Source organism: Patiria miniata, unplaced genomic scaffold (assembly GCF_015706575.1).
Source record: "Patiria miniata isolate m_02_andy unplaced genomic scaffold, ASM1570657v1 HiC_scaffold_4, whole genome shotgun sequence".
NCBI classification, from domain to species: domain Eukaryota; kingdom Metazoa; phylum Echinodermata; class Asteroidea; order Valvatida; family Asterinidae; genus Patiria; species Patiria miniata.
Genome location: NW_024037071.1, coordinates 1,360,403 through 1,621,927, shown reverse-complemented (window position 1 = coordinate 1,621,927; position 261,525 = coordinate 1,360,403). Strand labels below are relative to the sequence as shown.

Sequence of the window (261,525 nt, the reverse complement as noted above, 5' to 3'; positions counted from 1 at the left end):
AAAAATGAAATTCCTTGAACTTGCAGGAAAGATGCTTTAGGTAGCCCTGAACACATTCCAATTCGATTTGGGAACAGATGTGCCTTTGGAAAGAAAATTTGGCCGAAAGTTTTGGGTAAAAACAGTCAAAATTCGGTTTTATTTACATGTATTTCCTCCCCCCAAAATGGATGATTTTTACCTAGATCTGCCAAAATGTGGATGTTTGAATATTGATTCATGTTCCACTCGTCTCCAGAGGTATTTCTGCGTTGTTTTGAGAAAAGTCAATTTTTGGCCAAATTTGGTTAAAAATGTAAGGCTAACCCCCTTTTTTTTGTCAATTTTGGCCAAAAAATGAAATTCCTTGAAACTTGCAGGAAAGATGTCAAAGTAACCCTGATCACGTTCCGATTCGATTTGGGAACAGATGTGCCTTTGAAAAGAAAATTTGGCCGAAAATTTGGGTAAAATCAGTCAAAATTCGATTTCATTTACATGTATTTCCTCCCCCCAAAATGGATGATTTATGCCTAGATCTGCCAAAATGTGGATGTTTGAATATTGATTCATGTTCCACTCGTCTCCAGAGGTATTTCTGCGTTGTTTTGAGAAAAGTCAATTTTTGGCCAAATTTGGTTAAAAATGTAAAGGCATTGTTTTTTTTGTCAATTTTGGCCAAAAAATGAAATTCCTTGAAACTTGCAGGAAAGATGCCTAAAGTAACCCTGATCACGTTCCGATTCGATTTGGGAGTAGATGTGCCTTTGGAAAGAAAATTTGGCCGAAAGTTTTGGGTAAAAACAGTCAAAATTCGGTTTGATTTACATGTATTTCCTCGCCCCAAAATGGATGATTTATGCCTAGATCTTCCAAAATGTGGATGTTTGAATATTGATTCATGTTCCACTCGTCTCCAGAGGTATTTCTGCGTTGTTTTGAGAAAAGTCAATTTTTGGCCAAATTTGGTTAAAAATGTAAGGCTAACCCCTTGTTTTTTTGTCAATTTTGGCCAAAAAATGAAATTCCTTGAAACTTGCAGGAAAGATGCCTAAAGTAACCCTGATCACGTTCCGATTCGATTTGGAACAGATGTGCCTTTGGAAAGAAAATTTGGCCGAAAGTTTTGGGTAAAAACAGTCAAAATTCGGTTTTATTTACATGTATTTCCTCCCCCTAAAATGGATGATTTTTACCTAGATCTGCCAAAATGTGGATGTTTGAATATTGATTCATGCTCCACTCGTCTCCAGAGGTATTTCTGCGTTGTTTTGAGAAAAGTCTTTTTGGCCAAATTTGGTTAAAAATGTAAGGCTAACCCCTTGCTTTTTTGTCAATTTTGGCCAAAAAATGAAATTCCTTGAAACTTGCAGGAAAGATGCCTAAAGTAACCCTGATCACGTTCCGATTCGATTTGGGAGTAGATGTGCCTTTGGAAAGAAAATTTGGCCGAAAGTTTTGGGTAAAAAACAGTCAAAATTCCGTTTTATTTACATGTATTTCCTCCCCCCAAAATGGATGATTTATGCCTAGATCTTCGAAAATGTGGATGTTTGAATATTGATTCATGCTCCACTCGTCTCCAGAGGTATTTCTGCGTTGTTTGGAGAAAAATCAATTTTTGGCCAAATTTGGTTAAAAATGTAAGGCTAACCCCTTGTTTTTTTGTCAATTTTGGCCAAAAAATGAAATTCCTTGAAACTTGCAGGAAAGATGCCTAAAGTAACCCTGATCACGTTCCGATTCGATTTGGGAGTAGATGTGCCTTTGAAAAGAAAATTTGGCCGAAAGTTTTGGGTAAAATCAGTCAAAATTCGATTTGATTTACATGTATTTCCTCGCCCCAAAATGGATGATTTATGCCTAGATCTTCCAAAATGTGGATGTTTGAATATTGATTCATGCTCCACTCGTCTCCAGAGGTATTTCTGCGTTGTTTTGAGAAAAGTCAATTTTTGGCCAAATTTGGTTTAAAATGTAAGGCTAACCCCTTGTTTTTTTTGTCAATTTTGGCCAAAAAATGAAATTCCTTGAAACTTGCAGGAAAGATGCCTAAAGTAACCCTGATCACGTTCCGATTCGATTTGGGAGTAGATGTGCCTTTGGAAAGAAAATTTGGCCGAAAGTTTTGGGTAAAAACAGTCAAAATTCCGTTTTATTTACATGTATTTCCTCCCCCCAAATGGATGATTTATGCCTAGATCTTCGAAAATGTGGATGTTTGAATATTGATTCATGCTCCACTCGTCTCCAGAGGTATTTCTGCGTTGTTTGGAGAAAAGTCAATTTTTGGCCAAATTTGGTTAAAATGAAGGCTAACCCCTTGTTTTTTTGTCAATTTTGGCCAAAAAATGAAATTCCTTGAAACTTGCAGGAAAGATGCCTAAAGTAACCCTGATCACGTTCCGATTCGATTTGGGAGTAGATGTGCCTTTGAAAAGAAAAATTTGGCCGAAAATTTGGGGTAAAATCAGTCAAAATTCGATTTGATTTACATGTATTTCCTCGCCCCAAAATGGATGATTTATGCCTAGATCTTCCAAAATGTGGATGTTTGAATATTGATTCATGCTCCACTCGTCTCCAGAGGTATTTCTGCGTTGTTTTGAGAAAAGTCAATTTTTGGCCAAATTTGGTTAAAAATGTAAGGCTAACCCCTTGTTTTTTTGTCAATTTTGGCCAAAAAATGAAATTCCTTGAAACTTGCAGGAAAGATGCCTAAAGTAACCCTGATCACGTTCCGATTCGATTTGGGAACAGATGTGCCTTTGGAAAGAAAATTTGGCCGAAAGTTTTGGGTAAAAAACAGTCAAAATTCGGTTTTATTTACATGTATTTCCTCCCCAGAAATGGATGATTTTTACCTAGATCTGCCAAAATGTGGATGTTTGAATATTGATTCATGTTCCACTCGTCTCCAGAGGTATTTCTGCGTTGTTTTGAGAAAAGTCAATTTTTGGCCAAATTTGGTTAAAAATGTAAGGCTAACCCCTTGTTTTTTTGTCAATTTTGGCCAAAAAATGAAATTCCTTGAAACTTGCAGGAAAGATGCCTAAAGTAACCCTGATCACGTTCCGATTCGATTTGGGAGTAGATGTGCCTTTGGAAAGAAAATTTGGCCGAAAGTTTTGGGTAAAAACAGTCAAAATCCGTTTTATTTACATGTATTTCCTCCCCCAAAATGGATGATTTATGCCTAGATCTTCCAAAATGTGGATGTTTGAATATTGATTCATGCTCCACTCGTCTCCAGAGGTATTTCTGCGTTGTTTTGAGAAAAGTCAATTTTTGGCCAAATTTGGTTAAAAATGTAAGGCTAACCCCTTGTTTTTTTGTCAATTTTGGCCAAAAAATGAAATTCCTTGAAATTTGCAGGAAAGATGCCTAAAGTAACCCTGATCACGTTCCGATTCGATTTGGGAACAGATGTGCCTTTGAAATAAAATTTGGCCGAAAATTTGGGGTAAAATCAGCCAAAATTCGATTTGATTTACATGTATTTCCTCGCCCCAAAATGGATGATTTATGCCTAGATCTGCCAAAATGTGGATGTTTGAATATTGATTCATGTTCCACTCGTCTCCAGAGGTATTTCTGCGTTGTTTTGAGAAAAGTCAATTTTTGGCCAAATTTGGTTAAAAATGTAAGGCTAACCCCTTGTTTTTTTGTCAATTTTGGCCAAAAAATGAAATTCCTTGAAACTTGCAGGAAAGATGCCTAAAGTAACCCTGATCACGTTCCGATTCGATTTGGGAGTAGATGTGCCTTTGGAAAGAAAATTTGGCCGAAAGTTTTGGGTAAAAACAGTCAAAATTCCGTTTTATTTACATGTATTTCCTCCCCCCAAAATGGATGATTTATGCCTAGATCCGCCAAAATGTGGATGCTTGAATATTGATTCATGCTCCACTCGTCTCCAGAGGTATTTCTGCGTTGTTTTGAGAAAAGTCAATTTTTGGCCAAATTTGGTTAAAAATGTAAGGCTAACCCCTTGTTTTTTTGTCAATTTTGGCCAAAAAATGAAATTCCTTGAAATTTGCAGGAAAGATGCCTAAAGTAACCCTGATCACGTTCCGATTCGATTTGGGAACAGATGTGCCTTTGAAATAAAATTGGCCGAAAATTTGGGGTAAAATCAGCCAAAATTCGATTTGATTTACATGTATTTCCTCGCCCCAAAATGGATGATTTATGCCTAGATCTGCCAAAATGTGGATGTTTGAATATTGATTCATGTTCCACTCGTCTCCAGAGGTATTTCTGCGTTGTTTTGAGAAAAGTCAATTTTTGGCCAAATTTGGTTAAAAATGTAAGGCTAACCCCTTGTTTTTTTGTCAATTTTGGCCAAAAAATGAAATTCCTTGAAACTTGCAGGAAAGATGCCTAAAGTAACCCTGATCACGTTCCGATTCGATTTGGGAACAGATGTGCCTTTGGAAAGAAAATTTGGCCGAAAGTTTTGGGTAAAAAACAGTCAAAATTCGGTTTTATTTACATGTATTTCCTCCCCAGAAATGGATGATTTTTACCTAGATCTGCCAAAATGTGGATGTTTGAATATTGATTCATGTTCCACTCGTCTCCAGAGGTATTTCTGCGTTGTTTTGAGAAAAGTCAATTTTTGGCCAAATTTGGTTAAAAATGTAAGGCTAACCCCTTGTTTTTTTGTCAATTTTGGCCAAAAAATGAAATTCCTTGAAACTTGCAGGAAAGATGCCTAAAGTAACCCTGATCACGTTCCGATTCGATTTGGGAGTAGATGTGCCTTTGGAAAGAAAATTTGGCCGAAAGTTTTGGGTAAAAACAGTCAAAATTCGGTTTTATTTACATGTATTTCCTCCCCCCAAAATGGATGATTTATGCCTAGATCTTCCAAAATGTGGATGTTTGAATATTGATTCATGCTCCACTCGTCTCCAGAGGTATTTCTGCGTTGTTTGGAGAAAAGTCAATTTTTGGCCAAATTTGGTTTAAAATGTAAGGCTAACCCCTTGTTTTTTTGTCAATTTTGGCCAAAAAATGAAATTCCTTGAAACTTGCAGGAAAGATGCCTAAAGTAACCCTGATCACGTTCCGATTCGATTTGGGAGTAGATGTGCCTTTGGAAAGAAAATTTGGCCGAAAGTTTTGGGTAAAAACAGTCAAAATTCCGTTTTATTTACATGTATTTCCTCCCCCCAAAATGGATGATTTATGCCTAGATCTGCCAAAATGTGGATGTTTGAATATTGATTCATGCTCCACTCGTCTCCAGAGGTATTTCTGCGTTGTTTTGAGAAAAGTCAATTTTTGGCCAAATTTGGTTAAAAATGTAAGGCTAACCCCTTGTTTTTTTGTCAATTTTGGCCAAAAAATGAAATTCCTTGAAACTTGCAGGAAAGATGCCTAAAGTAACCCTGATCACGTTCCGATTCGATTTGGGAGTAGATGTGCCTTTGGAAAGAAAATTTGGCCGAAAGTTTGGGTAAAAACAGTCAAAATTCGGTTTTATTTACATGTATTTCCTCCCCCCAAAATGGATGATTTATGCCTAGATCTGCCAAAATGTGGATGTTTGAATATTGATTCATGCTCCACTCGTCTCCAGAGGTATTTCTGCGTTGTTTTGAGAAAAGTCAATTTTTGGCCAAATTTGGTTAAAAATGTAAGGCTAACCCCTTGTTTTTTGTCAATTTTGGCCAAAAAATGAAATTCCTTGAAATTTGCAGGAAAGATGCCTAAAGTAACCCTGATCACGTTCCGATTCGATTTGGGAACAGATGTGCCTTTGAAATAAAATTTGGCCGAAAATTTGGGGTAAAATCAGCCAAAATTCGATTTGATTTACATGTATTTCCTCGCCCCAAAATGGATGATTTATGCCTAGATCTGCCAAAATGTGGATGTTTGAATATTGATTCATGTTCCACTCGTCTCCAGAGGTATTTCTGCGTTGTTTTGAGAAAAGTCAATTTTTGGCCAAATTTGGTTAAAAATGTAAGGCTAACCCCTTGTTTTTTTGTCAATTTTGGCCAAAAAATGAAATTCCTTGAAACTTGCAGGAAAGATGCCTAAAGTAACCCTGATCACGTTCCGATTCGATTTGGGAGTAGATGTGCCTTTGGAAAGAAAATTTGGCCGAAAGTTTTGGGTAAAAACAGTCAAAATTCGTTTTATTTACATGTATTTCCTCCCCCCAAAATGGATGATTTATGCCTAGATCTGCCAAAATGTGGATGTTTGAATATTGATTCATGCTCCACTCGTCTCCAGAGGTATTTCTGCGTTGTTTTGAGAAAAGTCAATTTTTGGCCAAATTTGGTTAAAAATGTAAGGCTAACCCCTTGTTTTTTTGTCAATTTTGGCCAAAAAATGAAATTCCTTGAAATTTGCAGGAAAGATGCCTAAAGTAACCCTGATCACGTTCCGATTCGATTTGGGAACAGATGTGCCTTTGAAATAAAATTTGGCCGAAAATTTGGGGTAAAATCAGCCAAAATTCGATTTGATTTACATGTATTTCCTCGCCCCAAAATGGATGATTTATGCCTAGATCTGCCAAAATGTGGATGTTTGAATATTGATTCATGTTCCACTCGTCTCCAGAGGTATTTCTGCGTTGTTTTGAGAAAAGTCAATTTTTGGCCAAATTTGGTTAAAAATGTAAGGCTAACCCCTTGTTTTTTTGTCAATTTTGGCCAAAAAATGAAATTCCTTGAAACTTGCAGGAAAGATGCCTAAAGTAACCCTGATCACGTTCCGATTCGATTTGGGAACAGATGTGCCTTTGGAAAGAAAATTTGGCCGAAAGTTTTGGGTAAAAACAGTCAAAATTCGGTTTTATTTACATGTATTTCCTCCCCAGAAATGGATGATTTTTACCTAGATCTGCCAAAATGTGGATGTTTGAATATTGATTCATGTTCCACTCGTCTCCAGAGGTATTTCTGCGTTGTTTTGAGAAAAGTCAATTTTTGGCCAAATTTGGTTAAAAATGTAAGGCTAACCCCTTGTTTTTTTGTCAATTTTGGCCAAAAAATGAAATTCCTTGAAACTTGCAGGAAAGATGCCTAAAGTAACCCTGATCACGTTCCGATTCGATTTGGGAGTAGATGTGCCTTTGGAAAGAAAATTTGGCCGAAAGTTTTGGGTAAAAACAGTCAAAATTCGGTTTTATTTACATGTATTTCCTCCCCCCAAAATGGATGATTTATGCCTAGATCTTCCAAAATGTGGATGTTTGAATATTGATTCATGCTCCACTCGTCTCCAGAGGTATTTCTGCGTTGTTTGGAGAAAAGTCAATTTTTGGCCAAATTTGGTTAAAAATGTAAGGCTAACCCCTTGTTTTTTTGTCAATTTTGGCCAAAAAATGAAATTCCTTGAAACTTGCAGGAAAGATGCCTAAAGTAACCCTGATCACGTTCCGATTCGATTTGGGAGTAGATGTGCCTTTGGAAAGAAAATTTGGCCGAAAGTTTTGGGTAAAAACAGTCAAAATTCGGTTTGATTTACATGTATTTCCTCCCCCCAAAATGGATGATTTATGCCTAGATCTGCCAAAATGTGTATGTTTGAATATTGATTCATGCTCCACTTGTCTCCAGAGGTATTTCTGCGTTGTTTTGAGAAAAGTCAATTTTTGGCCAAATTTGGTTAAAAATGTAAGGCTAACCCCTTGTTTTTTTGTCAATTTTGTCCAAAAAATGAAATTCCTTGAAATTTGCAGGAAAGATGCCTAAAGTAACCCTGATCACGTTCCGATTCGATTTGGGAACAGATGTGCCTTTGAAAAGAAAATTTGGCCGAAAATTTGGGGTAAAATCAGCCAAAATTCGATTTGATTTACATGTATTTCCTCGCCCCAAAATGGATGATTTATGCCTAGATCTGCCAAAATGTGGATGTTTGAATATTGATTCATGCTCCACTCGTCTCCAGAGGAATTTCTGCGTAGTTTTGAGAAAAGTCAATTTTTGGCCAAATTTGGTTTAAAATGTAAGGCTAACCCCTTGTTTTTTTGTCAATTTTGGCCAAAAAATGAAATTCCTTGAAACTTGCAGGAAAGATGCCTAAAGTAACCCTGATCACGTTCCGATTCGATTTGGGAACAGATGTGCCTTTGGAAAGAAAATTTGGCCGAAAGTTTTGGGTAAAAAACAGTCAAAATTCGGTTTTATTTACATGTATTTCCTCCCCAGAAATGGATGATTTTTACCTAGATCTGCCAAAATGTGGATGTTTGAATATTGATTCATGTTCCACTCGTCTCCAGAGGTATTTCTGCGTTGTTTTGAGAAAAGTCAATTTTTGGCCAAATTTGGTTAAAAATGTAAGGCTAACCCCTTGCTTTTTTGTCAATTTTGGCCAAAAAATGAAATTCCTTGAAACTTGCAGGAAAGATGCCTAAAGTAACCCTGATCACGTTCCGATTCGATTTGGGAGTAGATGTGCCTTTGGAAAGAAAATTTGGCCGAAAGTTTTGGGTAAAAAACAGTCAAAATTCCGTTTTATTTACATGTATTTCCTCCCCCCAAAATGGATGATTTATGCCTAGATCTTCGAAAATGTGGATGTTTGAATATTGATTCATGCTCCACTCGTCTCCAGAGGTATTTCTGCGTTGTTTGGAGAAAAATCAATTTTTGGCCAAATTTGGTTAAAAATGTAAGGCTAACCCCTTGTTTTTTTGTCAATTTTGGCCAAAAAATGAAATTCCTTGAAACTTGCAGGAAAGATGCCTAAAGTAACCCTGATCACGTTCCGATTCGATTTGGGAGTAGATGTGCCTTTGAAAAGAAAATTTGGCCGAAAATTTGGGGTAAAATCAGTCAAAATTCGATTTGATTTACATGTATTTCCTCGCCCCAAAATGGATGATTTATGCCTAGATCTTCCAAAATGTGGATGTTTGAATATTGATTCATGCTCCACTCGTCTCCAGAGGTATTTCTGCGTTGTTTTGAGAAAAGTCAATTTTTGGCCAAATTTGGTTTAAAATGTAAGGCTAACCCCTTGTTTTTTTGTCAATTTTGGCCAAAAAATGAAATTCCTTGAAACTTGCAGGAAAGATGCCTAAAGTAACCCTGATCACGTTCCGATTCGATTTGGGAGTAGATGTGCCTTTGGAAAGAAAATTTGGCCGAAAGTTTTGGGTAAAAACAGTCAAAATTCCGTTTTATTTACATGTATTTCCTCCCCCCAAAATGGATGATTTATGCCTAGATCTTCGAAAATGTGGATGTTTGAATATTGATTCATGCTCCACTCGTCTCCAGAGGTATTTCTGCGTTGTTTGGAGAAAAGTCAATTTTTGGCCAAATTTGGTTAAAAATGTAAGGCTAACCCCTTGTTTTTTTGTCAATTTTGGCCAAAAAATGAAATTCCTTGAAACTTGCAGGAAAGATGCCTAAAGTAACCCTGATCACGTTCCGATTCGATTTGGGAGTAGATGTGCCTTTGAAAAGAAAAATTTGGCCGAAAATTTGGGGTAAAATCAGTCAAAATTCGATTTGATTTACATGTATTTCCTCGCCCCAAAATGGATGATTTATGCCTAGATCTTCCAAAATGTGGATGTTTGAATATTGATTCATGCTCCACTCGTCTCCAGAGGTATTTCTGCGTTGTTTTGAGAAAAGTCAATTTTTGGCCAAATTTGGTTTAAAATGTAAGGCTAACCCCTTGTTTTTTTTGTCAATTTTGGCCAAAAAATGAAATTCCTTGAAACTTGCAGGAAAGATGCCTAAAGTAACCCTGATCACGTTCCGATTCGATTTGGGAGTAGATGTGCCTTTGGAAAGAAAATTTGGCCGAAAGTTTTGGGTAAAAACAGTCAAAATTCCGTTTTATTTACATGTATTTCCTCCCCCCAAAATGGATGATTTATGCCTAGATCTGCCAAAATGTGGATGTTTGAATATTGATTCATGCTCCACTCGTCTCCAGAGGTATTTCTGCGTTGTTTTGAGAAAAGTCAATTTTTGGCCAAATTTGGTTAAAAATGTAAGGCTAACCCCTTGTTTTTTTTGTCAATTTTGGCCAAAAAATGAAATTCCTTGAAATTTGCAGGAAAGATGCCTAAAGTAACCCTGATCACGTTCCGATTCGATTTGGGAACAGATGTGCCTTTGAAATAAAATTTGGCCGAAAATTTGGGGTAAAATCAGCCAAAATTCGATTTGATTTACATGTATTTCCTCGCCCCAAAATGGATGATTTATGCCTAGATCTGCCAAAATGTGGATGTTTGAATATTGATTCATGTTCCACTCGTCTCCAGAGGTATTTCTGCGTTGTTTTGAGAAAAGTCAATTTTTGGCCAAATTTGGTTAAAAATGTAAGGCTAACCCCTTGTTTTTTTGTCAATTTTGGCCAAAAAATGAAATTCCTTGAAACTTGCAGGAAAGATGCCTAAAGTAACCCTGATCACGTTCCGATTCGATTTGGGAGTAGATGTGCCTTTGGAAAGAAAATTTGGCCGAAAGTTTTGGGTAAAAACAGTCAAAATTCCGTTTTATTTACATGTATTTCCTCCCCCCAAAATGGATGATTTATGCCTAGATCTGCCAAAATGTGGATGTTTGAATATTGATTCATGCTCCACTCGTCTCCAGAGGTATTTCTGCGTTGTTTTGAGAAAAGTCAATTTTTGGCCAAATTTGGTTAAAAATGTAAGGCTAACCCCTTGTTTTTTTGTCAATTTTGGCCAAAAAATGAAATTCCTTGAAATTTGCAGGAAAGATGCCTAAAGTAACCCTGATCACGTTCCGATTCGATTTGGGAACAGATGTGCCTTTGAAATAAAATTTGGCCGAAAATTTGGGGTAAAATCAGCCAAAATTCGATTTGATTTACATGTATTTCCTCCCCCCAAAATGGATGATTTATGCCTAGATCTGCCAAAATGTGGATGTTTGAATATTGATTCATGTTCCACTCGTCTCCAGAGGTATTTCTGCGTTGTTTTGAGAAAAGTCAATTTTTGGCCAAATTTGGTTAAAAATGTAAGGCTAACCCCTTGTTTTTTTGTCAATTTTGGCCAAAAAATGAAATTCCTTGAAACTTGCAGGAAAGATGCCTAAAGTAACCCTGATCACGTTCCGATTCGATTTGGGAACAGATGTGCCTTTGGAAAGAAAATTTGGCCGAAAGTTTTGGGTAAAAACAGTCAAAATTCGGTTTTATTTACATGTATTTCCTCCCCAGAAATGGATGATTTTTACCTAGATCTGCCAAAATGTGGATGTTTGAATATTGATTCATGTTCCACTCGTCTCCAGAGGTATTTCTGCGTTGTTTTGAGAAAAGTCAATTTTTGGCCAAATTTGGTTAAAAATGTAAGGCTAACCCCTTGTTTTTTTGTCAATTTTGGCCAAAAAATGAAATTCCTTGAAACTTGCAGGAAAGATGCCTAAAGTAACCCTGATCACGTTCCGATTCGATTTGGGAGTAGATGTGCCTTTGGAAAGAAAATTTGGCCGAAAGTTTTGGGTAAAAACAGTCAAAATTCGGTTTTATTTACATGTATTTCCTCCCCCAAAATGGATGATTTATGCCTAGATCTTCCAAAATGTGGATGTTTGAATATTGATTCATGCTCCACTCGTCTCCAGAGGTATTTCTGCGTTGTTTGGAGAAAAGTCAATTTTTGGCCAAATTTGGTTAAAAATGTAAGGCTAACCCCTTGTTTTTTTGTCAATTTTGGCCAAAAAATGAAATTCCTTGAAACTTGCAGGAAGGATGCCTAAAGTAACCCTGATCACGTTCCGATTCGATTTGGGAGTAGATGTGCCTTTGGAAAGAAAATTTGGCCGAAAGTTTTGGGTAAAATCAGCCAAAATTCGATTTGATTTACATGTATTTCCTCGCCCCAAAATGGATGATTTATGCCTAGATCTGCCAAAATGTGGATGTTTGAATATTGATTCATGTTCCACTCGTCTCCAGAGGTATTTCTGCGTTGTTTTGAGAAAAGTCAATTTTTGGCCAAATTTGGTTTAAAATGTAAGGCTAACCCCTTGTTTTTTTGTCAATTTTGGCCAAAAAATGAAATTCCTTGAAACTTGCAGGAAAGATGCCTAAAGTAACCCTGATCACGTTCCGATTCGATTTGGGAACAGATGTGCCTTTGGAAAGAAAATTTGGCCGAAAGTTTTGGGTAAAAAACAGTCAAAATTCGGTTTTATTTACATGTATTTCCTCCCCAGAAATGGATGATTTTTACCTAGATCTGCCAAAATGTGGATGTTTGAATATTGATTCATGTTCCACTCGTCTCCAGAGGTATTTCTGCGTTGTTTTGAGAAAAGTCAATTTTTGGCCAAATTTGGTTAAAAATGTAAGGCTAACCCCTTGCTTTTTTGTCAATTTTGGCCAAAAAATGAAATTCCTTGAAACTTGCAGGAAAGATGCCTAAAGTAACCCTGATCACGTTCCGATTCGATTTGGGAGTAGATGTGCCTTTGGAAAGAAAATTTGGCCGAAAATTTGGGGTAAAAACAGTCAAAATTCGGTTTGATTTACATGTATTTCCTCCCCCCAAAATGGATGATTTATGCCTAGATCTTCCAAAATGTGGATGTTTGAATATTGATTCATGCTCCACTCGTCTCCAGAGGTATTTCTGCGTTGTTTGGAGAAAAGTCAATTTTTGGCCAAATTTGGTTAAAAATGTAAGGCTAACCCCTTGTTTTTTTGTCAATTTTGGCCAAAAAATGAAATTCCTTGAAACTTGCAGGAAAGATGCCTAAAGTAACCCTGATCACGTTCCGATTCGATTTGGGAGTAGATGTGCCTTTGGAAAGAAAATTTGGCCGAAAGTTTTGGGTAAAAACAGTCAAAATTCGGTTTGATTTACATGTATTTCCTCCCCCCAAAATGGATGATTTATGCCTAGATCTGCCAAAATGTGGATGTTTGAATATTGATTCATGCTCCACTTGTCTCCAGAGGTATTTCTGCGTTGTTTTGAGAAAAGTCAATTTTTGGCCAAATTTGGTTAAAAATGTAAGGCTAACCCCTTGTTTTTTTGTCAATTTTGGCCAAAAAATGAAATTCCTTGAAATTTGCAGGAAAGATGCCTAAAGTAACCCTGATCACGTTCCGATTCGATTTGGGAACAGATGTGCCTTTGAAAATAAAATTTGGCCGAAAATTTGGGGTAAAATCAGCCAAATTCGATTTGATTTACATGTATTTCCTCGCCCCAAAATGGATGATTTATGCCTAGATCTGCCAAAATGTGGATGTTTGAATATTGATTCATGCTCCACTCGTTTCCAGAGGAATTTCTGCGTAGTTTTGAGAAAAGTCAATTTTTGGCCAAATTTGGTTTAAAATGTAAGGCTAACCCCTTGTTTTTTTGTCAATTTTGGCCAAAAAATGAAATTCCTTGAAACTTGCAGGAAAGATGCCTAAAGTAACCCTGATCACGTTCCGATTCGATTTGGGAACAGATGTGCCTTTGGAAAGAAAATTTGGCCGAAAGTTTTGGGTAAAAAACAGTCAAAATTCGGTTTTATTTACATGTATTTCCTCCCCAGAAATGGATGATTTTTACCTAGATCTGCCAAAATGTGGATGTTTGAATATTGATTCATGTTCCACTCGTCTCCAGAGGTATTTCTGCGTTGTTTTGAGAAAAGTCAATTTTTGGCCAAATTTGGTTAAAAATGTAAGGCTAACCCCTTGTTTTTTTGTCAATTTTGGCCAAAAAATGAAATTCCTTGAAACTTGCAGGAAAGATGCCTAAAGTAATCCTGATCACGTTCCGATTCGATTTGGGAGAAGATGTGCCTTTGAAAAGAAAAATTTGGCCGAAAATTTGGGTAAAATCGGTCAAAATTCGATTTGATTTACATGTATTTCCTCGCCCCAAAATGGATGATTTATGCCTAGATCTTCCAAAATGTGGATGTTTGAATATTGATTCATGCTCCACTCGTCTCCAGAGGTATTTCTGCGTTGTTTTGAGAAAAGTCAATTTTTGGCCAAATTTGGTTAAAAATGTAAGGCTAACCCCTTGTTTTTTTGTCAATTTTGGCCAAAAAATGAAATTCCTTGAAATTTGCAGGAAAGATGCCTAAAGTAACCCTGATCACGTTCCGATTCGATTTGGAACAGATGTGCCTTTGAAATAAAATTTGGCCGAAAATTTGGGGTAAAATCAGCCAAAATTCGATTTGATTTACATGTATTTCCTCGCCCCAAAATGGATGATTTATGCCTAGATCTGCCAAAATGTGGATGTTTGAACATTGATTCATGTTCCACTCGTCTCCAGAGGTATTTCTGCGTTGTTTTGAGAAAAGTCAATTTTTGGCCAAATTTGGTTTAAAATGTAAGGCTAACCCCTTGTTTTTTTGTCAATTTTGGCCAAAAAATGAAATTCCTTGAAACTTGCAGGAAAGATGCCTAAAGTAACCCTGATCACGTTCCGATTCGATTTGGGAACAGATGTGCCTTTGGAAAGAAAATTCGGCCGAAAGTTTTGGGTAAAAAACAGTCAAAATTCGGTTTTATTTACATGTATTTCCTCCCCAGAAATGGATGATTTTTACCTAGATCTGCCAAAATGTGGATGTTTGAATATTGATTCATGTTCCACTCGTCTCCAGAGGTATTTCTGCGTTGTTTTGAGAAAAGTCAATTTTTGGCCAAATTTGGTTAAAAATGTAAGGCTAACCCCTTGTTTTTTTGTCAATTTTGGCCAAAAAATGAAATTCCTTGAAATTTGCAGGAAAGATGCCTAAAGTAACCCTGATCACGTTCCGATTCGATTTGGGAACAGATGTGCCTTTGAAAATAAAATTTGGCCGAAAATTTGGGGTAAAATCAGCCAAAATTCGATTTGATTTACATGTATTTCCTCGCCCCAAAATGGATGATTTATGCCTAGATCTGCCAAAATGTGGATGTTTGAATATTGATTCATGCTCCACTCGTTTCCAGAGGAATTTCTGCGTAGTTTTGAGAAAAGTCAATTTTTGGCCAAATTTGGTTTAAAATGTAAGGCTAACCCCTTGTTTTTTTGTCAATTTTGGCCAAAAAATGAAATTCCTTGAAACTTGCAGGAAAGATGCCTAAAGTAACCCTGATCACGTTCCGATTCGATTTGGGAACAGATGTGCCTTTGGAAAGAAAATTTGGCCGAAAGTTTTGGGTAAAAAACAGTCAAAATTCGGTTTTATTTACATGTATTTCCTCCCCAGAAATGGATGATTTTTACCTAGATCTGCCAAAATGTGGATGTTTGAATATTGATTCATGTTCCACTCGTCTCCAGAGGTATTTCTGCGTTGTTTTGAGAAAAGTCAATTTTTGGCCAAATTTGGTTAAAAATGTAAGGCTAACCCCTTGTTTTTTTGTCAATTTTGGCCAAAAAATGAAATTCCTTGAAACTTGCAGGAAAGATGCCTAAAGTAATCCTGATCACGTTCCGATTCGATTTGGGAGAAGATGTGCCTTTGAAAAGAAAAATTTGGCCGAAAATTTGGGGTAAAATCGGTCAAAATTCGATTTGATTTACATGTATTTCCTCGCCCCAAAATGGATGATTTATGCCTAGATCTTCCAAAATGTGGATGTTTGAATATTGATTCATGCTCCACTCGTCTCCAGAGGTATTTCTGCGTTGTTTTGAGAAAAGTCAATTTTTGGCCAAATTTGGTTAAAAATGTAAGGCTAACCCCTTGTTTTTTTGTCAATTTTGGCCAAAAAATGAAATTCCTTGAAATTTGCAGGAAAGATGCCTAAAGTAACCCTGATCACGTTCCGATTCGATTTGGGAACAGATGTGCCTTTGAAATAAAATTTGGCCGAAAATTTGGGTAAAATCAGCCAAAATTCGATTTGATTTACATGTATTTCCTCGCCCCAAAATGGATGATTTATGCCTAGATCTGCCAAAATGTGGATGTTTGAACATTGATTCATGTTCCACTCGTCTCCAGAGGTATTTCTGCGTTGTTTTGAGAAAAGTCAATTTTTGGCCAAATTTGGTTTAAAATGTAAGGCTAACCCCTTGTTTTTTTGTCAATTTTGGCCAAAAAATGAAATTCCTTGAAACTTGCAGGAAAGATGCCTAAAGTAACCCTGATCACGTTCCGATTCGATTTGGGAACAGATGTGCCTTTGGAAAGAAAATTCGGCCGAAAGTTTTGGGTAAAAAACAGTCAAAATTCGGTTTTATTTACATGTATTTCCTCCCCAGAAATGGATGATTTTTACCTAGATCTGCCAAAATGTGGATGTTTGAATATTGATTCATGTTCCACTCGTCTCCAGAGGTATTTCTGCGTTGTTTTGAGAAAAGTCAATTTTTGGCCAAATTTGGTTAAAAATGTAAGGCTAACCACTTGTTTCTTTTGTCAATTTTGGCCAAAAAATGAAATTCCTTGAAACTTGCAGGAAAGATGCCTAAAGTAACCCTGATCACGTTCCGATTCGATTTGGGAACAGATGTGCCTTTGGAAAGAAAATTCGGCCGAAAGTTTTGGGTAAAAAACAGTCAAAATTCGGTTTTATTTACATGTATTTCCTCCCCAGAAATGGATGATTTTTACCTAGATCTTCCAAAATGTGGATGTTTGAATATTGATTCATGCTCCACTCGTCTCCAGAGGTATTTCTGCGTTGTTTTGAGAAAAGTCAATTTTTGGCCAATTTGGTTTAAAATGTAAGGCTAACCCCTTGTTTCTTTTGTCAATTTTGGCCAAAAAATGAAATTCCTTGAAACTTGCAGGAAAGATGCCTAAAGTAACCCTGATCACGTTCCGATTCGATTTGGGAACAGATGTGCCTTTGGAAAGAAAATTTGGCCGAAAGTTTTGGGTAAAAAACAGTCAAAATTCGGTTTTATTTACATGTATTTCCTCCCCAAATGGATGATTTTTACCTAGATCTGCCAAAATGTTGATGTTTGAATATTGATTCATGTTCCACTCGTCTCCAGAGGTATTTCTGCGTTGTTTTGAGAAAAGTCAATTTTTGGCCAAATTTGGTTAAAAATGTAAGGCTAACCCCTTGTTTTTTTGTCAATTTTGGCAAAAAAATGAAATTCCTTGAAACTTGCAGGAAAGATGCCTAAAGTAACCCTGATCACGTTCCGATTCGATTTGGGAGAAGATGTGCCTTTGAAAAGAAAAATTTGGCCGAAAATTTGGGGTAAAATCAGTCAAAATTCGATTTGATTTACATGTATTTCCTTGCCCCAAAATGGATGATTTATGCCTAGATCTTCCAAAATGTGGATGTTTGAATATTGATTCATGCTCCACTCGTCTCCAGAGGTATTTCTGCGTTGTTTTGAGAAAAGTCAATTTTTGGCCAAATTTGGTTAAAAATGTAAGTAGTCAAGTTCACTATGTCCAGATATTGAACTTCGTTAACTTTTTTGGGGATTTGCAAACCTTTACATTTTTGGAATCTGTGTGGTATAGGCAATCAGAAAACCAATGTTTTTTTGTCAATTTTGGCCAAAAAATGAAATTCCTTGAAACTTGCAGGAAAGATGCCTAAAGTAACCCTGATCACGTTCCGATGCGATTTGGGAACAGATGTGCCTTTGGAAAGAAAATTTGGCCGAAAGTTTTGGGTAAAAACAGTCAAAATTCCGTTTTATTTACATGTATTTCCTCCCCCAAAATGGATGATTTATGCCTAGATCTGCCAAAATGTGGATGTTTGAATATTGATTCATGTTCCACTCGTCTCCAGAGGTATTTCTGCGTTGTTTTGAGAAAAGTCAATTTTTGGCCAAATTTGGTTAAAAATGTAAGGCTAACCCCTTGTTTTTTTGTCAATTTTGGCCAAAAATGAAATTCCTTGAAACTTGCAGGAAAGATGCCTAAAGTAACCCTGATCACGTTCCGATTCGATTTGGGAACAGATGTGCCTTTGGAAAGAAAATTTGGCCGAAAGTTTTGGGTAAAAACAGTCAAAATTCGGTTTTATTTACATGTATTTCCTCCCCCCAAAATGGATGATTTTTACCTAGATCTGCCAAAATGTGGATGTTTGAATATTGATTCATGCTCCACTCGTCTCCAGAGGTATTTCTGCGTTGTTTTGAGAAAAGTCAGTTTTTGGCCAAATTTGGTTAAAAATGTAAGGCTAACCCCTTGCTTTTTTGTCAATTTTGGCCAAAAAATGAAATTCCTTGAAACTTGCAGGAAAGATGCCTAAAGTAACCCTGATCACGTTCCGATTCGATTTGGGAGTAGATGTGCCTTTGGAAAGAAAATTTGGCCGAAAGTTTTGGGTAAAAACAGTCAAAATTCCGTTTTATTTACATGTATTTCCTCCCCCCAAAATGGATGATTTATGCCTAGATCTTCCAAAATGTGGATGTTTGAATATTGATTCATGCTCCACTCGTCTCCAGAGGTATTTCTGCGTTGTTTGGAGAAAAGTCAATTTTTGGCCAAATTTGGTTAAAAATGTAAGGCTAACCCCTTGTTTCTTTTGTCAATTTTGGCCAAAAAATGAAATTCCTTGAAACTTGCAGGAAAGATGCCTAAAGTAACCCTGATCACGTTCCGATTCGATTTGGGAGTAGATGTGCCTTTGGAAAGAAAATTTGGCCGAAAGTTTTGGGTAAAAACAGTCAAAATTCGGTTTTATTTACATGTATTTCCTCCCCCCAAAATGGATGATTTATGCCTAGATCTTCGAAAATGTGGATGTTTGAATATTGATTCATGCTCCACTCGTCTCCAGAGGTATTTCTGCGTTGTTTGGAGAAAAGTCAATTTTTGGCCAAATTTGGTTAAAAATGTAAGGCTAACCCCTTGTTTTTTTGTCAATTTTGGCCAAAAAATGAAATTCCTTGAAATTTGCAGGAAAGATGCCCAAAGTAACCCTGATCACGTTCCGATTCGATTTGGGAGTAGATGTGCCTTTGAAAAGAAAATTTGGCCGAAAATTTGGGGTAAAATCAGTCAAAATTCGATTTGATTTACATGTATTTCCTCGCCCCAAAATGGATGATTTATGCCTAGATCTTCCAAAATGTTGATGTTTGAATATTGATTCATGCTCCACTTGTCTCCAGAGGTATTTCTGCGTTGTTTTGAGAAAAGTCAATTTTTGGCCAAATTTGGTTAAAAATGTAAGGCTAACCCCTTGTTTTTTTGTCAATTTTGGCCAAAAAATGAAATTCCTTGAAACTTTCAGGAAAGATGCCTAAAGTAACCCTGATCACGTTCCGATTCGATTTGGGAACAGATGTGACTGTGAAAAGAAAATTTGGCCGAAAATGTGGGGAAAAATAAGCCAAAATTCGATTTGATTTACATGTATTTCCTCGCCCCAAAATGGATGATTCATGCCTAGATCTTCCAAAATGTGGATGTTTGAATATTGATTCATGTTCCACTCGTCTCCAGAGGTATTTCTGCGTTGTTTTGAGAAAAGTCAATTTTTGGCCAAATTTGGTTAAAAATGTAAGGCTAACCCCTTGTTTTTTTGTCAATTTTGGCCAAAAAATGAAATTCCTTGAAACTTGCAGGAAAGATGCCTAAAGTAACCCTGATCACGTTCCGATTCGATTTGGGAACAGATGTGCCTTTGGAAAGAAAATTTGGCCGAAAGTTTTGGGTAAAAACAGTCAAAATTCGGTTTTATTTACATGTATTTCCTCCCCCCAAAATGAATGATTTTTACCTAGATCTGCCAAAATGTGGATGTTTGAATATTGATTCATGTTCCACTCGTCTCCAGAGGTATTTCTGCGTTGTTTTGAGAAAAGTCAATTTTTGGCCAAATTTGGTTAAAAATGTAAGGCTAACCCCTTGTTCTTTTGTCAATTTTGGCCAAAAAATGAAATTCCTTGAAACTTGCAGGAAAGATGCCTAAAGTAACCCTGATCACGTTCGGTTTCGATTTGGGAACAGATGTGCCTTTGGAAAGAAAATTTGGCCGAAAGTTTTGGGTAAAAACAGTCAAAATTCGGTTTTATTTACATGTATTTCCTCCCCCCAAAATGGATGATTTTTACCTAGATCTGCCAAAATGTGGATGTTTGAATATTGATTCATGTTCCACTCGTCTCCAGAGGTTTTTCTGCGTTGTTTTGAGAAAAGTCAATTTTTGGCCAAATTTGGTTAAAAATGTAAGGCTAAACCCTTGTTCTTTTGTCAATTTTGGCCAAAAAATGAAATTCCTTGAAACTTGCAGGAAAGATGCCTAAAGTAACCCTGATCACGTTCGGTTTCGATTTGGGAACAGATGTGCCTTTGGAAAGAAAATTTGGCCGAAAGTTTTGGGTAAAAACAGTCAAAATTCGGTTTTATTTACATGTATTTCCTCCCCCCAAAATGGATGATTTTTACCTAGATCTGCCAAAATGTGGATGTTTGAATATTGATTCATGTTCCACTCGTCTCCAGAGGTATTTCTGCGTTGTTTTGAGAAAAGTCAATTTTTGGCCAAATTTGGTTAAAAATGTAAGGCTAACCCCTTGTTTTTTTGTCAATTTTGGCCAAAAAATGAAATTCCTTGAAACGTGCAGGAAAGATGCCTAAAGTAACCCTGATCACGTTCCGATTCGATTTGGGAACAGATGTACCTTTGGAAAGAAAATTTGGCCGAAAATTTGGGGTAAAATCAGTCAAAATTCGATTTGATTTACATGTATTTCCTCGCCCCAAAATGGATGATTTATGCCTAGATCTTCCAAAATGTGGATGTTTGAATATTGATTCATGCTCCACTCGTCTCCAGAGGTATTTCTGCGTTGTTTTGAGAAAAGTCAATTTTTGGCCAAATTTGGTTAAAAATGTAAGGCTAACCCCTTGTTTTTTTGTCAATTTTGGCCAAAAAATGAAATTCCTTGAAACTTGCAGGAAAGATGCCTAAAGTAACCCTGATCACGTTCCGATTCGATTTGGGAACAGATGTGCCTTTGGAAAGAAAATTTGGCCGAAAGTTTTGGGTAGAAACAGCCAAAATTGCGTTTTATTTACATGTATTTCCTCCCCCAAAATGGATGATTTATGCCTAGATCTGTCAAAATGTGGATGTTTGAATATTGATTCATGTTCCACTCGTCTCCAGAGATATTTCTGCGTTGTTTTGAGAAAAGTCAATTTTTGGCCAAATTTGGTTAAAAATGTAAGGCTAACCCCTTGTTTTTTTGTCAATTTTGGCCAAAAAATGAAATTCCTTGAAACTTGCAGGAAAGATGCCTAAAGTGACCCTGATCATGTTCCGATCCGATTTGGGAACAGATCTGCCTTAGAAAAGAAAATTTGGCCGAAAATGTGGGGTAAAATCAGTCAAAATTCGATTTGATTTACATGTATTTCCTCCCCCCCCCCCAAATGGATTATTTATGCTAAGATCTGCCAAAATGTGGATGTTTGAATATTGATTCATGCTCCACTCTTCTCCAGAGGTATTTCTGCGTTGTTTTGAGAAAAGTCAATTTTTGGCCAAATTTGGTTAAAAATGTAAGGCTAACCCCTTGTTTTTTTGTCAATTTTGGCCAAAAAAAGAAATTCCTTGAAACTTTCAGGAAAGATGCGTAAGGTAGCCCTGAGCACATTCCAATTCGATTTGGGAACAGATGTACCTTTGGAAAGAAAATTTGGCCGGAAATTTTGGGTAAAAACAGTCAAAATTCGGTTTTATTTACATGTATTTCCTCCCCCCAAAATGGATGATTTTTACCTAGATCTGCCAAAATGTGGATGTTGTAAGGCTAACCCCCTTGTTTTTTGTCAATTTTGGCCAAAAAATGAAATTTCTTGAAACTTGCAGGAAAGATGCCTAAAGTAACCCTGAAAACATTCCAATTCGATTTGGGAACAGATGTACCTTTGGAAAGAAAATTTGGCCGAAAATTTGGGGTAAAATCAGTCAAAATTCGGTTTGATTTATATGTATTTCCTACCCCCAAAAAGGAGGAGTTTTTGCCTACATCTGCCAAAATGTGGATGTTTGAATATTGATTTATGTTCCACTCGTCTCCAGAGGTATTTCTGTGTTGTTTGGAGAAAAGTCAATTTTTGGCCAAATTTGGTTAAAAATATAAGGTTAACCCCCTTGTTTTTTGTCATTTTTGGCCAAAAAATGAAATTCCTTGAAACTTGCAGGAAAGATGCCTTAAGTAACACTGAACACATTCCAATCCGATTTGGGAACAGATGTGCCTTTGAAAAGAAAATGTGTTTGTAAGGCTAACAACCCCTTGTTTATTTTTTTTCAATTTTGGCCAAAAAATGAAATTCCTTGAAACTTGCAAGAAAGATGCCTGAAGTAACACTGATAGGAGAACCAAATTGTGGGGAACTTTTCTATTGTTAGGAAAATTGTTGCCAGAGTTTTGGGGACTTTTGAGTGTCCCCAAGGCCCCTTTGGTCTCCTTAACTATCGTTCAACAGGAGTGTGGTCCCCACCAAGGGCGGATCCAGAACGCAATTTTTTTTGGGGGGGGGGGGGCCAAAAAAAATTGGTGTCTCCCAAAAAGTGGGTCAAGGGCCCCGAATTTTTGTTGGATTCTCGATGCTCTGTGGTGCGATCTGAGGCAATTTCTTACCACTTTAGCCAATGTTTTTTGAGGAAAAGATGGTGGTGTACTCATTGCCTGCATTTATTGCGACGTCACATAAAAAAAAATTGGCCCCGAATTTTTTTCGGGGGGGGGGGGGACATGGCCCCCCCCCCCCTGGATCCGCCCTTGGACTCCCCACAATTATTGAATGAGTATACATGTGTACATGTACATGGTGTATACATGTACTTTGCCTCAATAAGCACTGCTTATATTTACAATAAAGGGGGAATATTAATTCATGGACTTTTTTCATGCTGCATTGTATTTGCACAACCTCAATCATGTAACTTGGCCTAATTGCTTCAGTACGAAAGGTGATATTTCAAACGTTTAATTTAAAAAAAAAATTTACCAAAAGTCGTTAACATCCTCAAATTCTGAACAAAACTATTTATTTTATTGCTTTGACACATTAAAAATTGGTGTCATGCGGCGAGTCTGTTTCAGATTGGTTGTCCTTTATTTCAACAGTTTTGTAATTACTAAGGGAATAAATGTGTGCTCCGGAGGTTTTTATCACTCTGTTTAATACCACTTAGAGTCTGGGTGCTGATAATTACCCGAGCCGGAGGCGAGGGTAATTATCAGCACCCAGACTCTAAGTGGTATTAAACAGAGTGATAAATACCGACGGAGTACATATTTATTCCCATTCATAAATACCTTTTCGGTAAAAAAAAATCATATAATTCGTTCAAAACATCTCGATTTTGTTCAACAAATTCACTTTATGCTTTTTGAATCATCCCTCCTGCAAAATAATGGAGTGTTCAGCTGGCGAGTAAGATGAAAACAACCCTTTTATGGAGATTGACGCGCGCGTATCATGTTCTATGCGATGTCGCGCAGAACGCACCTGGCGCGTTTCGTTTTGAATTTAGAACTATAAAATTCTAACTCCCTGGTAGTGTTGCGCATGCCTACGTGAGGATTGTGAACGTTCAACCAATGAAACGATAAGAGCCACTGGATTTTTAGGAGTCCACATTTTATTGTGACACTGGAAAAGTGTTTAAGACCAGCTAGCCATGTCTTTATCATCCGTTTAATACCGGCCACGTGACGGGCTCTCGACCAATAGGAATGGCTAAACTGTCTGAGGTATTTATGAATAAATTTTCAAATCATCAATTTGGATGTGTTTACATGATTGTGGCTGTGCACTAGTAGAAAATGCAAATGCATATATGTAGTACACTTCTGAAATCAGTAGACAGAGTAGCAAATAAAGAACTTTGCAAGACAACAACTTGTGTCCATCTCTTTCTTTAATAAGGTTATCCAGCATCTTCTACACTATTTAAATAAAAGTAAGAATGAAGTATTAAATAAATAATGTAAAAGAAAATCACAATGCAGAATGACTCTTAATGTTAACAAATATATACAGGTATGATCATTCCGTTAACAATATCGTACAAACGTATCTACATTACACTTTATACATCTGAAGCTTAGTTTTAATACAAATGTAGCTTTTTGGTCACATCATAGGAAATTTGAAAAGTAAAATTTATCAATCCTCCAAAATGCTTGGGGAATATAGCTTCGTGCTACACAGCAACCGTCGTTGATAGAGATTAATGCATTGCGTACAAACTGAAACTTCACGATATAGTTGAATAACGAAATCTGAACTCTGAAAAAGTGCGTCTACATGCACAGGTATTTCCCTTCTGCAATATTTCCACTTTCGATTTGAGTTCAGTCGTCTAAAAAAATACCAGAAAATGAAAGTGAAAGCAAATGGTTGTATATTAGACACTGGCTGTTGTTATAGATCCATGCCATCTGGCTTGTGTGTGCTTGCAAGAACAAGAGCTGAACCAAATGTCACTGCACTTTTAGGCACGCCATTTTTCAGCTCACATTGAACTCTGTCCATTTCACGCAGACTGTGTGAGCATTAAGCACAGAAAAGAGCATGCTTAGTCTTGAGGAAGAATTTGCTTAAAAGCGTGAAAAGATTAACCAGCAATTTTTATGAATGTATTAAGTTAGCATGGCTTGCACATGAAAAGGTTAACATTTTTTTCTACTAGGGGATTCCCAACGTTATCTGGTAAACGTTTCGCAGCATTGGCCCTGATAGTTATTATTTAAAGATGATCTGTCCGTGCTATTTATAATAATAATAAGAGTCTTATACAGAATGAGTAAAAAAAAAACGAAACCCAAATGTTGGGACCATTGTTTTAGTGAAGTTCTGCATGTAGCACTTTCAAAATCTAGGATACAAAAAGCCCAATTCATAAGCTTTCTTTTAGTACAAGAATCATTCAAATTACTCATGTACTTTTCAAGTTATGGAGTTTTAAACACAACCACCGTTTTAAGGCTCTGTCCACAGATCACAAAAAAATTCAGTGTTCTTTCAGCAAAACGAAAACAAATCACAAGGATGTGTGTGAATTGTTTTCGTTTTGCTGAAAGAATGCACACCTTTTTTTGTGATCCATGGACAGAACTTTAAAACAATGGTCCCGACATTGGGGTTTCATTTATTTTTACTCACCCTGTATAGCGCACGTATCTACCAACAATTAGGTACTCAAGGCGCTGGAATTTTTTTGTGTTTCACTCTTAAAATGGATTTTGTTTTGAATGGTGATTTTTGTGGCATTACAAAAGTTATTCACATCAGGCAAAAAATGTCAGCTTATGTTTAATTATGAAATAATTTAAAAACAATTTGAATGAATTGTAGCCGACAATAATTCACGACTTGCAGGGTAGACTGGTTCCGACTCGCGATCAGAATCAATAAGGAACCAGTGTTGCATAGCGGATCTGTTTCAGTGCAAAAGCAACCCGTAATAAAAACCTTTTAGAGGGGTTGCTCAGGAAAAATCACAAGTTGAAAATTTGTTTGCAAAAAAAATAATCAAACTTGTTGAAGAGCGTAGACAGTACATCTTTAATAAGGGGCCTGGTTGGCTCTTCTAAGTACAGAGAAAATGCTTTTGGTTTCTTGTACAGAGAAGGAGTTTAGATGATTCAGGATTTGTTTTATCCATGTCCACCGATGATATGGTCATTTCCTTCTTATTAGTCTTATATCCCATTCAAGTTTTCAGTGACACATTTTTTCTTTTTTTCAACTGAAGATGCTGAATAATGGTCATGCCCCCCCCCCCCTTAAACGTTAATTCTCTCTCTTGCAATTTAACTCCGAGCACCATAATGAAAACAAAAAGTAATCACTAGTGTGTATTCACACATTGCACAAGCTCCAATATTTAGGCCTTGGTCACTCAATCCATCAGTTTACACTTCACGCAAAAAGCAAAGTGAATTTAACGTCAGCAAACATTCGCTGTGAAATTCGTCAGAGTTGAAATACGCTCAACTTTCGAAAACTTAGAAGCGTGAAAACCTGCCATGACGTCACAAAACACATACACATCCACATTTGCTTTCGCGCTGTGCATTAACCAGCCTTCATCTATGAAGTCAGGTTGGCGAAGCGGTACTTTCCTCGCCTTCCACCGCTGTGACCCGGGTTCGAATCCCGCCTGGGCCAACATGTGGATTGGGTTTTCAGTCCCTACCTGATTCCATGGGTATTCCCCAGAATATTCTTCTGGGAAAACTCCCACCTGTAAAACTGTAACTTCTTCTCATTGTCTTCTCTCCACAGGTTTCTTCAGGCTTGCGTGCTACAGTGCCTTGGGCGCTTTTGAGGAATCCTTGGTTTCATTACCAGAAATGATTAATAATAATAATGAAATGGTTCTCTTAACAAGCAAATCTACACCCGTCGTGAGTCTACCAGTCAAAACGGCTGAACTCATTTTGACTACAAACGCATTCTGAGGTAAGTTCAGATTTCAGGTTTTGCGGGAATACCGTCGTCTGTGGAATATCCCCTTGCACAGCAAGGGTCTATAAATACGCGAGCAGATTTGGCGATTAATTATACAAAACAAGACTGTGTCTTGACCTCGAGATTTTGATTATTCAGCGAGAGGCTTCTATATCGGGACTTCAGTAACCCGCTGTTGTACAAAACTGTATTACAAAAACATGACAGCCAAATTGACCAATCAACAGCTTAGTCCACATTTCTGATCGAATGGAGTCACAATTTCTTAAGTCTACTCTGATTGGCCGGCAAGCGGGGTCGCATAAAATTTGCATGCTCACATACATGTATACCAGACATTGAATACCAAACAGGCTTTGTTGAACAACGGATGATACTCGGACTACAATACCGCGGGGTGTAGACAGTTTTGAGAGGTATGGTTTTTTAAAAAATTAGTGGGTAACGTTTAAGCATCAGTCATGCCTTTCCTAGGTGAAAAATGAGCATTGCCTTTAACATCCCCTATGCATGGGGTCCGTTGGCGCTGTGCATAAGCATGAAAATGACATATTCCTGTGGGCATTTGGTGCACTGAGGCAGAGAATTGGTCTTAAGCCGCGTCTGGATTATTTGCTTGCAGTCAGCAATTTACGCATGTGTCTATGGCATTTGTAGCCATGTACATGTAAATCGGTCATGATAACTCTACCCCGGTCACATTAAAGAGGGTATTTGTGCACAGAGTCCATTTCTTTTGCACTCAATCGTTAGTCTTCGTCCAAGCATATCTCACGCGATCCACATTTCAGCCAATGTGAGCATGAGGTATATCTGCAATTTCTCTGGTTCCAATGCCATATTTCCCAAGACTAGACTAGATAGCGCCCTCTACTGCTGCATGAGGTAAACAAAATAAAAATCCAGACTCAGACCGAGACTAACTGAAATCTGGCACCTAGACTACTTTCTAATCAACACACACACACGTTTCTGTAGCACCCAATCCCTTGCATTAAAAGGTCAAGTCTGGTTTCCCTTGTCGTCAAGCCAGTTCCCTCATGCTCTCAATCTGGGCCAGGTAAAGTCGGGTCCTCATAGTCAGCTTCTCGCAGTGGCTTCTCAGTCGGGTCTCCAGTGCCTCGGCGTGATCGCCCATCTGAAGAAGGCACTCCCTGTCCTCCATGCTCAGCCCGGTCTCGGCGGCAGGGTGGGACGGTTTTGACGGCAGGGAGTTCGGGGAGAACTCGTCAGGGCTGTAGGACGGCTGGGCATCGTGGCTGACTGTCTGCAGCGCGTGAGCTAAAACAAAACAAACAAAAAAACAATATGCAAATTCATTTCTACATATGTGAGGCGTTCTGGCGAAATGAGACAGGACTGGGCAGAGATCGAAATGAGAGTTTGCGGGTATTAGGAAAGAGACCAAAATTCTCCTTATAATACTGTTTGTTGCGCTTCAGTTGGACATTCCGTTGACAAGTTATGACTGTTTAAAGTTCGCATTTATCGACATGTCAAAAAAGTATAATAGACCTGCTCTCACAAAACCCGGACAAAGTTGACAAATTCTGTCTTTGAGATTTTGGCATTTTCAAATTACTTGCGTTTTGAAAATTCGCTTCAATTCTACATTCAAAGTTAAAAGGAAATAATATTCAATTAATTAAAATAATATTGCCTAAAAAGGTACCGGTAGGTCTTCAAATGACGCTTAAAAATGTCAATACATGAACAGTCCCCTGAGTTGTGATGGAAGCTTGTTCCATAAGGAGGGGGCTGCGACAAAATTTAGCTTCAAAATTATGCTCTTCACTGGTACTGTGACTGTATCACCCCCTTGAAAGAAGAAATGCGTAATAAAACCCTGACAACCCAATAAAGATAAACACCTGTATTGAAATGCTTTTTTTTTTACAAATTTCTATACACGTTTTAAAATTAAATCGACCAAAAAACCCACTATTACTCAAAGGTTTTCAATTTATAATTACTAATTTAGAAATTATCAAAACCTCAAAATTGCCCGTTCCAGCCCAAAATGACTTCAAAGGCCCTTTGTGGAAAAAACAACTTCAGCAACTTTGTCCGAGGTTCAAGGGAGCAGGTCTCATATGAATCACAGGGGTGAGATTATCAATTTAAAAAAAAAGTCCTAAAATTTAATAAAAGGTCTGATAGATGCATCTCTTTCTATACTGACATGACTGATAATGTCTTTTTCTCAGACTCAAAAAGTCTAACTTCAGACAAAAGTCTGACAAATCTAACGCCTGGAATCAGAAACACACGACCACCAACCTTTCTTGTTTCGGATGTAGCTTTGCAGGAGAGAGAACAGCAACATGGCCAGTTCCTCACACTCCTCCCCCTTTATCTCCCGCATCCCGTCGCTAGGAGACCGGACTCTCCGCTTCTCGGTCGCGTTGACATCGCGCTCTGCGAGCACAAACTCGCCGACTCGCATGGGGCGGGACTTGAAGAGGCAGGTGACTATTTTAGGGACGGACAGCACGCCTTGTTGCTCGCTACTGTTCAGCTCACAGAGGTTCTCCAGCAAGAGTTCTATAACCTTTGACCTGACTTGGTCACAGGTCATCGTCTGATTAAAACAAACAAACAAACAAACGAATGGGCAAAGTATTAACAACATGGCAAAACAAAGGGCTGTTGACGATGGTCCATAAATCGCAGTGTCCAAGCCCTTTCTTCGGGAATACTCACTGAGGAGTCACTTGGCGTCCAGAAATACAGTGGTCTCATTCCATGCATTCTGAGTTGTTTGGTTCTGATGGTTTTACCTGATGGATGTGGGATAGGCATTCGTTTTCGCCAATTTTCATAATTCCCTATTGGGATACTGTTTACTTTTAACATTATATAACAATATTGCACTTATCTACGACTCATGCGATATTATTTTTGCTCATGCAATATATTCTTGTATCTCCCCCCAAAAAAGCCATCCAATGTTATATAATTATTTGGTAAATGAAAATTTGAATATAAAAACTTTTGTTGCCAAGGTCACCATTAAACTGTGATTGTCAGAACTTGATAACGAGTTCATCTCTTCCATGTAACATGGCCACAGCAAAAACCAAAGGGCAATTCCACAGCTACTCACGTTACATTTTCGTAACGTGAGTAACCGATTTTGTGCGTCTTGTTTATCATACATAACACATTTTTCTGGATGTCATCTTTGGTGCTTAGGTAGGTCTAGGTCTACTCTATCTACCATGGGGATAACAGTTATTAAACCTTTTCGGTAAGGTAATTACGGCCCAAGGAAACTCAAAAGTACATCAAAAATGTACAAGAGTAACCGCGGAATTGCCCAAAAACACTTCTTATTTCCTTCATGGTTATTTAATTATAACTTTTTCTATAATTTTTTTTATTTTCCGTGTTCAGTTTTTAACACTGATTACAAGGCCACAAAGGTGCAGTGAAAATGAAAATGCTCTGTAGCTCTTTTCAAAGGAATACACGTATCACTAACTACAGATACACGTATACCATGGATACAAGTTACAAAGCAAATGTGAAAGTGTACATTGTCTCATACTTATTTACTGACTGTCAGCCATAGAGCTATATTAAATTACTAGAGCGCTAACTTCGTGTACAAAGTAATGCCTGCTGGGCGCATCCATGTTTGTGCACAAACCTATGGAGACCTAGAAATTTTGTTCGGCTTTTGTAGTTGTAAGGCTATTTGCATATCTGCGTTTGTATTCCATACTGGTGCGATATCGAAGCCAATACGCCCAAAACCGAAACGCACGATCAGCATATGAGCGTGTCATTTTGCTCTACGCAAACAGTGCAACGCATGCGCGTATTCGCTGCAGATGCTTTTTGCAGATCACGTTTTGTTTAACCGTCAATGACGTGCATAAGTTATTTGCGTGTGTTCTACTTGCGCGTTGCATGTAGAGTACACTTTCAAAATTCAATCTATCTAATTTCATTATGTTCTACAAACACGCACATGAATTCAAAATGTCTGCGCCCAGGACGGCTTCAAAGCGTCTCCGCGCGCAGAATGGCGAGTTAGCGCTCTAGTAATTTAATATAGCTCTATGCTGTCAGCTTACATGTCCTTGATGCAGTGCATGATGTTCAATGAATTATTGCGCTCATATGTACGTGTACATATTAAACTTTTATTTGAAGTACTTAATCTCCTGTGCGGCGCAGTGTACTTTTAATGCATTTTGTATTTCACGTTTGCGTCATGAAAATTTCATGCATGTATATCATTTACATGCGGCAAAAAAACATGCATATCATGAAATATATCTTGTAGCACGTACACCGTGTGCCAATTATGTTTATGTTGCTCATGCAGAGAGCACAGACGGTTAATTGGCAATTTTGATTTTCTTTTATCATATGTCACTGTTATGTGATAGCTAAGCTGGCGTAATGCAATATTAAAAAAATATATAATAAATAAATTGGAAATTTATGGTAAATATACAGTGTATGTAATGGAATAGGGACAACATCTGTTATGTCTGTTAAAGGTAATATATGCATGTACAACAACATCTGCTTTTGCTGTTATTTTCAGAAATGGATGGATTTGGGGGTTAGTATTTATAGCAAATATTGTTACACTGACTCAAGTTTTGTGTTCATTGATGCCGGGAAAACTAAGGAAGAAAATGTTGTTCTTTGTAGCTTGGTTCCCTGATCCTACTTCAGATGGAATGGAGCAATTTGTAGACGTCAGGGAATTGCCAGGTCAGAGAACCGGACTAGTAGCAGGCTTGCACCCATTCTTGGATGTGTAACCGATTGTGAAGAAAATGTGGACTAAGAACGGTACATTGAGGGCAGTTTTTGAAAATAAGTCAGTTTTTGATACAAAACTTCCACTTTTCTTGAAAATGACAGGTGTTATCCCATGATGGGGTGGGGGGGGGGGGAGGGGACACTGAGCAGACAGTGTTTATAAAATATGTCGGTCAGGGCAAAACCCAATATTGCATTGAAGGACGTAGGCTGTGTCCAATTTTTATTATTGGCACTTGGAGGATTTTAACCAGTTCACGCGGGGAATATTTTAACAAGAACGGAATGAGGCGCAGGACTACTTTTCACTCGACCTCAAGCCAGGCGGGTTGAAACCATCACCCTCGGACAGCACACTCATATTTCCGGCCTCGCTCGCTGCAAGCGGGTCGCTGACAGATATTTCTGGCCTCGCTCCCTGCGTGTTTATCCGTAATCCGTTCCAAATACCGCAAAACCATTGCGTGTTTTCACGTTATCCGGGGTGAACTGATTAAAGGATTGTGGATGGTACCTACCGGTACATGTACATGTATCAAAAAAGGCCCAGGTGGTGAGGGTGAAATGTAGGTTTTAAATTTCAGGCGTCTGGGTACTTTTTAGCCAAATGCCCTTTCAGGGTTGAGCACTTCCTGGCGAAGGAGTGTTCTTTTAACTTTAACCTATAAAATTGTTCACCAATCATGTGCATGAACCACGATCAAATTTAGGAAAGCGTGCAATGTGCGTTCCTTCTCTCAAGCGTAATGCTGCCACGGTAACTGACGATATAATTGTGGTTCGAATGCCAGCTTGGTCTGTATACAAACACATGTTATGTGCATCGGTATTGCCACGGATGGTGGCCTCCATTCCATCTGTTGCCTACAATAAAATCGTCTCAGTCATAGTGTTTGGCTTGCTGCCAAAACAACTGTGCTGCTTTTGTGGTGAGTCACAGTCACGTGAAATAATTCAATTCCTGTTGAATACAAATATTTTTCTTATCAACCGAACCAAGACCATAAAATCTTTCATCCATGCACACTTTTTTTATTTGTTTTCTTTTGTGTACATGTTCATCTTTTCAAACCGTGGATGAAAAATACCAGAAGAGAACAAAAGAGAACAATATCGTCCACGATTCGTAGCAAACGTCCACGATTGGGGTCATGTACATAACCTACCTGTATGGGAGTCTTTCTAAAAACAAAAGAGGGACAATAGGACGTCCACGATCGACGGTGAACACACGTTTGTGTGTGCGTGTATTTTAAAATCTTGAACACTTGTAACTACATGTACAATGCACATGTAAAAATGGCATCCCATTGGGAAAAAAATTAAATAAATAAAAAAAAAAATTGTATGACATACAATATATTTATTTATTTAAATAATTAATTTTTTTGTACAAGTACACGTATGAACGTGTGCATGTACGTGGCATGTTAGCCATGCACACAATGATTGTACAACTAAATATCCCATTTGAAAAAAAAATATATGGAAATAAATCAAAATATCAAAAAATAAAAAATATATCAAAAAATAAAAAATTGGGAAAAAAATACCAGCTGTTTAAAAAAAAAAACCACACCACACCACAAACAAAAGGAAAAAATACAAAAACACAGTGCTCTTACTTGTAGACATATTTTCCTGAGTTGCAAGCTCGGAATGTAGAGATAAGGGTAGAGAAACTCCTCGGCGATTTTGAGAGCGCTGTCGCTCTTACCCGTAGCGAAACTGAGAAGCAGCAGTTTCTGGAGCAGATGTAAGACACTGAGGTAGCCTTCTGACAACGGATATTGCGGGCGAGTTTCTTTGGATTTGCATGGTATGGTTTCAGGGGTCTCCTTGGTGAACTGCTGCAGGAATTGCCAAACGTTCCGATCCTCTGTGGGGGTTTCCTGTTCTGGTTTCTGTTCGGTTTCCGGCTTGGCGGGGCTCTGTATGAGCTTCTTGGTTATGGTTCCGCATATCCACTGTATTAAGGTGCGGACGTTTGCCAGGCACATGTCTACTGACAGCAGAGCATACAGGCAGGATTTCTCTTTCCTTCTAGCTGTTTTGAAATCATCCACGAGGACAACGACGACAAATTGCAAGGCAAGAACGTGGGCTAGGCGCGGGGTCTCGGCGGAGTCTGATTTGGTTTCCAGATTCAGCTTCTTGACGATGGTGGTGACCAGGTCCCAGTCGATGGTTAAACTGGTGGCAGCGGTGGGATGCAGACCGTGTATATGCATCAAGGCTTCATACGCGCTCAGGACGGTGTTGTCTTCTGTTCCGTCGGCAAGAAGCACGTCTTTGAGGAGGTACATCATGTACTCCTTCGGGGCTCCGCGGTGTAAAGTGGCAAAGTCGCGGATGAGCACAATGGAATCGTCAATGAAGCTCTCATCAACAACGGCTTCTATCATGTCACGCTGTCGCTGGCAGAAGTCCAAAATGACAGTTGAATTGGCCCTGGTGTTCCGTAATTTGTTTTTTCCATTTCCAGCCACTGATACGTCCCTCCCAGCTCCCCTTTTCACATCCTTAACACTGATGTGAATGGGTGTGCCTACTAATCTGTCTTCCTTTTTAAAAGGCCGCGGCAAGCCTGGCTGCGAGGTCTTGTGAGGTGACGTTCCATTGAGCCAGCTCTGCTTGGATGGTGTGTGCATGACACGCTTAGTGCAGGGTTCAAACTCGTCCTCACTATTTGAAAAGTCAGACAAGGTCAGCAGCGGCTTGCTGAGATTTTTCAACAGTTTGTCTTGCTGAGGTGATGTGGAGATTTTCATTTTGTCAGTGCCACTCTCTCTGGTGATGACACCATGTTGGACCATTCTACTCTTCTTCAAGGGTCTCGCCGGACTGCTTGGGGCTACCTCCCGCTTGCATCCCTTGACCGCGATAGATGGGTACAGGTCCACCAAGATTGGGGAGGCTGCTCGCACTTGCTGGCGACTCAACAGGAACGAGCAAGGATTCAGGAGGTCCGAGTCACTCTCTGGCGACGACGGTGACGATGGCTCCGACTCAGAGGTCCATCCGTGCTTGAGGTGCAGGTTGGTCAACTTGGGCTTCATGTCTTGGTTGAACAGGGAGACGGGGAAATGGCTGACTGGCTTGGACAGGGACAACATGGCTGGTTTCTTAGGTGTTCCTCTTCGGTGATTCAACACACGCCTCACCTTGCGCAGGTTCTGCTTCGGGAGTGAAAATTTCTGCAGAGAGAAAGAGAAGTGATCAATTTAATCTGACTTCTGAAGTCTTAGCCCACCAGGAATCCTAATGCAAGCATGCAAGCAATGACACTTTGTACTGTTAGCCTCCGAGAGCCGACAGCTGAGAAGAGAGGTTTTCCATTCGGGTCATTCTATAAATTTAGGGTCCAAAGTGTGACATTTTTCCTGTCCTTACCTTTGAACTTTGTACATTTATAATTTGCCATTCAATTCAACTGTGTCATTATCTGTGTGTGTGTGTTAGGTAGGTTGTTTGCTTCACATAATCACATCGGGAGGAAGAATACATTGAGGAAGAATACATTATTTAAAGAGTTGATCCGTGATTACAGTGTCTGATTTAATAGGGACAAGACAAAAAGCGGACCCCCGAATTAGAGAATGGCCCATTTCTCAACAACTTTTGTCCAAGTTCAGCTTGAAGGTATGCATGGCGAAGAACCCATTAGCAATGTGATGGTGGTTACACCATCAAAAAAGCTGTACATGATTCTGAGTCACCGAGTTCAACAATTCTCAGAACTTCACACACAACTCCGAAAAGAGATGCATGATGCTACCACAAACCTCATCTCCAAGGTTTTTCTGAGTCTTCCCATGGACATCACAACTTACCTTATCAATTCAAAACAGTGTTAGGCATCACAGTTTGGACATTTGTGTCTGCTGTGTGTGGAACAATTTGCTGTTTTGCGAAAGTTAGGAGGTAGCTACAGGTGTGACACCTTCTGCCTAAAATGATGCAATTGCTTTTCACATTCCAGAAACCCATCCCCCATAAAAGAAAACCACGAGAATGCTTGACCCGAGAAGGACACAAAAGGGAAGGGGCTATAGAACTGGGGTGTGGGGAAAAAGGGCATCAATGTAAAAGGATCAGGAACACAAAGGGTGGATCATGAGACTAAAAGAGGTCAGAAGGGGGAAGGGGAGATAAACAAATCAGAACAAATCAGACAGTTTATTTGAGAACAATGTGATGTGAAGCATGCAAAGACATCAATGGCAGGAAGGAATAAAGAAATTGAATTTTCTAAAACTAGGGCAAGCAAACTAGGGCAAGCAAACAAGGCCTATGAAGAAGCACCAGATAGAAAATGACACTTGGTAATGACTAAATGGTTGACTGACACTATTTTCCTGGAATTAAGCATGACAGATCTGGAAACATTCCAAGCAGAGTTTCTATGTGCTGTGGCAAATTGAATATTGGCGTTGGCCAAGCGAATTCAATGTGTCATTGAGAAACGAATATTTAAAACAAATGCGGCCCACAATTTTTTTTTTAAGTCACAAGCTTTATTATTGGTGTAGATTTTCTCGCAGAGTAGGTCTACTTTTGAGAAATAAAAAAAAAATGGTTTTGATTGTTTCAAAGTCATTTTGGACATGGAATGACCAAACTTATGTTATAACTAATAATAATTAGTGTCCTACACTACACTTTAGTCACAGTGTTAACCAAAAACAAACCCTTAACAGCCCAACAAACAAAAACACAAAAAAAACAAATGAACCACTAAGTGAACAAGTGAACAAAAACTAATAATGAGCACACATAAAAAGAAACAACCTAACAAACCAATTGTATATATACCGGTATGAAACCAAAAATTGTCCCCAAAACATTGGCTGTATACTGTAATGATGAATCAACACAACACAAATTTTATTTGGAACAGATCACTCTCTAGTTTGTTTACTTTCATTCCCATCACAGAACAAGGAATTAAATGTAGCATTTTTGAGAGAACTCGGTGAGAAAGTGTGAGGGCCAAATCTCCTGCTAGCTTCAATTCAATTTCAATTTCAATTCCTTTCTTCAATTCAGTTACATTTATTTCCTTCAAAGGCAATGTAAGAGATCCATGACAACAATAGGTTTTTGTATAAAGATGGAGGCATGATTACAAAAAAGCCGAAGCTTATAGGGGCATGCCTTAAATACATAAATGCAAAACTGAAAAATAACTCTGATAATTTCACAGAACTTAAAGAAATATCGACAAACCACTGAACACTGGACAAGTACAAACACAAACAACAACGAGCGCCACCTCCCACAATAAATGCTTTTTTTTCCCGTTTCTTGAATTGCTTTTGATGTGACTGATAAAAACTTTTGCTCTAAATTTCAAAAATGTTGCAGCATTTCTCAAATTGTTCAAGTATTTCCCAAACTTTTTAAACTGTTCCTTATTTTTTTTCAAAAATTTCTGAAACAAGTCCTCCACAATACTTTGTGTGTGAGCTTGTCTTACATACGCAGTGTGGACTTCCGAACAAAAGACGTCCACATAATGTAGGTAGCAGCGACGAAGTGTGGACTTGCCCACGTCCACACAGTGTTTCCCCATTTCTGGAAAACAGGTTTAGAGGCATTTTTGGGTTAGGTTTATCTGTAGCAGAATGAAGAGAAACACTAAAGGGAATCATTGAAAAAAAATTGGGTTGTAAGAGTTTTCACAGTTTGAGAAAAATGAGTTTTTCCACTGGTGTTCCTTAACTACACGAAAAGAAAGGAAAGTCCACACTAGGTATGTGAAACAAGTCTGTGTGTGTGTGTGTGTGTGTGTGTGGATATTCCCCTAGCTTCCAATTTTATCTACAACTTCACATTCCTTGTACAATTGAACTGGCTTATTTTGGCTACACTAGACAACCTTTGGTTCAATACTTTTTGCTAGACAGAGTGCGAGGTTTCGGTTGACAGAACACCCACAATGCAACTCCAACTCGCTCAGTTCAAAAGTTGAATGAACAAGGAAGTAAAATGCGTTGCCATAGCTGATGCAGCTAGTACGTGTATGGGAAATATTAAGAACCCAACAGGGAATGCATAGGGCTGCGCCAAATATTACAAATATTTGAACGTTTGATTTCCAAATAGCCTTGTTTCTTTGATTTGAATATTAAAAAAAAATGTGTAAGGTCTCTTCGAGCAGATGATGAACAAAACTTCCATGTTATTCTAATCCTACGTCAGTAACAGTTGCTTGGTTTTAATTGCTTGTCTCATGCAACACTCTTTGTCAAAAGCCACTGTACACACACACAATTTAAGAGTTTTATGAGGAATAAGCTCAAGTTTCTTCTTTAACATCTGTCAAATATTGGCCATTCTGCTACATCGATATTGGATAACATACATGTACGGTACATGATATTCTTAATATTAAAATATGGTAAATTTTTGAACAAGAACACTAATCTTTGGTCAAGAACACAATTCCCGATCAGCAGCGAGATTTAAGGCTATCATAGGCAAGTTTTTTTTTAAATATTCGAATTAGAATAATTGAATACTAAATATTATCAAAAAATACGTACATGTACACAGCAAGTCTGGATGTGCATAATTTCACATGGTGCAGGGGTTCTCCGTACATGAATAATGCCACAGCCATTTACGCTGCTGCATTCGGTGATAACAGACTCTGATCTGAGGCAGTTTAGACTTTTGACCTAATGGATTTAACTTCACTGAGGCTTGTCATTTTGCCAAGTGTTGCATACCCTGGAGGGTTAAGCCAAGTGATGTCTGGGACAAGGTCTTGGATTTACCGCCAAAGTCACTCAAACTGCTACTGCCTCATACAGTCTGGTTATTAAGCAATGTGTTCTAAACCCCACCCCTTCTCTTTGACAAAAAAAACCCCACAAACACAACACAAAAACACCCCCTCAAAAAACACACAAAATACAGGGTACATCCCATGTATGTAGTACATGTACATACTATTCGCATGTGTAATGCATACAACCAAGGTTAGACATAGTTTGACTTGCTGGTTCAAAATGAGGGCAAGTCAATAAATATCAATTGCCAGCAATTCTACTCACGTGTGAAGAAATAATTCTATTGCACGTAAAGTCTTCCAAATCGATCAATGCCAAAGAAACAGTGTGAAAATCTCATCATCTATTGTAAGCACTGTTGCAGGCTTTAAAATAGCTCATTAATTATTTCTGGTAATGAAACCAAGGGGTCCTCAAATTCTAAGCGCCCTGAGCAATGCTTGCAAGCCCCTGTAGAGAGGAGACAATGAGAAGAAATGACAGTTTTAGAGGTGGGAGGAAAACCCCAGAAGAATATTTCGGGGACAGCCCAAGGAATCAGGCAGGGACTGAAACCAATTCCACATATTGGCCTGGGCAGGAATCGAACCCGGGTCACAGCGGTGGAAGGCGAGGAAAGTACCGCTACGCCAACCTGACTCATTTATTCCCCCTGCTCTACCATATGAAGGTGAAATCTCAAAATTTGAATAATTGTTCACAACGCCCATATTTGTGGGAAATTGTCACAAATAATGTTTGTACCGGTAACTGTATATATATATGTATATAATTTCTGAGAATAAATATTATTTCTGAGAATATATTATAAAGTGAAGGTACTGCTGATGTATATTTTCATATATGATGTACATGATGTACATACCACCAGCATATCTGACAAGCTTGGTAATTAACTGATAAATTAATTTCATTGGTGCCGCATGAGGGGCCTATTCAACCTGGGCGTAACATCAGAAATATTCATAAACCATACACGTCCTTGATTTGTTATTACTTTTTTGCAGTGACAGACGGCACGACTGTAATTTTAATAATCTATTGACCTCGTGCAATTTACAAAAAAAAATTCCTTGTTTATACCATTTTGTTAAATATCAGAGCAAAAGTGAACAGTTTGAAAAGTGCTTATGATATTTTCTGAAGCCTTTCAGGGATTAAAATTAGTGTCTAAATAGAATTGTCCAGAAATTGTTGGCATTTTCAGTCACAAATTTCGACATCACTGCTTCCTAAATTGTGATTATAGATTCACTGCCCGTGCTGTTTTCCAGATTCACTTCAAAAAAATAGTTTTACTTTTAAATTGGTATATTTTTCTCATTGTGAGACGTACATGAACAGAAGTTACAATGTACCAACATTTTATTATGGAATAATTACTTTTACAAAATTAAACTTATTTACGGTCAAACAATAATACTGTTCTTGCAGGATGAGACTGGTTCCCACCTCTTGCAGGCATCAATAATGTAGGGAGCGGGAGCTAGGGGCCAGTCTACTTGCAGGGTGCATCAGTTCATTTGCAAAAGTGATCCAAATAAATTTCAAAAATTCAGACGAATTTCTGAAAATTCAGAAATAGTGTATTTTTTTGTGAAAGTACATTGTAAAACAAATGTGTTGAAAATTTATTGGGAGAAAAAAACCCCCACATCAACTTTGTTGGAAGCACATAAAATACATGTACTGGTACACATGTACGGTACGCACATCTTCAAATTAAACTACATGTACCAACCAAGTCTCAGTGCAATATTTCTTACATTTTATAAGGCCCACATGTACTCACCTAGCACATTTGTCAATGAATGTGTACAACGCTCACATCAAAACAGCAGAAATTCAACTTGCTCAGCGGCAAGATCGACAAATCCATTCCAGAAATTACGCACACCCTATACAGCACATGCGAGCACAGAGGCATTAAAATTACAAGTTGAAGAGCTACTGGCTTTCATACGCTTGTACATGCATCTAGTTGAAGTACCGGCATACGTGCACTGACCAGACTGCGTCACAACTACATAAAAAGCCTCCATGGAGCTATAGGCAAGAGATCTACATGTACATGTCCACAACAAACGAAAGCATGAATGGAACACCCACATCAGAAAGGTGATTCCCCACGTAGCATTGCATCACCACGGTCCGCGCTTGTTTAGATTGTGTCCCTGGCTGGGAAGATCATTAGCATTTTAAGTACACGTGGCGCTCGGGGCTGGAGCCGGCCAATACAGTGGATGCACGATGCACGCAGTATCCCGTGATCCACTGACTATCACTGTTTGTGTGTCTAATGGTATGTAAATACATGTACAGATGGTACAACTTTTCCTGTAATATAATACATGTAACATGATGTACGTGAACTGAAGGACAGCACCATGGTTTAAAATTAACCCGCACCCCATAAACATATTAAAGGGAATGTACAACATTTGCTTTTGCTGCAATTTTCAGGAATAAATGGATTTGGAGGATTAGTATGTTATGGTAAATATTGTTAAAATGACTTGTTTCACGATTTGGGCTTGCAGATGCTGGAAAACCAAGAAAACCCAATTGTGTTCTTGTAATGTAGTCTAGTAGAGAATCAGCCTAGCTGGCTTGTACCTCTTCACAGGTGTGTAATCAATTGCATAGGAAATGCGGAATAACAAATTAGGAAAAATTGGGAGCAGTTTTTGAGAAAAAAAAGTTTTCTCCAACACTGGTCGGCTGACCAGCGTTGGAAAAATTCCATTTTTCTTGAAAATAACAGCACACCAGGAGCCACGATTTTACAGGATGCTTTAGACTGTCATTCCCTAACAATCCAGTAAGGTATTTCGTGGTAATTTGATCATTTGGTTTTGTGATGTTTGCAAATGTTGTATCTTCCCTTTAAGTACCAGTGTGCAATATCCCATGTTTCACCTTGCAAAAAAAAACTACAATAAAAAAATGTGCTTCTCCTATAAAAATGTATTACAATGCATAACAGTTTTATAAAGACACTTCAATAAGATTAGGCCAAGAACGATATTGTGTGTTTATGGTAATGTCATACTTCGAAATCAGCAACACACTTTTGCCATGTAACCTCAATCCTGCAAAATTCTCCATTTTGCAAAGAGGATTTGGGAGGATTCGAATGGATTTGAAAGCCGTGAACGGGTACTCGCAAGAGTTGACACATCGCACACGCACACTCACACATTATACACATACATACATACATGCAATGTACTCGATGACAAGGTTGAAATTTTATTCATCCGCATAAATTGATAATCACCATAACAGATGGCCTGCTGGTCTTCAAAATGAAGGCCTCTCCTTTTCATGCACTTTTATAAATAAATAATGATAATTATCAGATATCTATTCATCGTTTTCAGGAATGTCCACAAATTCATCAGAAATCAATTGTAAAACTGTAATGGGCAATTCCACGTAAAAGTGGACAAGGCCGAGAGGTGGAAAATGTATGAAATATTTAGAACTGCATGAACGCACCACAACCTCAAATGACAAGACCTTTCATTTGAGTGATGTGGAAGTACGATTGAATATGGTTAAGTAACTGTATTTTTTTTCCTAAACAAATTCATTTTTGTGTGCGCTAAAATTAAGGATTATAGACCTTTATCATGCTGCCACCATTTCAGTCATGTTCTCTGTGTCCAATAAGAGCACTGAATGAAGTTTTTTTTGTGCAAAAAGGAACCAGACTATTTTTTCTTCCAGCCTCGCTTTCATTTACCTTGATTTGAATGGGAAAAAATCACGATGGCTGCAACATGATAATGGTCAATGCATGAAGGTTATCATTTTGGCACCTTGTTTTTACATGTAAAAACAAAATTAAAGTTCTATTGTGAGTTTTGGCTTTAAAGGCAGTGAGAAAGGTTCTGCACATATTTTATGAGAAAAGAGTTTCAGTACAAATGTATGTTGCAGTTCATCAAATTCAGCTTTTATGCCGTGTTATAAACCATGAATTCATGTGAGTGATATGGTACCTCCCTGCAATCTAATTTCCCTTGTATCTAAAATACACACCGATTTAATTCAAAACAGGGTTTTTATATTCACATGCAGGTATGGGTTGTATATAGAAGGTAAAACAACATTACTTTTGTGTTGCAGCTAGACTACAGTTTGAGGAGACATTAACAACAAAACTTCAAGAAATTTGTCCAAGTCTTTATTTTTGTGACATGAGTGACAACCAACACAACACATGTTTTCAAAAAGTGAATGAATGGGTAGCATTTGTCCTTCCAAACATAGTAGTTACCGGTAGCCCTTACCCCAAGGTTGTTGTACAATGTATGGCTGGTTTGATTCAGCTTGAACAAATACCTTTTAAGTAGTGAGAGGTCAAAGTAGCCTCATGGCATATAAAGGTAATGTGAGTGACAGTGCAATTACCCTACTGAGGAATTGTTCCTGTAAAATGTACCGGTATACGAGGAATTGTTCCTATTGATCTCTAAACAATTTCCTGTCGATTCAAGTGCAATGATCAAGTTCCCTTTATAAAGTACATGTAACCATGATTTTAATACTGGCAAAAAGCAATTCACATTTCAACAGGTACTTCCCTGAATGCATTTAATCAAAATCCATACTCTGATTCGCTGTATATTTTTTATGGATTAACCAAAAATCACTACTTTACTAGCGATACGCACTACACGACCGTAGTACTTTGTAAATTGTGGCTGAACCGTACGAAAAGCCATTATCATTGTTGAGGGGGTACTTGTGTTGTATGTGCATATTCAAGCATAGAGCTAAGTACATGGTTCAAATTAACGAATGGGGTACCATTAATTAAGGAAGAACGTGTCAGGCATAGCATTCAAGGACAGAGAGTAAATGGGGTACATTACCAGCATTCAGCCCATTGAAAGAGATTGTTAAAGGGAATGTTCATCATTGGCTTTTGCTGTAATTTTCAGAAATGAACTATTTTTGGGGTAGTAGGCCTATAATAGATAAAATATTGTTACACTGACATATTTGAAGGTTTGTGTTAGAAGATACTGGAAAAACCATGAAAATTTTTTTTTTTCAAGTAGTCTGGTTCTCTGACTCCACTTAAGCTGAAATGGATCAATTTGTAGATGCTGGAAAATTGTAAGGTATAAGGGAACCAGTCGAGCTGGCCTGCACCCCTTCATGAACATGTAACCAATAGCAAAACAAAACTTGGACTAAAAAAAAAGGTAAATTTGGAGCAGAAGTTGAAAAATAGTTGGGTTTTTCCAACGGTGGTTGGCCGACCACCGTTGGAAATTTATACAAAAATACCACTTTTTTTGAAAATGACTTCGCACCAGGTGCCATAATTTTACAGGATGCTTTAGACTGTCATTTACCAACATCCTAGTAAGGTATTTCGTAAAAATGTATTAGTTTTGTTTTTCGATGTTTGCAAATATTGTTTATTCCCTTTAAAGAGCGACATGAACTGTAAACTGTTCATGTCTCTGTTAATGTATAATGCACGTGTAACTGTTGCACAAGTACATGTACATGTACATGCACACATGTATACCTGCCAACATTTAAAAGCCTACTGGATGGCGGTCCAAGGATTTGCAATTATAAAATGCTCATAAAGCGTGAAATGTTTTCAGGTTGTCCATGTAAGCCTAGATTTCATTTTGAAAATTCGCCACGCATGACATGTCTTTTTTATTGTCTGAGAAGTTAATAAGTAATTTGTAAAGTTGGTTACGAGTACCCAATCCCAAATCTGGAACCGGTTCCTGACATCAGCGGTCGGGAACTGCTAGCCACTTGTTTTCCTCGTTAGTATGGTGAATATAAAATGAGTGAAAACTGTTCCCCCCCCCTATATTTTTAAGAAATCAGAACATTCTGATTTTTTTTTCAGTCTGAAAACTTCAAAATAGGGAAGATTTCTATTAAATAGGGACGGTTAGCAGGTGTGAGTAAATTTGCATGAGAGACTACAAAAATACACATGGTATCTAGATGACCCTTTGACACATGATGTTTGCACTTTGCAGGGATACGATTCTATTCTTAAACTGTCAATGTCCAAATTCACATCAAGTCGACCAAAAACCACATAACCCTGTTACATTTTATCCACTACATTGTACACTTTAATATAAAGAGCGGGACTGTGGTGATTGTGTACTCAGCTACATGTAGCACTCCTATACAATTTCAAACAAAGTCACGAAAAAATGAAAACAAAGCGCGTTGTTTTTACCAAATATCAGGTACAAAAAGGACAACAAAAACTTGAGAACTGTCAAAAGTACAGTAATTTAACTTAGACAGTCTGGAAATGAAGCACACACCTTAACGCCCCCCCCCCCACCCCAAAGGTTCCGGTTTCTGGTCTTCCCGCATGTCGCCGTAGCCATGCGTGTCGGCAAAATTTTTAAAAAAATATGTCAATGTAAGATGATGTCTCACAACTTCCAAACTCACTGGTTTGACTGGAATCCTGCTGATGCACAATTTTAACGTGTTTTTAGATGGGGTTACGATCGAGTATAAGCTTTATGTGGCCTCTCTGGGCTACCATGCATTTTGCGCTAAATTTAGTCGGGCACCATTTGCAGTCATCAGGCAAAATTTGAAGAAAAACAAAGTAAGGAAAAAAAAAAAAAAGCCGCGTCGCCACACCACTTTTGGGGCAAGCTCCACACCAGAAACCGGAGACTTTTTTTGGCCTAAACAATGTACCCTTCTCCTCACAGGGCTGCCACCTCATACTGGCTAGCCACCAACACAAAGTGATTAACCCCTACCTCCCCAACTCCATCCCCCCATTTTGGTGGATTTGGAGGGACTTGGTCCTGCAGGCCTGGTTTGACTAAATATTGATGGAGTATGATGGGCTTGGGCCTGGAGGCCTATTAAGCAAAGCATGCATTGAAAGCAGTGTAATTGATTGATTTTGGCGGACTTGGTCCAGTACTTAGTAAAAGACAGCAGGGAGTTAGTGTTAACCCTAACCCTGCTGAATCCAACAGGATCCAACTATGTCACATACCCGATGGAGCCTGTTGGATTGAGCAGTTAACCCCTTGTGTACATTCCTCATGCAAAATATTGGATTCAGCAGGCAACTGAACCGCATTATAACGCATTGTTGGACTCCGTTGGATTCAGCAGACAACTGAAAATGAGGCACAGTGGATTGAACAGGAAAGTCCGGTTGGACTCTGTTGGATTTAGCAGGGTAGTTCTGAGGAAGTACTTGGTGGGTTAGGGTTACCTTCTTTTCATTTTCACTTCCTCCTCTTCAAAAAAAAAAAAAAAATGGAAGGTATAATTTCTCAATAACAAATAATTTGTCTGTTTCCTGTTCTTGATGGAGGGGCCGGAAAAGTGGCCTCTAAATCAGGAAACACAAATGGCAGGGATTCTCAAGTTTTAATTTGGCTCTTGTAACAAGAAACCATCCCTGAATCTTGTGGTGAGCTTGCGCTACTGCTACCGATAGGCCATGGTACAGAAATGGCAGTGAAGTTACGAAATCAAGGGTATTTCCCGTACACGTAATGCTTAATATCGCCTGATCGCCTGCACTCTGAACAAAAAACACTTGAATACTAAGCAATTTGGACCTTGTGACCTGGTGCACTTTGCTTCATGTTGGCACTTGTGCGAAAAGTAAATAATTGACTTGGACAAGTTCTGTCAGGCCATTGAATTTATTCACACACAATCTGTCACCTTTGATACTTATGTGCGTTACAAGAACAATTCAATTGAAAGAAAATGTGAAGATATAGGCCTACATGTATATTTCCCAGATAGATTACAGATAGGTCTACATGTACATGCCTTTTTTAGCAGAAATTTTGCACAAATTTTCTTTCCTTTTTGAAAGTTCAAATCACACAAAAAATGCCAACTCCCAAACTAGTTTACTCAATTTGCCACCAAGCTTTTGCCAAGTTCTCAAATTTTCAACAATTAAGTTTTTTTTTTTTTTTTTGCAGTGTGCTTTTTAAGGGTTCCATTATATAGGCACTAAAAGTAACATTTGGAAAGAATCTGAGCCCCTCTTGTTTTGTTATTACCTAGGGAATAAGGTTTTGTATCAACTAAAATTCATGTGATTACTTTTTTTCATCACAGCAAGTCATTAGAAGCTAGGAGTAAAAAACGTGGCCGCATAATACTTACTCCCAAGCTCTTGAAATGAAAGTACAAATTAAAAAAAAAAAATAGAACAGCTGCACAGCATCTGCAGCAATGTTAAAATAATTGTTTTGGAAAATTGCGTGTTCTTATGAAGGCAAAAAACCAAACAGATGTTCAAACCACTGAGCTTTATGAATTCAAATATTTGGTTTTTATTACAAAGTACATGTTTGTATATGGTCAGAGTAGGACCCTGAGTGGCCAAATCTTATTCACCAACTTAAAGGGAAGATACAACATTCGCAAACATCAAAAAATGAAATGATCAAATTATCACGAAATACCTTACTGAATTGTTAGGGAATGACAGTCTTAAGCATCCTATAAAATCGTGGCTCCTGGGCCCGCTGCTTAACAATTAGCAGAAAAGTTGTGTTTAGCATAGCAGACAAATTTGCTAACCTTAAGCACTATTTCACGGCGTGTGTGTGCTAACGTACCCGTACCGCAATAGAGATTTCTATTGTTATGTCAGTAAGTTAAGCAAATTTTCCCTGTGAAGTAAGCGTGCCTTTTGCTGTGCTAAATGCTTACGGTCTCCATGACATAGAGGGAGGCTCTGTTAGCAGAAAATCGTGTGCTTACCAGCGCCGTGAAATTGGGCCCTGGTGTGCTGACATTTTTCAAGAAAATTATATTTTTCCAACGCTGGTCGGCAGACCAGCGTTGGAAAAATGGCTTTTTTCAAAACTGCTCCTAATTTTTCATATTTAGATATTCCACATTTTCTTTACAATGGAAAGGGGTACAAGCCTGCTAGACTGATTCTTTGACCTTAGAATTCTCCAAAGTCTTTAAATTGCTCCGTTTCATCTTAAGTGGGGTCAGGGAACCAGACTACAAGAACATGATTTGTTTTCTTGGTTTTTCCAGGGCAGCATTTACAAGCCCAAAACGTGAAACAAGTCAGTGTAACAATATTTGCTATAACATACTAATCCTCCAAATCCATTTATTTCTGAAAATTGCAGCAAAAAAGCAAATGTTGTACATTCCCTTTAATTGTCCCAAGCTCAAGTACTTTAAATACTAAAAAAAAAAAAAAAAAAAAAAGTATAACTTGAAAACCCCCAGGATTTTTCCTTAAATTTGTTTTACGTTGTCAGAGTGTAGTCCAAGTGCCTGCAACTTGAGACTTTTAGCAGTTGGACATTATATGACAATAGGCGTGGGTGGGATAACATCAGCTGGTGAAAATGAATAGATGTTTGCACACCAGTTTTCATTGGTTGCTACATGTATGTGTTACCATTCAGCACTCCAGACTCAAGAACCATTGAGTTTCAAGAACATGGGTCTGGAAGCTACCGTACATGTAAAGCCAATGTACCCAAAAAAAATCCCGGATGTCCGCACCCGCTTATACATGTAGAACATTTTATTGAAAGGTGATTCATAGAGTCCTAGTTACTTGGATAGTTCAGCGTTAGTCATAGTCAGGGATGATGCCCGTCCCCTCGAGTATTCACATGTCCAATACAAAATATGCTATATGTTGGTCTTTTCAGACCAGTCTAATTAGGGAATGTTCAGAAGGAGGGAAGCTCCGGAGCTACTGGTACAATGTAGCTCTTTTCCAATTAATAAACTCAACCGGGGTTTTGATGTGGAGCTACTAACAACACACGCTGAGTCTGAGGTGGAGTAAAATGTCAACTAATGGGTTACATAATATTTGGTCAGACAAACAAACAGACAGACCTCTGGAGGGGTCAGTGTGGATCTAGTAGGTCAGTTGAGGCCAAACAACAGATAATGTGGAGCCACATGTAGGCTGTAAAAAGAAGCCCTGCCGCTGAGCGGAAAGTGGAGCTAGCCAGGCGAATTTTCAGGGCTTCGGGTAGAATTGGGGCTGGGCTAGGTGGTTCTCGAGCTAGCTCTGGAGGCGGAGTTCAGTTGTGTTCTAATGACCACAATTCCAACGAAACCTCCCCCCCCCCTCCCAACTGAACGACCCCTTGTATGTGTACATACATCAGTCCTTCTGTTTTGAGGCGTGCGATCACACCCCCACGCCATATCACACGCCTAAATGCTTCCTGAGAAGTGCGAATAATCGCACGTCTGAATCCCTCAGTACCGCACACCTCGGCATACATTTACGGCATAATTATACTTCATAATTTGTGAAAAATAAAGTACGTCGGTGAAGAGAAAACGGCTTTATTGTAAACCAAGATGAATATTATGACAAAAAATACAAGATTGTTCAGTCCCAGCTTGGACCAAAGAATCACACACCTAGAAAAATCACACGCCTAGTAAAATCACACGCCTGGAAAAAGCAAGGTGTGCGTTTTTCCACACACCTGTGATTTTCAAATCAGAAGGACTGAAATATTTTTGTTGGACCTGAAGAGCAGTAGAGCACGCCTACTATCCTCTGACTGACAGAGTCACTGACGAATTGACCGAGTCACTGAGTACACACGTACTGGTATATGATGTCCTAAACTGAGATGCAGCTTAGCTCAACTACATACAGGATGTACATCATCATGTATAGATAATCCAAGTCTCTTTACTTTTTCCTCCCACGTTTAGACCATTCTCGTAAATAACACTGTAAAAGGATCCTACATGATGGAGTGCATTCTACTCATTCCCAGAATGAAGTCATTTTTAACCAAACAAAGTAAATAAACTTACAGAAACAAGGTACAACTCCAGCCATTCCATCTGAGTTTGGACTACACTTGTTGATCCCAATTCACTGTTACATGTATTAGTGGGCCCTGAACTGGGGGTGGGGGGGGGGGGGAGGGGCAGTTTGTGGTGGGGGCGGGATATGGAAACACTGTCCATTAGCCAATGACAATAAACAGGTTTTTACTGCGATTTGGTCCAGAGCATACCAGTAGGCCTACATGCCTGAGGGGGGCTAATGGTCCATGAAGTGAATCTCAGGTGCCATTTGTCTTCTTTTTGTTTTCCCGATGAAGGCCTACGAAGTCCATGGACCGTGTCACAACTGTTGTATTTTTACCATTGACAACAGCGAGCAGTGCGTGCTTTCAATTTGTTTTGGTGAAGGGCAAAATGGAATACCTACTGTAAGTTTGCATCCCAACAATGCAAAAGTCCATCCAAAAATCAAGGATTTTTCTATAGATGTTTACGCATACCAGGTACAACTGTTGTATATTGTGCAAGTCCAATGTTTTAGGAGAACTCGACACACTTTGTAAACACGCAATCATCATGGTAAACTTGCACAAACTTTGAACATGTCCTGAATACATTTCAAGCTGCCTCATGCAAAAACAGTTCTGGGATGGATGAAAACATTCAAAAGTCCATCTACATGTAAAAGATGATCAAGTGCAAAACGTGTACATGTACTTGTACATGTGTACGGTCCTCACATGAACCATGAACAGCTGAATCTACATTATTACATGTAAAACAACTGAATCTATACATTTAACAAGGACAATGTACCGGTACATGTTTTTATGACAGGTTAAACACAACTTTTTTAACAGGTTACCAGTGTATAACACAATAGGTTTATTGTAAGTCCATACCCACATTACGTTACAAATTGTTTGCAGTGTCAGTCGAACTTACTAGAAGCATTTGATACCTGTTTTAAATTTCATTGGGCTAGAAATGTAATCCAGTCCATACAAATTAACTGTTTACTTTACAAACAGTGTGTTGCAATTTTTGCATATAGTTACAAAAAATGTACATACCGGTGCCTCTGCGTTGTGTGCGCGTAGGGCCCGGCTGGTGCGCTTCGTGACTGAGAACTGGCAGGAAAGCTTGCCGTTATCAAAGGTTGCATGATCACAGCGATACCAAGCCTTTATGATCTTTTTGACTTTTGGCACTTTACAACAAAGCAATTGTTGACTGATGTGATAATGGAACATGGCGTTTATTTCTAACCCCTTCGGGTGCATTAGGACACTAGGTTTCGCCTCTGGTGCTATGCGCCCCTCGAGTGTTCAAATAAGGGAATAAATGTGTGATGATGAACAGTTTAGATTTTGGTGTTGGCAATAACCAATTAACAGGTTTGAGTTGGGTGTCCGCGATAAACACCACGTTAACTAAGGGAATAAGTGTGTGCTCGAGAGGTTTTAATCACTCTGTTTAAGACCTAGCCATGTCTTTATCATCCGTTTAAGACCGGCTACGTGACGGGCTCTCGACCAATAGGAATAGCTAAACTGTCTGAGGTATTTATGAATGCCATATAAACCAACATCACAGCAGTCAACAATTGTTAAATAATTAATAACAATTGTCAGTAAGTACACGTACCTGTCGGGTACCGCAATCTTCAACAAACATACCAAGGTATGGAAGAAGAGCAAGGAGGCGGATAAAGAGCCCTCCCTCTCTCAGTGACAATCTGTAGTGAGTAACCCTATTGGTCAAAATCTAACAGGTTACAGTTTTCAACATTCTGTAAACTGGTTTCACTTTCATATTGGTACAATTGACAGGTTAAAATAGCTGCTACATATGCTGTACCACAACCTACATGTATCTATCAAACCACTTAGACAGGCTTTGGTACCATAGTTATACACTATAATCCACAGGGATTTCTGGTAGTTGAAGACCAGCCTTTTCTGGTAGTTGATGACCAGCCTGTACAAAAGCTCCCGAGAGAGGTAGGGGTTAAGGTTTTTTCGGCAGTTTCTGATAGCTATTTAGTTGGCCTATAGGAAGGTTAAGAAAATGAAACCATTTTATACCTATTTGAAAGGGAAAGTTATGACCTCATTTCTTTCTAAGAATGAGCAAGATAGCTGTTGCAAGTCCAGGGTCACTCCTAGTGCATTAGTGGTCCAGACATGATAGTTACCCAATGAGGTCATGACCCTGGGGACACTGACTCAGGAACTGTGGAATGTCCAGTTGACACACTGTGGAATGATAAATGACTTCTGTGGGGGGCATAGAGCAAGGATAGGAGCCAAGGACCCTCTATTATGGTGGGGTGTGTAGGGTCATGGAGGAATGGTAGGGTGGAGGGAGAATTGATTATTGGGGCCCTGTTGTTCTGTCGTTCTATGACCTACATTTTAAGCAAGATAAGTTTGCGGTAGCACCATAAATCTCTTTTGTGAGTATGTGTGATTATAATCACAGAAGAGATTTATTCACATGGTGCTACCGCAAACTTATCTTGTCTTAGTATCTTTCCACCATGCAAACCTTCAAATCCCGACCTACACATTTTATTTCTGTCTTTCACTAGCAGCTGACACCCCCCCCCATCTATCATTTCTGGGTCCCAACCATAGAGTTGAGATAAAATGATGCCCATGATGGGACAGAACTCTTAAAGTTGGGCCAACCTGACTACCTGAGAGGTGGGAGAAATTGGATATTTTAAAATGTGGTTGTCCTATTTTTTTTCCAAACGGAATAATTGCAGTAAATCCAATTTCAACTGAACTTCCCACTCAGCTCACAGTCACGCATATACAGCAAGTGATGAGTAAGGTACTGCATGCAATTGCAATGCCCTCCCAATGATTGGGTAGAGTTTGCATGATTGCATGACCATAGGGCTTTTACAAAAACACTTTAGGGGTGCACTGAACCACAGACCATTTCAAGCCCCATTGAAAAAGTGTCAAATTAACAAAGTTCAGGGCCAAATAACATGCAAGCCGACATCACTGGGGTTTCTCAAACAAATATTAAATTCTTGTCTTGTCCTTCATGTTTTCATTTCTTTTCAGTTTTGGGTAGACTAGCCGATTACATTTTTAAATATTAACACCAAAACAAAATCACCTCCCAAAAAGTGGTAGTTCCTAAGCCTGCATGTGAAAACGCTAAAGTGACTACGTGCAGATTCCGCCCTTCTGCGGTCTGAGGCAATGCATTTTTTGTACAGTACGCGCAGCACGTATGTTTCAGCCGCTCATTTAGTTTGCGCGCATGCGCACTCAAAATATGAAATACTGATAATCAGCAAACATGGATGTTTGCAGTCGCAGATTGACCCACTGAAGTATCGGTCAACATCACGCTCGAAATACTTTGATAAATTTTTCTTTCCACGTGGACAGGAATTTTAGGCAATCAAAGTCACTTTTGCAAACCTTAGCGCAAAAAAACAGAGAGTATTTGATGCATTTTTTTTGTTTTTCCGTGTCGTGTAGTACGAAAGTATTGGGTCACAAATTCAAAACAGGCGACAGTTTAGGGGATAATTTTTCAGTTTTGCCGAGTAATTGTAAACCTGTCTTCACTGAAAAATGGTAAAGGATGCCACGGAAAGTGCGATGTATAAATATCATTTAAGTCGGAAACCGTTCCAATGAGAAAAGTAAGGTCTCACGTTATACGATTTTTTCGTTGAATGTAACGTTAGTGTGCACGTACCTGTAAACAGACCCTAGAATCTGGCCCGTAAACATATGGCTAGCCACGCGCCGCTCCGTTTGTAATCTTTTGACGCGTTGGAAATGTATACATTAATAACTGAAACGATTTACAACTGACTGGTTCCCGGCCCTGAAATGCAGTTAAGTACGATCATAGAGGGCACTGGGACCAGTGTATTTGTGCACGAAGCTTTCAAAATGGGTTTACTCGAAAAATGACGATTTTTATAAGCTACAGGTTTCCTTCTTACATCAAATCACCTGTAAAATGAAAATGATCATCCTTTCCGATGGTACTACGGCTGATCTAAGGTAAACCCGGCAAATTGTCCAAATGTGTAAACCAAACTCAAAAGCGAACGATGTTTTTCCTTTTCATTTTGTACGTTTTTTGTCCATAATTATTGCTTTTTTTTTATATATTTGAAAAGGTTTTTAGCGCCGTTACCACACTGTAGAGACAATTTATATCTTTGTTCACTTGGTCTACTGATAATTTTTGGTTTGAATCATCTTTTAAGTACGTTTGAGAAGGATACATTTTAAGACATGAAAACCAGACAATCGTTCAGTGCGTCGTCTGCTACCGCTGTTTGCGAGCCGACGACGTGGAGGAAACCATTGCGCATGCGTGAGAAGACGAACTAAATGCACGCACGGTCTATGGGGCTGAAACATACGTGGCAGATTCTGCCCCACTGCGCATGCGCCTTGAAATTTGCCCCTTCGTGAAAACGTTTTATTGCACGCGCATGGAATTCGCAGATTCGCCCTTTCGTGATATACGCGCTATTGTATTACAATGTATTTATTTACTGAAAATTTATTAATACCATAGAGTGCGGAAATTCGCCCTTTCGTGAAAACGCAAAACGGCACTTTTGGCAAATTCGCCCAATCGTTAATTAAGATTTTAATTAATTTTTTGAAAGTATAGCCTCACCAGGTTGTAGATATTGATTACTTTATTCATTTTCACCAAAAAAAAAAATTTTTCTCGAAAAACAGACGATTTTCATGAAATTCGCCCCTTCGTGAAAACGGTGACGAAGTGTACACTAGTACAATGTATACAACTTACAAGTATCGGTACACTGTTCAAACATGTTGCACAATGCTGTGATAATCAACGGCAGCATTAAAACCCAGTTCACTGACAACTTGAACAGCACCCTCTGTTGACTTGACAATGAACAGAGTAGGCCTAATACAATTGTACATGTACATATACGTGTATGTATGAAAGAGTTTAACCATGGGTTTAACTGAGTCTGGTATAAATTACATGACAATATATTTATGGTATATTTCAACACTCATATGGACATCACCACCCAGAAAGCCAATTCTTCCGCCGGTGCATTTCTTCAATACAACTTCAACAACTGCAGTCGTAAGATTAAGAAGGGACAAGACCTACATTAAGATCAATCGTACAGTATGCAGCAGCAGTCATGGGACCCACAAACACAAAGAACAGGCATGTAACTGGGAAGTCACAAAAAAAGAAAAAATTCAAATATTTCCAAGACTTTGTACAGTGTTTTTCTATTTTCAATGACACACATGGGAAGTGAAAAAAGAGGAAATCAGCTGATCCGAGGAAAAGTTGCATGCCTGAAAGAAACATCAAGAAAGTGGAACAGGTCCAGCAAAGCAGTATAAGATATGTCACCAGTACCTACATGTACGACCGCAGATCAAGTGTAACAGCCAAGCTTAACGAGTTACAATGGCCTTCTCTACATTGCAGACGCTGCCAAAGCCACTTAGCCATGCTCTACAGAATCCGCTATGATCTGAAAGACATCGGATGGAAACAACATCTCATTGAAGCTTCGTCCAATGCCAGGTGTCGGCTCTCGCTTTTGGACTCCCTACTACAGCTGTCAAGTGTACTCTTCCTCCTTCTTCCCTCGCACCAGCAAGGAATGGAACTCCCTAAAGAAGGATCCTAGTGACTTCGCAACACTGGATGCTTTCAAGGTGGTATCAAGGGAAGCCGCCATTTAGCATGCAGACATCCGACTTTTTATCGCATTTCACTGTTTATCATGCACAAGATTTTTGTTTGTCTGCGTATTATTATGACTGCGCGCGCATCCAACCTACAGTGCGTTTATCTTCATTCATGAAGCCTGAACTATATCGGGAAGAGGAAGAAACTTTGGCCACGACAAAATAATAATTTTCTGAATTGCTGAAGGTAATTTTACGGAAAGATTTCCATATACGAAGTTCACTCAACACCCTGTGTACAAACCCTATGAGATTGGACTGAAAAATTCTAAGTGTTTTCTAAGAAAATGCTTGTATTTTCTCACTGCTCCAATTGACTTTGATGACGTGAAATTGCTATCTGGGGGCTTGTTAGTCAATACAGAGGAAAATTAGTGAACTTCGTATATGGAAATCTTTCCGGTAATTACACTTTACAGTAGTCAGCAGTGACCTGTTCTAAATTCTGTGTTCATGGATGCTAGAAAAATCAAGAAACAAATGCTGTTCATGACTTGTACTAGTCTGGTTCTTTGACCCTACTTTAAACGAAACAGAGCAATTAATAGACGTCAAGTAATTCTCAGGTCTAATTAAATACAAAGAACGGTTCAATTAAAAACACAAAAGTTAAGAAACTATAAAAGGAAAAAAAAGAGAGAAAAAAAGAAAAACCAAAAATGCACAGCACGGGGGTCCCTGAACTTTTAACCAATTGAGCTACTGGGGCATTCTGATTCGACGGGCAGTTGTAAATGATATAGATTCGCTATGGTGTTGTTGCACTGTATTCCGTAATAACAAATTCAGTTGAAAATCGCATTACAACTGCCGTAACGATAGCCACTACAAACAATTATAAAAAACGTTGAAAACTTAATCATGTACTGCAATATTCATTTAAAATTGCCAATAATAAACAAAATGAATTATCATTTACAAACCTCTTCAAACTCAAACTCAGAGTCACTGTCGTCGGATGACGTCCAATTGACAACTGGTTTTCTCTGCTTGGACTTTTTCAATTTTGTGGGCTTGTTTGTCTCCTCTATAAACTCCGGTAAGCCCGACGAGCATGACGAGCAGGATGAAATGATGTTGATGTCATTGTGGTCCTGCCTTTTGGGCGAAAGACTGTCACTGGCATACCCATAGAGACCCATTTTGTCCATTCCGTTCACACCGCCGGGGCAAGCGGCGAGTCCCCCGTCACTCGGCCGTCTGACACCGATCCCTTCATCGCCGACGACCCGCTCACAATCTCGGTGTTTAAGGTTTGGCTCTTCGGGGTTCACGATGACCACGTCGTCGGTCGTCAGATCGATGATCTCTACTTCAGAGTCCGATATGAGAATAACATCTGTATCACGGGTTGATTCATGGTGCATTTTTGGTGATATTTGTGGACCAAATTCCAGTCCAAAGATTGCTCATCTCGGTCGACATCTTCAACGTTGACGCAATCGCATGCATGCTTACCTCGTCGTACCCAGGGCCTACTTTATTTCCAACATGATTTCCAATCAGTGGTGGGAGCGTACTGCTCGACATACTGAAAACGAAGTTGCAAGTATGCAAGCGCGCGTCGCTTTCTGACCGATTGGAGGCGCACTTTTTCGATACAAGTCCGTGGCACGTGGGGTAATGTAGGTCAATGGGTGGGACAGTCCAAAGCCACCGTGTCGCCGCACCACTTTTTGGGCAAGCTCCATACCAGAAACTGGAGACTTTTTTTTTTGGCCTAACCTTGCTTTTTTAGTGAAATTTTGCAAAGTTAGATGTTACGAAAAATTTCAAATTGAAAGGGGTTAACCTCGCATTTTTTTTAAGGCGAAAATCGGAAAAAATCACATGTTTCTGGAAAATTGAAGATTGTAAGGGGTTAACCTTGCTTTTTGAATAAGATTGGGGAAAATTAGATGTTCATGAAAAAAATTCAAATTGTAAGGGGTAAACCTTGCATTTTTTTGCAAAATAGGACACAATCAGATGATTCTGGAAAATTGCAGATTGTTAGGGCGTAACCTTGTATTTCTAGCAAAATTGGGCAAAAAGAAATGTTTATGAAAAATTTTAAATTGTATACCTTGTATATCTAGTAAAATTTGGCAAAATCAGATTTGTATGAAAAATCTAAGATGGTTAGGGGTTAACCTTACTTTTTTAGCAACATTTTGAGCACATTTTACTAAAATTGGGCAAAATCAGATGCTTTTAAAAAATCCAGATGTAAAGTTTCCGCAAAAACAGCTGTTGAAAAAGAGCCCAATGTTGAACTTTACTGAGTCTGAGGCAGGCGCGGTTCTACGGGGGCTACTAGCCCCCCAAAAATATTGGTTCTAGCGCCTGGTCTGAGGTCTATCGAGGGGACGATCCTTATTTCAACTCACGGAGATTCGCTGACAGTCTCTATTTCTCTTTTTAAGAAAGTCGAAATAGCTGAAGAGGGAGGTGAGAATCTATATGTGCCCAGATACAAAGAGTAGAAATCTACGCGTCTGCCTTTTGAAAATACACAATTGCGGTGTTCATTGTTGCGTAATGATCCGCCTAGCACACGACTGTTTTGCACATTAGGCTGTGTTATGCAGCTTCCTAACAAACCAAACACACTGGGCTCATTATATCGACTTGTTTTTACCCATTAAGGTAAAGCAAATGGACCCAGTAATCTTCCTGGCGCGTTTGCTCACCTATAAAGACAACTTTTCTCAGTTTAAGGAAAATTCTAAGGTAACGAAATGGCCCAGTGGTTGCGATTCGTCGTCCACGGTTAGCGGGGTCCCGGGTTCGAATCCCGCTGGTGTCTTTTTGGTTTTTAACGTATGAGTTCAATTATTCACTATAAGAGATTTAATTTCCCGTCGTAAACTACCAACAGTACCTTAGCTTAATCGGTAAGCACTGCTGCTGGTACTGTCCGCGAGTTCCAGGTTGGCGCCTTCGTACAGGTTCAGGGCATGTGGTCCACTCGGAGGATCAGGGCTTAGGGGCCGCCCTGTTCCTCCCTTAGCTCTTTGCTTTTACATGGTGCCTGGCCCTCCGGGGTTATATGGATGGATAGGGAAGGAAGTGTGTATTGGTCGGGGACGCCGAGACCCCGGAAGAGAACTAAGGGATCGGCTGGGGCATTGTTATGGCTCAGACCGATCCCTGAAAGCTTGACTAGCACATAACTTTTTGATTTCTTTTTACCCTCTATCTTTTATACTTTGGTTTAGTTTGATATCTACAGCTGATCGGCAGGTCTACGGGTAGTATTAAAGTTGAGACAAAGGTGTATGTCAAAAATCAATGAATACTTCATAATTGACCATAATCAAAACGGAGTTTCGTTTGATCAATTTGACCATCATTATATAATGACGCGATTGCCAATTGACGTAAGAAAAGCCATAAATTATACCGGGAAAGAATAAAGATGTACATTGTAATATAAATATATTTATACATCTTTCAAATAACGTGTCTTTAATTGTGAGCATTCCAAACAATACAGTAATTCGCAATGGTATTAGAATGGTATATGATAGCACGATCAATGCGTCTCTATTAAATTTGAAAAAAATAATATAATTTAGGCGCCTATGTGTGAAATATTCTTTGATTGACTATGAGCATTCCATACGAATGAGTTAATTCGCAAAATATAGCAACAACAAAAGAGAAAGGAAAAAGACAAAATTCTTTTACCCTAAAAAATGGAAAAATAATTTGTTTTAAAAAAGTCGAATCGGACACTTCATGTATTGATTTAACAGTTTGCAGTTAACCTTACATTATTTTTAGCAAAATTGAGAAAAATCAGATGTTTCTGGAAAAGTGCAGCTTGTAAGGGTTAACCTTGCATTTTTAGTAAAATTTAGATGTTTATGAAACATTTCAAATTGTAAGGGGTGAACCTTGAATTTTTTTGCGAAATTGGGAAAAATCAGATCTTTCTGGAAAATGTCAGATTGTAAGGGGTTAACCTTGCTTTTGTAGTAAAATTTGGCAAAATTTAAATGATTACGAAAAATTCCAAATTTTCAGTGGTTAACCTTGCATTTTTTTTTAGCAAAATAGGGCAAAATCAGGTGTTTATAAAAAATTTCAGATGGTTAGGGGTTTACTTTGCATTTTAGCAAAATTGGGCAAAATCTGATTTGTATGAAAAATCAAAAATTGTAAGGGGTTAACCTTGCCAAATTAGGGCAAAATCAGATGTTTCTGGAAAATTTGAATTTTTTTCATGAACATCTAATTTACCCAAATCTTATTCAAAAAGCAAGGTTAACCCCTTACAATCTTCAATTTTCCAGAAACATTTAATTTTTTTCCGATTTTCGCTTTAAAAAAATGCGAGGTTAACCCCTTTCAATTTGAAAATTTCAAATTGTAAGGGGTTAACCTTGCATTTTAGCAAAATTGGGCAAAATCAGATTTTTCTGGAAAATTCAGATGTAAGGGATTATCCTTGCTTTTTTAGTAAAATTTTGCAAAGTTACATGTTTATGAAAAATTTCAAATTATAAAGGGGTTAACTTGGCATTTTTTAAGCGAAATTGGGAAAAAATCTGATGTTTCTGGAAAATTGCAGATTGTAAGGGGTTAACCTTGCTTTTTGAATAAGATTAGATGTTCATGAAAAAAATTCAAATTGTAAGGGGTTAACCTTGCATTTTTTTAGCAAAATAGGACACAATCAGATGATTCTGGAAAATTGCATATTGTTAGGGCTTAACCTTGTATTTCTAGCAAAATTGGGCAAAAAGAAATGTTTATGAAAAATTTTAAACTGTAAGAGGTGTACCTTGTATATTTAGTAAAACTTGGCAAAATCAGATTTGTATGAAAAATCTAAAATGGTAAGGGGTTAACCTTGCTTTTTTAGCAAAATTTGGAGCATATTTTACTAAAATTGGGCAGAATCAGATGCTTCTATAAATCCAGATGTAAAATTTCAACTAAAAAAATACAAGGTTCACTCCTTACAAGTTGAGATTTTTCATATAAATCTGATATTGTCCAGTTATGCTAAAAATGCCAAGTTAACCCCTTACAATTTTCAATTTTTAAGAAACATCTGATTTTTCCCAATTTCGCTTAAAAAAGCAAGGTTAACCCCTTTCAATCTGCAATTTTCCAGAAACATCTGATTTTTCCCAATTTTGCTTAAACTGCAAAGTTAATCCCTTACGATTTGAAATTTTCCGTAAACACCTGATTTTGCCCTATTTTGCTAAAAATGCAAGGTTTACCACTGACAATTTGAAATTTTTCATAAACATTTAAATTTTCCCAATTTTACTAAAAAAGCAAGGTTAACACCTTACAATTTGAAATTTTCCATAAACATCTGATTTTGCCCTATTTTGCTAAAAAAAATTTGCAATCTGAACCCCTTACAATTTGAAATTTTCCATAAACATCTATTTTTTACCAAATTTCACTAAAAAAAGTAAGGTTAATTCCTTACATCGGAATTTTTTTCAGAAACATCTGACTTTGCCCAATTTTGCTTAAAATGCAAGGTAAACCCCTTTCAATCTGCAATTTTCAAGAAACATCTGATTTTGCCCTTATTTGGCAAAGGTTAAACCCTTACAATTTTTTGGATTTTTCATACAAATCTGATTTTTCCCAATTTTACTCAAAATGCAAGGTGAACCCTTTACAATCTGAAATTTTTCATGAACACCTGGTTTTGCCGTATTTTGCTAAAAAATGCAAGGTTAACCCCTAACAATTTGAAATTTTCAGATGTAAGGGGGTTAACCTTGTTTTTTTAGTGCCCTAATTTGGCAAACGTTAACCCCTTACAATTTTTGATTTTTCATACAAATCTGATATTGCCCAATTTTGCTAAAAATGCAAGGTTCACCCCTTACAATTTGAGATTTTTCATAAAAATCTGATATTGCCCAGTTTTGCTAAAAGTGCAAGGTTAATCCCTTTCAATCTGCAATTTCTAGAAACATCTGATTTTGCCCTAATTGGGCAAAGGTTAACCTCTTACAATTTTTGATTTTTCATACAAATCTGATTTTTCCCAATTTTGCTGAAAATGCAAGGTGAACTTACAATCTGACATTTTCCATAAACACCTGATTTTGCCCTATTTTGCTAAAAAAAATGCAAGGTTCAACCCTTACAATTTGAGATTTTTCATAAACATTTAAATTTGTCCATTTTTGCTAAAAATACAAGGTTCACCCCTTACAATTTGAAATTTTTCATATCAATCTGATATTGCCCAGTTATACTAAAAATGCCAAGTTAACCCCTTACAATCTGCAATTTTCAAGAAACATCTGATTTTTCCCAATTTCGCTTAAAAAAGCAAGGTTAACCCCTTTCAATCTGCAATTTTCCAGAAACATCTGATTTTGCCCTAATTTGGCAAGGTTAACCCCTTACAATTTTTGATTTTTCATACAAATCTGATTTTGCCCAATTTTGCTAAAAATGCAAAGTAAACCCCTTACCATCTGAAATTTTCCATAAACACCTGATTTTGCCCTATTTTGCTAAAAAATGCAAGGTTAACCACTGACAATTTGAAATTTTCGTAAAAATTTAATTTTTCCAATTTTACTAAAAAAGAAAGGTTAACCCCTTACACTTTGAAATTTTTCATACACATCTTATTTTGCCAAATTTTACTACAAAAGCAAGGTTAACCCCTTACAATCTGACATTTTCCAGAAAGATCTGATTTTTCCCAATTTCGCTAAAAAATGCAAGGTTCACCCCTTACAATTTGAAACGTTTCATAAACATCTAAATTTTACTAAAAATGCAAGGTTAACCCCTTACAAGCTGCACTTTTCCAGAAACATCTGATTTTTCTCAATTTTGCTAAAATGTAAGGTTAACTGCAAACTGTTAAATCAATACATGAAGTGTCCCATTCGACTTTTTTAAAACAAATTATTTTTCCAGTTTTTAGGGTAAAGGAATTTTCTCTTTTTCCTTCCTCTTTTGTTGTTGCTATATTTTGCGAATTAACTCATTCGTATGGATCAAATATTTTTTTCACACATAGGCGCCTAAATTATATATATTTTTTTAATTCAATAGAGACGCATTGATCGTGCTATCATATACCATTCTAATACCATTGCGAATTACTGTATTGTTTGGAATGCTCACAATTAAAGACACGCTATTTGAAAGTTGTATATATATATTTATATTACAATGTACATCTTTATTCTTTCCCGGTATAATTTATGGCTTTTCTTACGTCAATTGGCAATCGCGTCATTATATAATAATAGTCAAATTGATCAAACGAAACTCCGTTTTGATTATAGTCATTTATGAAATATTCATTGATTTATGACATACACCTTTGTTTCAACTTTAATACTACCCGTAGACCTGCCGATCAGCTGTAGATATCAAACTAAACCAAAGTATAAAAGATAGAGGGTAAAAAGAAATCAAAAAGTTATGTGCTAGTCAAGCTTTCAGGGATCGGTCTGAGCCATAACAATGCCCCAGCCGATCCCTTAGTTCTCTTCCGGGGTCTCGGCGTCCCCGACCAATACACACTTCCTTCCCTATCCATCCATATAACCCCGGAGGGCCAGGCACCATGTAAAAGCAAAGAGCTAAGGGAGGAACAAGGCGGCCCCTAAGCCCTGATCCTCCGAGTGGACCACATGCCCTGAACCTGTACGAAGGCGCCAACCTGGAACTCGCGGACAGTACCAGCAGCAGTGCTTACCGATTAAGCTAAGGTACTGTTGGTAGTTTACGACGGGAAATTAAATCTCTTATAGTGAATAATTGAACTCATACGTTAAAAACCAAAAAGACACCAGCGGGATTCGAACCCGGGACCCCGCTAACCGTGGACGACGAATCGTAACCACTGGGCCATTTCGTTACCTTAGAATTTTCCTTAAACTGAGAAAAGTTGTCTTTATAGGTGAGCAAACGCGCCAGGAAGATTACTGGGTCCATTTGCTTTACCTTAATGGGTAAAAACAAGTCGATATAATGAGCCCAGTGTGTTTGGTTTGTTAGGAAGCTGCATAACACAGCCCGGCAAAACAGTTGTGTGCTAGGCGGATCATTACGCAACCACCCGTCACCAATGAACACCGCAATTGTGTATTTTCAAAAGGCAGACGCGTAGGTTTCTACTCTTTGTATCTGGGCACATAGGCCTATAGATTCTCACCTCCCTCTTCAGCTATTTCGACTTTCTTAAAAAGAAAAATAGAGACTGTCAGCGAATCTCCGGGAGTTGAAATAAGGATCGTCCCCTCGATAGACCTCAGACTCAGTAAAGTTCAACATTGGGCTCTTTTTCAACAGCTGTTTTTGCGGAAACTTTACATCTGGATTTTTTAGAAGCATCTGATTTTGCCCAATTTTAGTAAAATATGTTCCAAATTTTGCTAAAAAAGCAAGGTTAACCCCTTACCATTTTAGATATTTCATAAAAATCTGATTTATCAAATGTTACTAAATATACAAGGTACACAATTAAAAAATGTTCATAAACATTTCTTTTTGCCCAATTTTGCCAGAAATACAAGGTTACGCCCTAACATTCTGCAATTTTCCAGAATCATCTGATTGTGTCCTATTTTGCTTAAAAGAAATGCAAGGGTAGCCCCTTACAATTGTATTTTTTTCATGAACATCTAATTTTCCCAAATCTTATTCAAAAAGCAAGGTTAACCCCTTACAATCTTCAATTTTCAAGAAACATTTGATTTTTTCCCGATTTTTGCTTTAAAAAAATGCGAGGTTAACCCCTTTCAATTTGAAATTTTTCGTAACATCTAACTTTGCAAAATTTGGGATTTGCAAGGATGAGGAAGGTTCTTAGTAAAGCACTCCAGAGAGTTAGGGTTTTAATATCATGAATCCCAACATCGACAAATCAGGACCAACTGGTGTGCGGGATTCCAGCTGGCAACTTTACACATTTAAAATAGCCGGTTCAGTGATCTGAACCCCGACAGGGGAATCACTGAACCGGCTATATTTATTGTGTAAAGTTGCCAGATCGAGGCTGTGCATGCCCATGGCGGAAGTGTGAAAAGAGCAAATTGTGTGAACAACTATTCATATGACTATAGTCATGGGAAAAAAATGATGTAGGCCTAAAGGTTTTTACAGATTGTTATACAACTGTAAAAGAATTGTTCTTTCTATTTCAAAGTGTTACTCCAAAAATAGCCGATTGAAAAGGGCAAAGACTGCCAGGTCAAGTTGGTAAAGCATGATGGGAAGATGTGTGAGGTGGAGCTTCATTACTCCAGTGACTAAGGGTGCACAAAGCTACAATCTGAAAACCCCCGTGGAGAAACCATTGTGCAGGCTATTGTGCAAAGAAACTGCCTGATGACTAATTATCCCAACAATAGCTGGCGCAATACTTTCATCATGAAAGGGGGCCTTCGTGATAACATTGTTAACGTGGCTGGGTTTTCTTTTTGATAATACAAGTTATTTTCGGAGCAAAAAAATCACGAAGACCATCTCTTTTTCTTCAGTTTTCTCGTATTTATTCTTTATTTATTTATTTGTTTTTGTTACTTCTCCGTTGTGGTAAAGTTGCAATACATTATAATAATCATTTCGGCATCTTCGCGATATTTATAGGATCATTCAAAAGGACTTTTAAGGCAAATATAACCCCAAAAATATCAATACATGGACAAAATACAAAATCACGAAAATATTTGTAAGCCTCTTTCTTCTTTCTATACTTATTAAAATTACTTTTTACATGCAATAAAGCACGTCCATTTCACATGCCATCTTTACACAATCCTGAAAAGACACATGCCACAAAAGAAAAATGAAAACAATGTATATAAACCTATTAAATCAATCCCAAAATTTACATATAAATATCTCTAGCTATAACACAATTGTAGGTATATGCACTCCATATATAAAGTTTATGCTACACATGATTTGGCAGTTTATTTTCTGGAGGGAATACATAACTTAGAACGTTAAAATAAAATTCTGTCACTGATAAACTTTCAGTAAATTTCTGTATTGCTGATCAATGGACGGACAGTACTTAAAATTGGCAAAAAAAATCAATTCTTTTTCTTTCTTTTCTGGTAACTGGTTACATTTAAACATTATTTTCCACCCTGTTGGCCAAACAAATAGACGTTGTTGGGAAAATATTTTAAAGTAAGAATAACATTGAAATCTACAAATTAGAAAATTTAACAAGTTTTATTTCATCTATTGCTCATATTGGAAAAAATACAGTATCCAGACGCCACTTCATTGGTTGTGTACAAGTCTATGGAGAGTCAAGTGCATTTTTAAAGTATTTCCTAACAAAATTGGAAATGTTTCTCAGTCCCTGATTCATGTCTTTTCAATATTTTTGCAATGACTGACCTTCACTGAGATAACATATGATGAAAACAGTGGCGTCAGGTTGCAGCATTGTTTCCCTCTTATTAAGCAGGACCCAAAGAAGCCAGACTAGCTATAGATCTTTATCATGCTGCCACCATTTCAGTCATGTTCCCTATATCCATTATCGGTACTGAATGATAATGTTTTTTGTGCAAACAGGAACCAGACTATTTTTCCTTCCAGCCTCGCTTTGGTTACGTTGATTTGAATGGGAAAAAAATCAAGATGGCCGCAACATGGTAATGGTCTATTGGCCTCTTATTGACTGAGTCACTGATTGGTGAACAAACTGACTGACTGAGTCATTGACTATAAATAATGTCCTAAACTCAGACTTTCTGGTCAAGCTGGACTAGCCAAGTTAGTCTTGTTTCATTGCACCAGTGTGCACACAGCTTATCATACAAATTTCTGTTTTTACTTTTTCCAAGAGAACACTCTAAATAACGCAATGTGATGGTAAAAGAAATGGGCTTAAAAACAAAAATCACTATTTGTGAACCTTTCACTAACTGTGTCTTCTTTCTGTAGGTTTATTTAGGCAATGGGAACCTATTTATAAGAAGAAACATACACTACGCATGGCCCAGTCTAACGATTGAATCCTACCTCCAAAGAGCCCTTAAAAAACATGGAATAAAAGGAACCAAATAAAACAGTTTTCAAATTCCTTTTTTTTCTCTTGGATTTACCACTGGTTTCAGAGATACTAGGCACCATTCAATGAAGATTTGTGCATAGCTTAGCACTGTTCTGTGTATCTGAACAGAAATCATAGAAAAAATATCAAAACATTTTACAAATGATACTTTAATGTGCTGTGCACCACACGAAAAATACAACTTTGCACTTCAAGGCACTTTCTCAGTTGCAATAATTCAGCTCTTTGAGCATTGATACAATATTAATATTCTTTTTGTCAAAAGTCAGATTGAGGAATCAAATTTAAAGGAAAACAGGCGAAAAATGTAAAGACTTTAAGTTTTTACTTCATGGATAACTAATTAAAGTCGACTCTCCTTAATACAAATACAGTAATATAAATTCGTGTTACAGCAAACACGAAGCCCAGATCCCGACTGTGCATTTATGAGCACAATGAATGGGAACGGCACCCCACTTAATACAAAATTTGGATATAACAAACAATTTGGTTAGGTCCGGCTGAGTTTGTATTAACGAGAGTCGACTGTATTATTTACGTTTTTTTTTTCTCTCCAACATTCTGAATGCGGCACAAAGGCCTACACCGAACCCTTTTTGGAAGAAATTCAAATTATTTTTTTCCCACTTTTTCCTCGATGACAATGACAAGGATTGAACCCATTTGTCCCTGCACTGCCTGAAACCACCCAGCCTGTTACTCCCTGTACTGCCCCAAACCGACCCAGCAACCTGTACTTTTATGGCTCATTGAGGGAATAACTACATTGTCATACAATGTAACACAGGTGCTAATAGGTTACAAACAAATGCTCTCAGTTTTTCTTGTAACTCTAAATTCTGGACTGATTTGAGGAGCCGTGTCGCTTGTGATCCTCCCTGTTCTTGCTGGGTGTCTTGGTGGGCGTCTTGGTGGGGGTCCGGCTGTGCTCTTTGCTCCCTCGTCTGTCCCCGTCTCTGTGACTGTGTGTGTCACCCATGCCGTTCCTGTGAGACTTTTTGTGGCCGTGTTTCTAAAAAATAAAGAAAGAGAGAGAGATATCAGACGAAAAAAGAATAAATGTGTTGCGCTGGTATCCGCCACTGATCGGGGCACAATACAAGGCAGGGAAATTTTTTTGAAGAATTAAAAGTTGCTTAATGGTTCAATTTTCTAAGAAATGAACATGTTTTTTAATAAATTGAAAAGAAATGACTGTTAACTTTCTTTTTTCTGAGTGAAATGTATAGCAGAGATATTTTGGCTAAGAGAAGAAAATACAAAAAAAAATTGCTTATAAATACCACAAGACAATTACCTTTTTACTGTGATGGGAACCAGCCATTGATATCTCTTCTATGAAGTTGGACGGTACTAACCCTCTCGTCCCTCGCACCTGAATGGGGAAAAAAGGCAAATAATATTACCTTAGTAGTATGACTTGTGATGCTAAACAGAATATATTCCAGCTACGTAGGGTGGTCAAAAAAACAAAATAAAAACAAAAACAAAAAAAAACCGGGAAGCATAATTCCACTACCTTGAGACTCAAACCACCTGTACCAATTGATGGAGAATCCTTTCAGAAGAATTATGGTACCAAAATATCCTGATTCGGTCCAGTAGTTTTTACTGCAGAGCCTATTTTGTGAAGCACTCTTCTTTCATGTGGGTATTATTACATAACAATCCCTCTATCAATAACAATGTGAGTCAAATTCCTGGGCATGGTTTAGTAATTCATCGGGGACAAAAATGACCCCCACCTTGCTTCACAAAATAGGCTGTAGAACAAAAACTACTGGACCGAATCGGGCAATCTTGGTTTCATTTTTTTCCTTAAAAGATTCTCCATGCATTGGTATATGTGGTTTGAGTCTCAGGGTAGTGGATGTATGCCATTTTGAAATGACGGAATATACTTGAGTACAAATACAGGTATGAGAGTACGAGTATGAGTCCACCAGGATAAATATTTCTCACCTTTCCCTGGTAGAATCCATCGGGTCTGATGGTGCCGTAGACAGTGATGATGTCTCCCTCTTCAAAGGCGAGCTCATACGTCGGGTAGTGATTCGGAGAGTGCTCGATCGGATTGTAGTTATAAACTGCCATGAACTGAAAGCAACAAGACACACTTGCATTTTAGATTCATCAAACTTATATCTCTGAGTATGGAATTATTTGCCTTAATAAGACGTAATATAAATCACTACGCAATGAAATTTGAAGGCAGTATCTCAGCTCGCCGTTTCTAACATTTGATATCTGTTATCTGACACAATTAATTGAAGCTAGGATAGCTGATACATTTTTTTCTTCTTTTTTAATCAAATCACTACTGAAATTGAGTACACATGACTTTGAACTTCATGCGGGAGAGTTTTATCATGAAAAAGATTCCAAGATAACTTTTCATTGATCAATTTTCAATGGGGACAATCACACGTACATCACAAGTTCGAGCAAAAGGAAAGTCCAGTCACAAGTAACAGGTGATTAACAATAACAGAAGACGGTCAGAGCATACTGACCGGAACGTCGAGTTTATACCTCTGGTTCTTTTCAGAACCATTCTCTTAGTTGAGAAATTATTCGCACATGGTGTTTCCGCAAACCTTTCATTATTTAGTATCTCCACCATGCAAAGCCTCAAATCTTACTTAATAACAGAGGAATGGTTTTGCTACACTTTAATTTTTAAAAATTCGTGACTTGCTTTGCAATTGGAGGACTTGTGATGGACTTCTAATGGACTTGTGAGGACTTGTGATGGACTTCTAATGGACTTGTGAGGACTTGTGATGGACTCGACTTGAAGAGTTGTGGTAAAAACAGAAGTCCAGCCCACTGAATTCAACACATTGAACCCGATAAGTTTTGACAGCATTCTGCATCTCTCCAGTAAAATACTTATAAGATCCTTTTGAAAAATTCACATACAATGGAAAGGGAGCATTGATGTGAATGGGTTGGCTCACCAGTCTTTCTTGAGACTCTTCACTGACGACCGAAGACCCGTCTGACGGGACTGCGCCGCGGCCGACCGATGACACGGTCATCACAGAGTCCGACCAGGAGGAGGAGAGATGACCTGGGTCCTCAAAGTGAGTGCTGACGATGGGGGAGGTCTGGCCTGTGGCCGAGACGGTCTGGATGCCGAAAGACTGGACGGTGCGTAAGTTGACTCCCTCCACAAGAGCCTGGGGAAATATAACAGAGGGAAAAAAAAGGGAATCCGTAAATGACAAAAGAGGGTGCTCCCACAGCTAATGTAGGTCTGGTATTTGGTTAAAGGCATATAGGATGATAGGATCATTTGCTTTTCATGCATTTTGTTCGTTTCCAATAATAACACCACTCAAAATCAAAAGAAGAATGCTCAAAACCTAAACTGTTGCAGTTTCAGCTCAGTGGATATTACACCTTTCGAGAAAACAGTGGAAAAAACATGCACAACTTTTGATCATGAAACAAGATTTCGCCTATAGCTCTCTTTATTTCCAAAAATCAGTCAATTGACTGATTGTTGAAAATTACCTACATTTCTTGATATTTCTTGTAAATGACAGCAAGCCAGACAGAATAATTTCACGTGGTGTTTAGTACCAGTGCGATCTTTTATCCAAGTACGCTTTTTGGAAGTAATTCGGTGGGTTACTTTTGGGATAAATACAAATGATCCCATATGCCTGCAAGTCTGTCACAGGCCAGTATGACTCATCAGGCCAGCGTTTATCTCAAATTTCCTTGGCATAAAATGACGTAAAACATTTCTATTCCCCCTGGATGGGATGTCGGTCCATCACAGGTAACTCCCACCTAATGCGGTACCCATGTATAATCCTGGGTGGAGATAGGTAAGAGGTGCTGAAGTGGCTTACCTTAGGAAACAACCAAATGGCCAACAGCAAGATTCGAACCATGACCCTCTGATCATGGGTCACAAACCCTAACCACTTGGCCACACTCCCCACATGTGCAAGCATAAAACTAGGTTCTTACAGGAAAACTATCCAACTAGATTGAAATGTAGCATACTTTTCAAAAAGGGGAACTACTCTATCCAAAAATATGAACACGAATACATGACTAACCTTTGTTAGGTGGGCATTTGTGACAAACTGTTTCTGACGTCCGTCCACAAAGATCTTGTAACCGACGACCTCCAGCCCGTTGCTCTGACCAAGGTCATCCAGGTCCGGGGGTCGCCAGGTCACGACTGCTCCATGGCGACCTATGACCTTTGACACAGTGAGGCTACGCGGGGGCTGTGGGGCACCTGCATATGCAAAGTTTACATTGACTTTGGAGCTTTGGAGAATTTGTAAGGATATAGAACTTACATGGGTATTCATGTCCCTTGAATGATAGGGTACATAGAACATGGCACTGGGTTTGTTCACATTGGTGGATTTTTGAGGATGTGGATTTTTGAGAATTTTGGATGATTTTGGAGGTTTCAGGACGATTATGGAGTTGAGGTTAAAAGATTTCATTTCTGTGCGTCAGAGACAACATCCACTGCCTAAGATGGGCATAAAGTGCTTTGGATATTCTTGGGATTTTTACTTTTCAGAATTGCGTTTGAACATAAGATTTTGACACGTAAGTGAGAGTGTATTTAATTTTCTAAAGAAAAAAATCAGCACATAATTTTTTGAACACCTTATATGTGATGCGATCAAGCTAAATGAGTCGTTTGTCGACCCTGGTCAATTTTTTTTTTACAGATTTGAAAAGAACACAATCTCAGCATTACTGATGTGAAACCGCATGCTGATACCATCTTTAGTTCAAAAATTACGGAAGTCAGAACACCAACAGATGTGATGAAGTGGCCCTATTTTGGCCTGAATCTCCAAATGAAAATTCCTAACAAACGACTCATTTAGCTTGATTGCAACACACTGTGAAACAACACTAAACATTTACCTTGGACATGAGGTGTTCTCGTCACTCCACGGAAAGGCAGATGTTGATCCCATCGACCGTTCACCTGTGTTCTAATCCCATGATGCCTTGCACCAGACTGGTCAGGCACGTCCACTCCTCGCAGCAAGTTATGGTGATGCAATGGGGTGCCGTTCGATGGTGCTGCATGGTGGGAAGGGTGCAGCCCAGTCGATGCAATCAGTGGTGTGGACGAGAAGTTGTTGCTCGGTACCCTGGGAATCTGGGTACCGGCGGCAGGGACTGTTGGGGTCATGTGACCATTCCCCGGCAGTGGCATCATTGGGTTGTGACTGGTCGACGACGGATATGCACTACTTGGTGACAAGGTCACGTGACCATTTTGAGATCCAGATGTGACATTCAGAATGGTTGTATTTGCACTCTGCTGTTGGTTCGTATGCATATATGGAATCCCCTGTTGGTGCAAACCTATCACGCTTGCTTGAGACGCAAATCCTGATGGAAGAGACCTGTGATGCATTGCTGAGGTACTGACCACATGATGCTGTGGTAGACCGTTTGATCCTCCAGCATGTGATGTGTTATTAACATGACCTCTGAACCCTGCGTGCAGATTTGAAGAACCAACTTCAGGTTGAACACTTGCAGCACTACTTGCAACAAATTGGGGGTGTGATGTACCTGTCACGCCATTAGTCTGATGAGTGCTCACTGACGGGCTTACTAACGGTGCTCCGGAAACAGGATGCGTGCGTAGAAAATCTGAAGCACCTACCCCAACTTGTCCTGACTGTGATGTGCCACTCGTGACAATTTGTTGGGCACCTAATGTCGGGAGTCCCGCTGATGTCTGGGACACAAGATGGCTCTGTGCGATTGGGGAGCCCAGCCCAGGTTGGACGTTTGGAACATTTGCTCCTGGCTGCGATGTACCATGCCCGGCATTATGTTGTTGGACACCTGATGTAGGAAGTCCCAGCGGTGTCTCGGACACAAGATGGCTCCGTGTGATTGGGGAGCCCAGCCCAGGTTGGACGTTTGGAACATTTGCTGCTGGCTGCGATGTACCACTCCTAGCATTAATTTGTTGGGCGCCGAATGTAGGGAATCCTGACGATGTCTCAGATACAAGATGGCTGCGTGTGATTGAAGAGCCTACGCCAGGTTGAATGTTTGAAGCATTTGCCGAAACATGAGGCTGTGAGGTACCACTAACAGTATTAATTTGTTGCAAACTCGGTGTAGGGAGTCCTGATGTTTCCTCAGTCGCAGGGTGAGCTACCAAGGAGCTCTTGCCATGATGTACTGCTGGGGCGTCAACTCCTTGACGCGAGCTCCCAAGTTGGTCCAATCCTAACCTCCTGTTCATAGGAGTCTGAGATACATTCCCAGCTTGAACGACATTTAAGGAATGTCCGTTTGGAGTCAATGGGACCCCACTGGCTATACTTTCTCTCGGTTGGGTAAAATCTCCAACAGCCCCATGGACTGAGCGCCCAGCTTGCACAGGAATCCCAGGATGCACTGCTGCAGACCCAAATGCCTTCGAGGCTGTGTTTTCAGGGCGGGCCTGTGACATGCCGGAGCCTGTCTGAAGTCTCCCAGTATTAAATCCCATGGCATCATTTGCGGGACTTGGTTGGTCCGTTACTGGCCGTAACCCACTTTCTGAGGCAACAGGGTGCTGTCCTGTTGTACCTCTGACTGTACCCATGCCAGGAGCTGTTAAATTTGAATTGGCAACACTGCCATTCAGCAAGCCGAAGGCTGCGCCGTTGTGTGTTACGGAAGTTGTACTGGTAGTTGAGGGTCCGTTAACGGACTTGACATTCCCGGATTGTGTTGCCGTCGTGGCTGCATAAGCCTGCCCTTGGGTGCTGTTCAAAGTTTGGTGCCCAACCCAAGGTTGAGATTGCAGTAGTGGATTTCTGGCAGGGGATGGCGCGGTCACCAACGGAGTACTGTTTATGGTCAGACTTGAGGGCAAGAGGGAAGGATGGACATTGGTCCCAGGGTATGAAACAGTAGGACTTGACCGAATGCCTTCTGGAGATGGGCTGAAATCATCCACATTACCACTGCTGCTATCAAACTGGAAGGGTTGTCTGTTACGTTCTTGCTGTCGGCTGGAAAAAAGAGGCGACTGCCTTAATGTGGATGGAGTGAGAGGGTCTACGAAATCCTGTGGCCGTGCCCTACTGGGACTCCCCCTGTTTGACAAATCAAGCAGTCCATCGTCTCTATACGCATCATGAATCTCACGGGACAGGTCATTACGTGTCGGGGAAATTCCTCTCCTTTTCCCTCTTGAGGGGGAGCGGGCACCTCTCGCAAGCCTCGTCGCCGGCTTGGTCCTAGTTGGTGACGCATCCAGAACAGACCTGAGTAGGTCCGCTTCCTCAGCCTCTCTCGAAGGGGTAAGGTGTGATCGGGAACGGCTTCCTGATGTCCTCTTCATCAGCTCCTGGAGAGATATCCCGGGACCCAAATTATCCAGACTTCCGCTCAAGGGATCCAGGCTGGAGCGCCCTCTGGAGGTCGACAGACGCCCAAGTTCGTCGTCGTCACTCAGGTCGTCCATTCTCACGTCATTCAGACTCTTGCTGATTTTGTCCACTCGCTGTCGCCCGATATCGCCGCCTCTCCGCCGACGATCCTTTGAAGCTTCACTAACCGCGCCCCTCACTCTCCTCCCTCGACCGTCGACCGGCAAGGGCTCGTTGAACCTCTCGTCGGGGAGGTCAACGGCCGACAGGTCACTGACCTCAGTCAGTAACTGTTCAGTTCTGTCGGGGCGGAGTTGTTCCAGCTCGGCAGCAAACCTCCGTATGATCGTGTCTCTCTCCTTGCACTTTTGTAGCAGATAGGAGACTTTGGCCTGAAACAAATGTACAGTAACATGAAAAATTATCATCATCATCAAAAATTATGAGACCGCGTGAAAAATTTAAGGCGTGTAATTTACCCGAAAAACATGGGAAGAAAAGCAGATTAAAGACAGCTTTGAAAGCAAATATGCAAAAAGTACCGCAAAACTTATCAGATATTATAAAATATTATTTGTCAAAATTTTTAACATAAATTCTTATAGGATAAATTCCTTTTTATTAGAAAATAAAAAGAAAGGTCTGAAGTTAAAGAAAATAAAATTGAACTTAACAGCAGCAATTCAGATATACTAACAACTCAAAATGTTAAACTCCCAATTAAACTATAGCACTGGATCAATAGGTTTTATGACAAATCCACTACATTTTCGAAGAGCATTAAACCCCCCGCTCAGACTGGTATTCCACATCCAAATAGATTAAGAGCAACTCAAGTCGACCTAATAGTTTATCGATTTCAGACTTAATACACGAGAATTGTATATACTGACAAAGGACAACACGATCTTAGCAACAAACCGCCATTGCGCAACACTTTTTGTGAGTTATTTGTTTTCGAACAGTACCAACATATCTGAGATTGTTTTACCTGAGCAATTTCTAACCCATTAAGGTCAACGGACAAATCCTAATCCGAATTATGGCCGAAAGGAAGTAAAGGACAGCACAGAACCTCTGGTTCTTGGCCACTCTTCTTTACAGTCGCATACATACATTTACAACATTTGCATCGAGTTTGGTTCATGACTAATGTGACGTCTGATATCAAGTCGCTCCTGAGCCGATCTGAACAACTCCGACAGTCAATCTTTCGCCATCTAGTGCGTCTAGTTGCTCCTAAATGTTTCCGATGTCGGACTTTTCATTTACCTTATTCAAATTTTGCCTTTATTTTGGTTCGGCCTGACTCTGGAATGTCTGTCTGAACCGGGGGTAACACTTTCAGAAACTTGTGCCACCGACATAAATGTTACCTTTAATGGAGCAACTGATATCTCAGCTTCGTTCTTCTTATGTTCCATGTCATCAAACTATAAGAAAGAACAAACAATATACAGTAATGAAAGGTACCTCAAAACACCACCTGTCTCAATGTGCAATATTACTCCGTCACGTACTTAAGTACTTCCGACAAGGAAAACTGACCTGCTCTTTGATGCATATGTAATCTTCTTCGATTCCCTCTCGTTTCCTCTTCTGCTCCTCCAAGTGTCGGACTCGATCCTCCAGTGCAGCATTGTCTTCCGCAAGGTGTAGTTCCTCGCTCGTCTTTGAGAAGAAGATAAAAAGATACCAAATATTGATGAACATTTTGCAGAAATTTTATTTTAGAAAGTTTGCTCTATGTCACACCAACAATGTCAATAATCTTTGTCCGGTTTTTTAATGTTTTATTCATCTACATGCTACATTTTCCAGAAAAAAACTCAAACTTTGGCACACAAATTAAAAAAACCAAAAAAACAACATTTTATTTGCCTTAATGCTCCTCCCTTAGAGGCATAAGGGATCATTTGCTGTTCACGCAGTTTGTTCGTTTCCATGATAACGCCACTCAAAATCTAAAGAAGAATGTTGAAAACCTAACCTGCTGAAGTTTCAGCTCAGTGGACACTACACTTTTCGAGAAAACAGTGAAAAACCATGCACAAACATTTTCGATCACAAAACACGATTTCGTCCAAAGCATTACTGTATTTCCAACAATTAGTCAACTGACTGATCGTTGAAAATCACCAACATTTCTAGATTTCTTTGAATCGATCTTTAATCCAAGTAAGCTTTTTGATAATAATTTGGTAGTTTTCTTTTGGGATAAATGCAAATGATCCTATATACTTCTTATGGCCTTTCCTTTAACAGATACACATATTTGTCCCTCCTGACTGAGCCCAATTTATCAGAGCCAATAAGCAGAAAAACACAGCTTAGCAAATATATGTGCTGAGCAAAAATCAGCCGAGTACCAACCACAAGCACTATACACTGCATGACATTTTGGCCGGTAACCAATTTTTCCCAAGCATCATTATCAATGACGACAACCTGTCACAAATCAGACACATTTGCATGACTTTTCAGCTGGTAACCAACAGCTTTTAAGCAAATTTTTGAGCATTTTTTGGTACCTTCTCTCTCAGCATCTCCTCAGCCATGTGGAGTTTGCGCTGCAAGGCATCCTGGTCCCGGTTGCTATGGCGACTCTCGGCCAGCTGCTCCTGTAGCTCCGCCCACCTGTCTTCCATGGTGGCTAACCTTTGAGCCCTGCCTCTCAGCTCTTCATTCTGTGTGGAGATTTATGACTGTTAGGTCAACAACAATTTCCCAACTCTTTCACTTTATTCAGGCATGCAACTGGGAATTTAGAAAAAACGAGGAAAATCCAAACCACACAGGACTTTGTACAGTGTTTTTCAATTTGTAATGGCATTCATGAGAAGTAAAAAACGAGGAAATCAGCGGATCCAAAGAAAAGCTGCAAGCCTGTATATTAAAATGGACTTACACTCGGTGCAAAGAGAATAATGCAGTGTGCTTATATGGCGCTTTTTACCCAAGTCTCAAGGCACTTCACAATTATTACCCCTGTTCATCATGCCACTTGACCATTTTTCTGCAGCTGCTTGGTATCAGCGCAGTCTAGTCAGGGTTCGAACCCACGTACCTTCGTACAATTTCGAATGTGAATTTCTGACATCACGGCAAGAATTCATATTGTGAAAATTCAAAAGTTGAACCTTCAAGTCTGGTGAATTTGTTTTTTGAACTGCTTCGTGATGTGGCAACAGAATGAGCAATAACACAATAATGCCTTGGTCACAGTGCCTATGAAAAGCTTGAGACACAGCGTGGGACTGGAAAGTGTTGTGAGGACTTGTGGATGGATTCCAATAGACAACAGTGTAGCAAGTCATCACAAGGACATCACAAGTCATCACAAGACCATCTCAAGTCAACACAAGACCATCACAAGTCAACACAAGACCATCACAAGTCATCACAAGACCATCACAAGTCATCACAAGAAAATCACAAGGCATCACAAGTCATCACAAGACCATTGCAAGTCATCACAAAAACATCACAAGTCATCACAAAAACATCACAAGTCATCACAAAAACATCACAAGTCATCACAAGACCATCACAAGACCATAACAAGTCATCACAAGACCATCGCAAGTCAACACAAGACTATCACAGGTAACACAAGATCATCACAAGTCATCAACAAGACTATCACAAGACCATCACAAGTTTTTACAAGTCCAGTTAATGTTGGTTAGGAGACAAAAAATTGATTTTGTTGAAGACCACGGATAGTACATCTTATAAAAGGTGCCCACATTTCAGTCATAAAGATGTTCCTACATCTTATCTTCTCATTCATCAACAGCCCCATTCTGAAAAAAAAACCTTTCATACCTCTCTGGTTAGAACATCCAAAGCACTGGAAAGATGAAGTTCATGGGCCCGGCTATCATGTGACTTGGCTTCCCCAGGCCTAGAGTCAGGTGACGTATCATGTGATGACATGTCACGTGACCTAGCAGCATCAGCATGATCTGTGCTATTGGCCGAGTGCTGTTGGTGTTCCTTCACGGCTGCTTCAAGATTCTTCAGTTCCTCGGATTGCTTCTCAAGGGCCTCCTCCTGTGTACAGAGAAAAGTTGGGAGCACAGTTCACAGACAAGAAGAGATAAACAGAATACCAGGCCTTTAACCATGCAGGATCAAACAAGATTTATCGACAGGCAATTCTTCTGATTCTGTTTAAACCATTACGACCTGTACCGACCGAAACACCCTGCCTGTTACTCCCTGTACTGCCCAAGTCAGTGTTCTCGTTTCTTGGTACACGTACTGGAACTTGTACGCATGAAAATGTACTCGTACTCGAACTCGTATTCTCTAATTTTGTCTAACCGTGCAACAAAGTCGTATCTCCTCTAATGGGCCGTACGTGAAACGCGAGTTTCAGAATGTCAAAAGGTTGTATCTCGCTTAAAATAAATCGGATGTACACACAAGGTCAATGGACGACGAGATACGACCTGGTTGCACGGAGCGTATTCGTGCGAGATACGACTTTGTTGCAGAATGGAGTTACAACATTGTTGCACTGACCTGACGATTTGCAAGAAAAACATTTCCTGTACTTGACTCATATTCGTGACAAAGTACTTGTACTTGAACTCGTTCTCTTGCACAAGTTCTCCCTCAAGAATTACAAAAAAAATTGGTAATACAAATCCGTGAACGGGTGCAAGCCAGCTAGTCTGGTTCCTGACCCATTTATGAATTGCTGTTTTATCTGAAGTAAAGTCAGGGAACCAGCCTACAAGAACAAAATTTTTCCCCTTTGTTTTTCCAGGATCTATGAACACAAAACTTCAATACAGGTCAGTGTAACAATATTTGCTATAAAATACCAACCCCCAAATCCATGAATTTCTGGAAATTACAGCAAAAGCAGATGCTGTATATGACCTTTAAGCCGTCCCATAAGAGATCAATGATTGAAACCAGCACATTCTAATTCCTGTTACTGTGCGTCTCGTTAATCAGCACCTAGGGTGTAATTAGGCTGTTATTTCCATATCTCTCTTTTTCAGTACCTTGGAGGATAACTCTCTCTCTTTCTTCTCTATCTCCTCTTTAGCTCTTCCTTCCTCGTCTTCCTTGCTCTTCAGTTCTTGCTCCTTTGCCCTCAGGCTTTCCTGGCTTTGCTCCAACTGTCGAAATTCAGAGAAAATAGATATTGGTTGAATTCAGGCAAACATGGTTACGGTCGTCTCTTAGTATGAATTCATGAAAGCTTTCTTCAGACATTTATCGAGTGTGGAATATTATACACATATTGACTAGCTATGACTGTGAGGGTCCTGTACCGCCAGGGTCCAAAAAACAAGTTGATACTTTTTTCAGAGGCTGAATTCTTAAAATTGAAGAGACATGTTGAAATTGTTTTAAGATATTCCTTAACTACAAGATCTTGGTGGTATATGGTGAAAAGGGCGTTGAAAATAAAGCTCAAGTTAAGAAATAGCGGCCATCTACAGAAAAATGGTCTAAAACTACTTATGTAGACGTAAATACAATTATTGCAGTTCTTTGTGCGTCCAGTACTACTGTGTTGACCATATCTGATAGACTTGCATGTGGACAGACTGACATTTCTTAATGAAGGCTTTATTTTCAGAGCTGTTTACACCATGCACCACAAAGATGCTGTAGTTTAGGATTATCTTGAAACAACTTCAACATGTCCCCCAAATTCCAAGAAATCTGCATCTGAAAAAAAGTGCAAACATTGTTTTGGACCACCATGTATATTCATTATAGCAAAGTTTCACCATATTCAACAATATTATGCTCAATTGAAACATGCACATGTTTACCTTTTGTTTCAGGCGAGATATTTCAGCAGCTTTATTCATCTGGTCAGTTTGGTTAATGTCTTGCTGGCCCAATTTCATGCCCTCCAACTGTTCCATTAGTAAAGCATGAGTTGAGAAGTAAAACGATACAGAATGATTGTTAGTATAAATGAAGTGATCAAAATGGTAGCTTATAAAGAATGGTTAGCAAAAAAAAAAATGAATGTTCATGACTGCAATGGTAAGAATAATTTCACAAGGTGACAGATGGAATGTTCCATTCCAGGAGGCGAAGCCAAGTGCAATGGAACATTCCAGTCGTCACTGAATTTGAATCTGTCACTGATTTTTTTTGTAAACAACGCCTGAATAAATCCTTGTCATCGAAGCCATCAGAGCTGTGTTATAGCACCATCAATAGTGTGACCGCGCAATAGAACTTCTATTTACCGTGAAGGGAACTTCTATTTTTGTGGTGCGGCGGGGGCCAAGTTCGGGCAAGGACCATTAGTCGACTAGTGGTTGATTTGTGACGTACCTTACGCCTGCGCACTGGTAGCAACGTGCGAACGTCCCTAGTCAAATGCTGGTCAAAATGTCATCACAAAACTTCTGGATCCTGGCTCTCTGATAGCGTTATGAATGCGCGCGGCTATTGGTTACCAGCGAAGCAACCAACCCCAGTAGGCTGGTTCCAAATAGTCGACTAGCGTAGTCAACCATCGTCGACTAGACAGAGTTCGGGCAAACGTTAGTTAACCATTGGTCAACTATAGTCCTTGCGCGAACTTGGCCTAGGCCGCAGGTTGGGACGAACAATTAGATGCACATGATCAACGACCCACCAATCAGGTGACGAGGATTTCTTCAGGCGTTGTATAACATTGGATAAAACATGCAAGCAACTAGCTAAAATTTCAAATTTGTTTTGATTTCAACATGGGTAGGCATGATGATTGAGTTTAACCCAACTCCCCAGCCTAATTTACCAAGAACCACACCCATTCAGGCAAATTCCAACACCCACATGGGAAATTGTACACACACACACTGTTGGACTTAGTTTCTGGAGGTATGCCAACCCCAGTGTAAAAGACCATCTGTTTAGGGGAACTGTACCTATCCCAACAGATTTAAACACAAACCTGCTGTTGAACTTTGATGGGTTGCGTTCGGTTAGGGTTAAAGGCCCTTGAAACTGTTAGTAAACCAATGCCCAGTTTATACATCGAGGATAAAAAGGAAACCCTAAAAAGCAATGACCAAAAAATTAATCCGTCAAACTCTGTTCACACACCGTTGTAAACATGCAAGTGAAAGTAGAAGTGTCCAAGCAGTCGAGTTTAGGGCTCTGTGCACAAGTATTCCCCTCAATAGTAAGAAAAATGGGTGGAGAACACTGGGAGAGACATTCAAAAGCATTGCCGATGACACCTGATGGTCACATGAAGACGCTATGGTTTTTATGCACATTTAGAATAAAATGAGTCGTGTGTACTTCGTCACGCTATACACACCCGAATCAGTACATGCATGTCCCATCCACTACTCGGAGCCCATACTGAAGCCTAAATTGACAATCTTTGAACCCTGAGGTGACTGACCTTTGTCTGCAGGCTGTTGACTTCTCTTTCTCTCTGCCTGACCTCTGACTTCAGCAGTGCGACCTGTCGTTCCCTGTCCTGGAGGTCAATGTCCTTGGTTTGAAGCTAACATGGGAAACAAAATAATAACCAGGTCAAACAATGCTCACTTAGGCCAAAAAAAAAAAGTCTCCGGTTTCTGGTATGCGCGCGCGTCGCCGTAGCCATGCACGTCGGCAAAATGAAAAAGTTTTTTTTTCAATACAAGATGATGTCTCAAAACCGCCAAACTCACTGGTTTGACTGGAATCCTGCTGCTGCACAATTTTAACGTGTTTTTAGATGGGGTTATGATCGAGAATAAGCTTTATGTGGCCTCTCTGGACTCCCATATATTTGCACTAAGTTTAGTCGGGCACCATTTGTAGTCATCAGCCGACATTTGAAGCCAAAAAAAAAAAAAAAAAACAGGTAAAAAAAAAAAAAGCCGCGTCGCCGCACCACTTTTGGGGCAAGCTCCATACCAGAAACCGGAGACTTTTTTTTTTTGGCCTTACAGTCAAGTTAGGTATTTCATAAACATTTGTTAGTTTTGTTTTTTGATTTGCAATTGTTGTATACACCAGAGATAAACTGAACTCAGTAGGTTGGTCCTGATTAGACAAGCAGGTTGCAACCACTGTTGACCAACAGGTATGTTTCTCCAGAGTTCACAATCAAACTTGCTCATTTTTTTAATTTGACACCTTTTTCAAATATGTGATGCCATCAAGCTAAATGAGTTGTTTGTCGACCCTGGTCAATTTTTTTTTTTTTTAATACAGATTTGAAAAGAGCACAATCTCAGCATTACTGCTGTGAAAACCGCATGCTGATACCATCTTTAGTTCAAAAATTATGGAAGTCGGAACACCAAGAGATGTGATGTTGGCCTGAATCTCCAAATGAAAGTTACTGACAAAAGACTCATTTAGCTTGATCGCATCACATATGTAGTTGGTGTGTGTGAATGAAGCAGGCATTCAATGCTCATGAATGCACTACATCACTTAGGGAGTTGCTTTCGATAAAAATCTTGCCTGTGATAAAAAAAAAAAAAAAAAAAAAAGTACCTGTAATTTCAGGGGTCGAAGGTCACCAAAGTCTCGCAGCTTCTTCTTGAGGCTTTCTTCACTCTGCCGTAACTCCTTCACAACTTCCTCTTTCTCCTACGGACAGACAAAGAAAGACAACTTATTAAGTGTTTGTCCCTCTTCCAAAGTATCAATATCAGCTGTGTTTGAAAACTGTTGATGCATGGTGCTATGTGGCCAACTGAACAAAGCCTATGGTGGACACATTTCATTTTAGTTAAATTTGTCATCAAGTTCAAATAGCATGTGATGAAGAAAACCATTTTTTACTGGATACTAGAGAATGGTGTTCATGACTTTGCATATAAGATGCTCAAACTAGACAAATTGATGATTAATATTCTTAATACCTGAAGCTGTTTCTCCATGGTGTCGATACTCGTCTTGAGTCTTCCCAAGTCTGTCTCCTCTTTCTCCTTGTCCGCTGTCTGCCAGTCCATCATCTGCTTCAGCCACATTGGAGTCGCTGGCTTGGCCAGGGAGGTCCCAGGCGTCCCTGGGGCTCGGGGGAGCCTCAGAGAGTGGTCCGGTCCCGCAAACACTGACGCCGCTGTGATGGCTTCCACCTCTTGCTCCGTGATGGAGGAGACCGTGTCCAGACCGCTGTCAAAGGAGGCTGGTCGGTGGGTGGAGTTGGCTCTTGCTGCGCCATCCCGATGGTCCCCCTTCGGACCAGAGTTCTTATCGTTGGTCACGTCTTGACGGCATGTTTCATGGTCAGTTAGAGTATCTGTGGATGATGAGGCATCGCTTTCTGGGTCGGTGCTCACACTGGCTTGCTGAGTTTGGTAACGAATGTCAGGAGGACCATTCTGACTATCACTGTATAAAGCTGTCAACGAGCTTCTCCACTGATCTCGGTTACTTGGGGCTGTGGATGTTTTTGGCTTGCCAGGGGGAGACGTTTTAGGCAGCGGAGGTGGAAGTTCCTGATTGTCAGTCTCACTACGACTCTCAAAAGAGGGGCTTCTGAAGCTACTAATAATACCTCCAGGCTGGTTTGGACTTTGCGAGCTTGAATCTGGTTTCCTTGGAGGGGAGGATGCAGGTAGTGGAGGCGGTGATGCAGGGAGGTCCTCCTTATCATCTGGTTTCTCTTCATCCTCGACTTCCAAGGAGTCGTTCCTGATCACCCGGCGTGGAGGGGAGTCTTCCGGCAGAGGAGGTGGGTCCCCGGACAGACTGTCGGAGCTCATGGAACCAGTGCGCTTGCGCAGGGTGGATTCTGGTAGAGCTGGTGGCAGTGTCTCCAACTCAACCACAAGCTCCTTCCTGCACTCGGAGGTAGGCTCTTCTTCAACCTGCCTGCACTCTGAAGCGTCAATGGAATCCTCCTCCATTTCCTCCTCATTAGGGTACCAGATGGAGGCATTGTCCCAGTCCACGTCCGGTGGAATCTCCCAGGGTAAGTCCCACAGGGCAGCCACAAACTCGTCAACCATGCGTTTCCTGCTGGTGGGACTTGCAGCTTCCAGAGGTCTCAGCTTTCTCTCCTCACTCCCTCCCTGCTCCTTGAAGCACTCCTCTCCCGGCATGGATGGGTAGATCGGCTTCTTCTTGACCCTCTCCGGCTGGGGTTTGACCACCGGGAGCTTCTTGCTGAGACCCCGGAGCAGTCGAGCTCTCGGAGTCCGACACTTGCCGATGAAGAGCTTGTTGAACTCGACAAAGAAATTCTTCCCCTCCTTGAGGAGAACCGGGTCAGTTGGACTGTGGCCGTGAGGCAGGGCCTCCAGGAACTCCTTGAGTGTCATCTCAAAGTCCTCTGTGAAGAATTAATCAAAAGATTCATAAGAAGGAATTTTGCGTCGGGGTGATGTAAATCAAATTAGGTTTCACCCGAGTGATTTTTTCCAACTTTCACTCGGGAGGTAACACACCGAGTATACATTGTTTATACGTCGGTGAAGGGCAAACCTTATTTGATTTAGTCAACGGATGTTCCCAATAAACAACAATACGTCAAGAGAAGTCCCAAATGAACGAAGTAAAACCATGATCCCAAATCAGTGCAAAATCAGTGCAAAATCACCTAACCACCAAAACCAGCTAAGTGATGAACCAAAATCCATGCACTGATTCAAAGCAACAACATTAGTGTACTTGTTTCAGTGGCTTATTTCAAATTCTCAAAATCCTGTATAAACCGTACTAAACAAGCTCAAAAGCCAACTTGCTTATAAATTCATGTCCTCTGTTGTACACGATAGAAAAAGTTGAAACCAAAGTGTGTGAAATACAAACCATTTCAGTGAAAGCATGGTCACTGGCAGTTTACATGAAGTATTTATTCAAATGCAATTGAAAACAAGAGAGAAACAAAGTTGTCAAGTACAGTGGGATATTTATCGAGGAAAAAATGCAAAAAAAAAACTGAAGGAATTATTTATTACCTATTAGGATGGTTGCTAGGAGACACTCATTAGGGATGTACGTCAGGGGACCAGTCTGGCAGCCTTTGTTAATATTTAATGATGGCTGGTAACCAACCTGAAAGAAAGAGGTACAATTAATAATTCATTGCGGTTGGGCACATTATTGGAAAATGCTGTAGAGGTAGAGAAGAATGGGAAAAAAAATGGACAATACAAATGTATCAATCATATATGGCTGCCAAAAGTTGCCAATTGTAAAAAAAATTAAAAAAATTGCAAGTGCCATCAGACAAATGGTGAATACAGTCGTCTCAGGTTTTTTGCACAATTCTTCCGATGAATTTGCTCATGAATTGTGTGATGTCAGGGCAAGTTTTCATTCTGCGAATTTGCAAAAGTTGAACCCACTTCAACTCCAGCGAATTTCGCAGTAAATATTTCTTGACGTCAAATTCACTTCACTTTTGCATGAACTACACGTACAAAACTGCCTTGAGTTGGGTTTAATAACCACCTTACACCTAATGAAAAAAGCAATGTGAATGAACTGAAAAAAAAATGAGAGAATAAAATAACCTTTATAACGCATTCTAGTTAAGCATTTCCAACTAACGTAAATAACGGTAAGTAAGCTTTATATTACATGACTGTTAACCTACTGCATTTGGGTGCAAGTACAAATAGAAGCAGTTACAATGTATATAGAAATGGACAAATGAATTAAAAAAAAAAAAGGCTGATCCGACTACATACCTTTTCACAATTTGTAATAGAGCAATTCCAAAGCTTAATGGCATTTAACCAGCAGTTACATAAATGCAGAGAAGCTTCTTTAGTAAAATATCACTGACAATAACCAACGGACAGGTGTTAAATATGCAGCATGGCCAGACAGTTAAAAAGACTTGTTCCTAATATATACATCCTTGACGCATCAAGGCAAAACAAGGCAATTGGTTGGTGCAGAAGAAATTTTTTTTTTTTTATTGGAAAACAATTGCATGCATTTTTTTCCTAATTTTCTAAAAATTAAAGACACTGCCGAGATTATTTCGTCTATCACAAAGTTATTTCAATCTTTACAAGTTTTTTATTATAAAGGGAATATACAACATTTGCTTTTGCTGTGATTTTCAGAAATGGATGGATTTTGGGGGTAAGCATTTCATACGAAATATTGTTACAATGACTTGTTTGAAGCTTTGTGTTCGTAGATGCTGGAAAAACCGAGAAAAACCAATCATGTTCCTGTAGTGTGGCCCCCTGACCCCACTTAAGATGAAATGGAGAAATTTATAGACGTTGGAGGACTGTAAGGTCAGGGAACCAGTCCAGCTGGCTTGTACCCGTTCATAGGTATGCAATTGATTGCAAACAAAATGCGGACTAACTAAATATGGTAAACTGGGGGCAGTATTTGAAAAAAGCCATTTTTTTCCCAACGCTGGTTGACCGACCAGCGTTGGATATTGATACAAAAATACCACTTTTCTTGAAAATGTGAGCACACCAGGTGCCATGATTTTATAGGATGCTTTAGATTGGCATTCACTAACAGTCCAGTAAGGTATTTAATAATAATTTGGTATTTTTGTTTTTGATGTTTGCAAATGTTGTATATTCCCTTTTAATAAGACAACATGACTGAAATTCAAAATAAACAATTGTACATGAAGTTATAAAAAAAAAAATGATAATTTAAAATCTTTAGCTGTATTATAAATAAAAAAAATCACTTCTAAACACAAGAAATTGAAGTCAAATCCTAAAAATAAAATCGAAATAAATCACCCAGGGTCATCTGTGTAGAAACAAAATTTTGTGTCTGATTGGAAACCATCTGCTACACATCCTGAAAAAATTCCAATTAAATTATTGCTCATTATGAATAGGGTTGCAGTCAACCAACAGACAAGCACACAGGTGGGTCATTGCCTATTGTCATGGTTATTGTCATGGTAATTGCTTGCGTGGGCTCTTCCACTCTGAGGGAGGGGTGTCCGATGCCAAAAAAATGGGGGGAAAAGGGGGGGGGGGGATGCACTGACTTTGCAATGAATTAAAGACAGGAGTTCCAATTGGTCAGGCATATTAAATAACCTTTTCTTTAAAACGCCTTTATATTTTCTTCACCAAGATATATTTGCACATCTGCAAATGTACCATGAACAAATCTTTATCAAAGTATTATTTCCTTTATGATTTTTCGATGACATCACCACGGCCATGGCTGACAAGAGAGTCTTGAAGAGTTTGGTTTCATCCATCTCGGCTGCGGCCGCCCAATGATGAATGTTGATGATGATTGACAGTTACATTGGATTTGACAAATATTGACCAGCACATTTTTAGTTTGGTTTTCTTTTTAGAGTTGGATAATTAAATAACTCTCTAAAATTCACAATACATGTATATACGACATTTTCATTTTTATAAACATTTCTCAAAAATGTCCTAAAGGTTCAATAACTTTACCAAAGATGTTTTTCGTATCAAACCTAGTCAGTTTAAATAGAAAAAAAATGTCTGAATTTTGCAGAGCTCCATCTTAAACATGTTCTGGATACTCTTAAATTTCTTCACTTTTGCCAGGCTACATTATCATCACAATGATCCTCCAGTATATCTTATGTTTATGGGGTAATATTCTGTGTATTACATTTCTTATGTCTTGTGTTATGAACTCAAAGATTATAACAAAAGAATGGAGCTTGACTAATCCAATTTCAAAATGAAATTTAAAGCAAAATCTCACCTTTCTTTTTGTCATCCCATCTTGCATGTCTGCAACTTCTTCAGTTCCCTGAGCTGTCATCAGTTCTTTCAGCAGGTCTTCCCCACAGATGCCAAAGGTGGACAACTTTTCGTTCAGAAGATCCTTCTCCTGCTTCAGTCGGCTGTTGTCCGTCCTCAGAATCTTCTCCGATTCCTCCAGCTCCCTCAGATCCTTCTTGATCTCTCGGTTGAACTGGACAATCTCGGTCAGGCGATTAGTAGTCTTGACCCTCTCTGAGTTTGCACTGGCCATCTCCTTTTTGAACCATTCCACAGACTTTTCGAGTTCCTGCGTTCTCAGCTGCTCGGTTTTATTCAGTTCTTTCCCCTCCTCCCCTTTGCTTTGTGCCGTTCTCTCAACATCTTTTTGTAGCTCTGGTTTTACCTTCTCAGTAGTTTCAAGCTTGTTCTGCAAGACTTGGATTGTATCTTGGAGCTCCTTGACAATTTCTTCTGACTGGCTCTGTGATCTTTGAGAACTGGTAACGTTGTTGTTTTCTTGAGAAATCTGACTCAGTTGTTGCTCAAGCTCCTCTATCCGTGTTGTAGTGATGTCAATGTCATCCTGTAGAGCCACGTTAGCCTTCTCAAGTCTTTCCACAGTTGCATCTTTCTCAGCTGCTTCGGCCTTTAATGAATCTCTAGCAGCTTCAGCATCTTTCAGCTGGTTCTTGGCCTCATTCACTTCCTGTTCAAGCCTTCCGATTGTCTGCTTGAGATCCAGCTCAAATGGGACTTGTGCTTCCTCCGTGACAACAATCTGAGGCTTGATGAGCTCATCCTCATCTGTTAAAGTTCCAGGTTTGATGAAGCCGTCCTCAGATATCTGCTGATTGGGTGACTGAAGCAACTGATCCTGCAAATTGGCAATGGTTTCCTTCAAGTTTGTGATTTCTTCCTTGAGTCTCAGGTTGGTTTCCTCATGCAGCTGCACTCCTGTTTTCAATTCTTCCAGCTGGGCTTGCAGGTCATTGTCTGGACCTCTTTCTTCAAGAGCATTTTCTAACTGCTTGATTTTGTCTCTAACAAGATCCAGCTGCTCTTGTAATTCATCATTTGTTGATCTAAGAGTCTTCTCCAAGGTTTTGTAATTCTCAACAACCTTAAGAAGCTCTTGTTCGGAGCCTTTCAGCTTTGCAATCTCCTCTTCCAACCCAGAATTATTTCTTTCAACCTCCAAGGCATCTGCTGTGGCATCTGGGGAAAATACTGAAAACTCCTCTGTGCCCTTGTCTTCATCCTCATCCGAACTTTGACTTCCTAGACCTTGCTTCTTAGATTCACTCACTCGCCGGAGCTTCTCCTGCAAGTCTGAGTGAGAGCTCTGAAGCTCGCTGATCTGTTCAACGAATCCCGACTCTCTTTCTGTCATTATGACATCAGCTTGGGCCAGAGTCTCCTCAAAGGCAGACTGCCTTTCTTCAAGCTCAATGATTTTCTGCTGCAACGTTTCCTCGTGGTTTGTCATGTTAGCAATCTTCTTTCTCAAAGATGCCACAGACTCCTCTTCCGAAGTTGAATGCTCGTTTTCAATTTCAGAGTGCTCCAGTCCCTGGAGTCTTTCTTCCAGATCTTTGCATTTCCTGTTAGAGGATTCTAGGTTTTGGGTGAGCATTTCTAGTTCATCTCTCAGTTTATTTAGCTCCTCACTTTTCATTTTCAGCTCCTGAGATGTTTCTTCCAGCAGCCTGGACTTCTTTTCAAGGTTTTCAGCACATGCAACATCAAAGGTTGATTTCTCTTCCTTTAGATGAGCTATATTCTCTTTAAGTTCTAAAAGTTCATTCTCTTGGATCTCAGAGAGTTTGGTTCTGTCATCCAGCTTCTGCTTTGACTCTGTTAGCATGACGTCTGCCTGGGCCAGGGTTTCCTCAAATGCAGCCTGTCTCTCCTGGAAGTGCTCAATTCTCTGTTGGAGGGCTTCTTCATTTTGTTTCATAACTTGGATCTTATCAGCCAGCGCTGCAGCATCGGAAGAACTCTCCGGTGCACTTGCAGAGTCCTGAGTTGCTGCAGTGTGCGCCTGAATAACTGGTTCCACTATGTCTTGGCTTTCTGGCGAGCTTGGTTCTTGCAAAGATTCCATTTTGGAAGCCAACCTGATTTCTTCTTGCTCCAACTCCTGCAGCTTTTCCTCCTTCAGCTGACATTTCTCCTCGTACACCTTCACGGAATTCATGAGCTCTTTCAATTTTTCCTCCCCAACTTCCAGCTGTTTGTTCTTCCTTTCCAACTCGTGAGTTGTGTCATCCAGCAACTGTAACTTGTGTGAGACTTCCTCTTCTCTGCCGGACTCTAGTTGATCTCTCAAGTTCTGCAGCTCTCGTTCTTTTGCTTCCAGTAACTCATTCTGGTCACTCAGTTTCTGGTGGGTTTCAGACACGATGAGGTCAGCCTGAGCTATTGTCTCCTCATAAGCAAGCTGTCTTTCCTCCAGTTCACTGATTTGCAGTTGGAGTTCCTCCTCCCTCTCAGTCAGCTCTGTGACTCTCAGCTTCAAAGATTCCTTGCTATCCAGCTCTTCGTCTTCACCACTCACTGTTGAAGCATTAACAATGGATTGAAGCTTCTGGTTTTCATTCTCAAGCTCTTCCAACTTGCTCAACTGACCTTCCAAGTCATGGACTCTTTCTCCTGCTTGTTCTAGTTTTTCCCGCTGCAGGTTAAGCTCTTCTTTGGCAGTGTCAAACTCACTTTGAACCATTTCCAATTTTTCAGAAGTTTCCTCAAGAAGTTCTGCCTCAACATCCAATTTGTCTTGAAGGTTCTCCTTAGCGTCCTTTAAATCTGTAATGGTCTCTCTGAGTTCATGGAGCTCCTGGTTTTGTGCATCCAGTTGGTCGTTCAGTGAAGTGATTTTCCCTCTGTTTTCTTCAGTATCTTCTATTTGCCTTTTCAAATCCTTTGTTTCTTTTTCCATCTTAGACAACACCTCTGTCTGGTCGAAAAATTGTGACTCCACATCCTCCAATTCCTTGAGTCTTTTCTTGACATCAGCAAGCTCCCTGGTTGAATCACCGCACTCAAGGGACCTTCTCATCGAATCCTTCCTGGCCACCTTCAATTCAGACTTCTGCTCTTGCAGCCCTTGCTCCATTAACCCGATGCGTTCTTGTAGTTTACTACATTCCTCTTCTGCAGATGCAAGCTTCTGGAGGAGATCTTGATTTTCATTCTCCAACTGTATCTGCTCCTGCAGAAATTTCTCAGACTCTGGGGTATATGAGTTATGTTTCTGCTCCAGAGCTTCTTCAAGATGCTTCTCAAGCTCTTCTTTCTCTCTTTCCAGGTCCTCAATTCTGTGTTCAAGCTCTAAATGCAACTCAGACGATATCTCCTCCAAACGACTGAGTTCATACTCTGAGGACTCCAGCTGCTGCTCCAGTTTTTCTTTACTTGCCTGCAAAGCATTGATCACACTCTTCAACTCCTTGCATTCTGTCTGCAACTGTTCTTCTAACTGAGCTTTCTCAGACTTGCTCAGTAAAAGTTCTTGCTGAAGTTCCTCGACGATTTCATGTCTTTCGGTGGTTTCACTAAGGTTTTGATCATCAAGGGTTTGGAATTGGAGTTGTTCTTTTAATTGTTCGTTTGCTCTTCTAAGTTCCTGCAATTTCCTGTGCTCATCAGTTAGCTTGTCCGATAGATCTAGGTTTTCCTCCTTCACAGCTTCAAGCTCTTTCTCCAATTCTCTCTCATCCTCCTTGCTCCCAAGATCATTTTGATCCATGTCTTTATTACTACCTCCCCGCTTCAAATGTTCTACTTCAGACTCCAGCTCTTTCACCATTTCTTTTAACGCCATCTTCTCCTCTTCTGCTTCTTCAAGAACCCTGACCATTTCAGGAATCTGCGCTTGTAACTCCTCCAGTTCCTGAAGCTTCTGTTTGAGAGTCTCATTTTCTTCGGCACATTCAAGTGCTTGGCTCTTGAGTTCTTGGCACAGGTCGTCTAGCTCCACATTAGACTGCTCTAACACTTGTACTTTCTCCATGAGTTCAGTCTCAGATTTTTCCAGTTGTGCAATGCGATATTCTTTCTCTGGATCTCCCTCGTCTTTTTCTTCTGGCAATTCTTGAACCTTGGGTTCTTGTGATTCAGGGAGTAATTCAAGCACATCCTCTTCTTCAACCTCAACATATTCCTCCTCAGCCAGTGAAGCCAGCTCTCCCATCAGTCCCAGACTTTCTCCGAGGAATGAAGAAGCTCCGTGGGAGGCGCTCAACTCGTCTCTGGCAAATTTCTCTGCGACCTGTAGCTCCTCGATGCGTTCTTCAGCCTCATCGAGCTTTCCCTTCAACTGCTGCCGCATCTCCTCAAATTCCTGGACCCTGTCTTGCAGAGAATCTACTTGTGATCTCCATGCGCTGTCCTGGACCTCAAGTTGAGCTACTCTGTCCAGCAGACTCTGCTCCGATTGTTGCAGCTCCTGGATCCTGCCTTGAAGTGCCTTCTCCGTGTCTCTGGCATCAGCTACTGCTTTTTCAACGACCTCTTTGCTGTCGACATCCGAAGCCTGACTCTGCTTCAGTTGTCTTGTCAGCAACTTGTTCGCCTGTTCCAACTCTGCAATCTTGTCTCTAAGAGATTCCTCACTTGAGAAGTCACTGTTCAGTACCAGCTCCTCCACATCTCTCAGCTTGGCCTCGAGAGACTCCTTCACGAGTTCCAGTTGCTGCACCTTCTGTTGAAGGGCGTTCACATCCTGGGAGTTCTCCATTGTGGCCTTGTTGTTACTTTCGTTGGTATTGTTGCATTCGGATGGTGATGTGATTTCATGTAATGCTGACAGCTCAGCAGTCAGTTTTTCAATCTGTCTTTTGAGGTTCGTCTCAGCTTGCTCTTTCTTCTTCAGCTTTTTCTGAAGTTTCTCTCCTTCCTCACTAGAAAAAAAGGAAAACACACAAATGATTGTAAGAGGGTCTTTAAAAAACTTTATCATGTTACAACAATGTATCTCAAGATTAGGAATGGGTTTGTAATGGATTTACAATTGCTTTGATGTGTAAAATTTCTTTTAATCCAAACCGCCAAGCTTGTCATGTCATTGGTAAAGGGCACAACCCAATTTTAAAGATGTACTCTCCATGCTCTTCAACAAATTCAATTTTTCTCTCCTTACAAATTTGTACTGTTGAATGGTTCATTTCACTGAAAAAAGACATTGTTTTGTATTTTTGGCATCCACAACACTCTGAAAATGTCTTTAAAGTTTGGTTTCCAAAGTTCCCGGTTTCCAAATTTTAGTATTCTGATAGGGGCAGGAACTAGACAAACCTGCAAGAACTGAACTATTTTCGGGTTGCAAATATTTCAAAATGTGAAGAGTAATCATCCCATAACTAAATGTGGGCCATTTTTTTCCAGCTTGATGTTTTTTTCATAACTAGATTGCTAGAAATATAGCAATTAAAAAAAATTGAAAGTGATTTTTTTTTTGGGGGGGGGGGTAGGTTTGACACTTGAAATTAGCACAGACAGTACATATTTAAGAGTTTACATCCCCAAATGCAAAAAAAAGTCTGAACTGAAGTATCTATTTTTGAAGATGTAACTCACAGCAAGGTTTCTTGTTGAACTTCCAGATCCCTCAGTCTCTCAAGAATCTCATCTCTCTCCCCGGTCAGCTCCTTGGAGTTCTCTCTCCAAGACGTGATCTCTGCCTCCAGGTCCGTCCGCTCCCTGTTCCTCTCGGCCAGTCCCAGGTGGATGTCCTCTTGTAGCTGGGCCAGCTGGTCCTCCAGCTCCTGGATGCGGGAGTGAAGGTGAGCCTCGGTCCGCTCCAAGTCCGAGACTCTCTGGTTTGGGGACAGAAATAGGATATATCGAGCTGACTGCAATAATTCATGAGAGGAGCCTTTATTTAATACGCACCTCATACAAATTTTGGAGCTAAAATGCTTTTTATCCATGTTAACTGGTTGATGTTCCAACTCATAATGGAAGTTACAGTACAACACTATATCTGCAGTGCTTAATTATCGCCCAACCTGTTGATAGTACTTTGCATAAGTAGTGTTCACAGGTGAGTCTGCAGGCAGTACGACAATGTATACTTAAAACTGGACGGCATCCTGACTTTTTTTTTAAACGGAAATGCAATTTACAAGTCTAGATGCTTTTGATGAAACAGGAAAACAGATAAACATACAGCCAAAACTGACAGCGTGTCAAAACCATTAAAATTATTTGAGTTTCAAAAAGTGTGATTTTCCTTTCCTGCAATCACTAGGATTTGTATATTGTATATGACATCCATGCTGCAACATACATTGTACATGTTTAATGAGGTTATGTGCACATATCAATGCATGATAATTGCCCCCTCCATCCAAAAAAATTTTTATTAAAATTTCTGGAAAGATATAAGAAAGACGAGTTGAATTCTACCGGGGGGAAAAACATGGGATTCTTTTAGTTGACATGCCTTAATTTTCTACAGCAACTAAACACAAAACATGTACATGTATGTATTTTACACAAAGATTGGCGTTTGTTTATGGTGTAAATCGAGGACACACACGTGCAACATCATCGGTGAATCGAGGACAGGAACCAAATCGAGGACGACCTCGATTAGAAAACGTGTACAAAACCAATGAGAGCTGTTGCAAAATAGTTAGAGTATAAACAAAGGAAAAGGGAAGAGGAACAATAAAAAATCCTCGATTTACACCATAAACAAATGTGCTAGCTAGATGTATGTGTGAATATACAATCATGACAATATAAATGAGTAGGGAGAAAAACATCTGAGTTTCATGTAGGTGAATGAATGAATATGTTTTTATGAAGGTAGTTTGCGGCCAAAAAAGACAAACACAAACTCCATGTACATGTAATATGAAGAGGAACATGTACATAGGATAGTATGAACACTCATTCAGAACACTCCAATATATGACAGTAAACTGTAACACATTCAAAAACTGCAAGAAGAAAACTATATTTGTATAGTGCCAAAACCTAACATTTTGCATAGGACTTCAAAAGTCAACTATAATATGCATCAGGCACTACCGTATGCCCATAGAACTACAAGTGCATAACCAAAAATTCCAATGCTTCATGGTCAATAAATGATGTATTGTACACCAAACTGACCAAAGTAAAACAAAGTTCTCAATCATCAATAGCTACGATAATGATCCTTACACTTACCAACTATAAAGCCAGCACCTATTTCCCAGAACTTCACAAAGCTGTAATGTCCGACACCTAAATACATGTACAACTGTGCCAAGGGACTACAGTACGGAACCTCTCATAAAACACTATTATGATCCTACACCCCAAAGTTCAAACATACCTCCCCTCAACAACTCACAAAAAAATGTAAACACGGTCAATGGGTCAGAATTCCACAATTGAAATAGAATCCACGGAACCTGTCGCCCACCAAACACAAAGTTGGCAGTTACCTTGTAAGCACTTCACTATATGGCATACTACTAGCCACCGTTTACTATTTGCTTATGAAGGCTATTTGTACTTCGGATCAATACTTCTCTGAAGAGTACATAATCCTAATCAATGATCACCAAGTACTGATGAATGGGGTAGGGGGTAGGTGGTGGGTGCCCATTGTGTATGGATGGGGGTCTGTTATGCCCCCAAAATTCCACATTTGAATAACAACGTTGTGACCTCATCAGAGCACTGGTGATTTTCATCAACATCTTTGGTATTGTAAGATGACTTTTGACAATGGTCAAATGATAAGACTTTTGATTAATATTAAACTTGAAAGTAATTGATTGGTACTGAACAGACATGTTTTCTTTCAAAATCAGTCATCCGCTACAACCATTTCTGGGATGCACTTGTGTATTTTGCACTCTATTTCTGGGTCAAAACTTGATACTAGTTTGCCGAAATGGGTTAATTATCTTTCAAAGTAAATGTTTAATCAGATCAGAAATGTGTAACTCAAAACTAGTGATACTCTGATAACCTATACAGATTCACCAAAAGATAGAACTTTTCTGTTAAAATTTAACTCAAAATTTGAGCTTTTGTGCTCGTTTTTGCAGTTTATTTCACGTACATTTCAATTTGTTTACAAGTTGGTCATTTTGCCGCTGAAGCAGATCTTGTTTAAGATCGAAATCTTCAGGCTGTTTTAATTTTTTAGATTTGTATGTTTCAGGTTAATCCAGTAAGAAAGAAATTGCACTGAGCAGTTTAATTAATTTTTCTGTCGACAGGTTTAACACTGAACGAAAACGTGACAGCCATAAAAAGTAATTGATTACACAGTGGGGGGTCTGTTACCGTAGTAACTGCAGCTGAACTCTCCATTGATTTGAACGGATCAGTGATCGTGCTATTTCAGTGAGTGGGGAAAAGCCACTTTGTCATTTGTATGTTCAAATCAGTTTTCTAATTCCAGATATTTATTTTTTGTTTATTACAATTACATGGGAGTACTTGAATGACATTTTAAATATCTTGGCTTACGGCTGTCTCAATGGCATCAAAACACTAACATTAACATATTATTTATTTTCATGTTATTTACTCAGTTATAAAATTTATAAAAAAATAGCAAGGCCTATTTCTAGTATGGATGTCAATATTTGAAGTTTTGGGAAAATATTCTGAAAATTGTAAACGTTTTAAACTAAAAATCATGAAATACAGTAAAAAAAAAAATAATGCAAAAATGATAAAAGCATTAGGGCCTAACCAAAAGAAAAACAAACAAATGATATAAGAAAATCCTAGATAGAAATTTACATGAAAGATAAAACACGCTTACAAAGAAGATTTTTATGGTCAGAAGTAACAAAAAATGATCTCATTAGCTACACAGACATGAAAAAAGAAAGCAGCATATAAATGTTGTCTCTGATGAAGTGGATTCATTTTGTTTTGTACCTCTGTGTGGCAAATTAGAACTTCAGGCAAAAATTATGTGCCATTTGCTGGGGGTATTCTGCCCACATCTTTGCTCAGATTAAATGAGGTTGTACAACGCGGATGATCATTTTATAGGTAAAGAAACCACTGTACTTCAATACAGGGTGAGTAAAAAAAAAAACGACACCCAAATGTCGGGACTATTGTTTTATTGAAGTTCTGCATGTACCACTTTCAAAATCTAGGACATGAAAGCCCAATTCATAAGCTTTCTTTTAGTACAAGAATCATTCAAATCACTCATGTACCTTTCAAGTTACATAATTTTAAACACAACGACCATTTTAAGGTTCTGTCCACGGATCACAAAAAAAGTTTAGTGTTCTTTCAGCAACTCAAGAATAAATCACATAACGATGTGTGTGTGAATTGTTTTCGTTTTACTGAAAGAACCCACACCTTTTTTGTGATCCGTGGACAGAACTTTAAAACGGCGGTTGTGTTTAAAATTCCGTAACGTCAAAAATACATGAGTGATTTGAACTTATGAACTGGGCTTTCATATCCTAGATTTTGAAAGTGCTTCATGCAGAACTTCACTAAAACAATGGTCCCAACATTTGGGTTTTTTTTTTTTTACTCACCCTGTATTTTGCTTAATTTTTTTTTCATTCCAAGACCCCAAGTACAAAATACATGAGCATCTCATTCTGACCTAAAAATATTACAAATGTTAAATTGTTTTTGAGTATTTTGTGACTTTTTAGCAGGATGGGGTACAGAAGTCATGGATTTTATGCAGCAAAGAATCATTATAGAACTTAGAAAGAAGTCGAAGAATACTACTTCAAGAAGAGTGGAATGGAACGTGGAGAAGTTGAGGGTGCACATAAATCATGTTTAGTTTACCATTTTAGCCAATTGCAGCTGATGCTGTAAGGCAGGATCACCCTCATTGGCCAGCTTTTGTGACCTGTGCATATTAATAAGCTCCTGGGAACCAATCAGCAGGTGTTATCGGTTAGCAAAACTGGACATTAATACATCAAATTCCAACAAAATACAAAAAAAAATTATAAAAGCCATATAACAACCAACTGCAAACTATTTAAAAAGAGAATACACAGACTTTAATTATATTGTCAATTCTAAAAACAGAAGCAAACGAATTTCAAGAAGAAAAGCTAGATGTTTCAAGTCATACGCAGAATCTGGTTTTGAGATCAGTTTTTGAATGAGACTCTTAATGTGAAGTACATGTAGATTTACTAAGGTATCAATCCTATTGTTTTATAATTATAGCAGAAACTGGTAATATATCCAATTAAAAAGAAAAGCCAACAAAAACCTTTACCCAAGACAATAGTCATAAACAAAATTTAAGGACAAATTTTTGGGAGTTGAAGTAAAAAACAAAAAAATTCGAAATAAAAACTCAACAAATTACCAAAACAAAGGAAAAACTAAATTAGTATTTTGTAAGAAATAAAACAATCACACATGTACATCAGGGAAAACAGGCAGACCAATATTAATGTGCAGCAAATCAAACAAGCCATGCAGTGCAGTGGTGAATACCTCATGTTTAAGCTACTAAGAAACTATCCGCAAATAAGTCCGGTTCTTTTACTATAGGGCACCAGAAAAGTTAGACAATACCGGTAGTCTGTTTTAAGTATAAATCTATTTCAGATTTATTTATACTACAGCACACAGTGATTTAAATAGGGAGGACACCACCTGACACTAACTTATGCTATATACATATGATGCTGTTCAACTTTTCCATTGTACATACAACTTTAGGATGATGTTAGATACTTTTAAATTGAAAAGAAAGGGTTTGGGTGCTTTCATTTTTATCTCTCTTTCCTTGGAAGTGGAGGGGGATGGGGGAGGTGGAGGGAAATTTATCGCTTTCAGGAAGTGGAGGGGCATTTTTCCCATTGGAAGAAAGTTTTACTTTTTCCGTTGAGGTGAAGGAGCCCGAAAATAGTCATGTACATGTAGGTCCTCTTTTTAAAACTGTACCGATTTCTCTCTCCTCCCACCACCAACACGATTATGCAATACTTAAACAGACAAATGTGGCCTACTAAGGCAAAATGAGGAATGTCCCCCAAAACCTTGTTTTGAGTAATCGTCGCCTGAAGTCGGATATGCTAGAAAATTCATGTCGAAATTGATATTGATTGCTTTGTATTTTTGAGTAGTCAAGATATCAAAGATTCATACCATGCATTTTTGTTGAGAAAAATACCCACACAAGAGGAAAAACTGAAGAACGTTTTTCACTGCCATTGGCGGCGCAATGCGTGTCTTTTTGTTTTCAAAGTTGTGTTTTTTTTTTCTCGAAATGAGGTTAGCAAAACTTAGCAGAACACTGTTGAAGTTCCTGTGTTTTATCTTTGGAATAAATTAAGCTACAGAAATAGCATGATGTACACAGCGTGAAAAGTCAAAGGTGGGGGTTATTCCTCGTTATGCTATGGCAGGTCACACAAATAATGTTGAATACCACACCCAGGAATTTTCTGAGGGGGAAATCCACAGGGTTGGAATAACTGGATATCACTACGAAGAAGAGTTCAAGTCAATAAGACATGTGCCAGGCTAGGGGAGGGGGGAAGAAGTTAGTCCCACTACCAATGTACCCGGTATTTCCATGAAAATACAACTCTAACTCTGATCCAGAATATAAGGGGAACATGGGGGACGGTCACATGACCAAAGTGGGAGGTCACATGACCAAAGTGGGAGGTCACATGATCAAAGTGGGAGGTCACATGACCAAAGTGGGAGGTCACATGACCAAGGTGGGAGTTCACATGAGCCAAGAATGGACGACAAGGGGGTTCAAGAAAATATCAGATAAATTGGCATCCCTTCAAATAGAAGTTCATAAAGAAAGTCCACCCCAAATAACCAAAGTGCAATCAATTCACAAACACTGGAATAAACTGAAAAACAGAAAATTACCTGTCATTTCTATAGCAGCGGCAAGAATATAATAAGCAAAAATTGATGATTGTGAATGCTTGCTTCAAGTTTTCAAATACATTTTGGGTAGGTGCATAAAAATGTAACAACAGAACATGGCTTCCATTAACTTGTCCATACTGAAACTCCTGAGATTCAAATGATAAAAAAATACATTACCTGTTCCTTGACCTCTTCCATCTGCCGTACATGTTCCCTCTGGGAATCAACCTCTTGTTGTAAGGACTGTAGTAGGGATTCCTTTTCCAGGAGGTGGCCTTCCAGTGACTTGACTCTCTGAAATAGAAAATTTATTTGATAGTGACACGAGCAAGATTTTGGCAGAGAATAATGAAATGGCGAATGTTACATTTGGGGCTAGTAACACACATTGCTGAACAAGCTTTGACACTGGGAATACGAACTAAAAAAAATTAGTAAAAGTTTCAGATAGGTGGTTTTTTTTGTTGAGAAAACAGTGAAAAACCATGCACAATCTTTCAATCATGAAACACGATTTATTACTTGGGTCAATATTGGTCAAGACCCCCATTGGTTTGTACACAGTAGGCCAGGAGGTGAGAAAGAAAATTTTGACCATTGGTGACCTCTTAAGCAAGAGGAGGGTTAATCAGTAAACTGACTGATCGTTGGAAATCACCATTGAACATCGAACATCTTGATTTTGTTTCTAAATGACAGCAAGCCAAACAGAATAATTTCACTTGGTGTTTAGTACCAGTACGATCTGCAATCCAAATAAGTTTTTTGATAATAATTCGGGAGGTTGCTTTTGGAATACATGTAAATGCAAATGATCCTATATGTCTTTAATCAAAATACAAGATGTCTCGTTTTTGTGTGTGAGAAACGTTCAACTTGAACACAAGGCAGTGTTGGGTACGACTCCCTAGACCTTTTGCTAGGATGTAGCCTCAATCCTGCAAAATCCTCCAATTGGCCTCATGGAAAAATAACATATAGCCTCATCCTGCAAAATTCCTCCATTATTTCTTGAATGTGGTCCGTTAAGAGGTAACCACTGCCTGAATCCTGCAAAATCCTGCGGCTATGACTGTCAATAGGCTGAGGCAGAGGCAGTGACATCCTGGAGCAGTGCGGAGGATTTCAAGTATAATCAAGGACTGAATTTATGCACGGCTGAGCATAAACAACACACGGTCCGGCCCAAGACCTTGACACAGTGCGTCCTCCGAAATCTGCAACGCACTTTTGCCATGTAACCTCAATCCTGCAAATTCCTCCAATTTGCAAAAAGGATTTTGGAGGATTTGGGATGGTTAGGGTTAAAGGCAACATGTTGTGTAAACCTTCCTTGCCTATATACAACTTCAATTTTCCTAACAACTCGGCCAAGGTTATAAAGTAATTTCCAGCTAAACTTGGTCGGTTAGCTACGCACCAACAGTGCACAGTCAGGCCGGAAATCCCTGCCACATTTATGAGCACACCCTTATATTTAAAATGACACCGTGGGCCTTAGTACCAACTACGATAAGAAAATGAACTTCGACGGCAAAATACCAAACAGTCAAACGCAATTACGTCAAGATAACTTTGTTACTTGACTCATGTTCACATGGGACACTGAAAATGTGTCGAGTTCTGACGACTCATTCTACTTCGGGGTGTTTCTGAAAAAGTCCAGGGGAAGGGTGCGAATTTGGTGGTGGATACTGGGGGGTGGGGAGAAAGGACTCCCCCCCCCCACCTTAACCTAACCCCCTAGGCCCTCTGGCTAGGATGCCACCTCAATCCTGCAAAATCCTCCAATTGCCACCAAGAAAAAACTGGATTCAGCCTCAATCCTCCAAAATCATCCGTTATTTCTTGAATTGAGTCTGTGGAGGGTTCGCGTCAACCAGCAAAATGTCCCGCCCAAGTGACGTTGTTGCTAGGTAAAAGGGCCCCCTCTTTGGTAGGCGCACGGAGCCCATATGGAATCGGAATCGATTTCCAAAATGTTTGGAATTGCCCAAACCTTATTTATCACATCATCCAACCCCCCCCCCCCCAAAAAAAGTGGCATCTACACACAATCATTTCCTGAAACTTATCAGAAAATTTTTTTTTACAAGAAAATCATAAGCACCTGTTTGTTTTCCTCCTCTGACGCTGAGGAGGGGCTTGGGACCGGGGTCACTGCATCTTGCTCTTCCAGTTCCAGAATTCTGAATTCCAAGAGTTCGTTCTGATCTTTGCTGTCCTGCAAGCTCCACTCCAGCTTGCTGCATTTCTCCTCTAGCTCTTTGTTCTGCATTTAAATGAAAAAGTTTAAAAGGAAAAATGTATCAACAAAGGATCAGATATTCTGGGAGAAAAACTTAACTCTCTAGGGATTTGGTTGGGCACATGGTAAACTCATTGTTATGGAAGGAATTTTACAATAATAGCAAAAGTAATAATAATTATAATAATAAAATTATAATTTTATAATTTGGGAGGCTAATCATCCTTACTCGCAGCTGGTATGCTGAATTGCGAAGGACGTGGCTACAACGTGGTCGGGCCGCTGGCACGTAAAGGCGCCTATGGCTGCCAGCCACATCGACCCATATATGACCACGGAGCACAGCCTGAGATCGAAAGTGTTTGATTTTTCCGTAGGGAGGAAAACCGGAGGGCCCGGAGAAAAACCCTTGTGGCACAGGAGAGAACCAACGCACAACTCTACTCACATGCGATCCGCGGCCAGGATTCGAACCGTGGTCACCTTGGTGAGAGGCGAGCACTTTACGCACAGGCCACCCATGCCATCCAAAATAATAATAATAATGACTACTAAGGCCAAAAAAAGAAAGTCTCCGGTTTCTGATATGGAGCTTGCCCCAAAGTGGTGCGGCGACGCGGCTTTTTTTCTTCTTCAAATGTCGGCTGACGACTGCAAATGGTGCCAGAATACATTGAGTGCAAAATATATGGGAGTCCAGAGAGGCCACATAAAGCTTATACTCGATCGTAACCCCATCTAAAAACACGCTAAAATTGTGCAACAGCAGGATTCCAGTCAAACCAGTGAGTTTGGCGGTTTTGAGACATCATCTTACATTGAAAATAAACCTTTTTTATTTTGCTGACACGCATGGCTACGGCGACGCGCGCGCATACCAGAAACCGGAGACTTTTTTGGGGCCTAATGTGCTTTTTAACAAAGTACCAAGGCATTTCACATTATTATACCCACCCTCCCCACCAGTTCCAAGCTACCTTGTCAGTTACCCTCCATTTCCATTAGTCTGGTAACCCCCCCCCCCCCATGCTGGAAAGACAAGTTAGGGGACATAGTCTCTGTGCTTCTCACCTGTTTGAGTAGCTTCTTGATGCGCTGTCCCGGTGTGGGCTGCTTACCCTCTCTCATCTTAGAGTCATCGCCCTGCTGCCGTGCAGAGAGCTGGTCTTCGCTGAAGTCCTGCCATTCAGGAGGAAGAGACGAGGCAACTACATAAACGTTTTATTTAACTCTTTGCACACAGCAAGCTAATACTGTGGCCTCGTGGTTAAGGGTACTGATTCGTGGGCTGCGAGTAAAGCTGCAGGTTGTGGGTTCGAGTCCTGGCGGGGTCATGGTGCGTGTGCCCTGGGGCAAGGCACTTTGTCACTCATTGCTTCTCTCCACCCAGGAGTAAATGGGTACCTGTGAGGGCAGAGATGGCTATTGTGATTGAATTAGCTTCCTTGCGCCTAACAGGCTGCATCGAGCTGTATACTCCCCAGGGAGTTGAGATGGTATTTGGAATGTTTCATGTGCCCAATGAGCAGGGGTAATAATGATGTAGCACCTTGAGCACCAGTCCTGGTGGATACGTGCGCTTTATAAATATCCACTATTATTATTATTATTATTAATACGTCGTCTCAAAATGATGCCTTCTCAAGGTGATAAACGAACATATGAGGCATCATCATAGGCCATTATTTTAACTTTTTCTGATTACGGCAATTAATTCCATAGCGTAAGAGACTTAAAAAAATACTGCACGTGAAACAAAATGTCAAGTTTCTAAGTAAAGTATTTCTCAAGTTATTGTGCTGACAAGAATTCTATTGTTTTAGCATTAGTGACCTTGACCTTTGACCTGTCAGCCAAAAAGCGATAGGCTTCTTAAGACTTCCAAGAACAACCGACAAACCAAATTTGAAGTTCCTAAGTAAATTATTTCTCAAGATATCATGCTGACAATATTTAACCTATTAACCAAAAAAATTAACACACAGACACACTAACGACTAAGGCCCCCCCAAAAAAGTCTCCGGTTTCTGGTATGGAGCTTGCCCAAAAAGTGGTGCGGCGACGCGGCATTTTTTTTTTTTTACCTGATTTTTTTGCTTCAAATGTCGGCTGATGACTGCAAATGGTGTCCGACTAAACTTAGTGCAAATATATGGGAGTCCAGAGAGGCCAAATAAAGCTTATTCTCGACCATAAGCCAATCTAAAAACACGTTAAAATTGTGCAGCAGCAGGATTCCAGTCAAAGCAGTGAGTGTGGCGATTTTGAGACATCATCTTTCATTGAAAATTTTTGTTTTTCATTTTGCCGACGCGCATGGCCACGGCGACGCGCGCGCATACCAGAAACCGGAGACTTTTTTTTTTGGGCCTTACACACAGAAGGAATATCCCCCTCTGGCTTACAGCCACGGGGATAAAAAGTGTGAACAACAATGGAAATCTACCCTTGTGCACAATATATGGTGGTGAACCCCCCCACCCCCACCCCTCTCCTTCCTTTACCTCTTCAAATCCATCCTCGCAATCTGAGAGAACCAGCGGAGACAAGATGGAGGTATCCAGTGAGCCGGAGCGGCTTCTCATGCCGGGGTCCTCGTCCAAGCTGAAGGGGGTCAGGCTGGCCGACCTCGGCCGTGAGATGGGCACGGGCAGCCTGGACTGGCTGTGGTCCGGTGTGGCCTTGGCCAAGCGTTCTTGCTCCTGAGGACAAAGGGTGGAATCAATTCTGCTGAATTCGTACACATTGGTGACAAAAGAGAGTTTGACTACAAACAGCTGTACACTATACATTAACCCCTTCAAAATGGGTGCATACCTATGTTCCCCAATACCGATATTCCCCGAAATCCTTACCATATAACCCTAACCCTAACCCTAATCCTTAGGATTTCGGGGAACATAGGTATTGGGGAACATTGGGTAGACCCCCTTCAAAATACACAACTTGGCTTTTCCTTGAGTTCAACAATATGCAGGATACCCCTTGAATCCCATACTTCTACCTAAGAACCGTTCTGAACTCACTATTAAAGGCAGCTCATTTGAGTTCCGATGTCTCTGGGATTCAAACGTACCCCATCCTGTACACCAATCCCTTCTGAACTTACCAAGACAGCTGGCTTGAGCTCCACAATCTCCAGGCTTCCCTTTCAACCCTACCCCCCCCCCCTCATCTCCAACCCCATTCCAATTACTCACCAAAGCAGCTTGCTTGAGCACCAAAATCTACAGATACCCTTGGTACTCCAATCCTTGAACTCCAACGTTTTCTTATCTCACCAAAGAATCTCGCTTGAGCTCCAGTCTAACATTTGTGCCCCCAATCTCCAATTCTGAACCCCAACTCAACTCAGCAGCTTGTGTGAGCCCACTTTTATCTCCAAAATACCTCTTTTACCACTATCCCTACCTCAAACCCCTTCCCAGCTCCAAACATCAGCTTGTTTTGAGTAATACAATCTCCAAAATACCTACGGTAACTTGATTTGGCAGCTTGATTTAGCTCCATCATATTCAGGAGACCCCCAACCCTCATATCCCTTCCCCTCCGATGTCTCTGGGATTCAAACGTACCCCATCCTGTACACCAATCCCTTCTGAACTTTCCAAGGCAGCTGGCTTGAGCTCCACAATCTCCAGGCTTCCCTTTCAACCCTTACCCCCCTCATCTCCAACCCCATTCCAACTCACCAAAGCAGCTTGCTTGAGCACCCAAATCTAAGGACAACCTTTGTACTCCCATCCTTGAACTCCAACGTCTTCTAAACTCACCAAAGAATCTCACTTGAGCTCCAGTCTCGCTTGAGCTCCAGTCTCGCTTGAGCCCCATCCCCTACCTCAAACCCATTCCCATCTTACCACACGAGCTTGTTTGAGTTGTGCAATCTCTCCAAAATACCTAGCTAGATTTGGCAGCATCATTTAGCTCCATAATATTCAGGAGACCCCTTCTACTCTTCCCCAACTCTCGACTCCTTTCTCAACTCACCAAGGCAGCTTGCTTGAGCTCCACAATCTCCAGGAACTGCTCCTGGACCTCCACTCTCAGCTTCCGCAACTCCTCCTCCCGGTCCTCCACCTCCGCTTCCTGGTCGGTCCTGGAGTTGGTTCCTCCCCTCTGGGTCTGCTGGCGCTCCTTGCTCAGCACCTTGCGCAGGCTCTGGTTCTCCCGCTCCAGACGGCAGCGCATGTTCTCCTTCAGCGAACGCTAGAAGAAGAATACGGATTTGAGGATGTGTGGTGCCCAAGTTAATTCACTGTGTGGTTGCAAACTGTTAAGAGTTGTAACCAAGTTACTGGAGGACCAGCCCCAGCAATTCTGTTTATATACACCTTGAAGACAAAAATTCTGGCAACTTTTGGAGCTTTAAGGGAATGTACAACATTTGCTTTTGCAGTAATTTTCAGAAATAAATGGATTTGGAGGATTAGTACGTTATATAAAATATTGTTTAAACTGACATGTTTCATGTTTTAGGCTTGTAGATGCTGGAAAAACCAAGAAATCCTATCATGTTCTTGTAGTCTGGTTCCCTGACCCCACTTAAGATGAAACAAAGCAATTAATACACTTTGGGGAATTGTAAGGTCAGAGAATCAGTCTAGCAGGCTTGTACCCCTTCACAGGTGTGTAATCAATTGCAAAGAAAAGTCAGAATAACTAAATATAAAAATAAAGAACAGTTTTTGAAAAAAGCCAGTTTTCTCCAAAGCTGGTCAGTCGACCAGCGTTGGAAAAATAAAGTTTTTCTTAAAAATGTCAGCCCACCAGGAGCCACGATTTTACAGGATGCTTTAGACTGTCATTCCCTAACAATTCTGTAAGGTATTTCGTGATAATTTGATCATTTTGTTTTTTGATATTTGCAAATGTTGTATTTTCCCTTTAAAAAACAGTAACATTGAGGTTTCTGCCTGAAATAACAACACACTCTTGCTCATGAATACGGACATTTACATTAGCATAAAAAAAAAAGCACCAAACTACCCTTGAAAATGCCAAAACGATAACTGAAAATAAGGTTAAATGAGACACAAAAGTGCATTTTCAAGGATTGCATGAAAAAAATTACATTGCATGGGCCCTTAGCGGTATTATTTAATAAAAATATGAAGAACAGCAGCAATTAAACAAGTAGTACCCTGTAGTGTTGTATTCCAGTCTATCACAAGTCCAGTCACAAGTAAAACACAAGTCTGATTACAAGTCGAATAACAGGTAACAGGCGATGAACAAAGACAAAGGAATGCTTCAGTCACAGTTCATGTGAATAGCTTGTGACTTGACTTGAGACTGGGTAACTTGTGATGGACTTGTGATGGACTTGTGATGGACTTGGGATGGACTTGTGATGGACTTGCGATGGACTTGTGATGGACTTGTGATGGACTTGTGATGGACTTGGGATGGACTTGGGATGGACTTGGGATGGACTTGTGATGGACTTGTGAGGGACTTGTGAGGGACTTGTGATGGACTTGTGATGGACTTGCGATGGACTTGCGATGGACTTGTGATGGACTTGTGATGGACTTGTGATGGACTTGTGATGGACTTGTGATGGACTTGTGATGGACTTGTGATGGACTTGTGATGGACTTGTGATGGACTAGTGATGGACTTGTGAGGGACTTGTGATGGACTTGTGAGGGACTTGTGATGGACTTGTGATGGACTTGTGATGGACTTGTGATGGACTTGAGATGGACTTGACAACAAGACTGTCAAAAAGGTCCATTCAGCAACCACCAGATCAAAATTTAGTTTTCTATTTGAAATGAATTCCCCAAACACTCACCAATTTCTGATTTTCTTCCGCCAATGCTTTGTTTCTTTCATCCAGTTTTTTCTTGGAGCCTTCCAGGTCTTTGATCTTCCGTACGAGCCGCTTGTTTTTCTCAATGAGTGGCGTGGTGTTCCGTGCCTCTGAAGAAGTTCGAATCTTTCTTTCCTAGTTAAGAAAGGGTAATGAGTGTAATGGATTACATGTTGTCTGCTAGACAGTGCCGTGTTTCCCTAAATTTAAGTTTACTTATTTTTGTTTAACACTAACTGCCATCAGGTTTTCACTTAGCATCCTACTGTTTCCAACAGAATGCAACAACGAAAACATAACTGTGAAGCCTTTTGAAATGAAAAAAAATCAGTAAGAACAAAAAAGGTTTTTTTTGCCTTTTGTGCTTTGAAGAACCAAATGCAGACAATGTCATTTTACGGCATTAATAAGTTCAGGGTTTCACTTAAAAAAAAGAAGAAAATCTGCTGAAATTTTGCTGTTTTATATACAATAATGTTTTGTTTTTTTAAATAAATTTATTGATTTTAGAAAATGTATCTTTTTTTCAGGCTTTTATCAAGAACTCTCTGTCTCGTGATTTTAATATAAAAATATCATTTGTAATGAAATTTCTTTTTGTAATGTAAAGATTAGAGCATTTCACCACTAAATCTCATAAAAAATAAAGATTAGATGAAATTCAGTGATTTGTTATTAAAAACATTGCAAATAATTGGTTTGCCCTGAAAATCAACCCTAAAACGTTCCAAGTTTCTGACAGGACATTGCCTGTAATTTGTTCTCCCGCACTCCAAATACATTCAGAGTTCATTTACTTTAGCCAATTATGGTACTTCCCATATGGGTTGTAAAGTGTCGACAGATTTTTTTTGGGTGAAACTCTTTACCAAGTCTGCCTTGTCCTCTATGAGTTGCTTGTTCCTGTCCTCCAGCTTCCGTAGCGCCGTATTTAGATCGGCAATTTTTCTGTGTAACTTTTTCTCTTCCTCCTCGTTTCCAACCTGCGTGCAGTTGAAGAACAAAACAATCCATGTTGTTTCATCAGCTTACTTTTCTTTAATACATGTAGCTCTTTTTTCAAATCTGCATTTGAACCTGATATGTCTGCAACCACACACAGAATCAGTAACGGAGTATTTCATTTTTTGTTGAAACTTACAGAAATCGCACATTTGCCTTCAGAGCTCTTCATGCCAACTTCCATTATACCCTCATAAATACCTGAGACAGTTTACCCTTTCCTATTTCAAACCGCCGGAAAACACCGCTGCATTCTGCGCCACATCGCCCAGTACGCGCTGCTTGCATGTTAATCTCCATATAAGGAGATTATTAACACTATGCAGTGGAGGCACATACCAGGGGTGCTTCACAAAATATAAAGTAAAATTGCAGAACAAAATTGTTAAAATTTTGTAAATTTCTGATTTATTTAACTTTTTGGCTGAAAAGGTATTTATGAATGGGAACAAATCTGTGCTTGGCCAGTTTTAAACAAGTACTTTTCAAACCGGCTAGGGGCCTGGTCACAGATAATGTCCCACAGGGTAGGGGGGATGAGGTGTTAGCATATCTATCAATGTAATAGACAGCTCTGCACCGCAAGCCATAAGAACTGAGTCAACAATTTTAAAGGTCTACAGCTTCAACTTTCTTAAAGGAACCAACGCTTGCCAGTGGGCATTTGCAGTGGCTGTACCAACACTCAGAGACAGACTCCCACAACACAACCAAGGCTCAGCCATCCAAAACGCTTCAGACGGGAAAATGACTCTTGCTTATTACTATCTGTTTGTTTTGCGTAGGCACTGATCAGTTGTACAAAGTGCACTACTCAGCCGAGAGTGCTTTACATTAAAGGCACTGTAAAAATAAATCTTAAACCCTCCCTCTCTAGCTGGCAAATTCAGCTGCTCCATCACAGCAGTGGTGCCTGATTCTTAATTTGATATAGCCATATGCTTCGACTGTAGGTGATTTATATGCCAGCCGTATTTACCAGTTACCTCTTTTGTCTGTCGATGGAATCTGGCTAGTCACAGTGTTTACACGAATGTGATCCGACTGTGTTTTTACTAGCGTGTAGATTTAAGCATGGCAAGGGAAGTGGAAGAAATTTTTGACAGTCTGTGAATGATCAGAACAATAAGCCTCAGAGAATTATTGACATATAACTCACCGTCGGACTTGACAGACTTGCCTGGCCGCTGCTGGCGGGAGATTCCTGGCCGGCGACGGCTGACCTTTGATCCCAGGACTCGGCCATCTTGCTCAGGTTCAGCAGGTTGCTCAGCGATTCCTTCTCGTTCTGCAGCCGCTGCGAGTAGCCGGTCTTGTGTCCCAGCTCCTTCTCAAGCTCCGAGATGACGCGGTCCTTGGACTTGAGTTCCTCCATCTGCAAAGGAATTTTTTTAAAAGGTGCAACAACGATTGTTTATTTAGTTTGGCTTTCACAAACATAAACTGAAGTGTCACAAGAATTCAAAATATTTGTGCGGCTGTTAGTGAACCAGGTGCATATTTTTCATATTTTCATTCACCTTTGATCACACTTATCCTGTGTCTTTTACTTGATGTTTAGTTGGGACTGGTTGTATATTTTACATGTACGTTAAGCACACTGCTTCAACACGAAAATTTGATGATATAATCAAGAAGAAAAAAACTTCCTCCAAAACCCTAAAGTACTCGCCTCAGGAACTAGTTTGTCAACTTCCAATACCTTAGGAAGCTATAATATCGACTATCATATGTATACTATTTCTACCTTTGTCTACGGCATTTTGTATTGCTTTTTAAAGTTTATTTTTGAACATTCTTACTTTTACTGCTCCCAATACATTTTTATTGTTTCCAAAGTAAATTGTATTTTTTTGACAACTTAATGTTTTTACTTTTTTATGTAATTTTAAATTTTTATTTTTTTTTATTAACTTTGAGTTTTCCTGTATAACTTTTTCGTTGTCCTTTTGAGTGTTACCTTTTCATAAGTCCGGTCTACGAACTGGTTTATAAGGATTTCAAAAATAAAACCTGAATTAAATGCAAAACATTCCTACTGTGCCACCAGTAAAATTCAATGGTTGGTAGGCATGTGGTAAATACTTGTGTCTAACCAGGTAGTTGCTAGTATTTGTCATATGTATGTATGTGGTTATTAAAAAACATCTTCAATTAATTGGAGCACTGCATCAATACAGCTGGGTCTATGTACATTTATGCTAAGAAAGCATGTTGGACAATGGCACACCCATCCGGTTTCTAGTCGGAGGATCGTTATTCCAGTTTTACGAAAGCCATTTGTTTGATGGATCCATTCAAATGATCATTTCAAACCTTCACAATTTACCTATGAATGTCCCGACTAGTCGCAGCGCAACGAGCAATGACTAGTCTGGGCAACACAACTAAACATGGCATAGTCATATTGCCATAAGTAACTAGTCAACTATTAACAGAACTGACGTCGAGATTACGAAAAAGTCACAAATGACAAGTAGTCGCACAGTGCTACAGATTATTAACATCCAGTTTTGCCGACAGCTTTGAGTCTTTACGTCTTTTTTCTTCAAAGAGACACCAACTCCATGGTAACCGACCACAGCTCCAAATTCCAACAATGTTTGCCGAGTCCTCTGCAGTAACTAACATAATGGGCTAATGGCCAGGACAAATATTGACCCTTCAAATACTGATAGCATTGACTTGTGAAAGGACAACATCTGCACAGGAGACAGAGGGGTATAGGAAAGCTCCTGTTCAACTTGTCAACTGTTTGTACATACAAGAGAGTCTGCCTTAAAATTTGTTTGAATTTTCTGGTGTTTTGTGTCTGTCGTGTTACTCACTTAATGACATGTTCCAAATGAACCTTTTTCAGACAAACTTTCTGAAAATTTTACATGTAAGAAAGACAACATTTATTGCATCCAATTGTGACAGCTGGAACTGAATGTCCCACTTAATTAATCATGACAGTCAAATGTAAATCTTTTGTAGAGTTTTGATTCCGATGGGAAAAGCTCCTCACTGCAAAACTTACACAACATTATGAAACACTCCTTGCAAAGGATGACATTTCCTGCTCTGCATCATTACCACTGATTACCATGGCAGACATCACGCGAATTGTATTGAGAAATTACCACTGGGGGAAGCATCTTTACTTGACAGATATCACACAACAATCTTGTCTCTCCGAGTCAATCAACATCTGGAATGCACCTCAATCAACCACAAATGCACCATCAACATCCATTTAAAGCCCGGTTCATTCTTCACGTGAAAGCAAGTGCCAACCCGAAATTCATGTATTCAACAATGGTGGATGCGCTTCGAACGTATTGTTGACGTCACAAATTTTGCTTCACTTTTGCGTGAAGTATGAACTGGGCTTTAGTCAATGATCACCCAGGCAAACTGGTCTCCTAAACGTGTCCCACTCTCTCATCCAGCCTCAAGACATCCGGGAAAAACTTCTAGGACTAGGAACTTTGCCTGACCAAGTAGAGACTTAATGTACATGTACAACACACAGAGGAACAAAGGAGAAAGAAAGGGCCTTAGTGTGAGACGTGACAAATTGTTGAGAGAAGCAAATCCATCAACCAACACCTTCTCCCCTTTACAAAACCCCCAACCCTCCGCCAAATAACAGCCTAAAAAATGTACATGCACGTTTACTGAGACCTGCCCCACAGGTTCAAAACAAGAGTCATGTGGTAACTATTTCAAAGGCGGTACACCGACGTTGCCGAAACTCCCAAGAACCGTATCTTGGTTGGACAGGGTTCAGAAAAACCGGTCGCCAAATGTTAGATCAGCGATTAGGGCATAGCAGCTGACAGATCATGGCAAAAATAACGCTATACATTCCAAGGAAGTCAGTGATACAAATAACTGCCCCACATTTTTCTTGTTATGGACAGCCCCCTAAGAATGTTATTCAAAACGTTGCCTATAATTGAGGGCAATGAGGTCGCGGTTAAACTCCTTGAAATCTGGTTTCCTAATTGGATTTGCTCTGCGGGATCCGAGCTTCCTGGATGCCCCGAATGCACGCTAATACATCGCGGTGAATATTACTTCCGCTGCAACTTGTGAAAACAACTAAAAGGGAATTTTTTTTTTTTTAACTGTGATACTTGGATCTTTCCTTTTTTAAGTATTGTCTTGTTAAAACTACATTTTGTCGCGTCAGTGCAACAAGGTCGTAACTCCATTCTGCAACAAAGTCGTATCTCGCGCGATTACGCTCCGTGCAACAAGGTCGTATCTCGACATTTATTGACTTTGTGTGTACATCCGGGTTATTTTAAGTGAGATACGACCTTTTGACATTCTGATACTCGCGTTTCACGTACATGTACCGCCCATTTTAGGAGATACGACCTTGTTGCACGGACACAACGATTTTCAAGTATCACCATACACTTGCAAGGCCCCCTTCAATGGTGACACCATTGTGCACGCTACTGTACAAAGCAATTGTCAAGAGACGGATTGTCTGAACAATAGCTAGCACAATGCTTTCACCATTAATAGGCATGGAACTTGGAAATTAGAGGGAAAAAAACGAGGAAAGTCCAAACCACACCAGACTTTGTACAGTGTTTTTCAATTTGTGATGGCATTCATGAAAAGTAAAAAAAACGAGGAAATCAGCGGATCCGAGGAAAAGTTGCATGCCTACATTAAAGGGGGCGTTCGTGATAGAATTGATGACGTATCCGGATTGTTGCATAAAATAACAAAATAAGCAGTGTCCATTTCTCAGGCACGCAAAGGGGAAATCATATTAAATAAAGGAAATTCCGATCTTTACAAGACAGTCTGCAGTGTTTTTCACTTTTTTAATGGCAAAGAAGAGGAGCAAAACTAAGAGGAAATCAGCTGATTTTAGGATTTATTAATAGGAATGCAACTTAGAAATTAAGGAAAAAAAAACAAGGAAAGTCCAAACCACACCAGACTTTGTACAGTGTTTTTCAATTTGTGATGGCATTCATGAGAAGTCAAAAAACGAGGAAATCAGCAGATTCGAGGAAAAGTTGCATGGCTAGATTAAAGGGGGCCTTCGTGATATAATTGATGACATGTCAGGATTGTTGTATAAAATAACAAAATGAGCAGTGTCCATTTCTCAGGCACGCAAAGAGGAAATTTTTAATAAAGGAAATTCCGATCTTTACAAGACAGTCTGCAGTATTTTTCACTTTTTTTTAATGGCAAAGAAGAGGAGCAAAACTAAGAGGAAATCAGCTGATTTCAGGATTTATTAATCACAATTACATACATCTACATGGTACACATACACATAAGTGAAAACTTCTGGTAAGAAAAACATTATTTATCATTCTCCAAAAGCTCGAGATGACCGTAGTTTTCCTGTTTACTTCAAAGCCTCTTTTCCGCAACATCGACGACCACCATTCCCAAATGTCCGCTACTGGTGAAAAGCACATTTCATCGTCTATAAATACACTAGTCACAGCTTTTAACAATTTCCAATTTCGTCTCCTTTCGCTGCGTATGTGCACAAACAAGGAAGGGAGGTTAAAAACAAGAAGTTGTCACCTCTCCGCGTCCTTGCCGAAAACGTCGAGACAGATCCTGGAGAAGTCCGTAAAATGGGTTGCAGTATAAAGGAAACTAATAATTTTAGAAAGGAAGAAAGCAAAGCTGTTGAAACCTGAGTGGCTTTTTGAGAAACATGCTACTCTTACCAAAAAAAATATCAATCAAATGAACTTATCTATTAACTCTAACCTTCCCAAACCCTCCAAAATCCTCTTTTCAAAACGGAAGATTTTGCAGGATTGAGGCTATATATGGACAAAATGTGTGGCTGATTTTAAGGATGCGCTGTGTCAAGGTCTTGGGCCAGACCTTGTGTTGTTTATGCTCAGCCGTGCATAAATTTAGGCCTAGATTATAAATGTACTTGAAATCCTCCGCACTGCTCCAGGATGTCACTGCCTCTGCCTCAACACATTGACAGTGATTGCTGGAGGATTTTGCAGGATTGAGGCAGTGGTCACCCCTCCAAGGACCACATTCAAGAAATAACGGAGGAATTTGCAGGATTGAGGTTGTATGCAATTTTTACATGGAGGCAGTTGGAGGATTTTGCAGGATTGAGGTTGCATCCTAGCAAAAATGCCTAGGGAGTTAGGGTTAATAACTCTATAAAACACTTAGTGCAAATAGTCACTTTCTTTTTGCTGAATGGCAACCAATCCCCAAAGATTTTGTTTGAAACAAAGTTTATTGTCCAGAAACTATTACCAAATGTGCAGTTTGTGCACAGTGTATTTTTTCACCCACATTTTTTTTACTTTGACATATTCAGAACAAAGCCGGCAGGCCAAAACCTCAATTTCAATTTTTTAAAAGTATTGAAGAAACTTCATTTCAGAGACAAAACTTAAACAGAACATACTGGACTGGTGGTTGTATCTCATTACACTTGATGTTACAGCGCCAACTACGTGTATCTTTGTCATTATTCCCCCCACATGTAATGGCAATTCCTTCCAAAGGTATGAAATCCTAACATGTCTGTCTCTCTGTCTTACTGACTCAGCATCTTACTGATGTGGCATCTTCATGATCTCAGCATCTTAGAAGCTCACATCTTACTGACATCAGTATCATACTGAGTCAGCATCTTACAAAGTCAACTCTGATCGAATCAGAATGTTATGAACTCAGGTTGATACCATCACAGTGACTCAGCATCTTAAAGCCAAAATCCATCATTTGCAGCTATCCAAAAAGTAACTGACGTAATTATTGTTGAAAAACATACTTGGTGGAAAGATAGCAAGGGGACTATTATTCTTTATGGCAAGCTGTCATTTTGAAGAAATCAACAAAAGAATGCCTTTCCAACAGTGCGTCTTAAGAAGCACTGCTGGAAATTTCCGTTAGTATAGTTTTGTTTTTATTCGGCAAAGCGTGCGAAAGCGTTGACACGACGCACATGTGCGCGGGGTTGCTATAATTCATCGGATCAGTGCGCGACATCGCGTAGCTGCAATCGGCTCAGTGAGAAGCGTGCGAAAGCGTTGACACGATGCAAGAAATCAACGAGAGAAGGCCTTTCCAACGGTGCATCTTAAGAAGCACCGTTGGAAATTTCCGTTAGTATAGTTTTGTTTTTATTCGGCAAAGCGTGCGAAAGCGTTGACACGACGCACATGTGCGCGGGGTTGCTATAATTCGTCGGATCAGTGCGCGACATCGCGTAGCTGCAATCGGCTCAGTGAGAAGCGTGCGAAAGCGTTGACACGATGCAAGAAATCAACGAGAGAAGGCCTTTCCAACGGTGCATCTTAAGAAGCACCGTTGGAAATTTCCGTTAGTAGTTCTCTTTTTTATTTGGCGAAGCGTGCAAAAGCGTTGACACGATGCACATGTGCGCGGGGTTGCTATAATTCGTCGGATCAGTGCGCGACATCGCGTAGCTGCAATCGGCTCATTGAGAACGTGTCTCGGACACTGAATTCAGGCCCAATTCAAAACATGATTCAGCAACTTTTGAAATCAAGATCCTAGAATGCTGTTTTTCTCGGAATATACAGCTGAAGCTAAGCTGAAACTTCATCAGGTTAGTTGTTCAATACCCTTCTAAAGATTTTGAGCACGTTTGTTGCTTCAAACAAACAAAATGCACAAAATGGAATGAATAAAATGGACTATAGGCCCTACCTTTAAACGAAATCCTGTGGAATTTTAAAAGTTCAGTAAGACCTTACTAACCTTGAGGCGATACATGTCTACAGCTTCAAAATAATACTACACTTGTAGAGTTAGGTTCCTTTAAGTATTTTGGCCGTGTGGTACCATGACCGACCAACAAATGCCTCCTTGACAAGAGTATGGATCCAGGGATGTTGGCCAAACAGCTGCTCAGCACTGAGAGAGAGAGAGAAACCTGTTTGCGCAGAGACGGCCCAAGCCAGACTTAGACTTCCCCCTTCAACCTCAGATGGCTGTCTGCGATAATGTTCTCAGGCTTCCCGTTGTGTAGTTCTTTTTTTCTCCACCAATTGTATTAATTTATTGTTGGGGGAAATAGGACGAACATTAATGTAAGACAGATGTACATCCTGATATTTTTTTTTTTAGTGAGAATGTCAGAGAATGTATTGAATGTCACCGACTGTTTGTGTGGAAGCGCAGTGTAGGAAGTCGTTTGGAAGGGAGAAAAGGCTAGACTTGCTCGAAGACTCAGCCAGGAGCTTTGGATAATGAACGACAATGGTTCAATTATAGTTCAGCTACAAAGAAATCTTGCAGAGTATTATGAGAACAGCTGTGATATTATCTAGGGATGTCCCGAATTTACCGAATATTCCGTCGGAAAACAACTATTTGAATAGCTTTTTGTCGGTTTGAATATTCGGAAAAGGAAAAAACCACGCACACTATACACACACTACTGTGGTGCCATTCTATCGTGAAGTTACGGCACTTTATTGCCAGGTGCCACTTTTTTGTCGACGGTAACTTTTTTGTTGACAGCGGTTCGTTGTTGTCCATCCTTTTGGAAGGTTAAAAGCCCTTGACAGTTATAAAATACAGAAAAACACTCCGGCCGCCCATATTAATCGCCGCACGGAAATTGTAACTGGCGCAGTCTCTGCGTGCAAATTTCAACCGGCACGACACGCAGTTGCAGCTGGCAGTTTCTCAAATATCCGAATATTCGGTCAAATGCAGTTTCGAGTAATTGAATACTAAATTATTCGAACGTGGACAACCCTAATATTATCAACATCATTTTCTGCATTAAATGGCTATACATTATTTCTGTTCTTGGTCATTCTTGAAGTTGTATGCCTCTAAGTGATATATACGTTACATGTACATGTATGTGAGTGGGCTCTGACATTTTTGCAGGAAATTTGAGGCATGCAAGAATTTTAAGTACGACCACATGCAAGGTACCAATATGTTTTCTACAATTTTATGAAAAAGCCTGAATCTTGTAAATGCTGAAGGTCTTAAGTGTACACTCCTGGCATCTGATAATTTCCTGCTGTCATGTTAATCATACACTTGTTACAAGTGAGGAAGTAAATCTTGATTGCACCAATTAACTGCTTCCCTGGATGCAGCCTTGAGTTTTTGGTCTTACTCACTTAATTCTCTAAAAGTGTGTTCGCACTGGACTTTCTTTTGGTAAAACTAACTCAGACTGGTGACAACTTTACGGAGGTCGTCAACTGAACCAAATTATGACCTGTATTTTTAATTGTACATGTACATTACATACCTGCTGAATATACAATGTACATGGAGCATTTTTCTGTCAAATCCATTTTCAAAAACCCCCCTCATTTTTTTAACGACATAACTGATTTAAGTGTGGTCGCTTGTATAAACTTGTGTGTGTGACCCCCAATTTTATTTTTATAAAGATTTTAGGACAGGTAGGGCCGACTGTATGTTTATTTTACAGAGCATATATTTGAAGAACCTTTTTGCGATTACAGACGGATGGTTGATAACAGTTGAATTTCAAACACAAATAAATTGCATCATAAACATTCTTATTATTTCCAAACTAACGTATCAAGTTGCACAGATGTGTATTTTAGTTTCTCTATGATGACTTGTAACTGAGTCACTGTCTTGCTATTCAGAGTCTATATACACTGGGATGATTGATATCAACATGTTATGCCTCGGTGTAATACTGGATGATGTCTGTGTGTACACACGGACCTACTTCAGAACTTCAGTGTGCAAAGCACACAGTACCAGGGTACGTAGCTTTGAACCCTGACAGGGGATATGATGGTGCTTGTGTTCTTGGGCAAGACACATTACTACAATTGCCTCTGTGGAGTATAATGGGTACCTACCTGTGAGAGTAGTTCATAATTTTAGTACATATTTTGCACTGTGCCATAGTATTCCAACGAGCGCGAGTGGAACACGGAGTAGTGCGTCTGTGTCCCACTTTGGCCTCGTGGTATGTGGGACACAGACGCACTACATTCTTCCGTGTTTCACGAGCGCGAGCCCGATAACGAATTTATCTTCAAGCAAACTTGATGCACAGTAAAGATGGAACACACGTGGTAAACAATATGACTCACGAGTCACAGCGTTTAGTACAAGTCATGGACTGAGTCCGAGTCTTTAGCTGATGTGACTTGAGTCGAGTTCGAGTCACTAAAATTGCTACTCAAGACAGACTCTTGTCCCGGATTCCAGTCCCACAACACTCAAACTTGAGTTTAACAAACAATATTTGGAGTGTGGGTTGGTGGGGGGGGGGGGGGGGGGGGGAGGGTTGTCAGCCCACTACAGGGGGGAGTGTGTGGCCTAGTGGTTAGGGTTCATGACTCATGATCAGAGGGCCCGGGGTTCGAATCCAGCCGCTTGTCATATAATGTGTCCTTGGGCAAGGCACTTCATCCCCACTTGCCCCTCTCCACCCAGGAGTATAAATGGGTACCGGCATTAGCTGGGGAGTAACCTGCGATGGACTAGCATCCCAACCAGGGGGAGTAGAAATATTCTCAGTCGTTTCATGCTACTGAAACCGGAGATAAACGCCGGCCTGATTAGCCACATTGGCTCGGGACAGACTTTACTACTACTTTTGGGTTGGTGCGGGGGGGAGGGGGGGGGGGGGGAGGGGGGAGGGTTGTCAGCCCACTACAGCTTGGTTCCGGTAGTGACTCAATGTTTGGTATTACATACGGTACATGAACCGGTACATAGAATACAGTACAGTGATGATACGCACTTTAAGCCACAGCGTGTGACTCATGTCCTATGGGTGTTGCCTCCCAGTCATAATAAGCAATTGTTATTGAAGGCACTCGCCAGACAAATATTGCATCATCATGCTCATAGTCTTAAGGTTTCATTAGGCTGTCTGAGAAGGCAAATCACCTTGTACGATGACTATGTGGGCACGTACATGTAACCGCAAGTTTCGTTTACGGGGAATTGGCTTTTTCCTGTGCTGTCAATGTTATGCAAGTTTGTCCGGATTTTACTTCGCTATGCGAGTTGCACTGTGACGTCTTTAACAAAACGCACATAGGAAATTACGGCATATGGCAGGTATGGAAGAAAAAGTACAATGTATATTAACCATGATATCTACTTAATGATTCAGACAAATGATCCCAAACTCCTAGTCTGTTATCTCCTTGACCATTAGGCCTACTAGACGATTTACCGTTCAGCCAACAAAATTCCAATGAAGTTTAAGGATACTCAGCAAATATTCAAAGAGAAAGAAAATGAATCAGAGTCATCAGTAAGAGAATAAAGTCTTGTACTCACGAGTCTCTGTATGTCTCTTCTGGCATCTTTTTTGAGCTGTTCCAACTCCCTCTGATGCTCCCCCCACTGCCTCCTCAAGTCGGCCGCCCTCTGCCGATCTCCTGCCACCGCATCATTGAGTTCCTCCTCCACCTTGCGCTTGCCTCGCCTCAGCTCGTCCATCTCGGCCAGCAGTTTCCCTTTATCCATCTCAAAGGTCCGCTTGACCTCCTCTTTAGCCTCGGCCCAGACCTGCTGCTTGACCTTGAGGTAGTGGGTCTCTCTCTCCCGTTGGGCCTCTCCCTGGGTCCTGGCCAGCAGCTCCTGCTTCTGCTTCAGCAACCGGTTGATCTCCTGGTCGTGCTGCTTCTTGAGCGACTCCCGCAGGGCGGCCAGCTCCCGTTGCTTCTCGTGACCCAGCTTGGATCTCAGCTCGCTGAGCGACTGCGTCGCCTTCTGCTGCTCCTGGTCCCGGACGCTCTTGACCTCGGAGAGCTTCTCCCGTTTCAGCTCCTTGACGTGAGCCTTCTCCGCCTCCAGGTCCTTTTTCAGGTGGCTGACGTGGGCTCGCAACTCGTCGACCACCACGCGGAGGTTGGCATTCTGAGCCTCCGCAGACGAACCTGGCACATACATTGTCTTACCGCTCCTTGGGGTAGCTTTTGGTATCTTTGAGCTGGACATTGCTCACACTCTTCACATCAACGCTGTATAAGGCACTAGGAAATTTCCAAATTTGGGGCAGAATCCCAACCACCCTCTACTGCAGCACCTCTACTAGTTTTGAAGCACCCCGATTTTGACGGCGTCGTTTCGTGTAGTTTTTGCATAGATAATTCTCCATCTCACCTGCAAAAATAACAAAATCTAAATCAATTTTTCACTTACATGTATGTTCTTTCTCAGTGGGACACATTTTTATGAATGTCTTTGATAGCAAACATTAAGCTTGTTCTACACCTTGTATAGATGGATCAACTCCCCCACTTTCACTATCAGTTGTTTTTTTAAGGAAGAAATTTTTCTAATAAGCCACTTTTTTCTATCATAAACCTCAAATGTCAGTCATTATAAAATAGTAAGAGTTTTAAACTAATTGAGGAACAAAGTTGAGACTGAAACAATTCTCGAAGAAAATGCTCTTAAAAATAAAAATGTAGACTTTTTTATCATGCATATCTATCAAAGTATATGTACATGTAGCCTACAGTAGTGTGCAGTTGATGTTGAATGAAAAAAATAATAGGAGAATAATTTTTAAAAAAGTGACAAAAGTCAAAACTCAAAATTCTTTTTAACGTGCCCTCCCCATAACCATTCAGGCTAGGAGACATTGTAGTATGCGGAGCACCATAGTTCTAGTTTGGGGCCCCTTTCTAAGATAGAGTAAGTAAGACAACAAACGTAACCCACTTTTTATATGTTAAAAACAAAACAGCAGGCGATGTTGAAAAGCAACAGGAATGCCATGGAAAGAGATTAGGGTAGGGAATTTACATAAAGCATGAGTTAATGAAGACAAAATACAAGTTTACAACATGAAAATGAATATGGTGTCGTGTAGCCCCACTAGTGTGGCCGTCGGTATGCTGCGCTGAACCCAAGGCCACACACCGTGGTCTGCGCACTACTGAGGACGTTTTCATAATTTCAACAGCGAATTTCTTACATATGGTTGTATTCTACGATGTCCCAACTTTCACTTCTGGGATGCTTGGGTGTAATGATGTTCAATTTTCCAAGATATTCTTGAATCTTTCTGGAGCCCATATGCACTCGTGAAACGTCTGGTGATGGCAGCCATTTTGAATGTGACAAGAGATGACCTCAAGCTGTGACGTCGCGTTTATGCAAATTGCTTGTCGAGCGAGGGTGCGAGTTGCAAATGCGACGGCTGTTTCCTGTACCATGCATTTATCGTCTGGGGGCCACGTGCACTGATCTCTATTCAGGATCTACGGCACAGGAAACAGCCGTCGCATTTGCAACTCGCGCCCTCGCTCGACAAGCAATTTGCATAAACGCGACGTCACAGCTTGAGGTCATCTCTTGTCACATTCAAAATGGCTGCCATCACCAGACGTTTCACGAGTGCATATGGGCTCCAGAAAGATTCAAGAATATCTTGGAAAATTGAACATCATTACACCCAAGCATCCCAAAGTGAAAGTTGGGACATCGTAGAATACAACCATATGTAAGAAATTCGCTGTTGAAATTATGAAAACGTCCTCAGTAGTGCGCAGACCACGGTGTGTGGCCTTGGGTTCAGCGCAGCATACCGACGGCCACACTAGTGGGGCTAGGTTACTCCTAGAACTATGAGGCTCCACGTAGTGGAGCCTCATAGGTTCAGAAGCCCGCAAAATTGTTGTCAGCACAAAACACTAATTAAGTACAAAAACGTCCATCCCAAGCAGGCCGTTTTCCACAGAACCGCTGCACAGTTTGCCCCTAAACTCCATACAATACCTCATGACATACTCACGTTATGTGCACCCAACAAACATCGGTGGATTCTGTCTGTTTTTCGGCAAAAATGATGAAAAATATGCCCTTTCTGCACTGAGCCAACCTAACACTTGAAACGAGCACGCGTGCAGAATGATCGCAGTTATTTTCGGTTCGATCGCTCGGAGCGCGCCGCGGGGGGTACGTACTTGCACTTGTACGCATGTGCATACTATCGTTCCGCTCCTACACCATACCCCCCGCGGCGCGCTCCGAGCGATCGGACCGAAAATAACTGCGATCATTCTGCACGCGTGCTCGTTTCAAGTGTTAGGTTGGCTCAGTGCAGAAAGGGCATATTTTTCATCATTTTTGCCGAAAAACAGACAGAATCCACCGATGTTTGTTGGGTGCACATAACGTGAGTATGTCATGAGGTATTGTATGGAGTTTAGGGGCAAACTGTGCAGCGGTTCTGTGGAAAACGGCCTGCTTGGGATGGACGTTTTTGTACTTAATTAGTGTTTTGTGCTGACAACAATTTTGCGGGCTTCTGAACCTATGAGGCTCCACTACGTGGAGCCTCATAGTTCTAGGAGTAGGGCTAGGTGTCGTGATACTACTGACACCACAGTACAGTGCACAGTGCCAGCTCACACGCGAAAGCCGCAAGCGCAAAACAAATGTAAAACCTGTAGGCCTACCCCGGTCCGGTTACAAAATGTAAATTACACAACTACCAACATGTCTGTTAGCAAAAGGTACGTTAATCCAAACAATCTCGTAGAATACCGGAAGAAATCAAGAATAACGTTTTAAACAGCTCAGTACTCACCCAGCACTCGCCCGTTGCTGACGACGCTTCCCCATCTTGTGTTAAAAAGGGGATGCACGGTATGTCGCGGGTAACCCGTAATCTATTACGCACGACCCATAGCAAAACAATGACTCGCGGACTACCCGGAATCTGTCAATTATAACTGTCTTCAACAGGTGGCGCTGTTTTTATAAACAGGTGGATTGTGCGCACACCATACAGAGTAGGCCTACGTAGCGGGCAGGGCGGGTAATTTGGAGGGGGGGGGGGGCTTTTGATCAAGACATTTGTTTTCGGCAATTAGGCAATTCCAAACGTTTGTCCAGAATTTTCCCAGGGTGTTAGTAAAATTTCCTATGTAATCTTGGCCTCTCAACAAAAACAGAGTAATTGGCGATGATATAATATTGTATGCAATATGTGCCGCAGCACCTTGTAAACCCTTATATAAAGGTGCTACATAATGGGTCTCATATTTATCATTTACTTCATTTACCCGTCTTTCAAAATAGACATAGTTACCAGCCCCTTGAGTACCTAATTGTTGCTAGATAAGACTCCGGTATTTTTTATTATTTATCAAATTTAACTCTAACTACTTTAAAGAAGTATTCCTGTGCTATTTTTGAGTTCCATCTTGACAAATAGAATTTTCTTTTTCAATTTCTATTTTCCTACAAATATGCAAGTTTTCCCCTTTTGAATAAGACATCGAACGAAAAAATCCCTTGGTTAGTTTTGGTTACTGACTTATTTCTACACAAGAAATCAAATTATTGGCTGCTAGAAAATAATTCGGCTTTCGCAAGGGTGGTTCATTTGTGCGCAAAACGAAATTCCTTTTTTCAGAGGGTTGGAGATGCCCAATGATAGGAATATTTTTTTTCTTTAAAGCAAAACAAAACATACAAATTGAAAATCTATTTTTTGAAGAGCACAAGGTGTCATCAGGTAATCTGTTCGGTTTGATTTCTTCAAAACTGTGGTCCTTCATTCAATCTTTTTAAATACAGAAATAATTGAGCATTCATTTTGCTATTGTTCTACAAAGGTGACAAGTCTATCAGGAATGGTGAAAACGGAAAACTTTTCCAAAAATTATTTTAGGTGGGCTTTATTTTATTTCAAAATGACATTTACACCTATTAACAATATTATTATTTTATACATATTTACAATATCTACATGGATAATTACTATAACATTTATGTACATGTACTTGCTTTTTTATTCAAATCAAAGTCAAAGTTGGCTTGAAAGTTCGGCCACATTTTTAAAGTTTAGGGTAATTTTGTACCAGCTGTAACCAGCATAATTTGTGTCGTTTCAGTTCATTGTACATAATACATTATGAGCTGTTTACACACAAAAAGAAGAAAATATCATATCTCTCTAGAGTTGAGATTTTTCAAAGAATTCCTTCATTACATTGGAAAGCTACATGTTCTCGCCATGCCACCTTGCTCTATTCAATAACATAATTTCCCTGCTAAATTTATTTTAACAAAGTTGTATTCCGAAGCAGCCTGTTTATTTAAATCACATAATGTAAATATATAGGGTAAAAAAAATAAACATTGGAAAAAACCCACATTCCTTCCTTTAATAAATGTTGACATTATAAAACAATCTTTCGTGCATCTCAAAAACATTTCTCAAAAAAACCCCCAAAAACCCCAAAGAAATGGATAACCCGAAAGACTGATATTTGTTCACATGTCTACCTCTGGCTAGTCTATGGAATGTCCCTTTGCACGGCCAGGGGTCTATGATATGCGAGCAGATTTGGCGATTATAGATTATGCATCTTGACTTTGAGATTCTGACCATTAATTCAGCCGGCGCCCTCTATCGGGTCTTTCATAACCTGTTGTTGTATTACAAAAACGTGTCAGCCAAATTGACAAATCAACAGCTTAGTCACACATTTCTGATTGAAATGACGTCACAATTTCTAAAGTCGACTCTGGCTGGCTCGCGGGGTTGATTTTAATTTGCATTGCTCACATATACCAGACGTTGGTTACAGAGATGGCTCTGTTGAACAACAGGTGACACTTTGCTTGCGTTCGAGCGTGCTAAGTCTCGTGTTAACATGAGTATACTCCCGAGTGCACGAACGGCAGAAGTACGACCCTGCACTCGGGAGTAGCAAGAGTAACATGCTCGAACGCACCCTCAGACTCTACCTCCGCCAGCTACTTCTCAAAACCCCAATCCTCACAGACTCTTCGAAAGAAATTCATTTTTGTGTGTGTGCATAATTGAGGGAGATCCCAGTCACTAGAGGCCTTTTCACATCGTCGTCTCCAGGGATGTAGTCCATCATCAAGTCCCCGCAAGTCCATCACAACTCCTCCAGTCCCAATTCAAATCAGAAGCTCTTCAAACGAGCTTTGACAAAGGCGTTCCTTTGTTATTGTTCATCCACTGTTACTTGTGACTGGACTTGCAACTGGACTTGCGACTGGACTTGCGACTGGACTTGCGACTGGACTTGGGACTGGACTTGGGACTGGACTGGAGATGGACTTGCGACTGGACTTGGGACTGGATTTGTGACTGGACTTGTGATGACTTGAGATGGGCTTGTGTTGGAGCTGTGACGGACTCGACTACATCCCTGTCATCTCCTCTACCCGTGTTGAAATCAACACAGGCCCACCATAAGCGGAACTGGGTCTCATCAAACACGGGTAGGCGAGGCACACCATTCACTCTTAGACCGGTGTGTACACGGGCCGGCTGTAGAGTTTAGATTTTTACTCGGGTAGAACCTCTCAACCTTGGCCCGAACCAGGGTTGGATTTTACCCGTGTAGAGCGCTGGACCAAGGTAGAAGCCATGTTGGATTGATGCTAGTGTGAAAGGGGGCCTGAAATGTGTGTGTTGGACCCGGGTCCAAGATTGAGATTTTAGACAGTGTGAAAAGCCCTTATTACTTCACATGGGGTTTGATACCCCATGAAAGTTAGTACAAACAATATGCCATTATGTTCTTACACAGATTTTGGAGAATCCTGGAAGGTTCTTGGAGAAAAAAAAAACTGGAAAGAATTGGGTTCCAATAATCCATTTAGTAATAGTCTTTGGTATCTCAAACAGCTGCATGATTAAGGGTAAGAATAAGCGGAGGTAGAGCTCAAGCATTCCTACTAAGATGTATCGACTATTCGTTATCCCACGAGCGCGAGTGGAACACGGAATAATGTAGTGCGTCTGTGTCCCACATGCCACGAGGCCAAAGGACGAGTGGTATGTGGGACGCAAGACCCACTACATTTCTGTGTTCCACGAGCGCAAGTTTATTGTTTTATGTTAATGTACTAAATGCCTGTGCAAAAAGATAATCTAAAAATGTCAAGTTCACGGACCCCTACTGCTTATTGCGATGCACATGGTTACCGATGATGCAACCTCTTTAGACTGGTTCCATTAAATTGACAAGACTTGTCTGCCCACTGTGAACAAGACAAGGTTTGGAGCTATGTAGTTCACTATTAGTTCCAGCAGGAACTTGCTCCTCGAAATACCCTACATGATTTTTACTTGGCAAAATAAGGGTGTATGAGTCAGCCAGGGGTTATTGTTTGTGGAACAAAGAAAACTGAAGTGGTATGGCCACGGGACAAGAGCAAAATGGACTGGCAAGCACCATCCTCCAGGGCACAGTGAGAGGAAAGAAGGAGACCAGGGAGGCAGACAAAGAAGACGGGAGACAGCATCCATGATGACTGGACCGGATTGGACTTCGCCCAGTCGCAATTTGTAGCCAGAGACTGCCAGGGATGGAGGAAGCTTACCCAGACTGCAACAGCTGTGACACCCCCACGACCATACGTGGTTACGAGACGAAAGAAGAAGAAGATGGGCCAGCAGGGGATATCACTTTTGTTTCATAAATCTTGTAGATGCTTTGTTATTCATAATGAGCTCAACAGAAAAGTGCCACACTTTTGGCCGAATGTTAGCCGGTTCATCCGTTTTTGTCGGCAGCGGACTTACTGGACTCCACCTGGTAGTGTAGAACCATGGGAGCTGCCTGCAGTGAAAGAGGAATACAATTTTTTTAAGTTGTATTTTTCTCTGGATGGTTTATGAATCCATCACATTATATGGTGCATGGGCGGACTGATTAACCCTTACAGAACTCAACCCATCAAACCCCAACGGCATGTTTTGTTGGAATCTGTCAGGATAGGTACAGTACCCCTAAACTGACAGTCTTTTACATTGGGATGGCACACCTCTAGAATCAAAGTCAGAAATATGTGTGTACAGTTTCCAATATGGTGTTGGAATTTGCTAGGATGGGTATGGTTCCTAGTAAATCATGCTAGGGAGTTAGGGTTACGCCAGCTGGCTGAGACCACAGTATTGCAATGTTCCCCACAATTTTTCTAATGCATCCAGAAAATGGCGTCATTTACAGCACACTACATCCTATTGGAAAGTAAGCTATGAACATACCTTGCCCTGCCAATGGGCTAACCACACGTACTTCATTGGCTCATCCTCGTACAGAATATGGTCATCACAATAAAGATTGATCTGTTGATAAAAAGAAATAACCAAAAATTACTTGGAAGATGTTATTTACAAAAACCATCGTTCACTTTTGCGGCAAGATCCTCAAAAAATATTTCCCCTTTTTTTAATACACTGTACACATTATCATCAACGTTTTTAGACCCAACTTTTTTTCAAGGGATAGATTGGTCTGCATTTTTTTCCTCACGGAAACTTGACCGTTAAATACAAGCTTTGGGTAAACAAGAGTGGCATGGTCTTTAATAGCTTGTAAGAAGGACTTTTGTGTCGGATAGATGAGATACAAATTTTAATATCAAGTTTTGCGCTTTTTCCATGATTTTATTAGTGTAATTCCAGCGGAACGGACAATACAAATCAGACGTTTTAATTGTGCCTTTAGTTCTGGATCATTTCTCTGAATCATTAACCCTAACCACCCCAACTCCATCAAAATCCATCACCCCATTTTGGTGGGTTTTAGGGCACTTGGTCCAGAAGGCCTGGCATGACTAAATATTGATGGAGTATGATGGACTTCGGCCTAATGGCCTGAAGCAGTGCTAGGGTTATCTGGTTTTGCCTGGCTTCCTGTACTGCTATTGTGATAAAAGCCATGTGTAGCAAGTCCATGAATGTCAACCAGTGCGTCAGTGGTGGATTCCATTATGTCATGTACAGTTTTGTATTGGAAGCACAGTGATTGATGGATTTTGATGGACTTGGTCCAGTTCCTTGTAAAAGACGCTAGGCAGTTAGGGTTAATCAGATATCGTGCTCGATTGGCTCAGTCACGGACATTACATTTTCTCCCATAATGCTGGAAAAGACCATTAGCTCTGTATACTCGGTCCAAGAACTTGTCAGAAAAAAAGAAAAAAAAGTTTGCTCGGGCAGGACTCGAACCCACAACCTCCTGCTCACTAGTGCCGACACATCAGTGAAGGGCAAAACTCAATATTACAAATACTCTATATAATTTATTTGTAGACTTCCTATGTATATTACTGACCTCCATTCTGTCTGGGATTGCCAGCTTCTTGACGAGCAGTTTCTGCAGGTGGGAGACGCAAGCTCGCACCGAGCAACGGATGTACCGCTTCTGAAGGACTGTACATGTATATGCTCCCTCATGCTCGCCAACTATCTGATATCTGCAGAAACAACAAACACAAACTTGTTTCAAGAAAATCTTACTATTGTTGTATTACAGTTACACTCACAAACTGAAAGAATTTACAGTGAAATCTCGATAAGTCAAACCTCAAGGGAACAGGTTAAAAATTTGACTTAAAGGGAATATACATCATTTGCTTTTGCCGTAATTTTCAGAAATGGATGGAATTGGGGGTTGGAAATATATAGCAAATATAGTTACACCGACTTTTTTGAGGTTTTGGGTTCGAAAATGCTATAAAAACCAAGAAAAACAATCATTTTCCTGTAGTCTGGTTCCCTGACTCCATATAAGAAGAAACAGAGCAGTTTACATACATTGGGGAATTGTAAGGTCAGGGAACCAGTCTAGCTGGCTTGTACCCGTTCATAGGTGTGTAATCGATTGCAAACAAGTGCGATAGTCAATTGGGGCAAGTATTTGGGAAAAAAGCCAGTTTTTTCCAACGTTGGTCAGTCGACCAGCGTTGGAAATTGATACGAAAATACCACTTTTCTTGAAAATGACAGTATACCAGGTGCCATGATTTTACAGGATGCTTTACACTGTCATTCACTAACAGTCCAGCAAGGTATTTCAAAATGATTTGGTAGTTTTATTTTTTTATGTTTGCGAATGTTGTATTTTCCCTTTAAGCAGAGTTTTGAGTTAAGCAGGGTTGTATATCATTGTTATACTACTGAAGGCAATAGATTCTTTGTTTGACTTAACAGTTGTTTTGAGTTGTCAGAGTTTGACTTATCGAGATTTCCCTGTAGTAACAGTCAAACTAACACACTGCAGGATGCCCTCCATGCTGCAACCTGTGTCTAAACTGTGCCAACCTGTCAACATGCGCCTAACAAGGAATGATTGTTGCAGCTCTGAAAAAAAAATTGTGAAGGAAACAGAACATTCAAGCCACTCAAAAATCAAAGTCTAACATTTGGAACAATTTGTAAATGGAATTTGATTATTTTCGAATAACTGGCTGGGATAGCCCACAAAAGTCTTTCCACTTATTTCCAGAGGGGTCTCTTGGTACATGTAGAAGATGTGGAAGGAAATCACAGTTTTAGCGGTGGGAGGAAAAAACCCAGAATATTCTAGGGAAAAGCCACGGAATCAGGCAGGGATGGAAACCCAATCCACATGTTGGCCCAGGCGGGATTCGAACCCGGGTCACAGCGGTGGAAGGCGAGGAAAGTACCGCTACGCAAACCTGATCCCCTAAACATTACATTTATAGAACAAAAGAGGGCGCTCACCTGTACTTTTCCAGACACAATGACACCTGTTCATCATTCCGGTAGAAGTGGCCGCCGGACGGATCCAACTTGCCACTGAATGACTTCTGCTGCACTTTACTCTGTACTTTGTCCAAGCCTCGCGCTCGATAGAAGTCCCTCTTTCTTCGTTCCTCACCTACACACAAAGGAATATTTTAATTATTTTAAATTAAATTAATTAATTTATCAAATATACCACACTGACTAGGTTCACTCTTAATTATTTGTACTGTCTGTGAAGTCCCACGTGTCAATTTTGCACTCATCATCGTGAAAATTCCAGACAAGTTTACTTTTTTTTTTCTTTTTTTTTTTTATATTTTAAAAATATTGTAGTACTCTCTTACTATTCTGAAAATTAGGAATTTTTGACAATTTCAAATATTTTGAGCTACAAACAAGGGACATTTTTTTACTTAAAAACATTTAGTAAAACAAAGAGTGCTACTATCTGAACTGTTGAATTTGAAAGAAATTGGGTTTTAAATTATCACGAAATACCTAACTGGATTGTTAGGGAATGACAGTCAAAAGCATCCTGTAAAATCGTGGCTCCTGGTGTGCTGACATTTTCAAGAAAAATTGTATTTTTCCAATGCTAGTTGGCCGACCAGCATTGGAAAAAAATGGCTGTTTTCAAAAACTGCTCCTAATTTTTCATAATTAGTTATTCCGCATTTTCTTTGCAATTGATTACACACCTGTGAAGAGGTACAAGCCTGCTAGACTGATTCTCTGACTTTACAATTCCCCAAAGTCTATAAATTGCTCCGTTTCATCTTAAGTGGGGACAGGAAACCAGACTACAAGAACATGCTTAGTTTCCTTGGTTTTTCCAGCATCTACAAGCCCAAAACATGAAACAAGTCAGTTGAACAATATTTTCTGTAACATACTAATCCTCCAAATCCATTTATTCTGAAAATTGCAGCAAAAGCAAATGTGGTACATTCCCTTTAAGCACTAATACAGGCATTATCCTGCTGGTCAAATGTGAAGAACGGCTCCACAGATAGCCCTGTGTGCTTACTTTCAAAGAGATTAGGCACCAGACCGTAGACGACATCTTGCATGGTTCTGTCCGGCCTGAGATTGATAAGGGGTTGCGTCTCGTGGATCTTGATGTTGCACATTGGGCACTGCTTGGACATCTGCAGATACTTCACAATGCAGCTCTTGCAAACTGCAGGAAGGCAAGACTCAAATTTTAGATAAAAAAATGTTTCAGACGTCGGGGCTCAAATGGCTGGTCCTAGCGGGCCAGCCTTGGCAGCCTAGCGTCCTCTTTGTATGCACATCTCGCACAACAAGTTTGGAACTAAGCAGTTTTAAAGATATAGTCTATCATTGTAATTTGTGCATTTTGTTCGTTTGAAGTAACAAAAGTGCTCAAAATCTAAAGAAGGGTACTGAACAACTAACCTGATGAAGTTTCAGCTCAGCTTCAGCTGTATATTCCGAGAAAAACAGCATTCTAGGATCTCAATTTTAAATCAGATGTTGCTGAATCATGTTTTGAATTGGGCCTGAATTCAGCGTCCGAGACACGTTCTCACTGAGCCAATTGCAGCTATGCCATGTCGCGCACTGATCCGACGATTTATAGCAACCGCACGTGTGCGTGCGTCGTGCCAATGCTTGTGCGCGCTTAGCCGAATAACAATTTCCTACGGTGCGTCTTAAGAAGCACCATTGGAAAGGCCTTCTTTCGTTGATTACTTCAAAATGACAGCTTGCCAGAAAGAATAATGTCACAGGGAGTTTAGTCCCCTTACTATCTTTCAACCAAGTATGTTTTAAACAATGATTACACCAGATAGCTGCAAATGATGGACTATAGCTTTGAATTATAAAATTTGCGGGTAACACCATGTGGGAAAGATATCTCTTCTTGGAAGAAGTGTGGTTCTGGAAAGAACCGGTCGGTTGAGTGTAGAACTCAACTTTTCGAACAGTGTGCTCTGTCCGTTCTCAGGACGTCGAGTAGAAACGTCAAGTTGTACACTCAACCGACCGGTTCTTTTCAGAACCACACCTCTTTTAAGAAGAGATATCTTTCCACATGGTGTTGACCGCAAACTTTATATTTTAAGCAGTTTTAATTATCATCCTTGTTTGGACATTTCTCGGTGAACAAAAAATCTTAAATTGTTTTGTCACGGAAAGTTTCTGGTTCAATTTGATACCTCACTTGGGAACACTGTGTAAACAATAACGAGATCACAAGTGCTGAAGCTTGTGAAACCCCAAACCTAAAAGTTGCACTTAGCGAGATTTTCAATGGACATTGCAACACTCAGAGCCGGCTACAGCTAGCCCACATCCCCCTGGCCATGCCCCATGAGTAATTGCGTCATTCAAAACGTTTATCATTGATGGAAGAGGGCTAGTATTGGGTTCAATGCTCCATGCCTCATGGCTGCAAATTGCTCAGCTGATCGGTTTGTCTCGGACTCTCCGTATAACGTGTGTGAGTTACCTGCCATTGTTTTGACCAGCTAGAATGAATGTCCTGGGCCTTCACGCATTTGAATTCCTATGGAGCCGATTGTCGGCTCTGGGCTTTTTGCACAGAGGATAGATAATTTAATCTAGAACCGATTCTTCTGGAGCCGGAACCGAGCATAGCGGGTACCTGGTTCTTGAAAAAATTGGACTCACGGTTCTGATTCTCACATTGGAACCAGTTAGAAACGGGGAACCGCTGGAACTGCCCAATACTAGTACTCACACGTATGGAGGCATTCTGTGATGGTGGTAGCATCGATGAAGTATCCTGCGCACAAGATGCAGACGATGTTCTGGTTCAAATTCTTAATCTTCAATTTCAGCTGCGGCTGTACAGAAGTGACAATATATACCAACGGATTATAGAAGGAGTTAACAGTTAACCCAACCGTGTTCGAAGGGCAGACCTCATTGGAACAAAAGATCCAATCCTTCTTTCTTCACCATTTGTACTGACCTAGGAATCAGTTTAGGCAACGTTGTTCAATCAAATTCTCCTTGTCTTTTGTTTTTGTGATGTTGGCTTGAATCACACCAGAGGAGGCACGTGTATATGTTTAAAGTTTTAGGTTACACACTAATTATATCCAATTATATATACAACAAAAAAAAAAATGGGGGGGGGGGGAGGTGGGTATTGTAATATATTTGCTAATTATAGATCTTTTTAATAAACCACAGTGGAAATTGGTTGAATGACTGCAGTAGACTATGAACCATCAAGTACAGACTATGTTTTACACACTGCCACACTAGGGGCACGTGGGTCAAGTCATGATTCTGTGTGATTTGGTTCATCAATACTCTGACTCAGGGGTGCATAGATTACATAAAAAAAATCCTGTATTTCTCAACATTTTCTCGAATTATCAGTTTTAGAGGGGGCAGGGACATTTCGCCCCCCCCCCAACCCATTAAATTTACACCACTATGACTTCGCGCCTCTTTTTCTTTTTTTTTCTTTTCTTTTTTTCTTCTTTTCCGGGGGGGGGGGGGGGGGGGGGGGGGGGGTGGGGGGCAAGCGCCCCCCCTTGCCCCCTCCTTGGACGCCCATGTCTGAGCCAGAATTGGCATACAGGGGGAAACATATTTATTTTCCGTTGAGCATACCTCTTCATCTGTACCTCCATATCTGAACATTTTTGGGCACACGTTGACAACCTATCAATATTGCCGGACTCAACTGAAAAACAAAAGAAACAAACAAATGCCATGACGGAAAATGACCTTAAAAGTTTATATTAAAGGTCATTACCCTGTTACTTAACAAACAAAGTAGAGGGAACATTTTGACTTTTAACCAATTTGTAAAGTGGCACTTTTTGGAAACTACAGTCTTTCTGCATTTCGTGTATGCTTTTCCTGTTGGTTGCTACCCCTAGAACTATAGGTATTCATGGTATTACGAGTAATACCCATAGTTCTAGGGGTAGTTGGTTGCAACGTTCTTTTTATAGCTTCACGGTCGCAATAACCACAATTGACAAAAGGGTTTATATGGTGAACGTAAATTTGCTGTAACTTTGATCTGTTTGTCCCATATTGATGAAATAAATTATTTCAAATTCACAGCTCTTTCAAATTAATTAAAAAGGAAATTGTGAGTTAAACATAGTCCGAGTAACTAGGACTGTACGGATCGCTTTTTTAACATTTGGACATGGTCGGGCGATAGTAGCGCCCCGACCATGTCCAAATGTTAAAAAAGCTATCCGTAGAGTCCTAGTTACTCGGACTATGTTTAACATTACTACGGTGTTAATTAATGATGCATAAGTGACTATTCAATTTCATGCGTGTCCTCATTGCCAATACTGCGCATGTTTCATTTCAAATCAATGTACCTAAATCAAAAATGGGCTACCAAGTTCTAGAATTAACGTTAGAACTTACTAGCAGGCACACGAGTACGAGTGCCTTTCCTTTCTAGCCGGGGGGGGGGGGGGGGGGGGGGGGGGGGATTTACATATATGTATGTACCTGTTTACAATCAGGTTGACTACCTATGCGTATGTAATCATAGAAGGGAGTAATTGCAGAATACCCCGCCACGCGAAAATTACCCCCTAAAAATAAATGGCTACGCAGTGCAGAAATGTCCAAAGTACATCATGTACATCGGGAAGTGGATACGCGGATACAATATGGTATTTTGATGTTAATTTTAGGGGACGATAACTTTTTAGCATTTATACCTCTGCCATTTTTAATATATGCTTTTTTTGTTAACACATTTTTATAGATTTTTATAGATTTATATATATTCTTTGTGTAGCCAGAGGTATTGGAATTGAAGGCCTTCGGGCCACAGTTTTTAGGTAAACTTTTTTAATTCCGGGCATATGCCCCTGGCTTTCGTCATGTTCGTTTTTGTTTTCTTGGTTTTTGGTTTTCTCTATATGTGATTGTTTGTTGTTTGTGTTTTTAATGCCGAATAAATAATAATAATAATAATAATAATATACAGTACTGTAGGGTCTAAAGAGGGCGCTATTTCCCTGTAATAAGAAATGAGGCCAGCAGGGACAACGTGAATTGAATGGGGAGCAGGGGTTCAATAAATGTCTAAGTCCAAAGTAGGTGCTGGGAAGTGGATACGGGGATACGGGGTAGACTTAATTTTTAGCGGAGGAAAATATTTTTGAGAACGAAGCATCCATATCCATGTTGGAAAATAACAAAGGCGTAGACCGCAACGTGAGTTGAATGGGGAGCAGGGGGAAAATGTCTTAAGTCCAAAGTAGGTGCTGGGAAGTGGATACGCGGATACGGGGTGGACTTAATAGCGGGCGTGCACGCGTGTGGTTTGGTTGAGCATCCAAGCGTGACTCCGTATCCGCGTATCCGGATACGAGGTGGGATAGGTGAGTGGCGGGGTATTCTGCAATTGAAGGAACTCTATGGTATAATATACGTAACGTATGGAGTGGACTGTTTTTCGGTGTCTACTAGTACTACTACTATACCTGGAAATTGAAGAAAAGTCCCCCTACGGACTGCTAGCTAGCTACCCGCCGGTCGGAGCATCATATGGCGCTCATACTTTCATAGCGCATACAGGACATGCGGCAGGTGCACCGAGAAACATTTAGTCTGGAGCCTTGACCAAAAGACTCTGGCTCATATGTTTAACAGAAACACTGTGGGGTATCACCGGTTCAGGGAACCAGACAAGCCAATGCATTTCGTTCGATTTTGGCACGATTTGTGGCAGCAATTAAGATGAACAATAATTGTTGTACGCCCCACGCCTACAGTCTTACATAAAGTGGTCAACGTCACTAGTCAGCGTAACTGGAGTTACTAGCTAAATAGCTATAAAGGGGCGGGGGCACCTGGGGTGCCCCAATTGTCTTCATTACTTCCATTGTTGCTTTCATCAGGAAGAGAGGAAATTGAAGCCGTCAGAATCTGTTTCCTTACATTTTTCTTTGAACTGGTACAAGTCAGGCAAAAACTGGTAGCATGAACTTTTCTTCATGTTTTTGTCGTGCCGCTGCTCTTTCTTCTGCCTTTTTCTAAGGCTCTTTTCTTCTTGAATTTTTCTTTATGATCCTTTTCTCCTCTAAATGCCTTTTGGATTCTTTTCTTTTGTGTTTCATAGTCCTTCTTTCGTTGTCGCTTCATACCTTTGAATTTCTTAAATGGTGGGAGCTTCATTTGTCAAAACGGAGAAACTATTCAATCTTGTATCTTGTTTCAGCAAGTTCGAGTGAGAACGACAGTTGACCGTACTTGGATTATCTTTGCTCGAGGCCAAGCTAGTTGACCGTAGTTGGACCACTGATCTCTATATAAAGACTGGATAGCGGATATGCATACAACATTCACACAGTAGACTTTGCATATTGACCAATTCGCCCCCGGTCTCACAAAGATGGCCGCGTATAACACGAACGTTCTACGCGTAAATACGCGCGCGTTGTATCAACAGTTGACGCGCATTTTGGTCACGTACACATATTATGATGTTCTAAAAGGGACACATTTCCGTAGTGATTATTATTTCAAAACGCCGAAAAAGTGATATTTGCGGCATTTTAGTAACCACGACATTAGAAAAACTGTAGTTAACCTTGGTCAGTGGTGGTGGTCAAAATATAAGTCAAGTGAACCGCGACGTTACAAAATAAATCATGCTGTCTATAAAAACGGCAACTTGTCCTTTGTAGATCACCAGCCGGTCTCACCAATATGGCGTCAAATTCGTACATTGTGCGGCTCTGTATTAGCTATCCAGTCTTTATATAGAGATCAGTGAGTTGGACTAGTCTTTAGTCGACTACATGTACTCGTACTCGGACCACAGTACTGAGGCCGGTCGCATCGCTGGTTACACCATGGAGGAAGGAATTCCTTCCTCCATGGTTACACTAGCCGTGCACATCCGCAAATCACACAGAGATTCAAAGCGCCCTCGTTAGTCTGCCTATAACAGAGCACAAAATACATCTAGTAGTCTGTGGAATATCTATGATACGCGAGCAGATTCGGCGATTGATTATGCAAAACAAGACCTCGAGATTCTGACCATTCAGAGGGCGCCTTCTATCGAGTCTTCCGTAACCCGTAATTGTATTACAAAAACATGGCATCCAAACTGACCAATCCACAGCTTGGTCCACATTTCTGATCGAAATGACGTCACAGTTTTTGTTGAAGTCCACTTGGCTGGCGCGAGGGGTCGCAAACAATTTGCATGTTAGGATGTATCAGACGTTCATCGTTTGGCTCTGCACACGTGATTATCGGATACTCGGAATTTAGGTATGCCATAGGGTGGCCACAGAGCACAGAAGTAGCCGGTAATTGCTCCGTTGGGTTTTAATTAGTCCTTCCTCGAGGGATTTAAGAAATCAAGCGGCAAACAGCCGGCGTAATGATTCATTCAACCCATTAAAATGTGCAGCTACTGAAGACAGAGAAAGCTCATTTCACTATAACATTTCACGTAACATTTCACTATAATAGTCGTGGGCAAAATATTCTGGGCGCAGACATTTTCGTAAACAAAAGTTGCATTATCTTTAAGTATTCTCAGGTGTGTCCGTAGGCAGATGGGGCCTACATGCAGTTAGAAGAAAATACATTAATGAATTGCCTATAACTACCAGTGACTTTTCTTTTCAGTAGTCACATTTTCGCGCCATCTGTTTTGCATACTACAGATGGAGGTGTTCCGCAGCTTGTACAACAAGCAAAAGGGTGCTGCCGACGGCATTCACATCGCGGACAACTACCGGCCCTTGCAGCCTCTCAATGACCGAACCATACTGTACAACCCACAGCATAACTACCGCTCACAGGTTGAGGCGTCAGTTTAGATGATCAATTTACTCGATAAATCTAACGATCCCTCCGATTTTTGTCACATTTTGACAAGAGTGAAATTAAACAATCATGTAGGGATAAAAGAGAATCGCCCATCCCAGTTATTGTTTGTGCATGTCATGTCTATCTCGTTGTTGTCTGTCAGATCTCTGATAACATTTATAATTTAAAATCCTATTACTGAAATTTACAAGGAAGAGGATCAGTTGGCCGACCACAGCCTCAGACAAATCAAGCATGAAATATCAAAAGGCATGCAGTATATTATCTTGTCAACTTGATTGTATAATTTTCTATTAGGTAGACTTGAAATCAAGTCGGCAAAAGTGGCCGGGTTTTTGTTTGCCCATCCGATCCGAGAACCGTGCCGCGATGTAGATAACCGCTAATTATTGGCTCCGTGCACAAGTACTCCCTCAACGGTAAGAGAGGGAGAGTCGAATACCAGTAAATCGACTCCCATAGGCCTCAGTGATGATTACTCGCACTTCCAAAAATGATCACAACTATCCAAGATGTTTGAAACAACCATTAAAAGTTGCCAGAGACACTTTCGAATTTAGCCAAAATCGAAGCTCATCACCACAGAAATTGCGTTTTCGTAGCCTTTTTGCGATTTTGCAATAGGCTGGTTAGCGGTTCCGCGCAAACATTGTCGTTGTGATTTTGTATTCAGGGGGTGGGAATCAGACTTAGGCCAGCCCTGCATATAATTTGCATACATTGGGAGGAAAACCTTTTTATGTATACATAATTCATTGCTAGATACCCGTCCTTACATTGGAAGTCCGAAGCAAAATGGAGGGACCGGGAATCAGTCTACCTTGCAATGGCACTTGGAGGCGGGGACGGTTTGTACACCCTGGACTCCAATATACGCGTGTACGTCGATTCCAATAATATTACCGACTTAAATAACTTGTTCTCGGCCTTGTACAAATATATGCAATTGCTACCAGATTTGGACGTAGGCAGTCTGATTGGTTTAGATTCAGGAGAATATGAACACGTGCACGTGCCATGCACGTGCACGTGTTCTATACATGGAATGTAAACGCTTTGAAGCTATTAACCCTGGTTCTCACTCAGCTAATAAATTGTCTAGTCCAGGTCCATCTGCTGGCACCTTTTGGGAATATGCACACAAACTGCATATCAGAATCTTCTCTGACTTGTTTACGGGATCCGTATTGGATCATGACGTGCAGTCGACAGTAATGATCACTATTATATACGCAATTAAAAGGACGCCCTAATCACAAACCAATTTCTGTCTCGGATGCGTATAGGTGTCGGCAGAGGTACAGCCAATTAATTTGCAGAACGACGTGTGTGTGGATGGGTGTTTGCACGTGCCTTGTTGCAAAACAATTCAAGCGTTCAGTTCTACAGCAATAATGAGTTGCGTTTCATTAAGTCACTTGTTGTTTGCTACAGCGGGCAAAACCTAACCGAAACGTCTATAACTCTATACCACGGGCGTCTTCTTTTGATTTTCAACATTGTACATTGGTGGTTGCAACCATGGCGAGTGCTGCGCTGCGATTGTCCTTCGTGTGTGCTGTGGTTTACCACTTGTGCTGGTTTTGGCCGCCAGGTAAGGCTTTTTTGGTATTTCTTTCCCATTTCAATTCATACCAAGTCCTGTTCTTGACACCAAGCATTGGCGGATCCAGCGGGGGGCGCAGGGGGCGCACGCCCCCCCCCCCCGGCAAATATTTTAAAATGTATACCATCGGTGAAAAACGGACGGTGATCCGACGGGCCACGCGTTTTGAGTTTGAGGAAGAACAATCGTTCAAAAGGCGTGGCAATTTTCACGCACCTCCTAAAGGTCGGTTTTCACGGGCACGCGAACGATTTGCGAAGGATGCGAATGTCGAAAAAATGGCAAAGTCCAACATTCGGAGAAGTTTTTCTCCGAATGTCTCCCGACAATGGAGTAGTAAACCATTCTTGCGCAGTTTGTGCGAAGTTCTCACAACGTATGTGCGAATGTCGTGTGTACCGTGACTGAACTACGGCCAGTCCACATACACGAAGAACACGCGACTTAAATGCGAACAACGCGAATGTTCCAAGAATCACGGGCGAAATTCTTGTGGAAAGGTCGAGAAATAATCGGGCGAACTTCGCGTCTAGCGCCAGACATTCTCCAAATTGTCGGGGTCTGTTTGGGGATTTACGAAGAGTTTGCGAACATCGCGCACGTCTTGAGTAGGTCCTGCGCATATGACGAAGCTTTTAAGACATTTTTGAGAACAAATCACGAGCAAAACACGACCCGGGATGCTCGAAACGTTCGCAAGAAATTTCAAAATTTTTTGAAACTCCCGCCGAACTAAAAACGACGCCCGCGAATAATTGACGATGCTTCCGAACCCCCGCGATGGTTTTCACGGGGCACGCGAACGATTTGCGAAGGATGCGAATGTCGAAAAAAATGGTAAAGTCCAACATTCGTATTTTATGCTGCAAAGGATCGAGAATGTCTCGCGCTCGGAAGCGAAGTTCGCCCGATTATTTATCGACCTTTCCGCAAACTTTTTGCGTACTTCTTGAGACATTCTCACCAACGTTTGGTGCACGTTTGGCGGCAAATCCACACCACGTTTGACCTATATAAAGCGCACGACTATTTCGCGCATTTGCTACTCTGTGTGAATTCTGTATTGTAGGCATTTTTTCGACATTTGCATCCTTCGCAAATCGCTCGCGTGCCCCGTGAAAACCGACCTTAAGACTTTATGCGCGGGTTATGATGGCCGCACGGTACGCGGATAAAACCAAGGTAAAACAAGCTGCAGTGGAGTCTCATTTCGCGTATTTTTTAGCGCCTCATACGTCCATGAGACTCGCGGACAACTGCCGCGTACAATGCGTATGAAGTCAAACCGTTTTCACGCCGCCGGGCTTGGTGACTAAACAAAATCAAACAATGGCCACTTCATATTCTATTAAAATATTTTTCTGATACGTTTCATGCCAATTTGACACACTCCCCAAATATGCACCCGCTGTAATTAAATATTTAAATTCATGTCAGTTATGTAACCGAGCGCGGAACAATAATTTATTACAAATTATGTGCATGTTCTCAACTTTAGGCTTTGAATACAGAAGACACTTCATAGGAGCAAGAGTGTTTAGGCCTATATGCATTTGAAACAAATGAAACAAAATATCCCCTCATAATTTTAAAACTTCTGCTAAAGAAAAATCAGGGGAAAGTGGCCAGGAAACGCCTCAGACTACACCACAGAGCATCTACGATCAAACTCATCATCCATTCGGCAAACTCATCACTCCTTTCAGCGAAATCATTGCTTTCGCTTGGCAATTTCGTCACTCCGTGCTGTGAATTCGCCATTTCTTTCGGCAAAATCAGTATTTCATTGGGCGAAATCATCGTTTTATTCCGCAAAATGTTCATGCTCATTCGGCAAACTCATTCCAATCGGCAAACTCATCGTTCCTTCGGCAAACTCATCTTTCCATTCGGCGAATTCATCACTCCATTCGGTAAATTCATCACTCCTTTCGGCAAACTCATTCCATTCGGCAAACTCGTCATTCGGCAAACCCATCATCCATTCGGCATACTCATCACTCCATTCGGCAAACCAGGCTTCGGCGAATTCATCACTCCTTTCGGCAAACTCATTCCATTCGGCACACTCGTCATTCGACAAACTCATCAGCCATTCGGCAAACTCGTCATCCATTCGGCAAACTCATCACTCCATTCGGCAAACCAAGCTTCGGCAAACTCATCACTCCATTCGGCGAATTCATCACTCCTTTCAAACTCATTCCATTCGGCAAACTCTTCACTCCATTCGGTGAATTCATCACTCCTTTCGGAAAACTCATTCCATTCGGCAAACTCATCATTCGGCAAACTCATCATCCATTCGGCAAACTCATCACTCCATTCGGCAAACCAGGCTTCGGCAAACTCATCATCCATTCGGCAAACTCATCACTCCTTTCAGCGAAATCATTGCTTTCGCTTGGCAATTTCGTCACTCCGTGCTGTGAATTCGCCATTTCTTTCGGCAAAATCAGTATTTCATTGGGCGAAATCATCGTTTTAGTTCGCAAAATGTTCATGCTCATTCGGCAAACTCATTTCAATCGGCAGACTCATCGTTCCTTCGGCAAACTCATCTTTCCATTCGGCGAATTCATCACTCCATTCGGTAAAGTGCAAATTCATTCCATTCGGCAAACTCGTCATTCGGCAAACTCATCATCCATTCGGCAAACTCATCACTCCTTTCGGCAAACTCATTGCTTTCGCTTGGCAATTTCGTCACTCCGTTCTGTGAATTCGTCATTTCTTTCGGCAAAATCAGTATTTCATTGGGCAAAATCATCGTTTTATTCTTTCAAATTCCCCATTTCACCCGGTGAATTCATAAGTTTTAGTTGTTTCAACAATAATAAAAATGTTTGTTTTATGTCCTATCGAGTGTGAAACAAATTGTGATGGTGATTTATTCGCGTTCTCTCATACATGCTGAAAGGTAAGACAGTTATTTTGAATTTTATAGTCGGCAATCACCGTGGTAACATTGCATGCCATTGGTTACATGTTATCAGTCGCACCCGTGCCGCCCGCCTAAAACTCAACAAATCGATCGAAAACATCCGCTTGAATGTCAACTAACTACGATTCTAGAGCTGTCACACATTAACTTCTACTTGACTTCCTTTTACAATAATTCGATATTGACAAGATTTCCCGTATCCCGTAGAAACTAGTCCAGTTTTGTGCCCAAAACATACAAACTAACGGACAGAAAAAACACACAATAAGTGCCCAACTTAACTTGACTTGAGACTTGGTGAAAATGTTTTGTGAATACTGCATGAATATCAAGACTCGTCTAAGCTGCATATTTAAGTGGGGTGCTTACTTTTCATGACTTAAGTCGTTTTGTGAATACGGCCCAGGGGTCGAATTATGGTAAAACGTAGTCCAAAAAAAAAAAAATTAGTTTGGAATTTGTAATTCATAATGAGAATACTGACTGTCTTTCTTTGTATCAAGCACGTCAAAAGTCCATGTCCGTATAAGGTCCAGTTTTTAGAGAACAAAACCACCCCTTAAACCCTCAAGTCAGTATGTTTTTTAATCTTTATCTTTTCTTTTTTTACTATCGAATTCCCGTCTCACAACTCCCATATCACATTATTTCCCCAGTGGCGCGAGCATCGATAGCCATCGAGGAACATTGTCTTCCAGACCAGATTTACTGCGCACCGAACTGTAGCGATGAATATAGTGTCAGACCAGGGCAATACGTGCGCAGGCAGAATTGTCGATGCGACACCAATTGTGTTGTGTACGCTGACTGCTGCGTCGACTACCTTGACCACTGCAGCGCGAATGGGACAGACCCCTTGGCAAATCGCTACGATTTCTCGCCACATTTGGTCTGCGTTTCCCCTTACGATCCAGCCAATGAGGTCAGTTATCTGGCAGTTGGACGGTGCCCATTACAGTGGCCTATGGACGACGTCAGACAAAACTGCGAAAATGAAACGTTGGCCCGCTCTCAGAGATTCCTGACGCTCCTGGTTAATGGACCGGATGACATTGTCTTCAAGAACGTCTATTGCGCTATCTGTCACCACGTCACTGACCCGGTACCTTGGAGTCTCAAACTGTGGGACTGTGAGCCTGCGGTAGGTGAGACTATCCCGATTCATGCTGGTGGCAAGCCCAATTTGGATGCCTGCAGGGGCATTCAGACAGTTCCCCCGACATCCATGCTGAGTGAACCCCATCGCTGCTATCACGATGTCATCGACAGTTGTCCAGAAACCACCAATGCCAGCGAAACCCATATCGCGCTTTGTGCTAGTCAAACGTCCTTTTTGTTCCATCTCGCCTCTTCTGGGGAGAGGCCGGCAGTGTATAAGAATGTCTACTGCGTAAATTGCGCTCCTATAAAGCTAACCGGCTCCGATTTCCTCGTCTGCCATCTCGGCAGTGGTGTGTTTGACCCTGCCATTTCATTTTTGGTCCTGTTTGACTTCACTGCGCGTTCGGTTCGTAGCAAGAATTTTCATACCGGTTTATACGGGGTCCCACAGATGATTGGTGAATGCAATCTTTGGCAGCAATACGATCCGTTCATTGGCATGTGTAGAAACTTGTCCTGCCCTGACGGTAGAGTGTTGCAGATGGGTCAGTGTGTAGAATCTAACGACCAGATCATCATCCAAACTCCGTCAAGTGATTGCTGGCAACAACTGATGTCCTCTCTTGAGAATGCTGCTTCGAGCTACGACCTCGATGGTGAATTGTCCAACCAGGCCGTCGCCTATGTAGACTTATCCGTAGTAGCAAACACCCAAAGCGGCTTCGACCAGTTTCTGTCCAGAAATTTGACCTTGCCATGCAATGCAACAACATCTCTTCTGCTGGTGGCATCCCAAGCTGACTTCAATGAGTCAAGGCGATCAATGATGTGCGAGGGCTTCACCCAGCAAAAAGTTGCAGTGAACGAGATTGCATACGCTGATGGTGCTTTCTATATCAACATCAGTAACTATATATATGCGGCAAGTGAGTTCGTGCACATTACCAAGTACAAGATAGACAATGGAAATTGGTCGAAAAACGAGTACTTGACTTTATGCGACCCGTTTGTTGAAGACGGCTGCGCCATTGTGGCTTTCAGCAGAAGTGAATTTGTTATGTCGGGCGTTGGTGAAGATGCCGTGTTTGTACATGAGGCTTCGGGGAGCTCCTTCAATGTAGGTGATGTGTGGCAGTTACCAGACGGCACTCTTCGAATGTGTAACTTTCTACCCGGGCCAGTTACCTATCCAGCTTGGATAACAACACTCTCCGACTTCAGTTTTGCAGGCAGCGTGTGCTCGATTGTCATATTGATCCTCACGCTGATCACCTACTTACGATTCTCAGTTTTGCGAAACGTACCTGGTAAAATTGTGATGAATCTCACCGTTGCCTTAATCCTGGCCCAAGTGGTTCTTGTGGTTGGTAAGACATCAGTTCCCTGGCTGTGCGTGGCTCGGGCGGTAGTGCTGCACTTTTCCTGGCTTGCCGTGTTTACGTGGACGAGCATTTTGGCTGGCGATTTAGCGTACACCATGCGATCGATGAGGCCTCCTTCTCGACAGGAGGGTTTAGGTGGGTACAAAGTCATGAAGTTCTGCGTTGTGGCCTGGGGCTTTTCCGTCGTCTTCGTGGGCGTCTGTTTCTTGGTATCGAGTTTGGGCAATGAGCACTCGTCTTTCGGTCTCGAGTATGGTGGCAGTCAGTGCTGGATTGTTGACCCTACCCATGCATTGTTGGTGTTCGGCATCCCATTGTCTATTCTTCTTTTGGTCAATTGCTTGTTTCTTGTCATCATGATCTACACTGTGACTGCAAATCGAAGAAGGCTAGCTGCTGCAAGAATGGCAAAGGATTGTAAGACTGATATTCTACTTTGCATTAAGGTAAGAAGCCTTATCCATATTGCAAGCTAATTGTGCCGTACAAATGGGCCTACCCAACGACGACCATCGAGACGGAAAAAGTCACACTCGTAAAATATCTATACCAGGCCAGTAAAGAAAACTAATCAAATAGGTTTGCTACCATCAAGCAGTTGTGTTCGTCCTATTTCTCGGTATTTACATCTCAATCTTCTTCACACCCCCCTACAGCTCATGGTGGTGACAGGAGCGACCTGGACTCTCTTCCTAGTTGCAAACGTGATGGATGTCGTCATCGTCTGGTATCTGGCCGTCTTCGTCAACTCTCTGCAGGGCGCTCTCATCGGCTTGATGTTCCTCCTGAAAGAAAACACTAGAGCGCTTTGGTATCGGCAGTGGCTGATGATCTGTTCCTGTCATTGCCAACCATGCTGCTCACTCCCTCGACGTACCAGAGATGACCGACAGCCCGCCACAGTGAGTTCCACCTTAGCAGTTGTATCGGGGGAAGGCACTTGCAAATTCGAGGGATGTGTTGAGGATGGGGGTTTGCCCTGCGAGGAAAAAGCGAGCACGTCTGACATGAACACTAAATTATGAATACACAAATTTGATCTTACGTCGAGACCGTTTCCAATAAAGAGGTTGTGGAATGCTGAAAGTCGTTTTGTTTTTTATATTTTTTATTTTATTGTAGAGTAGACCCATATATATCATAATGACAAAGTCCCATTCTTTTGTAATGTGCGTTTATATGTTTATAAAACTGAAATTCATCGAGTAATTTGTTGGTCGGCGAGCGCATAATTGAAATCAACAGTCGTCGGGTTCTTCGTAAAATGAGAAAAATCGTGACGTAATAAACAGGACTCGTTTATACTACGCTGCATCGGGAGTCCTGTTTATTACGTCACGATTTACTATGTTTTGTTTGCTGCCCCCAACGACGACTTTTACACAAATTGCACGTTCGGGTCGAAACAGGACCTAAAAAACAGCTCTCAAAAGTACCTTTTGTACTCATTTCATGACGGACACAATAGTCGTTTTTATTTCATCACACATTAGGCTACATATACCCGAAATATGACGGAAATGTCTTCGAGCACTCCACAACCTCTTTAACAGAACTAGCCTAACTGTGCACTCTTAGGGTAAAATATGGGTGGGGGAGGGGCTTCTAAACAAGTCATATTCTTATATGTTCAAATTACTCAGAGAACATGTGTTCTGAAACAGACATCGTCATACTTCAATTTTCCAACGTCGTGGTTCAACTTTCCAACGTCGTGGTTCAATTTCGCAAACGTCGTGGTTCAACTTGAGTCGGGGGTTCGAGTGCACTCCCGCAGAAACTCACTGCCAACGGTAATTTGTAAAATCCTTGGCATGTCCCCAATAGGAAAACAAAAGATGTTAACAGTAAAGAAATTAGGGATGCCCGCTGTGAAGAGACCACTTATTGGAACCCCCTCTTGTTGAACTTAGATGCATTTTCTCAGCACTACAGGGTTGGAAGCGGCATCAACGAAACGCCATAACATTAGCAATAATCAAACTTGGCAAACATTTGCAAAGTTGAACCATGATGTTTGCATAATATTGAACCACGCCGTTTGCAAGCGCAAACTTGAACCACGACCACGGCGTTGGCAAACTTGAACCACGACGTTTGAAAGTTGAACCACGAAGTTTGAAAGTTGAACCACGACGTTTCCCACAAGCATGGCGCCATCTACAGATCCCGTACAGAGTTAAACAATAGATTTGATTATTTTAAGTTTATTATTTTACAATGAGGATCGTTGTATTTCCCTGAAGCAAGTGTTTCAGTAATTAATTAGCTGTGGCTTTAGTGTTATGTACTGTAAGGCCAAAAAAAATAAAAAATACTCGGTCTCTGGTCAGCGCGCGCGTCGATTTTAATCATGCGCGTCAACCTTTATTTCCCCTTCAAATTAACACGGAAGCTACAACAGCGCCCTCTATTGTCGCACCTCCTCAAATTTTTGTACCAAAGAGCACCAAGGAATGGGGAAATTGCATCAAGGCAAATGATAAAGGGCACCAAGGCAAATGATGGAGGACACCAATGTATAACGAGGACACAAACAAGCAAAATAGTACCCACCTTGTCTGTACAATTGAAGCTGTACAATTGAAGCTTGGGCTCCCATATATTTTGCACTAAATTTAGTCGGGCACCATTTGCAGACTGTGTTGTAATTTTGTAATTGTGCGTCTGGAAGCCAGACTGAGGGAGCGATGGTCGTGTATCTGGAACCTGTAAACGCTTTTTAATTTGCGCAATACGTAAGGGAGCAGACTAATGACCAGCCTGACAGCTCATGCACGATGTCGATGTCGCTGCATGGTCTAAGTTATAAGGGGCCATTCAGAATTTTCAATGTTTTAAATTTTCGACTATTTTTCCAAATTGTGGGTGGGTGGGTCAAGCTAAATAATTGAAAATCGAAATTCACTTTTCATGGAAAAAAAGAGCCAAAATTTTTTTTAGAACTTTTGACTTGCCTGAACTACGCGCAAGCGTTCCGATATTGCGATGCATGTTTCTTTTCCAACTTCGTCCCCTGTATGTACTGCACAGGCCCGCCAGTGGGATGTCATGATGTACATGCAAGTGCATGTACATGTACATGTTTTGTTTTTTAATACTGCGTAACAAATCAGTTTTTTATTAATCGAAATTAGGGGTGGGTGGATGGGTCAAAATAATTTGGAAAAAAGTCGAAATTTTAAAACATTGAAATTCTGAATGGCCCCTAACGTTACGACCGTTTTCTCTGATTTTTGTCTTTACTATCCAAATTTCCCGAAGAATGTTCGTGTCGGTCGAGATCGTAAGTGGATGCAGAATTTTCAAGCTTTATGGCCTGAATGAGGTCACCTCAAGCTCTACTCTGAAGGATATTTTTGAGAGTTTTAATGGCATTGAAGCGTCATCTGCAACATGCAGCCGACATTAATTTTGAGGAAAAAAAGTAAAGGGGGAAAAAAACCTGCGTCGCCGCACCACTTTTGGGGCAAGCTCCATACCAGAAACCGGAGACTTTTTTGGACTAATGAAACGGTATTGGTATTAACAGAACAAAGTGGATACAAACATTTGTCAAACGATAATTATTGGTCTCATTGTAGTCTTGGCCCAAGGCGCTAGTGATCGACAGCGGATCGTGCATAGTGCGCCCTCTAACGACACAATAATTAGACCAGCGTGCCTAAAGTAGCAAAAACAGTAGTGCGTGGGGGATCTACAACAGTAACTACAATTACTATCGATCACTGACGTCTGGGTCCAAGACTATGGTTGATATATACGTTTTACAGTGTATTAATAATGTGTGATATCATCTATACCCATCCGTGCAGTTTTGAAAGATTATCCGTGCGTTCACGATAATTGTTCAAAAACTCAAGTGAAAGTGTATTTTGTGGTATATGTATAATATAAGTAAGACCTAAAGGTTTGCATGGTGGATGGAAAGTCAAAAGATGTGAGTTTTGCGGTAGCACCATATGTAGTCGAATCTTCTTTGTGACCGTGCTGAAGAATGTAAAGTATAGTTGAGTATTTTAAGGATAATGTTACCTAAATGTAAAATGTAATATTCAATGCAGCACAATGTATGTTTTGTATGTATACAAAAGTTGTGAACATCTGGCGTCTATGTGTGCACAAAACACACGATGTAGTACGCCCCGTGTGTAGTATGCCCCAGGAGCCACGATTTTAAAGGATGCTTTAGACTGTCATTCCCTAGCAATTCAGTAAGGTATTACGTGATAGTTTGATCATTTCGTTCTTTGATGTTTGCAAATGTTGTATCTTCCTTTTAAGGCTTTGAATGGCCTTTTGGCCTGTTGATGTGAACTCTGCCCACTGTCTGTTAATACATCCAAGAATTATTGAGCTCGAACCAGCGAATGTTTACGCTGTAAGTAAGTATAATGAAGAAAGCTGGTTCCTGGCCCTCCATTAAGTAGGCTTGGAGGAAAAGGGAACTGCACGGAAGTCTGGAAGTCAGGCCTGGTAAGACAACCTCGTCCCCACGGGTAACTTTAGTTTCAACCTCGTTTCCAATAGTAACCCCTGGGTGGGAAATGTCCCGTGTCCTTCCTGCATCCTGATTCGATACAGCAATGGCGAGTAATGATATCGCAGCTTGGTGTTTTTGTTTCCACCGTGTATTACGTATTTTAACGTACGATATGAATAGTTACGTCCACTCCACCTCAAAAAAATAACTCTTTGTCATTTGGTTAATAATATTGTAATTTGATACTGCATATTAGCTGGATAAGATCGTTACATTTTAAGTTTGAAGGAAATCGTGTTTTTAACTTCGAGGGAAATCGTGTTTTTTTTCGGATCTCACGCCGCAACGGATCAGATTATGTTTTTAAACAAGACACTGCATAAAAAGCACGCACTGATTTATAGCACAGCCAGGCACCAGACTATTCCTAATTTGCATACACTGTGAAAGATTTTAGAACAAGCAAATGATCCAATACAGGATAAGAGAGCAGGTAGTGGTGGGAGCGTACTGCTTGACACCATGGGATTGAGGTTGCTGTTCAGGGTACGGGCACAAAGTATATGACGTGAAAACAACATGGCGCATGCGATTCTGAGATGAGGTATTGTGCTTATATCTTTTAAAATAATAATGTGGTCCTTTGTGCTTCTGTCCGTGTTTAAATGGATACTTGCCTGGGGAGCCAGAGCTGACTACACCTCGAAAAGTCCATGTCCGCCATGCTATAGGCCTACTTAGCAGTCAGGCTTATATCGTGTCAAGTTGACGGCTGCCGAACGATCCTTTTGGGTATGGTTTCTCAAGAATATTGCGCTATGTATGTCCAGTCCAAGCGTTAGGCCTCATAGACCATTCGAGTACGCTATCAATTAATGTACAGCTCAAATTAATAATGAGGCACGAAAGCATTGCGCCAGCAATGTTCACATAATCCGTCATTACTGGCACAGTACTTTCGCCAGTGAAATTGGGCCTCTGTGAGCGTATTGTGATCGCATGCTAGTGGTTGTTTAGGCCTATATCCAAATTTGGATAGGAGCGGCCGGTGTCATCTGAAAATCCGACTCCTATGAACATCGGACTCCTGGTCCCCATTTTTGGTTAATCCCTCACACGTGACAAGTCATTCTCCTATTATAGACCTATAAATAGGCCTATTATCAATTTACGCATGCGCCGTACTACGAATGAGTCCATATTTCATGGAGTCGGATATTTACGCTGCACCTGCCGCGGCAAATGGATGTTATTCAGACCCAGTGGCGCACCCAAGGGGGCGGGGCTCGGGGGGCTTGAGCCCCCCCCCCCCAAGAGGTAGTGATTTTTTGGGGGTTTTTTTTGCTTATTTTTTTTTGTAGTCCCACGATTTGACCGTGGTGATATGTATGTGGCCTATTTTCGAGTAGTATAATAGGAGTGTAAATGGTGCAACCAACTCAAAATAGTCCCCCTCCCCCAATTTTTTTTCTGCGGCAAATTTTTTTTGAAAAAAAAAAAATTCTGAATTTTTTTTTGAGCCCACTTATTTCGAGTATCACTACAAAGTGTATACCTTGGCTCTTGAAGGGGCGATCTTTTTGAGAGACATTAATTTTTAGAAATAGTAAATTTCCACGTGGTGTTATAATTATTATAATTCAATCATAGATTTAACGTTCAAAATGTTGTACTATTATACAGTGGAAAAGAATTCAGACCGTCAGAGCTTAATTTTTCTAAGACTTTATTCGTAGTTACATCTGAAATGTTAGTCATTCATTGTTCAGAGTCTCGCTCCTCAACATATAATTATATCCGTTGTCTTCGTCTGTATCATGTGACTTTTGTATGTTTTGTACTGTCCTATGAGTAGGTATATTATACAAATGTTGCTTTACATTTCTAATTAATGTTGCCGTCTGTATTTGGCGTGTATTCACAATATCAAACCATAATTCAAATCCTTCGCTCTTTGTAATCTTAAATTATTACCTTTATAATTACGTTTCCCAAGTAATGTCATTCTAGATCCCAATGTCAAAATAAATGTTCAGTTGAGATGAATTGAGATAAGGTACGGTGTAGTAGTAATATGACCTGCATGATCCATGATATGCCGATATTGTCGGATGCTGCTTTATGCTGCCTTAAAGTTGTTGTGGCATCAATTCTGTTAATTACCTTGGATTCATATTTTTGTTACAGACTCAAAGCGTCAAATCATGAGCCCCGTACATAAAGGATCGCCCATGGATTGGCAAAAATAGACTGTACATAGCGCGAACATGACTTCAGTCAGAGCGGGTGGAACACCCTCATGAGATAATCAATGGATCAGATAGCACTGCGTTCTTTATAGCTTGACACGTGAACAACATATCATTATAACTACTCTGTCATAATATATAATATTTATACTATACAGTGAGTATATACTGGCTGTAAATAATAATACTGCATCTCTACACATAGTTACTTTATGTGTTTAATTTGTCTATTTAGCTTACGCATCGGGGTAGAAAAAGAATGCTTTGCATAATCTGAGAAAACCATCTCCAAAAATAAGTAATTTTTCTTAGCAAGCTTAGGCTCCATGGTCTTTTAAAGTTGATTCCTCCCTCAAAACTAATGAAATGGATCTTCTGAACTCCTCATGTCCTCACCAGGGATGTATAGTCGAGTCCATGACAAGCCCCTGCAAACTCCCTGCAAGTCCGACACAGGTCATCCATTCTAAATTGTACTCACAAGCTATACAAATGAGCTTTAGGTATTTCTTTGTTATTGTTCATAGACTGTTACTAGCGTGACTGAATTTGTGAAGGGACTTTCAATTGATTGACTTGTGACTTGTGGTGGACATGGTGACCGTTTTAGCCGATATTCGGCTAACTTTGACAGATTTTTTGTAAAAAAACGAGTTTGACAGAAAATTTGACTGAATGGATTTTTTTGGCAGATTTCTGGCAGAATTCTGCAAAAAAATGGTTATTGGACAGAAAAACATAGCAAATTTGAAAAAAAAATGGTATATTTGTTTTAAAAAGCTTAAATCTTTTCAAACAAACCCTTGCATAATGGGACAGCTTGGCTGGTTTAGGTGCCGAGGTTCACTGGGAACCGGACTTCATCGTGACGCAACAGTGTTTTGTCTAAAATTTACGCAATTTCATAACATCTTTATGTGACTATAGATTGTTTATAATTAATTTAAAAATAATTTTAAATTTAATTTGAACCTTAATTAAGGCAATACTACAACATCTGCGTGTGATTTTCAGTGTTTATAGTGTATTTCGAGTAATTCTTGAGAATTTGGCAGATTTTTGATCATTCTGACAGATTTTTGAAGTCCATTTAGCAGAATTTGGCCACGACCTTACGGTCACCCTGGTGGTGGACTTGTGATGGACTGGACTACAACCTTGTCCCTCATTTTCAAGCCTTCTAAGATTTTGAATTGCTTCAAACGCTTCAGTGGCTAATACTCTCATGGAATAACTACTAAAAACCGAGCACGGTGAACGTACGTCAAGCTAGGGGAGTCAGGTTGGCGTAGCGGTACTTTCCTCGCCTTCCACCGCTGTAACCCGGGTTCGAATCCCGCCTGGGCCCATATGTGGATTGGATTTTCAGTCCCAACCTGATTCCGAGGGTTTTCCCCAGAATATTCTTCTGGGCTTTTCCTCCCACCTCTAAAACTGTAACTTCTTCTCATTGTCTTCTCTCCACAGGTTTCTTCAGGCTTGCGAGCTACAGTGCCTAGGGCACTTTTGAGGAATCCTTGGTTTCATTACCAGAAATGATTAAGAGTATTTGTACATAATAAACGAAGGAGTATATAGGTATAATCTCCGGTCGTAGGCAGATTTACTTTGTGCACAGAGCGTATTGTTGCCGGCACAGGGGATGGAAAATCTCCCAGTAGTTAATTATTTATATATTAAAAAAATATAACTATGAAATTAGTATTATTTTACAAACAGCAGTCTAGTGGGAATATCAATACAACCCAAATACTATAGAATATACAAGACTTTTACATGATTATAAAAACTTAACGACAAAACCCATCACTTTCAGGAATTACACAGTAAATCAATTAAAAGTGTGGCTTTCAATTCTTCTGAAACGACATTAGGACTACGATAATGAAAACAAATTCAATCAGTAAACTTCTATATACTTATACAAAAATAGATACTGTTTATTTTATCAAAGAACCATCACATTCTGTCACTTTAATTCCCCATTAAAAAGTAAAAATAAAATAAAAATGAGAGAGTGTTATGCATAAAGACTGAAAAATGACTGAAATGTCGGTTAATAAGAACAAAATATTCAGAATTTAAACACATGTTCTTTTGGTACTAGCCAGAAAATGCCTTGCGATTTAAAAGGCTATTTAGCTTGTATTTTGTTTGGCTAGACATCAGCAGGTCCCGAATCCCCGCGTCCACACTCGCTAGGTTCTTCGAGTAGCGGCTCCATCACCAAGTATGTCTGCCGCCTCGGTTGCGGGGTCATCTCCTCGGCTAATACGGCCATCTCGGCGGCCTCAACCTCGGCCCCGCTGGTGCTCGGCCGCTTGGTGGCGCTACCCTCGCTGGAGGAATGCGACTTGCTGTGGCGCGGGGTGGCGCTCCTGCTCATGCTCGGAGACGACAAGCGCGTGGAGAAGGTCAGGTTTGTCCTGTTGCGGAACCTCCGATGGCAGTTCCTGAGGGCTCGGCGAACCTGTATTGAATGTGAAACATACCTTAGATGGCATAGATGTACAACAAGGAAATGGGCGTAGTGTATCCGAGAAATCGATTTAGTGAGGTATTAATTCGCAAATGACTTCATCGCAAAAGGGAATTTTAAACATCAAACTGCGGCATAAGTTTGAGATTGGATTTTACCCTCACAAAATCAAGTCATAGGCCTACTCTTCACATATTGGGACTGTACACTAAAGATAAACAATCAAGAGCCCTGATGTTGGCTCACCTCAGAAACACAACCGTGAGAAAGTAGGTCCTATACTGTTGTAAATGATTCAGCTGAGCACGTTTGTGACACAAAGTGTACGTTACGAATGCACTATTCAATAAAGGACCTATTCCAAGATGTCAGCCCCCACATGCCAAGTTTCTCGCAACATATTGGTGAGTCCGTTCCGTATAAAAGAACCCAAGATGATATAACATATACCATGTCCACTGCAGCACAGACTCAACATCACAACAGAGTTTTCAAATCCATCACAGGTCACATCGAGAATCAGGTCACAAGTCGAAATACAAGTCTGGTCTCAACAGAGGACAAACAAAGCCTTTATCGTAGTTCATTTGAACAGCTTTTTACTTGACTCGAAACCAGCCTGGTGATTGACATGTAATTTAGTTGTGGTGACTTGTGATTGACTTGTGATTGACTTGTAATTGGCATGTGATTGACTTGTCATTGACTTGTGATTGGCCTGCGATGACTTCTGATCGACTTTTAGTGACTTGTGATTGACTTGTGATTTAGTCGTAATAAATTTGTGATTGACTTGTGATTGGCTCGTGATTGACTTTTGGTGACTTGTGATCGACTTGAGATTGACTTGTGATTGGCTTGTGATTGGCTTGTGATTGACTTGTGATTGACTTGCGATTGACTTGTGATTGGTTTGTGATTGGCCTGTGATTGGCTTGTGATTGACATGTGATTGACTTGTGATTGGCTTGTGATGTGACTTTTGATTGACTTGTGATTTACTTGTGGTTGGTTTGTGATTGCCTTGAGATTGACTTGTGATTGGCTTGTGATTGGCTTCGATTGGCTTGTGATTAGCTATAACTTGACCACAACTGAGGACTTGACCACAACTCTGCATAACAGTAATGTTACCCTACCTGTTCACGTACCTCGGCATTGCAGAAGACATACAGAGTGCACACGGCCAGACCCTGGAACGAGTTGACGATGTTGCCGATCTTGCTGATTACGTACTTAACGAGGAACGGTGGGTCGAAGCTAAAGACCAGGATCGGCAACGCGTAGTAGACGCCCAGCAGGATCAGGATCACGAACGTCGACTTGGCTGCTCGCCTGCGGGGATACAAGAGGTTATGAAATAATGAAGAAATAATCAATACATTTTATTCAATAAAATCAGTAATTTGTAATCAATATCGAGCCAATCAATATTGAGTTGGAACACGTATGCTCAAATGATTATGTGAACCAGTTACATATTCAATGAATCATAGGTTCCAACTCAATATTGATTGGCAAAGAACAATAGGCAAGTTGACCTTTCATCCACTTCGCTGCACATTGGACCACATTGACATATCATCCCTTTCAATTAACTGTCTAGTCTATATCTCTGGATGTAGGTGTCCAAAAGAGAGGGACACAGCATTGTGTTGAGAAATGATCATTCTTTAAGCGTATATAAGTTAGTATTTAACAAAATAGGAGCTTGCATTTTAATATTTTTTTCTCTCAATGTATCATTTTTTTGATACACACTGTAGAAAACAGTTGGTTTGTTTGCACTTTCAAAGTTTGATTGAAAAACAAAGTGTACGGGAAAAGTTGAGCTCAAACTGGTCTCGAAGGAGCGTGGAAAATGTCTCAACTTCAATACTGCTTGAAATGCGAAAGTTCAACAGTTATTCTCTGACGTATTGGCGTGTTTTTGGAGGGGTTAGGGGCACACTGAGGTCCAACGTATGCGGACGAGATTGGCTCAGTGACTGGTGTAGCGCTATTATGTCACACATTGCTCTATGAGCGTACTTTGGTGTAATGAACTAAATTGTGTTATACCCTGTTACATTTAATACGATCTAATACATGTATAATCTTGTTAGCACAACGAATCTTTGCTGCTGTCAGTGCGACCTGGGTAAGTCTCACCAGAGACATTTTTCAACGGCATAGTTCGGATAATGTCCCTTTGAACACCAGAACGAATGCAAAAATGTCTCCTCTGTACTTACAGGATATTAGCGACAAACCGCCACAATCCGAAACTTTTTTAGTCTCTGAGTAGTAGACCTGCTAGGGTCCAATGAAACAGTTAACCTTTTTAGTATAAACTTAACCCAAGGATGCGAGAATACCGACGTAGTTTGTCTATAGACCTTTATCATGCTACCACCATTAAAGTTATATTCCCTGTATCCAATAACAGTACCGAATGACACTGTATTTGTGCAAAAAGGAACCAGACTATTTTCCTTCCAGCCTCGCTTTGGCTACGTTAATTTGAATGGGAAAAACTGAAGATGGCTAATGGTCTATATAATGTAATTAATGAACTTGGTGTTGTATGACACAATCTGTAAACTTACCACGAGGATCTCTCACGCGAATAGCGCGTGGTATTCCTAGCGTCATCTCGTAGTTTCTGCCATAGGATTCTCATGACAACAATCAGAACAAGTCCGTTAATCTACAAGAAACAATGGCAAAGGTTCAACTTCGTTTTCATGGGTAAAATCTTGCTGCGCCATGTTGTTTCCCATCATGCCTTGTGCGATCTCAACGTTAGTGAAGGTCACGCGTACGCGCCCATGGAGCCGAGGCTGCCCATAAGGTTGTTTGGATAATATAGATCGAGGGTTTGCTGTATACAACAGTCAGGAGATTTTACAAAAATGATTGGAATATTTGCAAATTAAGTTTTTGGTTGGGGGGGGGTTCTAAGTACAGGATTACGAACGTAATATTCTTACCACCAAAGCAAGAAAGACCGGGCCTGTCAAACAGCCGTAGTTTGCAGCGTCGGCTTTATTTATTTGTAAAATGAAGTCGCTGCATGGTGGGAGAAAAAAAGGTGAAAATTACTATTTCGAATTTTGGGTTTTCCAATCGTTGGATTAATTTTCAACCAACCTGACAGTAACAAAACTTTCGAACAAGCTGTACATGACATTTACATGTCGTTTGTGTAATACGCACGCGTATTTTGCCGTAAGAATAACACTGGACAGTTTGCAGTCATCAGATAGTTTGAAATCATTCTGTGAAATACACCAGTTATAAGAAGCGAAGAAATTGCTTCAGATTGAAAGTATGTTCGGCTGAGTGGTTGTATACAAAATAGTTCAGAAGGAATATTTCTAAGACTGTGAACTCGAACGGAGGTTTTCACCATTTCACCTGATGCATTGTTCATTGATGAAATTAACTTTTATGATGTTTACACGTACAGTAGGGGGGTTTATATTTTGGCAGCGTAATGAGTGAGTATGGATATTGTTAACGAAAAATACTAATCAAGGTCTCTGCGGTTGCTTTGACTGTTGCACAGGTAATCATTTTATTGCAATCTCACTCCCAAACACGTTTCCACAGCTTACCTGCCTTCTGGTGTCAGAGCTCTCTCGGCAATTATCCATGCGGTCATGAGTACAGCAGGAATACCTGGTATGAAAATAAGCAAGTCGAATAATCACAACGCTTCAATAGATTTTTATCATGCTGCCACCATTTCAGTCATGTTCCCTGTATCCAATAACGGTAGGCTGAACGATAATTTTTTGCGCACTAAGGAACCAGACTATTTTTCCTTCCAGCCTCGCTTTGGTTACATTGATTTGAATAGGAAAAAATCAATTGGCTGCTGTACATGATATTGGTCTGTTCCCAACGATGTAGACTAACTATTGTGATGCACTTGATTTACTTCAATTGATTGTACGCGATGATCGAAATGAGTGTTTTCTAGTCTGAATGAACTGCCCCTATTGAATCTGATTTGGATAATGCTAGTTGTCTTGCGATCTAGAGACGTGTGGCCACATTAGTTTACTGAAGCCTGAGTATCCATGTTTTATATTACGGCTTTGAGTGACTTTTTACTTGCGTTCACAGTATAACCGGTGACTCTTTTGTCTTTCGTCAACCGACAGGCATAGGTTACAATGTGGGTTACGATACCACCTCGTGTACATAAATAGAGGAGTAGTACCCGAGTCTTCTTAACACTCCTAGATCACCAAAGTTTGGGGTTTGGTATAACTTCAACTTACCCCATCCAATAAGGCACCACTTGACGAACGCCCTGCCTCGCTGGGAGCCGGGAAAAGCAGTGGCTACGAGCACGAAGAGGACCAGACCTTCCACTAGCATCCAGAAGAAATTAGCCAAGACGAAGTAGCCCAGTAAGACGGTAAGGAGGTTCCAAAGCCACTGTTATAAGAGAACATTAATTTTGACCACAGGCTAAAGAAGAAAATGTTGTCGGTAGAACAACAATGTGTATATCCCAATGTAGCCCCATAAATGTGGCTCAATATTGGACCTCCTCCATATTGTGAGCCACACAGCGATCTGGTACACAGTACCCTGTGGAGACATTGTGTACAATAGGGAACAAAAGATTATATACGTCTCCACAGAGCAATTTCTATAGGTGAATACGTCTCCACAAGGTTATCACGAAATAGATAATGGATTTTACTCAATAACTAGGAATTTCCAAGGTGTGTTGATTCGTCGCAAATTGAATTATTTTATGTCAGAGATATTAAGTCCGAATTTCAGCCCAGGAAATTGATTCTGGTTGAAATAGGAGCATTTTGAAAAAACACTTTCAAACTCGAAAACTTTAGTACATACGAGAACAAAGAAATGACTCCAGAAGGATACAAATTCCAGAATTTGCGGTCATATAGGCTACGCTATTTGTTGGAAAAGTTGATTTTTAGGAAATCGAAATCGGGAATATTTGTTTTCCTGATACTGACAATGGAAGATATTTGCCTGGTTAACAGCCACGAAAAAAAAAATTCTGTTTCTGTAGGGGTTTAGTTATGCTGTGAGTTTCAGGCAAAATCTGCAGTACTTTCGTCCAAAGAGGTAATTCTGGGTCACAGATGTACACCTGACCACTTCAACTTCAAGCCCCAATTTAACAACGATGTTCAAATAAAAGAAAAAAATACCATGATAAAAAATTACTACTTTTACATAATTGGCATTTTTTCAGCAACCCAAAGTGCTATTTTCATTATTTTTTTCAGTATTTGAAAGAAAAAGCTCTCAGCTCTCTGATACCCAAAACATAAATATCCACCGATCCCCTTTTTTAAAAAGGAAAATGTTTTAGGGTTGCATTTTTTGGGGTCACCCTGTAGGCTATATGGCGATGTGGTTTATTTCTCCTACTTACCAAAGGTGGCTGCACATTGGTAGTCTTCAAACCGATGACTATGAGCAACACGACTGGGTAGAGTATGAAGGATGTAATGAGATTCCAGTGGATGTGGTACTGATAGTGTGTGAGTCCACGGAGTGAGGACCTATAAGGAAAGTGACAACAAATACTTCGCGAAACTAGGAAAAATATATGGAAACTTCAGGGTCTGATGTAAGACAAGAGAACACACACATGACTGTATTAAAAAGCCCACTCCTGTTTCGCGTTTAACTTCCTTAAAAATGTTATTAAACGATCATCTTACACTTACACTTAAGGTTCTGTGCACAATTTGCTTAGGTACTAGCCTCTGTGACCCCATATCCTATTTTGTTCTCTTCCAAAGTGAGATATCGAGTCGAGCTCTTAAATACTGACAGGACTTCTAGCATTCGCTATTTCCTGAGGGAGAGCATTCCGCACATTCATGACCCGTCGGGAGAAGAAGTTCTTCCTGCAGCCAATGTTCTCATTTAAAGCTGATTTGAAGATCTTCAGAGTTTGACCCTTCGTACTGGTGCTTGCCGCAGTCTTGAAAACAAGTTTTACTGTCAAGGATTTCAAATCCTTTTAACAGCTTAAAAGTTTATATAAGGTCTTTGTTCTAGGTCAAGGCCGGACTATGAGACGTTGTTCATAAGGTGGTTTTCTCAATGCAGCTTAAATCTTGATTTCTCCGAAGCTAGGCTTGACCATAGTTGTCCATTTTAATGTCATGTTTATGTCACGAGAACCATCAACTAGTCAACAGTACTTCATGCGGTGTGGGATTTCGTATAGTATTTTTTTATGGCGCGTTCAATCCCTGACACGCAAACAGACCAAACAATATGGTTACGATAGGTACCAAGTAACTTATGTCTAAGAAACAACTGAAGAGTACGGAAATCACTCAGTCATGGTTCGTATAAAAAAAAAAAGCAATAGGCCTATTGCAACTATAGCAAATCCTCCTTGCATGAAAACCGAAAGGACGAGAAGAGTCCTGAATAGGCATACTTTTGTTTACATGTTGAACAAAAATTCGTACCTTGTCATAGTGAAGATAGCAAAAGCAGTCACGCAAGCAACGAGCGACACTCCAAAACCGATAAAGACCAGTATCTTGAAAACCTGCGACAAAATAACCAAACGGTTCTCATTATCAGCAGTATAGCTAAAAGCATGCTTGAAGTGGTTGTCCCTGGTTCTAGCGATCGTGAACTCGTTACTCGGCTTTTTTGGGTGGGGTGGGAAGGGAGTAGTCTTGGAATATCTATGGAACCACTCAATTAAATGAAATTCTAAGATGATGCGATTTTTGAACAGATTTGGGAGTATTTTGATGCTGTAATTGGACTTACTGTATCGGCAAGGCATTCCGATGGGTCAATAGTGTGAATTTCACTCCACTGGCCTCCTTCCATGCAGTCTCTGAAAACTTAAGACGAAAAAAGAAGAGAGGACGAAGCTCAGAACGATATAAACAACGGTGAAATACTGAGTAAAAAAAATCAAAGGCAATCTTAGTATTTAGTGTTTACAAGCAGTAGGGCATACGATATTAAATCCAAGTAACCTTTTTGATAATTAGGTAGGTTATACTATTCAGATAAATGCAACGAAACTCTATGCCTTTCAGAGATTGTGACTCATGACTGGAGGGACAATGAAATCAAACAAGACGCAATTGTAACCCCGGATTCTCCATTCTCCAACCAGGGGTCCAAACGTACCAGGTCAAATTGCCTCAAAGAGACTGAGATGGCTGGTATAGATCTTGATTTCGATTGGATTTTCCAGAACAAAATCTTTTTACTTGGACCAAACCACGAGATCCATTGTCCGCTAACCTTGAGCCCCGCATATGCTGTCTTGTAGGACGACGCCGACGGTACTTCCAGCGTATGCTTCGGGCCACGTCAAGTTCTCACCGATATTCGGATCCTCAGACCAGAAACTTTGGCAGTAGCTTTCTGTGTCTTCAAATTGAAGGGAAATCAATAACAATTTACCAATTTCGTGCAAGCGTAAGAACATAAGTATGTGTGGTTCTGAAAAGAGAACTCAACGTTTCGGACAGTATGGTCTGCCCGTCGTCAGGAGACTGAGGAACCATCACACATAGGCCTACTCACAAAAGAGATTTACCACATGGTGCTACCGCCAACTTATCACCATGCAGACCTTCGAATCTCATCACACGTATAACCCTTTGCTACTTCTTCGTTAGGCACAAGCGCTTTGATTTGAACACCTCATCAACGCGAAGAAGGTTTAGGATTTTTATTCATGCGTTTGTTGGGGAAACATAATGATTTTCTGCTCTAAGGTCTCATGAACCTACGGCCGTAGATAGAATAATCTATAGTTGCAACAAGGGGCCTCCTCTTGGCACAATATGGCTTCATGCAGGCTACAACATATCAGCGGCTTATAAAATGAACACGATTGTGAAGGCTGCTCGCACCAGTATTTACTTGGCGTCCGTTTAGTGTCCAGAAGTCAACGGCTCGCATTTTTTTCTTCTGCAGGCTTGTAAAGTCATATACCTTAATACGTATACGTGAACAGATCACATGATTAACTATGTCATGTGATTTAAAATAACTTCATATAATTTAATTTCCAGTGCCCAAAAGCGTAGCTTTGAAATATGGGCATTTAGCACTGGTGTCTATGGGAATTTTAATACAGGGGTTCATCCACATGGGTCGTTTTGACAGCGCCCTCTACCGGCAGCTTTGCTAAGGACCGGTATGCACGAATTATCCGAAGTGCCGCCTTGATACAAGACTAGCGTCTCCATCAACACGTTTTGATCACTCCATTAAATAATAGATGATCACATTAACGCCTGCATGAGCTTGGAGGAGTGGCTGCAGTTAGCATAAATTCATTGCGTGTCATCACTTCTTGAATTATTCAAAGGAAATCCACGACTTCAATTTTCTCCATAAACGTGACGTATCACCTTGTCAGTTGGAATATCACAATGTCTATCACTAGGCCTAAGAAAAGTGAAGTCTCCATTGAACTAAAATAAAGGCTTGGGATTCCATTTGGTGTTTTTTTCTTATCAAATGATAAGGAAAAAACAAATCTTTACTGATTGGTTCGTGGACAACATCCTTCTGTAATCTTGATATCAACATTTCATTACTAATTTGTTATATGAGTAAATAATTGCTTTAGTGTAATATAGGATCTAAATTTTGTGTACAACAAGCCTCGTGACTTTCTTTGCTATAAGGCCGTAAACTAATCGATAATTAAACCGAACAGTTCCCGAGGCTCATCGCCGAAAGTTCCTTCACCTAATTTATCCAGACACGTCCAATTAAAAAACAAACACCGAGAACTCATAATCTTTGCCATCATGAAATTCGACGTTGGCCCGAGGTCTCTCAGTAATCAACTTATAACCGTTCATTCCATACCCACGCAATTTCCGGACACATGCATTTTGCAATTTTGGTCATTCTATAAATTTAGGGACCCGTCACAAGGTGTGACATTTTCCTCATCCCTGTTACCTTGGTACTTTGTGATTTGAAATTTGCCGTTTCCAATATCATTTAGAAAGAGAGTTTGCTATTCATAATCACTCTTGGAGGACGATTGCACTGAGGAGTGCATTAGAATTATACAAATCATAGATGTCAGGTGTAACATGGACAGAGACAAAATTGGACCCCAAATTGACCTATTTAGAAAACAAGCCCACAAGTGATATGAGCATCTGACATGCTTGGCAATTAAACGCTAATTTAATCGACAAGTTATTGATTAAATAGAAATCAAATTAGGCACGTGCTATCACGTACATTATTTAGGCCTATGATCTCCATGTTATAAACACCTGTCGCCGTGCAGTGTGGTACATGAACAACAAAATACCAGGGCCTTGACAATGTTGAAAAAAACAAAATGAAACCACAGTGCCCTTTTTATTATCCTGAACGCTGACTCACCATTTCCAGAAGTCACGTTTTCAAGCTCAGTGATTAACTCATCAGTGGACGGGTTATTGTCGTCGAAGTCTGACGCAAGCATGACGTCATTCGTATCCTGGTTCTGGCACGACGCAGCGTGCAAGACGAAAACAAGCACTAAAATCCCACGAGCCGGAGAGGTCTGCGTGATAGAGAGCAAGAATTGAAATTTCAAAGAATAATAAAACCGGAATTTGATAAGAAACCGGCAGCACAAATCATTGAACACTGTAAAATAATAATGAAATTCTTGTGTATTATACTCAAACGGCAGAAAGGTATACATTGAGCAATTGGAACCAAAAAGTATCACCAACAGCACCTAAGAAAGATCAAGTGTCAGGGCCTGTTTCGAGTTTCACACGGAAGAATAGATTTCATTTTCAAATTGCTATTTTTAAAAGTTATTCAATTTTCAATGAGAAAAAGAAAGAAAATTTGGCCTACGTTTATTGTTCTAGAAAAATTACTTTGCAAATTTTGAATTCTTTCCGTCCGACAAATATTCAGTTCTCGCAAGACTGGTTCCCGCCCTATTAGCATCGATAATGTAGGGACCGGGAACCAGTCTACTCGCTTGGCGGATCGGTTTGTACGCAAAATGACTTGCGGACCTCAAAAATACAAGCTTAGTAAAAGTCCAAAAGCGCAAGAGCGCAACGGTCATCTGGTGAACACAATGGGTCGGATTTAGCCCATTTCGGGGGTAATTCTATATAATAGCACTGCCCGGCCCTCTTCACCAGCCAACAACCGGGCAAAGTCATAAATGACAGTCCATTTAATCAGCCTCGGGCACTGATAAGAGGACTATAGTCCGGCCCCTGTTGGACAAGCAAAAACGGCCCTTTTTCTCCCGGCTAAATAATACAATCGTGGGTCAATACTCAATATGGGAGGAAAATGAGTTAGTTAAAAAACACGGACAATATATTATATCTTTAAAGGGTGATGACAGCCCATTATATTCCTTAGTCCTACCCAGCCTCGCTGTCGCGCCGTGTCCTCATGCCAGGTGACCGCAAAACAATCCCAGACTTTTGCAACGTCACGACCAATATAATTTGTGCTTGTTCATCCGTGATTTTCTTTCTATTTTGGCTCCGGTGTGTGACGGGTGTTTATGTGGGATTTTACCGACAGGCATACTAGACAATTCTCCTTTTGTGATCGTTCAATTCAAGTTGACGAAATAATTTCTGGTCCGGGTTTTTCCAGGGGCCTTCGGGAGAAGGAACTACCTGTTAAAAAATACAACAGAAAAATTCGTCACACATTGTAAACAATGTGTGACGAATTACTTCAGAAATGAAGTTCCATACTGTCTTTGTATAAGCAAGAACTTTCTAAGCGGAACTATGGGGGAAAAATAACCTAAAGGTCACAAACTGGTAAAGTAATTCAAACCAACTACAAATTTAAAGTGTACCCAAAACAGGGAGTATTTAGAGAAGATAAATTAACATTTTTCCCGTATAGTCATGGTTATCCCACCACCTGCAACTCGATCGTCTTTATGAAAAAAAAAAACCCACCACAATCTTCATCTCTTTAAAATCGTTCCATAACAAGATCACACGGCACTCTGTAACTCCAGCTATTCCACACAAAAAATAGAGTTATCTTGGAAGAAATGACAACTCGGTCAATTGCTTAAACGAAAGAATTAGTGGATTGCATGTGTATGTCTGTATATCGAACAGCCTGGCTACTCCCCAACAACAACCGCATTCTAGCCACACTATGTAGTTATTCCTCAACGTCTTGCTGAAATAGTGGGAAGTGACAGTCTTTGATAAAAGTCGAAGCTCCAGATAATCCACACTCTCACAAATGTCATGATAAAGTATCTCCCGTCTCAATTCATCGTTTCAATGGGTAATTTGCGAAGACCGGTCGCGTCCGATCATACATCCGCTCCCTCGTTCACAGTCCAAGTATACACGCAATTTATTGGCCATAAATCACAGTGCGCCCACTTCTGAAACAGACTCGCGCGTATTTCACTTCATAAATTTAATTTCTCGCCCCCACTCGTTCCTTACTATCCTCAACGTGTTCTGTTTGCAAACTCGGAAGCGAACTATACCATTGAATTTAAACTGTAGGGAAAAGATGGACATGAAATATGGCCAGAGATGTCGGGAATTCGGTTGAAGGCATATCTCGCCGATGTTTATTTGCGTACAATACTCCTGGGGATAAGAACGATGTCGTTGCTCGCGTTCCATTGCAACATCATGGGGAATTATGTCTACCCAGGCTCGTATGGTATGGTCTGTGGTTTTGCATGAATTTCAGTAAAAAAAATGTCTGGACCCATTTATGAACGCGAAGGCAAACGAGGTTAGTCTGGAAGTTCATTGTTCCATTTCACCATAAGATTCAAATGAGACTGAGTACCAACACTTTTAAGTGTATGAAAACATCCGAAAAATGATTGAGATATACAGTATACATTTATCAAGAATTAGCATTCCGTTCTGTTATCTGTACATGTACATAAGCCATGAATTAATGCGTCTCTAAATTGAAGGACTAATATAAAGAAGCATCAACAAGACAAAGCAATCCTAGTAAAGCTTGTCTCACAGAGCACAAAATTGATATTGACTGGGTGTCTTTTCGGGGTCCGTCCGGAAGGTTCGATAGTCCGAAGGTTCTTTAGTCCGAAGGTTCGTGAGTCCGAATGCACAAAATCCCCATAAGAGGGGGTTCGTTAGTCCAAAAATTAAATAAGGTTCGTTAATCCGAACATTTGAAGCAATAATCCGAAGGTTCATTAGTCCGAAGGTTCATTAGTCTAAAGGTTCATTAGTCCGGAGGTTCGGTAGTCCGAATTAAAGGTTAATTATTAGTCCGAAGGTTCAATAGTCCGAAACGAAAATAAGGTTCACATAGTCCGAAGGTTCATTATTCCGAATTGAAAATAAGGTCCGATAGTCCGAATCGACAATTAGGGCCGATAGTCCGAATCAACAATAAGGTCATATTGTCAATTCGGACTATGGAGCCTTATTGTTCATTCGGACTATCGAACCTTATCGTCCATTCTAAATTATACAATTTGGCCTGATGTCTCTCCACAATTAAATTGTTGCATGAATCGAGGCAGCTTTTCATTAACAGAACTTGGCTTTTTAATTAACATAACTTGTATCATAATAGCTGAGTTTACATTATTTGAGGAATCGGGAAACCTCTTTCTCGCTTGGTCTCGTATAACTTACTGCGAGAACGACTTATCAGTCTGTAGCTAACTAATAGGCCTAGAGAGTTTATCCAGGTCATTCGCTGCGCACGTGCACCATGTGCGAAGACACGCTCACTAATTAGCGTCCCGAGAGCCATACTATAGTACGCCGAAACACAAGACGACCAGACAAGCAATTTCCGTAGCAGTTCCTCGGGGATTTATAGTCTAACCCGTCTCTACCTGACGTGGCTTCAAAAGGACACCAGATGTTGGAAAGGTGTGCGTGCATCTTCAAAACCAACAGGACAAGGCCGGCCTATCAGAATGCACAAATTCAGATTCAGTGAATGGAAGTCTTTTATGCATATGGCTTACACAATGGGATGGGTTTAGCTCATTTACTGGCGTTGTATAATGGTTATTCCTATTTCAAACTTTTGGGCCAAGGTGAGAGTTAAGCTAGTCTTACTCACAAGTGACAGTCGGGGAGTAAGTCAGTCAGTCAGGGAGGCAAAAAGAAGACTGTTGGCTGGTAACAGCAAAATGGCCATTGTTTAAAAGTCCACTTTTCTTCTTCATCGGACGATGGACATTTTCGTGGCTTTGGTGGGAGTGTTTTTCGCAGCGAGCTCATTATTTTTGTAACAAACCTGTGGCTTAACAAAACAACATTTTTTGGGGAAGATCAACTCGTAGAGTGGAGAGTTTAGTGAGTGCCTCTTGTTGACACCCCCCCCCTTTAATTAGGTAGTAGAAGGAAATTCATTAAATGGAATTTGCCGTCAGCAATGCGCAGACATAACCCTAAACTATTCGTCACCAACGCGCATAATGTGCCAGAAGTCACGAGCAGGCCTAGAGGGCAGGCGCAGAAAGAGTAGAGCGTTCTCTTTATTTTGCACACTTATTTCCAGACACCGGATGAAACGGTTATAGCATTTCTTATACGATTAATCGTCGAGGCGGAGGTAATAAGGGATCATTTGAACGTCGTCCCTCTTAATTAATGATTCAGGGTTAAAGAAGAGCTCCTTCTGTTGATTACAATTTCTGCACAAACATAGGAGGCAAAACATTATATGACTCATGTTCACGTAATATGGCGCACCTACTCGGTTACATCTCTATAATCCGACGTCCCATTGGTCCGACGTCTCATTGGTCCGTGTTCCACTGGTTCAGGTTGACTGACCCTAACCCTAACCCTAATCATCTAACCCTAGCCCTAAGGATTTTTGGGAAGATATGTATTGGGGAACATAGGTATTGGGGAAAATCGGGTCGACCCCATTGAAAAACAGCATGAGTTTTGCAACGGTATTACAGTTCACAGCAGTCTATTTTAGATATGGGGTTGGCGGTAGAACCATATAGTCAGATCTCATAATGTGACTTTGCGTGGTTCTGAACAAAACCAGTTTGGGAACCCGACGTTTCGAACAGTGTAGTCTGTCCGTCTTCAGGATACAAAATGTAATCTATTTCGTGTGATGGAATTTTGCATCGGGAAGATGTACATTAACTTCATTTATTGATAGGTCAATAGTTCAAGGGAGAGTCATGTCGGAGTTGTTGATATGAAAGAATATTTCAAAATGCCGCTCCTATTGTTTGATTGTTCAGGGGTAAGCCTGAATCTTGTTTGTCAAATATGTTGATATTGTAAGGCGACCAACCGAACGTAAAAAGTACTGGTGCCAAAGCAAGTTGAATGAGCATATAATTATGGCCCATTGAAGCGTTTATAATGTCACTGTGTGCGCTGTAATGACAGTGCATTCTTGCGGGTAAAATGTAATAACAAAACCTATAGAAAACTGCACAAAAGGTAAAGCAGGTAGAAACGCAGGGAAAGTACCCAACGTACATATGGGACATGATGACGTGATGTGTTTTTTTTTATATCGATGATTCATACATGTAGTTCAATTGGTGGATTGTATACCTGGTCTATAAAGCGGAACTAAAATGGATACTTCCTGAGTTTTTTTGTCAAGAGTTTCAAAACAGGAATTACCCCTTCTCTTATTCTAAAATCACGGAGCAAAAAAAGGTAATAGGTAACACTTGTGAACCAGTTTAAGAGGAAGTAGTGAATACTTTAAGTACAGTTCCTCTTTTTTGGTCAGGGTTTCGATATTTGATATTTTTCACACAGTACAAGGTGACACATTCTTAAAACTACCTGTATAGTGTTATGCTGATTGTGAAGATAGAAATGTGTTAATTATTGAGCTTGAACACTCAGCTCGTTTGGTTTGGTGATGAGTTACCAAACTTTAACGTTGAACGTGAAATGCATTCGGTTTGATCTAATAGCTGTGGTTGAGTTTAAACCGTCCATCTTTAGCATATACTCTCTACTGAAGCAAATAATGTAATCGCCAAATAATACAAAATTACCATGAGAACACGATTCTCTCCACGAAAATACTTTTCAATGTTAAACTAAGTTCGATACGGACATCGTTTATTCAGTGGTTAAAATACACAGGTTGAGTAGGTGGGGACGTCTCTTTAGTCCGACGTCCCATTGGTCCGACGTCCCATTGGTCCGACGTCCCATTGGTCCGACGTCCCATTGGTCCGACGGCCCATTGGTCCGTCGTCCCATTGGTCCGACGTCACATTGGTCCGACGTCACATTGGTCCGGCGAATAGGGTAAGGGTTAGGGTTAGGTTTGGGGAACACAGGTATTGGGGAACATAGGTATTGGGGAACATAGGTATTGGGGAACATAGGTATTGGGGAACATAGGTATGCACCCGTTTTCAATCAGGATGTTCAAAATATTGAGAAAATAAATCAAAACAGAGAATGTAATATACGCATCGACGCAAAAACTCTTTCTACAACGTTCTTAATAAAACATGTTCTTAATTTCACATTAACTTAAAGACGTTTTGGTTTGGATCAAAAGTTACAGAAACAGATTCTGACTGATGTCCTGTATTCACTCATTCTGCCTTTAAAGGCCGGTTCATAGCGAAGTAAGCGCCAAGAAAATTTGCTGCGAAATTCGCCGGAGTTAAAATGTGTTCATTCAACTTTGGGAATTCGTTGCCCGAAAACTTGCCGTGACGTCCCAAAATTCGCGTTCGCGTTCGCTTTTCGCGCTGAGGGTGAACCAGCCTTATTACAACAGCTGGCGAAGAAATCACATAAGAATAATATATAACACAACGTGACACATCGCAAAAGTGCAAAGGCTCTCCAGTTATATCAGAGAAGATCACTTTCTTGTCAAACACCATTTGAACTGGAACAATTTCCTTTTAGAAATCCTTTTGAAACAATTTCTGCCTATGACGTGCAAGCAGCTGGCATATAAATCACAAAACAGGGCATCCAAAATAACCTCGGTAATCGCAAAAGTACCAGAGAGGAAAAACAATTCCAATTAAAGGAATACGATTGTGGAGCGTGAAGCGCTGTGGCCCAACCGTGTTCGACTCACATGCCGTGGTATTTGTGTTCGAACCCTGACAGGGAACATGGTGCTTGTGTCTTGGGCAAGACACTTTACTACGATAAACCTAAGACATAATGACGTCACGCTTTGTTCACATGTACACTTTCCTACGGGAGCCAGGAGAAGGAGAACTTGTGCACGGAGCCCATAAAGCGCTATACAAGCACGTTATGTATTATTATCATAGAAAAGTAAAGTAGCACTTAAAAATACAAGAATAAAAACGTTTATTCTTGTCAGTCATTTTAAGTGCTACTTTTCCATGTGTTTCTGCCTGACTAACACGGCTTCCCATCACTTAATATCAAAGGAAGGATTCCCAGCATTCGAATGAAGTTGTCAAAGAATGATTAAAGAATTTTAACCTTCAGTATTTTCATCTGTGTTTAGCACACAAAAAATACACGCACACCAACATATTGTAACATATTGTTTGCATATACGTTTGCTAAAAAAGCGCATTCGGCCGAAGTGGCATCTTTCAACATTATCGAGCTTGCATGGAAATTCAATCGGAGATATTAAAATAGAAACTTGATTTATACCACTGTTGACTTTCCACCGCATGTTTGCTGACAGGTACTTAATATGTTCCGTATCGATGATATGTGCTGTGTGTCATTCGTTTGGTTGTATAATGCTCTGCCGAATAGACTGAATTTTCGTTCATTCTAAATCATCTATCACCGAATATCCGAGTAGTACTTTTCCAATTCGAATATATTCGAGAAAAAAAATGAGAGCGTTCTCGGGAAGATGAAGGAAAACGTCCGTGTTGCTATTTTAATCGTGTAATTTACGAGGTCTTATTGCTTGCAAATGCTACGTTGTGGTCGAGTCACCTTACACGCATGACTGAGAGCTTTTGTAGGAAATCATTAGCTCTAATTGCATTTTAAAAATCTTTCAATATCAGCTTATCATCAGCTTCCTAAAAAAAGAGAAGTATATCGACGTACACAATCAAAATAATAATCTATCGAATCCGAATTTGAATAACTGAATAATACATTATTCGAAAATGAACAGCACCGTTGTTCTGAACTTAATAATCATAATTCGCTCTTTTCACACTTTCGCCAACTGGCAACTTTACACAGTAAATATAGCCGGTTCGGTGATTCCCGTGTCGGGGCTCAGATCACTGAACCGGCTATTTTTATTGTGTAAAGTTGCCAGATCGAGGCTCTGCATGCCCAATGGTGGAGCGTGAAAAGAGCGAATACTACTCGAGCAGATTCGTGTACGTTCGCGTGTACAGTAAAATCCACATCGGCTGCGCATTTGATGTGGGGAATTCAAGTAGGCCTACGCCATAAAATGCGAAACGGGTGCCTTGCTTGTTGCCATAACACGAATTCTCAGGTTTTATTTGTTTTCGCGGACTACTTTCAATGTCTATGACGGGTCTGTCATTCAAGCTTGGTCAAGACACGAATCGGATCGAGTTGTTTGAACTGTGCCGCAGCAGAGTTGAAAACATTTCCCAATGCAAAATGAGCAGGTACCGCTACGTACGTCACGGTTTACTCCAACTGCAATGCAACAAGGAGTGTTGAGCAGTATTGATGCAGATGCAGATACAAAGCCGGCTAATATTTGAGTTACACATTCGCAGCTGTAGAAGTCTGGAGCCTTTTTTTGCGGTCGGAAGTAGGGAAAACTAACGCTGTCTTATTACAGTGAAACTATTGGGGTGAAAAACTCACTCTAATATTTTTGATGGGGCACTTTGAACACGACTTACTAGTCCGGTGGAAACTCGAGTAAACATACCATCTACGCGATAGCATGAATTTCATTCTAAATTGTATCATCCCTACGGTTTTTTTTGTCCCGAGAATTTTCACTCAAAAAGAGTGAAATTTTAATCTTTGGACTTAAGACAGTGTCCGATATTTCTGTACAACAACTCTATGAAATGGCCCTTAATACGCGTAACCATCTACCCTAACCTACATATAAATTGACACTGACTGCGAGCATGACTTGGTCAAGTCTAGTCCAATTCAGTGTCGCCGCCGAGTCTACACTTAGCGTCCATTTTTCTGCGTGATGATTAAAAAATGGCACTATTACACAGCACTGTCGGCCCTAATGCGTGATAAAATGGCCCAGTAGCTAGGTAAGGCAGATTTTATAGGACTCGTGTATTTGTGAAGAGGGAATAGACTTACTGAAACGTTTTGAAGCTTCCTAACCATTGAAGCTTTTGAAATACAGCTGTTTCGTGGGTTGATGCTCCCACCGAATGTTTTTAAATTTGCGGCTTATTCCTCTGTTCTTGTTCTGACATTTTCACCACGTAACTTCAGAATTCGACACATTGAGGACTCCAGAATATACATTCCTACCCATCACCTGTTTGTTGACTTTTCCAAAGTGTTGCCAAATATGGGGCATCTCGTAACTATTATCAAGCTTTGATTTTCTCAGAAATGAGTCATTTAGGTTTTGAACATCAAGAAATCGCCAGGGGGTGGTCACGATACAATGTTTTCAGGCTACACTCTATTCCGGTAAGGCTCATTAAAGTAATCATTAGGGACACGCACACTGTCTGAAACGTTTCCAAACACACGACACGGACATTAACATACAACAGAAAGAGAAGACATTATGCGACATTCATGAAAATGTTTTTCGGTAGGAAGGCGTGGTTCGTCAGTCGTGATCAACTTAATCCCTGGTAGCTTTCCAGGGACTCAATATTGCAAACATCATCTCAACAAGATTGGTCTGGCATGTTCAAGCACCTCACGCTATCGTGCTGGTAGGTATTCAAACACACAAGTCCCTCTACCCGTATATATGTATGGACTCGTGCCGCCCTTAAGCCTGTTGAAAAAACACAAAGTCATTAAATCAATTGGCTGCGGCTGCCGATTGCTCGCCTGGATGAACCGGGGGAAATATCCCCAAATCACCCGGGGTAATTACAAGCAATGGCTCGGTGCTGTAGTCCTGCACTCTCCCGTCACGCTAGATGCTCGCCGTTGGCTTCACTGTCAAACACGGCTGGAATAGTTCATTCATCCCGAGTTTTGATAGCCTACCGTCATTAGCAGAATGTTTTAGTATCGTATGAGAGAAATGGCTGTCTCATCCCCACAGCAACATAGGCCTAATTCAAGGCAATATAAACAAACTTAATTTAGTAATGGCGGCGGTTAAATAAGCCCAAGGCAAAATGATATCCGGTTGGGGAAGAGCCGTGTCCCTTCTGTTTTCCGATTCCCCTCATCTATAGTCTGATGAGTCCGGATTAATCTTGACGAGATTGTTATCTCGAGTTCGATAATGCAAACCCATCAAAACTCAGAGTATAATTGCCAAGCTATTGTTGAATTCATTCCAAGAATTACGACATTATCAATGAAACGCGGAAGCGTGGGTGGTCACTTTAAGCTTCCGTAATAAGGTCTTCGGACATGAGACCAAATCCTGAAAATAAGACATACAATCTTCACCCCAATCGATCCTAATAACATTCTAGTTTTCTAATCAGGAAAAAAACCACAAAACAGAAAAACAAACAGCATAATCAAATCAGCTGAAAGCTTTCTCTTGCATCCTCGTCTGTAGGCCTATGCAAATTGAAAATTTGCATGGTTGTGAAGTGGTAAAGTGTTCAAAGCCATTCTCTGGTGTCGTTGATCTTCCGTTATTTAGAAGAAAAAAAATAAAGTGCTTTTGGGAAAGGGGTCTCGAAGAGCTTACCAATTTTTCATGAAAATCAAAATGATAATAATTTAATACGGCCCTTTTGCCTTACGATCTAAAAAAAAACCCAATCTTATTCCCTACAGTATAAACTCATTCACGTTATTACCAACTACGGTGTACAATCAAACAGAGATTCATAACATCAGACGTGTGTGTTAATGTATGCATGCACTAATGCATTATTAATCATGGGCTTGTGTGTGCCATGTTGTGTGCTCATGACTTATCTAATATAATACTAAAAATGGAAATTCGATTAGATTTTTTTTTGTCTGGGTGTCACACCCAAGAGCACAAATCAGCTACAACGGAACCTCTTCAAATTATTGCTAACGGCTGACAGAATAATAATTCACAACTCACTGTATAATTGGTACGTCTTTTCTTGGTGTGCATGTTTTACTCAATGCTTTTAATAATGCGTGAACATTAAATGTATAATGTAGTGTTGGTGCAGTGGGCCTATGATTACTTTCAAATGCGGCACAATGCCATCGCACTTCGTTTACAAGCCTCCATGTTGAGCTCCAGGCTTACCTTATCAGATTGTGCGTTCATAAGAATTACCAATGATAGTAATTTTTCTTGCAAAGATAATTTGTGGTTTGATTAATTTCGTGCATACAATATACGTACCCCTCTAAGAGTGTCCCCAAAACAGTTGTGCAAGCAGATATCTTTTAATTTCTCAAAAACTACTTAACATGAGTATTTCATCGTGGAAAACTCTTGTGTATTTCCAATAAAAATGCAATGGAAATCCGTTCATGCAAACCAGAGATCTAATAGATTATAAAAGGTTTTTTTTCACCCGTTCCAATGGGATGGGATTTACACAGTTAACTTAATTAACATCAGAGTGAAAAGGTCTATGATAATCTGATGCACTGATATCACTGATTATACACAAGAGTATAATTAATATGCTCCATCGAGATGAAACACTCATGTTGAGTAGTTTTTGAGAAATTAAAGGATATGTGCTTGCACAATTTTTTTGGGGACACCCTGTACAACGAACGTCGTCGCTACTGGTTTAGTGCATGCTTGCTGGAGATTTTAGAAGTTCTGTATTTTACATTTGCAGAAGTTGGCGCCATACGGATGACACAAAGTTATGTGCCAAGGTCGAAAGTGACGTTGTAAAATGACTACCAGGCGAGACGTAAGTATTAAGCCTGGTACACATTGACTAATACATTGAAATTGAATTAAGCACAAATTATTTCCTATAAGCAAAATGTCTGATTCCAAGCTGATTTTCGTTTAACACCTAAGATTGACGGAGCAATAATTTCTGGTCATCACATCATTGGGCCATGATGAGTTACTGCTGGATGGTAAAAGTCTGAAATTAAGATGAAATGGAAACCACAAAACCCAGAACAGACTTTGAGATGCTTATATAAAGCGAGGGTCTTTAATTTAATGTCCCAGACCTCCGAGGAAGACTTCATGTCGACCAGCTGCAAATTTATTAGGTAAAGATTGAATTACCCATATCGATTTGGGTGAGATTGGAACGTTGCCCGCGATCGTTATGCATTCAAGATTTTCCAGGCAATGATGGAGAATACATGTTGCCCAAGGCGTCAATGTGAACCTTCATCACACTTGGAAAATGATCCTCTGATGAAGGAAACATCTACGGGTTTTTTTTCAATTACCGGCTATCCGAGCGCGACTGATTAACGTCTATACTCACCATCATGACGAACTTAGAGTGGTGGAAACGGTAGACTCCCGTCGTTGTTTCAAGAGGAAGATGAGATAAACTGCACAGCTAGCTACACAAGACACCTTTTGAGTGCAAGATGAATGACGCCAAAATGATCCGTGGAGAGCTGCAGAGTGTTGCGATCTCGCACCGGCACTCGCATCGGACGAGAGAGTTCTAGTTGCGCAAGCCCCTACCTGTCAAACGCCGAGCATTGAAGTCTTCCCACTATGCGGAAGTTCACGCTAATAAATCGTGCTCGGGCGATCGTGCCGTTTTTGTGTCCGACGAAACTCGACAATGACGTGACTGGGTAAACCCCCTGGCAATAACCTCGATTATTTCACTGATGATTTTTTTTTTTTTTGTCATCGCACTGAGTAACTTCCATTGTCACGATCACAACCACGGAGCATGGTTGGCTGCACGAATACCATTGCATTCACGTCAAGTGGATAGTACGGTCTCCGGCTTACGCCGTGCACGGCATGTGATGCTTTGGGGAGACGGGGAACAGACGGAGTTTGCAACCGCGTTTTTAGATGGGAAAACCCTGGTTGTTCGGTGACATGGTGCCTGCAATAGAACTGATTCACACCGGAACAGCGTCTATTGTAGTAGCTTTCAGTATTTCATTTATATTCCGCTGTTAAGAAAGTCCCCGTGTTTCCTCAATTTTGTCTCTAGTTTCCACACCCACATACTGATGTTCATATGGTACGACATTTTTGCGATGTCAGTCGCAATTTCAGTTTAGATAAGGTCTGAATAAACGGTTTTGTGTGGGCTGCTGAGAGCAAGTCGTGGGCGGAGGCGCGAGTTAAGATCACCCCACTTGAACTTCAAATTCTGTCAGATTTTTATTGAGTAGAAAATCTGTTTCATCAAAATAAACTTCGGGAACATAAGAGAAACAAGGCCTTAACGGTTTACAGGCAGCATTTGGATGCTTGGAAACAAACAAGTGCGTGCCATTTCAGTGATACACTTCTGTTGCTGGGCTACGAAGTTCGAATTAATACCATTTTAAGACGCCCGCGAACGTGGAAACTGTCTTGACGGCTGTTTCATGGACATGGCCATCTGCATCGTTTAAAAACAGAACATACAACTACCCAAAGTCCAGAACAAAAAACAGATTCAGTATTGATTTGAATAAAAAAAATAAATGCCACCGTATCAAATATTGCACGCGCAAAAATGACGCTCTCAAAATGAAGACATTTAGATATTTTGTTTATTAAATTTTGATCGCATTTCGTGTGAATTGTGGACACATGCACGAAATCTTTTATCTTTTCTTTGATTGAATTGTGAAACATAAGGGTTCCGAATACATAAGCAGATTCTATACTTGGGATGTTGAACCGGATTACACTCTCAAGTGCGCCGCTTGATTTTGTAGAATTAATTGTCCTTATATTAAAGAAAATCGGGGAGAGACTGAAAACAAAATCGACGTTTAATCAGCGCAAGAGACGTGGCGAGAATTCATCAACCCCACGTATATTCGTACGAGCTCTTTCCTCTCAAACGTACCGGGCAATACAGGCTTCGGTAAACGGACATTACAAAACCCAAGCCCCCCCCCCCCCCCAACAAAGAAAAACAGACTTATTAATTGCGAGGTCCTGGCAGCAACAAGTGTGTAATATATCACTCGTCGCATAGGGGCATTGTTGCATGCACGATTTCGCTGCAGGGCGGAAAAACAAACTCAGAGAGCTTTTCCATGTACGGGGAGAATGAGTTCCGTCCTGTCCATATCATTTCTCCTCGCATTAATTAATTCTGTTTGGCTGTGATGACATTACCATAGCAGCATTGTGGGTGTTGACACGCATACTTTCTTTTATACGCGGACCACATAAAATGACTGGATTCTATGAAAGTCGTGCATCGCCAACATCTTTTAATAATACCCTCGAAAGCCTTTCATTTATCACCCACAAAAATGATAGCTTTTTACTGATTTTAATAGTTGAAACAAGATTTTTGAATGCATTCTTATGTTGGTGTTTTTCCTATTTCAATCATAGGCATAAATAGACATCCATTTGGACTATTCCTATTATAGTGGTGCGGGCATTGCGGTTTAACGGAGATTTTTTTAAAGGGGATTTTCCCCCACATTTATCTTTTATGTCGTTTGCGCGAATTGTCTTGTTGGTTTGTTCCGGCATTTCGAACACGCACCCGTGATTTTTGGCTATAGAAAAAAAATCCTTTTGAGATGATGCCATCAGTTCACCTGTGGTGGATCTCTCCATTGTTTAAAGAAGGCTGTACACTCTAAAAACAGCATTAGTCAGATTTGACTGGAAACCAGTTTAAATTGACTAGCCATTCAGGGTCAGCTGGGTGGAATTGAAAATCAGTCAATCTGACTACATTTTTTCAGTCAGTATTATTGACTTTGGAAAAATAGTTATGCAAATAACTGACATTGGAGTCGCACCCAACTACTTTTTCTAGTCATAGTATGAAACTTTGCATGTTTAACTAAATTCCTGGTCCATTTTCAACAACTAGGAAAACCAGTCAATTGACTAAGCTGTTTTTAGAGTGTATATGAATGTGACCTATTTCACCACTAAGATCAGTCAAAACTGACAATCTTTCAGCAACGCTCCAATGGCTTTGTAGTACACTCATGCTGCAGTTCATATTCGACGTATATGTTAACAAAATCTGAATGAGTTGTTTACTGTAAATCAACTTCAAAATCGACACTCCAGAAACAACGGTGTGTAAATTTTACACCGGTGTTATCTAAAATAGGAATACAGATATGAACGTTTAACTGTTAAACGTTCATATCTGTATTCCTATTATAGATAACACCGGTGTTCTATTATAGACAACACCGTTGTTTGCAGTGGAAGAAATATCACGTTAGAATGTATTGGAGTAACTAAACCTAACAAGTTCAATAGTTCACAGTGGCTTACAACGTAAAACGAAATGACAATGTGAGAGAAATACAATCAAGAGAAACATGTTTTAAACTATAGGTAGCATAGAAGTGGAAATCACACAAATCAATTATGTAAATAAGGACACAACAACAACAACAATTGTTACAATTTGTTTAAACATTGGGGGCGAACTCCAAAAAATTGGCCCTAAGGGCAAAACAAAAATAGTACATAGACTAATGATATTCAGGTCTATAACATCGTTTTCGTTTCGTATAGAATTCCACCCATAAATTTGGACGGCGGTCATTTATCCAGCTGGATGCCGGTATGTTTGAATCAACACGTTAGGATTCCCATTACGATATTCCGCTTGGGGCGAATATGCTACACCAATAATGAACGCACGCTCTCCATGTGTGATAGATTCTCAGTATACCTGTGAGCATCAACCCATGCATGTGGTCGGACACATTTTTTTTTCTTTTATGTGGTGCAATACAGCGTGAACTTGACACAAACGCAGCGATATGTGTGTGCTTCCAAGTCTTCGATCCATGCATGTGGTTGCACACTTATTTTTTTTCTTTTTTTTGTGGTGCAATGTAGTGTGAAAGTTGACATAAAGGCAGCGATATTTTGCAAATTTGCGGGAGTCTTCCAAACTCCTATATAGGCCTACATCCTGAATGCAAACATCGTGTGCGGCAAATGGTTTAAAATACACACTACATCTACTCAGTTTGAGACTGGGAATAGATTGTAAATTTGATTTGGTTTTGTAAAAGGTAAAGAAACGTACTTAAAAAGGAATTTATATGCGAATTGAAAACAGCAAGACAGGGCAAGCCTCAGAAAAAACGGTCCAAAGTGCACAAAAATCTGCTCAATTATTCATTCGATTGATTAAAAGTGGCTATTAAGAAGTCTTTTAATGGCTATGGTCTATAGACACAATGGGCCGGATTAAGCCCATTCGTTGGCGTTACACGGTAATCCTATAGGACAGCACTGCCCGGTTGTGCAAGTGACTGTCAGTCTGTCAGCGAGATAGATACAAAGATGACACTAGGCTGGCCCTGTATGACCTTGAACACTAATTTAGAGATGAAGCAAAGCGGAAGTCTGGGTATCATCCACGGAGCCCGCAAGCTCCGCAACAATGTGTGATAGGCCTATTAATATGTGCATGCAAATTTTACGCCACACCTCGCGCCAGCCAATCGGAGTCGACTTTAGAAATTGTGACGTCTTTTCGAGCAGAACTTCCTTTAAAGGCAAGAACGTCAATGTGGATGGCCGAGTTCCAATAGCCTCTCCACATAAACTGCCGCTCACCCGGTGATCGAGCTATGATGCATTAAAACCTAATTATGAAAAAAAGGTTCGCTTTAAAGGCAGAAATTGTCCAGCTCGTCTGTCATGTCCAAAGGGGCTTTTACATGGAAAACTGCACCATGCCACCGCCGCCTCTTCATTGCTCTTGACCGAGGGCTGAACGACCGCGCCGCGATCAATATAGTGAACCTTCTAGTACCGTATATATAGGCAGTGGGCTGCGGGATAAATATGTCAAAGACCATAATTACGACCTTTGTTCTACCACGGAATTGATCGGACTCAACCTCTCTTGAAATATCCTCGAGGTGTTTCTCGGCTTTCCACGAGAAGACCCACTTCAAAACGATCCGTGCCTACACTCGAAACGGTACGGTTGCGCGGTAGGTCCTATTTATATTGGGGCTATACAGACTCCATGTACATGTACATGTACTTGAGATATACATGTACACGTAGTCGGTTCCCTGACCTGACGCTTTGACGACTGTTGATCGCATTGTCCAACCTCGTCCAGGGCCTACTTTTTTTTTCAACCTCGTTTCCAATAGTAGCCCTTGGGTTTACGTGTAAGCCTACTTCGTGATTTTCTTTCCAACGTGTGTTTTCGTGTTTTAACGTTCGGTGTGAATAATATAACGTCCACTCCTCAAAAAAAACACCCAATCCTTTTTTTATCGTTTCGCTTATACTGCACAGGCCTATAGACCATTATCATGTTGCAGCAATTATATTTTTTCTCCCATTCAGATCAATGTAACCAAAGCGAGGCTGGAAGAAAAAATAGTCTGGTTCCTTTTTGCACAAAAACATTATCATTCAGTACTGTTATTGGATACTGGGAACATGACTAAAATGGTGGCAGCATGATAAAGGACTATTGGATGGGTAAAGGTCCCAACATTTTAACTCAAGTTGAAAACATTGTGTTTTCGAATCTCACGCTGCGACGAATTGATTCTGTCTACTGTACTCCGACACCTCATACAAAAACAAACACTGATTTAAAGGGGTCATGAATGGAATTTTTCTTAGAAACATATTTTGTGCCACTTTCTACTCCTCTTAAATATAGGCCTATATGAAAAATATCCGACATCCCTTTTTGGTTAATTTAATAAAAAAGTGCACTTCTTTAAACGTTAAAAAAATCCATGCTTTTCTGGAAAACCGAGGGCGCTGTTGGTGTTGCTGTGGTGTTATTTTCAGAAAGACACTGTTCAGTTTAGGGGTTTTCAGTTCAAATTACGAACCCCCAAAAAATGCTTATTGAAAACATTTGTGAGAAAACTTTGCTCATTGCCTTACTGCCATACATACGAATCACCAAAGAAAAGAAACTTTACTACAGCGAAATATCCCAAAATCAGGCAACTTTTGGTGCTGAAATAGGTGTAACGTTTGGGTTTCTGCCTGAAATGACATCACACTTTTGCTCATGAATATGAAAATTTGTATTAGCATTTGTAAAGCATGGTAAGGAACCAGAACATCGGAATCGTCAGGTCTGGGAACCAGACTACACACGCTAGAGCCAGATTGTGAAGGACACTCTGTGCATGCGCACTTTGGTACGTTTTGTGCGCGTCCCATGCCCAACTTCACGGCCCAACGCTGGTAATGGCCGAGTCACTTCAGAACTTTATGACTTGACATTTAAGAATTTAAAAAAAAAAAATTGCAGTCTCTTTTCAGGCCTCTTCTGTGGATTTGAAAGATTTGTTTCTCGTTTCACTGGGGATTTCTCCCTTCTCTCCCCTCAATCCTGCAAAAAAAGTTATTAGATGTATATTAACTTGGGTGTAGGCCGAGAGTGGATTTGTGGTGAAACGTGATGGCCCTTAGTGGAAACTCATTAATTTATATTTTCCCATACTCTGATTCTGCTTGATACATACATGACATAACAGGATATTGCTGACGCATCACATCTATGTACACCTACATCACTGAATAGGGAGCTATTTTGACCTTTTGAAAACAGTGGCACTGCATACAGCCAGAGTTCAGTTAACCAGTCTATCATGTCCTCCAGCATCGTCGGAAACACCGGTACTGTTGCCGCCTCACCAATTACTCCAGCTAGTGATTTGACTCCACGTTACCTCTAGATCTATACAGTGACTGGCACAAAGGACACTTAGATTGCCAACAACAACAACGACAACAACGACAACAACGACAACAACGACAGCAACGACAACAACGACGACAACGACGACAACGACGACAACGACGACAACGACAACAACGACAACAACGACAACAACACTAACACCAACACCAACACCAACACCAAAAACAACACCAACAACACCACCAACACCACCAAGCACCAACACCACCAACACCACCAACAACAACAAACATTCACATGGGATTGCTTTTGCGCCCCTAGCTATCGTGTCATTGGGCCTCCTGACTTTGCAATCTACGAGAGAGACTAGACTAACCCATCACGATGTCACACGATGTCATACGTCAGCCAGGGACAGTTCACACAATATGCAACATGGTTTCATGTTTTCCCAAACGCAACCCTGCTGAAGCATAAACACTTCCCAATAATCCGCTCTCGCGTTAAAATTCGTCGGCTATGCCTTCATGCATGAAAGCTGCCTAATACTGGCTAGACCAATCGACGAAGAACTGTTGTTGTTGCCCCGTCTCAGTGATTACTCCTACGGGAGGGGAAGACACTTGAGACCGCTAGAGGGTTTGCGGGGGCTTGCGCAGGAAAGGAGAAACTGCCACCTTGGCGTCGGTGGGTTATTAATCAGTCGATCGGTCGGGAGGGGCTGATTGAGGCAGGACAACACACGAGGGATTCCGGGAAAGGCAATCGCCTCCGAGACTGATATTTTCACCTGGATGGGATGAACTTGACGTGGGTTACGTGTCGCTTCATGGCACTCTTGGTTCAACGCATTTTCTCAGGCTCTTAAACAGGCTCCCTCGTGAATGTATAGCTTCCCTCATCAAAGTTGGATTCGAGGGTGGCTAACCACCAGCCACCCGGTACCCACTCCGTCCAAGGGCGGATCCAGAACACAATTTTTTGGGGGCCCAAAAATTTTTTGGTCCCCCCAAAAAGTGGGTCCAAAAAAATTACGGCGTGGGGTTCGGGGCCCGCTTAAGGGCCCCGAAATTTTTTTGGATTCTAGATGCTCTGTGGTGCGATCTGAGGCAATTTCTGACCTTTTTAACCAATGTTTTTTTTAGGAAAAGATGGTGGTGTACTCATTGCCTGCCTTAATTGCGATGTCACATAAAAAAAAAAAATTGGTTTCGTTTTCGGGGGGGGGGGGGGGCATGGCCCCCTTTGGCCCCCCCCCCCCCCTGGATCCGCCCTTGACTCCGTCTGATCAAAGGGGGATGTCTATCACGAGGCAATGTGGCCCATCAGGCCGGCGTTTATCTCCGGTTTGAGTAGCATGAACTACTGAGAATATTTCTACTCCCCCTGGATGGGATGCTAGTCCATCGCAGGTTACTCCCCAGCTAATGCCGGTACCCACTTATACTCCTGGGTGGAAAGAGGCAAGTGGGGGTGAAGTGGCTTGCCCAAGGACACAACAAATGACCAGCAGCTGGATTCGAACCCCTGACCCTCTGATCTTGAGTCGTGAACCCTAACCACTAGGCACACTCCCCACTTAACCAAAGGACTATTGAAACAAATCCAAATTTCCTGAAGTTCACAGAATAACGCGTTACGTTACTACTCAAAAATTGGAAATTTTGATTCCTTTCTTCGTGGTTTTTTTTTGCGTTGACTGCAACGCCGCATCTACAGTGTACCACCCCCTTGAAAAAAGCTGGACTTGTAATACTCTGCCATCCCTTTCGGAAAATACTGGATCCGCCATTGCTCATATCTGGTAAGCCTTTTACATTACCAGAAGGTAATGACATCCTGTAACCATGGTAACCAAGGTTTCGGGATTAGCCAGTAATGATGGCGACAGCGTAGAGGCGATCATCTGAACAGCGCCTGAATGTCGCGATATTTCAACAGGTTTTCTTTCCATTTAGAAATGCATGGGCATAATTATGTTTTTTTCACGTAAAATAAGTGAAGGACACGTAATGGCCTTTTGAGGTACAGTATGTGGCGGACACAAGGGGGCGCTAGTTGGTTGGGTAAATTTATTTGGTAATTAGTTTAGCAAAACGAAAAAGCGCCATCATTGTTTCCACCAAATTTCTAAAAGGGTTAAAGGGTTCGCTCGAACCCCCCGCCCTGCAAACAGGACGCTGGGATACTCTGATGAACTTCACAGAATCTTGTGAAGGAAGTGGCCTATGACCTATATATAAAGCATCTGGCTGCAGCTGTTCAAGACCGCAGTTAGACAATGTGCGCATATGCTATCCGAAAACTTCCCACAGAATTGCGCACATTCCATACCGGATGTGATTTCTGTGTCATTGCAGACCATGTGGACACAATTTTGAGCGTCGCATAATGTAATCCGACCGTTCGTGATTCGAAACGGAGCCTGAGCGAGTGACAGAAATTGTAAATTAACAACACAGATAAATTTTACAGAATTTCCTACATTATTACGCTTTTCAAAGAGAAAAAAAACATCTCTAAACTGGAGTAAAAGAGTAATGAATCAGTCTTAACGGCCGTTTCAAACCTTGCACAGTCATGACCTTGATGACGCGCAGGTCACTGGTCACGCAAAATCCAACCAATCAGAGCGTGAATTCATCAGAGTATCCCAGCGTCCTGTTTGCAGGGCGAGGAGTACGAGCGAAGTTTAAGGGTTCATGAAGTGAATCTTCGTAAGGAACATGTTTTGTACAGCTTTCTACTACTCTTAAAATGCATGAAAACCATGGCGTGTCAAACGTTGCAATATTCAATATTTTGCAATATATATGTTGGATGTTCAATATGTGTTTGTTATCTTTTACATTTATGCGCGATGTTCAATGTAAGTGTGCGATGTTTTTTCATTATTTGCGCGATGTTTAATATATTTGTGCGATGTCTTACAATATATGTGCGATGTTCAATATATGTGTGTGATGTTTCACATTTATACGCGATTTTCAATTTATATGTGCGATGTTTTTGACGATATATATGTGCGATGTTTTCAATATTATGTTCGATTTTTTGCATTAAATGTGCGATGTTTTTCGATACAATTGTGTGTGTTGTTTTACAATATATTTGCGATATTCTCAAATATGTGAGCAATGTTTTACACATATGTCTGACATTTCGAGCTATTTGTAATCGATGTTTCATCGGTATGTTTGCATTCGATCTTTTGCAATATGTGCATTTGATGTTTCCCTTTTCATTCGATGTTTCGTTAAGAGTCAAAGTCTGGTTACTAGACCGCAAAAGCCTGACTATTTTGCCTGAAGTCAGTGTATGAGACGTCAGGGGATCGCGTAAAGTGATTAGAGCCAGACCTAAACGGTAAAAACCGGAATTGTGGGTAATTCTTTAAGTAATTCTGTAATTTTTTTTAAAGCGAAAATGGGAAAAGATCAAATGTTTCTGGAAAATTGCAGATTGTAAGGGGTTAACCTTGCTTTTTGAATAAGACTGGGAAAAATTAGATGTTCATGAAAAAAATTCAAATTGTAAGGGGTTAACCTTGCATTTTTTTTTTTGCAAAATAGAAAACAATCAGATGATCCTTGAAAATTGCAGATTGTTAGGGCTTAACCTTGTTTTTCTAGCAAAATTGGGCAAAAAGAAATGTTTATGAAAAATTTTATATTGTAAGAGATGTACATTGTATATTTAGTAAAATTTGGCAAAATCAGATTTGTATGAAAAATCTAAAATGGTAAGGGGTTAACCTTGCTCTTTTAGCAAAATTTGGAGCATTTTTTACTAAAATTGGGCAAAATCAGATGCTTCTAAAAAATCCAGATGTAAAGTTTCCGCAAAAACAGCTGTTGCGGAAAAAGAGCCCAATGTTGAACTTTACTGAGTCTGAGGTCTATCCAGGGGACGATCCTTATTTCAACTCCCGGAGATTCGCTGACAGTCTCTACTTTTCTTTTTAAGAAAGTCGAAATAGCTGGAGAGGGAGGTGAGAATCTATATGTGCCCAGATACAAAGAGTAGAAATCTACGCATCTGGCTTTTGAAAATACACAATTGCGGTGTTCATTGTTGCGTAATGATCCGCCTAGCACACAACTGTTTTGCACATTAGGCTGTGTTATGCAGCTTCCTAACAAACCAAACACACTGGGCTCATTATATCGACTTGTTTTTACCCATTAAGGTAAAGCAAATGGACCGAGTAATCTTCCTGGCGCGTTTGCTCACCTATAAAGACAACTTTTCTCAGTTTAAGGAAAATTCTAAGGTAACGAAATGGCCCAGTGGTTACGATTCGTCGTCCACGGTTAGCGGGGTCCCGGGTTCGAATCCCGCTGGTGTCTTTTTGGTTTTTAACGTATGAGTTGAATTATTCACTATTAGAGATGTAATTTCCCGTCGTAAAGTACCAACAGTACCTTAGCTTAATCGGTAAGCAATGCTGCTGGTACTGTCCGCGAGTTCCAGGTTGGCGCCTTCGTACAGGTTCAGGGCATGTGGTCCACTCGGAGGATCAGGGCTTAGGGGCCGCCCTGTTCCTCCCTTAGCTCTTTGCTTTTACATGGTGCCTGGCCCTCCGGGGTTATATGGATGGATAGGGAAGGAAGTGTGTATTGGTCGGGGACGCCGAGACCCCGGAAGAGAACTAAGGGATCGGCTGGGGCATTGTTATGGCTCAGACCGATCCCTGAAAGCTTGACTAGCACATAACTTTTGAATTTTTTTTACCCTTTATCTTTTATACTTTGGTTTAGTTTGATATCTACAGCTGCTCGGCAGGTCTACGGGTAGTATCAAAATTGAAACAAAGGTGTATGTCATAAATCAATGAATATTTCATAATTGACTATAATCAAAACGGAGTTTCGTTTGATCAATTTGACTATCATTATATAATGACGCGATTGCCAATTGACGTAAGAAACGCCATAAATTATACCGGGAAAGAATAAAGATGTACATTGTAATATAAATATTATTTATACATCTTTCAAATAACGTGTCTTTAATTGCGAGCATTCCAAACAATACAGTTATTCGCAATAGTAATAGAATGGTATATGATAGCACGATCAATGCGTCTCTATTAAATTTAAAAAACTATAATTTAGGCCCCTATGTGTGTAATATTCTTTGATTGACTATGAGCATTCCATACGAATGAGTTAATTCGCAAAATATAGCAACAACAAAAGAGAAAGGAAAAAGAGAAAATTCCTTTACCCTAAAAACTGGAAAAATAATTTGTTTTAAAAAAGTCAAATGGGACACTTCATGTATTGATTTAACAGTTTGCAAGGAGTTAGCCTTACATTTTTAGCAAAATTGGGAAAAATCAGATGTTTCTGGAAAATTGCAGCTTGTAAGGGGTTAACCTTGCATTTTTAGTAAAATTTAGATGTTTATGAAACATTTTAAATTGTTTGGGGTGAACCTTGCATTTTTTAAAAGCAAAATTGGGCAAAATCAGATCTTACTGGAAAATTTCAGATTGTAAGGGGTTAACCTTGCTTTTGTAGTAAAATTTGGCAAAAAAAGATGTGTATGAAAAATTTCAAATTGTAAGGTGTTAATCTTGCTTTTTTAGTAAAATTGGGAAAATTTAAATGTTTATGAAAAATTTCAAATTGTCAGTGGTTAATCTTGCATTTTTTAGCAAAATAAGGCGAAATCAGGTGTTTATGGAAAAATTAAGATTGTAAGGGGTTAACTTTGCAGTTTAAGCAAAATTGGGCAAAAGCAGATTTGTATGAAAAATCAAAAATTGTAAGGGGTTAACCTTGCCAAATTAGGGCAAAATCAGATGTTTCTGGAAAATTGCAGATTGAAAGGGGTTAACCTTGCTTCTTTCAGCGAAATTGGGAAAAATCAGATGTTTCTTAAAAATTGCAGATTGTAAGGCGTTAACTTGGCATTTTTAGCATAACAGGGCAATATCAGATTTATATGAAAAATCTCAAATTGTAAGGGGTGAACCTTGTATTTTAAACGGAGACTTTACATCTGGATTTTTTAGAAGCATCTGATTTTGCCTAATTTTAGTAAAATATGCTCCAAATTTTGCTAAAAAAGCAAGGTTAACCCCTTACCATTTTAGATTTTTCATACAAGTATAATTTTGCCAAATTTTACTAAATATACAAGGTACACCTCTTACAATTTAAAAATTTTCGTAAACATTTCTTTTTGCCCAATTTTGCTAGTAATACAAGGTTAAGCCCTAACGATCTGCAATTTTCCAGAATCATCTGATTTTGTCATATTTTGCTTAAACAAATGCAAGGTTAACCCCTTACAATTTGAATTTTTTTCATGAACATCTAATTTTCCCCAATCTTATTCAAAAAGCATGGTTAACCCCTTAAAATTTGAAATTTTTCGTAACATCTAACTTTGCAAAATTTCACTAAAAAAGCAAGGTTAATCCCTTACATCTGAAATTTTTCGGAAACATCTGATTTTGCCCAATTTCGCTAAAATATGCAATGTTCAACCCTTACAATTTGAAATGTTTCATAAACATCTAACCCCATACAATCTGCAATTTTCCAGAAACATGTGATTTTTCCCGATTTTTTTTCATAAACATCGAATTTTGCCCAATTTTACATCTGGAATTTTTCAGAAGCATCTGATTTTGCCCAATTTTAGTAAAATATGCACCAAATTTTGCTTAAAAAAAGGTTAATCCCTCACAATTTTTGATTTTTCGTACAAATCTGATTTTGACAAATTTTGCTAAATATAGAAGGTTCACCCTCACAATCTGCAATTTTCCAGAAACATCTGATTGTGCCCTATTTTGCTGAAAAGGAAAATGCAATGTTAAACCCTTACAATGTGATTTTTTTCATCAACATTTAATTTTTTCTAAATCTTATTCAAAATGCAAGGTTCGTACAATTTGAAATTTTCCATAAACATCTGATTTTGCCCTATTTCGCTAAATGAAAATGCAATCTTAACCCCTTACAATGTGAAATTTTTCATAACCATCTAATTTTTACCAATTTCACTAAAAAAAAAAGTAAGGTTAATTCCTTACATCGGAATTTTTTTCAGAAACATCTGATTTTGCCCAATTTTGCTAATATATGCAAGGTTCACCCCTTACAATTTGAGATTTTTCATAAAAATCTCATTTTACCCAATTTTGCTTAAAATGCAAGGTTAACCCCTTTCAATCCGCAATTTTCCAGAAACTTCTGATTTTGCCCTTATTTGGCAAAGGTTAACCTCTTACAATTTTTGATTTTTCATACAAATCTGATTTTTCCCAATTTTGCTAAAAATGCAAGGTGAACCCCTTACAATCTGACATTTGTCATAAACACCTGATTTTGCCCTATTTTGCTAGAAAAATGCAAGGTTCGCCCCTTACAATTTGAGATTTTTCATAAACATTTAAATTTGCCCAATTTTACTAAAAAGGCAAGGTTAACCGCTTACAATTTGAAATTTTTTATTCACATCTTATTTTGCCAAATATCACTAAAAAGCAAGGTTAACCCCTTACAATCTGAAATTTTCCATAAAGATCTGATTTTGCCCAATTTCGCTAAAAATACAAGGTTAACCCCTTTCAATCTGCAATTTTCCAGAAACATCTGATTTTGCCCTAATTTGGCAAAGGTTAACCCCTTACAATTTTTGATTTTTCATACCAATCTGATTTTTCCCAATTTTGCTAAAAATGCAAGGATAACCCTTAACAATTTGAAATTTTTCATCCACATTAAAATTTGCCCAATTTTACTAAAAAAGCAAGGTTAACCCCCTTACATCTGAAATTTTTCAGAAATTTCTGATTTTGTCCAATTTTGCTAAAAATGCAAGGTTCACCCCTTACAATTTGAGATTTTTCATAAAAATCTGATATTGCCCAGTTTTGCTAAAAATGCCAGGTTAACCCCTTTTAATCTGCAATTTTCCAGAAACAACTGATTTTGCCCTAAGGCCAAAAAAAAAAGTATCCGGTTTCTGGTATGCGCGCGCGTCGCCGTAGCCATGCGCGTCGGCAAAATGAAAAAGTTTTTTTTTCAATACAAGATGATGTTTCAAAACCGCCAAACTCACTATATAGTTTGACTGGAATTCTGCTGCTGCACAATTTTAACGTGTTTTTAGATGGGGTTATGATCGAGAATAAGATTTATGTGGCCTCTCTGGACTCCCATATATTTGCACTAAGTTTAGTCGGGCACCATTTGCAGTCATCAGCCGACATTTGAAGCCAAAAAAAAAAAAAAAACAGGTAAAAAAAAAAAAAAAGCCGCGTCGCCGCACCACTTTTGGGGCAAGCTCCATACCAGAAACCGGAGACATTTTTTTGGGCCTAATTGGGCAAAGGTTAACCTCTTACAAGTTTTGATTTTTCATACAAATCTGATTGTTCCCAATTTTGCTAAAAAATGCAAGGTTCACCCCTTACAATTTGAAATTTTTCATAAACATTTAAATTTGCCCAATTTTACTAAAAAGGCAAGGAATTTTTTATTCACATCTTATTTTGCCAAATATCACTAAAAAAGCAAGGTTAACCCCTTACAATCTGAAAATTTCCAGAAAGATCTGATTTTGCCCAATTTCGCTAAAAATACAAGGTTAACCCCTTACAATCTGCAATTTTCCAGAAACATCTGATTTTGCCCTAATTTGGCAAAGGTTAACCACTTACAATTTTTGATTTTTCATACCAATCTGATTTTTCCCACTTTTGCTAAAAATGCAAGGTTCACCCCTTACAATCTGACATTTTTCATAAACACCTGATTTTGCCGTATTTTGCTAAAAAATGCGAGGTTCAACCCTTACAATTTGAGATTTTTCATGAACATTTAAATTTGCCCTAATTGGGCAAAGGTTAACCTCTTAAAAATTTTGATTTTTCACACAAAGCTGATTTTTCCCACTTTGCTAAAAAATGCAAGGTTCACCCCTTACAATTTGAAATTTTTCATAAACACCTGATTTTGCCGTATTTTGCTAAAAAAATGCAAGGTTCACCCCTTACAATTTGAAATTTTTTATTCACATCTTATTTTGCCAAATGTCACTAAAAAAGCAAGGCTAACCCCTTACAATCTGAAATTTTCCAGAAAGATCTGATTTTGCCCAATTTCGCAAAAATACAAGGTTAACCCCTTTCAATCTGCAATTTTCCAGAAACATCTGATTTTGCCCTAATTTGGCATAGGTTAACCTCTTACAATTTTTGATTTTTCATACCAATCTGATTTTTCCCAATTTTGCTAAAAATGCAAGGTTAACCCCTAACAATATGCAATTTTTCATGCACATTAAAATTTGCCCAATTTTACTAAAAAAGCAAGGTTAACCCCCTTACATTCCTAATTTTTCAGAAACATCTGATTTTGCCCATATTTGCTAAAAATGCAAGGTTCACCCCTTACAATTTGAGATTTTTCATAAAAATCTAATATTGCCCAGTTTTGCTAAAAATGCCAGGTTAACCCCTCTCAATCTGCAATTTTCCAGAAACATCTGATTTTGGCCTAATTAGGCAAAGGTTAACCTCTTACAATTTTTGATTTTTCACACAAAGCTGATTTTTCCCACTTTTGCTAAAAATGCAAGGTTCACCCCTTACAATCTGACATTTTTCATAAACACCTGATTTTGCCGTATTTTGCTAAAAAAAATGCAAGGTTCACCCCTTACAATTTGAGATTTTTCATAAACATTTAAATTTGCCCAATTTTACTAAAAAGGCAAGGTTAACCCCTTACAATTTGAAATTTTTTATTCACATCTTATTTTGCCAAATGTCACTAAAAAAGCAAGGTTAACCCCTTACAATCTGAAATTTTCCAGAAAGATCTGATTTTGCCCAATTTCGCTAAAAAGTGAAAGGTGCACCCCGTACAATTTGAAATGTTTCATAAACATCAAAATTTTACTAAAAATGCAAGGTTAACCCCTAACAAGCTGCAATTTTCCAGAAACATTTGATTTTTCCCAATTTTGCTAAAATGTAAGGCTAACTCCTTTCTCTTTTGTTGTTACTATATTTTGCGAAATAACTCATTCGTATGGAATGCTCATAGTCAATCAAAGAATATTTCACACATAGGGGCCTAAATTAAAAAAATTTAAATTTAATAGAGACGCATTGATCGTGCTATCATATACCATTCTATTACTATTGCGAATTACTGTATTGTTTGGAATGCTCACAATTAAAGACACGTTATTTGAAAGATGTATAAATAATATTTATATTACAATGTACATCTTTATTCTTTCCCGGTCGCGTCATTATATAATGATAGTCATATTGATCAAACGAATCTCCGTTTTGATTATAGTCAATTATGAAATATTCATTGATTTATGACATACACCTTTGTTTCAATTTTGATACTACCCGTAGACCTGCGAGCAGCTGTAGATATCAAACTAAACGATAGAGGGTAAAAAAAAATCAAAAAGTTATGTGCTAGTCAAGCTTTCAGGGATCGGTCTGAGCCATAACAATGCCCCAGCCGATCCCTTAGTTCTCTTCCGGGGTCTCGGCGTCCCCGACCAATACACACTTCCTTCCCTATCCATCCATATAACCCCGGAGGGCCAGGCACCATGTAAAAGCAAAGAGCTAGGGAGGAACAGGGCGGCCCCTAAGCCCTGATCCTCCGAGTGGACCACATGCCCTGAACCTGTACGAAGGCGCCAACCTGGAACTCGCGGACAGTACCAGCAGCAGTGCTTACCGATTAAGCTAAGGTACTGTTGGTACTTTACGACTGGAAATTAAATCTCTTATAGTCAATAATTGAACTCATACGTTAAAAACCAAAAAGACACCAGCGGGATTCGAACCCGGGACCCCGCTTATCGTGGACGACGAATCGTAACCACTCGGCCATTTCGTTACCTTAGAATTTTCCTTAAACTGAGAAAAGTTGTCTTTATAGGTGAGCAAACACGCCAGGAAGATTACTGGGTCCATTTGCTTTACCTTAATGGGTAAAAACAAGCCGATATAATGAGCCCAGTGTGTTTGGTTTGTTAGGAAGCTGCATAACACAGCCTAATGTGCAAAACAGTCGTGTGCTAGGCGGATCATTGCGCAACAATGAACACCGCAATTGTGTATTTTCAAAAGCCAGACGCGTAGATTTCTACTCTTTGTATCTGGGCACATATAGATTCTCACCTCCCTCTTCAGCTATTTCGACTTTCTTAAAAAGCAAAATAGAGACTGTCAGCGAATCTCCGGGAGTTGAAATAAGGATCGTCCCCTCGATAGACCTCAGACTCAGTAAAGTTCAACATAGGGCTCTTTTTCCGCAACAGCTGTTTTTGCGGAAACTTTACATCTGGATTTTTTAGAAGCATCTGATTTTGCCCAATTTTAGTAAAATATGCTCCAAATTTTGCTAAAAAAGCAAGGTTAACCCCTTACCAATTTAGATTTTTCATACAAATCTGATTTTGCCAAAAAAAAAGCCCTAACAATCTGCATTTTCCAGAATCATCTGATTGTGTCCTATTTTGCTAAAAAAAAAGCAAGGTTAACCCCTTATTACAATTTGAATTTTTTTCATGAACATCTAATTTGTCCCAATCTTATTCAAAAAGCAAGGTTAACCCCTTACAATCTGCAATTTTCCAGAAACATTTTATTTTTTCCCATTTTCGCTTAAAAAAAAATGCGAGGCTAACCCCTTTCAATTTGAAATTTTTCGTAACATCTAACTTTGCAAAATTTCACAAAAAAAGCAAGGTTTAATAATCCCTTACATCTGAAATTTTTTGGAAACATCTGATTTTGCCCAATTTCGCTAAAATATGCAATGTTCACCCCTTACAATTTGAAATGTTTCATAAACATCTAAACCCATACAATCTGCAATTATACAGAAATATCTGATTTTTCCCGATTTTGCTAAAAAAAATGCAAGGTTAACCCCTTACAATTTGATTTTTTTTTCATAAACATCTAATTTTGCCCAATTTTACATCAGCTTATGCTAACAAATTATCAGTTAACTGGATCATTAAACGGGGCAGGTGCACATCGGCCTTGGAGCTCAGACCATGTGTCATGCATTCCTCAATGCATAGATGATGCACATAACACTATGGGTAGTACAGGCACAGCTGGGGATACTGCCCAAACAATGATGAACGCATTGCGTATGCTTAAAGAATTACCCACAATTCCGGTTTTTACCGTTTAGGTCTGGCTCTAATCACTTTACGCGATCCCCTGACGTCTCATACACTGACTTTAGGTAAAATAGTCAGACTTTCGCGGTCTAGTAGCCAGACTTTGACTCTTAACGAAACATCGAATGAAAAGGGAAACATCAAATGCATATTGCAAAAGATCGAATGCAAACATACCGATGAAACATCGAATACAAATAGCTCGAAATGTCAAACATATTTGTAAAACATTGCTCACATATTTGAGAATATCGCAAATATATTGTAAAACAACACACACAATTGTATCGAAAAACATCGCACATTTTATGCAAAAAATCGAACATAACATTGAAAACATCGCACATATATATCGTCAAAAACATCGCACATATAAATTGAAAATCGCATATAAATGTAAAACATCGCACACATATATTGAACATCGCACACATATATTGTAAAACATCGCACAAATATATTAAACATCGCGCAAATACTGAAAAACATCGCACACTTATATTGAACATCGCACATAAATGTAAAAGATAACAACACATATTGAACATCCAACATATACTTTGCAAAATATTGAATATTGCAACGTTTGACACGCCATAGAAAACTGTTTGACATCCCTTTTTGGTAAATTTTCTTGAAAACTTTCCATGCTTTTCCGGACAACTGAGGGCGGTGTTGATGTGATGTCATTTCATGAAGACACTGTTCAGTTTAGGGGTTTTCTGTTCAAATAGTGAACCTAAAATCTGCTCATTGAAAACATTTGTGAGAAAACTTTGCTCACCTGGTTAACCACCAAAGAAAACTAAGTATACTTCAGCGAAATAGCCAAAACCCTGGCAATTTTTGGTGCTAAAATAGCTGTAATATTGAGGTTTCTGCCTGAAATGACATCACACTTTTGCTCATGAATATGGAAATTCGTATTAGCGTGAAACCCCCCCTCCCCCCACTAACATACCCTTGAAAATGGCAAAACGAAAATTGAAAATAGAGTTTAATGGGACACTAGTAATTAATCACCTATTTCCCGTCCTTTTTGCAAGTTTGATCCTGACAAATAGATTCCTTTCTAAATTGCTATTTTTATAGCAGCACAATTAAAGTTTTTCACTTTTGAATGAGATATCGACCGGAAAAAAAACACGTTTAGTTATTGAATTATTGTTTCGAATTACTTGCGGCCCGACAATAATTCAGTTCTCGCGGGGTAGGCTGGTTCCCGCCCAACAATCAGTATCGATAGTGTTCGAACCTAGAACCAGTCATGTCGTGAGGCAGCTCTTTTGTGGCCAAAATAAAAACAAGTTCTATTTTCTTCAGAGAGTTGCAGACACCAAAAAAAAAAAAAAAATAGGAGTTAATGGGTTGGAATAAAACATATAAAAGCTGAACATTGATTAAGAGAGAGAGAGAAAAACAAAATCGAATTTAATTTATTGAAGAGCACGAATGATGCAACTTTAAAGGTGATGACCTTTCTCCTTCACGATTTACTTCAAAGTACGTGTACTTTTTTATTTCACTGTAAAATTTCACACATTAATCGCTTAAAAAAAATTATGTATATATCTATATGTGCGGATCAGCTATTATTATTTTGTTCACCGTAAAATTATTACAGCGCCCTCATTGTCGTGAGTGGGCAAAATAGCGTGCCCTGACAACGGTAGCTATGCAACTTGCGCCGACTCGTTAACCTCCACTGACCCCCAAAACGGGAACTTCTTTTAACTGGTTCGCGGTAGGTGTCATTAAACTTTCATGATAAAAACCAAAACGCGCATGGTACCAGTTTTAAAAAGTTCGCGAAATTCGTTGTTGTTTTTGCGTGTGATAGTACTCGAGTGTCTGAGTGAAGTTTTCTCCAAAGGATTGTGTAAAAATGGCAGCACAACTAATGTTTTCTATTCGTTAACTCGATTCTGAAGATATATGTTGCTTAGTGTGAAGCTAGTTAGAATCATTTCGATTTCTCGTAACACAAAAGCATAAAGTTTCGTTAGTAACTTCGACTTCCATGTTCAAGCGATGGCCGAAGTAACAACCGTCACCAACCTCTCTGCTTCGTCGAAGCACTCCATGGGAGGGATGGCCGCTCATGCCCTTCCGTACTTGCCAGCTGCACCGCCTCAGGCTAGGATGTCGTCCGTGGCTATGTCATACACAAGGTAGGCAAACGAAGGCAGGCTTAAATTATTAGTCGAATATTTCATGTCAGCTTTGCAGGCGCAGGCTCTCGTTATTTTGAAATTATATGCCATACATTTCTGTGATACGCCTTTCAAATGCCTGAAGTTTAAGCTGTAACCCTTAAGTTAAAGCCAGGTTCAATACAGTCAACATAAGCCTAGGCCCTTTTAAAATAAGGAAAGAATGTTGCAACCAGACGCTACTGCTTTTTTCTTCATTATCATCTCAATGAAGGTCAGTCATTGCAAAAATAACGATAAGACATGAATCTGGGACTGAGAAATGTGTCATTTTTTTAAGATAGTGGATATTTTGCCGGAGGTAATGACAGCAAACTAACGATTACTAAAGGTTTGCCGGCGGCAATCCATATCAACAGAGGGCGCTGTACTCTTTAAAATAGGGCTGAATTATAAGATGTATTAAATTCCCACCAAAAGTTGTGTAGCACGTTTGGTGTAATGGTTAAGCAAAGGCTCTAGTAAGCGGGATGACTCGCGTTCGATTCCGACCGCACCACATTTTAAAGTTTTTTTTTCTCATCCCCAAATAAATAAGAATATTCTTCTTTTATTATTTTAACATGTCTCAAACATTTTTTGCAGAGTATTACATTTTCTTTTTCAGATTTGTGGCTCTGGAGGATTTTTTTTAAAAGGGAAATAAAGTCCGAAATTATAAAATGGTCTGAATCCCATCTTGTGAATACGAGGTTACAACGATAATATTGGCATGGAGCCAGACTAAAATTTGTCACCGGAAAATGTTAAGAGTACAAAAAAAACAGTAACTGCGCATGTTCAGTGCATATCCGGCAAACTAACGTTTACTAAAGGTTTGCCGTCTCCGGCAAAATATCCACTGCCTTAAAGTAACCCCTCCAAAAGAAGCAAGATACAAAATAGAAATTTAAACTAATTTGGCGACAGCCATTTTTTGAGGTGGAACAATTAGGCTGATTTCAGGTAGTAGCACTTGATCAAAACACATGCAATCTTTAATTTGAAGGACAATAAGAGGTCCAAAGCCTATTACATTTTTACAGAAGAAGTTTTAAAAAGTATTGTTAAAGCTCACTCCAAATTTGCCATTAAGCCTAATTAATGACCTTTTTTTGGCTCACCTGGTTAAAATAAATGATTTATTCACATTCAAGGATAATGTGCACTCAATAATGTTTTCTTGAGCAAACTCCCCACAAAATACCTTGTCCTGCGTAAATCCTATAATTTGGCTGGAGAGTACGTGTGCTCAATGCATGTTTAAATAGAAAACAAACTCTTTTGAGTAGGAGCTCCTTTCTCTGAACAAACACCCTCAAGCACTATCCAAACACATCATCTGCTAAGCGTGTCCTGAAGGAATGCTTAATGGATGCCAGGAAGTGTCTGGTATGTTGACACGGTTTTCATTATTTGTTCGCAAATGGGGCTTCACAAAAACAGTAGCCCACGAAGCCCAAATGGCCTCTGCAGATTTGTAATGGCTAAAAAAATATTCCTGTTGTTAGAGATTTGAGTATCGCTTTTAGCGGTAGCTAGGTAACCGCACTTGAACTTTAGCATACATGCACTTTGAGATTGAAACAGTTTTAATGGAAATTTGTTCGTGCTTGTATTTTTTTTGTAACCAAGTACATGTAGTGGTAAAACCTGAATCAATACAAAAATTATAACTGAAGTGCAGTTTCTAAAGCTTTTTTATTATTTACTTTATTTGTTTATTTAATTTGGTTAGATGTATGTTTTTAAGACAGCTGTTCCTCAAACAAGACAGTGCCTGAAATACCTTTCTTGGTTTTCTCAGCTAGGTTGTTGGATATGACGACTTTAAGTCTCATTACAAATATCTTTACGTTTAAATTAAACTCTATACATGTAGGTTCCACTGTATTAATTACACGCTTATAGGAAAACCCCCCGCAAACTTGGGAAGAAAGGGCGCCACCTGGAGGCACTCAGGGGCAAGGTGGTGATTAGTTTTTCACTGGAAATTAAAGATTACAATATGCGGGATAATTTTCTTTTCAGTTTTACCAGAGATAGCTGCAGCATGTTTTTTTTATATTCCCCCCCCCCCAAAAAAAAACCACCCCTAAAAAAGTTGCCGAGGTCAAAATGTAGCCCCCCCCCCCCCTCCCTCAATGCAAACCACAATACCAAGTAACGAAATCGGGTAAAGACCATGCAGACCAGCAAATAGAAGGCTCTCACTGACCCTCATAACCTGGCCACGATATTTTTTTTTCCATACTACACATTCGCTATGGGCATATATGGAAGCCCGGCATACACTTCAAATGATTATACATACATGTACAATACATTACAAATACAACACAACACAATGAAATAAAATAAAAACTTGCGTGATTAATGCTTATAACTACAGAAGATTATACACACATATACAAATACAATACATTACAATTGGAATACAACACCATGTGGGGTGCTGTGGTCCAATGGTTACGGTGTTCGACTCGTGTGCCGTACATGGTACATGGGTTCGAATCCTGACCATGGGAACATGGTGCTTGTGCTCTTGAGCAAGGCACTTTACCATTATTGCTTCGTCCTTTGGATGTGTTGTGTAATGCACATTAAAGAACCCAGTAACACTGATCGCTAAGAGAAGGGGTTTGCCTCGGTGTTTCTGGCAGTGGCTGCAATATGCGCCGCAGCACCTTGTATACCCTTATCAGGTGCTACATAATGGGTCTCATATTTCTCATAAACTTTATTTACCTTTCTTTAATAATAGACATCATTTCCAGCACCTTGAGTACCTAATTGTTGGTAGATACGTGCGCTATATAAGACTCCGATATTATTATTATTATAATTAAATAAAATAAATTATGTTGTCTGTATTGTAATTGAGTTGAGTTGAGGCATTAGAGCAGTGACTCAAGTCAAGTTTAGTGGTTCTGTGGAAGCTAGTGACTCGAGTCAAGCTGTATTGTAATAGGCATTATTTTTGTGACTTGCATTGAGTCATTAGGGCAGTGACTCAAGTCGAGTCGAGTAGTTCTGTGGAAGTGACTGGAGTCAAGTTGAAACACAAGATTTTAACAAGGTTGTGTTGAGTCGGTCTAGGGCACATTCTTGCTCTCCTTCATGATATGTTTTGTCGTCCTCTATTGTATGCAGGGCTCTACAGAACGCGCCCTATACAGCATTGATTGGTGTGGTGGTGGATGCTAGACAGCCTGATAGGGTAAGATTTTGGGGGGGGGCTAATATTTCACCATGCAACAATGGTCTCTTCATACAGTTTATATTTAATTTAATTATATTTTTTTCATTTAGTTTCAACAGTCAGCAGCCCAAAGACTGAAAGGCACAGTGACTAAAAAAAGAAGAAAGTTATATTAAAAAGGGCATAATAGTCAAGCTCGACTAAGCAAGCTTATAACCTGTACTCTTGTTAACGTGATTGAAGATTGATTACTGTGATGGATCAAGGATGTCAATGGATGTGGTCAAGTCTATCACAAGTCCCTGCAAGTCTATCACAAGTCCTCCAGTCCCAATTCAAACTACTATTCCAATAAGCTTTGACAAGGGCATCCCTTTGTTATTGTTCATCCGCTGTTACTTGTGACTGGACTTGTGATTTACTTGTGACTGGACTTGTGGTATCTGTATCTGTATCTGTATATATCTGTTAGCTTCTGTACAAACGCCTGGTGTGGCTATCGCGTACAGCCTCACATGATGTATGTATGAGGATAACTGCCAGAAACACTGGGGCGAACCCCTTCTCTTAGCGATAAGTGTTTGCTGGGTTCTTTTATGTGCATTATACAACACACAGGACCTACAGCTTTACGTCCCATCCGAAGGACGAAGCAATAATGGTTAAGTGCCTTGCTCAAGGGCACAAGTGTCCGGGCCCGGGCTTGAACCCACACCACTGTTGCGTCTGAAACACCAGAGCATGAGTCCAGTGTTCTTAACCGCTAGGCCATCTCTGGTTGACTGGACTTGTGATGAACTCGACTACAAGTGTTCCCAAACTGTACTCACTACCTGTCTACCATGCCAAGCCCCAAGTCTCACCATTCTGTTTCTGATTGTTTTTTTGTTTGTTTTTTAGCATTCTGCATCTCCCCGCTATCGGATCCGGCGTCAGGTGGGAGGCACCAATCGTTGGAGGTTGCCGGAGTCTCTGGGAGGGGATCTCCTAGGCACAGCTCAGGCTATCAAATCCCTGAATGAACCCTACAACGACGGCATGGTGGCTGTTATGACTGGTGGGTCTGCAATTAGTCTTAACCAGTTATTTTTGGTTAAGTTTTTACTCATTACTTTATTTGCAATGGATTTTTATTGTTTATTTTGAAATGATAAATTGTGATTGATGATGTCTTGATTTTATCATTTTGAAATTTTCTTCCCTTTTCGAGGTTTGAAAATACTGCTGACCCTCCTGTGAACCCCCACTTTATGTCCGGTATTCCTGGCAGATACGCATATATTGCAAAATATTGCTGCCGGACTGGAGGGGCCAGTCTTTTGTCTTTTGACTCACTGAGTCACTGAGTATAAATAATGTCTTGAAATGAGAAATTTAATTTCTGCTTAACTAGGCAAGCCGAGTCTTGTTTGTACACAAACTGTTATAGAGCAGTATGTACGTTGTTGTTTCCTACAAAAGCTGGTACAGTGCTTCCCATGGGTGTAAATCGGTGGAGGGGGGGGGGGAGGAGAGGGGAGGGGGATGGGGACGGGGAAGATATATCCCCCCTGTTTTTGACAAGGGAGATGGGCCATTGGAGCATCCCCCAAGATTTTTGTGGTGAAAAACAAAAACAAAATGCCGATTTTGAGATTATCTTGTAATTTTCCAAAGATCCAAATCTATGAAGTCATTTCAACAATGGAGAGCAAATAGTACAAAAGCTTCTAATGTACTAGTCTTAAGTAAGGTTAAGGCATGGTCATTCCAATCATCCCCCCCCCCCCCCACTCGCCGACACAGATTTGTGCCACTGATGCTTCCACTATTACCGAGGAATCCATGTGACATGTGCACAGTGATTTTGTGCCGTGATTGGTAATTTCGGTGTTATTGTTATAATTATTATCTTGCTCGTGTTGTACCACAGCTGAGAACCCAGCAACCAGCGTTAACAGCGACCCAGAGAAGCCCTATCAGTTTCCACCCCGAGACGGCATCGACCGTCCGCACACCACCCTGGATGCAAGGACCAGCAACCGCTGGCTGAATCGGCCCAGATCATCGGATACTAAACCCCCAGGCACTGCACCATGTAGGCTAAGCAGGTAGGAATTGCTGGTCAATATAAAAAAATATTGACTAGCAGTGAGGGCACTAGTATATGTCTATTTACCCAGGAGGGGTTCAGGTAGGAATTGCTGGTCAATATAAAAATATTGACTGGCAGTGAGGGCACAGGTATATGTCTATTTGCCAGTGAGGAACTCGAGTAGGAATTGCCGGTCAATATACTAATATTGACTGGCAGTGAGGGCACTAGAACATGTCTATTTGCCCAGGAAGGACAGGAATTGAATGACCTCAACAAGAGGACCAGATTTCTTAGATGAAAGGCCCAATCGTGCATATTGTCAAATCAGCTGATTTCCTCTGTTTTTTTTTTACTTCACACACAAAAATTGCAAAACACTGAAGAGAGTCTTGTAAATCTTGGAATTTCCTCCTCTTTTAATTTTTTTTTGGGGGGGTTTTACTTTCCAGTTGTTTGCCTGATATATGCGTTGTGTTTATTTCGTGATGAATCCATAAAAGAAACATGCAGTGCTGGGGGCAGATTCAGACCATACAGGGAGTAACAGGCAAGGCAATTTTGGGGCGGTACGGGGACAGTGGGTTAATGTAGACTTTTTTTTCTTTATGCAGTCCGTCACCAATCGAGAAGTTCCAGCCCTCCTCTGCCCGCTCACCCACACCCGTTGACATCTTCCACTATCACTCCGCACCGATACACAGCGTACTGGGACCAGGTGAGGATGTTACCCGTAATGATCTGTTTCTTGCTGCGCTTCTGTCCGTTGTTCACAATCATGCTATTACCACTCAGTATCTTACTGTTTCACGTAAGAGTAAACTTTGGTGTGAAGAGTTATCGAGACATGACATACTTGGTTGGAGGGTTTATAAAATGTTAGTTTCATGTGAGGTGTTAGGCCTGCATGCATATCTCTCATGCACTCTGATCACTTCGCTCGTACCCCCCGCCCTGCAAACAGGACACTGGGATACTCTGATTGGTTGGATTTTGCGTGAGCAGTGACCTGCGCGTCATCACGGTCATGACTCTGCAAGGTTTCAAACGGCTGTTAAGACTGATTCATTACTCTTTTATTCCAGTTTAGAGATGGTTTTTTTTGGTTGAAAAGCGTAATAATGTAGGAAATTCTGTAAAACTTATCTGTGTTGTAAATTTACAATTCCCGTCACTTGCTCAGGCTCCGTTTCGAATCACGCACGGTCGGATTGCATTATGCGACGCTCAAAATTGTGTCCACATGGTCTGCAATGTAACAGAAATCACATCGGTATGGAATGTGTGCATTTCTATAGGAAGTTTTCAGATAGCATTTACGCACATTGTCTAACTGCGGTCTTGAACAGCTGCAGCCAGATGCTTTATACCTAGGTCATAGGCCACTTCCTTCACAAGATTCTGTGAAGCTCGGCAGCATATCCCAGCGCCCTGTTTGCAGGCGGGGGTACGAGCGCATCGGATCACTTCTAATGGTCCATATTGTGTCTTGGTTCCATCCAGACATCCTCCTCCAGTGTCTGGACACCAACTGGGAGCTGCACCGCCCCTACATCCAGAAGTCTGCCACCCTGACCCACCTCCTGTCCAAGGCGGAGAGCACGCCCCACACGGAGCTGTACTACCGGGACCCCATGTCAGCCACCTTGGACCAGTACATCAGTAAGAGCAACCACTACAGCACGGAGTACCAGGACATCAGCCACAGCCTGAGCCTGACGGACAGCCCGCGCAGCAGTAGTCGGGAGGACGGGGAGAAGAAGGGAATCGGACACCCGGCCCACGTGGTCCGGGCTCGGACCAACACCATGACCAAGCTGAAATTGAAAGTCCGAGACCCGATGGTGACCAGAGATGGTGAGGGGATATGTTTACCGATGTGACTGAATCTCTTGTCTGGAACTATATTGTCTAGGTCTTTGACACATGAGCATTCCAGCGTTATGTAATGTCAACGACAGAGCTTTTAAGAGCTCAGTGAAATAAAACTGAAAGGTGTATTTTTTTTTTCAAATCTTATACATCCATCATCTAGTAATGGTCAAGGAGATTACCGACTAGGAGTTTTGGATCATTTCTCTGGGTCATTAATATCATGGTTAATTGGCTCAGCCATGGACATAACACTTCCTTAAATAACGTCGGAATTGCTCATTTGTAACTGCAAGAAACATGCTGACAATAGGCCTAGCCATAGCTCTGGACAACCATTTTGGGCATGGCCCAAAAAAAATGGAAAAAAATAAAAAAATGTATAAAACAGTTTTAGCTCTGTACAACTCAATTATTAATTGCACAAACTTTTACCACTTCACAGGCAAACCATTAATACTCATCTTCTTTTTTAATACCAATTAATTGAATGGAATGTTTTATGAAAATGTTAATTGTTTATTGGCTAATATTTTTGTACTGTCGTAGCGTTTGCTGTTGCCCTTGGCAACCTCTACCATGAAGACATCGACGTTGAGAAGTGCGACGTCGTTGGGGTGTTGGCATCTGCTCACACCCTCGGCTTCCAGGATTTAGAAAGAAGGTAGACACTCCAGATTAGACTCTTGACGATACTTTTAATGAAAGTTTAGCAAGCGAGGCTGTCTTTCCATACCAAAGTCTTTCTTATGGTACTTAACAGGGTTCCCATCCACTCTTGAAATAGGGAAAACTTGAAAGTGAGTTTCCATTTTTCCAGTCCTGGAAAACTCAGGGAAATTGGGGAAAACACCAAAAATCAGGGAAAACTCAGGGAATTTGACAGTGACCCGGAAGGGAAAGGTTTTCACTAGTTTGTGAACTATGTTGTGACATGTCCAAGTTGTGTCCATTGACTGACTGGAAGGATGGCTGTAAGGGGAGAAGGGAGGCCGTTGCTTGTCAACAAGTTGCCTGGGTGTGATCAGTATCTTAGTTGCTTTGCTGCAACCACCTCTTGACCTCCCAACATCCTTGGTAACGTGAAAATATTTTTCATGGTACCTTGGAGATTTCTCAGGGAAATAACAGAGAAAACTCAGGGAATTATGTTTGCATAAATGGCTAGGAACTCTGACTTGACTCTTTCCATACAGCAGGCCGATAGAAAGACTAAAAACGGTGCCCAGTGGGGACGGCAAGATGCGATAGCACATTGTTTGAATTCTGTCTATTTATGCGATAAATTCCATATGCAAAGAGTGAAATTAATAACAATTGCAGCAAATGTACCCTTTTTGGCCATGTCTACTTTGCTGTGGAATCTCATCCGTTGTTTGTTTTGAAGGCACTCAGTCCACCAAAAGTCCCATCCCACACTCCTGAGTTTGTGAAATTGATTTCTTCATTTTCTCAGATGTGCAGACATCATGCTGAGGAATCTGAGTGCAATGACTGTCTGCAAATATCACCAAGCTGGACTGAAGGTATTTAAAAATAAAAAAGGGACTAGAAATTAAGGTTGTTTATTCGATTGATGATTAGATGAATACTTATCACAGAAATGCAATTGACATTTGTAACTTGAGTACATCTTATTGTGTTATTATATATCAATAGTCTCATATTTTAAAAAAATGTAACATTTTCTGTACTTTTTTCTTGACAGTACAAGGTTGGGCAGGTTGTTAATGCTTGTGAGAGATGGCTGGAGCTCAACCTGATTCCTCACGTAAGTTGATAAAGTGTGGAATCTATCAAAGCCTTTTCACACTGCACATGTGAACATCATGGATATAGCCGTGTTGAATCCCTACTTGCACAATTCTAATTCTGCTAACTGTCATAAATTGGCCCCTGGAGTAATACCAACAATGAAAATAAAAAAAATCAAAGCTTTATGCTAAAAGTGCAAAAGGTGTATGTGTGCCCTAGCCGGCACCGCGTTATGGGGAAGTTTTCCATTAGGGTAATTAGGACTGAGTTGTTGGGACGTTCTGCTGTCCCCACAACGTCTAACTATATCACTCACCAGGTGTGTAGTCCCCTCAATAATGGAACAAGTATGGGTGGGTGTGCATGTGTGTTCACAAGTTGATCAGGAGTATGATTGCCAGCAAAGTGGGCAAATCGGGCCCTCGAAGCAGGCGACTCGCCTGCATTCGGCAAAGCTGCCCCCACCTGCATAGTGGGCGAGGCAAGGCCTCGTGGTTCAATAACCCTAATCATTTTTGAGCCAAGTTGAAGCTGACGTAGGTGCATCATGGTTTCACTTAAGTAACACTAGGTCAAAAGGGGATAGTGTGAACAGGCTTCCATAGTATGAAGTTCTAAATATATTTATTCCACTGATTGATTAATCACTTCGACAAACTTCCTTCTTTTTGGTAATGATTCGTACAATAAAGTTAACTTTAATAAACACGGTCATTTTACAGCTCTCTGTGCAAATTCATTTGAGGGACCTACCTCTGGAGTTACTGCAGAAGATCATCAAGTCAAGCAGGTACGAAGTAGGCTCAATACTACCAGGATAAAAATCAGTCTGGTGTGTCACAGACAATGTTGCCAAGCACCCAAGTAGAATTTGTGCCTAAAATATGGGGTACATAACTATATTTTTTAAAAACTTTTCCAGAAATTTTGATACAAACTTATTTCAGAATGGATACGTAGTTATTTGGATCTAATTTTGAAACTCGAATAAAATTTCATATGGGTTGCTGCCCCTAATAGTAGGCTTACGTTGTTTTTTTCGGTCTTCAGTTTGGTCAATACGGGCGATTCCAAATAGTGCGCCTCCAAGAGTTTGCAGCGTGTTGGCCAATCACAATGCGCGAAATCAGTCGACCTTTTCCAAACGGGCGTTGGGTCGACAGATTTTGCGCATTGTGATTGGCCAACGCGTTGCAAAGTCTTGGAGGAGCACTATTGGGAATCGCCCGTATTAACATTGCCAGTATTCTCAGTCATAAAGACATGGTATGGATCAAGTCTTCAAAGTTTCACTCATTAAGAAAGGACTATTTGGTCTGGATTATCTAGGTTCTTCACATTCAATGAGTACTACCTGTACAAGCTGCTGTGCTACTGGATCTTCTTGCAGCAGAACCACCACCTCCAACTGATGCCGTCACACAGCACCATAGTCACATTTTTCAACAGGTAACGGCTAATAACCAGGGCCCAATTTCATGGCGCTGCTAATCACACGATTTTCTGCTAACAGAGCCTCTGTGCATTTCATAGAGACCGTTAAGCAGTAAGTACAGCAGAAGCATGCTTAACCCCAGCGGAAAAATTTGCTTAACCACTTGTCACCGGGATTATTTTTGGCCGAAAAACACCATTTTTTAAAAAGATAAGATAAAGCGGCCAAATGTTAAAATGAAGTCAAGCACCACAAATCCTGACTCTTGAGAGTCATTTGTACAATATTTGTACAATATTTATCACTGTAACATCATATTTTGCAACACTGGGGGCGCCACCACAGAGCAATTTTTGTTATGACGACAGACCGTGTAAAACAACCAAGTTCAAAAGCTGGTGTGTACAGAACCAATAGGAACCTCTGCCAGAGACTCAAGGAAAGCTTGATGATTTAACCCGTCACCTGGCCCTGCAAATAAACATTGCCACATCGTGTTTACATGTCCTCCGGCCTTAACTGGTTAAATCAGTGACGTTAGAATAGAAATCTCCATGCTTTGGGTAAACACACGTGACAAATATCACTCCATCAAAGTCAGATAAGTACCTAAACTTCAATCTGAAAATTAAGATTGCAAAAATGTAATTTTTGAATTGTAGCAACATGTAGACTTATGTCAATAACATTGAGTGCATGTCTTTTTATATCCCAAAATGGTGCTGTTACATTAGCCTCATTCATTCAAGCAAAAGAAGCATTTCTTCTCCTAACTACACATCTGACGTATATCCAGTTTCCGTGATGCTAACAACATTTATAGACGATCAACAATTTTGTTTCTTTTCAGCCTCAGCAAAACCACTTCCTTCGTGGAGCGGGAGCAAGGCCAGCAGTACGCCAGCCTCTTCCGCTCCATCCGGCTGGCCGGTGTGACGGACACGCGCCACCTGGACGACATGCTGCGCATGAACGTGATCCCGCAGCAGTGGATCCTGAAGACGCTGAGTCTGCACTACCACGCGCTGCAGGGCGGCGGCGACATGTCGCTGATGCTGAACTTCGGCAACGACGCCATCAGGACTGGCTTCATCATCCAACAGGTGAAAATGTTGTGATGTGAAACCTCCCCCCCCCCAAAAAAAATATTACTAAAAAATTCAAATCTGAATGCAAAGTGCCAATTTCTGTGGAAATGAATCATTTTTGTTGTGGATCATATTGCAGGAGCCACGATACCACAGTGAGGTTGTATCCATCCATGGTTTTCACTTTGAGCTCAAGGCCCATCGGCAGGGCAAACACTCCACATACCAGTTCTACATGCAGGTAATGACAGGCTACGGAATCCATGCTTGCATAGTAATGGGGCCTTTTTTTAGCGCTTGCGAGATCTCCATTGGGAGGGACACTTCGCATTGGCGTACTGAATCACGCACGTCTTGCGTGGAGTACGCAAGACAAGACTAATTATATTTTTGAATGTGCACGAATGCATAGCATCTTTGTTAGCATCAGGCGTCATCAGCAATGCGTTTGAATGCCAGCCTCCCAGTGGTCTTCCCCAACTCTGCCTATAACCTTTGAGGGCGTACTTGTGCACAAAGTTGTACGAGTCAAATGAGTTATCATATTGCATGGAGTAGACATGACCAATTTCATGTGAATGCTCACATAGCGTCTGCATGTGGGCATTGGGTGGGCGCATGTTGGGCATTTACTCTCTCTGACACTGTTAAGGGGGTGCTTGTGAACATAGTCCATTGTGGATAGTTAAAAATCATCGAGTGATTTCTATTTTTGAACCACATATATACCAATCTTACCATTTTGGTGTAATTACATGAATTGTCATACCATAATTACCCTTGTGGCGTAATTATTGTCATATTACTATTTCCCCTGTGGTAAAGTTATTTCATGTTCCTCGTACCTCTATAGTAATTATTGTCATACCACTATTACCCTTGTGGTGTAATATTTTCATACCCCTCTCACCCTTGTGGCATAATTATTTTCATGCCACTATTACCCTTGTGTTACAATTATTGGCGTACTACTATTACCCTTGTGGTATAATAATTGTCATACCACTATTACCCTTGTGGTATAATAATTGACTATTACCCTTGTGGTATGATAATTGTCATACCACTATTACCCTTGTGGTATAATGATTGTCATACCACTATTACCCGTGTGGTATGATAATTGTTGTACCACTATTACCCTTGTGGTGTAATAATTGTCATATGGCTATTACCTTGTGGTGTAATTATTGTTATACCACTATTAACCTTGTGGTATAATCATTGTCATACCTCTATTATCCTTGTGATATAATTATTGTCATACCACTATTAACCTTGTGGTATAATTATTGTCATACCACTATTATCCTAGTGGTATAATTAATGTCATAACTACTATTACCCTTGTGATTGTCAAACCACTCTTACCCATGCGGTATTATTGTTCCCTTCCTCAGCGTCTGAAGCCTCACGACCCCACCCTCTCCTTCCGCATCTGTGAGCGTCAGACCTTCTCCCTGCGCCAGGACCGGGAGGTCCTGTACAGCATCCGCATCCAGTGTCACCTACCGGGCCAGGACTACATCTACAACACGGGCATCCTGAGCAAGAAGTTTGGCCTGGGCTCCAAGACCAGCCGCAGCGAGGTGCTGTCTCTGGACGGACTCTGCCTCCCCATCTACGTCACCTTCAGCATCCTCTTTCCCCCATCCTAAATCCTTGATGTTTTTTTTTTTAAATTAAGGAAATGCAGGTTTTAAATTTCTAGTTGATTGCAACTTTTGAAGTAGCTCACAGGGGCTTTTTGGAGCAGTAACATACTCCACTGCGAGCTAGGCTTGGGCGACTTCAGGTTAGAATCAAATATAATCGATTCCATGTTTTTGAGGAATGGAGTCCCAGTAGTTGCCAATTAGAATTCCTGAGAATAGACTTCAAACACCTCTATTAAAAATTCACGTTGTATAAAATTAATATAATTAGCACCCTGCATTTTGTGATTCGGCACTATCTTTCATTGTGATATACATGTACATGTAGTAGGAATGTTTTCCAAATTGTTTTTTTCCCCCCTTTTACTTAGTAAATTTGGAGTTTATTCAGATGGCATTGTGAAAAAAAAAAATACTGGAGTCGCCCAAGCCTAGTGTGAGCCACTTGCTTGAATGAAAGACCTATTAAAGTACCTGGGTCCAATTTCACGGCGCTGCTTAACAGTTAGCAGAAAAGTTGTGTTTAGCATAGCAGAAGAATTTGCTAACCTTAAGCACTATTTCACGGCGTGGACGTGCTAACGGTCACGCATGCATGGAGATTTCTATTGTTACGTCACTAAGTTAAGCAAATTTTTCCCCCGAGGTTAGCGTGCCTTTTGCTGTGCTTATGCTTACGGTCTCCGTGAAATAGACGAAGACTCTGTTAGCATAAAATCGTGTGCTTAGCAGCGCCATGAAATTGGGCCCTGTTTTCATTTATTCCCCTCATTTTCAAGAACAATGTTAACTTGGGGTCCTTTTCTAGAACTGCATAAAATTTTGGTCAAGACTTATTGACATTTCCTTTGCCCCCAGTACGTGATTACTCTTGATTATTCTGGGTAATCACTAATACTTTGCATATTTGCCAATGCATTGAAATTAAACATTTCCAAGGGCTGGTAAAACCACAAATATTTTTTGCCATATTCTTTTGAAAGTGGCGTGTGCAGAAAGGTCTCTCTTGACATGGCCATAGGTACATTTTTCATCCTTGGTAATGATGCAATTTCATTTTTTTTGTAGAATTGGTTAAAACACCGGTGATCATGTGTAGTATAAGGTGTGTAATATAAGAATTATCAAATGTGTGTCTACTTTTTGTTATTTTTGGTCAAACCTTTGTATTAAAAAACCCAGGTTGTGTAAAAATGCTAGGTATGACATACCCTATTGTTCTGAAAATGCAATATAACAGAATCTTTGACTCTTGTTGTGATCAGTATTCAATACTTAGCTAGAAATAAACCAAAAAAGTCTCTCTGATATAAATACATTTTAAAAGATATCGAATATTGAATGTTTGAAAAATAAATTTTATTGGAGTGGGTGTGCGTAACTTAATTTTTATGGGAAATATATTTGTGTCATAGGGAGACACACTTATTGCATATTTTCAATGTGACAGTTGAATCTGCCTTTTTTTTGTAGGATAATTGAAGTAAAAAAAACCACTACCATTCCAAAGTTTATGGTAAATAGTTGATTCGATGTAATAAATGCATCAAGAAAGTGAATTTTTTTTTTTTACTTGACTTGAGATTGTAAGTTCTACGCAGTGCATTGGATGGACAGTAATATGGCCAGTGATATTGTGTTTGGAGAAAAAAACCCATCATTTTTAGAACCTATTATTTTTCATCACTCCATTGTTGTATAAGAACAATTTGGAAAGCAGTAAAGAATGGTTCCCAGATCAAATTTCTAGAACAAATAACCTTTTTAATTATTAATTATTACTAAAATGTACAGTGTATTTGAAAAAAAGTGAAGTTTTCACTGAAATACATAACCAACACGATGTATTATGTATAAAACAAAGTTGCTGTTTTATGTTTGAATTTTGTGATTTTTATTTTATGATTTTAAGCTTTTTTGTTTTCGTATATGATTCCTGTTTTGTTTCGGAATTACACAGATACTAATACAATATATATATTTTTAAACATGCCTGAGTGTTCTAGCTGCCATATAGTACACTCAGTTAAATTGTGATTGTAAGAAAGGGTATGGTTTGATTTAAAAAAAAAAAAAGAGGAATTGCTGAAGATTTTCTACATTCCATTAATTGCTAAATTTTCCATTTTTTTTTCTTTTTATTTTTTTCATCCGCATACCAGTAAAGCATTCAGTTTTATGTACAATATTTTGCAGCTGTAATACTAAGCTTAGCTGTCACAGAAGTGCGACATTTAATCACATCCAAAGATTGTATGACTGGTAATATTTGTTGTAAATAAACAATTGAGTTAACGTAAAACGGGTTTGTATTAAAATTGTTTGTGAACAAAAAAATTGTTTGAAAGACAGTGCATTTTGTCAGTGATTGTTTTGAGTTAGTAATGATTTTGCTGAGAGATATGAAGGAAAAGACAAAAGGAATAAAATTACATCGTCGCCTTTTGAGCCCCGCGCGCTCTCGTGATTTTAGCCAGACGTTTTCGTCTGCTCTAACTTGATCATGAATATTCATATTTGTACCTTTTGGGCGATCACAAATCGAAACGAGATTGTGATTGGATGAAAGTTCCTTGGAGTGTGTGACGTCAGAAAACTTGCGCCTAGAGAATGTCAAAGGTCAACGAACAACAACAAAAAATAACTCTCTGGAGGACAACGGTGGAAATTTGTAGAGTGGAAAGAAAGTGAGGTATTTCAACAATTTCGACCCGTTCCCACCGGGTATAAACAATGGATGATGGGAATGGAGGTAAACTGGATGCCCAAGAACCTACAAAGAACGATGGTAGTGGAACGAAGACCGCGAATGGGGCGGTCGAGGCCGGGAGCAATAGCGGAACCGATGTCGACTCCGCCGTCTTGTCATGCTTGTTGGCGAAGACCGTGAACTTACGCGCGTCGTTGACATCAGCGGACAGGCCGCGGCCTGCCACCAGTATCGAACGGGGAAGCAACGTTGGGTCGTACTCGCATCATTTTTTTGGGTAGGCTATGTCTGAAACAGTGAAAGAGAACCATTCAACCCTCAGTCTTATTCTTGAATAATATACCTTGGACATATTAATTGTCAATCAGAAAATATAAGCAATGAACAGCGTTTTAACCTAGCATTATTAAGCCCTATTTTTATTTTATTTTATTTTATTTTATTTACTTTAGGCCTAGCGGGCCTATTTTAAATTATGTTTTAAAATTTGACATAACATTACTCTAATTTGACATAACATTACTCTACAAAGAACCCCAGAATGAGAAAACTAGTACCATGGAAATTGTTATGACAAAAAAAGTCACCCATGTGTATCAGTTCTGTCCAAAATAAAAAGAAGCACTTAACTGCATTTTAACTTGAAGAATTTCGGGGATCGAGGGGAAGTCGTTAGGGGGAAATTTATTTGGCGATTCTTCCAAATAATAATTTGTTTTTTTTCAGCATTGCTAATATCACATTCCTGGGTAAGTTCAACAAACATTCAAAGCTTTCATTTGGAAAATGTAAAGCAAAAACTAATGTGGACTAATAATATAAATTTTACATGTATTTACATTTAGGTCCAAGAAGCACGCCTCCTATGCAGATCATGGGTATGTGAGGCCACACCACAGCCGTGCAGATGTCAATATCTCCAAACAGGCAATTGATGTTGACAACAATGATGATGACCATGTGCCTAAAGGTATGCGTTATGAGTTTTAAGGGACACATAATTAAAAAAAAATAATAAACCTAGTAAAAAGATGAAAGTAACACAAAAAAATGGGGAAAAAAAGAAGAAAAGAAAAGGATTTACGTGCAGTTTATACCCACACCAATAAAGTAGGGATCCATTTCCATCATTAGAGAGAAACAATTGTAGTAAACTATCTTGCCCAGGGACAAAAGTCATGATGCTTATTAATGTATTATAACCCACATGTAGAAGATCCGGCAAAGGTAGTAAGTCAGCTACGATAACTGCAGGATCACGCCACTCATAGTGAATGCATCATATTTTGTTTTGTACCTGCACTTCAGGGGATTTGTCAACTGTTGAATCCAGCAAGTCTGACACAGAGCTCCTCAGTGCGCCAGACGAAGAAGAACTGCAAGATGACAGCGTGACCAGGTTGAGTGGCTTACTGGTCAAGGCAGTCACCCTAGCATCAGGTACTAAGATAAAACCCTGGCGGAAGTTGGGGAGAGATGTGGGAAGGTTAAATTTAGGAGTTGAAAATCCTTCTATGTCCCCATTTATTACCCCACCTGCACCCCTTACCGCCTCCCCACTTCAAAATTGAAGACCCTATACCCCCCCCCAAAAAAAAAAACCAGACAAGGAATTACCATAAGCTATGCTGTTTTTAATAGAAAGTTATTAAAATTCAACAGTAGAAGGCTGAAACTGACAGTAATTCACCGATGAAAATCATTGATTGTATTTTTCATCTCAGCCAACGAAATGGCTCGTCAGTCCAAGTCCAGCGATCCACTCTTTGTTCCTCATACTCACCTCAACAAGTGCAACTCGTCATCCAAGACATACGAAAGCGGTTTGGCTGACCCGGGACTGGGCGCAGAGGTCAAAGGTCATGGGTCTCACGAGGGGATCACCGCCCGTAGGTCAGCTTATGGCATCGAGGGTGAGAGAGGAGCTGGAATCACAGAGGGCAAAAGGTATCTCAACTAAGAATGTCGGTAGTGTACAGTGAATTCATTTGTTGAATAATGTAAAAATTGACATTTATTTTCATATTGAAAGCAAACTTGAATCCTTGATCTTGATTGGTCAGTCCATTGTAACAACAGTGCTATCCCATATTGCGAGGCATGTATTTGGAGCTATGCGATATTCTATTATTAATAGAGGCGCGCTGTTCCTGCTGCATGCATGTGTAATAGGATAAAGTATCAAATTAGGTTTTGCCCTTCACCGACGTTTAAACACTGTATACTCAGTGTGTTACCTCCCGAGTGAAAATTGGAAAAAATCACTCGGGTGGGACTCGAACCCACGACCTCCTACTTTCTAGTGCAGATGTCTTACCACTCGACCACCGAGCTAACGGGATCGGTTGGCTGGTTCGAATCTGATGTACATAGCAGCGGGTACCACTGCTATTCCTTCTTAAAATTCCTTCTTTTAATAGGATAAAGTATTAAACCACAGCTTGCGTGCTCCATCTTTACAGTGCATAAATTAATTTAATAAAATAAATTTTGTCCCACTCGCCTTGTTGAACACGGAAAATGTAGTGGGTCTGAAGTGGATGCATGATCAAGTTCAAAAGGTGGAAACATTACTTGGCAAACTGTACTTTGAATCCCTTCTAGTGTAATATGGGCTCCGTGCACAAGGACCCCCCTCAACGGTAAGAAAGGGAGAGAGTTGGGGGAGACCACTGGGAGAGACAGTTGAATGCATTGCTAACGACGCCTGATACTCACTTGAAGACACTGTGGCTTTGTGTGCACTCTGATGAAATAAATTGTGCGTACTTCACGTTGTAGGCCTATGCGTGTGAACCAGTATGATCTGATACGCTGTGCCCTCTGGAGACATGCACACAATAGGGAACAAAAGATTGTATACGTCTCCACAGGGCAATTTCTATAGATGAATACGTCTCCACAAGGTTTTCACGAAATAGATATATGGATTCTACTAAAAAAACTAAGAATTTCCAAGGTATGTTGATCCGTCGCAAATGGTAGAGTTTTAGAAAAGGGATATTAAGGCCGAATGTCAGCCAAGGAAATTAATTCTGGTTAAAATAAGAGCATTTTGAAATTGTACTTTCAAACTCAAAAACTTTAGTACACGAGAACAAAGATGTCTCTACAAGAATACAAATTTCAGTATGTATGCTCACACAGTGTGTCTCGTCCACGGGGCTCTCTAAATTGGTAAAAATGCACCCTCTCTTGTTCGGCGCAAGGAGCTAATAATAAGCAAATCATACATGTCGGTTAAGTCATTAAAATTCTGTTAAAAGCACTGAGTGACAGTTGGTTACGGTACTCTTAAGCCAACTTTTCTGGAACGTTCTCCAGGTTGTACTGGTTGCAACATCTTGAACTCTAACAAAACTTTGAACCCTGAGCAATAAAAACTATCGGAAGGTAATGAGTTCACCCCTCTGACAGGTCAAGCCACGGTATGCTGGGGCGGATCAAGATCCTGACCAATTGCCTGAGTAGTAGCTCAGACGAGGGGCGGAGCCAGGAAGACGTGACCCCCTCCTCCGAGGACGCCTCTCCAAAGCGACGGCTCTTGTCCAAGATCCCAAAGAAGAAGACCAAGAAGAAGAAGAAATTACTTGACGCGGAGAAGAGTGGCAGCGGGTCAGAGGTTGGGATCGGGGTCAGTCAGGCAACTGTGGATGAGTTGGCGAGTGGGATAGAGGTTGTCAAGACAACCAGTGATACCAAGACAAAAGATGCAGGTGAGATGGCGGAATCAGAATCACTGAAAACTTCCAAGCAAGGTTTGAAAAATGATGCCCAAATGATAAAAAAATTCACTGATGGTGTGTTGTGTCCCCACATTTTGTTGCTGCTCAATTTAAAAACCTTAATGCCTCCAACATGGTGTTTGAGTCCCGCAGGAAAATGCCGCTGAAATTTGGCAAAGTATCTATGTCTGCATTGGGATGCAATAAATGGGGGAGGGGGGGCATTAAAAACTTTATACTTCCAGAAAGTTAAACAGAAAATGCTCCTCTTGCCCCACTTTGCGAGTTTGTGTTTATGGTATTTGCTTTGTCTTCCCATCTTCTTTCTGATGTTTGAGATTAATGTTTTCAACCAGAAATTAAACTGAACAATACCAGAGCCTAACTCCTCTCCTGTTTACAAAGTGTAAATTAAACAAAACAATCGGTTTACTTCTTTTTCAACTCTTGTAGTGTATTATTAATTTGCTCTTTGGCTCAATTTACATCAAAATTTGGATTCACATTAAAAAACTTTTTATCCCCTTTCATATTTGTCAAAGAATTGCCAGAGTTTTCCCCACCTGATGTGGTGAAGGAGATTAAAGTGAATGGTAAAGAGGCTTCTCCATCGGATCTCCAGTTTGAGAGACTCGACGATGATGCACAACATCATGACAATCTTGCTTTATCTCCTCATCACTCTGGATCCAGCATCGAGCTTCTGTGTGATTACAGCCAGCATGTTGAAGGCGGAGAACAAGTGCTCTCTGCCATTGTGACTCCCGGCAGGCAGAAGTCTCCAACTGGCACAAAGCCTACGTGCGCTGATGATACCGAAGCCCCATCTAAGGAATCTAAGGAAGGAGAACCAGGGGGAAGGGGTACCAAGCAAGTTCATGTAGCCCACCACGCAAGTGCTCCTGTAACACTGAACCAAGCAGACGGAGAGGATGACAAGTCGCATCCGGAAATTGCCCTGAAGGCTGTGAAAGAGCGGTATCGGGTCCTGAGCGAGCAAATCAGCGATGCCATCCCTGGCGTGTCCATCGATGAGAAGCTCAGACTGGCCGTCCTGGGTTCTCTCTCCTATGCGGCCAGGAGCGAAGACCGACCTGAGCCTGGGAGGAGGGTTGCAAGTGCCCCGGGTCCACTGGAGAACATGGCCCGACATCTGGCTGAAGAATTCGCCAAAAGTCAGCATGTGGAATCGGGCATCTCAAGCTTTGAGGGTACTTACTACGACGAGTCCTCCAACCACTTCCACGGGACTCCGAATGCAAAACAGGAGTCCAGATCTAGTAGCGACAGTGCCAAAGATGTTCCCGTCCAGGCACAGGACCCAACGGCAGACCTGACCTGCTCTTCCGACAGCAGTCAGGACGACTACGTCCAACAGATGCGGGCAGCTCAAAGACTGATCGACAGCCATCACAAGTCATCCCCTGCTCCCCAGCAACTTCAATCCATCCGAGACCCAGGCTTGAAAATGATCATTAACGACAACGACAGATCCCTCAGAGACATCAAGAGGGATTATCTGGGAAGCGGCAGCCCATCAACAGCTTCATCTGGCTATGGCAGTGCTTTCCAAGCCAAGATTGCAGATCTGGAGGCCAATCTCAGCACCAGTGAGGGCCTAGGGAAGCCCTACAAGGTGACCATGCCCATAGAAGAGGATTCTGTGGTAAGTGTTAAATTTTCTTTTAATGAGGAAAAAGTAGGGACATCAGACCATCAGAAACAACAAGTGCAGCCAATACAATATATGAGGTTAAATTCACAATTTTAATCAAAGGTTTTACTGCAGTGGTTTGATACTAATCAGTGATCACCCAAACAGCCCTTAAGTTTACTTCAGATTCCCCACAAATGAAAGCTTATAGGATGTAAAATGATTCATAAAAAAGTTCTCCTCATCGATTCAGCTAAAGAAATAGGCCTTTTAATAGTGAGGTATGCAGTATGTCATTACTATGCATGAATTTTACAGAAGCCTGAACTATTTTTGAAGCCTAGCTGCATTATCCTAGTGCCACTCGAAACTGAATAGACGAACATACATTTAAAGGCATACAGGATCATTTGCTTTTCATGCATTTTGTTCAGTTCTTCTCCTATAATAGCACCACTCAAAACCCAAAGAAGAATGCTCAAAACCTAGCCTGTTGAAGTTTCAGTTCAGTGGGCATTACACTTTTCAAGAAAACAGTGCTAAAACCATGCACAACCTTTTGATCACAAAGCACGATTTTATAGCACTCTTTATGTCTAAAATTGACTGATCGTTGGAAATCACCTGACATGTCTTGATTTCTTCTACATGACAGCTAACCAGAAGGAATAATTTCAGGGGGTGTTTAGTACCAGTACGATTTTTAGTCCAAGGTAGCTTTTTGATAATAATTTGATCTAGGTTACTTTTGGGATAAATGCAAATGATCATATGCCTTTAAAACAGAAACCAGTTTTAGTTGCAAGCTTTCTTCTTGATGAATTGAGTTCTGTATTATTCAGGGATATAATCTTTCCATTGATTGTCATCTTCTCTCCACAAATCCTCATTATCAGAGGAAGAAGGAGTTTGGGTACATCCTGAAGATGTTAGAGAAGGAGGGAGGAGGGCAGGGTCTGGATAGTCACAGGGATCCAGCACTCTTAGAGGCGGCCGTTAGCTACTTGTACTGGAGCAGACATGACGCTCAAGACCTGCTAAGAAAACCACAGCAGCATCAAAAGGTTTGTGTGTTCACCCAAATATTTAGGCTTTGTCGTCCCACTCCTGTTGTGTCCGCTGAAGGCACATCACCCAACTTTCATAACCATTTTGCCACCTCTGGTTAAAGGTTGTTACCAATCAAATAAAGCACTGCTACTTCCCCAAACTTGAGGTGTTCACAGCAGGTTTATAGAAAGTTTTTCGTTTAAAATTGAAATGAAAAAAAATACTAACAGTGGTGCACTCAGGAGGGGGGGGGGGGGCACTTGGGGGGCTTGAGCCCCCCCCCCCAAGAGGTTGTCAATTTTGTTTTTTATATATTTTTTTTGGTCAATTTTTTTTTAGTCCCACGATTTGACCATGATGATATGTATGTGGCCTATTTTCGAGTAGTATGATAGGGGTGTAAATGGAGCCACCAACGTCAAAATAGTCTGTCCCCTCCCCCCCCCAAAAAAATTAACAACCCATTTTTTTCCGCGGCCAAACAATTTTGGAAACATTTTTTTTTTTCAATTCAAATTTCTAAAATAAATTTAAAAAAAATTGCGAGCCGCCCCCCCCCCCACCGAAAGCAAATCCTGGGTGCTTTTCTGATTACTTATAGTGCTTACAATTTGTCATTGACCAATAGAACATGAGATTAATGTGGTGAAGTCTTGGGTAACTTTGTGCTTGGATTTGTAATATTTATTTGTCACTTTTATGTGAATTGTAGCAAGTTAATTCTTCGTATTTCAATTTCTTTGGAGGCAATCATGACAAGCGCATAAAAAGTTCCATTTACAGAATTGCATTGAATAGTATAAACAAAATAATCCCAGTGATGAACAGGTTCGGTTGACTAACAGAACAGCATCAGCTTATCAGGGTGAAGATCTCGGGTCACCCTTAAATTTGCCATATTGAGTCGTAAGTGGCTGTTGATTAATTCCGATTTAATTATTAATTCATTCTGTTTATTTGTATGCACATAGGTTGTGATTGAAGACAAGTTAGAGGCTCAAAATCTGCAGCTTGATCTGCCACCTCACAGGTATTGTGCTGAGATTAGTAATTCTAAATGCCAATGATTGTCATATGTGATAATGTATTATGCTGTATATTGTTAACAATTGTATTGTTTACAATGCTGTTCTTTTGTGGGATCTGCGGAGAGGAAATCTTGGAGGAAATTCACTTGTTGAAGTTGAAGGAAAAAACAACGCAAAATCGGAAAAATTTCAGTTAGGGCTAATCCATGCAATGAAATATAGATGGAAAGCCATTCCGCATGGTAGGTTTCCCTTATGGAAGCCAGTGATGAAATAATTGTAAGCAGTTGTGTAGTATAACATTTGGGTCTACCAATATGTTTGTGCAGCACCGTCAGGAACAGTGAAACACTGGAACAGTTGAAAGCTGAGCTGGAACAGAAGGTGAAACAGATAGAAGACGCCATCTCCAAAAGTCAAGGTTAGCTCAGCACTTACTAACTTTTGATCCACAAATTCTGTTCTGTCTCTCAATTTGGTTTTATTTCTGTTTTTTTTTAATTTTCTGTTTGTAGATTCTTTATGCAATATAAACCCATTTTTGAAAATTCCAAAGTCTATACAGCATGTCCCAGTAAACATGAAGAAACTGTATGGAAGACTAGATTTTCAGAGAGGAAGACTAGATTTTCATTTTTTGTAGCATTCTAAAGTATACAGTCTTGTTTTACTCCAATTGCCATTAAAATCAGTTGATGCAAACCAGAGATATCACAGACAAGACTGACTTGCGTGAGTGTTATTATTGTGTTTTATTAGAACCCAAAGTCAAGATAGCATCAACGGATTTTCGTGGGAATTTCACCGGTTGTATATGAGACTGTGCCCTTTAGAATTCTTAACATAACTAAAATCCGCTATTCCTAATTTTCTGTTTGTTTGTGCTCAATGTAGGCTCATGATTAGTGATTACAAAGAAATCAACCCGGACAGTTATTAGGCCAAAAAAAAAAAGTCTCCGGTTTCTGGTATGCGCGCGCGTCACCGCAGCCATGCGCGTCGGCAAAATGAAAAAGTTTTTTTTTCAATACAAGATGATGTCTCAAAACCGCCAAACTCACTGGTTTGACTGGAATCCTGCTGCTGCACAATTCTAACGTGTTTTTAGATGGGGTTATGATCGAGAATAAGCTTTATGTGGCCTCTCTGGACTCCCATATATTTGCACTAAGTTTAGTCGGGCACCATTTGCAGTCATCAGCCGACATTTGAAGCCCCCCCCCAAAAAAAAACATTTAAAAAAAAAGAAAAAAAGCCGCGTCGCCGCACCACTTTTGGGGCAAGCTCCATACCAGAAACCGGAGACTTTTTTTTTTTGGCCTTAACAATACTTAACTCGTTACAGAATTTGAGGCAGCTCATGCAACTTCTGGCCAAGTCAAACAGGAAACGGCAGCAAATTCACCAGAAGATAAAAAGAGCTTGCTTCCTGCACAAGAGGTACAGTTGGAAACGTCAGGGAAGACATAAGCAATTGTGGATGCACTGGCTTTCCCTTCAGATTTTGCCTCTGTGACTGTTGAGTCGCATGACATTACTTACACCTCTGCACTGAAAGCAACGTGCAAACATCTCTTGTGAAATGATGGTCAAAATGTCTTCACAAAAATTCATGTTTCTGACTCCTTGACGTACAGTCATGCAACTGACCTTGGAAGGTGGTCCCGAAAAGTTGACCAGATTAGTCCAACTTTAGTTGGCCAGCCTGGGTTTGAGCAGAGATAGTCAAACTATGGTTAGCCATAATTCTCGCCTTGAACTCAATGCTAATACTGTTAAGTCAGAGCCACGGCCTGTTCATATGGTTGAATATATTTTACAATTTAAAGTTGTGTTTACGAATTTGGAATCAGTTGATGCTTGATGTGAAAGTAAATTTCATAGTACCAAATTGGAAGCATTTTCACATGAGCATCAGTTACCATCGGCAATGTGTTCGAAAGTCCCAACCAGTGGTCTCCCCCATGTCTCTCTTTATAACCGTGGAGAGGGTACTTGTGTACAGAATACGTAAAAGACAGGTGTAATCATTTTGTTTCAGCTGGTCATAAAAGATGGCGCCATTCACCACCCGCCCGTCAGTAAGCCCGTGAACCTAACCCTGCCCGACACCGAGGCCAAATATTCCTCAGCATCTGACTCCTCTACGGACGACAGCAGACCGCCAAGCAGCTTCCATCGCAGTCAGCAGTCGATGGCCTTCATGTCACCAGGGGGCGCTCTAGGTAGCAGCGTGATCCTTTCGGAGTGCGGGAGTGCCAAGAGGGTGCGTTGCGAGATGGAAGGAAGGCTTGCGGAACTTGAGAGAGAGAAAGAGGAGATGGCCGCACGAATGAAGGTAGAGAAACACTTCTCTTTTCACCCCCCTCCAATTAAAAATTAGAATAAATATGAAGTACAGGGAAATCCCAATAAGTCAAACTCTGATAACTCAAAACAGCTGTTAAGTCAAACAAAGACTTAACATTGCCTTCAGTAGTATAACAATGATATACAACCCTGCTTAACTCAAAACTCTGCTTAAGTCAAATTTTGAACCTGTTCCCTTGAGGTTTGACTTTATCCAGATTTCACTGTATTTCAAATTGGGTTTTGCCCTTCACCGACATACTTTCATAAACACTGTATACTCAGTGTTGTTCGAAGGCTTGCGAACAAAAAATATTCACAAGGTTACTTGGGTGGGACTAAACTAAATTTACATCTTCCTGACGCAAAATTCCATCTTACAATGCTTGAATTATTTACTTGTTTCAATATGTTATCTTGCACACCAAAAAGGATTGGCTCACAATATGTAACAGGGAAACAAAATTGTTAGTTTGAAATTTCTCATCACACTACTTCTCTTTAGGCCGTGTTGTATTTATATATCACTATGTTGATTGTTTTGCTTACTATGACAATACTGTTTGTGTTTAGCTCCTTTTATTGGTACTGTCAGGCATCCACTTATTCTGAAAAAAGTTTCCCAATGACATGTTGAAGATGATATGTGCTTGTGATACTAAGTTGGAGTTACAATATCCTTTTTTACAGGAGCAGCGTTTGACCTCAGTCCAGCTGGAAGCTCACCTGTTTGACCAGCTGACCACATTGACCCAGGAATATCAGAATCTCATCGCTCATGACCAGGAACACAAGCAGCTATCCAAGGACCTGAGACTACAGCTGGATAGGAAGCAGAAAGGTTGGTCATAAAGCTTAAGCTGAGTTCATTTCAGGTTTTCTGAGCCAAAATAACGTCTCGATTCAAAAACTCGTGCCATCTCTGTTTGGAAACTATGCCGTCTCATTTCACAAAATGTGCCATATCAATAGTTTGCTTTCTGCTTGTCCAAATTGTGTCGTCTTGTGCCGTCTGAGTACCCAGGTTGTGCTGAGTGCACAGATTGTGCCATCTGTGTGCATAGATTGTGCCGTCTCAGGGCCCAAATTGCACCGTCTCAGTGCCCAAATTGCACCGTCTCAGTGCCCAAATTGCGCCGTCTCAGGGCCCAAATTGCGCCGTCTCAGTGCCCAAATTGCGCCGTCTCAGGGCCCAAATTGCACCGTCTCAGGGCCCAAATTGCGCCGTCTCAGTGCCCAAATTGCGCCGTCTCAGGGCCCAAATTGCACCGTCTCAGTGCCCAAATTGCGCCGTCTCAGTGCCCAAATTGCGCCGTCTCAGTGCCCAAATTGTGCTGTCTCAGTGCCCAAATTGTGCCGTCTCAGTGCCCAAATTGCGCTGTCTCAGTGCCCAAATTGTGCCGTCTCAGTGCCCAAATTGCGCTGTCTCAGTGCCCAAATTGCGCCGTCTCAGTGCCCAAATTGCGCCGTCTCAGTGCCCAAATTGTGCCGTCTCAGGGCCCAAATTGTGCCGTCTCAGTGCCCAAATTGCGCCGTCTCAGTGCCCAAATTGTGCCGTCTCAGTGCCCAAATTGCGCTGTCTCAGTGCCCAAATTGCGCCGTCTCAGTGCCCAAATTGCGCCGTCTCAGTGCCCAAATTGTGCCGTCTCAGTGCCCAAATTGTGCCGTCTCAGTGCCCCATTGTGCTGTCCAAGTGCTCAAATTGTGCAATCTGAGTACCCAAACTGTGCCATCAGTTGGACAACATGTTTTACTTGCCACATTGTTTAAAGTCATTATTTGCCCAAACTCCCCCACAGAATTGGAACAGGCCAAAGCACATACCTTCGAGAGCAGTACTGACTCCCAAGAGTTCCAAAACAAACTGGACATCCTCAGCTTTGAGTCCAAGGAGAAGATACACCAGCTCAACATCCAGTTGACATTCGCCCAGCAGGAGAACGTTAGACTGCAGAAGAAGCTCCGACAGGAGGCGGTACGGCAGCAGGGGATTCAAGACGACTCCAAGAGGAGAGATGAAGAGGCCAGGAAAGAGAAGGAAGCCTTGATGGAAGAGCTCCACCAAGAAAGAAAGTGAGCTTGTCCCCTGTTTAACCTATTGATCAGAGTACCCCCCCCCCCCCCATAGCTCCAGCACCGTAACACTCACTCACTCACCCACGTTTGTTTATGGTGTAAATCAAGGATTTTCTTATGTTCCTCTTCCCTTTTCCTTTGTTTGTACTTTTTCGAAACAGCTCTCATTGGTTTTGTACACATTTTCTAATTGAGGTCGTCCTGGATTTGGTTCCTGGCCTCGATTCACCGATGATGTTGTACGTGTGTGTCCTTGATTTACACCATAAACAAACGCACTCTACCGCATAGACATCTGGGGTCTGTCGCGCTGATCTCCTGTGTCCGCGGTTTGTAGCCTGGTTCCATAGCCTGTCAACTGGGACCTGGTGGTCCCAGTTGCTCGACCCAGGATGTCCTTGTAACAGGCTGTAACATTTCCTCGGATCAGCTGATTTCTTCATTTGTACCTCTCCAGTAAAAGAGAAATTGAAAACCACTGCAGAGTGTCCTGTACAGCTTAGAATATCCTCTTACTGTGTGCCTTCCTGGTTGCATGCCTGGATTAAGGGCATTAGGAAAGTAGAAAAGGTTTGAAATTTAACTCGTAGGACAAATAGAACACTTTATTCTCAGTGAACATGTTTGCTCGATCGTCCACAGCACAAAATACATTGACTGTGCTACAAGCTGTGTTTTGGGAATGGTTAACAGCAGTGACTTTTGAGACATGCTTTCGTCTTAAACAATTTGGTATATGCAACATCAGTATGACTTGTGGTTTGATGTGGGTTTTTTTTAGATGAAATCTTTGTATCTTTGAGCAACATCTTTGAGTAGAAAGTACTTGCCGTTTTGCCCCATGGTCAGGTTGTGTCCTTTTTGCAAGACACTTGTCTTGATTTCAAAATGAATTAAAACATGTTAAAAGACATGCACGCTAAACTTGTCATAACAAGCTATAGACAGCATTATCTAGGATTAATCCTCTTTTCCAGGCAGTCACTACCAGAAGACACAAGGGATTTACAAGTGATTCTCTGTTTTGAAATCAATAAGGAAAGTAAATCATTTTCACATACTAACCCATTTTTAGGGGGGTTTCCAATATTCTGATACACCCTGTATTGGCTCAGTCTATGGAAATATTTTATAGTTAAAATTTTTCTACTCTGCTGACAGCAATCGCTCCCAGCTGGATGCCGAGCTAGTATCTCACGCAGGGGACCTCCATCAGATGGCCACCACCCTTCAGGACCTGCAGACCGAGAACCGTTCCCAGTCCCAGGAGATCCGTCGCCTGCACCAGGCCCTGGAGCAGTCCATCCAGGACCGGGCCGAGCTACAGCAGGAGCTGAAGCAGGCCAACCACAGGCTGGAGACCAAGCGTGAGCAGTGGAAGCAGCAGAGACGGCAGCTGAGCGATCATCTTAACGAGGTATGCGTGGGGAAGACTGAAGACGTGAATGCAGGCATTGGTGTAACTAAGGTGTAACATGTTTGCTTTGGTGGGACCTGAACCCACGACCTACGTGCTAGTGAGGAGGGCATAAGCAGCACTCATAAGCACTGCATAGTTTTCAACTGCTGAGTTTGCTGAGATTGCACCGTTGGTTCAAACCAAATACAGCAGCTGGTATTTCAGTTTGTACCTTGTCTGTTGGATTGATTTTTTCTTTTTCAGAAAGATACAAATTTTATTACTGGGGTTTGCCTTTCACAAATGAATTTTTTTTTAAAGGACTGTATACTCAGTGCTGTTCACGAGCTGGCAAGAAATAATTCTCAAATAATTCTTGCTTACTTTTGCAGGAGATATGCAGTAAACATATGTACAGTGCAAACTCCAAAATGTACATCTCCCAACACAAAATTTTTTATCATACAAGACACTGTCTGTCAAACAATTTCGTTGTCTTTTATTTTTATGGAAGTCACCCATTACAGTGGTCAAGGTAAAGGCAGGGTTCGAAATTAGCGGTAGCCCGCTAGCCATATGCTAGTCAAAACAGCGGCGGGCTAGTCAAACTATTCCTTAACTAGCCTGGCTGGCGTGTGAATTTTTTTGGGATAAGGCAAAGATGAACGTACAGGAAGAAATAAATCATTAAATTCAGAAAGAAAACCCCATGAATTTGTGTCTAATTTTATCATCTATTAATCAAAAACACTGACAAAATTGCCTCAGAATTGAGCCTGAAAATACACCATTTTGTATTTGAGATAAGAAAAAAATTGCGGGCTAGTGAAAATGGCTAGTTAATAGTCCGTTTCAGTAGCCCGGCTGGCTAGTGAACAAAAGTACTAGTGAAACAAACAGTACGGTAGAGGTAGGTGCCCTATACATGACCTATTCTGAAAGCATCCACAGCAGATCGCGTTCAGTGACGAGCCACTTGATCAAGGTTGATCAGCACAGTTGCTGTAATTATACATCGTCGTCATCACTCCACAGACCAAGGCATCCCTGGACAAATCCCAGCTGCACCTGCAGACCGTGAGCCACACCAACCGCACGCTGACAGCCACCACGGCCCAGCTGCAGGACAGCTACCAGGCCCTGAGCAGCCAGCTGCACAAGGAGAAACTGGCCAAAGAGACGGCGGGCCAAGAAGCCCAGAGGATCAGGGAGGAGCTAGAGGCCGAGAGAAAGAAAAGGGTGAGCCTAGATAGTAGCAAAACACTGGCATATGTTCTGAAAATGGGAGAGCTTGGGGTATTTAAAGATATAGTCCATCATTTGTAATTTGTGCATTTTGTTCGTTTGAAGCAACAAACGTGCTCTAAATCTAAAGAAGGGTGCTGAACAACTAACCTGATGAAGTTCAGCTCAGCTTCAGCTGTATATTCCGAGAAAAACAGCATTTTAGGATCTTGATTTCAAATCAAAAGTTGCTGAATCATGTTTTGAATTGGGCCTGAATTCAGCGTCCGAGACACGTTCTCAATGAGCCCATTGCAGCTACGCGATGTCGCGCACTGATCCGATGAATTATAGCAACCGCGCGCGCGTGTGCGTCGTGCCAATGCTTGCTCGCACTTCGCTGCAAAACAAAACGAGCTACTAATTTAAATTTCCTACGGTGCATCTTAAGAAGCACCATTGGAAAGGCCTTCTTTTGTTGATTTCTTCAAATGACAGCTTGCCAGAAAGAATAATTTCACAGGGAGTTTAGTCCCCTTACTATCTTTCAACCAAGTATGTTTTTCAAATGATGGACTCAAGCTTTAAATAATACCAATTTTTCTTTACGATACTGTGGACTCTGTGCATGAATAGTACATGGCGCTTTGTGACGGTGGCGTAGCGAGATTTTTTCATGTGGTGCCCGGGTTTACCTTTGTTCCCCCAAATTTTTTTATTTGCTGGACTGCCATGAAATGGAGACAAGCTGGGGTTTTAGAATTGGCCTGAGCCTGATGCTTTAAGCCACGTTCGCGTACAGAACGCCATGCGCATGCGGGCCTTGTGCAGCGAGTGTGTTCAGTGCATTGATTGATGTGCGGCCCTCTCTTTATTCCCCCTCCCTTCCCCCGCCCTCCTAAAAAATTTTGGTAATTTTTTATTAACCACAGAGTTCACAGAGTCAGCAATACTGAGGTCATAATACAGTATGTCACGATATGTACCATAAACTTCAAGTTATGGAAGCTGTACTTCGTCACGTACACTCATTGAATTCATTTATGTCCACATGCTGTGCATGTGTTTTGTTTTGCTATACCGATATTTGCAATGCTGTGATGCATCTACAACTGCATTATTTTGTCCTCAACTTTCATTTTGGAGGTTCATTTTTGTTCACATTTAGACTTCTGATGCATGACAGCGTGGGTAATTGAAAATTGACCGGCCCCCAAAAAGTTAACTGCCAGAAAGCACTTATTGCAGTCAAGTATGAATATTTATAAATTCCTACATTGTCTCTATCTTCCCTTTATTTTGCCCATCTTTCAATTTCCAGTCGGACCTGGTCCATTCCCAGTTATCTCAGTGGCAGCAGAGTTTGCAAGGCAGCACCAAGAAGCTGTCAGAAGCACTCGAAAAGAAAATGTAAGTTGCCGGCTCGAAAAAAAAAGAAAATTATCAGAAATCGTACATTTATCAGGGGTGTGAAATCTCAGCTTTAAAGCTGATTTCAGCTTTTTTCTTTCACTTGCTGTGTACAAAAGTATAGGAGATTTCCAAAGTTCAGCTTTTTTACACCTTTTTCAGGTGTTTTCAGCTCTTTTTATCAGTGGTCACTCACACCCCTGTTTATACTATAATAAGCAGTAGAAGGGCAAATATTGTGACTTTCTGACTTTATGTGAACATCCACCCTAATATTGGTTTGTATACACTTTTTGTTTATGTTTCCCAAAAGTCAAATATGCATGTGAGTTTCTTCAACCGTTGAGGTACAATATTATGTTTTTGGTCATCGTATCGAATTTTTTTTCAATGTGCATATTTATTCTTTTCAGAAGGTTAAAACTGTATCAACTGCATGTGCCAATTAATTTTTAAAAACATTGTTCTTTTGTGTAACAAGACATAACTGTACTATGGGCTCTATCCAAACAAAAAAGATGAACATAAAATCCTCAGCTTTTGCAGTGTAAAAGAAAAAATAAACAAGTAAAAAGAAAACAAATCCAAAATCAAATAAAAAAAATATAAACAAAAAACTCTGATTTGTGATTTCTAAATATATTCAATGATTGTACTTTTGTCTCGAAAAAGATGCCGTCAACAAGAGGAGTTGCAACATCTGATGGCAACCAATACTGAACTGACTGCCGACCTCCCCTGCAATATCAGGTGAAATGTTACCCACTTTCTCTTCTCGTGAGCGGATAATAGAAACCCCTATAGAAAATATTTGAAATTATTATTTACATCAGGATTCCAGTGGTAAAAATAAATCAGCATATTATATGGTTTCGTAAAAAGTACCCGGATGACTGCAATACTATGTCAGTAAAAGTACCTGGATGAGTTCTCATCGGGCATTTCAACAAATTTCGCTGGTTCCGGTGTAGCATGAATTTAGGTTTTATGAAATACGGACTCATTGGTGGTATTGCGCATGCTCATGCATAGATAATTAGGAGAGGGGCCGGTCACGTGAGAGGGTTTAACCAATAAAAGGGGAAAAGAGTCCGATTTTCATACGAGTCCGATTTTCATATGACACCGGCACAATCAAGAGTGTGGAAACTCACAGTTGTCAAACAGTCAACAGAGTGTAGCACGCGGTACCGTCGCATGCAGACGCAGTGCGTATCAGGGTATGTGCCCACTGTTGTCAACAACCACATTGGCAGCTTCGAGCAGCGCGAAATTTGCTTCAGTAAGGGAAGAATATTCGACGAACATTGAGAAGTAAAGACAGTGTCCTGAATGTATTTCTTGCGGATCAAGTCAGACCCATATATACACACAGTCGAATCTCGTTAGTACAAACTCTGTTAATACAAAATTCTGGTTACAACAAACATAAAGCCTTAGTCCCGACTGTGCATTTATGTACACAATGAATGGGACTGATGTTCCTCTTAATACAAAATTCTGATATAACAAACAATTTGGCTAGGTCCAAACGAGTTTGTATTAATGAGACTGTAATAATATTAATATTGGATGGCTTATTTTCGTGGGATACAAGAATATATTGCTCTCGCTATAACGACATGCACTCGTCTTCAACTCATGCAATATTGTTACAGCGTGTGCAGTATATTCTTGTATCCCCCTCAAAGCCATCCAATATATAATTATGCGATAAATTGTTTTTAATTAGAGATCTGCAAGTTGAGATTGTTGGTTTTTGTTTTCTGGAATTTTCAGTAGGTTTCACTCTTTTCGGTCAGCTATTCTAGCTTTGTCGATGTATTTTTCGCAAAGAAACATGGCACTTCATAATCAATTTTACTCTCAATGTTATACCCAGCAAACATTCAGCAAGCACCCGTGCAGACAGCGACCAGTTTCACGACCGAAATCAGTTACACCATGGACAACAAGCAGCATGCCGTGCACGCATGCAGGACTGGACAAGTTTCAACACTGGGGGCGGTCTTTGCCCAGAGACTTGTCGGGGCTGTAGCCATTGCTGTCAGCATCACAAACGATGTTAACTGCGCACTTCACTTCTTTCCAAAACATTTGCTACAATCAGGATCACTTTGTGTGTTGTGTATGAAAAAAAGTGGGTAGTTTCAAAAACATTTTTACCATTCTTGAGAATCATTTTGATATGAAGAGTTGAAGACTTACAGTAATTTTATTTCCCTTTTTTGGCATAATTCAAAGGCATGCAACTGGGAATTTAGAAAAAACACGAGGAAATTCCCAATCATACAAGACATTGGACAGTATTTTTCAATTTGTGATGGCATTCATGAGAAGTAAAATGAGGAAATCCGAGGATCCGAGGAAAAGTTGCATGCCTGAATACACCTTTTTAAATTAATACCATGTGGCATCTGCAAGTTATTTCCATTTCAAAAAAAAAATTCCAATATAGAATTTGTTTATTGCTGATTCAGTAGAGTTATCAATGAAATAAGCATAAAAGGGACAACATATTTAAGAAGTTTTTCAAGCAAAAACTTGCATTTGATATTTTAATCAAAATTTACCAAGTGTAAGATATTACGAAATCATGCGCTTTTTAAACACAAATATCTGAATTATCAAGAATACAATTTATGATCACATTTATAATCTCCAAGAACGCGTTCAGAATGCTCATATACCATCTCAATAAATTATTACACCACGTGAACGATTACAAAAAAAAATACATCATGAACGGCAAAGTACTCAACGATGTGATTGAATAGAAGAATAAAGTTTCAAAAATCTATCTAACTACTATAAAATTTGTTTTGTTTTATATCTCATTCAATGTACTAAAACTCCCTGGTTTAGAAATTTCTATTCTACAGATAATCTGATTGGCAATTCGTCAAGCCTTGCGTGACATTTTACAATTGTTGACGAATGGGTGTAAGGGTGTAAAAACAACCAGCAGTCACAAAATGATCTCTGTTATATTACAGTTATACGTCTGTTATATTACGGTTATATATTATATGTAACGGTATTGCCTTGTTAACGTGTGTGTTCAATTGAACCCTGGTTCGGCTTACAGCGGATTACAAAATGTGTTGAAAACAAAACAGGCAGATGAGACGATATTGTGAAAAGGCCTATCATTACGTATAAAGGCAATATTTGAATGAGGGAAAATGTCACAATGGGTTTTTGTCAACTTGACACATGACCGTTCTAGACTAATGAAAGGACTGTATCCAAAACACGAGGCTGATTTGGAGCAGGTCTTCTGCACATTATTGAGAATTATTTAAATCCCTTAAAAATAAATCAGTATCTTTATATCTACATATTACAGTAACATGTTAACATTACAAGATGTTTTCCAATGCACCGTATTGATAACTGGAAAAAAAAAATTACATAAAGCACATTGTCCAAAAAAACCTCCATAATCTTTTCAACATCATTCAGTCAATATATATCAAAATCATTGTACAAAATTATTAATCTGACTTACACATACATGTACTAATATTGTACACTCTTAATCAGAAACAGATTTCACATTTGACTCGAAAATGATAACACTCAACATTTCCTTGTTCTTTCTAAATATCTACACATTATTGTAATGGAAAGTTTTGTGATCATTTTTTATTACACAATTTCTGGCAACGCCCAACTGCAAATGAACCAATTCACCCAAAAAAGCTATATTGAATGTACTGGTATGTGAGGCAGATTCATTTAATATATACATGTTTATAAGATAGAACATTATAGTAACTGTTTACAGGGACCCTCATCACAAAATTTTTGAATATTTACACAAAATATATTCTTTTATTACATTAAGTACAAAATCCTTCCTAAAAAAAACGAAGCTGATTTTCAACTGGAAGACGTTTTATTCAAGTTAGGCAACTCTTGAATCTTGACCATATCTTGACCATATCTTGAATCTCATAAAGAGTCTTTTTTTGACAAAAGATACATGCATCGGTTCTCTACAGTTCCCCAAAATGTACCTACAATCAGTCTATAAGAGAATAGAGTCTTGAGTTAATTTCAATATGAATTTGACATGCACAAGAAGTAGTAATTCTTTCCCTGTAATTGACTTTTATTAAAGTACTGTTTTTCACCATCATTCTGTCTCGTGATAACTCTCACGACAGTAGCCTAATAAATGGAAGCACAGCAAAGATTAGCGTTACAGCTAGAAAAATAATATACATTATGTCCCTGTGGTCGATTTGTGAAATTAAAGGTGATGTACAACATTTGCTTTTGCTGTAATTTTCAGAAATTGGTGGATTTGGGGCTGAGTATTTGATATAAAATGTTGTTACACTGACCTGTTTAAAGTTTTGTGTTCACAGATGCTGGAAAAACCAAGAAATTATTGTTTTTTCTTGAAGTCTGGTTTCCTGACCCTACTTCAGACGAAACGAAGCAATATATTGATAGCTTGCATCCTTCACGGATGTGTAACCAATTGCAAATGTTTTGAAAAAAGTCAGGTTTTTTCTAACAATGGTCGGCTGACCATCGTCGATACACACATTGCATTTTCTTGAAAATGACAGCACGCGAGGTGCCATGATTTCACAGGATGCTTGAGACTATTATTCACTTACAGTCAAGGAAGGTACTTCATAATGTGGGGGCACGTAACCTCCATCCACACACCGGCTGCCCGGATACAGGGCTATATTTAGATTGACCTATGTTGTTGTTGACGCGTGACCTATGCAAATGTAGCACTTGTTAACTCAATGTCCATTCACTCTTGAAACAAGTAGGTCCATAGTTTTAGAGGGTTTCTTCTACATTTTCTTATTATAATTGTATAAGAATGACAATAATGTCTAGGTGGAAGTTCCTTTGAGTATATTATGTCATTTACGGGTGTAAGTAATCCGTAACAGCATTTTGTTGAGGGTGCAATAATATTTTAGAGACACTTGGTGATGTGTCCGCATCGTGCGGGAGCGCGCGAAACAGGCACTGCTTGTCTTCCAACTTTTGGACGGCAGTCACTTATTTTGTAGCCGGGATTTTCTCGGTGAGAATTCACCTTTCCTTTGCTGTTTGCCAGCATAATCATGTGCTGAGTGGGAAGGTGGGCGCCTCTGGAACCTGTGGTGAGTGTCCTTTTTATCATAACTTTGCGGGAAACTTGCGTTTTTGTGACACTTTCACTCACGAACTTTCCAATTTTGCAGCGTCGTCGTCATAGCTACAGTCGTGCATATTCCCACACACACCCACGTTGTACTTGTATGCACAGCGTCTGAACTCGTGTTGTGTGTGTGACCTTTGACCGCCATTGTGTGTACACATTCACCATGTATTTTGACCGCAGTGTTGTCTTGTTTATTTTTCCGTAGGCAATATGTAGGCGCGGTCTACTGTGAGACCTTCATTTATTGCACCTGGGGATCTTTACTACACGGGATCTTTACTACACGGGATCTTTACTACACGGGATCTTTACTACACGGGATCTTTACTATACGGGATCTTTTGCCTGGTGATCTGTCTTTGCATCGTGACCGGGATCCACACACATAGCACATATACTGGGGAAGTTTTGGGATCAACATCTGTTCATCATGTTCATTAACTGCAACTGATCTAATTAACTCATTGGTTATTCTACTGATTTGCTGATGTTTGAATAAATTCTCTATTAATCGCTGAAATTGAACTGAACTGGTGATTCCGTGTGATTCCATCTGGGGCAGCCTCCAACACACTTATCCTGATTTAGTTTGGGATCAAACTCCCTCATCATGCTGTGACACCGCAGTATTCAAATCACTTCAAAAATGGCGACGAGGATGGGATGGAGTGTGTTGCTTGTTGATCTCGTCGTGATCCTTCATCATCGGTCATCAAATTCAAAGATCCCCTGGTGCACGTTTCAACCTTTCAAGTCCTGCGACTGTGGAGGATGTGGCTACTGATGTCCTTCAGTGGGAGATCTGTAAATCGGCAGTTTTCTCAAATTTTGTATGTATTTTTACATGTTTATTGCACACGTGTATAACCCGTTTACAGTGATGGTCTTTGTGCATTGTTTATATGAACCCATTTTTTATTGACATATTTAGCTGCCTTTGTCAATAGAATTTTCATGTCAATGGTGCCCATAGAGGAGCCATACGTATATTCATTGACCAGTTTCATCTGTGTCTGTTTTTCATATTTTGAGCCAATGTTGCATGGTTGGTGATTTGTAGGATGGTCAAGTCTATCCTCACGTTTAACGGAGCATATTTTTGAGCTTCAATTGAGGCATTTCGTGCATTCAGTTTTGAGTTGATGTAATTCAACATGTCATGTGTGTTTTGTACGCCATATATTTTGTAGTGCTCAAGAAGCCATTTGTATTGTGTTTTCATAGACTTTGTTCTGTGAAATTTTGACTTTGGTCAGTTATGGCCATGTTTAAAGTGCTGGAAGATGCACTTGCCCTTCGGAATGAAAGGCTAGTTGAAACACTAGTCAGTGTTTTTGAAAATGCGTCTGTTGTGGAGCCCACTGTTGGGACTCTGTTCATAAATTCCGAGGCAAATTTTGATAATCTTGTTGGGGATATTGTAGGCATACTCACAGAAAGTAATGCATTGCTTGTTAACAGTGTTAGCTCGTTAATGGAGCAAGATTTAGCAACTAGCACCCCCGTAGGCTGTACTGAGCAGTTTCATGATACTGATGTTAGTCAGGGAAATGCCCTACCCCCGTCACAGCGAGCCATGTGGCGGTGGGTGAAGTTGATCTGCCAAATACAAAATGTATTGTCATTGAATCTTGTGGGGATTTTTGCGGTGATACAGTGTCTGAAGAGGGAGATAGTTTTGAGGAAATATTTATCGATACTGTAGGGTCATATGATGTATTAGAGGGGAGTTGTGATGTAACTCTTTGCCCTCAGTCTGTTTCAGAGAAGGAAACTTCCTGTTTTATTCAAGACCCTCAATTTGTTGCTCTCGGAGAAGAGTCGTTTGAAGATCCTCATTTTGATGTTACTCCCAATATCTTTGAATGTGCTGACTGTGTACTTGTTGAAAGTTCACAAAGTGAATTGCACAATACATTTGTTTGTGATGACACATTTTTATCTATCCCCAATTGTAGTGCAGATAGGCTCACCTGTTATGAGGTATATGAGGTTTCGCCCTTCAAGGTGACCAAGTTGTTGTTGACCGTATATGTTGAGTGTTGGATGCCTTCCTTGCAGAGTAGGGCTTGCAAAAAAGCAGGGAAGTGTTATCCCGGATGGCCTAATGCCATAACTTAATTGAATTATCATTTGTCATCATACTTTTCAGCGTATGAAAAATCTTTAGTGCATTGGAGAGGGGATTACTTGCACCACATTTGTGGTGTGGGACGAGGTGTACTGCCGTCTTCGCCTCCAATATAATTGTGATGTACTGCAAGTTAAATGTAGAGTTTTGAAGATTTGTATTTTCGTGATAACAAATATACTATGCAAGCAGTATACATACACTTAAGTTATGCGGTGTGGTGGAGAAATTTGTCATGGTATATCCTTACTGATCACTGTTTTTAAGGAATGGGAATTATTGTTCATGTATTGACATTTCCTCTTTTTACCCTACGTACTGATAGTGACGGGTTATTGGCTCATGCTTTTAAAGCCATTTCTGTGTGGAAAATGTTATCATTTCCCAAATTCCAATTTGTTTTACCCTAAGTACTGATAGTGACGGGTGTTGCTCCACTGTTGTTGGAAGCACATTTTTGGTGGTCGGTGGGATTATCTGACAGTTTCCCCATTACATTGTTTGTTGCTGGTAATGCAAATGAAGACAGTGATAGATTATGTCTGTAACCTTGGGTGTTGATACCTTTGTTTCAATCAGGTAATCAGATTACCCTGTACATGTGTACTTGTGATTGCTTTTGTGAAGGAAGTCAATCTAAGATCCTTAGTTCTATGAAGGCGACTACTATTTTAGAATACCTTATGATTAAAACAGCAGCTGTAGAAAAGTTGATTTCATTGTATTGACTTTAAAGAGTAATTATCGAGCCTTGACCTTTGACTAAGGTTATCAGAAATTTGTTGTGGAACAGAATTTGAGAAATACAAGTGTGGATATCCATTGTTTGACTATTTTGGAAATAAGAATTGATGCATGTGCATTGACAAGTGTTAAAACTTTTTGCTATAGTTGACTAAAGTATAAACTTATCCATTGATCTTGAATACGTTAAATGAGAAGGTCTTTGGAAATGTATGTGCTTGGAATTATTGAAAGCTTTTTGTAAAATATCATGTTTCCCATTTAGCACTACAAGTGTCAAATGTCTGTTGCGTAGTATTAAAGGAGACGCATACATGTGTATCTTTCATTCATGCCATATTCTTATGTAAAAGTATGTCAGCTTCATCCTTTTTAACAATGGAAGTTGAGTAACGACCAGTAGACATGTACTTGTATGCACACTTTATCATACATGTATATATAACATGTATAACATAAAAAAAAAAATGTTCTCGTTAAAGTTTATCTTTAAAGAAATATTTTGGATGTTAAATTATATCTTGCCAATGTGTATTAATTAATATGGTGCTTAATACTGATGTTGCACAGTGAAATCTTACAACATTTGAATAACATAGTACATTGTACTTTAGTAGGGACCACTCGGGTCGCGTGGTCTTAAAGCAGGGAATTTGTGGGGGCACGTAACCTCCATCCACACACCGGCTGCCCGGATACAGGGCTATATTTAGATTGACCTATGTTGTTGTTGACGCGTGACCTATGCAAATGTAGCACTTGTTAACTCAATGTCCATTCACTCTTGAAACAAGTAGGTCCATAGTTTTAGAGGGTTTCTTCTACATTTTCTTATTATAATTGTATAAGAATGACAATAATGTCTAGGTGGAAGTTCCTTTGAGTATATTATGTCATTTACGGGTGTAAGTAATCCGTAACAGCATTTTGTTGAGGGTGCAATAATATTTTAGAGACACTTGGTGATGTGTCCGCATCGTGCGGGAGCGCGCGAAACAGGCACTGCTTGTCTTCCAACTTTTGGACGGCAGTCACTTATTTTGTAGCCGGGATTTTCTCGGTGAGAATTCACCTTTCCTTTGCTGTTTGCCAGCATAATCATGTGCTGAGTGGGAAGGTGGGCGCCTCTGGAACCTGTGGTGAGTGTCCTTTTTATCATAACTTTGCGGGAAACTTGCGTTTTTGTGACACTTTCACTCACGAACTTTCCAATTTTGCAGCGTCGTCGTCATAGCTACAGTCGTGCATATTCCCACACACACCCACGTTGTACTTGTATGCACAGCGTCTGAACTCGTGTTGTGTGTGTGACCTTTGACCGCCATTGTGTGTACACATTCACCATGTATTTTGACCGCAGTGTTGTCTTGTTTATTTTTCCGTAGGCAATATGTAGGCGCGGTCTACTGTGAGACCTTCATTTATTGCACCTGGGGATCTTTACTACACGGGATCTTTACTACACGGGATCTTTACTACACGGGATCTTTACTACACGGGATCTTTACTATACGGGATCTTTTGCCTGGTGATCTGTCTTTGCATCGTGACCGGGATCCACACACATAGCACATATACTGGGGAAGTTTTGGGATCAACATCTGTTCATCATGTTCATTAACTGCAACTGATCTAATTAACTCATTGGTTATTCTACTGATTTGCTGATGTTTGAATAAATTCTCTATTAATCGCTGAAATTGAACTGAACTGGTGATTCCGTGTGATTCCATCTGGGGCAGCCTCCAACACACTTATCCTGATTTAGTTTGGGATCAAACTCCCTCATCATGCTGTGACACCGCAGTATTCAAATCACTTCAATAATAATTTGGTAATTTTGTTTTTTGATGTTTGCAAATGTTGTATATTACCTTTAAATATACAATAATTGACCGTCAACATCTCAACACCAGAATGACTATTCCCTCAGTAATTACTTTAATAATGCATTATTTACAAACTTTCTCTTAAAATAATTGGGAGAATGATGATTTGGCAGTGTTTATTTGTCAGGTATCAAAAGTATTTACTTTTTTCTTCAATTTTTGCAACATCCACTTACTTTTTGCAGGCTAAGTCAAACTTTTTTTCATATAAAGAACAGAAGTTATTCTGCTAACCAGCTCTGCGGAAATGGCCCCCACGCATCAGCACTGTGAGTTAGAGTGCGCTTGTTGTAGGCTGGGGCTGGGGCTGGGCCACGTGGAAGCGTAAGCTTGTGCGTTCCGTCGCATGGGCTAGCAAAATGGCATTACAAATGGGACAGGTGTTGCGCAATCTCAACCACCTGGCGATGCATCTGTGAGTGAAAAATAGGAGTCCCGATTAAAAAAACACAGAATTTAACCAAACAAATAATCAACACAGATCCGACTTCCTCAGTGAAAAGTAAAGACTTATTGAATGAATTATAAATGGGCTTTATGAGATATGGGGCTCCGTATGCAGGACACGTGTATGCACAGTGGTTGTACTATATATGGCTGTCTCAAATCTACCGTCAAATACTCGAATATTCTCATAGGTTTTTGCCGGTTTGAATTTTTGAAAACAAATACACACATGACTGTGATGATATTTTATCCTAAAGTTGTGAAGCATTATTTTCAGGGGCCACCTTTGTGTCGAAGGTCACTTTTTGTCGACGGCGGTTCATTGTACACATCATTTAGGCCAAAAAAAAAAGTCTCTGGGTTCTGGTATGCGCGCGCGTCGCCGTAGCCATGCGCGTCGGCAAACTGAAAAAGTTCTTTTTTAATGAAAGATGATGTCTCAAAACCGCCAAACTCACTGGTTTGACTGGAATCCTGCTGCTGCACAATTTTAACGTGTTTTTAGATTGGGTTATGGTCGAGAATAAGCTTTATGTGGCCTCCCTGGACTCCCATATATTTGCACTAAGTTTAGTCGGGCACCATTTGCAGTCATCAGCCGACATTTGAAGCAAAAAAATCAGGTAAAAAAAAAAAAAAGCTGCGTCGCCGCACCACTTTTTGGGCAAGCTCCATACCAGAAACCGGAGACTTTTTTTGGGGGGGGGGGGCCTTAAGCAGGTTACAGCCGTCTTACAGTTATACTTTATACTGCAAAACATTCAGATTGATTGATGCACACAAATTTTAACTGGCACACTCTTTGTGCAACTTTTTACTGGTGCAGCACGCAGTTGCAGCAGGCAGTTTCGAATATCCGAATATTCGGTCAAACACAGTTTCGAGTAACCAAATACTAAATTATTTGAAAATGGACAGCCCTAGGTTGTACATGAGCAACATACACTTGGCTACTTTTATTTTGAATGAGCACCATCCTGTAATGGTGACAATAAGTTCAAGAGTCAGTCCAAGAAAGAGGCAGGGACAAGACATGCCAAGCTCCCATAGGAAAATGCACACGCAAACAAAACTTAACGTTATTACGACTCAGGGCTACGGGGTTCACACTGCGCCGCCCGTCTCCCACATCAGGTACATACCAATCAAGTACATGAAGTATTAGCCAATAACCCTAACCCTGCCAGACATAAGGCTAAAAAAAATAGTTCTGCTTCCGATTACATGGCATTCGAAAATAGGGTAGGTAGGTAGGGAATTTTTTGTTTTTGCAAATTTTTTTGTGTACCATCATATGGAGATGTCTACGTGCAGTCAAGGCTAATAGGTAGAAATTGATGGGTTTTTTTTCCTTTTTTTTCCTCATTTTTCCAATAAAACAATTAGGGTCGGGGCTGTCAGAATAAGGTAGGTAAGGAAACCGGAAGCAGAACTATTTTTGTTTTTGGCCTAACACAGTGCATCAAGCGCACTGAGCTACCAATACCAGTGCATAAACTGCCAATTCTGAAACAATAAGAGCTAGTCCCATTGACCAATGCCACAGTTGTAGCCTGCTGCAATTGGTGACCACAGACTCTGAGGTAGTTTGGCATTGAGATTTTTGACCTGATGGATCTTGCTACACTGAGCAGGCTTCTCATTGTGACAAGTGTTGCATGTTGCTGCATTTTACAGCAGGGCCTCCTGCCAAAGTACGAGAGGGGTTTAGCGTTAATGGAAATGCAGGTAAGAGAAGTGATACTTACACAACGTGGAAGACATGCCCGCAGGAGCACTGACCAATCTTGGTGCCTTCCTCAAAGTCCTCCAGACAGACAGAGCACATCTTGATACGCAAGAGAAAAACAACCAAATATTCATGTAAAATGATGTAACCAGTAGACTTGGACAAATCTAGAGTCTGGGCCCAATTTCATAGAGCTGCTTAAGCATAAAATTTGCTTAAGCACAAAAAACCTTGCTTAATATAATCATGTTACCGGCCAAAAATCCATGTGATGTACATTTCTTGTGACTGGTATTTAACTGTTGTTTACTTAGCATAACAATCGCATGGAGTTTTGGCAGGTAACCTGATAATATTAAGCAAACTTTTTTGTGCTTAAGTAATTTTTTTTGCTTAAGCAGCTCTATGAAATTGGGCCCTGCAGGTCACCCAGAAAGTTTTCATTGTTCCAAATTTGTACTAGTCATAAAACAATATTTTTTTCTTCTAGACTAGCGGAACATCAAATTCTTTAATACACAGTTCCAGTTTGGACTTCATGTTCCAGTTTGCTCCAGCTTGGACTACATTTTGCTTTGGTTTAGACCAACTCTCACAGAGCCAAGAATTACATATTTTTAAAATTATTGATTATGATTCGGCAATTGGCAGGGATATCCAATGAAAATCATGGTAAAAGATGCGGCAAGAAATTACAATTTTAGATCTGGGGGATGGAATGGTATCAGATCTTACTTATTCGCACCTACATTCACTTAAAGTTCTAAGTCAAAACTACTTTGCCATTAGAGTAAAAATTGTTAAAGAACAGCTTACATCAAACTTGGCTCCTATCTTCTTCTTTGTGAAACTAACCTGTCAAATAAAAACAAGGATTGAGTGTTAGCAGAGATGTGATGAAGTAACCAAAGGTCATCAAGACTTGCAACATTACAAGCCCAAAAGTGACCTGCTACTGAATTGATCTGAGTCAAAGTAATTTCATTGTCATTGACTCGCTTGTAACTGATTATGGTCGACTTGATAAACAATAGATCTGGTTAATATTAAATTGCAGATCAAGTCAATGATATGGTTGATTTGATTAACCCTCCTTCTGTCTGAACAGCCACAGACAGTAAAAAAAATCAATCCTCTTCCCCTGCCATGCCTTTTACACAGGCTAGTCACCAACAGTCGGATCATATTTCATGCAGGCACTGTGACTAGTCAAATTCAGTCAACCGATACAAGTAGGCAAGTGGTAGGCACAGCTGGCTTATCAATCACCTACAGTCAAAGCTACTTGCTAGCATACTACTTAGCACACTACTTACTGTTTTAAATCCAGTCTCAACTCTTCCTGATCTTTTCAGCCTAACAGCACAAAAAAGGAGATAAAAAAAATTGAATATTGGGGAAAGATGGCAGGGTTAGGGGTACAAGTCCCAAGTCGCATTCTTATTCATATAACACCCAAGCAAATCCTTGTCATTTGATTGGAGGATTGTAGGTCACGCGGCATTCATTAATCGAATGGTTCCATTCACCGTGCATTTTTGTCCCATCCCTTTTGATCTATTGCAAGCCGCGCGCACGCTAAGACGCACAGCAGCCCGGCGTTATCTTTGCACTATTTAGACAATATCGTGCATTAAAGCAGTACAAAACTTGCCTTTGATGTTGATGCAGAACTGTGCCTTGATGATTTTTTTTTGCAGTGTTTTAAGAAGTAACACTGTTAATTGTCATTCTTGTCAAATAATGTGACTGTTATACCTTTGTTAGCCTTGAACAAGCTGAAAAAAATTAGTGGATATGATACAATTTTGTGAGTTTTGTTTGTTCTTAAAGTTTTATCCTCCAATCGAATGACAAAGATCTACTTGGGTGTTATATAAAACAAATAATGAATGTTTATGAGTGCACTGGTTATAGTAGTTTCATGAGTTGAAAGATTGAATGTTTATGAATGTTGGCAACTAGTTTATGAATGTTGGCAAAATTTGTGCTATTTGCATGAATGGAATGCAACCATGTTTGCAGAGTAGGCCGAGTTATTTGGATCTTACATGCAGATTCTTCTAATTATATTTCAAATTACCAACAGTGTGTGAACATATGATCACTATTAAAATTCTTGATTTATACTGTGGAATCAAAAGAAAGTTTCAACTAGTTCACAGCCCCATAGGTTGGTGCACAAATTACCTTGTTCGTTTCATCCATACCATAGATTCATATCGAAAAGATTTAAAGTAAAATTCAACAGAGGGCTTTTTGGGTTGAAATCTCACCTCAATAGATAGCAACAGAAGACTAGATTCAGCAAAAGGATGAGGCCGGCCACCACGAGAAAGGGCAGAACCTGTTCGAAGTTCAGTGGGATATCCTCGCTCATTGTGGTGTTTGACATGTGGGCAACCATTGAGATTCCGGGGGAAATCGGTGGAATGTTTCTTTCTTAGGCTTCAGCGACAATGTGTAAAGTTAGTTTCCATTGGAGAGTGTGGCTTCAATAGTATCTGCAAGTGCAACAAATTTAAAGAGGAATGTTGTTAATATACATGTACGTGATAAACTTTTCCAATAAAATACAGAAGAAAAAAAACAAGTTTGAAAATGATATGCCAGTTTCATTTATGGCATTTGGGCCATTTTCAGATTTTGGCATATTGGCATTAATACTTCTGTGGAATTGTCCACTCGTGCTTGTGCCTTCTACTCTAGAAACTAGAAGTTCTGAAAAGCTACGCAACTTCCTAAAAATTTTGATATTTTTAAATTTGTAAACATCATAAAAGAAAGAACGCTGCACCCTGACCCCACTTTAACGATTATGTGCATGTACAAAGTCTACAAAATTGCAAATGTTTCTCAGTCCCAGATTCACGTCTTTTCAACATTTTTGCAATGACTGACCTTTATTGAGATGATTTATGAAGAAAAGAAATTGGCGTCAGGCAGGTTGCAACATTTAACATAATAATTAATAAAATGATAAAATTGAACTGAACCTCAACATGATGTTTTTTTAGCATTGCATATTCTTAGCCTTGTGATGACACTTGACAGCCCCATGCAGTGCCAGGGGTGCATTTGTTGGAAAGAATGTTGCAACCTGACGCTACTTCAGCGGTTGTGTACAAAGTCTATGGAGAGTCAATACAATTTTCTAAGTATTTCCTAACAAAATTAGAAATATTTCTTAGTCCCAGATTCATGTCTTAACTCTTATCATCATTTTTGCAATGACTGACTTTCATTGAGATGATAATATAAAGAAAAAAAGGTAATCCTTACTTTTAGGACACCTCTATTTTGTACGAGTTCTGTTCAAAACTGACTTTTGCAGATGACTGTCCAGTACCAAAGTGACTTTTGCAGGCTAAAGAAGTCTTTTTTCTTCAGACAAACTCATGTTAGTTATAATTTTGAAAGCACTTTCAAAGAAAATGTGACTTTCCTACCTTTTTTTGCAGTTCGCCATCTTGCTTTTTAAATTTATTTTCTGTTTGTCATCGTCGTCTTTAACCCCTCATAAATCAAAACCCTGCCCTCTTTCTACAAAATTAAACCTGCTGATATTCAAGAGGTGTCATTGCCAAATGTTCAAATGTGTCAATAAATATCAGAATGTCACTTTTGAGTGTCATAGTCAGCTGTTTTGGTGAGTCTTTTAACCTTATATAGGAAAGGGGTCCTAAAAGTAAGGATTACCGAAAAAAACAGCGTCAGGTTGCAACATTCTTTCCCATTTAGGAACAGACAATGACAGATGGTATTATTCACGTCCCTAAACCATAACAACCTGTTGGATGCCTGCTAATGTGCTATTTCGACTCCGAGTATTCGGTGTCAATGCAGTGCGGGTCAAATCTGCCAACTGGCTGACCGGAGCTGGGTCGAACATCGACGACACAAACTGCGAAGTTTTCAAAAACGTACAACAATCCTTTGCATTACTTACGTTTGATGTAATTAATGCAATAGACGACAGATGACAGACAACTACACGTACTGCATTAAGTACATGTACATATAAACTTCGATGACTCTCATGACTTTGCTCTTTACGATTGTTGTGTACGTTTCGTTTAATCAAAGATCGTATAATATTACATGATGTATTATAATCCCGTCCGGCCCGGATCCCGTGTGCAGTCTAGTCAAGTTGTTGACATTGTGTGCATAATTCATTCCTAAACTTTACTCAGTCTACGTTTATTTATTTTTCGCATTAAACTTTTCTTTAACAATGCAACTTTCTTAATTGTGGAATTTGAGTATCCAAACACGCATTCATTTTTATTTTACTGTAATTGCTTGTTATTGATAAAACAAATTGTAAATGAACGAAATTCGTTCAATATTTTCACTTTTTTTGTATAATAACCATGATAATAACAGAGTAACTAAATTTATTTTTGTGGTGGCTACATTTAACAAAAGTACGTGACCTTTTACGTTGGCTCCTCGTTCTCAATAAACTAAAAGGTGCATATTATTTTACTATTTATTTGTATTTGTTGAGACAAACAAGGCAATTTCAGATAAAAATTGATTATTAAAAGTATTTTCAAATTAGTAAGGTTTAAAATAGAAAAAAAAATATCTACATCGGTCGAGAAACTTTACGATCGAATTTCTTATTTTCGGAGAGCCTGTCAAATATTTAGTTCCAGGGATCTCTTTTAATTTGGGTGAGTCTTTCTGAAATACCGTTTTCTTTCTGTGGATCCAATCGATTGAAATAGTCCCCCATGGTTACCAAAATTAGGACTAAATGCTATAAGAAATATTGATGGTCATTTTAATGTGGATTATGGTAGTATTTGATGAATGTAAATGGGTAAAAAGTACGCGAATAGCTGTCTGGGATCGGGTTAGGGGATCGCTTCGTACTGCTGGAAAACCAGGGTATCCCTGCCCAGGGTTCAGCTATGGCGCGCTACTGCGCGGTATGAATCTGATGGTCTGGGGTCTGCGTGTAGAGTCTGGGCCAAGACTGCTGCAAGGCTGAACGTGTGGGGGAGGAGTTTATTGATATTTATAAAGGGGAAGGGGTGGGGGGATGTAGTATCCAGACGCCACTTCAAGTCTTCAGCAGTTTATAATTGTGTACACAAAGGGGGTCAAAGTGGAGAGTCAAGAACATTTTCAAGTATTTCCTAACAAAATTGGAAATGTTTCTAGAAGGGGCCCTAATATTTTTTTTTCGGTGAGGGGGGGGGGGGGGGTAGAAAAAGGGACGTGTAGGCCTTTATTCAAATGTTAAAAAAAACCAAAACAACCCACCCCCCAAAAAACTAAATAGGCCTAACAAAAACAAAACAAAACGACATGAGAGAGAGAGAAAAAAAACCAAACGTAATCAAAACAAACAACACAAAAAGAATGAATCAAGTTATCAAGTACCGGTATCAGAAAACAAAATCCTGTACATTTACAGTACATGCAGTAACAATCAAAATTACATCGAACATGTCCTTTCCACTGCACTGTCTGAGTTTATCCCAAGCTGCTTGATTTTTATTCCCATGTGTAATAGTGAGGCTGATGAACAAGTGAAAGGCAGCTTGCTGCCGAAGTGCCCGCAGAATGGCAGCCAGCTCGCTGCAAATCACGCGGCGGGAAGATGGCAGCTACCTGTACGAGTTCACCAGCCACAGCCAGCACATCCTGCAGACCCTCAACGAGTGCCGGCAGTTCCCCCGGCTCTGCGACTGCACCGTGCTGGTGGAGACGCGCACCTTCCACACGCACAAGGCGGTGCTGATTGCCTGCAGTGACTACTTCAAGAGCTACTTCACCACCACCCTGCCGGACATCTCTGGGGCCGGCCAGCCAATCGTCCTGGACAATGTCAGTGCCAGGGGTTTCCATCTTCTGCTGGAGTTTGCCTACACCTCCCGGATGTGCCTGACCATGGCAGTCATGGAAGACGTCCTGTCGGTGGCCGTCAATCTCAAGGCTCCCTCCGTCCTGGAGGCCTGCTGCGAGTTCCTCAAGTCTCAGCTGACTGGCGACAACTGTGTTGACATCATCTCGGTGGCTGAGACATTTAACCTGACGGAGATCAAGCGACAGGCCAACAGGCTCATGTGTGAGCGACTCATCGAGCTGTCGCAGACATACAAGAAAGGCAGTGGGCCATTGCTACCAGAGAGTAAAGAGGAACTGGAAAGTATGTTTCTGTTAAAAAGTTTTGAAATAATATTTTATATTCCAAACATATTTTGTAATACATACTGTGCACGTACCTTCAGTAGTAGAAACAAATAATATACATGTACATGTAATGGTTTATAGTTTTTCTATTATATAGGAATTACATGTGATGGTCTACCCTTATTGGACTAATAATAACAGTGGAAGAGTATGGACAAATTATGGATTGGGCTAAAGCACAGAACTGAAAATGTCCACAGTGACTAGATCCATTCTTGTCATCACACTCTCATTTCATAAATACCTCTAAATCAAACCTTTCCTCAATTGTTAACTCGTTTATTGCAGGGATGTAGTCCAGTCCATCACAAGTTCACAAGTTCATCACAAGTCCAGTCACAAGGAACAGTGAACGAACAATAACGAAGGAATGCCTTTGTCAAAGCTCATTTGAATAGCTTGTGATTTTAATTTGGACTGTAGGACTTGTGATGGACTTGCAGGGCTTGTGATGGACTTGACTACATGTACACCCCTGGTTTATTGTGGACTCACTTGGCTTGAATACTCATTTTGTTACTGCCTGTACGTTAAATGCACTGTAGATGCAGTTTAAAAAAGTAACTTTCTTAAAATTTCAGATCTGATAAGTGCCAACAAGGATGCCCTGGCTGCCTTTGAAGTTCCTCAGCAAGACCTTCATCAACAGGAGAGCTGTGATAGTGAGAGCGAGGACAATGGTGGTGGTGATGGTGATGGTGATGAGACGGACAGCTCATGCTCAGACACGTCTCCCATGATCGCCGACAGACTCCGCCCCCGAGTGCAAACCCAACCCCCAAACTTAGACCCTTCTAGAGACAGGACACTGAAGGTGGAGACCAAAGCGGCGCTGAAGAGCCCCGTGCCACGGTCTCTCAGGCAGCTGCCACGCAGGCGGGGCCGACCCCGCAAGAACGAGCAGGTGCAACGCACGACCAGAATACGCAAGACACTCCGCATCAAGCGGGGGACCTTCACCATCGCCAAGACCCGGAAGGAGTACGTCTGCCGGTTCTGCACCCTCAAGTTCAGCAAGCTGCGGGACCTGAGGCAGCACTACGTCGGGGAGCACAGCCAGTGCAACCGGTGCACCAAAGTCTTCCGCACGGACATGGAACTGGACCGCCACTTAATATCCCACCAGAGGCGCGACACGGCCCGCGGCCCCCGCCGGTACGTCTGCACGTTCTGCGGCAAAAACTGTGGTTACTCGTCGGCACTGAAGATCCACGTCCGTACCCACACAGGCGAGAAGCCCTTCAAGTGCGACCTGTGCAGCGCCCGTTTCATCCAGTCCATCAACCTCAAACGACACGTGCTCACAAACCACCAGAAGGACACCCCCTACGCATGCAAATTCTGCGACAAAAAATTCAGCGTGTTTGTCTACCTGAAGAGTCATGAGATCACGCACAGCAGCGAGCGGCCGTTCCAGTGCGAGACTTGTGGAGCCATGTTCAAGCGTAAGAGTGACCTCCGTAGCCACAACAGGGTGCACAGCACTGACAAGCCGTTCACTTGCAACATCTGCCTTGCCAAATTCAAGACCACCAACGATCTCAAGACCCACTCGCTGATCCACAACGACACCAAGCCGCACACCTGTGACAAGTGTGGGGCCAGCTTCAAGCGGACGGGCCACCTGAACAGGCACATGATGATCCATAGCAATAACAAGCCTTACCAGTGTGAGACGTGCGGTGCCCAGTTCAACCGGAAGGAGAACCTGCGTAGTCATCAGCGCATCCACAGTGGTGAGCAGCCGTACAAGTGCAGCCTGTGTGGAGCTAGCTTCCGTCATCTCAGCAGTATGAAAATACATGAGAAGAATCATTGGAGGTATGCCAATTATTATCTGTATCTGTATCTGTATGGCTACGTTGCAGAAATCTATTCAGGCATTAACGCAACGGAGTACATTAGGTACTCAAGGTGCTGGGAGTTATGTCTATTATTAGAGACAGGTGAATGAAGTACATGAGAGATATGAGACCCATTATTTAGCACCTTATAAGGGTATACAAGGTGCTGCGGCGCATTAAGCAGCCACTGCCAGAAACACCGGAACGAACCCCTTCTCTTAGCGATAAGTGTTTCTGGGTTCTTGAACGTGTATTATACAACACACGGGACCTACGGTTTTACATCCCATCCGAAGGACAGAGCAATAGTGATAAAGTGCCTTGCTGAAGAGCACAAGCACCATGTTCCCACGGTCGGGATTCGAACTCATGTACCACGGCACACGAGTCGAACACCGTAACCATTGGACCACAGCACCCCCTTTTGGACCACAGCACCCCATAGTAATTCAAACTCATGTTTCCTATTTTTTTGACGATGACAAAAAGAACAGTAGATCTGTATTCTGATCTTGACCCAGCTCCTTAAGGCACTTGCCATACAAACTTTTTTACTGAGCCCATCCATTTTTGTGCAAACAAATATCTAATGTTCAGCCTTTGTACATTATGCCTGAAGTGTGAGAATACACAAATGCTTGATATCAAGATATTGTTGGATAAGTTTCTACAGCTACATTGTATGAAATATTACACTTGAAAACGTCCTGAAGCTATTTGAAGAAAACACAAAGTTCATTCAACATCACATCGACTGTGTTGCAGTTGAGTCCTTCACAAGTCCTCGCACGTCCGTCACAAACTATTCCAATTAAAATGACAAAGGCATTCTTTTGTTATTGTCCATCCCCTGTTACTTGTGACCAGACTTGTGACTGACTTGTGGATAACACGTGCATTTGTGACTAGACTTTCGATGGACTTTTATTGAAACCGACAATACTTGTCTCAATCTCTTCACTCCACAGCCAGAGATCGGGTGCCCCAGAGACTACCATCATGAGCCAGCATGATGGTGGCTCCTCCCTCCAGCACATCGCTGCCCTCATGGGCCTACAGGGTCTCAACATGCCGGTCAACCTGCAGGTCAGCACGGACGGCCAGCCAGCAGTGGCTCAACTGGCCATGCCGCAAAACCACGCCTCTCCTAACCCTACCCCACCCCTCCAGTCACCCAGCCCCCACACCACAATGAGCCTGCACCCCCAGCAGCAGCAGCAGCAGCAGCAGCAGCAGCAGCAGGCCAACCCTGCATTGCAGCAGCTGTCCCAGTCCACCCTGTCCATGCACCCACCGACGTGCATCTCCACGCTGACGTCGCCCATGCAGTCGCCCATGCCCATGGCGAATGCCACCCGCTCCCCTATGCCCCTCGGCCCCGTGCCGTCCCCCTCCCCCCACAACCACATGCAGACCCCTATGTCCCCCGGCGTGAACCAAGTGCAAGGCCATCATCAAGTCCACAATTTGCAAGCGTACATGATGAACACAGCCACGATGATGTGAAGAACTGCCGTCCAATCCAAGCCACTAGTATGCCATAGTTTCTTTGAATTTTGTTTCACACAAGTCTTTTACCTCCGAGAAGTTACTCACATTGTTGTCGCTCAATCGAAGAATCCAATCCAAGAACCATTACAACTTCGAGACCATTGTGTAGGCCATTCAAAAGTGCACCCAATAATGTTTCATTATAAGGTGTGAAACCAGTTTGCGTTGAAATTGTATACGATTATTTTGACAGAGTGCGTGCAAAAGTGAAGCGCACCGTGTGACATGTAGAAGGGTGTAAGTGCAGGATGAAACACAAGGGTGCACTGAGCTCGTCTACAGCACTTATTAAAAGTACGAAGTAAATGTTTGGTTTTATACAAATACAGCATGGTTTTAGGGGAAGTAGTGGGAATTACTGGTCCCGAGGTTAAGGTCAGCTTGACTACCTCCCGACGCGAAGCAGAGGGAGGTAGTCAAGCTGACCTACACCGAGGGACCAGTAATTCCAACTATTTTCCAGAAATAAACCATGCTGTCTTTGTTTTACTGCACCTCATAAATACTTAGTAGCCTCACTATCTTTTTAGTAACCTCACTGCCTAATTAAGGCCTTGTCGATAACGGCCTTCGTAGATTTTGCATCTTTATTCAGCACAATTCAAGTTCTTCGTCACAGTGTGAAATAGTCTGGTGCCAACACTCTGTAATGTGTTTTTACTGCAGTAGTAACAAGGATTACAACAACAGACTGGTTCCGTATTGCCATAGACTACATGTCTGCGATGTGGGTTCCATAGGGAATATTTGGTGCTACCAGAAAAAAGTACTGCACGGCAGCGAGCTGGATACTCACCGGGATGACGTCACCGGGATGACGTCACCTGGACGCGTATCATTTTTACTTCCCGTGGCGGAATTGGCCAATGCTGCGCTCCAATTTGATCATGAATATTTATGAGGTGTAGTAATATAAAAAAAAAACACTGCTTGCCACTTCTTGGAGGTTACAGACTGCCTGAGCTAAATTTTAACAGAAACATTTCTGGGATTCGGGGAAAGAAAATTGTCCATGAAATGAGCCATTGAGGTTTCTGTTTGGCTTGCATGAAACCTAATAGAGGAAATGCTCTCGGCAGCACTTGCAAGAATTGTATCTGACCTGCTCTGTCAAATGAAGGAATAAGTTTTTTGGATCATGCAATAGCAAAATTTGGACAAATGCAAAGGTGATGGAAAGTCTTGACATGCATAGATTTGAAATCTGTTGAATTTCCAGTTTGCTTTGAGCTCTACATGTAAATGTACATAACTACATGTAGATCATGTATCCTTACTACCCTCGTATATGAAAGCCAGAATTGTTCATCGCAATGTCATTACGTGAACAAATCACAGATTTGGTTGTGAGCACAGATATCCAACTATCCAACCTAATCCTCGTTTTGATAAAGCCGAGTGCACACACTTTAACGAAGGACTTCCCTTCGTATAATTTCAGCGCTGAAATGTCCCCCGTTCCGGATTTTGACGTGAGGCTCTTGCGGTAACCACAGACCAGCAAGTAACGACGCTGGATAAACCATTGCATGAAATGCCACTGCAGTTTGTCGGGGGAAATATGTAAATACAAAATCATGAGTGACATGTTTTTCGCTAGACCAAAATTGCTCTCCAGTAAAATTGACAAGAAATTGTCTAAACCTGGGGATTTTGAGGAATTGAACTGCTATTTCAAATTTCTTATCATTGGCCATCCGCTTTATCCCCATACAGTGAATTCCCCAACCCCACAAAATTTTGTGGGGGAATGCTGTTTAACCTTTAAAACGTAAAGCTGAACGCATTTTTCTCTGAAAAGTTTATTTCAATATCCGTCTAACATTCATCAAGATCATGTGGCTCACAGTTAACATTGACAATTGATAATTTTTTAGTAACATAATTTCGTAATCATTTAATTTGTATTCACTGCATGCTTGTATCTTTCACCAAAATATTCACTATTTTATGCCCAGTAACCATTTACTCCTAAGTGTTTTCTGTTTAGCATGATATAAAACTTACTCAATTTTTTGTGTCACCTTAACAAAGTTTTGGAAGACACCAGTCCTAAATTCTGTATGACCGTACACACCAGAGCTACTTGTGGGGTACTCGACAAAGGGAACGGTACCCCACTGAAATCTTTAGAAAAACGATACCCCACAAGTGAAATCTTTAGAAAAAGGGATAAATGGACAACAATGCAAGTACCCCAGAACTTCCATCTGCTGGAACGTCCATGGACCGGTAGCCCTGTAGCCCCGTATGTTAAAGTTCTGAAAACAAATGTAAAACTTTTACATGCTTTCATGGAATTTTGACGAAACCTGGATGTCGTGACCCTTGGAAGACACAATTCCTCATCAGATTACAGAGGTCAAAGGTCATGTAGGGGTCATTTCAGGTCATTGTTCAAATATGCTTCAAATATTTCTTTGTCTACAAAATTTGATGGATTTTCATGTAACTTTGGATGGAGTGATCCTTGGGTAGGGGTTTATCACAAGTCTTCCGAAATTGGAAGCCAGGGGTCATTTGACGTCACGTACAAATTTACAAAATTTGACTTTTTTTTTAGAAAACAAAAAATGGGGATTGACTGCGAAAAAAAGGCGACACATGCGATCTGTGGATCACTTGTTTTTTTTTCTGTGAATATCCGTGGATGGACAAAATTTGATTGCCATTTGAAGTGTATTTTTTTTATTTATTTTTAATTTCATTGATAATAAGCAAATTCATTAAGTATGCACACTTGCACATTAATTTACATTTATTATCATACTGTTATCAGCATCACATTTCACCCATCACTTTGAATTGGTATTCGTTAAGACTTGGGAAATATTGAAGCTTTGATAAACACTGGGTCGGGACAGTAATTTTGACACCAAAACAAAATAACTTAATTATTATACGCATGGTTTGTTCTTGAATGCCTTTATTTCCAAATGACCAGTAAAGGTAGCCTTGGTCAAGGCGTTCGACGATAGAGTCCGATGAGCAATGGTTGGCCGCGAACAATGCACTCACGTACGTACTGTGCGAAGCGCGAACAGCGACCTCACGCGTCTAGGCTACAATATGCAAATCAGCTAGTGCTGAACGAACGCCTTGGACCATTCGTGAGCCATGGCCTATCTTTTTCGGGCAATTTTTGTTATTTTGTCGTTGGATTTATATCAAGTTATATTTGGTCTGCGGTTTCCAAACTTGTTGGAGAATGTAGCCACTTTATCCAGCTCTCTGTTCATGTAAAATAGGAGCCTGCACGACCAAGTACTGAATAATTATCTCATCATTATTCGCATACGGGGTCGTCACTGGAAATCCAGCGACAAAATAAAGAAAATCTAAGCCAAGGCTCACAACTGTTCCAATGCGTTCGTTCAGCACTACGTGATTTGCATCTTGTTGCGTAGCAGCGTGAGGTCGCTGTTTGTGCTTCGCACAGTACGTGTGATGAGTGCATATCGTACGGCTTATTGTTCGAGGCCAACCAACCAGCGATTATCGGACTATCGTCGAATGCCTTGACCAAGGCTACAGTAAAGGGTGCAGGTTACACACATCTAGCCCCTGGCATGTACCTTCACATGTACACAGTGAACACAAAACACATCTGAAATTATGACATTAAAAGATTTACACAAAGTTCTCATAAAAGGAACAACCATTTGTCTACAATGGGCAATAACTAAATAGAAATTAAATTAACACCTTTTTATCGATTTGTTGACTCTGAAAACAACACTGGGCATCTTAAAACTGACTTTTTGATCGGGCAATGCTCTTGTTGGAAAATTCAGAGACAAAGTTTATCCTAAAACATTTAATGCAAGCATGACCGTTTTTGATTTTTTAAAAAGGGGGAAAAAATGTAAATTATTAAAGCAATAATTAAATTGTACATAAACAACTCATTTCTGTAACTGTATTTTATGTATTGATATGTAAAAAAAAAACTACAGAGTTACGTACACATTATTTATTAACATAATATTAGACCATTTTTTTCCATTGGGAAAAAAAAGAGGATTGTTTACATACAACTTGAGCTAAATGAAATAATGTTGCAACCACCAGCCTTGAATAGTATCCAATTGCATGCAACTAATTGTTAAAACAATTGATTTTTTAAAATGAATGTAGCTATTAAATGTAAATATATACTATCTGAGCAGGGTGGAATGTTCACGAGGCTATATACATGGTCATAGTATGTTTGGACATTAGGGATGTAGGCGAGTCCGTCACAAGTCCGGGCTCATGAACCTCAGAAGTCCATTCACAAGTCCAGTCACAAGTAACAGTGGATGAACAATAGGGATCGCTCAATGACGGCCATCTCTGTAGAAGAACTGCAACTGCATATTTTACGCAATCAAGCATGCATTACACAGAGTTGAAAATGTTCCAAACACGTGCGCTTGTTGCTCGAAATGTGTTCGAAATACGACGCAGCCGATGCGCGTTATAGAAGTTGATGCTCGAAATGCCGATGCACGTGGATGGTCTGTAGGAAATGACGTCATTTGAATGAAACCTATAGCAAAAGAATGCCATTGTTAAAGCTCATTTGAATAGGGTGCGAGTTGAATTGGGACTGGAGGACTTGTGATGGACTTGCACTGGACTCGACTACATCCCCAATGGACACCCTTGTTGTACCGATCACCCACCAAAAACGTGATCAATTGGACGCTGCCGCAGTTTTAAAACATCTAATACTTTTCAGATAGCGGTATGAACACTTGTGTGTTTTGTACATGGCAAAACCTCTGCTTTTTGTAGGAAAGTGGGTTGCCTATTTGATATATTACATGTACACTTGAGCAAAAACAAATTCAGGTCAACCCACCAAGTTCTGAGCCTATCTTGGACCAGAAACCATGAATTTCTTGTTTGAGCAAAAGAAACCATTGCTTTAAAAAATGTTTCAATAAAAATTTTATTGAAACATTTTTTAAAGCAAAAATGTTCAACATGTACATTAATTGTAATACCGGGTGTTAACATGTATTTGCTGTTTAGAAACCACTATGCAATTTTCTCCTTGGAACATGAAGAACTTTTTTTTTTTTGGCGACTCGATCATGATTAAAAAACAAATCCTCTCCCAATTCCTGTTGATATTTTATTTATTTAAAAAAATCCAATGTTGTTGCAGCTCCCAATAACTGATGTTAAAAAGGAAACAGAAATGAACATGTGAAGCAACGTATATTTTAATGCACGAACACTGATAAATTTCATGCATGAAAAAATACTTATTAATCACCCACGAAAAAAATGTATTCTTCCATAACAAAAACGAATAAAAAATAATGTCATTCTACATGTTGGTCTTGCTTCTTTCTTTTTTAGGGTTTGGGGGTAAAATGTTTCATTAAAACGCCCGTGTCTATTGAGAGAGACATTTAAATACAGTGTATTTCCACTGCTCAAATACTACTGGAATATTGTTGTACATGTATATATTTAAAGGTACTACATGTATACATCATTTGCTTTTGCTGTAATTTTCAGAAATGGATGGATTTGTTTATATGGATGGTTTAATATGTTTATATAGCAAATATTGTGACATGTACACTGACCTGTTTAAAGTATTGTGTTTATAGATGCTGAAAAAACCTAGAAAAACAATGCTGTTCTTGTAGTCTGGTTCCCTGACCCTATTCCAGACAAAACGGACAGATTTACAGATGTCAGGGAATTGTCAGGATCAGGGTTCCAGACTAGCTGGCTTGCACCCGTTTACGGATGTGTAACTGATTGCAAACAAAATGTAAGGCTAACCCCTTGCAAATTTATTTTGTCTCATTTTCACCCCAAAAGTAAGGCTAACCCCTTGCAAATTTATTTTGTCTCATTTTCACCCAAAAAGTAAGGCTAACCCCTTGCAAATTTATTTTGTCACATTTTCACCCAAAAAGTAAGGCTAACGCCTTGCAAATTTATTATGTCACATTTTCACCCAAAAAGTAAGGCTAACCCCTTGCAAACTTATTTTGTCACATTTTCACCCCAAAAAGTGAGGCTAACCCCTTGCAAATTTATTTTGTCACATTTTCACCCAAAAAGTAAGGCTAACCCCTTGCACATTTATTTTGTCACATTTTCACCCAAAAAGTAAGGCTAAACACTTGCAATTTATTTTGTCTCATTTTCACCCAAAAAGTAAGGCTAACCCCTTGCACATTTATTTTGTCTTATTTTCACCCAAAAAGAAAGGCTAACCCCTTGCAAATTTATTTTGTCTCATTTTCACCCAAAAAGAAAGGCTGACCCCTTGCAAATTTATTTTGTCACATTTTCACCCAAAAAGGAAGGCTAACCCCTTGCAAATTTATTTTGTCACATTTTCACCCAAAAAGGAAGGCTAACCCCTTGCAAATGTATTTTGTCACATTATCACCCAAAAAGTAAGGCTAACCCCTTGCACATTTATTTTGTCACATTATCACCCAAAAAGTAAGGCTAACCCTTGCAAATTTATTTTGTCTCATTTTCACCCAAAAAGAAAGGCTGACCCCTTGCAAATTTATTTTGTCACATTTTCACCCAAAAAGTAAGGCTAAACACTTGCAATTTATTTTGTCTCATTTTCACCCAAAAAGTAAGGCTAACCCCTTGCAAATTTATTTTGTCACATTTTCACCCAAAAAGTAAGGCTAACCCCTTGTAAATTTATTTCGTCACATTATCACCCAAAAAGTAAGGCTAACCCCTTGCACATTTATTTTGTCACATTTTCACCCAAAAAGTAAGGCTAAACACTTGCAATTTATTTTGTCTCATTTTCACCCAAAAAGTAAGGCTAACCCCTTGCAAATTTATTTTGTCACATTTTCACCCAAAAAGGAAGGCTAACCCTTTGCAAATTTATTTTGTCACATTTTCTATCAAAAAGGAAGGCTAACCCCTTGCAAATGTATTTTGTCACATTTTCACCCAAAAAGTAAGGCTAACCCCTTGTAAATTTATTTCGTCACATTATCACCCAAAAAGTAAGGCTAACCCCTTGCACATTTATTTTGTCACATTTTCACCCAAAAAGTAAGGCTAAACACTTGCAATTTATTTTGTCTCATTTTCACCCAAAAAGTAAGGCTAACCCCTTGCAAATTTATTTTGTCACATTTTCACCCAAAAAGTAAGGCTAACCCTTTGCAAATTTATTTTGTCACATTTTCTATCAAAAAGGAAGGCTAACCCCTTGCAAATGTATTTTGTCACATTTTCACCCAAAAAGTAAGGCTAGCCCCTTGCAAATTTATTTTGTCTCATTTTCACCCAAAAAGTAAGGCTAGCCCCTTGCAAATTTATTTTGTCTCATTTTCACCCAAAAAGTAAGGCTAACCCCTTGCAAATTTATTTTGTCTCATTTTCACCCAAAAAGAAAGGCTAATCCCTTGCAAATTTATTTTGTCACATTTTCACCCAAAAAGTAAGGCTAACCCCTTGCAAATTTATTTTGTCTCATTTTCACCCAAAAAGTAAGGCTAAGCCCTTGCAAATTTATTTTGTCTCATTTTCACCCAAAAAGTAAGGCTAACCCCTTGCAAAATTATTTTGTCACATTTTCACCCAAAAAGTAAGGCTAACCCCTTGCAAATTTATTTTGTCTCATTTTCACCCAAAAAATAAGGCTAACCGTTTGCAAATTTATTTTGTCTCTTTTTCACCGAAAAAGTAAGGCTAACCCCTTGCAAATTTATTTTGTCTCATTTTCACCCAAAAAGTAAGGCTAACCCCTTGCACATTTATTTTGTCTCATTTCACCCAAAAAGTAAGGCTAACCCCTTGCAAATTTTTTTTGTCACATTTTCACCCAAAAAAGTAAGGCTAACCCCTTGCAAATTTATTTTGTCACATTTTCACACAAAAAGTAAGGTAAACCCCTTGCAAATTTAATTTTGTCTCATTTTCACCCCAAAAGTAAGGCTAACCCCTTGCAAAATTATTTTGTCTCATTTTCACCCAAAAAGTAAGGTAAACCTCTTGCAAATTTATTTTGTGTCATTTTCAACCAAAAAGTAAGGCTAACCCCTTGCAAATTTATTTTGTCACATTTTCACCCAAAAAGTAAGGCTAACCCCTTGCAAATTTTTTGGGTCTCATTTTCATCCAAAAAGTAAGGCTAACCCCTTGCAAATTTATTTTGTCTCATTTTCACCCAAAAAGTAAGGCTTACCCCTTGCAAAATTATTTTGTCTCATTTTCACCCAAAAAAGTAAGGCTAACCCCTTGCAAATTTATTTTGTCTCATTTTCACCCAAAAAAGTAAGGCTAACCCCTTGCAAATTTATTTTGTCTCATTTTCACCCAAAAAGTAAGGTAAACCCCTTGCAAATTTAATTTTGTCTCATTTTCACCCCAAAAGTAAGGCTAACCCCTTGCAAAATTATTTTGTCTCATTTTCACCCAAAAAGTAAGGTAAACCTCTTGCAAATTTATTTTGTGTCATTTTCAACCAAAAAGTAAGGCTAACCCCTTGCAAATTTATTTTGTCACATTTTCACCCAAAAAGTAAGGCTAACCCCTTGCAAATTTTTTGGGTCTCATTTTCATCCAAAAAGTAAGGCTAACCCCTTGCAAATTTATTTTGTCTCATTTTCACCCAAAAAGTAAGGCTTACCCCTTGCAAAATTATTTTGTCTCATTTTCACCCAAAAAAGTAAGGCTAACCCCTTGCAAATTTATTTTGTCTCATTTTCACCCAAAAAGTAAGGCTTAGCCCTTGCAAATTTATTTTGTCTCATTTTCACCCAAAAAGTAAGGCTAACCCCTTGCAAATTTATTTTGTCTCATTTTCACCCAAAAAAGTAAGGCTAACCCCTTGCAAATTTATTTTGTCACATTTTCACCCAAAAAGTAAGGCTAACCCCTTCCAAATATTTTTTGTCACATTTTCACCCAAAAAGTAAGGCTAACCCCTTGCAAATTTATTTTGTCACATTTTCACACAAAAAGTAAGGTTAACCCCTTGCAAATTTATTTTGTCTCATTTTCACCCAAAAAGTAAGGCTAACCCCTTGCAAAATTAGTTTCTCATTTTCACCCAAAAAGTAAGGCTAACCCCTTGCAAATTTATTTTGTCACATTTTCACACAAATTTAAGGCTTACCCCTTGCAAATGTATTTTGTCTCATTTTCACCAAAAAAGTAAGGCTGACCCCTTGCAAATTTATTTTGTCACATTTTCACCCAAAAAGTAAGGCTAAACACTTGCAATTTATTTTGTCTCATTTTCACCCAAAAAGTAAGGCTAACCCCTTGCAAATTTATTTTGTCACATTTTCACCCAAAAAGTAAGGCTAACCCCTTGTAAATTTATTTTGTCACATTATCACCCAAAAAGTAAGGCTAACCCCTTGCACATTTATTTTGTCACATTTTCACCCAAAAAGTAAGGCTAAACACTTGCAATTTATTTTGTCTCATTTTCACCCAAAAAGTAAGGCTAACCCCTTGCAAATTTATTTTGTCACATTTTCACCCAAAAAGTAAGGCTAACCCTTTGCAAATTTATTTTGTCACATTTTCTATCAAAAAGGAAGGCTAACCCCTTGCAAATGTATTTTGTCACATTTTCACCCAAAAAGTAAGGCTAGCCCCTTGCAAATTTATTTTGTCTCATTTTCACCCAAAAAGTAAGGCTAGCCCCTTGCAAATTTATTTAGTCTCATTTTCACCCAAAAAGTAAGGCTAACCCCTTGCAAATTTATTTTGTCTCATTTTCACCCAAAAAGTAAGGCTAGCCCCTTGCAAATTTATTTTGTCTCATTTTCACCCAAACAGTAAGGCTTACCCCTTGCAAATTTATTTTGTCACATTTTCACCCAAAAAGAAAGGTTAACCCCTTGCAAATTTATTTTGTCTCATTTTTACCCAAAAAGTAAGGCTAACCCCTTGCAAATTTATTTTGTCACATTTTCACCCAAAAAGGAAGGCTAACCCCTTGCAAATTTATTTTGTCTCATTTTCACCCAAAAAGTAAGGCTAACCCCTTGCAAATTTATTTTGTCTCATTTTCACCCAAAAAGAAAGGCTAACCCATTGCAAATTTATTTTGTCACATTTTCACCCAAAAAGTAAGGCTAACCCCTTGCACATTTATTTTGTCTCATTTTCACCCAAAAAGAAAGGCTAACCCCTTGCAAATTTATTTTGTCTCATTTTCACCCAAAAAGAAAGGCTGACCCCTTGCAAATTTATTTTGTCACATTTTCACCCAAAAAGGAAGGCTAACCCCTTGCAAATTTATTTTGTCACATTTTCACCCAAAAAGGAAGGCTAACCCCTTGCAAATGTATTTTGTCACATTTTCACCCAAAAAGTAAGGCTAACCCCTTGCACATTTATTTTGTCACATTATCACCCAAAAAGTAAGGCTAACCCTTGCAAATTTATTTTGTCTCATTTTCACCCAAAAAGAAAGGCTGACCCCTTGCAAATTTATTTTGTCACATTTTCACCCAAAAAGTAAGGCTAAACACTTGCAATTTATTTTGTCTCATTTTCACCCAAAAAGTAAGGCTAACCCCTTGCAAATTTATTTTGTCACATTTTCACCCAAAAAGTAAGGCTAACCCCTTGTAAATTTATTTTGTCACATTATCACCCAAAAAGTAAGGCTAACCCCTTGCACATTTATTTTGTCACATTTTCACCCAAAAAGTAAGGCTAAACACTTGCAATTTATTTTGTCTCATTTTCACCCAAAAAGTAAGGCTAACCCCTTGCAAATTTATTTTGTCACATTTTCACCCAAAAAGTAAGGCTAACCCTTTGCAAATTTATTTTGTCACATTTTCTATCAAAAAGGAAGGCTAACCCCTTGCAAATGTATTTTGTCACATTTTCACCCAAAAAGTAAGGCTAGCCCCTTGCAAATTTATTTTGTCTCATTTTCACCCAAAAAGTAAGGCTAGCCCCTTGCAAATTTATTTAGTCTCATTTTCACCCAAAAAGTAAGGCTAACCCCTTGCAAATTTATTTTGTCTCATTTTCACCCAAAAAGAAAGGCTTATCCCTTGCAAATTTATTTTGTCACATTTTCACCCAAAAAGTAAGGCTAACCCCTTGCAAATTTATTTTGTCTCATTTTCACCCAAAAAGTAAGGCTAAGCCCTTGCAAATTTATTTTGTCTCATTTTCACCCAAAAAGTAAGGCTAACCCCTTGCAAAATTATTTTGTCACATTTTCACCCAAAAAGTAAGGCTAACCCCTTGCAAATTTATTTTGTCTCATTTTCACCCAAAAAATAAGGCTAACCATTTGCAAATTTATTTTGTCTCTTTTTCACCGAAAAAGTAAGGCTAACCCCTTGCAAATTTATTTTGTCTCATTTTCACCCAAAAAGTAAGGCTAACCCCTTGCACATTTATTTTGTCTCATTTCACCCAAAAAGTAAGGCTAACCCCTTGCAAATTTTTTTTGTCACATTTTCACCCAAAAAAGTAAGGCTAACCCCTTGCAAATTTATTTTGTCACATTTTCACACAAAAAGTAAGGTAAACCCCTTGCAAATTTAATTTTGTCTCATTTTCACCCCAAAAGTAAGGCTAACCCCTTGCAAAATTATTTTGTCTCATTTTCACCCAAAAAGTAAGGCTAACCCCTTGCAAATTTATTTTGTCTCATTTTCACCCAAAAAGTAAGGCTTACCCCTTGCAAAATTATTTTGTCTCATTTTCACCCAAAAAAGTAAGGCTAACCCCTTGCAAATTTATTTTGTCTCATTTTCACCCAAAAAGTAAGGCTTAGCCCTTGCAAATTTATTTTGTCTCATTTTCACCCAAAAAGTAAGGCTAACCCCTAGCAAATTTATTTTGTCTCATTTTCACCCAAAAAAGTAAGGCTAACCCCTTGCAAATTTATTTTGTCACATTTTCACCCAAAAAGTAAGGCTAACCCCTTGCAAATTTATTTTGTCACATTTTCACCCAAAAAGTAAGGCTAACCCCTTGCAAATTTATTTTGTCTCATTTTCACCCAAAAAAAGTAAGGCTAACCCCTTGCAAATTTATTTTGTCACATTTTCACCCAAAAAGTAAGGCTAACCCCTTGCAAATTTATTTTGTCACATTTTCACCCAAAAAGTAAGGCTAACCCCTTCCAAATATTTTTTGTCACATTTTCACCCAAAAAGTAAGGCTAACCCCTTGCAAATTTATTTTGTCACATTTTCACACAAAAAGTAAGGTTAACCCCTTGCAAATTTATTTTGTCTCATTTTCACCCAAAAAGTAAGGCTAACCCCTTGCAAAATTAGTTTCTCATTTTCACCCAAAAAGTAAGGCTAACCCCTTGCAAATTTATTTTGTCACATTTTCACACAAAAAGTAAGGCTAACCCCTTGCAAATTTATTTTGTCTCATTTTCACCCAAAAAATAAATTTGCAAGGGGTTAGCCTTACTTTTTGGGTGAATATGTGACAAAATAAATTTGCAAGGGGTTAGCCTTACTTTTTGGGTGAAAATGTGACAAAATAAATTTGCAAGGGGTTTGCCTTTCTTTTTGGCTGAAAATGAGACAAAATAAACTTGAAAAGGGGTTAGCCTTACTTTTTGGGTGAAAATGTGACAAAATAAATTTGCAAGGGGTTAGCCTTACTTTTTGGGTGAAATTTACGATGGTCGGCCAACCATCACTTTAAAAAATTCCATTTTTCTTGAAAATGACAGTACACCAGGTGCCATGATTTCACAGGATGCTTGAGACTATTATTCACTTCAAGTGCATTATTTCATAAATAATTTGGTAGTTTTG

The 261,525-nt window shown here is 40.1% G+C and overlaps 9 protein-coding genes and 1 long non-coding RNA gene across 15 annotated transcripts; 5 read left to right on the top strand and 5 right to left on the bottom strand.

Annotated features, from left to right (window-relative positions):
• Window positions 1–26,149: 26,149 nt before the first annotated feature.
• Window positions 26,150–55,980, bottom strand: LOC119739859. The gene is made up of 4 exons (XM_038214968.1): window positions 55,416–55,980; window positions 32,753–34,324; window positions 28,623–28,923; window positions 26,150–27,623 (listed from the first exon to the last, which is right to left on the bottom strand). The coding sequence occupies exons 1-4, from the start codon at window positions 55,857–55,859 to the stop codon at window positions 27,367–27,369; spliced, it is 2,574 nt and encodes an 857-aa protein (XP_038070896.1). The 5' UTR covers window positions 55,860–55,980; the 3' UTR covers window positions 26,150–27,366.
• A 9,484-nt stretch (window positions 55,981–65,464) lies between these two features.
• On the bottom strand, window positions 65,465–122,074 carry LOC119740163. 2 transcript variants are annotated; one of them, XM_038215373.1, is made up of 29 exons: window positions 122,034–122,074; window positions 118,769–119,596; window positions 108,633–108,848; window positions 107,341–107,454; window positions 106,454–106,606; window positions 104,644–104,862; window positions 103,158–103,355; window positions 101,725–101,832; window positions 100,516–100,677; window positions 98,583–98,699; window positions 96,333–96,416; window positions 92,121–92,359; window positions 86,542–91,444; window positions 83,805–83,901; window positions 81,762–83,176; window positions 81,391–81,486; window positions 80,300–80,404; window positions 78,717–78,803; window positions 77,934–78,050; window positions 76,741–76,968; window positions 75,444–75,599; window positions 74,461–74,583; window positions 74,289–74,345; window positions 70,445–73,304; window positions 69,607–69,791; window positions 68,491–68,712; window positions 67,493–67,627; window positions 66,828–66,905; window positions 65,465–66,542 (listed from the first exon to the last, which is right to left on the bottom strand). In XM_038215373.1, exons 2-29 carry the CDS (start codon window positions 119,429–119,431, stop codon window positions 66,363–66,365), a joined length of 13,317 nt encoding a protein of 4,438 aa, XP_038071301.1. In that variant the 5' UTR covers window positions 119,432–119,596; window positions 122,034–122,074; the 3' UTR covers window positions 65,465–66,362. The 2 variants fall into 2 exon arrangements, with proteins under 2 accessions (XP_038071301.1, XP_038071300.1); XM_038215372.1 differs by lacking the exons at window positions 78,717–78,803; window positions 98,583–98,699; window positions 100,516–100,677; ... (6 more) ...; window positions 118,769–119,596; window positions 122,034–122,074 and having other exon boundaries at window positions 96,333–96,438.
• A 2,799-nt stretch (window positions 122,075–124,873) lies between these two features.
• LOC119740015 (polycomb group RING finger protein 1-like) lies at window positions 124,874–134,619 on the bottom strand. Its single transcript, XM_038215204.1, has 8 exons — window positions 134,465–134,619; window positions 132,609–132,681; window positions 131,722–131,827; window positions 130,021–130,173; window positions 128,970–129,126; window positions 127,558–127,699; window positions 126,486–126,566; window positions 124,874–126,057 (listed from the first exon to the last, which is right to left on the bottom strand). The coding sequence occupies exons 2-8, from the start codon at window positions 132,636–132,638 to the stop codon at window positions 125,992–125,994; spliced, it is 735 nt and encodes a 244-aa protein (XP_038071132.1). The 5' UTR covers window positions 132,639–132,681; window positions 134,465–134,619; the 3' UTR covers window positions 124,874–125,991.
• A 6,315-nt stretch (window positions 134,620–140,934) lies between these two features.
• On the top strand, window positions 140,935–144,942 carry LOC119740047. Its single transcript, XM_038215248.1, has 3 exons — window positions 140,935–141,031; window positions 142,039–144,311; window positions 144,522–144,942. Exons 1-3 carry the CDS (start codon window positions 140,935–140,937, stop codon window positions 144,888–144,890), a joined length of 2,739 nt encoding a protein of 912 aa, XP_038071176.1. The 3' UTR covers window positions 144,891–144,942.
• Window positions 144,943–152,745: 7,803 nt separating this feature from the next.
• On the bottom strand, window positions 152,746–174,968 carry LOC119740175 (corticotropin-releasing factor receptor 2-like). 3 transcript variants are annotated; one of them, XM_038215390.1, is made up of 12 exons: window positions 174,591–174,966; window positions 162,470–162,632; window positions 160,349–160,477; window positions 159,860–159,936; window positions 159,547–159,629; window positions 158,490–158,619; window positions 157,348–157,507; window positions 156,676–156,739; window positions 156,049–156,127; window positions 155,665–155,765; window positions 154,216–154,411; window positions 152,746–153,067 (listed from the first exon to the last, which is right to left on the bottom strand). In XM_038215390.1, the coding sequence occupies exons 1-12, from the start codon at window positions 174,594–174,596 to the stop codon at window positions 152,756–152,758; spliced, it is 1,500 nt and encodes a 499-aa protein (XP_038071318.1). In that variant the 5' UTR covers window positions 174,597–174,966; the 3' UTR covers window positions 152,746–152,755. The 3 variants fall into 3 exon arrangements, with proteins under 3 accessions (XP_038071318.1, XP_038071319.1, XP_038071320.1); XM_038215391.1 differs by having other exon boundaries at window positions 154,228–154,411; window positions 174,591–174,964; XM_038215392.1 differs by lacking the exon at window positions 160,349–160,477 and having other exon boundaries at window positions 174,591–174,968.
• Window positions 174,969–194,842: 19,874 nt separating this feature from the next.
• On the top strand, window positions 194,843–208,753 carry LOC119739958 (BTB/POZ domain-containing protein 16-like). The gene is made up of 14 exons (XM_038215117.1): window positions 194,843–195,304; window positions 198,479–198,545; window positions 199,428–199,584; window positions 200,440–200,617; window positions 201,216–201,319; window positions 202,105–202,458; window positions 203,023–203,137; window positions 203,930–203,999; window positions 204,182–204,244; window positions 204,951–205,018; window positions 205,558–205,677; window positions 206,514–206,766; window positions 206,891–206,992; window positions 208,152–208,753. Exons 1-14 carry the CDS (start codon window positions 195,165–195,167, stop codon window positions 208,407–208,409), a joined length of 2,049 nt encoding a protein of 682 aa, XP_038071045.1. The 5' UTR covers window positions 194,843–195,164; the 3' UTR covers window positions 208,410–208,753.
• Window positions 208,754–211,041: 2,288 nt separating this feature from the next.
• On the top strand, window positions 211,042–229,187 carry LOC119740046. Its single transcript, XM_038215247.1, has 18 exons — window positions 211,042–211,393; window positions 211,962–212,086; window positions 212,425–212,556; window positions 212,841–213,063; window positions 214,534–214,832; window positions 215,384–216,507; window positions 217,392–217,559; window positions 218,517–218,575; window positions 218,903–218,994; window positions 219,919–220,013; window positions 220,615–220,911; window positions 221,613–221,763; window positions 222,722–222,995; window positions 224,160–224,415; window positions 225,433–225,636; window positions 226,943–227,031; window positions 227,704–227,781; window positions 228,914–229,187. Exons 1-18 carry the CDS (start codon window positions 211,140–211,142, stop codon window positions 229,098–229,100), a joined length of 4,107 nt encoding a protein of 1,368 aa, XP_038071175.1. The 5' UTR covers window positions 211,042–211,139; the 3' UTR covers window positions 229,101–229,187.
• Window positions 229,188–231,685: 2,498 nt separating this feature from the next.
• LOC119739686 lies at window positions 231,686–236,798 on the top strand. Its single transcript, XR_005272613.1, has 2 exons — window positions 231,686–233,043; window positions 236,474–236,798. It is a non-coding gene; the product is annotated as an uncharacterized LOC119739686 (long non-coding RNA).
• A 113-nt stretch (window positions 236,799–236,911) lies between these two features.
• Window positions 236,912–243,326, bottom strand: LOC119739685 (RING finger protein 24-like). 3 transcript variants are annotated; one of them, XM_038214704.1, is made up of 6 exons: window positions 243,103–243,326; window positions 241,430–241,657; window positions 240,470–240,509; window positions 239,970–240,008; window positions 239,173–239,252; window positions 236,912–237,390 (listed from the first exon to the last, which is right to left on the bottom strand). In XM_038214704.1, exons 2-6 carry the CDS (start codon window positions 241,558–241,560, stop codon window positions 237,252–237,254), a joined length of 429 nt encoding a protein of 142 aa, XP_038070632.1. In that variant the 5' UTR covers window positions 241,561–241,657; window positions 243,103–243,326; the 3' UTR covers window positions 236,912–237,251. The 3 variants fall into 3 exon arrangements, with proteins under 3 accessions (XP_038070632.1, XP_038070633.1, XP_038070634.1); XM_038214705.1 differs by lacking the exon at window positions 243,103–243,326 and adding an exon at window positions 242,944–243,094; XM_038214706.1 differs by lacking the exon at window positions 243,103–243,326 and adding an exon at window positions 242,150–242,241.
• Window positions 243,327–243,755: 429 nt separating this feature from the next.
• Window positions 243,756–249,142, top strand: LOC119739684 (myoneurin-like). The gene is made up of 4 exons (XM_038214703.1): window positions 243,756–243,835; window positions 244,684–245,319; window positions 245,945–247,184; window positions 248,176–249,142. Exons 2-4 carry the CDS (start codon window positions 244,734–244,736, stop codon window positions 248,711–248,713), a joined length of 2,364 nt encoding a protein of 787 aa, XP_038070631.1. The 5' UTR covers window positions 243,756–243,835; window positions 244,684–244,733; the 3' UTR covers window positions 248,714–249,142.
• The last annotated feature ends 12,383 nt before the right edge of the window (window positions 249,143–261,525 follow it).

Bases quoted from the DNA above. Each gene is read 5' to 3' on its own strand.
- LOC119739684 (XM_038214703.1), top strand. From the start codon at position 244,734: ATGGCAGCCAGCTCGCTGCAAATCACGCGGCGGGAAGATGGCAGCTAC. The intron at 245,320-245,944 runs GTATGTTTCTGT...TTAAAATTTCAG, and splicing joins GAGTAAAGAGGAACTGGAAA to ATCTGATAAGTGCCAACAAG. The intron at 247,185-248,175 runs GTATGCCAATTA...TTCACTCCACAG, and splicing joins CATGAGAAGAATCATTGGAG to CCAGAGATCGGGTGCCCCAG.
- LOC119740163 (XM_038215373.1), bottom strand. From the start codon at position 119,431: ATGTCCAGCTCAAAGATACCAAAAGCTACCCCAAGGAGCGGTAAGACA. The intron at 81,487-81,761 runs GTATTAAGAATA...GTCTGTCCGTAG, and splicing joins CCATGGAGAAACAGCTTCAG to GAGAAAGAGGAAGTTGTGAA. The intron at 66,906-67,492 runs GTGAGAAATATT...TTCCCCATTCAG, and splicing joins ATGGATTCTACCAGGGAAAG to GTGCGAGGGACGAGAGGGTT.
- LOC119740015 (XM_038215204.1), bottom strand. From the start codon at position 132,638: ATGTTCAGATATGGAGGTACAGATGAAGAG. The intron at 131,828-132,608 runs GTATGCTCAACG...ACTTCTGTACAG, and splicing joins ATGGAGGTACAGATGAAGAG to CCGCAGCTGAAATTGAAGAT. The intron at 130,174-131,721 runs GTGAGTACTAGT...GCCTTCCTGCAG, and splicing joins CACAGAATGCCTCCATACGT to TTTGCAAGAGCTGCATTGTG.
- LOC119739958 (XM_038215117.1), top strand. From the start codon at position 195,165: ATGGCCGAAGTAACAACCGTCACCAACCTCTCTGCTTCGTCGAAGCAC. The intron at 195,305-198,478 runs GTAGGCAAACGA...TATTGTATGCAG, and splicing joins GTGGCTATGTCATACACAAG to GGCTCTACAGAACGCGCCCT. The intron at 200,618-201,215 runs GTAGGAATTGCT...TTCTTTATGCAG, and splicing joins GCACCATGTAGGCTAAGCAG to TCCGTCACCAATCGAGAAGT.
- LOC119739685 (XM_038214704.1), bottom strand. From the start codon at position 241,560: ATGGTTGCCCACATGTCAAACACCACAATGAGCGAGGATATCCCACTG. The intron at 240,510-241,429 runs GTGAGATTTCAA...TTGTGCTGTTAG, and splicing joins TTCTGTTGCTATCTATTGAG to GCTGAAAAGATCAGGAAGAG. The intron at 239,253-239,969 runs GTAAGCTGTTCT...TTGCGTATCAAG, and splicing joins AGATAGGAGCCAAGTTTGAT to ATGTGCTCTGTCTGTCTGGA.
- LOC119740175 (XM_038215390.1), bottom strand. The intron at 159,937-160,348 runs GTTAGCGGACAA...TTTCGTCTTAAG, and splicing joins CAGCATATGCGGGGCTCAAG to TTTTCAGAGACTGCATGGAA. The intron at 156,128-156,675 runs GTAAGCTGTGGA...CCCACCATGCAG, and splicing joins GCTCTGACACCAGAAGGCAG to CGACTTCATTTTACAAATAA.
- LOC119740047 (XM_038215248.1), top strand. From the start codon at position 140,935: ATGTTCATGCTCATTCGGCAAACTCATTTCAATCGGCAGACTCATCGT. The intron at 141,032-142,038 runs GTAAAGTGCAAA...TTATTTCCCCAG, and splicing joins CGAATTCATCACTCCATTCG to TGGCGCGAGCATCGATAGCC. The intron at 144,312-144,521 runs GTAAGAAGCCTT...ACCCCCCTACAG, and splicing joins ATATTCTACTTTGCATTAAG to CTCATGGTGGTGACAGGAGC.
- LOC119739859 (XM_038214968.1), bottom strand. From the start codon at position 55,859: ATGCACCATGAATCAACCCGTGATACAGATGTTATTCTCATATCGGAC. The intron at 34,325-55,415 runs GTTTGTAAATGA...TTCTCTCTGCAG, and splicing joins CTGAGTTTGAGTTTGAAGAG to AAATTTTCACTCCCGAAGCA. The intron at 28,924-32,752 runs GTAAGAGCACTG...TGTTTTAATCAG, and splicing joins TCAGGAAAATATGTCTACAA to ACGATGACCTGTGACCAAGT.
- LOC119740046 (XM_038215247.1), top strand. From the start codon at position 211,140: ATGGATGATGGGAATGGAGGTAAACTGGATGCCCAAGAACCTACAAAG. The intron at 222,996-224,159 runs GTGAGCTTGTCC...CTCTGCTGACAG, and splicing joins GAGCTCCACCAAGAAAGAAA to CAATCGCTCCCAGCTGGATG. The intron at 227,032-227,703 runs GTAAGTTGCCGG...GTCTCGAAAAAG, and splicing joins GAAGCACTCGAAAAGAAAAT to ATGCCGTCAACAAGAGGAGT.